Source organism: Dysidea avara, chromosome 12 (assembly GCF_963678975.1).
Source record: "Dysidea avara chromosome 12, odDysAvar1.4, whole genome shotgun sequence".
NCBI lineage: Eukaryota > Metazoa > Porifera > Demospongiae > Dictyoceratida > Dysideidae > Dysidea > Dysidea avara.
In genome coordinates, this window is record NC_089283.1 from 17,201,705 (window position 1) to 17,456,192 (window position 254,488).

A 254,488-nucleotide genomic window follows, 5' to 3' on the forward strand; every position below is an offset into this window, starting at 1 on the left:
TTGAGTTACAAATGTTGGCTCATGTTTACCATTAACCAGGCTATGTAAATCAATCACTCCAGGTTGTTCCACTCCTGTTAAATTACAAGAACATCTGTCAATTTCAGCACATACTGCAAATTCTTTCTCAATTGACTTGGCATCTGAATGTACTGTAATTATCAGTAATATCAGCACACTGACAAATCCCATTCAGACTGTTGATCAAGAGCTATTATATGACATAAACAGACAGCATAAATCACAGAATATATGCATACGTGGTTTAGTACTTCTTTATTATGTACTATTTTTATCACCTTAACCTATGTATTAGTTTATCATCCATGCCTGTTGCTTTTCTTGCTGCATCAATGATATTTTGCATATACCATGAAGTCTAGACCAGGGACGATGGAACTGTAGGCAATTGCCTACCCAACTTTTGGTGGTAACTAATGAGCCATGCATATCACTTCTGGATATTGCACTCAAGATACTCTATTACCAAATAATAGAACAGTCATGCAGCGATACTCTATTAAAGTGTATTTTAAACAGTTTAACTGAAAAATTTGCTGATTGTGCTTGATGCTGGCAAGTATGATCTAGCAGTTGCCTACCCAATTTGTAGATGCTTCCTATGCCCCCTGTATAATCAAGGATTTTTTCTCTATTCCACAACTTTTCAAACATACATCTAGACCAGGTGTCCTACAGACCTTCAACACTCGTGTTGCAAAGCCTTTGGTAAAAATATAGTTAAATGCAGCTGCTAAGCAACCTTTTGAGTTAGTAACTAGCTAGATCAAAATTAATTATGGAAGTTGCATCTGATACACTTTATGCAAAAAGCCACATACATGTCAACAAGAAGCAATGTAACTACTGTAATTGTGTAACAGTGCTATAATACAACTGTTATTGTCAACTATATGAATATAAGAGAATGGCAAAAGCCAGTACCCCAAAGACCTATGGACATAGGCAGATCTAAGGGGGGCTTTCCCTGACTTTTCTTTTTGCCCCCCAGACTTACAGAACTACAATACATTGTTTATAGATGTACAGAAAGCCAGGCCAAGAGGCTGGCAAATAGAAGACAACAGTTACAAATGCACTTTACAGTTATAAACAGTACACTGTGAAGAAAAATAGACAAGTAAGCAAAGAAAGCAGATTATTATTGGAACAATAATCGCACTAGGTAATTTTTGAATAAATCTAAATTTGTGATTTAAAAAAGATTATTACAGAGGATAATTGGGTTCAGTCATACACTGCAAGTTGTGAAATTACTGTTCCAACAAATCCAGCGCCTGGTAGACTTAAAATACTGTAGTATTGAAATTCTCTAATAGAGCAGCCAAATACTCTAAAATAGCAGTCACAGAAGAAATTTCACCAAAGAGAGTTTTTAAGACTGCTGGTATGTTTAAAATCTAATTTTAGTTATATTTATTCAAAATTTTTGGGTTTGGAATTGAAACACTTGACAGTTACATTAGAGCATTTGACTGCTCTATTAGAGAATTTCAATGCTATCGCAGTATTTTAAGTCCGCCAGGCGCTGCATTTGCTGGAACAGTAATTTTATAACTTGCAGTGTATGACTGAACCCAATTATCCTCTTTAATAATCTGTTTTAAGCAAAAAATATCTAGTGCGATTATTGCTCCAGTGATAGTCTGCTTTCTTTGCTCAGTAACTCATAATTAAAAGAATAGGAGAGAGAACCATTATTAGTAATAATGATACATACATTACATGTATTAGTTCTTGGTCTCAGTAAAATTGATCAAAATGAGATCTAGTTTGTGGGCACGGCAAGGAGTGTACATGTAAAAACAAACTAACAAAATAAACAAACAAACAATAACGGACTAACAACAGCAGCAACAATAATTACAGAACAAAACAAAACAAAAAAACTTAAGTTAAGAGCTCGGTTGACCAGTCAGTACAATTCCTGGCCAAGAAAATCTTTTGCGAACATGTCATACATTTACGAGCAGCATTGTCAAGGATCTGTCGGATGGAAGATTTGGTGGTTACAGAAAGTTGTACAAAGTCAATAAAGTTCTTGATGTTTTGAATGGAAGAAGGTAAGTAGTGGCCCAGCACGCTAATTTCAATTGTTTCATAATAGTTTGGAATCTGTAGGCGATCAAATTCTGCAAGCAGTTGATGATATCCGGCCTTTGTTTGCTTTCTAGACCTAACAGAATGAATGTTGTGCTCTGAGTCCAGAGGACAGGTTAGTTTGAGTAAAGCAACAGAGGGTTTGTCCAAGTTATATACAACGATATCTGGCCTGTAAGGTGTAATCAGTAGAGTAGATGGAATAGTGGCTTGAGGTGCATCACTAGCATGTAATCCCTGAAGGTTAGCAAAAACATGAATAGATATCCAGATAGTCACTGAACATTTCCTTGAGTTTAGAGGCCAGAAGGGTAAGTACTTGATCGTGACGGTATGTATACCTCTGTTGTGTAAAGGCAACAGGACAGCCACCTAGAATGTGAGCTGTGGTGGGGCAATTTGAGTCACACAAAGTACACTTAACATCGGACTACACACATAGGTTAACTGCAGTTGGTAAGGTATCTGAAGTAGCCCACAAAAGAAATGACAACTGTCCAGGATGAAAACCAGACATCAGTCGGTTCCATGTCTTGCACGATTCCTCCAACTTAGCAGAATCTCCAAACTTACATTGGACTGAAAGTGTCTGCAGATGGGTATCACATTGGGACTTAATGTTGGTTGATAATAAATGCTTAGCTTTAACATACAAAGATCGGGCAGTTGGAATTGAAGATAGTTGCTCACAAGCGGACAACATCAAAGAGTAGTCATTATCTTGCATTTGTAAAGGGATTCTCCCAAGCTGTAGTTGTAATCCTAGTTCTTTAAGGCGGTGGTCAGAAAAAGCACTGACACAAGCTAGTAGTGTTGTGAACCGGTATGGAAAAACCAGTTATTAACCGGTATGGAAAAACCGGTTAGGAAAAACCGGTTATTAACCGGTATTGAAAAACGGTTATTGAAAAACGGTTATTAACCGGTATTGTCTAGGTCAAGCCAATTATTGACTAAGAAGCCTTTTAACCGGTTTTGCCCACCCACTTGGTAAACCATAAATTACCCCTGCTGACAAGTGTTAACATCACAACATAACCTCAAAGCATGTGTAAATATGTGTTTGTAATAGCTGTTATTGTAAGGCAGGATGTTGATGGTCACTTTGGTACCACCCTAAGCTTCCAAAAGGCATGTTTAGTGCCATAATGTCTGCTAATTTACAATCAGACAATAACTGGTCAATATTCAATTATTCACCTTCCAATAACCAGTTTTAGTAAACTCTGCAGGTTCACAGCACTACAAGCTAGTAAGCTGAGCTTGGCTTCTCGTGAGACATGTGTAATACTAGGACAGCAAACACCAGGATCATACAGTATTACTCTAGTTGCACTTCAACCACTTCTTCAGATGGTGAGTGGCAGTTGATTCCATCTGTGAAATCGTCCCAGTTGACACTGCATAAACACAGAGGTGAAAATGTAGCAACGATATGATGTAGTTTCTAATATCCAAAACTTGTACTCTCCATGAATACAGAGAGAATCAGTTGCAATCAGTAGTGTAGTCAGTCGAGTGATCATTTGTTTACCTGCAGCTCTTTTAGTAGCACTTAAAGATACACTGATCAACTTTCCTAAAAACTTGGTTTCACCTTCTACAATTGATCTAGTGACTCCATTAGATAAAGAGATTCCATGTGGAATAATCCTTGAGCCATTAAACCGATATGAAACACATTTAATTGGCTTAAAAAACAGGTCTAAATCAGCAGCTTTTTCATCAATAGTTTGCAGCACTGATGTGTACGCATCAACATCATTTGAAATTAAAGTAACATCATCAGCATAACCTTTCAATGAATGCTTCATAGAATTTGCAAATTTAGGAGATCGCTTCCAGTTAGACTTGCTTATGGCTGGGTTGTTATGCAGAGATACAAACTTCCTTGCTCTCTTAGAACAAGGCTTCCACTCTACCCTCCTAAGGTCAACAATCTCGTATACTACATGATCATCTTTGTCATCATATATGATCTTACAAGTTCCATCCAAAAAATATTGGTCAATCTGAGCTTTATACCAGCCAGGCAGTTCATCGTCACAATCAGTCCATTTGACATACACAAAAGAGAAATTAAATAAGCCATAGATATTTGGAAAGTAGATGAGTAGCTCTACAATCTGGTTGGAAGCAGGTTTTGTTTGGATGCAATTGTGATCTGCAAACACAGGCTGTCCGTGAATCAATCTTTCTGGATTATACATATTCATCAGACAAATCTTTCGAAGACTGCTGCAAAGAACCTGAAAACTCTTAAACATGGTACACCAGTTTCTGCAACATTGCCCTACATGGAGATGTACAGGTGTCTTGTAGTGTGGGAGAAATTGTGTCCGATTTTAGAGCCCGTCCAATATTAGGTGAATTTAATACTCTAACAATTTTACATCAAGTAAGAAGTAATTAACTAGCAAAAGAGAAATCAAGGCTGAATCTTAAGTATGGTGAGGTAGGGTTGGTCTAGGAACTCCTCCATAGCTTAGCTGTATATTCCCGGGGAAATCCCCCAAGAAATGGAAAGGCGTTTTGAGAGCTTCAAGTTGACGAGTCTGGCCTGAGCGTGAAACTGATCGTGAGAATTGGTAGGCTTACCTGAGTTTAGAGCTACTGCTTGTGAGACCTTGAGCTTGGTAATGAAATCGTAAATCTCACGGTAGCTATAACTCCGTGAGGGTCAGTGCTGCTCGGGTCACTCGGTGGACGGGATTGGCAGTCACTGACTGAGGACCTAGTCTAGTAGTAGTACCTCCGATACTCGCTCCGATATGTATGCACAACCCGATTGTGACTACCATTCACTGACTACATACGTAGATCTATGGTAGATATAAAATGCGACAACAAAACTCACCAATTTGCAAGACGCCTCTCTGCTTCAGCGTACGTATCACATGACAGCATGATGATAACCGCTAAAAACCGTACTGGTTTTCATTCCGTGAACTATAGCTACCACACCCCTCAGGCATCGGGCATTCTCGTCTTCTGATCAGAGCGAGGAGTAGCCAGCGCCCACGCAAAAACTCAACATGGTGTACGAGAGTCCCAATATTTAAGTATTTTAACACGTATTTCTGCATTATTTCAATAAATATTTCATGTATTTATAATTGGATTTCTCAGATAGTGTACGAGAGTCCCAAGACGTTAGCTACCCCTTGGATCAGAGGGAAGCTTTTTAATGCAAGGATTGTCGGTGATGATTAATCAGTGTGAAAACCGTGCCTGTGCCATGCGTAATACCGGTATATACACCTTAAATTGTGTGCAGCTACTGAATGACTTCAAAGGCGGATCCAGGAGCTTGGCGGGGGAGGGGTACAAACAGGCTAAGATTTAGGTGGTTGGGCAGAGCCAGATTCTTTTGTAAGTTAAATAATCACCTCCTAGTAGCTAGTGTCCCATTTGCTATTTTGGCCTTTACAGATGGTTTTGAAGTCTTAAATAACCTCTGAATGTCTTCAAATGCCCTATCCTGGATTCACCATTGCTTTTGCATTTAAGTAACCTCCAGAAATACAGCAGTTACTATTGACTCTATTTATAGTGTGGCCATGGTCACTTTATATTGTGGGCATGATTGTCCAGTAGTTACCAGTTACCACATTGGGCTGCTAACCCACATTACAATCACAAGTTATAAATTGGTTTTTGGCCTTATTCCTGACCCCCATCCCTCCCCCAAGAGAAATTCTAGTGTGATTCCGTTTCCTTGAGAAATTTTCTACTTCCTGTCCACCGTCCAGTGTTAGCATTAAACATTCCACTTTTTCTGTATTCTTCCATTATTTCCTAGGTTTTTAATGTACAACCTCGATTTTGTCAAGTGTCAGCTCATGAGTCGAGTCAACACAAATTGATGTTTTATTATACCTGCTCCTTGAAAATACAAGCTTAAGTGTGCTTTTATGTAGTTTGCTATGGCTGCACTCAGCCAAATAATGGCTTGAGAAGCTGCTAATCTTATGATGGAATAATGGAAATGGACTGCCCACCCGCATGCAAATATGCCTGAGTGGAGGATGAGAAACAGTGAAAGAATTTATTTGGAATGGCCTATTAAATGAACCCACATGGCACCATGCTCCTTGTCAGGGGTTGATTAACTTGATCTGTGTGCACACAGAGATGCACACAATGCAAGATATACTCAGCAAACTCCAGCATGATCTTTACATAGCCACCACTGAGTATATCCGATTGAACAAGTACTGATTAAACGATATATGTACCGTAAATTTTTTGACATACCACAACAGTGACTGGATGTATTGTAGTCTATGGGGAAAAGTGTCAAATCGCTTCATTGCATCCACAGTAGACCAGCTACGGACGATTACTCAATAGCAACAAATTCCTCTAACTCAAAACAAAAGTAATGTGTTGCAATTGAGAAGCCGCACCTGTAGCTCTAAGGGATGCTTTGGTCAATCTCTAACATCACTGCCAACTTATTTATTTATTAATTAGCAATCACCCAGCAGGGTTTTAACGCTAATGTACATGTACACATAAGTGCTAAGTTTAAGTTATAATATAACGATAAGTGCCAAGTTACAATAAGCACTAGGTTACAATGAGTGCTAAGTTACAGTAAGCGTTAAGTTACAAAGTATATAGGAGCTGTTAATTGTTTAAATGTTTCAAGATCAATGCTAGATAGATTATAGGATACATAGACCGTTCCATTGGGGAATAGTTCTGGGTAGGAATGAATAGAGATAAGTGTTTACTGAAGATTGTATATGATTAAATTTCTCAGTGGTCATGATGAGCTCAAGTAGCAGTTTGGTTTAATGATGGCAAACAGTGATTTGGGACAAGTAATAAGTGATTTATTACCTTGTACAATAAAGTGAGACGTGCTTGCTTTCTACAATCTTGAGGAGATGGCCAGTTTACTTCATTTGACCTAATTCAAGCTGAATACTAGACTCGCTTCATTTTTTTTGTAATTTATTTAGCTTTATTTGTTATGTTTTTGTGTATCTTCTCTAAAAAATTAACCCCGCTTACCTGTAGCTCTATTGGAGAGTTATTGTCTGAATCGCATTCTTGGGATTCGTGAGAATTAGTCACCGTTAAGACTCAGCGCTGCGCAAGCCCATTAATTACATTTTTCTTTCCAACAATTTATCAATAGAGCAGTTTCAAAACCATGGTAACCAAAAATTACGCAATGGACCACACCCAAATCGCCATGTTTTTGTACCAGATTGCTTGATGTTGCAAGTTGAATTCCTCGCTAAATCCATGCCAAGATTTATTAATACGTGAGTAAAATAGATGCGAGTGATAGAATAAAATGTGCAGGTGAGTTATTAGGCATTAAAAGATACGTACTGCCTCCCAACAGGGCAGTTTCGAAGGAAAGAGAAATGCGTAAAAATGGATTTGGCCAAATTACGACCTATTCACCGCCCAAAGGTGGTTAAAACTAGGGGAAACTTACAGTATAGGTCTTTACCCAGCACCACAGCAGCGTATAGCCACATCCAGCTATCCCAGGATTAGCCAGAGCTCCTGAAAGGTACAAGACCGGTAAGGTAAGTGCGCCTAACTCCGGACAGTTTTTGCTTCCGGTACTCTATCTCCGCCATGCAAGCGAATTACTTAATTCTTAAACTATGGTGATAAAGCCTATCCTATGGTGCATCAGTCCTGCAAGTTTCATCAAAATATCTCCATCCGTCGAGGAGCTGCGCTCCAAAATTCAACTATGTGTAAATTTCGCGCATGCTCCTAACTCCGGACACTTTTTATCACGCCTGATACAGCACTTCCGATGTTGATTTCGAATTTTAAACACTGCCACGTTAAACTTGCATCTATTACCCACCTCATACTCGATTTTGAGAGTCATAGTACCTTTCGTTGCCGAGTTATGGGTATTTCAAATGTAGGTGTATTTACACAAATATTTATGCAGCTTCAATGAGACTGGCTCTTACAAAATCGTCAATAGCAAGTGTTTGGCTGATTGTTTGAAAACGAAACTTGGTACAGTGGTAAGTCATAGTTGTCCCTCTGCACTGTATTAAAATCAGCCAGATAGCTGTTTGAATTTGGGAATAAGCAGCGACTATCGAAGAATTTTTGATAATTTTGCCACACATGGCAATAAATAATCACCTCGTTTAGAACAATTAGCAGGACTTTTAAGCTGATTTTAGAATCACAGTATCATTGTATATGAAGCAGTACTCACCTAAAGTTTCAAGTAAATGCAGTTGATAGTTTTGGTGATATGACGCAAAACATTGGAAGTGTCCGGAGTTAGGAACTGTCCGGAATTAGGCACACTTACCTTAATGGCGTACTACCAAACTGTGATAAAACGCCAGCAAAAGAAGACTCTTAGTGGTGAATTTTGCTAGAGTTAAGTTTTATTGTCGAAATCAACCATCAGTTAAACTTTAGCGGTCTTATTTTACTGTCTGCTTTTTCACACGAAGTGGGAATCCCAGCACATGAGCGATTCTGGCTAACTCGGGGATAGCTCGATGTGGCTGTACGATGCTGGATAAAGACCTATACTGCAGGTTTCCCCTAGTTTTAACCACCTTTGGGCGGTGAATAGGTCGCAATTTGGCCAAATCCATCTTTACGCATTTCTCCTTCCTACGAAACTGCCCTGTTGGGAGGCAGTACGGATCTTTTAATGCGTAATAACTCACCTACATACTTTATTCTATCACTGGCATCTCTTTTACTTACGTATTAATAAGTCTTGGCATGAATTTAGCGAGGAATTCAACTTGCAACATGAAACAGTCTGGTACAAAAACATGGCGATTTGGGTGTGTCCATTGCGTAATTTTTGGTAACTATGGTTTTGAAACTACTCTATACGAAGTAACAAACATATTCGTTTAATATACAATGCAGATTATTGTTTACCGACGTCCACTTAGATTTCAGTGAATCTATCGTCCAGAACTGTCTCCACCAAACACCCTCCAACGCGCAGGCACCTATCGATTAAATATTACAAGCGCCCTGCGCGTTGGAGGGTCTGGCTACGCGAGACTACAGATAGCGAGTGAAATCTCACCTCACTTAGCGGCCACCTCTTTAATAATTTATAATGGCCACCTTTTGTGTCCCAAATACAGCTTCATGACCTCCTTAAGGCCACTCCAAATAAATTCTCTGTTTCCCGTCCACCGGCGCCCGCATCTGGTTACTATCAGCTCTAAATATTCCATTATTCCGTATTCTTCCATTATTTTCTGGTTATTCTTGCATACTGACAGGTTCACTTGAAACAGTGTCAGCAGTACTATCAAGTCGGCACAAACTGCTATTTTTGCAACTTAAGAAGGAAGGAACAAGCATAAGCATGCTTTTATGCAGCTTTTTTGGTTGTGCCAGGTAAATAATGGCTTCAAAAGCTGCCAATCTTATAATGAAATAATGGAAATGGACCGCCCGCCCGCATGCAAATATGCTTGAGTCCAGGATGAGAAACAGAGAATTTATTTGGAGTGGCCTAATAAGGCCAAAATTTTGCAGGGTAGCTACCAGAGGTGGCCCTAGAGAAGTTTCACCGTATAGTAAAACCACTTTTTAAACCAGGCGCACGCCCACAGCCGGCCGAAGGCCGGCTGTGGGCGTGCGCCTGGTTTACTGTAATTGTTTCCGTAAAAGTGTGTGTGTGTACTTATCTATCTACCTATCTACCTATGTACCTATCTACCTATGTTTGTCCGTACGCACCCACGTGAGCAAAATCGTTTAATAACGGTGAAAGCAGCTTTTACGTAAGAAGTAAAAGTGAAATGAGGTCTGTATTAAACTTCTGCACAGGTGAACTTTGCTCTGAGGTGGTTTCTTTTCGGCGGACTGAAATACGGGTGTGGTGACTTTCCTCAGACTACCTTCCCCTTGAGGTTTTCAGGAATTTAGCAACTGAAAAACAACGGTGCAGGCCTCGTACACTGCCAGGAATAGCCTATCGCTTCGAGTTGAAAGGGGGCGTATCCCTTACGTACGCGAACGAAAATGAAGAGCAGCTTTGAGGCTTTGTCGAGAGAATTTGTGGGAAAAAACACGTTAGTCACACTATAAAACAGTTTAGAAGATAGTTTTGTGCGTAATATGTTGGTAAAAGCGGTTTATTTAACAAACGCTTCCTTAGCAGTGCATAGCAACGTAATTGAATGAATTACGAATATTTCATGAATTACGAGAAATAGCTAATTATATTGACTTTTTTGTACAAAATGTATGTCAGACCTCACTTGGAGTATTGCATCCATGCAGGTCTGGAGCCCTTACTTGGCGAAAGATATTGATCTCCTAGAGAAAGTACAGAGACGTGCCACCAAGTTATTACCTAGTTTATTTGATTTACCATACGAAACTCGTCTAGAGAGACTTGGTTTATATTCACTGTATTGTAGACGTCAAAGGGGAGATCTAATTGAGACGTACAAGATATTGAATGGTTACTATGACATCAACCCTACCTCATTTTTCACTTTGAGTAATACGGATACCACCAGAGGTCACCACCGTAAACTCTTTAAATTTCGATCTCGGCTGCTAGTGAGGCATAATTTTTTCACCAACAGCAGGCACTGATCCAGAAATAAACCAAGGTGGGTGGCTGGCCCAGATTTTAAGATGAGAGTCTTGAATGTCTTGGTAGTTACATCAGGGAAGAAGGGCTGACAATATTATCATCTAGCTTGTAGCACATAGCTAGTAGCATGTTCTTGTGAACATAATAAGGCCGGGAAAACTTGATTAATTGTTTCTCATCCCCTCCCGCATCCCTTTTTACCCCATCACCTCTAATTTCATTATTGCTGTTATCAATCACGTGCACATGTATTTTGATGTTAGGAAAGCTGGTTATCGTTTTACAGCGCAGCAAATGTCACTTGCACCTCAGAGAAGGTGGTAGCTAATGCATAAGTGATAGTTCTTAAAAGGTTTTAGTTAACCTTTATAACAGACAGCTTGATTTGGAGTATTTTCTTTACTAATTAACAATGAAAAATGACCTCCCTCCTGCATGGAAATCTGAATTTTTGTGGATGAGAAACTAGTAATCAAGTTTTCCTGGCCTAATGTATTTTATAATCCCAGTACAGGCTGATCATGAGTTAACACCAGTGGTTAAAACAAACTGTAATACACCTGTAACACCTGTGCACATACTGCACATTCCTCTCTGTCATATGTGATATGTAGGAGATGATAGTTTAGGTTTACTCCATTATATAACTAATTGTGAACTATCATCTCCTACTAATGATGTGCCCCACAGGAAGAAACATCACCTTAAAGGTTATAGCTATAATATTCTCAGTATATGTTTTTCACTACTTAGCCAACTTAAACATTTGAGGCAGTCGCATTATTCTACAGCCTTAGGGTGAATTGCTGCAGACATAAAAGTAAAATTGACTCAATCCTAAAGCAGACCCCATATTTTCCTTCAAGAAGTCCTCTGCCTGGTGATATAGTTAATACTGCCCATGATCATAGATAAATTCATGTATACTGCTACCATCTACTGTAAGGTTATAGCCAGCTAGCATTGGAATCTGATGCAATGCAGGAATTTAGTTCATATCGATATAACGAAAGAGTGTTCATGATCAGTAATCTTCAGCATTATTAAATAATGCATGTCTGAGTGGTTGCAAGGCCATGCATGGTGGGTGGCTAGCCACCTCATTCACCCCCTCTGGATCAGTCCCTGAACAGAGTAGTTAATTTGTGGAATTTTCTTCCAGCAGATGTTATTTCTGCACCAACCGTGGCATTGTTTAAGAAGAATCTTGATGATTTATGGAGAACAACAAGATATGGGCACTCTCAAAGGCCTGCGGCCTAGCTTGACAGTCTTGTACTGCCAAGCAATTTTTGTCCATTAATAATAATAATAATATTATTGCACAACCCAAACTACCATATTGTAAAGTAGTAATACATAGTTGGTTAATTCATAGTAGTATATACTGTCTATAGTTATTTCAGATGAGTTAGGCCACTCCAAGTCATACCTTAGTTTCTGGTCACTCCCTAGCCAACAAAAGGATGCGGGCGGGCGGATGATCAGGACTATCATAGACTCTTACATATACACCAGTAATACTGTAATGTTATTAATTTTGCTCAATTTACCCATTTCATATTGAGTTTACAACCAAGCTTAACCAACATTCTTATAGCATAAGTAGGTAATTATGCTTCTGCAAAGTGCACCAGGAAAATTGTTGATGGCTAGCTACACTGCTGAGCACAACAATGTGTAGCTAACACTAAGGAAAGGTCTGCTCATGTAGCTACTTTTGCTTTACAAATGAAATGTTTCATTAGCTATGTCAGGAAATTAATATTTATTAGCTAGCTAATAATAATCCAAAACTATATTAACACACCAGAAACTCTTTCAAATTTGAAGTCTTAGTCAACTATATATGCATGTGTTTCCAGCCTTCTATACAGTAAACCTTCAGTAAAGTAGCTGTCAAAGTTTTGAGTTGAGTTGTTGAGTGCTCCAGGCTAGTGTTTTTCAGTGATCATGTGGGAAAGCTAAGTTAATGTTTTAACTAAGGGATGCCATGCACTTGTTAATTTAGGACCATACTTGCAATTATTTAATCATGGAAAAGTTGAAGTTTGAGCTCACCAAATGTTACCGGATTTCTAGTCAGTATATCAGTGATCAGTGATAAGGAAGTCCAAGTTTAGATCCACTAGAAGAGTTACTAGATTAATCATTAGAGGACCACATCTGAATTGTTAGGAAAGTTTAAGCTATGGTATATCTGATCATTAGGCTAGTGATCAATGCTACATACATACTGTACTGAAGTTACTTACTGGCAACAGAAGCATTACTAATAGCTATATAGCTAATCAAGGACAAGTCAAAAACGTTATAGTAGTATCTGTCTATTCTAGTATTAAAGTTAAGGGTAGTGTGACTGCTCTATTAGAGTATCTCGATCTTTTGCAGTGTTTAAAAATCACTGTCCTTGGTCACGTACACTTAAGCGCCTGTAATATTAATAATAGTCCTCATAAACTGGGGTTCCAGTTTTCCATGCGGGCGGGTGACCAGAAACTAAGGTTTGACTTGGTGTGGCCTTAGCTAGCTGCATGGCGCCTGGTTTTTAGAAGTAGCACAACATCAACTTGTTACTATACTATCTATACCTATATAACAAACTGGAGGTTAGTGTGACAGTCTTAAAGCCAAATTCAAGCGCCGGAACGAGCATGGTTAGCCAGCAAATTAAAGGAGCCACGCCCTATAAAGGAAGAAGTGCGGTAATAGCCCAAAACGAGAAGTGTTTATAAGAATTGTGTGGGAAGATCGAATGTAACAAAAAGTAAACATAGCCGCGGCGTATTTAAGTTAAAAGTGTATATTTATTTTGGTAAACATTAGAAACACAATTGCATACTGTTTAATATGGACTTTTGCTATGCTCTTCTGTACAGATTCATTCTCCAGAGGGCAGTAAAACCCTACAAGAGGATATTAACATGCACGCTACAGCAATGGGCTGAACATTGCAATTGGATGATGAAATTTAATCCCGTAAAATGTGAACACCTAGCTAAGAGTAACTAGCTAATAATCTTCACCTTTTGCTGCACAATAGTTCATAAGATCCAGCCAAGTAGTTGGGAGTTCATATTGATGAAACAGTTTCTTGGAACTTCCTTTGTATGCAACAAAGCAAATAATGTCTGAGCATTTCTGCAGTATAATTTAAGACAACATCCAACAAGTGTAAGAGAAAGATGCTATCTTTCTTTGGTGTGACCCACATTAGAGTATACTTGTGTAGTTTGGTCACCCTATACTCTGACTAACATTGATAAACTACAAAGGAAAGCAGCAAGATTTGTATGTAATAGTTTTTCAATGTACTCTAGCATCACTAATGTGTTAAACAGGATGCACTGGACAACACTTCAAGTTAGAAGGGAAAACCTGAGACTGATAATGATCTACAAAATTGTTAATAATCTTGTTGAAATTGAAACAGGGAACTTACTCATTAGGAATAATTTACGCATTCAAATAGGTTCAAGCAACCATTTATAAGAGCTAATTTGTTTAAACATTCCTTTTACCCCGATGCAATTAAATTGTGGAATAAATTACCAGTTACTATGATTAATTGTACAACGTTACAAAACTTTAAAGATCTAACAGTTAATAATATTTGCACGCATCACACGTTTTTGTGTATGTTTACACTCACTTGTCAAGTTCTGTACATTACATATGATTAAATTAAATCCTTACTTCATGCAAGCACGCTTAACTAAGGTATACAGATTTCTACAAGGAGGTAACTGTATAACATTTTGTTTGCTCAATGTATGGAAAGGACACCTCAAATCCTGTTGCATTCACAATAATGATGTAAATGCATATACGCTGCAAAAAAAAAAAAAAAAAGAAAGAAAGAAAAAAAAAAAAAAGTACCATATTACTAGCATTTAGAAAAGCAGTGGTTTAGCACAATTGCTATTAAACACATTAAACAGGTCTTACGTCTCGCATAGCTTTCTCCACACAACACTTATTGATTGGAAATTATAAGCACTTGCTCTGAAGCAGGTGCTTATAATGTCCAATCAGTAAGCACCGTGTGGAGACATAGAATCTGGCTATGCAAGACTATAGTTGAGTCTATGCTAATAAACATAGCTAGCTACACATGACCGGATTTGTAAACAAGGGGTCTCCATACTAACATACCAACTTGAAAAGGCTATTAATCGGCTTGAAAAGTGGTCAGAAATAATCAACAACATTGCTTAGAAACTTTGCATGTTTCTTTGATGTAGAGATGTGGTCTTTCAAGGTCATAGAACTGTACATGCATAGGAGAACAATAGCCTTTTCCAATCTTAAGTTATTAATCGTAAAAGTTGGTAAATTGCATGGATGTGTGTGGAAGACTCCTTTTCACAAATCCAGTCACATATGCAAATCTGGTTACATATAACTGTAATTATACATGCAACTTGATGGATTTTATAACAGTTGGATGTTGTGTCACAAGAAGTGACCCTGAGAACCATGAGTAAACTTGCTCTGTAAGTCCTTGGAAGATTTCTTGATCACTTCTTTTTTCTTGCTCTGTGACATGATTTTAGGCAGCTGGAGGTCAGTCTCAGGATTAAACATTTTCTTCTCTTTTGGAGCATCACTGATTTCTTTCTGTGTGTGCATGTATAATGACATTAGAAAATGTGAATATGCATGCTTGTGGCTGACCTGTCTTTTTCGACTGATTTCTGTTAAAGTTTCTGATCGATATTTTTTCTGCAAGTGTAAAGTAACTATTATATTTGTGGTCGTATTTCTTACATTGTATTCTTCTACTTGTCTAGCTAATTCTTTGTCTCTCTCCGAGACTTCTACAGGTTCTTTTCTGACCTTAGCTCTTTTATTGTTCTGAAAAAAGAATAGTTACAATATGAATGCTTCTCGACAAGCTACAGTACTTTTCCAGTCATTCCTGTTGCTGCTGCTGTTGCTGCTGCTGTTGCTGCTTTTCTTTCTTTGTCAGCTGGAGTGTCAGTCCACACTGACCGGTCTCCAAGTTCAGCATACGTAGAACGAAATTTTCTAGGTCCCAAACCTAGTATACACATATATTTGTAGATTCTGTGTTTACGTAAATACCACAGTAAAACCTTTTATTTCAAAAACGATGAATTGTCCACAGAGAAATGTCTTTGTTTCAGGGGTTTAATATGTGGACACTTACAGATGGAAGTTCCCTGACTATCAACATTCCATATTTCAGATTGGTTTTTAAAGGGTACATTGTATTACACATATGACTATAATCACGGTAAGCTACTGATTCTAAGAGGTATCCTTAACATGCAACCAAAAAAACCAGGTTCAAAATGGATCCCATCCAAGCCTAATGTTGCAGGCAGCTGCTGTGAAAGGCATAGGAATATACAACAGTAACTACAATAAAAACCACAACATGCTGCTGAGGAACTTAGATGGCATTAATTAAGTGCTGTTAGTGTTAGTAACACCTACATAATGATATACAGTATGGTGATGCAAATACTGTCATATCACCTAATGTGAACAACTGCCAAATGACAAACCAAAAATAGGTCTATGTACATAGGAGGTATGTATGGTAGTAGAAGACCAAATTGTAAGACACACCTAGATAGATTTTATTATGATTACCAGTATGATATTGTATAGTTATTTTTGTAGTAGTTTGATTGTTTAGATCAGGTTTTTACAGGCTTTGCCTTCTTACCTGTACCCCCAATAATAATAATAATAAAACTGGTAGGTCACAAAAATTATCCACCTTTTGCACACAATGATTCTGACTCCCACCTTAAACCTTCCCACAGGTTCCTAGTTACATATGACAACATAATTTACATGGGCTTGTATATCTTTCACTGTAATAGTATATATATAGTATAGGGATCATCATGAAGGTTTGTACTTTTTCACGAAACTATTGACCAGAAACCAGCCTCACAATACCTTCAGGGTGCCTTGGTAGTATTCGTTAAGTATATTGTCAGTTAGAAGATAATTCCACTAAATAAAGAAATTATATTTTGTAGCATTGTATATTAGAAGTGTCACAAAAGGCACTTTAAGGCAACTGGCTAACAGTCTGATGAAACAGAGTACTTAATTCATCGCCAACAAGCTTAACTCAACAACAGCTAAGGCTATAGGCTTCACTTCAGACTTGACAGGTGTTTTTTGGTATACCACAATGCATGCATCATGGACTTGACTTGTGTCTATCTTTTGTGTCCCATTATTCACCGTATGCAGGGCTAAGGCAAAAAACAGTTGAAAACTAAGTGAATTTGTACATTGCTTATTAGTAATTACAGTGGAGAGTCAATTAGATTATCCAAATGTTGAACACTAAAATAACTGATCAATTAGAGCATTTTGTCAACAGGCGTATGCTGCATTAGAGAAAAGTTGCTTGACTTTTCACACCCCTCCTCCCTTATTAGTTTAGATAATCAACTCTCCACTTTAGTAAAGATACGTATTTTGTCATACAATTACAGTCTCATACAGTATGTCTGATGCCCTTCTTTCGGTGTTATACAAATTCACTTCTGATGAATAATGTTACAATTTAGATACACGGGCATTCTTGCCACTTACCACCAAACAATTTTGACTATAAACATCAGTACATTTGGCATAACCAGACTCATCACAGCACTTATTGATAAGCAATTATAAGCACCTGCTTTTCAACATATAGAAATACAAAGCACTGGCCATGTGAAGGAAATGGACTTCTTTTAAGACTAACAATGTCATGTTATACCAATTTTGATCTCTTTAGATGGCAACTCTGTCATCCAACTCTCTCTCTGAGGTTGTCCATCATCTGGCTGTAAAGAGTACACATAGCTTTACAACATAGCAACTAACAGAGCCCTAATACAAAGTCTTTGAGCAGGCTGTAGGACCAAGTGTCCTATACAGACCTTCAGCACTTGTGCTGTAAAGCAATAATAATAATAATAATAATAATAAAAAAAAAAAAAACATACATTGTATTGGTACACTTCGAAAGATCACATAGTGACAACTTTAAATAAAAGGACAATGTGGCAAGCCATATGAGTGCTAAGTTTACATCCCATAAAATATGTTCATGATGTAATAACTTGTTGCATTTTATTGCATCATGCTACAAACTTGTACTTTTTACACAACATGCACATTGTAATGTTATACTGTTACATTTCGTAAGTATAATACTACACAGTGACAAGTTTAAGGTTTGTTGCTGAATGTTATTGTACAGGTGGTCATTAAATCCAGTACAACAATTAGTGACTACGTAACAGACCCTGGGCCCATGAAAGTCAACAATTAATGTTTGTCAACAACATGGATACACGTATGTATTGAATGAACAATGATTTCTACATGTACTGTAGTAATTGAGCACTAAAATATTATTATTAGTGACTGTTCAATTGTGACCTAAGCTAGTTGGGCTGAGAAATACAAATACCAAGCTGTGAAATAAAGTGTGTGTGTTTGGCCTTCTAGGGCTAAAAGTTGTGAAATTATAGGTGTTAGAGTTCATTAACATTAATACAAATTGTATATAACATCCTGGTCTTTTAAGGCTGCACCCCCTTTTCACAGTTTGATCTGTGTTCTATTTCCACCTGAATAATGTTCACAACTTTAAATAGACTTTGAAAAAACTTGAAAACAGAACTGTTTGAGTTAGAGACAGGGATAAATTATATGCTTAATTTTTCGGTAAAGCAGAAGTGTTTTCATCTCATGGAATACGTCATGGTCTATAGAATCCTCAATAATAAAAAAACCTGTTGCATGTACAAACTATTGTATACAATGCTTGACTGTTCTATTAGAGTATCATATTGCCTCGAATTACGCCCGGTCTCGTATAAACGCCTGGTCCCGTTTAGTTGCCGGGGGGGTATACAGCATCATAACAAAACGCCGGGTCTCGAATAAATGTCTAGTGCGGTCATTATTTCTACCAATTCCGGGCGGTGTTATAAACGATGAAGTAAAGAACGTTTTATAGAGTTCCTTTTAAGCACTTGAATCTGTGAAATATGCTGAGAGAAACATCAAGGAGAGCCCAGGAGAGTACAACACCAAGGTATGAAGTTGACTCACGAATGTTGGTCAGGTATATAAACGCTGGTCTCGTATAGTTGCTGGTCTTGTTTAGTAGCCGGGGTAAAAAGTTGCTTGAAAGAAATAAATTCCCAGGCCATAATTCGAGACAATACGGTAGTTAAATTATTGGTTTAGTAGGGTCCCTGTGTACCATGAGGATGTGTCTGAGTTAGAATGTGCTGTTCTACCAAGGATAAACAATATCTCTAACATTGCTACCTTTGTTAGTTTGTTCTTCATAGCTTGTGCTCTTGCCTCTATTTCTCTCTTCTTTGTAGTCAGTGAGTCACCAGATGTCTATAAGTAATGTTACCAATAGTTAAATTATAACTAACATGGAGTCAAAATTACACTTTCTAATGAGGGGTGCAGTTACTACACTGAAATAGTACACATAAATAGCTTTCTGTGTTTATAATTTCAGAAGCATGGGTGTTTGTTCTATTAGAGTATTTGCCTCACCACAACTGACAAAATTCACTAGAACTAATAGAATATCGCAAAAAAAAAAAAAGAGAAAACAACACTATTTGCTCAATAACAAATCCATAGACTATAAACCTACCTACATGGACAACACCTATACAGTATTTAGCATTACTTGGCATTACACATAAAAAGGAAACAATAGTATAGTGGAACTCTGACACCATGAAATATGACACTTTGATAATCAGGACACTCATCCATAGTATTAGTGTACACACGTTATTGCCGCTAAGATCACCATGATAATCACTTGTCCATGGCCCAATATGTATTAGTGCACACACATTCAGACCCCTGAAATCAGGTCATCTCTATAATAATTAAAGACACCTTGTCAATTCATAGATAGGTAAACGTTTTTATATCTATGGTCAATTCAGGATACTGTCCGTTTGGTACACATATATCCTATAAAATAGCACACCCCTCTATAATGGCCACTTCATCATTGTGTCTGGATTCCACTGTAGCACAAGATACGGGAGGGTTAGCTAATCTGAATATTCTCTGCTACAAAAAACAAAAAAATAATTTTGAGTATTTTTTGGAAAATGTCCCTCTTACACTGTAAATACTAACCACATAAGAAGAAATTGAAGTCAGACCCTTTATCTGTATGAATTAGCCTTTATTTGTATGAATTAGCAAAATCACTTACATCTCCTATAGGCAACTTAGGTCCAATAATGTCATCTTCATCTTCACTTTCATCACTTGGCACACTTTCATCACTGAGCACACTTTCATCATTTGCTACACAATAGTAAACCACACACAATATAATATAAACACACACGCACGCACGTACGCACACACACGTACGCATGCACACATACACACGTACGCATGCACACATATGCACGCACGCCGCACATACACAGCCTACAAAGCAAAGCCTATGGCAGTCGTGCGAAACACAGCTATTGCTACCCAATGAACCAGCACTGGGATGCCTGTACATCACTCAGGCACTTCAGCCTTGTGCAGCCAGTGCAAATCCAGGGCTAGTAACCCTCACGAGGACTGTCCAGGTCTCACAGAGAGAGGTCGCAGAAGCCGAAGTTCCACAACAACCCCACCACAGCTAAATGTAGTCTCATGCCCAGATTGCTTCTTTTTTTTCTTTTTGTGTGGGGGTAGAGAAAAAAAGGGTCTGGTGGATCTCCAATACTTTTTTTTGTGCAGCCAGATCTACAACTTTTGGGGATCATTGATTGATGATGAATAGCAAAGGCCTGTTAATGAAGCAACAATAGGAAATACGGCGTGCGGTTGCTTGGCAAGGCTGCATCCTTGGGCACACGCTGTATTTCCTATTGTCGCTTCGTTAACAGGCCTTTGCTATTCATCACCACTAATCAATGATCCCCAACAGTTGTAGATCCAGCTGCACAAAAAAAAGTATTGGAGATCCACCAGACCCTTTTTTTTCTCCATCCCCACACAAAAAGAAAAAAAGTGGTCTGGGCACAAGACTAAGCTAAATGATACAAGGACAGTTAGGCATTTGCTTCCCCAGTAAACACCAGGTACCATACATAGGTGTGCTGCTTCCCCAGATGACACCAGGCCACCAGGTCCTCGATGTACAGTGGGTAGACTGGAGCAATGGGAGTAAAGTTTCTTGCTCAAGGAAACAACAACAACACCGAATTGGCGTAACTGAGCATCAAACCCAGAACCTTTTGATTAACAGGCTGATGCTCTAGCTACTTGCCTCATAGTAGCTAGAGCATCAGCCACTGTGAGGCAAGACATGGAACAAGGGTAATACATGGAGCAAGTGCCAAAAGTAGTGTAACAATGTCATAACATAATGTACACACTGCTTCTATTCAACTACAACAGGACAACAGAAGTAAAGCCTTACAAACAAGACTAATGGGACGGTATGTTTATGGTCAAGCACAAAAAACATGGAAAACTACAGAACAAAGCAAAGTGCTATGAAGTACAGTGGTCCTTCCATTATCCAGCCATTGTTTAACCGAACATTCTGTTATCCAAACTGTGGAAGTGACTGTTGTATTAGAGTATTTTGGCTAAAGTGTATGCTCTATTAGAGTACTTTAACTGAGCTCTGTATATAGAAGTATGGGCTTCGTTTATCCAAACTTTTCCATTAACCGAACACACCTAGATCCCAGTGAGTTTGGATAATGGAGGGACCATTGTATTGCAATAACTAACTCTTTTGGGCTGTCACTACAGTCTACTATTGTTGATACAAGTAACATTATTCACATTCTAACATCATTGCCTCGTCAAAACTCTGGTTAATTCAAGGTGAACAATAGCTGTCATTGAGTGATTATTTCTTTACGGAGCGCACTCTGGCCAGCCACAGTCCCACAGTTCTCTACATAACTTCATATCTGTGTACCATAGAACTTAATGATTTGGTAGAGGCACCAGGGAGGCATTATTAAAACTATGAAGCTTCTACAAGTCAAAGGTAACACTGGTAAACATGGTTATAAATACATTTTGCATTTTCATAGCTGACAAGCACAAGTAGGCTGGTGTTGATACCTCAAAATATGTTTGAGATTTAGCCTTGTGGCACCACAAATTATCAACAAATAACACTGCCTTTGTAAGGATGCTCTCTGAGTTATTCAGACACAGTATTAATGGCTCCAAAGACCTGTCGCGTATTGGATTACAAAACAAACTTTACCACGTTACGTCACAAATACTCATCGTCTACTTCCGTTGCATAAAAATACAGCTATAAATAAATAAATATACAGAAAGTTCAAACTACAAGATTATGCTCAGGCACTCGGCCATTTCCTTCAACATGGCCTAATTAGCCCATCAAGTATGAATCTTGAAAAATCGATGCAACCAAATCTTGAATGTCTAAGTGCCACTTTAATAGTTTCATAAACTTTTAAAGCCTTTGCAAAAATTTAAAGAAGTTAATGCCATTAGTGTACAATGTTAGACAATCTCTTATATAGTCTCACCAGTGAAAATTGATTGTGGGTTTTAGTTTATTTCACATTTGCCTCCTCAAAATAATCATATGTATCCAACATATGCTAAACTAATTAATTATATAACTAAAATATCACACACACGCATGTATGCACACACTTTACTAATTCTGAGGACAAATATTCATCCCACCAAACAATTGATCTTCAAATTTGCTCCAGCCCCCACCTAGCCAAAGTAACTCCATTCACAAGCCTGTCAGACAAGAGGGTGCCAGACAGGGGCAGCAAATGAACCATCTGGTCACTATCGCACACATTCTGTGACCACTGCCAGAATGCTGACAGAGCCAGTCACACACTCTATGACGAAACAAACACCAATAACAAATTCTTAGTGCGCAATAAACGACTGAATCTAAGAGTTTTTACGAAAGTTTTAAAATGCCATGGGGTTAGGCTTTTTGTTCCCCTAATACAGAGCTCTTAAAAGTGTTGGTAAAGCGGTTTACTACAGATGAGCGAATGGCAGAGTCGATGAATGTTTCAGGTACATCAAGACATTACCAGTACAATCTTCACTTCAGTCTGCTCACAAAGATGACTAACATGATTGCTACATCATCCTTGACATAAAACAATAACGTGATGTAATGTAATTGCATTCCTGGTGTTCACAGAATATGTGTGCAACAGTGACCGGACGATTTGTTTGTTGCCCCCATACAAGCCGTCGACTAACAAGAGGATACCCAGGATGATAGGTACACAACCCTCAGGACAGCACGCATGATGTGTATTATGTGATGTAAGCTGTGTTGTTGGTTTCCAATGCATGGGCACCTTGGTCTCCACCACACAGTAAGATAGAGGAATGCTACCACTGCACTACCCGACAGAGGTGGAACAAAAGCAAAACCATTGGCTGCTAAATAAATAGTAATGATGACTGTGCTCAATTCCAGTGCCTATTGGCTAATCCTCAGGACTACTATCCCTCAGAAGGCTCATGGGAACACCTCACCCATTATGTGAGATGAACATACATATTTGCGTATACAAAAATATCCGGATACACTTACTTTCCTTCTCAGGTATGGGGGGTCCATACATCATTCCAGGAGGTAGGCACGGTCCGTATGAAGCTTTAGAAGGAGGTGTATTAGACTCACGTGTAGGTGGTAGCTGTGGTCCGACAAGCGATTGAGCGACGATGGATTCATCACTTTCTTTTTCGTCCCTCGCTGTGAGATGAGGTGGAAGTGACGGACCAATTACGGGTAGGTCTGACATTATAACACACACTATGCTATATTATTTATGCTACAAGGGCTAGTTCAGTATCATCTTTGCCTGTTCTTAATAGCGCACACTTACTATTCTAATCATAGCGCATGTAAACAAAACATTTAGCAGGCTGATTGTTTTATTAAAGTAGTTTAAAGTTCGCCGTCGTTTTCTCCGTATCACAGTAGCGTAAAATAACTGATGCTTTAACTTGCGAGTTAAGGTGTAGTTAACCATACATAGATTTTTTGGCCATTATAGCTAGCTCAGTACTACCTGTACTAATACTCAACCATAGATAATGGAGTTATTGCTTCCAGACTGCTAGGGGCCCAGCCTCAGATTCTTCATAATGTCAGATCTACTTAGGGTGTGGTTCCTAACCAACTTGAAGCATGGTTCAGGAGTTATTTTTATTTGAAACCCACAGTAAAAACTGGCTATCCATGACTAGCATTTTGGTACACAGTGAATGTCTACTAATGGGGCTACCAACTGGCATTGATAATGGGAATGAAATTATAACGATTTGCTTTTACATCCATGTGATGTAAATACAAAAGGTCTACCTATCTCCATGACTAAAGAGTATGCTGCAACTGTTTGGGCTCCTTGGTAGTCCAGAATCCAACGTCGCTTTGTAGCTAACATCACCGACCCAATAACTAGTGTAACAGATCTCCTCTACCAGCTGGACTGGGATACCTTAGAAAGCAGACACAACAAATGATTGACAATGTTATACAAAATCATACACAAAGAAGTAGAAATCTCTCTAAATTCATTCACGCAATATGCTACATTTTCAAGGACAAGAAATTTTCATAGTCCCTTTACGGTGTAAAAAAAATCCTGATTTAAATGAGTCCAAGGAGGCTGAATCTTTACTTACTGCAGGGAGTTTATTTCAGAGTTGTACTGTAGCAGGGAAAAAGGATTTTCGAAACTTAGTTAATTTATTATACTGTAATGTCTTATTTAATGCTCTGTAATACTTTATTTAATGTGCTGTAATTTTACTTTTGTGATTTATCTGTACGCTACCTTCATTTTGAAGCTGTATAGTAATGGTAAATAATAATAATAAAAATCTGCAGACTAGCAATACTGATAAGCTCACACTCAGAGTCAGTTTTTGTATCTCCATAATTATAACATTGCTATGTCTGGTGTTTCCAATAGAAACGAACAACCCTGAAATTCAACACTCCAAATATCATTTCCAATAACAACAAAATTCCTTCTCTTGTTGATAAATCTGTTAATACAGTACATGGATGTTTGTTTATATGAATGTTCACTCTATCTTATCTTTCAAGAGGGCGAGAGCTCATGTTCCCTCTGTAGATTCTTTCCTAAGAGATAAGTGTACTTTTTTATGGTACTGTAAATTTGTTGTGCTAATTGATGCTGCTACTCACTCAGCCTTGTGCTACCAAACTAATCTTTGCTAGTGGGGGAGTGGCTTGTCTGCTGTGCACAGATGGAGTATGGTGACATAAAATTCTATGCTACTCCATTCAAATATAGCTCACAGAGCAATGTGCATGCATATACTTGTTTACAAGCAACTGTACACACAGCTACATAAAGAAATGTTCTTCTTCAATATTAAGACAAGTAAAACATTTAGCTTAACATAAAAGTAATAGATCATGTAAACATATGGGATACATGTTAACATATAAACATGGCATGATTAATATAGTTTAGTAATATCAGCAGCAGTCATCACATCCAAGCATTCCTCCATAGTTGTGGAGCAACAACTGTTGAATTAAACTTGTTTCTGCATGTGATATACCTTCAGTACTTTCATCATCGGCTCATAAACTTGTTTGTAGTACAGCCCGTATAGTGCACCAAGGCATGTACTTGGTAAAATGTTAAACACTTTGTTCTATGATAGTGTGACCAATAAAGCATGTCACCCTGGAATTTTACAGTGAAGATACCTCAACTAATTCCACATTCTGACATGTTGGTTGCTAAGGAAACTCATTTTAATTAGACAATTTCATTTTCATTTTTTTGACATCTAGTCTTTGGCAGGTAAGTATTTATGGAACCTGCCCAACTCAGACTTTTACCGCTCCACCGGCAGTAATCCACCGGGCCAATTACTACAAAAGAAGTATATTCATTGGCCAATTGTTTGCAGTGTATTAGCTACAAAACTGACTAGAATTAAAACCTGCATTGGTATATCAAAGAATTATTCTCTGCATGCCATTGTGTACATTTAAATTAGCCCTGAAAACCGGAAGGTTGAAGAGACATTTTGTCCTACTTCATTTACAAGCAACTGTTATTACAAACATGCATAAGTCATTCTTCAGAATTCAGATGAACAAAATGTCTAGCGGAAATAGTAAATACATCAAAAGATAAATACTTGAATGATTAAATAATTACACATTTAGTCATTGTCAGTAACAGTCATCACATCCAAGCGGTCCTTCGTGGTTGTGGAGTAACAACTGCTGAATTAAACTTGTTCCTGCATGTTACTCTCTTCAATACCTTCATCATCGGCTCACGAACTTGTTTGTAGTACAGGCCATACACAAAGGGATGAAGGAGGAGCACCAGATAGCCAACATTTGGAGCAACAATATATTTCATCGTGGCTTCATAAAATGCAGGAGTTTCTAGTACCCTTGCTGGAATATACAATATTGGGAAGAGCAGACCAAAAGCTGAGCTGCCAAAAGAAACTACCAGCAATGTTATCATCGGCTTCAGGTGTGCCTTGATGGTAGCTTGCTTCTTCTTAAATTTGTTTACTTCATCGCTGGTTGTTCCCGATAACATGGACTCCCTTCGTATCTGCCTTTGAACCTGAAAAGCTTTGAAGGATAGATAAATGTTGAGAGTTAGTGTGATTAAGGATACAACAAAGATGGGTAATATGAAAGTAAGCAAAAGGAAAATAAAAGCTCTGTCATCATGGCAAATACCGTACTGCGCTGCTTTAGTATAACCAGCTGGATTGAAAAATACATGACAATAAAGCAAAATAGACACAAGCCATCCACCTGCAATTGAACCTGTGACAACTCGAGGCTTCATGGTTTTCCTGTGCTTGAAAGGAAAGGCTATAGCTATTACCTTATCAACTGATATCATCAGGTATGTGCACTGTATCACCAATATTGGAAACAGCAGAAATATGAATACAGTACAGTTGATGAGATCTCCCCATCCAGTAGCATACCCAATCATCATGATGCTGGCCTGAATAGTAGTGAGTACTGCTGATATGATATCGGTGATCATTAAGTTAGCCACAAAGATGTTATGTGGCTTATGTAGCTTTCTTGTAGTTTTGATGGTGAAGACAACCCAACCAGCCATCATCAAGATGATCAGTGTAGCAATCCACTTGAATACCAATGACAGGTAAGGGAAATATCCTGGAAGATGAGGACCTTGTTGATCAGGTGTTGTTGTTCCTGGAGTGATCCCTAACCCAGAACCAGACACATCACTGCTTCCTTCCATTGTAAGAGCTACAACTTTCTCAACGCTAACCCAGAAATGACACTGAAGCCTTAGTATCCTCTTGACACAATCTTGTTGAACAGCCTATAGTGTTTGTTTACTTGTTTACAACACAAAGAGTGTTTGCTACTTGTAGGTATCTTGAACATAATGTAGAAATTGTTGTGTTAGCTATAGCTATAGTCCCTTCACACCCCTTACTTTTTCTGTGTTACTTTAATGGACTACCAAATGAAACTAAGGCCATTTGACTTATATACACAACTTTAAATGAATAATATGCAATGCCAAGATGAAAATCACTACACACATGTACACAAGAGTTGTGCAATGAATTTTGAGAAATCACCCTTATGGGCACATTTGACACATTAAATATTTAGTTCTATTATGATCACATGATTTTGAGCATAATAGGTGCACTGAAACATCAAGCATAATGCTACATAGCATAATAGGTAGAATATATATTGCTTGTGAAGATGCCGGTCATGTAAATAAGTACGTACATAATACTACATATACATACCAAATGTATTATTTTCTATGGTACACAATGTCATTATTATTCTCAACAGTTGACGACAGATAAAATATTTATGCAGAAAAATAGGATTATGGCTATACTGCTAATAAAAGGCATTAATATTGAGCATAATACGTTAAAGTTTTAGCAAAGCATAATAAGTGAAATTAAAAGCATAATAGGCCTTCAAAATGGTTGTATGCAGATGTGATTAATTAAAAATGCTTCCTTTTCCTTTAGCCTTACAGCCTTGCCTTGCAGGAGATTTCTTGTACGTATATTTGAGTGGAAAATAATTTGGAGATACAGGGTTTGATGTTATGTGCAACTCCATTTAGAGACAAGTCACCCACAGCTAAATATACATTGCACAATTAATGGATGTACAACATATATGCTCCTGCAGTTGCTGTAAAACTCATTCATTTACAAACTGCTGTGCTATAATATATACATAAATAATTCTTCAAATTCAGACAGGCAAAGCATTTAGCTTTAATCGTGTACATAAAAGATAAATACATTTAACGTATATAATTATAATGTAGAACGATATTTAGTCACTATCAGTAACTGTCATCACATCCAAGCAGTCCTTCGTGGTTGTGGAGCAACAACTGCAGAGTTCTTGCATACAACTCTCTTCAATACTCTCATCATCGGCTCACGAACTTGCTTGTAGTACAAGCCATACACAAAGGGATGAAGGAGAAGTAACAGGTATGCGACATTTGTAATAACAATGTGCGTGCTTTCAAATAACACTGGAGATTTTAGTATCCTTGCTGGAATATACAGTAGTGGGAAAATGAGACCAAGTGCTGCGCTACCGAGTACAACTACTAGCAATGTTTTCATTGGCTTCAGGTGTGCCTTGATGGTAGCTTGCTTCTCCTTTACTTCATTGCTTGTTGTTCCTGATAGCCTGGACTCCTCTTGTATTTCCCTTTGAACCTGATAAGCTTTGTAGGATAAATAAATGTTGAGAATTATTACAATTAGTGACACAGTGAAGACAGGAAGCACATAACCAAGCAAAGTGAATATGAAGGTGCTGCCTTCTGATATGCAGGTACCATACTGTGCCATTTTGATGTAGCCAGCACTGAAGTAAGCACGAGAAGAAAGCAGAATAGATAAAAGCCATGCAGCTGGAATTGAACCAAAGATGGTACGAGGCTTCATGATTTTTTTATGTTTGTAAGGAAAGGCTATAGCTATTACTTGATTGACCGAAATCATCAGGTATGTACAGTCTATTACAAATATTGGAAACAGCAGAAAAACAAATACCCTACAGTTGATGAAATCTCCCACTCCAGTGACATACCCAACCATCATGATACTGGTCAGAACAGTAGTGAGTACTGCTGATATGATATCGGTGATCATCAAGTTAGCCACAAAGATGTTATGTGGCTTGTGTAGCTTTCTTGTAGTTTTGATGGTGAAGACAACCCAACCAGCCATCATCAAGATTATCAGTGTGGCAATCCATCTGAATACCAATGACAGGTAAGGGAAATATCCTGGAAGATGAGGACCTTGTTGATCAGGTGTTGTTGTTCCTGGAGTGATCCCTAACCCAGAACCAGACACTTCACTGCTTCCTTCCATTGTAAGAGCTACAACCTTCACGACTCTAACCCAAAAGTGCCACTGAAGCCTTAGTATCCTCCTGACACAATCTTTCTTATGATTGATGCTATCTACATGTTTGATGACATGATGTAAAATATAACTATGTAGTCATGATGTGAATGGTTAATGTTGCATATAATTTTCTGAGTAGATGGCAAGCTGCATTGTGCAGCTTCACCATAATACTACAAGTTGTACTGCTGCAGCGATACTAATCTGTTGACTTAGGTCATCAGTGTATGACAGAGAGGCAAGGAGCATTGTTGCACAGAAAAGAAACCTTCAAAGTGGAGACTGTGTGAGGAGGGTATTATAGATGAGCTGTTCAAGTTTGCATGTAGTGTACATGTTCATGACAGCAGCATATTAGGTTGTTGTGGTCAGTGGTGTTTATCAGTTGAAGAGAGTTTGAATATGTTTGCTCTCTGAGTCATTTGTTGTAGGTACCATTAGAATTGAATAAAGCCATACACTTTTCAATACTATACTTCTGGGAAGAACTCAGGTCAGTAAAGACACTCTGTTCCATCTCGGTTTCTCGCTACATAGCTTGGACAAATGACTAGAGCATTTGCTCAAAGGGATATGTACAGGAAGAGATTCTTTAAATGAAAAGTCAACATTGCAAAAATTAAGAGGTCAACTTTTCTTCTACTAGGAGTTTATCAGAGGTATAGGTATGCATAGCTGACTGTAAGGTGCAAAGTGTGGATTAAAATTGAAACAGGACTTTAAGGATTGGGGTAAAACTTGGATAAGCAAGTGAATAGATCATTCACACACTGGTCATCTTCTTTTCATCCACATAATATTAAGCTACATTTTGCATGATTTAAATTGTTATTCTCCTATATAGCTTTGCCAGTGCATTGTAAAAAGCTCTAATGTGGGCTTTTTTTTTTTTTAGAAAGCACTGAAGTAAAGTGCCCTTGCTTCTTGCCTTGCCTAATATCAGATAGAAAGCATCACAGACAATAATGAAGGTAGCCAATCCCACAACCGATTTTACATAATATACTTAATTGGTTCACACATAGATCGTACAATATTATTATCTATGGTTCATTATTATCTAAGTGTAGGAGTTGGCAGTCAGTAAAACCAACATGAAGAAATGCAACTTGATCTGTAGGAAAAGCTATAAGCATTACTGAAAATTGAGCAGCCATCTCCCATACTTATTGCTTTCATGCATGGCTACGTAGGCGCATACTTTACAAGTGCATTTTTAATGGACAGGTACGTACGTGTATGTACAATGCAATAGTAGTCACTGTAATCAAACTTTAATGTGCACTGCAAAAATGAAGTGTGAAAAATGGCATCATGGTGCACACTTTGGGGCTCAAAGTGTGCACCATGACACTGTTTTTTGTGTGCAAAGCACACTCATTATTTTTACAGTGTATATATAACTTAGGAACAGACAAGATAATCTATAGATGTTTGCAATTTTTCATTACAGCAAGACCTATAGCTACAGGCTTCAAATTCTGTTAACAAAGCACCTTTACACAAAATACTGTAAAGATTACCAAACAAAGGTGTGTAGGAAGTAGTTTATGATGTAATCTTTGGTCATGTGTGATTATGAATCTGATCATGGTTTCGTTCATGCCAGCAGTAGGAAAAGTGCCCAAGAAGATCCACAATCCTCATCATTGTGGTGTCATTGTTTATGGCTGAAGACTCCTCATTCCCACAAAACTGCAACCTGAGGTCTTGTCACAACTTCATGAATCCCATCAGTGTTCCGTTACAAAAAAAACATGCCGGTCTCTCAATATACTGGTTACTTACCAGGATTCAGGAATAGATCATGGCATTGACAGCATCATACTTTCCTGCCAGCACTGCCAAGACCACCTTCCCAACCATTTCAGAGAACCACTTGCTCAAAAAAAAAAGCCGAGAGACCATACCACCCATTCCAAGAGATTGCCTTAGACACTTGTTCACATGCTTTACCTAAATCATAATAATAATTTATCATTGATTGCTACACTGATTGACTGACTGTCCTAACACAACCTATACAGTCATCTTAGCTCTCTAGCAGTCTTTCTGCCACACAACCATACCTGATACTGTACAGTCTGATGGTGGACCACAATTCACATCCAAGACATGCATTTGCTGACTATTTTATGTGCTGGGACAAATTTTCCTCACCACTTAAGGCACCCTCAAAGTAATGGTAAACTTAAAATCACTGTAAAGTGAAAGTCAATGAAGAAACTGCTCCAATATTCATATAATGCATGTAATGACAGAGCCCTTACGTGATGAGCAGTTTTGTCAATTGTACATATCACTGTAGATATTTTGTCCAATGTATTGCAATGCAGCAACGATACCAATTGAATACACCCAGCAGAAAGGATGGCTCGTCACCTGCTGAAAACTGTTTGGTCACTCAGTGCAAGATATCCTGCCAACTCACCAATGCTCCTTACTTCTATAGAGGCCAGCTCAGAATCTAGAGGCTACACAACAGGCTCAAGACACCTCCAAATCATCTGCAACTTGCTACAACTTCCATACCCACAACCTTCCAAACATCCATGTTGGGTCACATGTTGCAGTACAAAATCCTCAGTCTCAACATAAATATATTAACTGTGGGCCGGGGATATTTATGAGATAGTCACAGAGATTGGTCTACACTGCAGATATTATGCAATGGCGGATCCGGGATGGGGAATTTGGGGCAAATGCTCACCTGTGGCAGGGGCGTACGCAGGAATTTTGAAAAGGGGTTTCCTATACAGCTAAGTGACTGTTATATTAGAGTAGTTTATATTTCCTGACTGCTTTATTAGAGTATCTTGATCTTTTCACCAAAATCGTAATTCAGAACAATGCTATATATGTGTTGCTGTCATGTGAGAAACTATCGTTTAATATTTAACTAAGATAAAAGTTTAAAATGTGTTCTGTTCCATGATAGATTCCAGATTCTGGAAACCTGAAGTTTCAATTTCTTAGTGTTTCAAGTAGTGTGTAAAATCCAAAGGGGTTTCCTGAAACCCCCGGAAACCCCCCTCGGTACGCCCCTGTGTGGAGGAGCCATGCTTCTGATTAAAATACTAAATTTTATATCAGGCCAAGATCAGCTTATAAAACTCACGAAAATATGCACATTTTACTACAGATTTACCTGAAACCAAAGCGAACCAAAGTCAAAGTAGCTATGAAATTGTCACCCAGCATCTTCGTGCGTACTAAGCGCCTCTAAAAATGAATATCGTGTTGTTGTGTACCGTACGACAGGAAATTTTGACGAAAGGAAACTTTGACGAATTTGACGAATTATTTGTGTCGTCAATATTTAATTCGTCAAACCTCTACTAAATAAGCGCCTCATTTTGTATTAATTTTTGTGCGTATTATAGCAGCAGTTCATCAGAAGCGAAATCAAATGTTTTTACAGGCGCTATAAGCTAGTCCAAACGTTTCGTCAATATTTAATTCGTCAATGCTCGAGAATTGTGGATTTGTCAAATTTTCCTTTCGCCAATATTTCCTGTCGTACGGTAAGACATTCAGAGCCTTTTAAACCGGCAGCTTTTAAGACTTTACAACCATCTGCAAAGGCCAAAATGGTAAAAATCAACAGTGAGATACTACTAAAAGGTGTATTATTTGCTGCTTCAAATATGCAGCAACTAACAAGAGAATCTGGCTCCTCCCAACCACCTACTAGTCCTGTTTGTGCCCCTCCCCTTCCCAGGTCTTGGATCCGCCCCCGTTATGTCAAGACTCAAGATGAGTGCAACTAATGCGAGGGGTCACTAACTCACGAAAAAGGAGTAAGGATTTCAAAATCTTGAACAAATTTCTCAAGATTTCACGGATTTCACAAAATCGAACGAGAACTGCAAAATCTGATTATAAATTACAGGTTGGTGTAGAGTGACAAGTTCTGAAACACCAAAAAATAGTGGAAGAAAGAAATAGAAGTTCATGCAGGAGCAAAGCCTCACAAAATTAAGAAGAATTGCGAAGCCATATAAAATCAGGAGCAAAGCGAAGACATAACTATTAAAAGAAACCATACAAAACCAGGAGCGACTTGCAGTTGAAGCCCCGTAAAACCGGGAAACAAGGCCAATCATTCAGGGGAAATCCCGTGAGAAATCTCTCAAAACCAGGAGCAAACTGTCGAAGCCCTATCTGGTGTGAAACCCCACAAAACCAGGAGCATCTTTATATGCTTAAGTTGCTTTGTAGTTTGTGTGTTGCTATAAGTTTATGAATATGAAGTTTTGCAAAGTTTGTGTTGCTAAGTTTTTTGTAGTTTGCTATAAGTAATTAAAGTAAATCCAAAGCGGAGCGGAACATTGGATTTCATTCTTACTTTTGTGCAGGAGCAGTTTACATGGATTCTCCTGATTTTATGCAGCTTCTCAGTTTCCTACAGCTCCTGATTCTGTGTGGGTTCTTTTCTACAGCTCCTGGTTTTGATTGGTTTCCACAACTCGCTTAATACAAATCCGAAGTGGAGCAGAACATCAAATTTCATTCTTACCTTTGAGCGGTTTGCATGCATCGGTTCTCTCCTGGTTTTGTGCGGCTTCTTTCCTACAGCTCCTGGTTTTGTTTGGCTTCCACAACTCACGAAGCAGAGCGGAACATCGGATTCCATTCTTACTTTTCAGCAGTTTGCATGGATCATCTCCTGTTTTGTATGGCTTCTTTCCCACATCTCCTGGTTTTGTATGGCTTCTTTCCCACAGCTCCTGGTTTTGTGCGGCTTCCACAACTCGCTTAATACAAATCCGAAGTGGAACGGAACACCGGATTCCATCCTTACTTTTCAGCAGTTTGCATGGATTAGCTACCTCCTGGTTTTGTATGGCTTCACCCCATACATCCCCAGGTTTTGTATGGCTCCATTCCCACAGCCCCTGGTTTTGTATGGCTTCCTTACCCACAGCTCCTGGTTTTGTTTGGCTTCCACAACTTGCTTAATACAAATCCGAAGCGGAACGGAACATCGGATTCCATTCTTACTTTTGAGCAGTTCGCATGGATTATCTCCTGGCTTGTATGGCTTCTTTCACACAGCTCGTATGGCTTCTTTCCCACAGCTCCTGGTTTTGTGCGGCTTCCACAACTCGCTTAATACAAATCCGAAGCGGAACGGAACACCGGATTCCATCCTTACTTTTCAGCAGTTTGCATGGATTATCTCCTGGTTTTGTATGGCTTCTTTCCCACAGCTCCTGGTTTGTGCGGCTTCCACAACTCGCTTTATACAAATCCGAAGCGGAGCGGAACATTGGATTTCATTCTTACTTTTGTGCAGGACTGGGGCAGTTGAGTGTAAGCTACGGTACCAGAACGAGTATATAATCAGAATCACGATAAGATTTCATATTTCAGGCTGAATTTCATTGAAGGTGTACGAGATTTTGAATCAGTTGGTGACCCCTCGAACTAATGCTTTAAAATTCTGTGCCATCAATGACCCAGTGACCCTGACTGACAATATAAGACTGATATCATTATTGACTGTAGCATTTATTTTGTAGCTAAAATACCCTTGAAAAGGGAAAGATGTAGGTGAGAGGTTGTTTAGGCGGATATACCGTAATTCGCTTTATTTTCGTGCAAAAAAATTCGTGATAAAAATTTTCGTGTAAAAATATTTTCGTATGATTTACGTGAATGACTGCTCTATTAGAGTAGTTCGATCTTATGTAAAAATTTTAGTGTTTTTAAGAAATTTTCGTACACGAAATTTATTTTACAACGGAAAAAAAAGCAAATTACGGTAATCATTAGTCATGTGTGATTATGGATCTGATTGCAGTTTCCTTATGCTATGATGCACTGGCTATGTGGGAAGTTTTATACTTCTAGTTACTTGCATAACTTTACACACTTATAGGTATTCCGTTATCGTGTGATAAATATATATGCTGTTAAATTTTATGGCTTCAAGGGAGTTACTTTCAGTGTTGATGATTTAGCTAGTCTATATACCTGATCTATGACAGCCGTAGTCCATCAATTACCAGGCCTTTAATGCAGGTCCCTATCTGCATGTGGGATAGTTGGTGAAACATTCTTGACTGCTCCATTAGAGTATACAGGTGACTGCTCTATTAGAGTGTTTAGATTATTTTAACAAAAGGATCCAGTAAAGAAGGAAAATATAACCTACATCCAGCTTGTACATGTATACTGCATGGTGACCTTTATCAAACATTTCCGTGGGTTGTTTTCATTCCCATTTTTGTTCCTGTCCCGTCTTTCTTGAATTCTACTTACCCTGCTATGTTACGTATAAACTAAATAATCTCTACCCTTATATGGTCAACAAATTACAGTGATATTAATACATAATCATTGTTTCAAAACAAAATCTGATTACACACATTTACCTGTGTTCTCATACACATTTTTACACATATAATATATGTACCTGTGCTCTGTATGCTATATACAGATCTGATATACAATAAATTTAGCCCCTTGACTTCCAGTCTATAGGGGGAAAAATACCTAAATATGCTACAATAAATTAATTTTTTATAATTTCCATTTGTTTACTTCTTTGCCTGTGTGAATACAACAATAACAAACTAATGATGGATATAAACAAAAGACGCTTACTTTTTTCTTTTTTCCTCTTGCCTTCTTGCCATAAGTGGTACTCAAGTCTAGTATAGCTGCAAACGTCACTGGGTTCATTCTGTGTGTCACTGTCATCCTTATTGAAGGGTACCCCACTACATGATCATTGACACCAAAACATGCAATTAAAGTTGGTTAAACTTTTACATACAGTACATGTATGAATACAAAACTGTACTATTAAAGATATTTAGTATTTACTACTTGTATACCGGTCCATTTAAGAGTTAAAAATACTTACCACCCTGCATATAACAAAGGTAGATCAAACAGTGTAATTTTTGATGAGTTGACAAATAACATGTGGGAGACATTTTCAGCTGTGAATTCAAGAAACCACCGTATAGGAGTAACTTGGAGCCTACTATACACAGATGTTATGGCTTGAATTATAGTGACTGAACATGGTCTGACATTCATACTGCAAATTAAAACCAGTGCTAATATTGACAGGCAGTACCTTCCTTTCTCTGTTGCATCGCATGCAGTATCTCTCTCCCAGCAGCATCATCGATATGGTTATGTTCAAAGTCAATCTCTTCAAAGTTTGGATTACTAGTAATCAACCTAATGAATGAACAAATGAACAAAAAGGCACACTAAATCTATACAGTTATGTCACACAAGTTGATCATTACATCAATGAATATCAACATACATACAGTACGATAGTATTATACTGCACAGTGGGCTTCACAAAGGGTTTACCAAGAATATCCGCTAAACCATTCTTACTACGTACTAAACATGATGATATGGGAGTATTAGTTTGCTACAATCTAGTCTATGCAAACACTTGAAATAGCCCAAAACAACTTGCAACAGAGTTTTAAAAATATGCTACAAAACTACACATTTTATGCTGACTGACTGACTGACTGTCTGACTGACTGTCTGACTGACTGACTGTTGCATTCAGATAGCATTGCAGTATAAGTGACTGGAGCTATGTGCCCAATTCTTTTACCAAGAATTGTGCTTGCATTTGAGAAGTAATTATTGGCAAGCTGAAGGAGTATTGCATGCAGCTTAGTGGTAGCTACTTTTCTTCAAGCAGTGGTTTTGCCTCACTGACTGAAGATGGAAACCTAAATCAGTGAGGCAAAGTATCCTGGGACAGAGCATCATGGACTTTTTCAGTAGTAAAACATAAAGGTAACTCTAAAGGCTGTACAATGAGGCTAGACTATACATCATTAATAAATTATAGAGGCACCAGCTTGTGCAAAAAGTAGTTATTTTCACCTACAAAATCCTTCCAGCTTTGAATTCATTGGTTATAAAAAGTATACACAAAAGGGATGGAAAAATTCGGAAATTTAAAGCCTTGTAGAGATCATCAGAATTAAGAGTGAGAGCTCACCATGTGAGATGCAATTTTATATTTGCATGTCAGGCAATAATCTCTGATCTCTTGCTCTTTATTGTATTGGTTACAATTCCTATTTCTTGTTATTTACTAGAATGGATTTACTTGCCCCAATAACCAGTTGTCTACTGGTTTCAAACATAAGCTTATAGATTATCACCTTCGAAATGCTCTCATGCAGATGACTGGACCAAATGTGCCTCCTTTTCCTTTAGCATCAATACTATTGTCTTGCAGGAGAATCTTTGCTAGTGGGGGGAGTGGCTCGCCTGCTGTGCATAGATGAAGTAGAGGTGACATCAAATCCTGTGTTCCTTCACAGCCCAACACATTTCCATTCAAAGATAAGTCCCTAAAATACCACGGTAAGCACTAAATACACGCAAAAAATGACAAATGTAATGCTATATCTTCATTTTTAAGTAACTATACAATTATATATTTAGGGTTCCAGCTATAAAACCTAGAGATATCATGAAGAATGATGGCATTACAACATAGCTATGTGGGAAAATCCCTACATTACCATCTGTATAGAGGGTCAGATAATTGAGGGAGCACTATACAACATAGCTATGTGGGAAAAATCCCTCCTTTGGCATTGCACAGATTATGATTATGATTATGATTAAATACGGGTAAAGGCACAGCCTGCATACCCGATCAATGCAGTTGTGCAGTGCCAAAGGAGGGATTTTTCCCACATAGCTATGTTGTAATATCATGATATAGTGCTCCCTCAATTATCTGACTCTCTATATTATATTATCCAAACACTTGGTTATCCAACAGCAGAAAATTACTGCTCTAGCAGAGCATTCTTTTTTTTGTCTTAGATGTATGTTCTACTAGAGTATTTGAACAGGGCTCTGTATACAAATAAATGGGCTTTGATTGTCTGAACATGTCTTGGTCCCAAGGGAGTCAGATAATCGAGGGAGCACTGCATCTCTTTTTGTCACTAGTTTTATCGCTGGAACCCTATTTAAAATTTTGATAATTATTAATTGTACTATTTTTGTTATATAGCATTACTACGATGTACACGTGTGGTGTGACTGCTTTTTGATCTTCCTGCTTATCTTGAATGAGCTGTGCAATAGATTAAGAAACATGGTTTACATGTCTTGTTTTCTACAGCACAATTGAAGCTGGATCACTAAGGAGTGTGGCAACCATGCTTTGATAACTCAAGGGCATGACCATGTTTTCTATTATTCACTTTATAAGTACAGCTACAAGTACGTATCTACTCCCTTGTGTACAGTACAGAACAAGCATTTTAAATATGCTCCTTTAAGGAAGTGTTGATATGGAAAATTAATGGCTTCCTTACATGGAGGAAACGACCATGTAATTGAAAATAAAAGGAAAGGCAAAGAGCGGAAGGAAAACACTAGCTGGAACCAGAAAAGGTACATGCCACCTGTGAGCTTGTTATTGTAGCATGAAATGGTGGCCATGTGCTGCTGCTTCATTTCGCCTCTAGCCTTGTGACTGTGGTCAGGTGCGAAGGCCACAAATTGCTTCTTTTTAAAAATCTATATTTGACTTTTTGTAACAAGAAATGAGTTAATACATAAATACTATGCACTTAACATATATGTACACTACAAACCAGATCTTACAGTATTGCTAAAAGTTATGGATGATAAGTGCATGCAGATTAACACAAAGCTCCAACACAGGGTGCAGCTATACAAGAGAAGAAATGCTAGAGGTTATCAACTGTGTGAGGCTCATAATTATACATGATACATGGCCAATAATAGCGTGAATTTCACTAACCAAGCAAAAAAGTATTCTGCAGTATGGAACTCATGCTAAGATTTGCACAGAAACTGGATTCCAAATATCGATATACATAATATATGACTACTTTATTAGGATAATTGAGCATTCTATTAGAGTGTATCAATCTTACTCCACGGCTTTTAGCCCCATTTCAAGAAGAATAACTTAAGGGGGCCCTCACCTTTCCACCAAATATGTGCAAGTGTGAACAATTGCCTTACTGCACAGACATTTCAATTGTATGCTTAAACCTGCTCATATCCTCTCACTCTACTTGAAGAATGTCATAGGTTACTGATTACAATGCCATAAAATTTCAATGGCACATGTAAATGGTGCCTGGTATAATAATTATTGCAGTATACTACTGAAGTTATGTATGTAAGAAATGAAAGTATTTAACACACATCATAGGACAAACCCTGCACATAAAACAGGTACTAGTGCTACATATTCTGTCGAATGTGTATAATATATTGTTGCTCGTTAGTGAAGTTTGCCCATTGGACCAGGTTTTATTATGATTACCAGTATGATATTGTATAGTTATTTTTGTAGTAGTTTGATTGTTTAGATCAGGTTTTTACAGGCTTTGCCTCCTTACCTGTACCCCCAATAATAATAATAATAAAACTGGTAGGTCACAAAAATTATCCACCTTTTGCACACAATGATTCTGACTCCCACCTTAAACCTTCCCACAGGTTCCTAGTTACATATGACAATATAATTTACATGGGCTTGTATATCTTTCACTGTAACAGTACTATATAATATAGGTATCATGAAGGTTTGTACTTTTTCACGAAACTATTGACCAGAAACCAGCCTCACAATACCTTCAGGATGCCTTGGTAGTATTCGTTAAGTATATTGTCAGTTAGAAGATAATTCCACTAAATAAAGAAATTATATTTTGTAGCATTGTATATTAGAAGTGTCACTAAAGGCACTTTAGGGCAACTGGCTAACAGCCTGATGAAACAGAATACTTAATTCATCACCAACAAGCTTAACTCAACAACAGCTAAGGCTATAGGCTTCACTTTAGACTTGACAGGTGTTTTTTGGTATACCACAATGCATGCATCATGGACTTGACTTGTGTCTATCCTTTGTGTCCCATTATTCACCGTATGCAGGGCTAAGGCAAAAAACAGTTGAAAACTAAGTGAATTTGTACATTGCTTATTAGTAATTACAGTGGAGAGTCAATTAGATTATCCAAATGTTGAACACTACAATAACTGATCAATTAGAGCATTTTGCCAACAGGCGTATGCTGCATTAGAGAAAAGATGCTTGACTTTTCACACCCCTCCTCCTTAGATAATCAACTCTCCACTTTAGTAAAGATATGTATTTTGTCATACAATTACAGTCTCATACAGTATGTCTGATGCCCTTCTTTCGGTGTTATACAAATTCACTTCTGATGAATAATGTTACAATTTAGATACACGGGCATTCTTGCCACTTACAACCAAACAATTTTGACTATAAACATCAGTACATTTGGCATAACCAGACTCATCACAGCACTTATTGATAAGCAATTATAAGCACCTGCTTTTCACCATATACAAATACAAAGCACTGGCCATGTGAAGGAAATGGACTTCTTTTAAGACTAACAATGTCATGTTATACCAATTTTGATCTCTTTAGATGGCAACTCTGTCATCCAACTCTCTCTCTGAGGTTGTCCATCATCTGGCTGTAAAGAGTACACATAGCTTTACAACATAGCAACTAACAGAGCCCTAATACAAAGTCTTTGAGCAGACTGTAGGACCAAGTGTCCTACAGACCTTCAGCACTTGTGCTGTAAAGCAATAATAATAATAAAAAAATAAACAACATACATTGTATTGGTACACTTCGTAAGAATAGCATCACATAGTGACAACTTTAAATAAAAGGACAACGTGCCAAGCCATATGAGTGCTAAGTTTACATCCCATAAAATATGTTCATGATGTAATAACTTGTTGCATTTTATTGCATCATGCTACAAACTTGTACTTTTTACACAACATGCGTACATTGTAATGTTATACTGTTACACTTCGTAAGTATAATACTACACAGTGACAAGTTTAAGGTTTGTTGCTGAATGTTATTGTACAGGTGGTCATTAAATCCAGTACAACAATTAGTGACTACGTAACAGACCCTGGGCCCATGAAAGTCAACAATTAATGTTTGTCAACAACATGGATACACGTATGTATTGAATGAACAGTGATTTCTACATGTACTGTAGTAATTGAGCACTAAAAAATTATTATTAGTGACTGTTCAATTGTGACCTAAGCTAGTTGGGCTGAGAAATACAAATACCAAGCTGTGAAATAAAGTGTGTGTGTTTGGCCTTCTAGGGCTAAAAGTTGTGAGATTATAGGTGATAGAGTTCATTAACATCAATACAAATTGTATATAACATCCTGGTCTTTTAAGGCTGCACCCCCTTTTCACAGTTTGATCTATGTTCTATTTCCACCTGAATAATGTTCACAACTTTAAATAGACTTTGAAAAAACTTGAAAACAGAACTGTTTGAGTTAGAGACAGGGATAAATTATATGCTTAATTTTTCGGTAAAGCAGAAGTGTTTTCATCTCATGGAATACGTCATGGTCTATAGAATCCTCAATAATAAAAAAACCTGTTGCATGTACAAACTATTGTATACAATGCTTGACTGTTCTATTAGAGTATCATATTGCCTCGAATTACGCCTGGTCTCGTATAAACGCCTGGTCCCGTTTAGTTGCCGGGGGGTATACAGCATCATAACAAAATGCCGGGTCTCGAATAAATGTCTAGTGCGGTCATTATTTCTACCAATTCCGGGTGGTGTTATAAACGATGAAGTAAAGAACGTTTTATAGAGTTCCTTTTAAGCACTTGAATCTGTGAAATATGCTGAGGGAAACATCAAGGAGAGCCCAGGAGAGTACAACACCAAGGTATGAAGTTGACTCACGAATGTTGATCAGGTATATAAACGCTGGTCTCGTATAGTTGCTGGTCTTGTTTAGTAGCCGGGGTAAAAAGTTGCTTGAAAGAAATAAATTCCCAGGCCATAATTCGAGACAATACGGTAGATAAATTATTGGTTTAGTAGGGTCCCTGTGTACCATGAGGATGTGTCTGAGTTAGAATGTGCTGTTCTACCAAGGATAAACAATATCTCTAACATTGCTACCTTTGTTAGTTTGTTCTTCATAGCTTGTGCTCTTGCCTCTATTTCTCTCTTCTTTGTAGTCAGTGAGTCACCAGATGTCTATAAGTAATGTTACCAATAGTTAAATTATAACTAGCATGGAGTCAAAATTACACTTTCTAATGAGGGGTGCAGTTACTACACTGAAATAGTACACATAAATAGCTTTCTGTGTTTATAATTTCAGAAACATGGGTGTTTGTTCTATTAGAGTATTTGCCTCACCACAACTGACAAAATTCACTAGAACTAATAGAATATTGCAAAAAAAAAAGAGAAAGCAACACTATTTGCTCAATAACAAATCCATAGACTATAAACCTACCTACATGGACAACACCTATACAGTATTTAGCATTACTTGGCATTACACATAAAAAGGAAACAATAGTACAGTGGAACTCTGACACCATGAAATATGACACTTTGATAAGCAGGACACTCATCCATAGTATTAGTGTACACATGTTATTGCCGCTAAGATCACCTTGATAATCACTTGCCCATGGCCCAATATGTATCACATTCAGACCCCTGAAATCAGGTCATCTCTATAATAATTAAAGACACCTTGTCAATTCATAGATAGGTAAGTGTTTTTATATCTATGGTCAATTCAGGATACTGTCCGTTTGGTACACATATATCCTATAAAATAGCACACCGCTCTATAATAGCCACTTCATCATTGTGTCTGGATTCCACTGTAGCACAAGATATGGGAGGGTTAGCTAATCTGAATATTCTCTGCTACAAAAAACAACAAAATAAAAATTTGAATATTTTTTGGAAAATGTCCCTCTTACACTGTAAATACTAACCACATAAGAAGAAATTGAAGTCAGACCCTTTATCTATATGAATTAGCCTTTATCTGTATGAATTAGCCTTTATTTGTATGAATTAGCCTTTATTTGTATGAATTAGCAAAATCACTTACATCTCCTATAGGCAACTTAGGTCCAATAATGTCATCTTCATCTTTACTTTCATCACTTGGCACACTTTCATCACTGAGCACACTTTCATCATTTGCTACACAATAGTAAACCACACACAATATACACACGCACGTACGCACACACACGTATGCACGCATGCACACACGCATGCACACACACGTACGCACGCACGCACACACGTACGCACGCACACACACCGCACATACACAGCCTACAAAGCAAAGCCTATGGCAGTCATGCGAAACACAGCTATTGCTACCAAATGAACCAGCACTGGGATGCCTGTACATCACTCAGGCACTTCAGTCTTGTGCAACCAGTGCAGATCCAGGGCTAGTAACCCACATGAGGACTGTCCAGGTCTCACAGAGAGAGGTCGCAGAAGCCGAAGTTCCACAACAACCCCACCACAGCTATATGTAGTCTCGTGCCCAGACCTCTTTTTTTTCTTTTTGTGTGGGGGTGGAGAAAAAAAGAGTCTAGTGGGTCTCCAATACTTTTTTGTGTGCAGCCGGATCTACAACTTTTGGAGATCGTTGATTAGTGGTGATGAATAGCAAAGGCCTGTTAACGAAGTAACAATAGGAAATATGGCGCGCATTTACTTGGCAAGGCTGCATCCTTGGGCATGCGCTGTATTTCCTATTGTCAATTCATTAACAGGCCTTTGCTATTCATCACCACTAATCAACGATCCCCAACAGTTGTAGATCTGGCTGCACAAAAAAAGTATTGGAGATCCACCAGACCCTTTATTCCTCCACCCCCACACAAAAAGAAAAAAAGTGGTCTGGGCACAAGACTAAGCTGGACAGTTAGGCATTTGCTTCCCCAGTAAACACCAGGTACCATACATGGGTGTGCTGCTTCCCCAGATGACACCAGGCCACCAGGTCCTCAATGTACAGTGGGTAGACTGGAGCAATGGGAGTAAAGTTTCTTGCTCAGGGAAACAACAACACCGAATTGGCGTAACTGAGCATCAAACCCAGAACCTTTTGATTAATAGGCTGATGCTCTAGCTACTTGCCTCATAGTAGCTAGAGCATCAGCCACTGTGAGGCAAGACATGGAACAAGGGTAATACATGGAGCAAGTGCCAAAAGTAGTGTAACAATGTCATAACATAATGTACACACTGCTTCTATTCAACTACAACAGGACAACGGAAGTAAAGCCTTACAAACAAGACTAATGGGACAGTATGTTTATGGTCAAGCACAAAAAACATGGAAAACTACAGAACAAAGCAAAGTGCTATGAAGTACAGTGGTCCTTCCATTATCCAGCCATTGTTTAACCGAACATTCTGTTATCCAAACTGTGGAAGTGACTGTTGTATTAGAGTATTTTGCCTAAAGTGTATGCTCTATTAGAGTACTTTAACTGAGCTCTGTATATAGAAGTATGGGCTTCGTTTATCCAAACTTTTCCATTAACCGAACACACCTAGATCCCAGTGAGTTTGGATAATGGAGGGACCATTGTATTGCAATAACTAACTCTTTTGGGCTGTCACTACAGTCTACTATTGTTGATACAAGTAACATTATTCACATTCTAACATCATTGCCTCGTCAAAACTCTGGTTAATTCAAGGTGAACAATAGCTGTCATTGAGTGATTATTTCTTTACGGAGCGCACTCTGGCCAGCCACAGTACCACAGTTCTCTACATAACTTCATATCTGTGTACCATAGACCTTAAAGATTTGGTAGAGGCACCAGGGAGACATTATTAAAACTATGAAGCTTCTACAAGTCAAAGGTAACACTGGTAAACATGGTTATAAATACATTTTGCATTTTCATAGCTGACAAGCACAAGTAGGCTGGTGTTGATACCTCAAAATCTGTTTGAGATTTAGCCTTGTGGCACCACAAATTATCAACAAATAACACTGCCTTTGTAAGGATGCTCTCTGAGTTATTCAGACACAGTATGAATGGCTCCAAAGACCTGTCGCGTATTGGATTACACAACAAACTTTACCACGTTACGTCACAAACACTCATCGTCTACTTCCGTTGCATAAAAACACAGCTATAAATAAATTAATATACAGAAAGTTCAAACTACAAGATTATGCTAAGGCACTCGGTAATAACACACACCCATTTCCTCCAACATGGCCTAATTAGCCCATCAAGTATGAATCTTGAAAAATCGATGCAACCAAATCTTGAATGTCTAAGTGCCACTTTAATAGTTTCATAAACTTTTAAAGCCTTTGCAAAAATTTATAGAAGTTAATGCCATTAGTGTACCATGTTAGACAATCTCTCTCTTATATAGCCTCACCAGTGAAAATTGATTGTGGGTTTTAGTTTATTTCACATTTGCCTCCTCAAAATAATCATATGTATCCAACATATACTAAACTTATAACTAAAATATCACACACACGCACGTATGCACACACTTTACTAATTCTGAGGACAAATATTCATCCCAACAAACAATTGATCTTCAAATTTGCCCCAGCCCCCACCTAGCCAAAGTAACTCCATTCACAAGCCTGTCAGACAAGAGGATGGCCTGAAGTGCCAGACAGGGGCAGCAAATGAACCATCTGGTCACTATCGCACACATTCTGTGACCACTGCCAGAATGCTGACAGAGCCAGTCAGATTGCTTCACACACTCTACGACGAAACAAACACCAATAACAAATTCTTAGTGCGCAATAAACGACTGAATCTAAGAGTTTTTACGAAAGTTTTAAAATGCCATGGGGTTAGGCTTTTTGTTTCCCCAGTACAGAGCTCTTAAAAGTGTTGTTTACTACGGATGAGCGAATGGCAGAGTCAATGAATGTTTCAGGTACATCAAGACATTACCAGTACAATCTTCACTTCAGTCTGCTCACAAAGATGACTAACATGATTGCTACATCATCCTTGACATAAAACAATAATGTGATGTAATGTAATTGCATTCCTGGTGTTCACAGAATATGTGTGCAACAGTGACCGGACGATTTGTTTGTTGCCTTCATAGAAGCCGTCGACTAACAAGAGGATACCCAGGATGATAGGTACACAACCCTCAGGACAGCACGCATGATGTGTATTATGTGATGTAAGCTGTGTTGTTGGTTTCCAATGCATGGGCACCTTGGTCTTCACCACACAGTAAGATAGAGGAATGCTACCACTACCCACCAGAGGTGGAACAAAAGCAAAACCATTGGCTGCTAAATAAATAGTAATGATAACTGTGCTCAATTTTAGTGCCTATTGGCTAATCCTCAGGACTACTATCCCTCAGAAAGCTCATGGGAACACCTCACCCATTATGTGAGATATGAACATACATATTTGCGTATACAAAAATTTCCAGATACACTTACTTTCCTTCTCAGGTATGGGGGGGGGGGGGGGGTCCATACATTATTCCAGGAGGCAGGCACGGTCCGTATCAGGGGCGGATCTAGGATTTATAAAAGGGGGGGGCTAACTCAAGGCACTAATCTCTTGGGTAGAGGTGTGTGAAGCACACTTCCCAGCATGCTTTGCATGCTGGAACTAGGGGGGTCTGGGGGCATGCTCCCCCAGGAAAATTTTGAAAAATAGATGCTAAAATACTGCAATTTGGAGACATTTCCACATAAAATTCATACCTGTAGATATTTTATATACTGCCTTTAGATTATATAGGTCTCTCTGAAGCATTTAAAAGTTTGGGTAGGTATAGACAACCAAGTACATGATGCACCCTTCTCACAATTGCACAACACTGAATAGGTGCATGTTATGTTGAAAGTGGAAAATTTTGAAATTTGAACAATACAAGATTGAATCTGAGAGCATTTTCAATGGAAATTGTGTACCTGAATTAAGTATTTCCATACATATTAACTACACAAGCAGAATGAAGCCCTTTAAACAGACCAATGCACTTCATTGTATGTATAGGTGCAGGCAGATTTGGAAAAATTCCATAACAGAACCAACTACATGTTTCTAGTGAATGTTCTATTAGAGTAGTTAGCTGACTGCTCTATTAGAGTATCTCAATCTTGTACACCTCCAATGCTGATCCGGGTCCTTGTTGCATAAACTTTAGCAAAAATCCACTGATAATACCTTGGAAAGATGTTTATAAGGTGGTTTTATGAGTATTTGTATTATTAGTGATCATATAATTATGCTAAGACAAAATTTCATTACATTACTCAGCATATTGATCAAGTAAAGCCTAAATATGAAGGGGGGGGCTTCAGCCCCCAAAGCCCCCCCCCTGGATCCGCCCCTGCCGTATGAAGCTTTAGAAGGAGGTGCAGTAGACTCACGTGTAGGTGGTAGCTGTGGTCCGACAAGCGATTGAGCGACGATGGATTCATCACTTTCTTTTTCGTCCCTCGCTGTGAGATGAGGTGGAAGTGACGGGCCAATTACGGGTAGGTCTGACATTATAACACACACTATGCTATATTATTTATGCTACAAGGGCAATTTCAGTATCATCTTTGCCTGTTCTTAATAGCGCACACTTACTATTCTAATCATAGCGCATGTAAACAAAACATTTAGCAGGCTGATTGTCTTATTAAAGTAATTTAAAGTTCGGCGTTGTTTTCTCCGTATCACAGTAGCGTAAACTAACTGATGCTTTAACTTGCGAGTTAAGGTGTAGTTAACCATACATAGATTTTTTGAGCCATCACAGCTAGCTCAGTACTACCTGTACTAATACTCAACGATAGATAATGGAGTTATTGCTTCCAGACTGCTAGGGACCCAGCCTCAGATTCTTCATAGTGTCAGAACTACTTAGGGTGTGGTTCCTAACCAACTTGAAGCATGGTTCAGGAGTTATTTTTATTTGAAACCCACAGTAAAAACTGGCTATCCATGACTAGCATTTTGGTACACAGTGAATGTCTACTAATGGGGCTACCAACTGGCACTGATAATGGGAATGAAATTATAATGATTCGCTTTTACATCCATGTGATGTAAATACAAAAGGTCTACCTATCTCCATGACTAAAGAGTATGCTGCAACTGTTTGGGCTTCTTGGTAGTCCAGAATCCAACGTCGCTTTGTAGCTAACATCACCGACCCAATAACTAGTGTAACAGATCTCCTCTACCAGCTGGACTGGGATACCTTAGAAAGCAGACACAACAAATGATTGACAATGTTATAAGGGCAAAATCATACACAAAGAAGTAGAAATCTCTCTAAATTCATTCACGCAATATGCTACACGTAGTCCCTTTACGGTATAAAAAATCCTGATTTAAATGAGTCCAAGGAGGCTGAATCTTTACTTACTGCAGGGAGTTTATTCCAGAGTTGTACTGTAGCAGGGAAAAAGGATTTTCGAAACTTAGTTAATTTATTATACTGTAATGTCTTATTTAATACTTTATTTAATGTGCTGTAATTTTACTTTTGTGATTTATCTGTATGCTACCTTCATTTTGAAGCTGTATAGTAATGGTAAATAATAATAATAATAAACTGCAGACTGATAAGCTCACACTCAGAGTCAGTTTTTGTATCTCCAGAATTATAATGTTGCTATGTCTGGTGTTTCCAATAGAAATGAACAACCCTGAAATTCGATACTCTAAATATCATTTCCAACAACAACAAAGTTCCTTCTCATGTTGATAAATCTGATAATACAGTACATGGATATTTGTTTATATGAATGTTCTCTCTATGTTGTCTTTCAAGAGGGCGAGTGCTCATGTTCCCTCTATAGATTCTTTCCTGAGAGATAAGTGTACTTTTTTATGGTACTGTAAATTTATTGTGCTAATTGATGCTGCTACTCACTCAGCCTTGTGCTACCAAACTAAATGGAGTTTTTGGTTACTGGTGTAAACTAAATTTCAATGGGTAATCCCTCTCCCTATGTCCCTAATAGACTATTAAACCTTCAAATTGTGCTCATACAGATGATTGAATCAAAAGTGCCTCATTTCTATTGTCTTGCAGGAGGGTCTTTGCTAGTGGGGGAGTGGCTTGTCTACTGTGCACAGATAGAGTATGGTGACATAAAATTCTATGCTACTCCATTCAAATATAGCTCACAGAGCAATGTGCATGCGTATACTTGTTTATAAGCAACTGTACACACAGCTACATAAAGAAATGTTCTTCTTCTGAGACAAATAAAACATTTAGCTTAACATAAAAGTAATAGATCATGTAAACATATGGGATACATGTTAACATATAAACATGGCATGATTAATATAGTTTAGTAATATCAGCAGCAGTCATCACATCCAAGCATTCCTCCATGGTTGTGGAGCAACAACTGTTGAATTAAACTTGTTTCTGCATGTAATACCTTCAGTACTTTCATCATCGGCTCATAAACTTGTTTGTAGTACAGCCCGTGTAGTGTACCAAGGCTTGTACTTGGTAAAATGTTTTATACTTTGTTCTATGATAGTGTGACCAATAAAGCATGTCACCCTGGAATTTTACAGTGAAGATACCTCAACTAATTCCACATTCTGACATGTTGGTTGCTAAGGAAACTCATTTTAATTAGACAATTTCATTTTCATTTTTTTGACATCTAGTCTTTGGCAGGTAAGTATTTATGGAACCTGCCCAACTCAGACATTTACCGCTCCACCGGCAGTAATCCACCGGGCCAATCACTACAAAAGAAGTATATTCATTGGCCAATTGTTTGCAGTGTATTAGCTACAAAACCGACTAGAATTAAAACCTGCATTGGTATATCAAAGAATCATTCTCTGCATGCCATTGTGTACATTTAAATTAGCCCTGAAAACCGGAAGGTTGAAGAGACATTTTGTCCTACTTCATTTACAAGCAACTGTTATTACAAACATGCATAAGTCATTCTTCAGAATTCAGATGAACAATATGTCTAGCGGAAATAGTAAATACATCAAAAGATAAATACTTGAATGATTAAATAATTACACATTTAGTCACTGTCAGTAACAGTCATCACATCCAAGCGGTCCTTCGTGGTTGTGGAGCAACAACTGCTGAATTAAACTTGTTCCTGCATGTTACTCTCTTCAATACCTTCATCATCGGCTCACGAACTTGTTTGTAGTACAGGCCATACACAAAGGGATGAAGGAGGAGCACCAGATAGCCAACATTTGGAGCAACAATATATTTCATCGTGGCTTCATAAAATGCAGGAGTTTCTAGTACCCTTGCTGGAATATACAATATTGGGAAGAGCAGACCAAAAGCTGAGCTGCCAAAAGAAACTACCAGCAATGTTATCATCGGCTTCAGGTGTGCCTTGATGGTAGCTTGCTTCTTCTTAAATTTGTTTACTTCATTGCTGGTTGTTCCCGATAACATGGACTCCCGTCGTATCTGCCTTTGAACCTGAAAAGCTTTGAAGGATAGATAAATGTTGAGAGTTAGTGTGATTAAGGATACAACAAAGATGGGTAATATGAAGGTAAGCAAAGAGAAAATAAAAGCTCTGTCATCATGGCAAATACCGTACTGCGCTGCTTTAGTATAACTAGCTGGATTGAAAAATACATGACAATAAAGTAAAATAGACACAAGCCATCCACCTGCAATTGAACCTGTGACAACTCGAGGCTTCATGGTTTTCCTGTGCTTGAAAGGAAAGGCTATAGCTATTACCTTATCAACTGATATCATCAGGTATGTGCACTGTATCACCAATATTGGAAACAGCAGAAATATGAATACAGTACAGTTGATGAAATCTCCCCCTCCAGTAGCATACCCAATAATCATGATGCTGGCCTGAATAGTAGTGAGTACTGCTGATATGCTATCGGTGATCATTAAGTTAGCCACAAAGATGTTATGTGGCTTATGTAGCTTTCTTGTAGTTTTGATGGTGAAGACAACCCAACCAGCCATCATCAAGATGATCAGTGTGGCAATCCACTTGAAAACCAATGACAGGTAAGGGAAATATCCTGGAAGATGAGGACCTTGTTGATCAGGTGCTGTTGTTCCTGGAGTGATCCCTAACCCAGAACCAGACACATCACTGCTTCTTTCCATTGTAAGAGCTACAACTTTCTCAACGCTAACCCAGAAATGACACTGAAGCCTTAGTATCCTCTTGACACAATCTTGTTGAACAGCCTATAGTGTTTGTTTACTTGTTTACAACACAAAGAGTGTTTGCTACTTGTAGGTATTTTGAACATAATGTAGAAATTGTTGTGTTAGCTATAGCTATAGTCCCTTCACACCCCTTACTTTTTCTGTGTTACTTTAATGGACTACCAAATGAAACTAAGGCCAATTGACTTATATATACAATTTTAAATGAATAATATGCAATGCTAAGATGAAAATCACTACACACATGTACACAGAGTTGTGCAATGAATTTTGAGAAATCACCCTTATGGGCACATTTGACACATTAAATATTTAGTTCTATTATGATCACATGATTTTGAGCATAATAGGTGCACTGAAACATCAAGCATAATGCTACATAGCATAATAGGTAGAATATATATTGCTTGTGAAGATGCCGGTCATGTAAATAAGTACGTACATGATACTACATATACATACCAAATGTATTATTTTCTATGGTACACAATGTCATTATTATTCTCAACAGTTGACGACAGATAAATATTTATGCAGAAAAATAGGATTATGGCAATACTGCTAATAAAAGGCATTAATATTGAGCGTAATACGTTAAAGTTTTAACAAAGCATAATAAGTGAAATTAAAAGCATAATAGGCCTTCAAAATGGTTGTATGCAGATGTGATTAATTAAAAATGCTTCCTTTTCCTTTAGCATTACAGCCTTGCCTTGCAGGAGATTTCTTGTACGTATATTTGAGTGGAAAATAATTTGGAGATACAGGGTTTTATGTCATGTGCAACTCCATTTAGAGACAAGTCACCCACAGCTAAATATATACATTGCACAATTAATGGAATGTACAACATATATGCTCCTGCAGTTGCTGTAAAACTCATTCATTTACAAACTGCTGTGCTATAATATATACATAAATAATTCTTCAAATTCAGACAGGCAAAGCATTTAGCTTTAATCGTGTACATAAAAAATAAACACATTTAACGTATATAATTATAATGTAGAACAATATTTAGTCACTGTCAGTAACTGTCATCACATCCAAGCAGTCCTTCGTGGTTGTGGAGCAACAACTGCTGAGTTCTTGCATACAACTCTCTTCAATACTCTCATCATCGGCTCACGAACTTGCTTGTAGTACAAGCCATACACAAAGGGATGAAGGAGAAGTAACAGGTATGTGACATTTGTAATAACAATGTGCGTGCTTTCAAATAACACTGGAGATTTTAGTATCCTTGCTGGAATATACAGTAGTGGGAAAATGAGACCAAGTGCTGCGCTACCGAGTACAACTACCAGCAATGTTTTCATTGGCTTCAGGTGTGCCTTGATGGTAGCTTGCTTCTCCTTTACTTCATTGCTTGTTGTTCCTGATAGCCTGGACTCCTCTTGTATTTCCCTTTGAACCTGATAAGCTTTGTAGGATAAATAAATGTTGAGAATTATTACAATTAGTAACACAGTGAAGACAGGAAGCACATAACCAAGCAAAGTGAATATGAAGGTGCTGCCTTCTGATATGCAGGTACCATACTGTGCCATTTTGATGTAGCCAGCACTGAAGTAAGCACGAGAAGAAAGCAGAATAGATAAAAGCCATGCAGCTGTAATTGAACCAAAGATGGTACGAGGCTTCATGATTTTTTTATGTTTGTAAGGAAAGGCTATAGCTATTACTTGATTGACCGAAATCATCAGGTATGTACAGTCTATTACAAATATTGGAAACAGCAGAAAAACAAATACCCTACAGTTGATGAAATCTCCCACTCCAGTAACATACCCAACCATCATGATACTGGTCAGAACAGTAGTGAGTACTGCTGATATGATATCGGTGATCATCAAGTTAGCCACAAAGATGTTATGTGGCTTGTGTAGCTTTCTTGTAGTTTTGATGGTGAAGACAACCCAACCAGCCATCATCAAGATTATCAGTGTGGCAATCCATCTGAAAACCAATGACAGGTAAGGGAAATATCCTGGAAGATGAGGACCTTGTTGATCAGGTGTTGTTGTTCCTGGAGTGATCCCTAGCCCAGAACCAGACACTTCACTGCTTCCTTCCATTGTAAGAGCTGCAACCTTCACGAGTCTAACCCAAAAGTGCCACTGAAGCCTTAGTATCCTCTTGACACAATCTTTCTTATGATTGATGCTATCTACATGTTTGATGACATGATGTAGAATATAACTATGTAGTCATGATGTGAATGGTTAATGTTGCATATAATTTTCTGAGTAGATGGCAAGCTGCATTGTGCAGCTTCACCATAATACTACAAGTTGTACTGCTGCAGCGATACAAATCTGTTGACTTAGGTCATCAGTGTATGACAGAGAGGCAAGGAGCATTGTTGCACAGAAAAGAAACCTTCAAAGTGGAGACTGTGTGAGGAGGGTATTATAGATGAGCTGTTCAAGTTTGCATGTAGTGTACATGTTCATGACAGCAGCATATTAGGTTGTTGTGGTCAGTGGTGTTTATCAGTTGAAGAGAGTTTGAATATGTTTGCTCTCTGAGTCATTTGTTGTATGTACCATTAGAATTGAATAAAGCCATACACTTTTCAATACTATACTTCTGGGAAGAACTCAGGTCAGTAAAGACACTCTGTTCCATCTCGGTTTCTCGCTACATAGCTTGGACAAATGACTAGAGCATTTGATCAAAGGGATATGTACAGGAAGAGATTCTTTAAATGAAAAGTCAACATTGCAAAAATTAAGAGGTCAACTTTTCTTCTACTAGGAGTTTATCAGAGGTATAGGTATGCATAGCTGACTGTAAGGTGCAAAGTGTGGATTAAAATTGAAACAGGACTTTAAGGATTGGGGTAAAACTTGGATAAGCAAGTGAATAGATCATTCACACACTGGTAATCTTCTTTTCATCCACATAATATTAAGCTACATTTTGCATGATTTAAATTGTTATTCTCCTATATAGCTTTGCCAGTGCATTGTAAAAAGCTCTAATGTGGGCTATTTTTTTTTAGAAAGCACTGAAGTAAAGTGCCCTTGCTTCTTGCCTTGCCTAATATCAGATAGAAAGCATCACAGACAATAATGAAGGTAGCCAATCCCACAATCGATTTTACATAATATACTTAATTGGTTTACACATAGATCGTACAATATTATTATCTATGGTTCATTATTATCTAAGTGTAGGAGTTGGCAGTCAGTAAAACCAACATGAAGAAATGCAACTTGATCTGTAGGAAAAGCTGTAAGCATTACTGAAAATTGAGCAGCCATCTCCCATACTTATTGCTTTCATGCATGGCTACGTGGGCGCATACTTTACAAGTGCATTTTTAATGGACAGGTACGTACGTGTATGTACAATGCAATAGTAGTCATTGTAATCAAACTTTAATGTGCACTGCAAAAATGAAGTGTGAAAAATGGCGTCATGGTGCACACTTTGGGGCTCAAAGTGTGCATCGTGACACTGTTTTTTTGCGTGCAAAGCACACTCATTATTTTTACAGTATATATATAATTAGATAATCTATAGATGTTTGCAATTTTTCATTACAGCAAGACCTATACAGGCTTCAAATTCTGTTAACAAAGCACCTTTACACAAAATACTGTAAAGGTTACCAAATTAAAGGTGTGTAGGAAGTAGTTTATGATGTAATCATTGGTCATGTGTGATTATGAATCTGATCATGGTTTCGTTCATGCCAGCAGTAGGAAAAGTGCCCAAGAAGATCCACAATCCTCATCATTGTGGTGTCATTGTTTATGGCTGCAGACTCCTCATTCCCACAAAACTGCAACCTGAGGTCTTGTCACAACTTCATGAATCTCATCAGTGTTCTGTTACAAAAAAAAACATGCCAGTCTCTCAATATACTTGTTACTTACCAGGATTCAGGAATAGATCATGGCATTGACAGCATCTTACTTTCCTGCCAGCACTGCCAAGACCACCTTCCCAACCATTTCAGAGAACCACTTGCTCAAAAAAAAAGCCGAGAGACCATACCACCCATTCCAAGAGATTGCCTTAGACACTTTTTCACATGCTTTACCTAAATCATAATAATAATTTATCTTTGTTTGCTACACTGATTAACTGACTGTCCTAACACAACCTATACAGTCATCTTAGCTCTCTAGCAGTCTTTCTGCCACACAACCATACCTGATACTGTACAGTCTGATGGTGGACCACAATTCACATCCAAGACATGTGCATTTGCTGACTATTTTATGTGCTGGGACAAATTTTCCTCACCACTTAAGGCACCCTCAAAGTAATGGCAAACTTAAAATCACTGTAAAGTGAAAGTCAATGAAGAAACTGCTCCAATATTCATATAATGCATGTAATGACAGAGCCCTTACGTGATGAGCAGTTTTGTCAATTGTACATATCACTGTAGATATTTTGTCAAATGTATTGCAATGCAGCAACGATACCAATTGAATACACCCAGCAGAAAGGATGGCTTGTCACCTGCTGAAAACTGTTTGGTCACTCAGTGCAAGATATCCTGCCAACTCACCAATGCTCCTTACTTCTATAGAGGCCAGCTCAGAATCTAGAGGCTACACAACAGGCTCAAGACACCTCCAAATCATCTGCAACTTGCTACAACTTCCATACCCACAACCTTCCAAACATCCATGTTGGGTCACATGTTGCAGTACAAAATCCTCAGTCTCAACATAAATATATTAACTGTGGGCTGGGGATATTTATGAGATAGTCACAGAGATTGGTCTACACTGCAGATATTATGCAATGGCGGATCCAGGATGGGGCATTTGGGGCAAATGCTCACCTGTGGCAGGGGCGTACGCAGGAATTTTGAAAAGGGGTTTCCTATACAGCTAAGTGACTGTTATATTAGAGTAGTTTATAGTTTATATTGCCTGACTGCTTTATTAGAGTATCTCGATCTTTTCACCAAAATCGTAATTCAGAACAATGCTATGTGTTGCTGTTATGTGAGAAACTATTTAATATTTAACTAAGATAAAAGTTTAAAATGTGCTCTGTTCCATGATAGATTCCAGATTCTGGAAACCTGAAGTTTCAATTTCTTAGTGTTTCAAGTAGTGTGTAAAATCCAAAGGGGTTTAACCCCCGGAAACCCCCCTCGGTACGCCCCTGACTGTGGAGGAGCCATGCATGCTTCTGATTAAAATACTAAATTTTATATCAGGCCATATAAAACTCACGAAAATATGTACATTTTACTACAGATTTAAAGCGAACCAAAGTCAAAGTAGCTATGAAATTGTCACCCAGCATCTTCGTGCGTATTAAGCGCCTCTAAAAATGAATATCGTGTTGTTGTTGTGTAAGACATTCAGAGCCTTTTAAAAAGCTTTTAAGACTTTACAACCATCTGCAAAGGCCAAAATGGTAAAAATCAACAGTGAGATACTACTAAAAGGTGTATTATTTGCTGCTTCAAATATGCAGCAACTAACAAGAGAATCTGGCTCCCCCAACCACCTACAACTTGTCCTGTTTGTGCCCCTCCCCTTCCCAGGTCTTGGATCCGCCCCCGTTATGTCAAGACTCAAGATGAGTGCAACTAATGCTTTCTGTGCCATCAATGACCCAGTGACCCTGACTGACAATATAAGACTGATATCATTATTGACTAGCATTTGTTTTGTAGCTGAAATACCCTTGAAAAGGGAAAGATGTAGGTGAGAGGTTGTTTAGGTAACTATGATGATATACCGTAACTCGCTTTATTTTCGTCCAAAAAAATTCGTGATAAAAATTTTCGTGTAAAAATATTTTCGTATGATTTACGTGAATGACTGCTCTATTAGAATAGTTCGATCTTATGTAAAAATTTTAGTGTAAGAAATTTTCGTGTCGTACACGAAAATTATTTTACAACGAAAAAAAAAGCTAATTACGGTAATCATTAGTCATGTGTGATTATGGATCTGATTGCAGTTTCCTTATGCTATGATGCACTGGCTATGTGGGAAGTTTTATACTTCTAGTTATGTGTATAACTTTGCACACTTATAGGTATTCCGTTATCAGGTGATAAATATATATGCTGTTAAATTTTATGGCTTCAAGGGAGTTACTTTCAGTGTTGATGATTTAGCTAGTCTATATACCTGAGCTATGACAGCCGTAGTCCATCAATTACCAGGCCTTTAATGCAGGTCCCTATCTGCATGTGAGATAGTTGGTGAAACATTCTTGACTGCTCCATTAGAGTATTTTAATACAGGTGACTGCTCTATTAGAGTGTTTAGATTATTTTAACAAAAGGATCCAGTAAAGAAGGAAAATATGACCTACATCCAGCTTGTACATGTATACTGCATGGTGACCTTTATCAAACATTTCCATGGGTCATTCTCATTCCCATTTTTGTTCCTGTCCTGTCTTCCTTGAATTCTACTTACCCTGCTATGACTAAATAATCTCTACCCTTATATGGTCAACAAATTACAGTGATATTAATACATAATCATTGTTTCAAAACAAAATCTGATTACACACATTTACCTGTGTTCTCATACACATTTTTACACATATAATATATGTACCTGTGCTCTGTATGCTATATACAGATCTGATATACAATAAATTTAGCCCCTTGACTTCCAGTCTATAGGGGGAAAAATACCTAAATATGCTACAATAAATTAATTTTTTATAATTTCCATTTGTTTACTTCTTTGCCTGTGTGAATACAACAATAACAAACTAATGTTGGATATAAACGAAAGACACTTACTTTTTTCTTTTTTCCTCTTGCCTTCTTGCCATAAGTGGTACTCAAGTCTAGTATAGCTGCAAACGTGACTGGGTTCATTCTGTGTGTCACTGTCATCCTTATTGAAGGGTACCCCACTACATGATCATTGACACCAAAACATGCAATTAAAGTTGGTTAAACTTTTACATACAGTACATGTATGAATACAAAACTGTACTATTAAAGATATTTAGTATTTACTGCTTGTATACCGGTCCATTTAAGAGTTAAAAATACATACCACCCTGCATATAACAAAGGTGGATCAAACAGTGTAATTTTTGATGAGTTGACAAATAACATGTGGGAGACATTTTCAGCTGTGAATTCAAGAAACCACCGTATAGGAGTAACTTGGAGCCTACTATACACAGATGTTATGGCTTGACTTATAGTGACTGAACATGGTCTGACATTCATACTGCAAATTAAAACCAGTGCTAATATTGACAGGCAGTACCTTCCTTTCTCTGTTGCATCGCATGCAGTATCTCTCTCCCAGCAGCATCACCGATATGATTATGTTCAAAGTCAATCTCTTCAAAGTTTGGATTACTAGTAATCAACCTAATGAATGAACAAATGAACAAAAAGGCACACTAAATCTATACAGTTATGTCACACAAGTTGATCATTACATCAATGAATATCAACATACATACAGTATGATAGTATTATACTGCACAGCAGGCTTCACAAAGGGTTTACCAAGAATATCCGCCAAACCATTCTTACTACGTACTAACCATGATGATATGGGAGTATTAGTCTACAATCTAGTCTATGCAAACACTTGAAATAACCCAAAACGACTTGCAACAGAGTTTTAAAAATATGCTACACATTTTATGCTGACTGACTGACGGACTGGCTGACTGTTGCATTCAGATAGCATTGCAGTATAAGTGACTGGAGCTATGTGCCCAATTCTTTTACCAAGAATTGTTGCTTGCATTTGAGAAGTAATTATTGGCAAGCTGAATGCAGCATAGTGGTAGCTACTTTTCTTCAAGCAGTGGTTTTTCCTCACTGACTGAAGATGAAAACCTAAATCAGTGAGGCAAAGTATCCTGGGACAGAGCATCATGGACTTTTTCAGTAGTAAAACATTAAGGTAACCCTAAAGGCTGAAATCAAGTTGTACGATGAAGCTAGACTACATTATTATAAATTATAGAGGCACCAACTTGTGCAAAAAGTAGTTATTTTCACCTACAAAATAGAGATCCTTCAGCTTTGAATTCATTGGTTATAAAAGTAGACACAAAAGTGGATAGAAAAATTTGGAAGATTAAAGCCTTGTAGAGACAATCAGAATAAAGAGTGCAAGCTCACCAAATGAGATGCAAGTTTACTGTCAGACAATAATCTCTGATCTCTTGCTCTTTATTGTATTGGTTATAAATTCCTATTTCTTGTTATTTACTGGAATGGATTTATTTGCCCCAATAATTATCCAGTTGTCTACTGGTTTCAAACATAAGCTTAGATTATCACCTTCGAAATGCTCTCATGCAGATGACTGGACCAAATGTGCCTCCTTTTCCTTTAGCATCAATACTATTGTCTTGCAGGAGAATTTTTGCTAGTGGGGGGAGTGGCTCGCCTGCTGTGCATAGATGAAGTAGAGGTGACATCAAATCCTGTGTTCCTTCACAGCCCAACACATTTCCATTCAAAGATAAGTCCCTAAAATACCACGGTAAGCACTAAATACATGCAAAAAATGACAAACGTAATGCTATATCTTCATTTATAAGTAACTATACAATTATAAATTTACAAGGAAGTAGGGTTCCAGCAAGCGGCGGAGGAAGTAGTTAATATCAGGGCTCAACCCAGAATATTAACCTAGAGGGGACGAAGTAAGTCGCTTCGGATTCTAGGGGGGTCTGGGGGCATGCTCCCCCAGGAAAATTTTGAAAATTTAGGTGTAGATATACTCAATTTTGGTGAAATTTTACTGTGATGCCATTGAATATTGACCATTGGATTATACAACTTTGGGATCAATTAAACCTTTCCATTTCTCAAGGCTTTAGGTATAAACCTAGGGAGGCAATAGCTAACCCAGAGGGGGCCTGTGCCCCCCCTTCCCCCCCTAGATTAACCCCTGAATATGAGGGGGGACTGGGCTGATCCAGACTTATTTCTATAGTTTGGTAAGGTGAGACCAAAAAAAAAAAAAAGGTCACAACCAACTGACAAGAGCTTTCCACCTCACCAGCTACCATTTCTAGCTGATAAACTACATAAAAATCCTTACATAGCTCGCTACACACTGACTACTTTATTAGAGTGACTGCTCTATTAGAGTATCTCGATCTTTATCACGGTTTTCAGCCCCACTCCAAGAAAGGTAATTTCGGTGTGATATCATTCTGAGGGGGGGCTAAGCCCCCCTTTCCACCGCCTATGGTTCCAGCTATAAAACCTAGAGATATCATGAAGAATGATGGCATTACAACATAGCTATGTGGGAAAATCCCTACATTACCATCTGGGCAATGCCAAAGGAGGGATTTTTCCCACATAGCTATGTTGTAATATCATGATATAGTGCTCCCTCAATTATCTGACCCTCTATATTATATTATCCAAACACTTGGTTATCCAACAGCACTGCTCTAGCAGAGCTCTTTTTTTTTGTCTTAGATGTATGTTCTACTAGAGTATTTGAACAGGGCTCTGTATACAAATAAATGGGCTTTGATTGTCTGAACATGTCTTGGTCCCAAGGGAGTCAGATAATAGAGGGAGTACTGCATCTCTTTTTGTCACTAGTTTTTATCGCTGGAACCCTATTTAAAATTTTGATAATTTTTTATTGTACTATTTTTGTTATATAGCATTACTACGATGTACACGTACGGTGTGACTGCTTTTTGATCTTCCTGCTTATCTTGAATGAGCTGTGCAATAGATTAAGAAACATGGTTTACATGTCTTGTTTTCTACAGCACAATTGAAGCTGGATCACTAAGGAGTGTGGCCACCATGCTTTGATCACTCAAGGGCATGACCATTTTTCTATTATTCAATTTATAAGTACAGCTACAAGTATGTATCTACTCCCTTGTGTACAGTACAGAACAAGCATTTTAAATATGCTCCTTTAAGGAAGTGTTGATATGGAAAATTAATGGTTTCCTTACATGGAGGAAACGACCATGTAATTGAAAATAAAAGGAAAGGAGCGGAAGGAAAACACTAGTTGGAACCAGAAAAGGTACATGCCACCTGTGAGCTTGTTATTGTAGCATGAAATGGTGGCCATGTGCTGCTTCATTTCGCCTCTAGCCTTGTGACTGTGGTCAGGTGCAAAGGCCACAAATTGCTTCTTTAAAAAAATCTATATTTGACTTTTTGTAACAAGAAATGAGTTAATACATAAATACTATGCACTTAACATATATGTACACTACTAACCAGATCTTACAGTATTGCTAAAAGTTATGGATGATAAGTGCATGCAGATTAGCACAAAGCTCCAACACAGGGTGCAGCTATACAAGAGAAGCAATGCTAGAGGTTATCAACTGTGTGAGGCTCATAATTATACATGATACATGGCCAATAATAGCGTGAATTTCACTAACCAAGCAAAAAAGTATTCTGCAGTATGGAACTCATGCTAAGATTTGCACAGACACTGGATTCCAAATATCGATATACATAATATATGACTACTTTATTAGGATAATTGAGCATTCTATTAGATTGTATCAATCTTACTCCACGGTTTTTAGCCCCATTCCAAGAAGAATAACTTAAGGGGGCCCTCACCTTTCCACCAAATATGTGCAAGTGTGAACAATTGCCTTACTGCACAGACATTTCAATTGTATGCTTAAACCTGCTCATATCCTCTCACTCTACTTGAAGAATGTCATAGGTTACTGATTACAATGCCATAAAATTTCAATGGCACATGTAAATGGTGCCTGGTATAGTAACTATTGCAGTATACTACTGAAGTTATGTATGTAAGAAATGAAAGTATTTAACACACATCATAGGACAAACCCTGCACATAAAACAGGTACTAGTGCTACATATTCTGTCGAATGTGTATATATTGTTGCTCGTTAGTGAAGTTTGCACATTGGACCAGAGTTCAGGAAGAATCACTGTCTCAACCTACCATATAGTGGACAACTTTAGTGGAGTAAAACTTTGGCAAATGATCAATGAATTAAGGGTGCTCTGTACAGTTTGTACAAGGCTTCCCAAGACATAGTCTGTTTTGCACTAAAAGAAATATTATGGTCACTTAATTAGTCTGTGACATGTCGACACATTTTAGTACCCATAAATTAGGTATCCCATAGCAACAAACGCATGCATCTTACTATTCTACACCCTCTCACTTAAATTAGAACTACTCCATCATTTTTAATCCAATGGACATGAAATTTTCACACAAGCTACTTTAGTAATTTTGCCAAAGAAGAGCGTTTTCCATTTTTAAATAGCAAGTTCAGATGATGAATAACATGGAAGTAAAGAAAAGGATTTCTGGGAGTGTCAACCCGAAAGATAAATATGTGATGATTGAGAAGCTAAAAGACAAAAATAAAAACACACAATGGTTTGTACTGTTTAGCATAGTGTATCATAAAAGTATCAAGGCTCTTGTGCGTAAATTGTAGGACTAGTTCTAGTATAAAGGGAAAATCTGTAACTCATGTTCTAAAGCAAATTTAGCAGTTGGGTTTGTACTAAACTGTGTACTAGTGTTAGCTTATATCCAGTAAAAAAGTACAGAACATTTGCTAAACCATTTGTAAGTTATAGAACAAATTAAATTTCATGGGAAGCCATATAAGCGGACTGTACAGAGCACCCTTAAATTGGTGAGTAAAACATTGGTGAATTGTACAAGTATGGCATTGGCAAGAGAAAACGTTGGTGGACTCATTTCTATAAATCATCTGCATCAGCATTGCAAGCAGGACAGTAAACCTTCGGAAGTTATTGGTGTACGCTTTAAAGAAAAGATATCATGTTTCATGAGCCACAACATGGCATCTTACATGGTGTACACCTTTCCATTCAGGTAAATGATCTGTGGCTACCATGAGTTTATAGGGAGCACCTGCTACAGAAGTACTTAATGAGTTGGAAATAGCCGTGACTCGTATGCTGTATAGATGTAAAGAAAGTGATCGGCAGAGAAGAAAGGGTTGTTGGACATGTGCTAAGGAGAACATCTGCCATTTGTTCATTGTTTGTTAGAAGAGGAGTACCAATCATTGTATGGTAATGGGAAGTAAAAAGTTTTCTGCCAATTTACCTCAAAGTACAGTACATACCAACAAAATTAATGTTAACTGCAACCAGCAAGGAAGAAGGCTAAAGAAAGTACTTTATGTGACGTGAGATGTGACAGCCTTAAAGAAACATTTAGAGGCAATAAGTGAATACCAAACACATGTTCTACTTCACCTGCAAGCAAGTCTGAGTCAGTAAGTTTAGTTGAAAAAAGCAATAAATTTAGGCTAGTTGTAGAATTACTACCAGTGAAAAAGGTCTACGTTATCGTCCTGGAGGGGATGATTATAGGAGTACAGTTGACTAGATAAATGTTGTACACTCACTGCTAAAACACCAGTTCTCCAAGCTGAATGGTCTTGTTTTCACTTCATACCAGGAGAAGAAGTTAGAGCTTAGTGAAGTTTCGGTGCAGTGCAAATGATACTAATCAAGGTATCACTGGATTGTTGCATCAATGCTAAACTATGCTCTTGGTGAGGTTAAAGTGCATGGCTCCCTGTTTTATTACTGTGATGAACAGACAGCATACATTATTGCTGATCTCTTTCAATATGGATCCAAGAAGATTAGGGTTCTCAAAAGCAGAAAGATAGTAGTGACTGTGGGGTCTGTGCCATCATTGTTGCAAACAGTCATAGCTCATGAAATCAACCTAAACAAACCAAAACTGAAGCAAGGAGATATAAGGGCTCATTTAGTACGTTGTCTTAATGAAGAAAACTTTTTCTCTGTTCCCATCACTATAGCTGCTGGTGGTTCCCTTGTAGTCAATATTTTTGCTCTGCAATTAGGAGTCAGAGTTTCATTTAGAAAGGGTGGGGGGTGCTAGCAGATTAATTCATTTAACTGATAAATCCAGGGGCTGCATGTCATTGGCAAGCAGCAAAACAATATCTAAATTGTGGCTATCAATAGCTTGAAAATGGAATAAGTTGTTTGGACCTTGAAATTGTCGAAAATCAACAAAGTGAGTGGTCACTTGATAACTTCAATTCATTTTGCTATTCATTCACATATGGCAGGCGAGCACAATCTTCTCAAAATATGGCTTCATTGTTAAGCTGTTTGACCAATGATTGTCTGAATGTGTGAGATTCCATGTCAATGGAAAAATGGAAAATCATACTGGTGGTAAGTTTCTCCCTCATAAATCAAGTGAAGTGGCAAAAAATCTCCTGTCCTTGAGCCACAAAACACTGCTGAAATTTGTTTCTTATCGTATTTTTGGCAATTCCATATTGCTGCCCTTTCAAATTCTCTTTCCTCTATGCTCAAGGGCATAAATGGAATTTGTCTGATTAAAGTTTAAGGTAAGATCATCAGGAATCTTATCAATGGTAACAATATTTTTAATCTCCTGTAAAAAAAATTTCTTTCAACTTCTCAAATTGTTGGGGGTCAGCTTTGCTTTACTGCAGGCTTCCGCTTCACATTACCCATTCATTTTAACATGCTCTTTTACCCAATCATCTGTGAATTTAACTTTACCACTATTATCAAACAGCATCATGAGCCATCACTATGCCATTACTAGCAGCAATTAGGACCGAGGTGCCAAATGACTGAACCACATTTACTTGCATACTTGACATATTGCTACACTTGTGCATCTAATTCCTACAGCTGTACCAAATAAACAATAGCCAACCAGTCTTCTTGTACGCCAATGCATGATTGACATCATCTTATTGTCCTTGTCCTCATCACTGTCATCGCTTTTTTTGGTGTTAGATTTCTTCAGTGGTGAAGGTTACAATAAGACCATCTGATAAAGGTTTTCCGCCTCCTTACTTCAAGTTTCAGCAAATCACGATACTCCTTTGAAAAGCATTGTATTGAAGCTGTCACCCATGTTCTGCTGCTTGCTTCCCCATTTCACATCTCAGGGCTCCAGCAAGATACAAATAATCTAGTTGCCATGTGGTTCGTTCTCTGTCAGTTTTGCCATGTTGGCGTTAGCTAGTTCAATTTACTTTTACCTTCAGTGAGCCGTTTGGCTCTTGGCAAACTTGTTGAAGCAGAAATGTCATGTTTGTATTCTAAATACTTTCATGCAATGTGCACTGTTGCCGACATTTAAAAAAATTTGGAAGGTAAAACTTTGGCAAATCACTCACTTCAATCATTAATCTTTCCACTGCCAATGTTCCACTATATGTTAATTGGTTAGCCTTCCATTTAATGCCTAGCACCACAATGAAAATAAAAAATTATGGGCATTACATATACAGGCTGTTCAATAAGATTGTGTCAAGAGGACACTAAGGCTTCAGTGGCACTTCTGGGTTAGTGTTGTGAAGGTTGTAGCTCTTACAATGGAAGGAAGCAGTGATGTGTCTGGTTCTGGGTTAGGGATCACTCCAGGAACAACAACACTTGATCAACAAGGTCCTCATCTTCCAGGATATTTCCCTTACCTGTCATTGGTATTCAAGTGGATTGCCACACTGATCATCTTGATGATGGCTGGTTGGGTTTTCTTCACCATCAAAACTACAAGAAAGCTACACAAGCCACATAACATCTTTGTGGCTAACTTGATGATCATTGATATCATATCAGCAGTACTCAATACTGTTATCACCAGCAGTATGATGATTGGGTATGCCACTGGAGTGGGAGATTTCATCAGTTGCAGGATATATGCATTTTTTGTAGTGGTCACGGTACTTGTGATTTACTGCACAATCCTGATGATATCAGTTGATAAGGTAATAGCTATAGCCTTTCCTTTTAAACACAGGAGGATCATGAAGCCTCGTGTTATTGTCGGTTCAATCACAGCTGCATGGCTTCTAGCTATTCTGCTACAAGTTCACGTATTTTTCAATTCTGGTTACACGAGAATATCACAACATGGTATATGCATTTCGGAAAAAGGAAGCACCGTAATTTTCATGTTTCTTACTACCACGCTACCCATCTTCACCGTATCACTAACTGTCTTAATTCTCAACATTTATTTATCCTTCAAAGCTTATCAAGTTCGAAAGCAGATACAAGAGGCATCTAAATTATCAGGAACAACAAGTAATGAAGTACACAACTTAAAGAAGAAGCAAGCTACCATAAAGGCACACCTGAAGCCGATGATAACATTGCTGGTAGTTGTTCTTGGTAGTTCCGCAGTTGGCCTACTTCTCCCACTACTGCATATTCCAGTAATTGCATTAGATGCTCCTAAATTTTATGAAGACATGGTGAGGTATGTTATTGATCCGAATCTTGGCTATTTGGTACGCCTCCTTCATCCCTTTGTGTATGGCCTGTACTATAAGCAAGTCCGTGAGCTGATGATGAAAGTATTGAAGAGAGTTACATGCAGGAACAAGTTTAATTCAGCAGTTGTTGCTCCACAACCACAAGGGACTGCTTGGATGTGATGACACTTCTTGTGACAGTAACTATATGTATTATAATCATGCTGCAGTAAAAATTGTTATTTTAATGCGACAATATATACTGTAAGTGCATGAATCTGTATGAAGTGTGGTGTTATGCTACTTTTCACTCAAGCACCCCGGCAGTATACTAATGTACCATCCCTAGCTAAACAGACAATTGTTCAACTATGCACAACACATATACAACTAATACAAAACAGCCAAGCTGTGAAAAAAAGTGCATTCAGTGCAGCCATCCCAACATACGTATAGGTCAGCATGGAAAATATGTAATACCAAAGGTGGCTGCCAAATATAGCTTTAGTGATATTCATATCACCTCTATATCCTTTTCACAACTAGACTGCTTTTGATGTCATGCCCTGTTTTGGTACTTGAAGAACACAGTGGAACATGTGCCATTTTTAGTTTATTAGTCAAAAAGAAAGTGTTATGAAAGTAGAATAAACATGCGAAGTTTCAGAGCTCATTTCAGCTGTTACGCAGTGTAACGTAGCCTTATAAAAAGGTTGCATAATTAAAAATCATGTGAGCTGAAAATGGATACCTCGTGTTTAAGTACGCCTGCATGGAGTTGCAAATCTTACCGTGGAAGGAAACATTTAAGGATGGAACAGAATTGTAAAAAGAAGAAAAGGAAGTTAGGAAAAGACAGAGGTGAAGCCAAAGTGCCAAAGAAAGGATTCAGCCCATTGCCTGTACTTGCAATTGTGTATTCAATTGTTGACGGAAAGTAACTGAAATCGACAGGGAAAGAATATTTGAAAGCTATTGCGCTTTGGAAAGCCATCATGAGCAAAACAAGTATCTTTATGGATTGATTGAGAAAAAAGAAATTTGAAAATGTTGAACACAAAAACCTCTCAAGAGGCACAACTTTGCTTATAGTGTTCGCTTGAGCAATGGGAAGTGTGTAGAAGTATCTAAAAGACCTTCTGTAATTTACATGAAGTCGGGAAGTGGTGAGTTGAAATAATAGCAGCAAAAATTCTCAGTAGAGTTATTTTATCTGGTGATGAGCAGGGAAGACATCATAATCGTCCTAAAAAAGACCAGAATAGGCAATAGAAAAGATCAGGGAGCACATGAAATCGCTCCCTCGGAGAAAAAGCCATTATTCCCAAAAAGATATCAGGAAAGGAAGTACTTAAATGAGAATCTCAGTATTTTTAGAATGTATAATTTATTTACAAAAGTATGAGCCACAAGTATATGAAACTGCAGTTAAACCACAGGTTAAGAGTGGCTGTACAGAAAAGTATTTAATGAGGAGTTCAACCTAAGTTTTGGCTATCCACACAGTGATACTGTACTTGTAAAGTGTGATCTATTACATATAGCGCATCAGATGAAGAACTTCAGCTTGCAGAGCATCAAGAGAAAGCAAGTCAAGGCTATAGTTCCCTTAAGAAAGATGCAGATGCTGCAAAGCAAGCAACAAATCATCAGTTAATAACATTCGGCCACATGCAGACCAACCTTGACACATAGTTCCATAGTTTATTCAAGGCAACTGTGGGTGTACAATTTCTCATTCTGCAAACATGTACATATATATTTGGGATGAAACTGTTGCAAGTAGAGGAGCAGATGAAATTGCTCCTATCTTCAAACATACATTGCCAACTAACATACAACAGCTCACTTGTTACTCAGATAGTTGCTTTGGTCAAAAATTTTCAGATTATTTGTTTTTGGAGCCTTCAAGTAGAAAAACATTTCAAACAAATAGACCATAAAAATTTAGTGCGTGGTCATACCTACTTGCCAAACGATTGAGATTTTGCCCATATTGAAAAAAAGAAAAGGTAGTGTTACAGTGTATGCCTTGTTCCTGAAGGCTGGAATAAGAGTCTTGTCCTAAAAAGCCATTCAATGTATTTCTATGGATTTGTCACCTTTTAAAGATTTCACTGGCATAGTAAAGCAACATACACAGAAGAAAAAAGGTACTGACAAACATCAGTGCTCATTAGTCATAGATGAATTTTGGTCAATCCATGGGAAATTCAACACCATCCAAATGAAGTGTGGCTCAGATATTCGTACCCTGCAACCTGAACAATGGAGCAAGCTGCATAAACTCCGTGAAGTATACAGTAAGGAAATAAATACAAAAAGTGAAAAAATGTGCGAACTTTATAAGCCTGTTTTTCTCAAAAGTTTAAAAGTGGAACATGTCCCCTTTTTCCACTGGGCCCTTTAATTTATTTCTGCAATTATTATGCAAACCTTACATTTGTAATAGCCTGAATTTTAATTTGTTGTAATAAACTTGTACCTGTTATTGTAAACCTGTTATTTTCAGCCTGACATTTAACTTTAACTTTTGTGACTGTTAGCATAAATAAGCTGTAATAGTGTGTTGTATTCTCTTCTTCTGATGCTGAGTTACAATAAAAATGATTCTAATAGTAGTTTGTTCCAGAGGAGGAGAACAGTACTCAAGTGGGGGGGCAAGTCATGTGGGGTGGCTCTAAGTTACTAAGTGTTTTAAAATCATTAACTGTAACTGTATTTCGTATGCAAAGCATGCCAATACTAGGGGTCTGGGGGCATGCCCCACAGGAAAATTTTGAGATTTGAAGGCTTTGAGATTGAATTTGAGAGTATTTTCAGTGGTACATGTGTATATACTCAAATAGGATACTCCTATACTATTATAACAATGACTATCATTAAGATACTGTAGATACATCAGTAAATGAAGGTATTTCAGACAGACTCATGCTATTGATTACGTATAGATATAACGTGTTAATGGAGACAGATTGAATTAATTGCATAGTAGAACCGATTCTACTGAATGTTCTATTAGAGTAGTTAGGTGACTGCTCTATTAGAGTATATCGATCTCGTGTACTCCCAGCACTGATTCATGCAGTATTCCATTCTTGCATATCCTTTAGCACGAATCTCCCAGTAAATCAAGGCAAGTAAGCTGGCTAAATGGCTACAACAGTTGCTTCACTTTAGCAACTGGGCATTGGAAAAACTGAGGGGGAACTGCCCCTCCACTTGTAAAAGTACGGGGGCAGTTGCCTCTCTGCCCCCTATTTCTCTGCCCCTGGTTTGTTCAGTGGAGTATTACACATTCAGCCAAAGTTTGGGAATTACATTTTATTTTATTGTTCTTTTTTACTTTTCTACAGGAGAATAACAGAATCAGACAATATCATTAATTTGTTTACTTTTTCAATATTGAAAAAAGTTAGTATTATATTACTGCTATAATGGAGTACTATCATTGGTACCTTCCCTACGTGCACATTGAATCGATAAATATCAGAACATGTGGCTGCTTTATGCCATCCTACAAGTACACTAAAATGATGTATAATAGCATGTAGGTGAGTTACGGAGACATCTGTGTAGTATTGTACAACCCGGCTATATGTTTCCACAGGTGGACGAGGAGTTACAGTAGTAGTACTGGTCATGCAGGCTGTAATACTATTTCAGATTTTACATGACATTTAACTTACTGACAACAAAAATGGAATGTATTTGTACATGTAGCATGTAGCACCAGCATGCCTGCTCTACAGCACAGGACATGCAACTAAGGTTTAAACTTATGATGTCAAAAATAAGTAAAGGTAGCTGGGAATAGTTTCCATATGGCTTCTCCATAAACTTTACATGGCCTGAAACAAGCAAGCTATCACCATAAAGTGCCCGTGTGTACTAACAGAAATCTATGAAAACATTTGTTCTCTACCCTTTACAAATAAACAGGAATTCTCAGGTAGTGTGAGTTTCAAGTTTAGCCCTTCAGAGCATGGGAACTCTTTCTTCACGCTTCACTCAATGGTACTGGATTTCCTAATTGTCTACCATTGTGCAGAGCTACTTTTCTTAGTTCACATGTTCATGTCGCACACCAAAGATTTGAAACGGCTTTTTAAAAACATCCAGGCAGAGGCGAGTATAAAAAATCGACTTCTGAAGACATGCAGCTTATTTACTACTGCTTGTCCATCCAAAATTCGATGACTGTATCTTGAAAAAACCAGTGAGTAGTTCACAATTCTATGGAGGCTTGTAATTATAGCACTGGGCAATCTCGCTAAATGCTCTGATGATCTATGCTTTGATAACACTAACTATCTGCATGATGCCAAAGATACATGTGCTATTGTGCAGATTACACAGTAGCTAGTACCTGCCCTTTTATACAGGTCGGACATCTTCGATTCATAACTGAGATCGAGGTTTGCCTAAAATACATAGATCAAGAAGAATCATGCTCAATCTACATGGCTTTACTTCTATTGAATACCTAGCATAACAATGAAAATTTACTGCAACAAATATCCTATAATCATTTGAATCTAATGTCTAAAATACATACAATTAGCAAACACACTTTGTACTTTAAACAAGTAAACAAACACTATAGGCTGTTCAATAAGATTGTGTCAAGAGGATACTAAGGCTTCAGTGTCACTTCTGGGTTAGAGTCGTGAAGGTTGTAGCTCTTAAAATGGAAGGAAGCAGTGATGTGTCTGGTTCTGGGTTAGGGATCACTCCAGGAACAACAACACCTGATCAACAAGGTCCTCATCTTCCAGGATATTTCCCTTACCTGTCATTGGTATTCAAGTGGATTGCCACACTGATAATCTTGATGATGGCTGGTTGGGTTTTCTTCACCATCAAAACTACAAGAAAGTTACACAAGCCACATAACATCTTTGTGGCTAACTTGATGATCACCGATATCATATCAGCAGTTCTCACCACTATTCAGGCTAGCATCATGATGATTGGGTATGCCACTGGAGTGGGAGATTTTGTCAACTGCAGGCTTTTCATATTCCTAGTGATGCCGGTATTTGTGATATACTGCACATACCTGATGATATCAGTTGATCAGGTAATAGCTATAGCCTTTCCTTTTAAGCACAGGAAGACCATGAAGCCTCGTGTTATTGTCGGTTCAATTACAGCTGCTTGGCTTTTTGCTATTCTGCTTTATTCACAAGCATTCTTCAATGACGGTTACATCAAAATAGCACAGTATGGTACTTGCTCCTCAGAAGGTAATGCACTTCTTTTCACACTGCTTACCTATATGCTGCCCAACTTCACTGTGTCATTGATGACATCAGTTCAAATGCTTACTTATCTTTCAAAGCTTATCAGGTTCAGAGGCAGATACGAGAGGAGTCCAAGTTATCAGGAACAACCAGCGAAGCAGTAAACAACTTAAAGAAGAAGCAAGCTACCATCAAGAAACACCTCAAGCCGATGATAACATTGCTGGTAGTTGTTCTTGGTAGTTCAGCACTTGGCCTGTTCTTCCCATTACTGTACATTCCAGTAATTGTGCTAGATACCTCTGCATTTTATGGAGACTTGGTGAAATATGTAATCACTCCAAATGTTGGCTATCTGGTGTTCCTCCTTCATCCCTTTGTGTATGGCCTGTACTACAAGCAAGTCCGTGAGCCGATGATGAGGGTATTGAAGAGAGTTACATGTAGGGACAAGTTTAATTCAGCAGTTGTTGCTCCACAACCACGAAGGACTGCTTGGATGTGATGACCGTTACTGACAGTGACTAAATAGCTATATATTTCTCATGCTGTAATTATATTTTGCTATATAACTGCAACTATTTTATGCTAGTACACGCTGCAAGCAAATTTTGTTAGCTTATATCCATTGCTCTATTACTATGTAACTGCTGCACAATGGCAATCTGGATATGTTTTCAAATGATGAAGAGCGTTCTCATGTATTTATACAAGTAACATGTCTACATGTACACTGTTAATACCGAAATACTGACAAGTAGAATATTTGTAGGGAATGCAGGTCATTCACAGACAATTCCATGTATGTTACGTACATCATCATGTAGTAGTTCACAACAGACAGCATGTACATATTTGTACATTAAGGGATGTGCCCATTGTAGTCAATATTGACTACCACATAAAATAGCCACCACTCAACGATCACTGCAGACATACACAAGTTAAGGCTTCATACAACATTTCTGGATTCAACCCTGTCTGTCTCCACTGTTCTCATCTCTGGTCAGGGGCGGTTCCAGGGTTTTTTTTTGAGGTTTCTGGAAACCAGTCATTTTTCAGATCGAGATACTCTAATAGAGCAGTCAATCACTCTAATAAAGCAGTCACAGTGTTCTGAGCAGTAGCATAGCAAGCTATGTATGTAGGTTTATGTACTTTATCAGTGATGTTAATATATAGACAGTTATTCTCAGCATGCAGTTACCTTTTGTTGGTCTTCACCTTCTTGATCAGAAATCAGTCACCAAAAATCCTAGAGCCGCCCTTGCTGGTACATCAAGTAACACTCATTCACATGCACAAAGATTGTATTGTTGGGAAAGGGTTGACACTGGTTGGATCATCCAGATGGACCAGGGCACATTTTTTTGGGTGTCATCTGTTTTGTTGAATATCTGACACTGATGGACAATACATCAGAGAGCTTACTGATAAGTACTAGCTCAAACAATAGAAGAAAAAAAACTAGTTGACTTGAAGTACATATTATACTGTAGATCCAGTTGTGCAATCGCTTGAATGGTAATAAATCAATTTGTAGATTTCCATGGAACAATGCCTATTTATCAATGATGTGTACAAGCAAACTCGAATGTTTAATACGAAAAATTGTCCTGTGTTAAGTCAAGTAACTAGTTACCCATTTACTTAAAAATGCAGGGCTACATGGCTGCCAACATTGTGCACAGATGTAGCACTTGACGCATCTCTCTGTTTTAATTTAACAAGTAACATATCTGCATTCCATCTGGATTACTACCAAGATCAGTGTGTCAGTAGTACTGACCTGGTGGTTTCAACCCCGGTCTGAAATCAAGTGGTACTCTTTAGCACAATAACCTGAGCTATAATTCTGAAATTATTGCACAAGGTGCAACCAAGCGTCCATAATAGAGATGGACTCTATTAAGGACTCTTGGTACAACCAAGTTGTTATAAGCATACATATAGTACAACATACTTTACAACTACAGTATTTCCTTATTTCCTCAAGCATTTTTGACCTGGCCTGTAAATGGATAGGGCCTTTATTTGAGACCTGGCATTTATTTTGGATTGATCCAACCGACGTCCAGCGTTTTATCGAATTTGGCTGATGGTAGAATGGAATTACCGATTACTGTAATGGTAAACATAGAAAAACAGTGATACAGCGTGTTGAACATATGAACAAGTATAGACAAGACTTAAATTGATTGGAAAATAGTTACATTGTATATATCTGCATGCATGCTACTCGCCCGGACTATACTCATGTGGTACCTTCATCCCTCAGAAGGCTCTAAAGTTAAACTCAAGTATGAAGAAGCAGCAGCAAGGGGAGCAATTAAAGCCATTAACAGTAGACTCAAGTAATAGCCCAGGCCTCTATTTGAGACCAGGTACTTATTTTCCAAAGGTGCTGAAAACCCCCTGCTTATAATTGAGACAGGCGTTTAATTGAATGTAACCTTTTATGAGGAAATCCGGTACATATTATTCCCAGAAATAAACAAATAATCAGATATAATGTGCTTTGGATGAGTTCTACACTTACCTTATTAGTGTAGTGACAATGGTTGGGCCAAGTATTAGACCAGCTGTCTCAGTCATCATACAATAGTTTAGGCTAAGGCATTGTAGCACACGATTACCAGTTAGTCCATTACACAATGATGACAGTAGTGAATCAGGCATCCAATTGTGATCCAGTACCAACACACACAGTGCACAAACAGGGAGTGCTCTATGGGAAAAACAGAAACACTATACGTATATAGTTGCCATCTATATATAATTATATATGCACAGCATATTAGACATGGGCTGGGACCACATAATATTCAAGAGAGCTTGTACATGTTCATTCTTTATGCTAATCCTTAGGAGAAGTACATAAGTAGTTGCATTATAGTATTGGTACAATCAAGAGTAAATAATAGAGAAGAGAGTATCCAATTGCCATATATCATGTTAAAAATGATCCTGTTAAGTCTTTCTTTCTGCATATTTCAGTAAAATTTAGGGTATCATAAAAGTGTTCATATCTAGTAATCATCACCTTTAACACTTACACACAATACAAAGCCTATGTGCACACCACTTGTTACATGTAATAGACTAATTTAACACCTTCTTTGAAAATATTTTAACAAGCAGAGTGGACTTTACAAGATCATTTTTGATATGGTATATGGCAGTTGGATACTCTCTTCTCTATTATTCACTCTTGGTACAATGCACCTAACCTCAATTATCTGAACTTATCCAAAATGTCAAAACAGTGACTATCCTATTTCATCAATAGTGTGTGTTCTATTGCAGTAAATGTATGTTCTATTAGAGTAATTGAATAGGGTTCTGTCATTAAGTATCATACATCTTAACAAATTATCTGGACCCTTTTGTCTACCACTATGGAACTAAGGTAAACACCATGAAGAATGTTTCATTGCTTCTCTAACATAAATACACATACGTACGATTTAAATTACTGGGACCATAGAGAAGTACAGTGTATATCAAGGTGTCCACGCAATAAGGGTGGTCCTTTCACAGTTATACAGTAACACATTTCCCTACCTTGATATTCTATTCATTGCCCATAGACTGATGTTGTTGTCTTTGAGCTCTAACACTTTAACATTAATTCCCATGTTAGATTCCAAGTATAATGCCTGTAATCAATGTAAATTATAACTACTATTATGCCTGCACAAACTGCGACACAGACAACACACTTGCAAGAGTCTAACATCCCATGCATACATATATCAAAGCTTAAAGGTCCATGAAGTAGTTGAAGGTAGGTGAGAAGAAGTAAATATTTGGGGTATGCCAGTGTTAACAGAGGAATAATCCTCCCAGCTATCAGCCACCACACACACCTGCCCCAGCCTTTCAAATACAATTAAGAGATTCTTATCAGAAACTTGCTGCCTACAGTATATGACCAGCCTTAAAACACCTTTGACATAGGCCACTTTTTGTCTCATGTTGGCTGTCTAGAACCCAAAATTTAAATTGTTCTCTTCTATATTGCATAAATAGACCAATAGTTCTAGAATACACCAAGAAAAGTTGCTGTGCACATGTTAAATGATCAGTTTATACACGATTACGTCACGTAAACATTTCTCACCAAACACGCTGCACTGGAATCTACTTCTTCTCTCATCGGGAAGTGCCACACATGAATCTGAACTAGACCAGGGTATTGAATTTCTTCTAGGGCCTTCAGTACCGGCTTTAGAGAAATACCAGGATTGATGTCATCTGCAGGAGGAACAGAAGCGGGTCTCTCTCTTTCTCCATCTGCACCAAATTTGACAGGTTCTTCTACGATAAACTGTGTAAAGACAACAAAATGCTAACTACACTCTATTAGAACTAAAAGGTCAAAGCTGGGATAGTTCTACTGACAGCATTGTTAACATTCAAACTTCAAAGTGTTCTAGTGAAGTTATACAGTGAGTCTTGGGGATACACCAGAAGCCTCATACACAAACTAACAGCTGTAACTAGAACTATTATGCCACAAAGCACAAAAAACTCAATGTGAAAGCTTTTGATTATGATGGCCAAAATGTGGCAAAATACCTGCAACCACTATTTACCATACATCCTGGTGTTACATGCGTTTTTAAGAATAGCTACAGAGAACATTTAGCTGCTGGAGTAGCTTCAACGTAGTGTTGTAGCTATACTATAGACCACCCTAGTCAGCCTTTTTTTTACTTCACTAGGCTGGTTAAACTATACACGCATCATAAAACATGTTAAATACTTATAAAACAGACCTTATTGATCAATTGGTCTTCCTCTATGCAGCGGCGACATTCTTGTAAAATCGCTGCGCATGATAACACCGACTGGTCATTGCAGTGTTTAATATAAGCCTTTAAGAATCGATTACATGTTGTTTTGTTCTGATCTACAGGCGCATCCCTTTTCTTCTTGGCTGCTTTCCCTTTACCGGTTTTCTTTTTCTTCGGTGGCATGGCAACGTAAACACCCGCGCGTGAAAAATGTGATTGTGGTACTGTATAAGGATTTCTCCGTATATTAACATGGTCAAATGGGTCTTTGTAGAATTTGAACAATTCCAATGTACAAAAGCCGCAGACCGAGTTTTTAGCCACTTGTGGCCGCTAAGGCGGACCCATTTATTCTAGTCTTCTCTAACAAACAGCGTCTTCTGGTTTCCGCTGCCATGAAATGAGCACTATTTTGCAGGTAAATCTTAGTTGCAAGGTGTTGAGTTAGCAATTGCAATGTCCTTTTCGATTTCGTAGCTTGAAGCACGACTGTTGAATCATCTCCAACGCAATGTGGAACCGGATTCGCCTGCCACATGGCAATCAGAGATCGTGCAAGCAGCTGCCGGTGTGCTGGCGTGCACAAAAAAGGCATTTGTCAAGTTGATGACTGTAAAAGAATTGGTGACAAATTTTGATCACGCAATGCAATCATCTCTGAGCGAAGAAAATGGCTCCACTGGCAAAGGTAGTGTTAATCCTAGTGTGCATTTACAGCAGATGTGATGATGGCTTCATTAAATAATTTCAGTAAAACTTGCATGAGTTGCAGAAGCACAGCTACCAGCAGTGATGAGTAGTGTTTTATTTACTTGGTGTAACTCAGTTTGGTGCTCTTGCATACCTACTAAACTTCTGTATAGAATTGATCTGAAATACTCTGTTCAATGTGTGGTTGTTTGTGTGGCTGCTTTAAAGGTGGAGCATACTCCATATTTTTTGTCATGTAACACGACTGCAGTGCTTATAGTTACCTTGGCTAATAGCATTTGTGTACAGTACTTATCTAGGGTGGGTACATACATGTATGTGTGGCTAGTACATGACTGTGTTTGGATTTACTGCTTTACTACAATGCAGAGAAGGCTGATCTGTCATGCTACATAACCTGTCTTCCCAAAATCGGTACCCTGCCCCAACCCAGTTGCAGCAGCCTTGGTTTTTCAACCACTTGCAGTACTGCAACTTGTTCCCACTCCCTTAACCACCCAGTATGTGTGTGTGCGTGCGTGTGTGTGTTACAGTTACGTAGTTCCCTCTGGCTGGAAGTTGCATAAGAGCCCCTCCACTGATTCAGCACAAATCACGTTATATGTATGTATTGTAGTCGAACACAACTATCTCTCCCCAGTCCCTTAGTTTAGGTTGCATGGGCCAACTAATCACCTAGTCACTAAGCCGGACATGCAATTTGATTCGCTATGCACAACTGACACATCCCGGAGCTAGAACAAGGCTATTTGTTCACTTGTGCTGCGTTCTTTATACCTATGTAGCTATTAGTATTGACATGCAGAGTTCATTGTAGTGAAGAAAGCTAGGTTGGTATTAAGAAATTAGTGGCTAACTACCAATTGACAAATCATATCCACCATTTTCTACGTCAGTAAGATGTTGGCAAATAAACTACTTAATAGCTGACAGTCTAATTACTGGACTGGATTACTGGATTGAATTTTATTTTTCTAACACTATTTTTGCTAGTAAACAAGTGTTTTCCAAGCTCCATTTACAATGTTAGGCTGATTCTGCTAGCCTGCTAGAGTTACAAGGCCCTAGACCTTATGTGACTGGATGCACAAAAAACAGGCCATGTGGGCCCAAACTATGTACACTCCTTCACATAACAAGTTATTATGTCTTAACTGTATTAGAATATTTGCACTATGCTATTTTGTATTACAAAGCCATGAGTGTTCAGTAAGGACAGAATATTGCATGGTTATGATATCATAGATGTATTAAAAAATTAGATATTTTAAGTAAGGAAGTGGGAACAGGGATGCTTTTATAAAATACACCATGAAATAAGACTTAAATCAACAAGGATTATGCATAATTATAAGTTATGTACATCCGACACACCTGTAATTCCCTTGACTCGGTGTTAAAGTAAGCAGTCATGTCATTATGGGTTTATTGGAGGTAACCATCTTGTCGATTAATCCAACAATCTGTTCTTATTTCATTTTTTTTTCAGCAATCCCTATTTCTTATTCAATATGTATGTCTCCTTTTTTATAAATCCACTTATGGATTAGCTAACTTGAAAGACACCTTGGTGCAACAGAGTAACAGAATATAACCAGGGTAGATTGCTTTGCTACCTTGTGATTAGCCATGTAAGCCTATAAAGATTAAATGCAAGTGGTATTGCATGATATATGTATGTAAATAATTAGCTACCTTGTGTATTAAAGGAAGTAGTTGTGTTTGTAGTTTTGGGCCAGGGATATAGGCAGAATGTGCAGTGACTGCATATATAGTAAGAGCTACACGTGGAAGACCACGCCTAACCGTTTGTACTTATTTACATCTGACTGGGTCATCTACTATACCTAGTCAGTGTCACCAGTGGAACATGAGCTAGTGGAAGTAATCTTTTTCTTTCACACAAGCACAAGCAAGCAGCACACACACAGTGCCGTATTCACATCCTATATAGCTAGTAGTAGAGTAGCTAATCTTGCTGTACACATCATTCTCAATAACAAAGTCAGACTAAGCATATGGAAGAGGCAGTACATATAAACTATGGTTCGTCAACAAAGGCTGGTCAGCTTGAGGCCATTTCGTTTACACAATATGGTCAGACAATATGGCACCATACAATTTAGTTTTAATTTTAATCCAGTAATAAGCAAACCACTTGCTTTGTGTACAAGGAATTGGTTTATAGAAATGAAATTCACAACAATGAATAATCTGATATCAGTGCAAGCATCATCACTTGCTAGAGTGCATTTGTATGGTCTCTCGTTGATCGCGCAATTATAGGAAGAAGGACTCACCACACAGAGACGCTATATGTGATCTAAGGAGTGCTGTTTCAGCCTCAGAAGAACGAAATCCTGTAATTTTATTGTTATATGGCTTCTTTAGTATACGTAACTGTCAATGGCGAAGAGAACTTAGAAATTTGCTGAGGTGTAGGGTGGTTGGCAATCTGTGAATACAGGTGTATTAATAGGTCACAGACATGCGGAAGGACACATGGTTATGTTGTTTTTAAGCATGAAAAGTGGATAACTTTTGTCACATGTCAAGCTAATTTGCTGCTGACACCTATAGCATGTACAAGTTGAGCTGGATCCTGAAAAACAACTAAAATTATAAGTGGATTTTTTCTCAAGAGAGGTAACATTTCAGCCAACCAGATGATTGGTGGTAACAGCAAAGGTGTTACCAACAGACACGCTCCATAACAAGTTTGGGAGAGAGCTATAATCGATGCGACACTTTTATGGCTTCCTCACAGGAAATGTATGGTGAAAAATTTGATTGAATATCATATTGGACATTTGAACAAAAAGTTTTTGAAATATTTTTAGCGGGTCAAGCAGTACTACAAATGAGCCAAATTTCAAGATCATGGTTAATTGTATCCGTGAGTTATTAAATGTTTTAGAGGATCCAGCTCAACGCATACATACTATAGATATAAAATAGTTCTTACACTGTCATGCAGTTGCAGCCAAGACTATATACTGTAGATAAAGGAGGAAGATTTGGAAGCTGGTAGTGGAAGTTTTATTGGGGAGGACCAGTTATGGCAGGGCACAGCAAAACCAGCCAGACCACTTGACATCTGTGGCATCACAGGCCACGTATTGTCAGATGTTGTTGCATGATTCTAATGCATGAAACTGTGTAATACATCCCATATTCTCTCCCAATATACAATATGAAGGTTTCCTATAGCCATGAAGTAAATAATGTTGCATTCATCATAGCTTGAAATATTTTTAAAACCTTCCAGCTGGCCACATATTGGAAATAATGTAGTGGAGTGATCATGCAGCACCATGTTAAACAGGACACTTGTGCATGGCCAAACTGTCTAAGAACTGATGTATTACTAAGCATACATTTTCAAAAAATGCATTCAGATTTAGTTATCCTGTTTGTTACAGATGCTGGTAGTATTCCAGTGGAGCCAGTGATCCTGTTGGGCAGGCTGGTCACTGATAGTGGATCAGGTGATGGTTACAGTGGAGAGATTTTCTTCTCAGATGGAACTGGTTGCATTGCTTGTGAAGTAAGTGCAACAAATTCTTTAACTGTTTTTACTAAGGGAAGGGAGACCTACATTAGATAGTTAAACTTCATGCACTTAACAACACCCCATTGTGATATGTACATACAAGTTTGAACACTACTCTACTTAGCACTAAGTGGTGCTTGTCAAGCACACCAATTTTATCCAGCTCTTTACCTGGGATGTTTTCTGTAATGTTACGTAATGCAGGTGTACCGTGTTGCATCACTGGTTGATAAACTCAGTGAGGGACTTGAATACCAACGAAAAGAAAACAACTTTCCTTACCATATTTCCTCACCGTACCATCAATAGTAACCACACTTGAGTGGTGCCACAATCAGTTTCAAAAATAATGGCTTGAACGTTGTTTTCAAATATCGGGTGGTGGCTGATTTTAAATAGTCATCGCATCGATTTTTGAAACTAAGGTAATAAACGCTGCAGCATTTAACAAAGGGTATATATGGTGATAATACTTCACGAAAAAGGCACTAACCATGTTGTGTATCGATATTGTTGTAGTGGTGGTATCTTTATGTAATTGGTAGCCACCTGTTGCTGTCCAATTGTTTTACTTATGTAATTACACAATGGGTATTTACCTGGTAAGAGTATTACTTGCCACTTCATAGCATTTTTATGGTTCACTGTGTCTGTGTTATTGTGAGGTTTCTGTGTTGTGTACTGTTTACCAGTAACTCATAAGTTATCACTGTTAGGGTACTAGCTATGTACTGCTTGTAGGCTCCTGTGTTAGGATGATGTATTTGGCATTCATAGCTTATTGCTCTGTTAGGTGACTAGCAGTGTATCTCTGGACTGTATGAATGATGTTATGCTATTAACAAAATGGAACTATATTCTATCAGAACCAGTGCCAATGGATATCATCCCAGGTAAACACACTTATTGGTCTGTTTGTCTCAAGTAAAGACTTTGTGCTCTGCAACAATTCATATAGTAAAGCGTAGACATTGCTAGTGTGTTCCTGTAGCGAAGGTTGTTCCCTGTGATCAAAACTATCAGCCGTACGTCATTTAATGGGGATGTTCTCAAGCATTTTATGTCTTGTACTGTAATCAATCTTTAGCTTTTCTAAGTCAGATATCGTGAAGAACTATTATGTACCATTTCTGTTGTATCTATGCATCAAAATTTTTCTATACTATATGCAACTCTTCTTGTTGCTTTACATTAGCCTACCAGAAGAACATGAGCACAAGACGTAACCAGTTAGTTTACTTGGAGATCAGTGGATACCAGTTGTTAACATCTACAGTGACTCCACCACCTGTTATACCAGCTGATGTCTGTACTGTACAACTGTTAGTACAACAGGTTGAGGGCCACAAGGAACAATCTTCAATTCAGAAAGAGTTCAGTGTGTATGGCCAGTTAGTAGCCAACAGTATGTTATACAGGTATACACATATTTGTATATCTGCCAATTGTGTGTGTGCATGTACGCACGGTATAGTGTTGTGTGTATGACTGTGTGTAAGTGTGTGTCTGTGTGTAGTAGTAAAGAGCATAGATGCAGTATTACAGTATTTTTTAAATGAAATGTATTACAAGAAAAGTTCTATATATATAGATCTCAGTTATTCACAAGTTTTCCAACAGTCTTCATACCAAAATTATCCTGCATGGTACTGTTAACGAAAGTTTAGCAATAGTTTAGCAAGTTTTAAAAATCAGCATGCAAAGCAGATTGGTGGATATAATTATAGAGTAGAATATTAATTCATTAAGCCAGACCTGTTGGACTAACCCCCTTGTAACATAGAGGTTTTCTATTGTGTGCTTAATTTGGAGAGTTTGTTAAGGTAGGTTCCAACTGCATCAAGTGCATATTGACTACTAAATTAGGGCTTGCTTGAAATCCTTTGTGGATTAATAGTGCATGAAGAATTATGTATATTTCAATGTATCCATTTACAAGACAAACACACAGTTAATATCACACCTTGGATTGCTGACCTCCTACATGTTGGACTATGTTATTGATGGTATGTGTAAATAAACATACAACACAATTATGACTATCATAATATTGTGATGGTTTAAGTGATTGTTTATTGTTAAAAGTCGATTCAGCGTAACTAGTGTTTAAGTGTTTGATACTTACCACTAAAATAGCTTTTTTGCTTCCGTTGTATGTATGTATGTATGGCTGAATTTAGTAGTGATGTGTACGTACTTAACTTACCTTTCCATCTCTTATTGAGCTTAGCCTCCAGTACTGAATTCTCTGGTGGAGTTGTATGTATGTGTGCAATGTGTGACACTGACATGTACACATTGTGTGTGTGTGTGCGTGTGTGTTGCGAACCGTAATACTGATCTGTGTTTGTTGCAGGACTACTATTAAAGAGAGAGTGTTTATGGTCCAACTTATTGATCTTCACTACTCTAATTCCTGTCACATTGTAGTACAGGTTAGCACTTGTTTCAACGTTAATGTGTGCACTGATACTGTTATCATTCTGCTATATACATACTATATGATATAAAGTTCCTTTTCAATTAGGCAGCAGTGCTAGACATACGTATTTGGCATTCTAATGTATCTAGTCATTATAGGTTTATACACGATACTGTATTAGGCCCCTAATACCATTCAGTACTCAGCATGTGTTTACTTCATCACTTATAGGATTGAATTTTAGTTTCTCATCTGGTCCTTGAGACATTTTCACTTTTCAGACAAGTTTTGGGAAATGTGTACCAATTTGGTATGCTGTGTTATAGAATGTTTTGGGTAGAGGCTATGAATATAGAGCAAGCTGAGCAAATTATTCTAAAGTGAAATTAGCCACCCGAAATCTTCTATATTTTCAGTAGGGAATTTAAGCTATAAACATTGTGCAAATGCCATCTGTATCTTTATAAGTACAGCGTGCCAATGTTGTATTGTTGGAATTAAACATAATATAACACGTAGTAGGGGCAATGTATCTAACTGGTCACTGAAAATGGTTGTTTTGAGGTGCATTTCAAAAGCAAGCTTTTTGTTTAACCAGCTAGAGATATCGAAGTTCTAAGTTATTGTACAGAAATCTGTTGTAGGCTTTGCATGTCTAATTGTAATGTAATGTGTGCTGTGCAGGTGCGTGACTGACTGTGTTCTGTAGGACAGACATCTGCTACATACAACTAACCTGTTATCAATTGGAACAACATATGTGTTTACTCACCTTCGAGTGAAGATCATGACTTATACTAAGAAGGTGTGTACAATACAGTGGAGAGTTAAATATTAGAAGGGGTTGGGGTGTTCATTATGTAGTGGTTGGCGATTTACCAGTAATACCATACCGATCATCTTGCTTAACCAATTATCGCAATGTATAGAAATACCAGTATAGGAATGGGAATGGAGGCGGGAATGGGAACAATCAACGAAAATGCCGTCATCATATCAATATACAGGTTGTATTTTACAGCACATGCATACTTCTTTGTTGGATCCTTTCACTAAAATGATCGAAACACTCTAATAGAGCAGTCACCCGCATTTATAATACTCTAATAGAGCAGTCGAGAATGTTTTGTTTGCTATCCACCTGGGACCTGTATTAAAAGCCTGTGAATTGATGGACTATAGTTGGCATAGATTAGGTATATAGACTAGCTAGGTCATTAACACTGAAAATTAGTAACTCTGGCTTTGAAATCATAAACATCAGTTTAATAGATAAACTTATAGGTTTTTAAAACTGCACCTGTATGCTGCATCTAGATAAGAAGTCATGATGGGGGTATGCAGCAGCATGCTTGTCAAGCTGAAGCGGCTCCAAGAGGGGTTCCGGAGCCTTGACACATACTGCAGCTGCAAGATACCCCACCATGTTACTTTCATCCTGAGGATGCAAGTGCAACTTCCCACGTCTATATGCAGTTAATTTGGTAAACCTCTTCATGCTCAATGGTTGAATATTTTTATAATGTTTATGGATAGTTAACTTTCAGTGTTGATGACTAACTAGTCCATATATGCCAGCTACGTATATACTGTAGTCCATCAATTCACAGGCGTCCAAAACGTTCTATTAGATTTTTAAATGCAGGTGACTGCTCTATTAGAGTGTTTTGATCAGTTTAGTGGAAGGATCCAACAATGCTGCAAAGAAGTAAAATCCAACCTATATATTGACATGATGACCTTTATCAGACATTTTGCTAGTTGTTCCCATTCTCGCTTTCTGTTCCCACCATTTTCCTAGTGTTCTACTTACCAAGCACCTGCCTATTTGTACTGAATTAAGAATTTTGGATTTTGAGATGCATATTATACCACTCTATATATATATATATATAAAGACCTAAGCAATGATGCAAACTCACAATGACAGCTGCAGCTAATTTCCTGTTACTATTAATATGCATATATTGCCAAGCACTAGTATTTGTAACTGGGAAAAAAAGTAAAAATTAACCAGCTATTCGTTTATAGCTTTTACTCTAATAGAACATACACCTGTTGACAAAATACTGCAATAGAACAGTCATTTTGGTGTTCAGATAATTGACATTTCATTACTTGACATAGTTGACTCTCTGCTTATAGTTTTATCTACTGATGTATGTAGCTATATACTTCATAATGTGCTTTCATATTTTCATGGTCTTAATATTTTTGTGTTGTCTTATATGATGTGGTTAAACGTTTTCCTTGCTCTGAGGTATATGATGCCACTGTCCTAAAAAGAAACTGATGATATGTACAGAAGAGTGTGCAGATAGCACGTGCTATGGTGTCTCTGGTTGGCAAATTCAATGCGTGACTTTAATACCAGCCTAGCCTTATAAATGCTTTTCCTACACCCTGGATATGGAATGACCATGAACCACGTACAAAACTTGCATATGTAGTTAACAACTCACCAACCATGAAGTAAAGCACTATATTGTGTAAAGTACAGTCCTCAATCTTACCATTAAAGAACTTTGGAGTGAAGATCAAAGTGAATAATAGTGCTATATTTGCCATACAGAACAGTTTACGCAACCACAGTGTTATATTTCCAACCGCAGTGCTATATTGGTTAACGCAGTGCTATATCGAGGTAGTTGTAGCACTGTGTGTGGACTTAAGACGGTTAGTTACGCAGCACCTGACCCTAAAATTGGGATGACAAGGACGATTAACAGAGAAGAAAGCATCTTAGAGATGAAGTTAAAAGCACTCCAGAGGGTCTTGAAGGTACATCCATATCCAGAGTGGAGTCAATTGTTTCACCAAAGGCTTGCTTGGTGAGTCTCGAATAGTTTCGCACTCAAGCTCCAGCTCGAAACTTGAAAGTTCTTTAAATCAGTTAAAGCATTGCCTTGCCTGTGCTATACGAAAAATATAACACTCAAAGAGTAGTCTTGAGACAAAATATAGCACTTGACTTCTCCTCGTGCTATATTTGTCTCTCGCCCACTGTATTTTTCGTATAGCACTCGCGGCAATGCTTTAACTAATACATAAAGCAAATCAGGAGCCATGCCATTAGTGACTTTTTGGTATTGTTTTCACAATGTGTAATATCTAAGTCCATAAATTGATACTTGCAACACGAAGAATTATCTGTGTTTTGTGATATAGGATGTTAAGGTACAAAGGAGAGTTTTGACTACCTCAGAGAAGTCTAAAGTATTAGAATACACTGCTAATATGATGGATATACCACCTCCCAGTGATGATTGTGTTACTAGGAAGAGAAGCCTGTCAAGTGGTGATGATGATCAGTCTCAAAAGAAGCATTGTGCTGAGACATATGATAGTGGTATAGTAATGGAGTCTGAGCAACAACAGCAACATTCAGCTAGTGTTAAATCGTTTGGAGCTACTACTACAGCCAGTAGTGTGCAATCCGCTGTGTCTTATACTGTAAGTGTGTGTGTGTGTGTGTGTGTGTGTGTGTGTGTGTGTGTGTGTGTGTGTGTGTGTGTGTGTGTGTGTGTGTGTGTGTGTGTGTGTGTGTGTGTGTGGTGTGTGCGTGCGTGCGTGCATTTGTATTTGTGGTTGTATGTGTGTGCATGCATGTGTATTTGGTACATGAGCATATGATTGTGTGTGTACAGGTGTCTGTACATGGATGCATATGTGCAGTCGTGTGTGTGGCATGAAGTGAGTTGTTTGTGTCCAGAGTGTACACATGTGTATATTCAATACTGTTATCATTTAGGGAACCATTACAAGATGTGTATCACCAGAAGCTGGGATATATGAACTTGACGGTCAAGTGCAATTGTTTCTTGTTCACAAGCCGTGTATGAACCTTTGCCGTGGTCTCCGGGTAGGTACCACCATTTGTCTGGACAATGTCCATCCAGTGAAGATCATTGATAAGGTAACACAATGGTTTCTAACTCACTTACTCTATTGTATTGATGTAGAAAGATGAAAACGTGCTAGCGTTTTGCTGTTGCAGTCGCAGTTGTGTAAAAATTGTAAATTTTTCAACCATCAACACTCCATTTGAGGTTAATATGTATTTATTGCCATCTCAGCAAACACCCACCTAGTTTGCAGAAGCATGTGTTTTAAAATTTTTTTTAAAAATCGTAAAATTACATGTGCTACAAAGAGAATGAATACACAACTTTGAATCGAGCCATTACTAAGAGAAGAATTAAAACTAGACATTATCTTATTTGCCTGAGGCGACAATCTTTGTTTTGTGTCTTTATTCCCAATGGTATGCATGTCACATGTGTTTGTTCATGATGCTGTAGACGTAAACAAGATTGTTGTAATTTCTACAAAAAAAAAAAAAATTTGAATAAATTGCTATCTGTACAAGTCACTCAGGGGCTAAAAGTTGATTTGCCAATCCATGGTGAACATTTTAAGCTGAATCTCAATGCTGTAGATTAATGCAAAAACAGAAGTTATGGCTGCAAATGTAAAGTGCCTGTAGTTTGTTTTCAGTATAGTCACTGTACAAATCGATTTCCTTGCTCTTCCTACTGTCTAGTGATTCCAAAACTATTCACCACAATAAGCTGAAACTTTGGTGATCCATTCCGGGCACTGTAGATAATGCTGAAAAAATTAAAAGAATTTGGAAGCTGTGTGCTAGCTGGGTTATTGCTGAGACAGTAACATATATAACTGTGCCTACCATGTGTACATGTTACTCTTACTGTTTGGCTTTGTTGAATGTTCCACTACAATATTGACTGCTCTATTAGAACATCTCAGTTGCAGGTTGGTTACATTTACAGTTGAGATCTGGTTTGGTATTTAATTCCACTTATAAAGGTTGTACCTGTCAAGATATGAAAGGTTGTTTGTTCAGTAGATATGACAATGAATTTTACTTATGCCTCAGTGCTTTATCTGAAAATCAGTACACAAATTACTATAGTATTTTCTTACAGTGGAACCTCTCTTATTTAGGTAGTCTGGTACATTGTAGTGTCCGTATCTCAGAAATGTCCGTAATTAAGAAATGCATGCTAATATGCTGAAGTAGATGCTATTATTGCTATCAGTTTGTACTATACAGTTTAGTGGGTAGAGAGGGGAAGTCACTACAAAGCATTCATGGTCACTCCCCTAGGCTGTAAAAATGTTTTATCACCTAGCAACCAAGTGGTAAGTTCTATTATTAGTAGAATAAACAAGCCACCTAACAGGTAAAAAGCAACCTTTAGAAAGCAGCATGAATAATTCTCTTTGATGTTGACACAGTTAATGAGGTTATTAATACCACTTAGAGACCTGAGGTGAGGGTTCCAAGTTTCATTTAGAGACCTGTTATCATGTGAGACTGTTATGGTAAATTCAACAACACTTCAAAGAGTTTTCTATGTCACTGATTTAATTAGTAGTTGTATGTTTAGTGAGATTTGGGTTTTTACCTTCATCAGCCATACCAGCACTTGACCAAGCTAGCCATCAAACCGAACAAGCCAGCTGCTCGATGCATATTACAGTTACCCCCAACAATGTTCCACATTCATAGCCATCAGTGAAACTACTGGTGTTGCCGTTTTACAGCAAGCATATCTTCATCTGCTTGTCAGCACTGTCTCCATTAAACCATCAACACACTTCAGCTGTGCTATTGCACCTGTTTGTAACTTTTGTCCCTTCATGGCCAGTTGTAATAAAGCTTGTTGCTTGTGGCCAGTTTTAATAATAACGCTTGTCGCTTCATGGCCAGTTGTAATAGAGCTTGTGCTTTGTGGCCAGTTCTAATAAAGCTTAGTTGTAATAAAGCTTGTCGCTTCATGGCCAGCTTGTATTAGCTAGTAAACAAGCCTTGGAACTAAATAACAGCTGCTAAAACAACACTAACCAGGCCACTAAGCAGGCGGCACACGCAAACACGCTGTAAAGGACCTTACCTAGCGTGACTCTGTGCTTCTTTTGTCAGTGCTGGTAACAAGCTGCTTTCTAAATAGGTTAGATACCCACTGTCATTTTTTAGTAGGTTGAAGCCCTCGTCTTGGTTTGACACCTCGGCGGGCATTAATTAGTGACCTTGGCTGTGCCTAAACCGTGCCCTCGGGTTGTCAACCCTTCTAATAAACCTCCAGTGGGTATGTAACATACACTTAGGCTCCCTCCTTGTGCTTTCATCTAAACCAAACTTCATTGTTGTCAATAGACTACAAGCCCAATGACTAATTTGGGCTGTCCAGACTGGGATAATGGAGGTGCCCAAATATTGGAGGTTCCTGGATAATAGAGGTTGGGATAAGGGAGGTTCCACTGTATTGTAAAATTTGAAGCGGTCACAGATGAGAAGTATGCCTTTTGGAGATCAATTTGGCTCAATCTTGACAGGGGAGGTGTTCTGTGGAATCCTCCACTACTATTAAATAAATGCCTGTTTCCATTTAGGTATGGGGGGTAGTTGGTAAAATGCGGATTTCCGGAATTCCGCGCGGATTTCCGGAATTCCGGAATTATGGGGGAGGCAATTTTATAAAATCCAGATCGAAATACTCTAATAGAACACACACCCATATTCTAATAGAGCACAAGCAATTTATGTGATTGTTGTTCCTGGTGTTGAACTATGCCTTCCCTCAATGGCTGGATACTGTAACAGCCCAGCGCTCACAACACCACTGTAACAAGCCGCCCAGACTCAAGCGGTGCAAGTTAGTGCTTCCTCAGGAAGTTACCATGCTCGACGGCCGTGTACTTAGTTAAATTACTGGCAGCCGAATATAGCTACGCTGAGTTACTCATTGCACACCATGGCTTACCTTTGTTTCTTCGGTACTGGTTCCTCCTCTTCTTCGCTGCTGCAGTCATCTACTTCTAACGTTTCATCCATTTCTAACGACCGAGGATAACGTTTTTTCAACGCTGGTTCCTTCTCTTCTTCCCCACTGCTGCAGTCATCTATTTCAAACTTAGCTTCCATTTCGAACAATTGAGAATAGCGTTTCTTCGACGATGGTTCCTTCTCTTCTTCTTGGCTGCTGCTGCTGTCACCTACTTCTAACGCAGCGTCCATTACATAGTAACGAGCGAGAATATTAAATACCACAAAATGACTTGTTTTGAAATCACGTGATAACATTAATGGACGCGGAATTCCGTAACGGAATTCCGGAAATCCGCTTTTTACCAACTACCGGTATGGGGTATGTTTCTGTTTCTGAGTATGTAATACATACTTGCCTCTCACATGTTTGTATTCACTCCTCTTGGTAGGACAACACATTATCATTTCTTTGTTGTTATTTACTTGTGCTATGTTGGATGTTTGTATGTTTCTTTTCAGCCTCTTGTCATCAGGAAAAGTTTGATAGCTCACTATGGGCACTCACTAAACCTGAGGAAGTTTCATTGGCTGTACAAAATACACTCATTGTTGAAGGATAAACTAGCTTTAGTGGATAGTCGGTAAGTAAGCATAAACACGTTTGTAAGTTGTAATAGATTTTTGCATGAATACTTCACTGATTGTTATATTAGAGTGTTTGATTGCTCCATTAGAGTATGTAGAGACTATGTAGAGTATTAGACTATTCTACACTAATACTTATTAGAATTATATGATGTGATTCGGAGGCTAGAACAGCAGCCATTTTGTTCATCTAAATACTGAGCTAATAATACCACATAGCGGGTTTTTATAGCGAGGAATTAATTTTAACCTTTGGGGTCATTCGCTAAGATTTAATTTGTAAGAATGTTGGCACCATGATAATAACGTTATTGCGTGATTTAGTCTAAGACTGCAGTTTCATCACTAAGCACTCTGGAAAGATACGTTTGCCCAGAAATTAAGCTGTGTACAGTTAATGAGAGTCGAAGCAAGAAGTGCGGATAAGGAAAGGTGTACGTGACCACACACTAATGCATACACGCATGAGCTAAAACAATAATTATACTAAATATACAGTCCCGTTGGAAGGGAGACGCTTAACATAGTGGGGAAGGATTAATACAGGGTGAAGAGAGAAGAATGGGAACTGGTAGGTACTAGTGGATTGAACGAAGAGATGAATGGATGATAATCATTGGAATAGAGTGTTGCATTAAAGTCAGAAGTCAGTTTGTAAACAGAGGGATCTGGATTGGAAAATGCTAAAGGTCTATTACTAACTGTAGGTGGATGATAAATGGGCAATTCTAACGGATAGTGGGCTTGCTAGAGTGCCTCAAATCATGTGGTTGCCCATCACACGGGAGTTGCATGTGACCCAAACTAACTAATGGCTCGAACTAAAAAGGATTGAGATTTAGCTTACAGACCTGCTAGCAAGGGTCCAGTTCTTAATTGAATCTTTTCTCCAGCCCATGCAGAGTATAGTTTAACAATGGATACGGCTGGGGATGCGGAAGACAGCAGACAAAGCGATGCAATGGTTGCATGTATGACTCCATGCACTACAAAGTGCTTTGTTTTCACTCTGCTAGTTGAAACAAAACTGGTTTGCACTTGTTACAAGTATTTCACATTGGATTTTTGCGCGTATCTTAATTAAAAGCGAGATTTAAATTTTAGCGTTGCCATTCAATTGCTAAATTTTCTGCCGCTATTTTTAAAATTTCGGATGCTACAATAACCTGCCATACAGTATCAGTGTATATCATTATAATAATATTGTCAACTATAGTATGGGTCATTCCATACCAAATCAACAAAAAAAAAATCCAGACCCCTTTCGATTTTCATGAAATTTGGCACAAACATGGATCCTATCAAGAAACTTTCTCACACCAAAATTTGGCTCATTTCATTGGTCTCCCTTTAAGTTATGACCACTCAAAGTTTCTGCTGAAATTTTTATTTTGCTTACACGTCTTCAATAAAATGGCCATAACTTTGCTTGTGATTGATGTAGAAATTTCTGGTTTATATATTTGAAATCCTTATTACATTCTCTTTGAGGTGATATATAATGTTTTATAATTGCTCAAAGGAAAAGGTCAAACCACAAAAATGTAGCTTTTTCCTTTGATCTTAATTTTCAAAAATATATTCTTTAATTAAATTTGTTCTTGGTTTATATGTTGCTCTAATAGCAATCATTCATCACTGTGAGTTTAGAGTTGGGACGGATAGTAGATCATGAGTTATAAGTGTTAATGTGTAGCCTTGTAATCACTGCTGTTTGTATAGTATTTTTACAATGTAATTTCCGATACCAATTGCAAGTAATCTTATATTAGTATGTCACAAATCATTTTGTGCATTGAAATAGTTAGGGTTTGTATTGACAAGGGCTCACTACAGTGAAACCATACTAACAGAGCCACTTTTAAAGCTAAGAAAGTTGGAGCAGCCTATTAAAGGAATCACTGAGTATATTTTTGCTGTAAGTTCAGTGTCCTATAAAATAGAGGTGGCCACTATAACAAGGTGATCTTATTATAGAGGTAGCTATATTTATAGGGGATTTACTGTACAACTAATGATATTTCAATCTATTCTTTCAATTTTACTATATAATATTCGGCTACAAATTATGATGATGATTTCCAATCTTAAACGTGTGTACAATGGATGCAAACGACATGTTATTCATACATACACTGTATGTACATGTAAAGTGGAACTGTTGAATTGAAATACCATGTCTTAGTGATATCCAAAGCTTTGTGGTCTTAATACCTAGATAGCTGCTTCATATAGTAGCATTAGTGTACTATTTTAAGTTGGTCCTTATGAAAAGGTGGCCTTTAAGGTAGCTGCTAAGATATGTTACACTCTGTATCACTTTTGAATCATACTTTGAAAGGGAAAGCCTACTATTGACCACCTAAAGGCCACTTTTATATGTTTGTACCTATAAACAATGCCTTTGCTGGAATAATGTACACTTCTAAAACCACTATGCATTGTCTTACTCGTCAAAAATTTGATGGAATAGAGTGGAAAGTGGCCACCTGTATAGAAAGGGCACCACTCCATAAGGGCTAATTTTAAATTGTTGCTATACACTTATGCAAATGTATTAAGCAGAATCTGCACATTATGGCCCAGAAATTTTGGCCCTAAGGTAACTGGCTTAAACTCCATACATCAACTGTATCATTATGAAACTACTTAGATATAGCAATGTAGCTCATTATTTGATTCTATAATTAAGAATCGTAGAATCATAGAGATGTTCCATAGAAATTACACTGTACAAAAGGTTCACTACAGCAATTGTACACTGATACATATCTATAGCTTAAAGTGAATTACATCAATAATCGATTAAAGAAATGGTCAAGGCACTTAACTTCAAAGTTAAATCATGTAATATAGAAGAGTGTTATAGTAAAAGTTGATACTGAAAGTAGTGCATATTGCATGACGGTCTCTACAATCATTCACATGTAACTTTGACATGCAATGAATTCTGATGCATTGATTGATATCAGTACACAATTGAATTTTTGAAGGTATAAAGTATCTGCATCAGTTATTCATTAAAAGGCTCTAGTAGATTACAATATTTGAAACATTCATGCCTGTGTTAACAACAGAGAATGCAGCTACATAACGTTATGTTTTATTTGTAAGTGTTTCAAATTACAGTGGAACTTGTCTTATAGTGGCCACCTGTAATGAAAAGCCACCTTTCTATTAAGGGCTAACTTTAAATTATTCTAATAAGATATTTATACACATCAAACTATATAAATAGCCACCTGCATATCAAGGCCAAAAAAATTGGCCCTGACTGGCTTAGGACAGTTTCCACTATAGCTACATTAATTTTGTATATCAAAATACGTACTTGCATATCAATAATCAGAATTAAATGCTAACAGTAGCAGTAGCAGTTACTGTAGCTAGTGAAAATGTCATCAAGTTCATTATTTCACTACTATATAGCAGACATGGGGCCAAGTACATTTAAAAGTACTTAAGTAAAGTACAAGTACTTTTGAATTTTCCAAGTACAAGTACAAGTACTCCAGCAGCAATCAAGAGAGTACTTAAGTAAAGTACAAGTACATGCTGGAAGTACTTAAGTAAAGTACAAGTACATTTTGCTGTAGTAAAATATACACTGTATTCAGTGTATTGTAGTATGTAAGTATGCCTAGGGGGGTTGATACTTTCAGTTTTTGTCAACCATTTTCTCTGTTAAACTCTTAGAATGTACTGACTTGAACAGCAGCATTGTTTTTGTTTGCCAGAATGCTATGACATCATTAAACATGGTAACATGATACATACTAAGGTTGGGGAAGGCAGTAGAAAAATCGCAAGAAGTTGTAAACTGCACCTTCATACAATTTTGTTATTCTCATTGTACACCCACTGTGTACAAACTATGTACAATGTTTGCAGTACTTACAAGTACTTAAAAGTACTTTAAGTACTCAAGTACATACAAGTACTTGAGTATAAGTACAAGTACATTGGGAAAATTAAGAAAGTATTTAAGTAAAGTACAAGTACTTTCTAATCTGTACTTAAGTGTACTTAAGTATAAGTACTCATGTACTTGGCCCCATGTCTGCTATATAGTAGACTTGGCTCATAATCAGAAACAATATATACAAGCTTGATAAGGGGTAAGTTACTTGAATATATGTATTTAAGTATAAGCTATTACTGGGTTTTCTTACAAACATAAACAAATTAACTTTATTTACAAACCAACAATGTATAAAATGATTGTGACATAGTATTACATAAAGTTACTTGCAATTGGTATTGCATCTTTGCATACTTGAACCATACAAACAACAGTAATTACAAGGCTACACATTAATACCTATAACTCATGATCTACTATTGGTCCCAACTTTAAACTTACAGTGTTGAATGATTGGTATTAGAGCGACATGTATAAACGAAGAATAAATTAAATTAAAGAATATATATATTTTTGAAAATTAAGATCAAAGTAAAAAGATACATTTTTGTGGTTTAACATTTTCCTTTTAGCAATTATTAAATATTATGTATCATCTGAAAGAGAATTTAATACGGATTTCAAAAATATAAACCAGAGATTTCTACGTCAATCACAAGCAAAGGTATGGCCATTTTATTGAAGATATGTAAGCAAATTAAAATTTTCAGCAGAAACTTTGAGTGGTCATAACTTAAAGGGAGACCACTGAAATGAGCCAAATTTTGGTGTGAGAAAGTTTCTTGAAAGGGTCCATATTTGTGCCAAATTTCACGAAAATTGAAAGGGGTCTGGATTTTTTTTGTTGATTTGGTATGGAATGACCCGTATGTAGGATTGTTTCATTAACACATCACTGTTTAACAGTAATACTCTAGTGTACTAATTGTTGCATATTTACAGTGTTAGAAATGGACACATCAGGAAAGTTTTTGCAGCTTTGTATAAGTTTAGTGGATTAGTCAGTGATAAGAGGGACATTTACGAAGAGTTTCTCTCCACCCCTCACTACTGCCCTTCAGCAACTGTTGTTGAACAAACACCATATAGTGGGGCATGGCAACTGCCAAGCATGAAGGAACTGTCTGAAAAGCTACAAGACATATTGGATCAAGGTGTCGCACAGTTTAGAAGTGGAGGTGTTCTACCTTTGTACAGGGAGAAGCTACGCACTACTCAGGACACTCAGACATCGTGGTCTTATGGAGTTGTGAACCCATCACAATTTCATCCACCAATAGTAAGGGAAATCATAACAGTATGCTGGTCCATTTTGTAAACACTGTTTTAGAGTTTTCACTTTTTTGTTGAGGCTATCCATTACTTATATACGTACATTGTACCGGTCAGTTACTCTAATAGAGCATTCATACTGTTTAAGTAAAGTACCCTGTCATTTTAAAGTTTGGTATGGAGCCCTTATGACTTGTATTGTGCATTTGGTTACAGTCAGTGGTTCATGCACTCAAATTAGTAGTTGCACCTGTGGTGTTGTGTATTTCTCTTTACAGATACTAACTGGATTAGTACAAGGATCATCCACTGGTCGGCTAGTACTAAAGGATACTAGTGGAGAAGTACAATTGCTAGTATGTTCATCGTATGATGAACACTGTATCACTGAGCAACAGCCATCAATTCCGAACATTGCCAAGTTGTATGGCCAATCTATTGTGCTTAAAAAGTGGCTCATTGTAGTTGAGAAAACTGCCGGGACTTTACAGTGCTGGGACAGCAGTACAGTATATGTATTGTGTAGTGAAGAAGATGTCTTTGCTACTGACATTTCTCAGAAGCCACTACTTGAAAGCAGTACCCAAAAATCATTTTACATTTCAGACCTGTACAAACAGCCACTGATGCTGAGATGTGAAGAAATGTCTGTCAATCTTAGCTATACCATAGAGTCAGGGAAGGCTTCAATTTTACCAGCAAACAAAAACTATTTTCACCTTTCAAGACGTCATCTGTGTTTTTACCCACTTCTTCATTTTGGATGCACATATCAAGTTGTGGGTACACAAAATGAAGTAGCTAGTAACATAACTAATGTCGTATTTTTAGAAGGGTCTCCTGCTGTGAATGGTGATGTTTTAGAAGTAACTGATATTGTGTCTAATTACAAACTAACTCTTGAGTACGAAAGCATTAATATTAAGGTTGTCAATTTTACAGGGATCTTAATAAAAAGAAAATTTTGTTTTAAACAAGACCTCACTGTTCCAGAACAATATTCAAACCTACCTGAAATAAAAGAAGGTAAACTAGTGTATATAAGAGAGCTAGGATGTGGTCCAGTTACAGCAGATCACTTGAAGTCACTCAACATCAATCCTGCCTATAGCAGAGTGAAGCTAGTCATGGAGGTAGAAGGAAGATGTATTCCAGACACTATGTTAGTGTATTATGATTTGACTCTAACACCAGAGCCAGTTGGGCTGATACCTGGAGCCGTTCTATTGTTTACTCACTTCCAAATGACGTACAACTATGGTAGACTTACTTGTAGCTCTTCTGCCTTATCTAAGGTAGAAGTACTGGCTGTTGATTCCTCTAAAATCCAGTGCATTGTCCCCAAGTTATCTGCTGTTAGTAAAGACTCTTTGTATGTTTCCAGTGACAAAATTCCATTGAAAGTAATGATGATGCCTACCAGTCTACTGGGCATGTTATCTAGTAAACTACTTGATGGAATTCTGACTCATGGTTGTGTTAAGTTGAGGTGTGTCATTGTTACAATACTATGGGTGAGGATACAATACAAATGTGCTACTTGTGACAAGCTGGTTGTCGGTGCAAAATGTGCACCGTTCTGCTCTTTACAGCAGCCAAAGTTTTCTGTTGAGTGCAAGTAAGTTGTTGTAAAAACATACACAAATTTGTAATGATTTTTACAGGCTAATAATCTCCGATGGAAGTGGTGAAGCCCTACTCTATTGTTACGATAGTCTTGTCCCAACTGCATTTGGTTGCAGTGTAACTGAGTGGAAAAGCTTGGAAGAAAAGACACAACAGTTTGGAGAACTAACTTACCAAAAGCTTAAGAAGAGTGCTGGCTTGTTTCCTCAGGTATAGAACTTGCCACATGTGTGTGCACAGTGTGTGTAATGTATTGTTATTTCTTTGTATAGCCTCATCATGGCAGTTTGTCTGATAGTGAAACATCAGCTAATATATTTCTGGCTAAACTAGCTGGTAGGAATTCTGTGTCAAGGAACATCACTGTTTGTGCTACACCATTTTTAACTAATGCTGAAGCATTTACACCAGGTAAGAAAATTCTTAAAGCATCACTGTTAAAACTTTCTTTATGGTAGGGTTTAATGGATAAGCTGCAAAAGTGCCTGCATTGTTCCTTCATAAGGAAACCTTAAAATTTGTACTGTAGGCAATGGCTAAAGCATTTTGTATACTTACAGTGTCTTCACAACATGGTGTTGTGATGGTGGAACATAACTTTTGTTTCTCTACATTGTTACAGTATATCCTCGGATTAATAAAATCAAGATGTTTAAAACATAAACACTATGGGTCCATTAAAATAAATCTTTTTTGCAATCCTAAAATGAAATAGATGGACAAGCAATAGAAGAACTGGGATAACACACTGCCATGTTATACCGTAGAGTCTTGTTGTTTGGCACATACATTCAATAAAGCTTTCCAAATTTTTTTGGCTATTAACATGTTCTGATGTGTTAAGCACATGTGCGTAATAAGCATAACTTCATCATGGATTAGCTCTCTTGGAGCCTCACTTGGATTGATGTGATTTGCAGTCACCTTGTACCAATATTTGGAGCCCTGTTCCTATGCAAACCTATTTTGTGGAGTATGATTTTCATACTGCAAAAGACCATTTCGTTTGGTAAGCATAGTGAAATCCACATTATTATTGGCCATGTACCACATTTTGAGCCTCGCACAGTTGACAAACCTCTAGTATGTCTTCTCTTGTATAGCTGCATCTTGTGTTGGGAGTTTCATGTTTGTCCACACACACTTATCAACGATTAAGTACAAGAAACCAGTATGTGCTTAATAATGAATAATAATTATGTTCATGTGTGCTTAACAACCAGACTCCGTGGTATCTCTGTATTTTTATGCATGGACAATAAAATTGACTAGTCCTTTTAAACTAGCTAGCTCTCCAGTTTAATTGTTGGAATGGTTTAGTACTGTTTTTTATGTGTAAATTTTAGGAACCAAAGTGAGACAGATTTACGTCAACAAGATTTGTTATGACACCTTTGTGCTACCAAGAATTCAGTTAAGAGCCATGGCTATGGGACCTGTTGACTGCTTGATGGAGTGTAACAGGTTATTTCAACAACTGGAACAAGACTCTAATTGATTAACTGTTGATTAGGAGTTTACTATCACCCTTGTAAATTACAGCTTCAGTTGTCGACACTTATTTCATCATTGTAGTTTCACAATATCTCTTAAATTCCTTATATGCATTGACATTCCTTTTCAGTTTTTCACCAAAATAATGATTTAGAAAAATTTTGTACATCTTTTACAGCATTAGTACTGTATTGTATCGTAAATGATTTTGTGTATGTTTGTACAGTATATTATGTGACTGTTACAAAAGGCTAAGAAGTCCAGCTCATACTTTCCATCAAGACTTTCAGATTCGTATAATGATGTGGTAGTTGAAAATGGTGGAAACAGCATTGCCAACACTGCTATACATTTTATGATTGACTTTTCTCTCCCTGTTTGCTTTGCACTAGGAGTGTACTAAGCAGTGCTCCCTGTATGACTGGCAAGTCCAGAATCGCCACTGAGACCATTAATTTTGTAACTAAACATGCTGTGTAAGTTTCATCTTGCATTTATATATATATATATATATATATATGATCACCAATTTCTAAATGTGATATAGTTACTAAATCACACATTTTAAAGTTGGTATTACGAAGTCTACTACATGTGCAAGCATATGACTAGCTAGTCCAGTCTGCAACCTCTGCAGAACTTATGTGTATGTTGCTGTAACCAGGGCTGTGGAATCAATAAAAGGTATTGATTTTACTGATATACCAGTAATAGTAAATTTATAATTATACTACAGGAAATCCTCTCCAACTATTTTCATGATGCAGGTTTTCCACTATCATTATTAACACTTTACAGTGACCAGCACTGAAGGTCTGACAGAAACATGTGCTGCAGCCTTAGGAGTTACCTAACCTAATATTATTGACTATTGCTGGCTTAGAGTAAGATTATACACAGAGAGTAAAAATATTTACATTGGTAAGTGTTATATATGTGAGTATCGCAGTATATAGTAAGATACTAAAAATTTAATCTGGCTCCAACTAGCAGCACAAATTGTTCATATTAATTATGCATGGTTTCCAAAGGTAAGCCTTTTTGCAATTTAGATTCCTGGATTTATAATATTATAGCTAGCACACCAAGTTTAGTAGCAGACTAATAGCGCAGCACAACATAAACCTCAGGGAAAGATGTACAGCTAGAGGCCAGGGGACATAAAAGATTGATATACTCTAATAGAGCAGTCAATTATGAACATTCATACAAATAGCTATTAGACTAAATGGTTTATTGATGTGATAATGAACTTTATTGAATGATGTAGACTGTTGAATTTCAGGGCTTTTATTATTTCTATAGCAGACATTGTAACATTATAAATGTGGACTGGGGGATGCATGCATGCATTGCAAAGTGAGCATTGGCTTCTGCTGCGGTTTTTAGTGCAAGGACATAGCTGATCCCCAATTAGGGTGAGCCAATACCCAATTTTTTTATATCCCATACATATTTATCAATAGTTAACCAATACTGCACAATCTACTCAAAGCAATGCTTGTAAATCTGCTGGCCACTGGCAGGCCATTAGAACCTAATTCCGTTTGTGAATTATCAACCTCTACCAATTACAGATACAATTATTGATACAATTCTAGAATAGATAGACCTCCTGTATCATTTGGATGTATACAAGACACATCCTCAATACGCTCAAATAATGTTCAATTGTTTACAATATTAATAAGTCATTTCATTTTTGTCACTTGATTCACTGTCTGTTCAGCATAATTTTACAGTATCTAGATAATGCCTGAGTAGCGCATGGTGCATGTACATCTATATAATATATATATATATATATATTTGTGGCTTGAAAATTAGTCTTATAGCTTGTCAAATTTTGACAATAATTTCAAAGCTTAAAAATTCAATAACTTTTTCTGTGGACATGATAACCATTTAATATTTCACCACTTCTGTAGAAATGTATGGAGATTTTAATGAAGCTTATGTACAGGTGTATACAGAATTTTTATATAGATTACACAGAATTGGAGAAACAAACACATGTATTTTCCAGCCTTGAGACTGATTTTGTCAGACTCGGTCACATATATTATTATGCACACATGAGTGTTCACATATTATTATCTAATATCATCATCATAGCCCAAACACATTTTACCACAAACAGTTCCATGTAATGTTATAATCACAACTCATAATATTATATGTTTCAAAGTCCACTTAATGGCTTCTAGAATTCTTTTAATATTCTTCAAACTGCTGGACTTTCTCTCATTAAACATACATAAGTCAGTGATGATGTGATGTATGATGATGAAACTAAGGATATACTGTTGCTACAGTAGTAACACTAGCACCAAATGTACTATCTTTTCCATACACTAAAACGGTGTACAGGCATTGTAGGTAAAACATAACTACCAGTTCATTATAATTCACTTTAAAAGGCTGAAGAAATGCCTGAGTCACTGCAGTAATTCTGAGTAGTATAGCACTAGGCTAGTGCTTGCATCAAATATACCAGCATAATAAAAAGCATAATAGGCCGGAATGCTATCACTGCTATGCCAGCATAATGCTAGCATATTAGATGGATATTTCAAACTATATATATGGAGTTTATTTCTATGAAATAGTCCCTAATAGTGGAAACTGCAAACTGCAGTAAAGCACTCAAATGCATTGCACATAGTTCCTTGGATACTCTCTAATAGAACAGTCACTTTGTAGTGAAATACTCTAATAGAGCATTCACTGATTTTAATGTTACTAGATAGTTGTACAAAATATTACTAACATAGGAGCATAATGCAAACATTTGGGAACACTGAAGAGCATAGTAGGTGAACATTTTGGGAAATCCCTGAAAGCATTTTGGGAAAAATTTTGAGCATATTTGACTCAGGCCTAAATAGCACTAATAGTGAGGTCGATATCCCTATCCAGTGATGATATTCCATAGAAAATAACTCTCATCACATGATATTGTATGGTCCTTGACAAGCATCCAGCAGTGGCTTAAACTTTGTGATGAATTGAAACCTTGATAGCGATTTTGTAAGCAGTAATGGATCAGAACTAAAATCAATAAGGGTATGAACATATGTGACCGGGCCTGCAAAAACAGGGCATGTGGGCACACAATCTTTGCTTCTAAGTTTCATTACTCATAACGTTTTGTAGCATTATGCTATGGCACTGAAATTTTCAGCTCTTTATAGGCATTCAATTGGCTTTATGATGCAAGTTACAGGATGCAATTATTCTGTCCTATTACTCAGATATGAACTGTAACATGAAGGGGTGTAGTTTGTGCCCACATGCCCTGTTTTTGCAGGCCCGGTCACATAATATTGATTGCAGCTCCACAGCATAAAAAATACATTTAATCCTACTGTACCATCATGATTAATCACAGTGTCATCATTTCTTCATATATTGTTCCTTACAGGCAAGTACAAAAATATGTACAAACATCAAGCACTTAAGATATATATCTCTCTGAAGATGTACTTACTAGTTTTGTTGGCTGTTCTTGTGCTAAGTGCTTTACTGCTGATATTATTATGTAATGTACAAGACCTCAATAACGAGTATAAAGTACATGCCAGCTAAACTTAAGTAAGATTAAAACTGTTAATATTGTCAGCTTCTACAACATCATCAGGAAGAGAATTACACAATCTAATAGCTCTGGGAAAAAGGAGTTGAAATAGGAATCAATTACTACTACTACTGCTACTGCTACTGCTACTGCTACTACGTGTGGAGTTAGGAGTGATTTGAAGGATGTGATCGTCAGGGATATCTACTTGATAATTTTATAAAACATTACTAGAGTTAATGTCTCTTCTATTTTCCATTGTTTGCCAGTGAAGTATGTGTAGTACGGTTGTAACACTTGAATGTCTCAAATAATCTCCAAAATACAAATCTATCAGCATTCCTGTGTAACATCTCTACTTGCTGTGTGCTGGCTTTTATGTGAGGGGACAAAATTACTGCTACATGCTCAAGAATAGGATGTATATATGTCAGATAGAATTTAGCTTTCACGTCTCGTGTGCACTGTAAAAAGTTTCTGCGAAAGAAACCCAAAGTTGAATTTGCTCGACCAACAGTGCTTAGACCAAGACATGTTATGTGTGATAGTTAAACCAAGGTATTTTGCAATTCTACTTTCTTAATGTTCTGACTGTTAAGTTGTTTTAAGGTGTATAAAAGCTCTTGTTAATGTCCTTGGCTGGTATCTAGTGTACAGGAAGTAAAGCAGATTTTGGAACTGAAAGAAAATCTGAGCAAACTAACCAAAGACTACACTTTACTTATATTTCATGTTTGGATTTTCTAACTAGCTAGCTATGGTTGCCCACAAACTGCATGGTTGGGTGATGAAGTACAGCATGACCTAGAAAATTTAGATACTGTTGTTTACAAGTCTAAATGTAACAAATACGTAATAGTTAGCTACAGGTAGGAGTCAGACGATGCCACCGCTTGTGGTAGTGTAAAAGCGCTACGGTCTTGGTGGGATAGATTGACATCTGTTGGTCCCGGTTATGGCTATTTCCCTAATCCTTCTAAAACTTGCATTATTGTGAAGGAAGGAATGCATGATGCAGCAGCTTCTGCTTTTGAGGGGACTGGCATCTCTATAACATCAGATGGAAAGCGTCATCTCGGTGCTGCTTTAGGCTCTCCTTCCTTTGTCGCCTCCTTTGTAGAGAAACAAGTAACATCTTGGATCAAAGAGTTGCAGCAGCTGTCAGACATCTCTGTTACCCATCCTCAAGCTGCATTTGCTGCATTTACACATGGATTTATAGGCAAATGGAATTTTCTAATGAGATGAACTCCTAATATTCAACCTTTTTAAACTCCCCTAGAAGAAACCATTCGTTGTAGATTTTTGCCCAACTTGACTGGTCAACCATTGTTTAGTGATATTGAACGAAACCTGTTTGCTCTGCCAACCAGACTGGGAGGTCTGGGGGTTGTCGATCCTGTCAATTACTCATTATTTCAGTATGCTGCTTCCGTTAGGGTTACCACTCTTCTAGTTCACCTTATTATACAGCAGTCTCATGCTTACTCAGTTGAGGTGTTGTCTTCACAGATTGAGGCAAGGAGAACAATTTTGGATACGCATCACCAGTCTATCATCAACTCCCGTGATGCTCTGCTACCTGTGCTATCACCATCATTACATAGATCGATCATGTTATCTTCTGAAAAGGGCTCCTCTAGCTGGGTGGCTGCTCTACCTTTATCTGACCATGGTTTTTGTTTACACAAAGGTGCTTTTTGTGACGCCTTGTGTCTTCGATATGGCTGACGACCACCACTGTTGCCTTCCAATTGTGTGTGTAGCAAGCTATTCTCTGTTGAGCATGCCCTTTGTTGTCCCTGTGGTGGTCTCCCTATAGTCCGTCATAACGAGCTTCGAGACATTACTGCTGGATTATTAACTGAGCTGTGTCATAGTGTTGAAGTTGAACCATCCTTACAGCCACTCTCAGGAGAATCTTTTCAGTATAGATCAGCTAATGTTGAGGATGGGGCCCGTCTTGATGTTGTGGCCAATGGTTTTTGGGAACGCGGTCAGAAGGCATACTTTGATGTAAAGGTGTTTAATCCTTTTGCTCCCACACACTGTTCAGTGTCTTTACCCCAGCGTTACAGGCGTGCGGAGCTAGAGAAGAAGAGGAAATATGAAGAAAGGATCTGTGAGGTGGAGCATGGGACATTCTCTCCCTTAGTGTTTTCATGTACTGGAGGCATGGGACCCCTGGCAAGAGAATAGCCACTCTGCTGTCAGAAAAAAATGGACAGTCTTACAGCATGACCCTGCACTGGTTAAGATGTAAACTGAGTTTTTCACTACTTCGTGCAGCCATCACTTGTTTGAGAGGTTCTAGATCTTCCTACCATCGCTTTAGCTTTAAAAAGTCTGCAGCTATTGACCTTGTTTGTGCAGAGGGTAGGATTAGCTCATTTGATTGACTTTATCTTTTGTTAAGTAATAATTATAACTTCTCAATGTGAATTTTATTAAAAATATTGTGGTGCACGCGCATGCAATTAATATCGATAACATGCCACGCCCAGAGCACGGAACCAATTAAGACCTCTACTATTAAGACAAAGGGCAACCAACGAGAACTGGTGAGGGATAACTGGTGAGTGTAACTTGAAGGTTCAACATAAGCAGTACAAATGGAGCACACACACATTTAAACAGAACGCGGCACATTCTAGTTTCTGAAAATCATGATTGCGAGAATTGGTTTAATCATAGATTGTACAATCTATGGTTTAATCTATCCTCTCACGAAGCATTAAGTGCCATAAACGTCGGTACTGTCGACTCGGCCACTAAAGGACTCAGCTCAGGCGATCTGCAGTGGATTGCAAGACGGTTACAGTTGCGTGTCACAATTTTCGTGAACAATACCCCAGGGGCGGATCTAGGATTTATAAAAGGGGGGGGGGGCTAACTCAAGGTACTAATCTCTTGGGTAGAGGTGTGCAAAGCACACTTCCCAGCATGCAAAGCATTCTGGAACTAGGGGGGTCTGGGGGCATGCCCCCCCAGAAAATTTTGAAAAATAGATGCTAAAATACTGCAATTTGGAGACATCCCCACATAAAATTCATAATATTTTCTGCCTGTAGATTATATATACTGCCTTTAGATTATAGGTATGGCTCTCTGAAGCATTTTGCTAATGGAAAGTTTGGGTAGGTACAGACAACCAAGTACATGATGCACCCCTCTCACAATTGCACAGCAGTGAATAGGTGCATGTTAGAATAATAATGTTGAAAGTAGAAAATTTTGAAATTTGAACAATACAAGATTGAATCTGAGAGCATTTTCAATGGAAATTGTGTACCTGAATTAAGTATTGCCATACATATTAACTACACAAGTGGATGAATGAAGCCCTTTAAACAGACCAATGCACTTCATTGTATGTATAGGTGCAGGCAGATTTGGAAAAATTTCATAACAGAACCAACTACATGTTTCCAGTGAATGTTCTATTAGAGTAGTTAGCTGACTGCTCTATTAGAGTATCTCGATCTTGTACACCTCCAATGCTGATCCAGGTCCTTGTTGCATAAACTTTAGCATAAATCCACTGATAATACCTTGGAAAGATGTTTATAAGGTGGTTTTATGAGTATTTGTATTATTAGGGATCATATAATTATGCTAAGACAAAATTTCATTATAATTCTCAGCATACTGATCAAGTAAAGCCTAAATATGAAGGGGGGCTTCAGCCCCCAAAGCCCCCCCCCCCCTGGATCCGTCCCTGTACCCGGTCATCTGTCTTTGATTGGTTGCTTTTAATTGAGACCCATTGGTACAACTAATAATATTATGTGCATCAAGGGTGCCGGGCACTACAATAATGATATCCTCATAGTGTACTCAGTCCAGTTGTCAATCGCAAGTTGGAAATTTGCAGCTGGTCAAAGGACATTGTAAGGTGTATACCATGCATGCATGATCGAATCAGATCGATACATTTAGGATAACAACGTGAACATAATTTCTCAAAGAAAATATCATACAGTACTCAAAGCAAATATCATACAGTACAGTAGTACTGTATAGTAGGGATGGTGCATAACTGGGCTTTTCCAGCCAAAAATATTACCCTAAAACCAGCCTCAATTTCTCTTCATGACAACTTGGCAGTATTGGTTAGGCACAGCCAAGCCCAAAAATGTCTTTAGATCAACCCCAAACCCTTCCAAAAAGTTTCTATGAAATTAAAAAAAAAATTGTAGTTGATAGAATTTTATTCTGACTAGCTGATGCCTTAAGCCAAGCATAACTCGGCAATGGATATAGCCAGCTACAGGCTTGATTTCTTCATGCACTGTTCGACATCACTTTGTCCCGAGGTGTACCTTTTCACCAACTGCAGTATGTACAATACACACATCATGGACTTCCCTTTGTCCTCAGTTCTTTTCACTGACAGCACAAGGTGTTTATGGGTAGCACTAATTTCACAACACTTGAATGCCTTTTGTGACTTTAACTTAAAAATGAAAAAATAAATAAATAAAATGTGAGATTTCTGAGCTCAATCTCAGGACTTTTCGTAATGCATCAGAACCCTAACCACTGTACCATTGCTGCCAGCTGCTGGAACCCTGAATTAAATGCAAGATAAGTAGTGATCTAGCCTATATTAAAGAATATGGCTGAACCCAAATCCTAACCCTAACTGGATTTATAGTAGCTAAAGCCGAACCCTAACCCTAACTTTGGACTACTGATTGTGAGAAATGATTCCTTAGATAGTAGAGGGCGCGTTAGCACCCTCTACTATCTATGAAACGAATTGTGGTATAATATATCAATATATACATGCAGGGGCACCCACAGGCATGAAGTGTTGTGAAATTAGTGTTAACCTTCATTTATTTGCCGCATTAGTGGCTTCCTGCTAATAATTTATTTAGTACGTGTTGCTTGACTCTGTGCTGGCCGGTATGTTTGTTTCTCGTGTGTTTGAGTTCAACTGATTGTTCCAAACGACGGGTGTAGGATAAGAACTCGTTTTTTGCAAAGTAGAACAGGCACGTGCTGATTAGTTCGGGCAGGGTTTAATCGCTGATTTCTTCAACGCACTGCCTGTGTAAGTTGTACTGAAAGGTAGCTATTTCATTCTATGAACACTGTTAATTGTTTGATTTGAGTTCAACTGACTGTTTCAGACGACGGGTGGATAAGAACTTGTTCTTAGCAAAGCAGAACCCCACCCCCCTCCCACACACACACTTTGAAGAGTGGAGGGGCTGTGCCCTCACTTTTCCTAATGCCCAGTTGCTATAATATTGCAGTTATTAGCCAACTTACTTTGTCTTAGTTTACTGGAATTTGTGCTAAAGGTTATTATGCAAGAATAGAATACTGCATAAATCAGTGCTGGGAGTGCACGAGATCGAGATACTCTAATAGAGCAGTCACCTAACTACTCTAATAGAACATTCAACGAAATCATACGTTAGTCCTACTATGCAATTTGTCTCCATTAACATATATATTCAAGAGCATGAGTCTATCTGAAATGCTTTCATTTACTGATGTAGCTATCTAGTTAGTTGTACAGTATATCTTGATAGTCATTGACATAGTATCTTATTCAAGTACACATGTGCCACTGAAAATGCTCTCAGATTGAACCTCAAAGCATTCAAATATCAAATTTTCCTGTGGGCCTGCACCCAGATTCCCTTAGTATTGGCATGCAATGCTAGTGTGCTTTATACACTAAGGCACAGTTAATAATTTTGAAACACTTTGTAACTTATAGCCATCCCACATGACTTCCTCCCCCCTCCACTTTTGAGTACTGTTCTCTGCTCCTGTCTCAACCCATAAGATGTATAAATCAAATGTAGACTATCAATACACCAATCTACGTGCAAAATTACAGTTTATGTTCAACAAAAAAAATTGTGGCGTCTTCTTTGATTGACTTGCCATAGCTACATCAATTCATCTTTATGAAACAAACTAGTTACATAGATTGATCACCAGTTCTATGAAAAGACCAGAAACAAGTATAAGAAAAATTAGGAATTTTAAACTAGAGTAGGGATCAACTAGAATATAGTGCACCAATAAAAAGTGCTGAAACAAGCTTGAGTTAATATGGCAGCAAATTACTGTAACAAAATAGAAGTGAATATCCATACTGTGCTGTAGAGTTATTGGTGCGCTATGATCTTATTCCACCTACTCTATTTTAAAATTCCTAATTTTTCTTACACTTGTATAATAAAATTCAGTCAAGAGTCATGCAAGTGTGTTTTCAGTAAAAGTTAAGGCTTATTTATAGAGTTTGACCTAAGAGTAAGATTAGAGTACAGGAATGTCACTCCCTCTTACATGATTCTGTGGTATTAAAGGAGGTTGGTCATGTTTCATCACATGATTCATATATCAAAGAAATGTGACTGAATGAATCCCATGCACATGTGTGAGCACAGGAAATTGTCTGTAAGTAATTGTACATGTAGTTTGCCATAAAAAGGCTATGACCATCAAATTTTTGCTTTTCAAAATGCACATAGACTTTGTGGATTCTGAACAAAATTGCAACTATTGTCTATATAACTAAGACATACATTGCTAGGATTCTTCAACGGATAAACACCCCTCAGGAATGTTGTCGTAATCACTGCACCTTAGCTACCTCAGTCATTATTACATCATTCTGTTGGGATTGTTTATTAATGTGCTGAAATATCCTAGTGCTGTATGTGGTAATTACCTACGAAACTTCTAATTAAATGGCTATAATTGCAATTATTATTATTATTATTAGCATACCATACAGAAACCATTGTGATTAATGCACAGGTGAAATTGTTAACCATTCCAAATAAATTATTTATTTCCCATCCACCACCTGCATCTGTTTACTGTCAGCACTAAAATGTTCCATTATTCAGTATTCTTTCATTGTTTTCTGGTTTTTCTTGCATACTGAGCAGGTTTAGTAAAAGCAATATTGTACGTATAAGAGTGTCAGCTTGTGAGCTAGTGTGCTATCAAGTCAACAGAAATTCTACTATGTGTTTTACCCAGTCTGTGTACAGGTGCATGTTTTACAATTACCAGAATGAAATCCTTGCATACCTTCCACGTTCTACTATGGTATATATCATTTTATATCTGTAAGTGTTGTAGCAGCATGCAATGCACAACTGTAGTGTTTAGTTTGACATGTTAGGTAACTTTTACTTGTTAAAACATAAAGCAATTTCCCAAATTACTACTAATAATCTTTCCAGCCAATAAATTTTACTTACATGGTGATTTATAGCCAGCGTTTGTACACAAATAGTGTTGCAATATATAAGCATGTGTATCTTTGTGATATAGATTTTATTATTGTTGAAGCTTTGTGAACATTTGGAAATTATAGTTGAATCACTCAAGTGACCACAGCAAATTTAAGATGGAATTCAATATTGTGATGGTATTGATGATGATTGTAACATTCTCCTATGCTAAAGATTGGCCAACTTGTGCCAAACTAGATGACTGTTCTTGTAACTTAACAGGTGTGGAGAATTCTGGAATAATTAATTTACGCAGCTTGGTCAATGGTAAGCATGAGCCAGCATTCACAGTTGAAGGAAAGTCTGATCATACCAACTTATACTATAACTTTTCCTATAATCCATGTTTCAATTTCACTGATTATGACTGCCCAGAAACTGCTGTATGTCAGACAGGGGATGGAGTACAATCTTATGACTTGGGAAATCTTAACGGTGTTGAGTTTCTTTATATGGATGATGTTGCTAAATACATTCGTACGGTTTACCGGTCTAAATACAAGGATAAATATGGCCAAAGCAGAGTATCATCGGTAGACCTGATATGTGATGAATACGAAGAGAAGGGAAGATTTGAATATAGTGGTGAACCTGTTGTTCGATACTACCAGTTCAAGCTGTACACTCAGTGTGCTTGTCCTGGAAGGTGTGCATCATCTGAAACTCTATGTAAAGCTAAGGATTTATGTAGTTGTGAAATGTCAGATGGGACTGGTACAATTAACCTTCACTCCCTTGATAATCCAACTAATCCACTGAGAGATCAAGCAAGCCCAACAAATGCTTTCCTATACAATCCTTGTTCACCCATGACAAATCCTCAATGTTACAACAGCTCACTATGTGAAGAAAAAGGAGATTCACTTGTACCTTTAGGTTTGGCTGGTTCTGCAAAATTTGTGTACAACAACAATCAACTTGGCTTACAATATTTTGGAGTAAACAATACCTTGTCATCTGTGAATTTGGTTTGTGATCACAACCGAAGAGATGAGCCATTCTTTAGAGCAGCAGGTGATGGACTCACGTACAATCTCTACAGCGTGTGTGCCTGTCCTAATGGTTGTGGTGGTACTCCACCATCAAATGGAACATGTGACCAAACTGACTCGTGTAGCTGTAAGAGCCCTAGTGATGGTGCAGTGATCGACCTTCATGATCTAGACAACCCATATGCACCACTGACTGCAGAAGACAATGAAGGCTATACCTACTACTACAATCCATGTAGTGGAATAAAACTACAGAATCCCATTGGAAAATGTGATGGAGTAGCTGCGTGCCAAGAAGACCCATTCCATAATACTTGGTACAATATTGGAAATAATGATCCTGAAATAAACTATAATGCTACATCAAAATCTTTTACATTCTATTACACTGGAGGTGAAGGAGGACGTTCTTTTGATGTAAGGATGGTATGTGATCGTGACTCAAAAGCTCCAGTACTTGCTGCAGATGGTGATATTCCTAAAGGTGCAACCCGCTATCGTCTGAAGCTCATCTCTAAATATGCATGTAATTAAGAATTATGTACTATTAATTCATGTACTTTGTTATTGGCACTAATGCGTACACTCTTCTTTTGCAAGTAGCTAATTGAAATTTGACTGTATAAGCATGCTTTGTGTGTGTGTGTGTGCTTGCGTGCGTGCGTGCGTGCGTGTGTGTGTGCTACTGTTATAAATCATCTGAAAGTTACTGTTGCTTCAAGAATTTATGATATTCACCTCAAAGCAACCAGTGGAGATCACTACTGTAATTGATCCACACAACTCACATTTGCAACAGATTCAAATAGACAACTGGACCTGCCAAGTAGGGTCTTGTAACATATTATACCTTTCTAAAGCTGTAAGATGTTTTCACCTATCTGTATATAATGTGGTCAATTTTCAAGCTGGTATAGTTGCCTTATTTACATGTCAAGTTATGGGTTGCTGGGCACATGCAATTGAAAAAGCTATAAGACCCTTCTCCACACATTTAGACATTGCATACATGAAAAGCCAGTCTATGAAGTTAAGTACTAGTATAGCAATGAATATACTGGAAGCTATCATCTTAGAAAGCAAACAGCTAAAAGGGAGGTCATGGAATGATGTAATTGGTACGTATAATCAATCAGTGGTGGATCTAGAAATTTCTAGAGGGGGTTTCAGATTCCACTCAACTTCAGCCTAGCCACTGTAAGTAGACCACAAAAAAAAAAAAAAGGTTACAACCTACCACATTGGGGCGTGCGCTATTTTCAGAGTGGGCTTCAGCTGAAACCATTGCAACCCCCCTGTATCCGCCACTGTCAATGCAGATTTGAGTTGAGATTCTATATATTCCAATATTGGACCAATAATTATTCTTATCCTTTCTCTGCTACAGCTTTTAAGATTGTATAATGTACAGATAAGACTTAATGTCTGAAATCTTAGAACTTTTAAAGATATTATATGGATATATTGAGAGGAAAGACTGTGGGATGTCACTATTTTCAAAACATTTTAACACTAATGGTGTTAGTATCCTAGTTATACTAACACGTGGAAGTGCCATAAATTTTTCTAAAATGTGGCTATTTCCACCTCATGGATTTTCAACTATTCACAATAATTTCATTATTGTAAATATTTCATTACTGTAATAGTGGGTTTATTTTAGTGTTTTCTTTGAATAAATAAGAACCTCCCACCTGCATGTTATTTTGAAGATCTTGAAATGGAAATCCAGCAATAACCTTTCCTGCAGGGTTTATGGAGCGCCCACACACACTGGTTGTTTTTACAATGAAACTTTTGCTCATGTGTGTGGAAGTGTACAGACAGATAGACGCACACACATAGTTTTAAAAAACAACAAACAAGGCATGGCTGACCTTAGGCCAGTTGCAAGGCATGGCTGGTTAATAATTATAATATTATGCATAAGTGGCATGCTGCAGAGACAGAACTCAATTGCACCGTGAATACATACATGTAAATGATCAATGTCTTAAAAGTTGTTACCACACATGCATATACATCCAAGTACATGTATACACACGTTGTATACAACAACAGTGCTCCATATTCTTGAACAGTAAAAAAGTGTTCTATAGTTAATGCACACACAATTATCTGTACATACTCCACAATGTAAATTTGTCAGTCTAGCCAAGGTGTCCAGACACCACCAAAATTATCAGGATTAGATTTTGGATCATTAGGAGGATCTAATTGCTGAATATGTGTGGAATTGTAGTATTCTATCCTCTCCTTCAATTGTTTAACTATGTCAGGATGTTCATCTGCAATGTTCTTTCTCTCAGTGGGGTCTTCTTTGATGTTGAATAACCATGTAAAGGATGGTGTATATGGAGGTAACTCTATCGTTCCATTCAAATGAATCCAACCATCAACGCATCCATGTCCTATTTTTGGCGGTGCTAAACTACAGTTAGGTAGACCTGTAATAAGCTTCCAATCTCCAACTCGCATAGCTGCTTGACCCATAAAACCTTCGCTTGGAGGATTCAAGTTTATCAGTATTTCTTTACGAGGTGTCTGAGTGTTACTTGTGATAGCTGGCCACATGTTGTATCCATCTAATTTCCACTTGTTGCTGTCAAGCTCTAACTCTGCAATACCTTCTACTATTGTTGGTAGCCAGTCACTTGCATGAATTAGTTGATTATTATCGTAGTTCAGTTTTGGTAATTTGGAACCCCATACAAATCCTGTACCACGAACACCTCCTTCAAATAAAGTGTTTTTGTTACCTCTCAATGGCCAATTAATGCCACCATCTGCTGTCTGTCCTCCATTGTCTGTGGTAAATATAATTATTGTGTCATCTAATAAGTCTCTTTCTTGTAATCGCATAGTAATGTTGGCTATTCCTTCATCAGCTGCTCGTAACATACCGCAGTATATACGTCTATCCTCATAAGGTATGGAACTACACACAGGATCATTGATGTAACTTTGAGGAGCCTCTAATGGAGCATGGACAGATTGATAAGCAGCATAAATGAAGAAAGGTCCCTTGCTGTTATCATGCTTAGCAATAGCTTGTTCAATTGCTTCAGTAAACAGGAAGGTGCTGTAAGTTCCATTTTGATCAGTAACTGGAGTAGTGTTGTTCCGTAAGTCTACGTATCCTCTTACACTGTGGTTGTAATAGTCTTCAGCAGCACCGTAATATCCATAAAATGTATCAAACCCCCTGTATGTTGGAGTGTATTCCCATGTGTGCATACCAAGGTCCCACTTTCCTACACAATGGGTAGCATATCCACCTTTCTTCAACTCGTTTGCAATCGTTGTCTGATTTAATGGCATACCAAGAGGGTGCCCATCCCCTATCACTGTCTTTTCTAATCCCATGTGATAAGGATAACGACCAGACATTATAGCAGATCTCGTTGGAGAGCATACTCGTTGGACGTAGTATTGCTGTAACCGGATTCCTTCGTTGGCAAACCTGTCGATGGTGGGTGTTTTAATGTCGGATCCTCTGTAGCTGGTATCGTTCCATCCCAAATCATCAATGACGTACATCAATATGTTAGGTTTTGCAGCATCACTTTGTTGTATCGAGAAAGTTAAGAGTACAAGAAAAACACGAAGAAACTGAACTGTCCTTTCGAACATCGTGATGTGAACACGTGACGTCCTTGCTGACCACTATTACGTATGAATAGCTACACATACAGCCACGCCTCTTTTTGTTCTGTATGTCACATGATCATGAAAGCTTTAATCACTTTGTATAATTCGCCTAGCCCCACCCCCGTCCTAGTCTGGCGCGGCCGCCCCTTCGCAAACATGAAGGGTCTGGAGACTTTAGCATTGTGCACTTGTGTGAATGGAATATAATTAGTGGGAGAGATGTGGTTTTCTGTAATTAGATTGCATCAATATCGTTAGTCATTACGATATTCATATCCAATGGAACGCTCAAAAAACTCACCGCTTATAGGCCACTCCAAATAAATTCTCTGTTTCCCGTCCTGGACTCAAGCATATTTGCATGCGGGCGGGCGGTCCATTTTCATTATTCATTATAAGATTAGCACCTTTTTAAGCCATTATTTGTCTAGCACAACCATAAAAAGCTGTAAAAAAGCATGCTTAAGCTTGTTCCTTTAGCACAAACGTGAAGTTTGTGCCTACTTGATAGCACTGCTGACACGTGAGCTGACATGGTTTCAAGTGAGCCTGTCAGTATGCAACAATAACCGGAAAATAATGAAAGAATACGGAATAATTAGAGCTGACAGTAACTAGATGCGGGCGGTGGACGGGAAACAGAGATTTTATTTGGAGTGGCCATAACTTACAAGGCTACTTAACGTACTCTTTGTACTTTTTTAATATGCCATCCTTATTCCTTCACGATAAATTGTTCTAGTTGGACAAGACTCGAGGCAAACAAAACAGAAGCCATAGTTAGCCAAAACGGATATACACGTCACTAAATGAGCAGGCAAGCGATTTGATTGGACGCACCAGTTTTCGGTAAGTTCGCACAAGTACACAATGCTACAGTCCCCAGACCCATAACTGTTTATTTGTATGTTCTAATCTTATTTTCTTAAAAAAAAAAAAGACCCTGGCGGCCGTGCCAGACTACCCCCGTCCCAGGGTGATTTTTTTTAACGCACTTGACATGTTTTGTGACCTTACCGTTTTTGTTTGTTTGACGGAAAGCCATAATCAACACACACGGTAGTGTGTCGTGCGGCCCAAGAAGTCGGCGCGCCACACCGTGAGTATATTCACAGGAAGAAAGAAAACGCAATTTTCACACCTATGTAGCTCTGTGATCCCTATTCCGATTGGAACCAAATTTGCTAGAGACGTGCCGCCCAGTTAGGAGAGTCTACATACCAAATTTGAAGAAACTCGCTCCAGCCATTTCCGAGATACGAGCGAACAAAATTTCGTTTTAATTTCTTCGTTTTTTCTTCACTTCGCAAAATTCGCTATAAAACACGACTGCGTGCTCGGACTGGGCTGAAATTTGGCACACTTACAGGGCTCATTAAGGCGGATCTCCGTACCAACGTTGGTAGGAATCCGATGAACATTCCGGAGTTATGACCGATTATTTGCGTAAAATAAGGTTGTAGGTCTGTCACGCCTACAGGGTAAACCCCTTGGAGGAACCAGTTGAAAATTGATATGTAAATGGAGCAACCATCGTAGGAGTGCCTTTGTGTGGTTTGAAAGAAATCGGGATAAAGGCCATGGAGATATGACACAAACCCAACATGTGTCAAAATTACGCGATCTATGAATAAAAAAATTATTAGTTTTCGTGTCTACCAGGCAAACCGCTTAGAGCAACGAGCTGAAAATCAGTATGTAGTTGTAATAATCATCATAGAAAGTTCTTGCAGTAGTACAGAAGAATCGGAGTGCAAATTACTGAGTTATGATCTCGGTTATGATTCGAAAGGCAACTACGTGTAGCAAATGCGAGATCGAGATACTCTAATAGAACAGTCACCCTAATAAAGCATTCAGCTGCGTTTATAATTTACTCTATTATATTACATTGCAAGTTATTCTGTAGGGAATTCAGCTACAAACAAGTCACTCTGTAGTCATATCAGCTAGAAGAAGGTACCTATAGAGAGTTCAGCTACAAACAAACTATCATGTAGAGAGTTCAGCTGCAAACAAATCACCCAGTAGAAAGTTCCACTATGAACAGATCACCCTGTAGAGAGTTCAGTTAGAAACAAGTCATCCTGTAGAGAGATCAGCTAGAAGAAGTCACCTTGTAGAGAGTTCAGCTACAAAGAAACCATGCACCATGTAAGAGAGTTCAGCTGCAAACAAATCACCTGTAGAGAGTTCAGCTAGAAACAAGTCACCCTGTAGAGAGATCAGCTAGAAACAAGTCACCCTGTAGAGAGATCAGCTAGAAACAAGTCACCCTGTAGAGAGTTCAGCTAGAAGAAGTTACATTGTAGAGAGTTCAGCTACAAAGAAACTACCATGTAGAGAGTTCAGCTGCAAACAAATCGCCCTGTAGAGAATTCATCTACAAACAAATCGCCCTGTAGAAAGATCAGCTATAGAAGAAGTTACCTTGTAGAGAGTTCAGCTACAAACAAATCACCCTGTAGAGAGTTCAGCTACAAACAAGTCATCCGGTAGAGAGATCAGCTTGAAGGATCACCTTGTAGACAGTTCAGCTACAAAGAAATCACCCTGCTTCATCTTTTCTTCTTCCTGTGGTAAAGAAAAAAGATAATAGGTTAAAAAGCCTTAAAACTGGCCATAGGCTGGCTTTGGGGTATACCTAAATAGCCAAGCTGTAAAAAAAGAGTGCGGACTTCAGAAAGGCTATGGTAAAAAAAGATGTGAAATTCAAGGTGGCGGCCAAGAAATGGCTGTGACGGTAGGTTAATGGTAAAAATTTTAATAACGACAACTCAGGTGAATTTTGTGCCAAGACCAAGTGGCACCAAATTCACCTGAATTGTTGTTATTAATATTTTTACCATTAACCTACCATCACAGCCATTTCTTGGCCGCCACCTTGGATTTCACATCTTTTTTCACCATAGCCTTTCTGAGGGTCGCACTCTTTTTTTACAACTTGGCTGTTTTGGATTAGATATTGTTTGCGGAGGTCAAGGGGCATATAAAACCATTTTCCTCGTCTTCTCGATGTTGTTGAACAACAGATAAACTATGTGGGTGAACATTTCCTACCTAAGTAAAACATGTCCACTCACAACACTGGCTAGTCTCTTTTTAGGGTCGGGCGCCACGAGACTAAACACCGGCAGGCTCGCATGACTCAGAATGACTGAAGTTCCGTACAGAGTGAAGGCCACCCTCGGTGAAGGCCAGAACATGCGACTCTTGTAGGAACGTTTCACAAATTGTAAAGTATTTATTGTGTGACTGCAATATGAGTATGTTGAGCTGTAATATCATTGTTGGTAGGCTGAAATCATAGCTGAGTACATGATCGAGATACTCTAATAGAGCAGTCACTCTAATAAAGCAGTCGCAGTATTAGAGCAGAGTGTAGAAGGATTTTTATGTAGTTTATCAGCTATAAATGCATAGCTTGGGCAGCTATTGTCAGCTGGTTGTGACCTTTTTATTTGTTTATTTTTTTGATCTCACCTTACCAAACCAGAGACAAGGTAGTACCTCACTTCCATAAGTCTGGGTCAGCCCAGCCCCCCTCATATCAACTACTTCCTCCACCCCTGATACTTTGCTTGCTATCTATTTATTATATACTAATATTATAGTGGTTGACCTAAAAAGCAAAACACTGACACCACAGATTGATACTAAATATTCTTAAGGATATGCATGTATCCATCTTGACAAGCTAGCTCTAATACTTTGCGATAAGCTTGATAACATAATCTTATGTCATAGTACTATGATGCTAGACCAACCTTCTCTGTTCCACTGTGGTTATCCCTCAGTTTGGGGACAGGAATTGTTGACATTAGTACAATAAAGTTTAATTGCAGGAAGCTAAGTAGCTGAGCACTTTAATGTCTTAGGAAATATGTTGTCATGTATCGTTAAATTGAGCTAGTGTATGGCTGCCACTTTGACAGCACTTCATATTTTTTCACATGAAATAATTTGTTTTTTTAATGTAATCATATTTTGGGAAAGAACCTTTTTTAGCTCAGTACTTCCAGATTATGGTTGCAGGATGACATATGTTATGCAATTCTAGTAATAATTGATTGTCAAATGTGTTTTGTCTGTCTGCGTGCAATAATTATCAAAGTGGTTTCAACATTTATATGGTTTCACATAACATTCATCATCACATTGTGTTTCATGTGTATAGCTATAGAGTGTGTGTGCATGTGTGTGTGTGTGTCTATAGTGCAGTGTACTATATATAATATGTACCTTTATGTAGTGGGTGAGTGGTCACACATATGTACATGCATGCAGAAACTTGTATTCTGAAGTGTAGGTGCAAGCATTATTATTTATTTTGTTTCATTACTTTTATGGCAAGACCTTCCTTTTTCCTTTTTATAAAAGCCCATATATATACACAGTGTATTGTCCATCAGCCCACTGGGATGTCATACAAATGTGATAATTGAATGTTTCAATATCTTTATTGATGACTATTTTTCTTCTTGGAAATCTGTCATAATTAGATGAAAGGCTGTTGTTTACTATAACACTAAATGCAATAAAGCAGTGTGTATATTTTGCGGTGAAAGGTTTATGTAACTAAAAGAACTTAGGAATTTCTGTTGTCTGGGGAACTCAGGCATTTGGGGAAGATGCCAGTATGTTTTAAATATTCTTATATTGGTGGTTTGTGTGTATTGGTGTATAGCAATTAGTTGCAATGTCATAATTTTGTAAATCAATTGAACAATACAACAGTATTTGCCATACAAAATGACTTATGTAAAGACTGTTTATCGTATCTCATCCCGGCCTACTAAATTCACTTTGGTAATAGTTGCTTTGTTCTTTTTGCAGTGCTATGCAAACCAAAGAAAATATGAAACTATCTCAACCACCAGAAGGAACTACTTAGTAGTAAATATTATTGCCAATTAATTGTGGAATGATAAATGTTTCTTTGTAACTATGACCAGCTGTATTGACTGAGTGACCTTATTGCTGTCACAAGATCGTTCCTACAGAAGTGACACACCAACAAAGTGTGCGTATGTGTGTGTGTACATGTGTGTGTGTGTGTGTACATGTGTGTGTGTGTGTGTACATGTGTGTGTGTGTGTGTGTGTGTGTGTGTGTGTGTACATGTGTGTGTGTGTGTGTGTGTACATGTGTGTGTGTGTGTACATGTGTGTGTGTGTGTACATGTGTGTGTGTGTGTGTGTGTACGTGTGTGTGTGTGTGTGTGTGTGTGTGTGTGTGTGTGTGTACATGTGTGTGTGTGTGTACATGTGTGTGTGTGTACATGTGTGTGTGTGTGTGTGTGTGTGTGTGTGAGTGTGTGTGTGTGTGTGTGTGTGTGTGTGTGTGTGTGTGTGTGTGTGTGTACATGTGTGTACATGTGTGTATGTGTGTGTGTGTGTGTACATGTGTGTGTGTGTGTGTGTACATGTGTGTGTGTGTGTGTGTGTGTGTACATGTGTCTGTGTGTGTGTGTGTGTGTGTGTGTGTGTGTACATGTGTGTGTGTGTGTGTGTGTGTGTACATGTGTGTGTGTGTGTGTGTGTGTGTGTGTGTGTGTGTGTGTGTGTGTGTGTGTGTGTACATGTGTGTGTGTGTGTACATGTGTGTGTGTGTGTGTGTGTGTGTGTGTGTGTGTGTGTGTGTGTGTGTGTGTGTGTGTGTGTGTACATGTGTGTGTGTGTGTGTGTGTGTGTGTACATGTGTGTGTGTACATGTGTGTGTGTGTGTGTGTACATGTGTGTGTGTGTGTGTGTACGTGTGTGTGTGTGTGTGTGTGTGTGTGTGTGTGTGTGTGTGTGTGTGTGTGTGTGTGTGTACATGTGTGTGTGTGTGTGTACATGTGTGTGTGTGTGTGTGTACATGTGTGTGTGTGTGTGTACATGTGTGTGTGTGTGTGTGTACATGTGTGTGTGTGTGTGTGTGTGTGTGTACGTGTGTGTGTGTGTGTGTGTGTGTGTACATGTGTGTGTACATGTGTGTGTGTGTGTGTACATGTGTGTGTGTGTGTACATGTGTGTGTGTACATGTGTGTGTGTGTGTGTGTGTGTGTGTGTGTGTGTGTGTACGTGTGTGTGTGTGTGTGTGTGTGTGTGTGTGTGTGTGTGTGTGTGTGTGTGTGTGTGTGTGTGTGGGTGTGTGGGTGTGACAGATCATATTGTCAGAATCCACCCAAGTGTAACAGTTACCCAAAAGAAATTATCCCAGCTTTGAAAAATACTTGGCAGTCAAAAAAAGCCAAGTCATGCTACCAAGATTTACTAATTAATTAACACTTCAATAAAACTGCGGCAAGTTGATGACAAATGTATCTTTAATGGTTCAATGTAGTTGCCAAATTAAATGAACCATTAAATGCTCAAGGAAATGCCTATTACTACTATATACGTCTAAGAGGTACTGGTTGGCTTGCATGTATCAAGTAGTTCAGTTCTGAGTTTAAAGACATTCTAAATAGTATACTGTATATGTGACCGGATTTGCGAAAAGGTACCTTTTCCACACATTTTACAGGCAAGTAAACAAAATGATGTAACTTTTGATTCCGTACACTGATCAACTTGCTGTTAGTTACAAAATGTAGCCAGATACTTTAGCTGCACTCATGGACAATTTCAGGCAATTTTATGCAATGATCAAAAAGTTATGAATCATCAAAGATCAGAAAATGGGTCAAATTTTGTGTGTGAAAAAGGTACCTTTTCGCAAATCCGGTCACATATATACAAGATAACGGAGTCAATGAAAGTGATGGTTGCACTGTTTGCTGTGATTACGTTTACACTGTTATGTGCCTTTCCCATGAGCATCATTAAAGACGACTATACATGTTCTGTACGCTTTATGACAGCATCCACTCTGTTCATGAATTATTCCCTTCATTTCAAAGGTGCCCTCACTGGGTACAATTCCAATGTGTAATGACCCTGATGAAGATGAAATGTTTGGAGAAGATCTGACTCCAGTTAGTCCATGAATGTAAAGATGGAACATTTCAAATATTAGTATTTCATTTATCATTATAGTTTGGATTTGATTAAGGTACCAAAGGTAGATTGTTAAATATCAATATCTCTGTCTGTAATTGAATGACTTGTTTAAAACAAAACCTGTCAAGCAATACAAGGCAGTGCATGTTGTGGGTACTCAACAAAGTGGTACATATGGTGGAATCCTAAAGTGCTAATGATATAATAATATAAACATTACATCATTGTGGTCACTTAAATTATGTACACCATCTTGTATTATTTTCTTGTGTCAATCTTGGGTCAATACACAGATAATACGCATGTAAGGTATAGAGAATCTGCCTGCCCACAAGCTGTTTGGTGAGTGCCTAACCAATATTTTAATCCTTGAATAAGACTATGAAATATGCCATTTTGTGTAATGAGCTACCAGGAACTACAGTGTAGTAAACACCGCAGATAAAATATGTGGCCTAAGAATACATGTCCAGATGTATTTTTGCATTGTGCTGGTAACTAGCTGTTCTAGCATGAACTGAAATAATCAATTAGCTAAAGTGTGGAAATAACTTCCCAAAAATAATTATATTATATGCTAAGGTGGGAAAGTATATAAATCAAATTGCAACATAGCAGTGAATAACAATACAAAAATAATACTAGTTTCATTTATATTATTCTAACAATGAAACAAATAGCAATAATTATGATGATGACACCACAAAGAAACAAGATAATTTAAAAGGAAGCAGCAGTGCTCTGTGAGCATAACACGAACAAGTTAAAACTTAAACAAGTTACAAAGAGAAAACAAGATGGTATACAACACTACTGGAATGGTTACAATGATTTTAATGGCAGTGTTGGCGATTGCCAGTGCTGCACCAACAAACACAACTTCTGTTGACCTTTCCTACTGTGATGAAGAAGGCAGTACTAGCACACCACTCATGGGTGACAAAATTATAGATGAACTTTATGCAGACTTGGATAATACCTTGGACATTCTGCGACAGCTGTGTTTGGATCACAGTGAAGTTCTAGTAAGTTTGATGCTAACTCAACCTAGAGTATAATTGTATCTATATTTTATTTTCCACCAATAGAATTGCTCTGTTGAACCATTACCACCGTTCACTCTGTCAAAGGATAGGGAGCTACAAAATGATTTTGTCAATGGCCAACTTGAGGTGTTCAAAGGACGACTGCTGTTGCTTGATGCAGCATGTAAGGTTGAAGAATGCAAGGCAAATAAAGGAATTCCTTCACTCCTTGAAGCTTGTGATGTGTTACAATGCACTTTACAACCACTCAGTTGGAAGATGGTTGAATATGTGAGGAACAACTATGTTTGTGCAAGATATCAGAGCTGCATGCATATATACGTACACATAATATGTATGTACACGCATGTATACAGACATATTATATGCATACACACACATACATATAGTACATTGTGCATATATAGAGGAAAGTCTTTTTTTTTGTTTGTTTTAGTTGGTAAATGAGAAGTGTGGCTGTGGTCCAAACTGCTATTATCAACCTGGAAAATTTGTTACCGATACTACCAATCAAAATGCATCCATAGAACAATTGCCATCAATATTCTTCAACACAGTTAACTTCATCAATGCACTGTTTAGTGAGATTGGAAGAACCCGAGGTGCTGCAATGTAATTACATAACTGATTGCATTTAAATGACTTGAATCAGGCATTATTTATATATTGGTATTTAATATAAAAATTGATTATTATTAACAAACAGTTCACAATTTAATTAACAGTGAAATATATGGTAGATCTTGCACAACTTGCATAAATAAAGTCATTAGAATTTAAAACTGACGGTGTTTATAACCTACATAGTGCAATTCTGTACAACTGACTTGACTCTGACAAGATAAGCTATAGCTCATGCAATTAAATACACAAACACTGAACATGAAGCAAATACAGTATCAAGTGATTCTAAGTATGTGCTTGAGTCTAATTTTAAATCTTCACGGTTTATAGCAGCTGATATTCAATACAAAAAAATGTTAATATCATAATAAGTATATTGATGTACTGCTTAGCTTGTAGTACCTCATGATCAGTTGCAGGCCTGCCAACCTAGGAAACAGAAAATCCTTGAGACTTGGTCTTGACATCCAGAATGTACTACTGTATCTGCACATTATTATAGGCAGACACAGCAAGTTGGAACAGCCCCCATGCATGCCCATCAATGGGCAGATAGGCTACCTTTACCATGCAACACATATACACATGCCCATCTTCATATGGGCATCAATATAGCATTTAAAACATGTTTTGCATCACTAATCTATGCATGGAATATCTAGACCTGCAGTAAATGTGTGCACGAGTCTTATTTCACCAGCTAGCTAAATGTACTTACTCGAAAGTCACTGTGTTGAAAGTGAAACAGTTACTCTTTTATTCAGTGCTGTGAAGTTGTAACACGTGACTGGACTATGGAACATTCTTGATATAAGCCACTAGGTGCTTATAATATCACGTGATGACTTAGCGGAGATGTGTCAATTTCATCCTAGAGGCTGAAAGCAATAAAATACTCCAGCCTGAAAGGGGCCTTGCGGGGCCCCTTTCAGGCTGGGGCAAATTCCCCAGTTGCCTGTACCCCCGTGGGCGGCCCTGCATGCACCCATATTACTAGAGAAAATGTGCTGCATGGTGATGTGCCAACCCTTACAGAGTTAGCTATAATGTTGAGATAGTTAGTATATTATGATGCTTGCACCAATGATAGTTTTTAAACACAATTTAAGTTAGTAAGACTGGACGTGTATAAATACATGACATTATGCGTAGTTCCATCTGATAAGCAAAGCTATAGTATGAAGAAGAAGAACAATGATACACAAAATGATTTCATTGTCCATGCATTGCACAAGCATATGGAGATCGTGTATGCAGTAAAGTCAACTTTTATAAATGAAGCAAAGAAATTCTACAGAGGAGAGGAATCCAGAGGAGACAAATGCAGAATGATGAAATGTAATTCAATGACTACTGAGCAGCAGATGATTTCATATATGTAACTTTAAGATAATTCTGTAATTTTTGTGTAGTATTGATTTTTGTGTTTCTTACATTTAACTCAAGTGTGAGTGTGAGAAAGATGGTAAAGTCAGTTGCCACTAACTATATGCCACCAAAAATGAGACACAAGAATGAACATTATCTAATGCACCAGCCTGAGACCTGGTCAAAGCTTATTTGTTTGCTGTGGGACTTGTACAACTGTCCATATACAGCTAATCAACCAAGATATAATGAACTAAGTCACTTTGGATAATGACAACAGTGAATGATCAAACCATAATAAACACATTAGAATTTAAGCTATGGTATACCCCTCTAGCCACACCATAAAGTTTACAAGTAAAAGCATTTATTTTTGAATTTTTTGTATTTCATGAAATTCAATTAAATAAAATTAATATAGTGTGTGCATATATGTACTATAACAGAGACCTGTAAGAGAGCTATTGTATAGCTGGGAGTCAGAAACTTGGAAATATCCAGTATTATGCACAAGAAAGACTTACATCTTAAAACTATATGCAGGATATATATATATATATATATATATATATATATATATTATGGGTATAGTGGTGACGATTAGCTACTGGTCTACCACTAATATGTAAGCAGAGGCGTAGCAACAGTGTAGGTAGGTGAGGCAGTTGCCTCACCAAATATATTGGTGACTAAACTGAGAACTATATTGGACTTTTAGATGTATTAAAAGCTTGCATTAAGAAAGTTTATATGCTGTTTAGTTTAACTTACTGTATACATTATTATTATTATTATTATTATTGTTATTATTATTGTTTACTGTGCAAAACCTCTTACAAAGAGTATATACAAGCACAGATAATAAATCAGCAAAATTAATTATGTGGTTAATTGATGTTCAGCTAGCCTTGCTTTAAATTGGTCTAAACTTGAACAGGTGATGAGGTCATTGGGTAAGTTATTCCAAATCTTTATACTTGAAGGGAAGAATGAGTTAAGGTATGAGTTTACTCTTGTGTTTGGCTGTAACAGCCTCATTGAATGACCTCGTAGAGAGTAGTTAGATGGAGCTGGTATGAGTATGGTATCAGCCGGTATATCTATTAATTGGTGCATGATCTTAAACATTGTGATCGCTTTCAGCTGGTTTCTGCAGTGAGCCAGAGGTGGCCAATTCAAATTTTGTAACATGTTTGTGACACTTGCATATGAAGAATAATTATTATACACAAACCTCGCACACTGTCTTTGAACTGATTCAATAGCTAAGATATCCTTTTGTGTATAAGGGTCCCAGACCACACAGGCATACTCTAGGATTGGTTTAATAAGTGACTTGTAACAACTCACTTTGACCGAGATTGGGCAGCTATGAAGGTTACGTTGTAAAAATCCTTTGATACTGTTAGCTTTGTTAGTTATCTGTCTAATGTGTTCAGACCAGGATAGCTTTGAGTCAATAGTAAGACCTAGGTACTTGGTGTGCGTCACCTCCTGCACAACAGTGTCATACAAAGTGTAATGGTAAAATATTGGCTTTTTCTTGTACGTTATTCTGATGAATTCACATTTCTTAACATTAAATGCCATCTTCCATTCATTTGCCCATCTTTCCAAAATAGCCAGATCTCTCTGAAGTTGGTAACAGTCTTCTTTTGAGTTAATAGGGGTGTACAGAATGACGTCATCTGTATATAATCTTACTGTCGATAGTATGTTTTTTGGTAAATCATTTATGAAGCATAAGAACAATAATGGAGCAAGAACGGTTCCTTGTGGAACTCCTGATGTCACTTGACTTACGTCACTTTCCTCACCATTAACTAGTACCTGTTGTCGTCTTCCAGTAAGAAAATCTTTCAACCATTCCAAAGTGTTGCCCCGGATACCATAATGATGTAGTTTATGGTAAAGATGTTGGTGTGATACCTTATCGAAGGCCTTAGAGAAATCTAAAAGAATTGCATCAGTTTGTCCATTGTTGTTTAAGGATTCAGCAAAGTCATTGATAGTAAGTATAAGTTGTGTCTCACAAGATCGACCATGGCGAAAGCCATGTTGCTCATCACACAAGATGTTGTGTTGAGAAAGGTGGGAGAAAATGTGTGAATATATTATATGTTCTAAGATCTTGGAGCATATGCATGTTAATGATACGGGTCTATAGTTGCTGCAGAGGGTACGGTCTCTCTTTTTGAATACTGGGACAATATTCGCTTGCTTCCAATCAGGTGGGACTCTGGATTGATGGATGGATGCTTGAAATATAAGTGTCAAAATGGGAGCTATTTCAGTGCTGCACAACTTCAGGAAATGGGCAGGAATTTTGTCAGGTCCAGGTGCTTTAGAGATATCTAACCCATTTAGTAAGTTGAGAACTCCGTTGGCGTCTACAGAAATGGTGGAAATAGCAGGAAAAGGTAAATCAGAGATAGTTGGAGGAGTTTCTGATGAATGCGGTGTAAAAACTGAGGTAAAATAATTGTTCAGTAGTTGTGCTTTAGTATGGTTGTCGTTATATATGTTGTCATTATGTCTTAAGGAGGCAACACCAAAATTGTCCTTCCGTTGTCTTTTAATATAGGACCACAATCGCTTGGTTATTGCACCATTTTTATCAGTGAGGGATGATATATATCTGTGATATGCTCTACGGCTTTCTTGCTGGACTGTCTTTTTGAAATTTCTATATGTTTGCCATTTAATTGGACAGCTGGATGATTTTGCTAGGTTGTATAGGCGTTGCTTTTTACTAGTAAGAGTCCATCCAAGAGACAGCTCCAGGGGGGTTATTGAGGTATACAGAGAAACCAGCTAAGCAAGATAATCGAGATACCCTAATAGAGCAGTCACCTTAATACAATAGTCAAACAAAATTTTAATATAGTAGTTTTGATAGACCACTTAAATTGCTATCACAATCAATCTCAGATAGTCTAACTTTCAAGGGGAACATACCACACACTCCCTGGATTGACATGTTTCACATCCTATATTATGTCATGCTTATACTTCTGAGCCAAGGTCTGAGCTATACATGCATAAAATACATTCTTTGCAATTACGTTACAACTAAAATTACCTCCAGATCTCTTAATTATTAAAAATTTTCTGGGGGACATGCCACCACCCCCCCTAGCTGGAACATGCTACACATGCTACATATGCTGAGTGTAGAGTGCATACACCATTCATAAGCATTGCAAGATCTGCCTCACCTATTTAAAATTTCTAGCTACGCCCCTGGTAAGGTCAGACCTTCAGTGCTGTTCACTGTAAAGTGTTAATAATAATAATAATAATAAAATAATAATAATAATAATAAAGATGACTATGCAGTTTACAAGGGATTATTTTAACTTGATATAGCTGACATTACACATAAATAGTTAAATAGCTTTATAACAGTTTTCTTTTGAAGTTGAAATGGATATTGCATTTGACTCAACATATTCTTTGACAAAAGCAAAGCTTATGATATCACACATATGTAATGTTATATCTGTGATTTGTCCAATGTACATCCAGTAAAGTTGGAGTTAGTTAGTGGCCATAACTAACATGTCAGATGGTAAAAAATTTCAATTGTTTATCCCTCTTACTGCAAAACTATTCTTCAATGGTTTTTGTGTGTCATACACTGTAATCATCTCCATCCTCCATCTTCTGTAATACAATAGAGGGCAAGTTTAAGAACTTTGGTCTCTCAGAATAAGTAAGATTAGGTGCCAATCTAGCTTCTTTCAACAGGTTCAGTACTCTGATATCTTTAAGAAGATAAGGTTACCAAGCAAAATGTGTATAGTCTAAATGTGGTCTTATGAGAGATGTATATTAATAACAAATGTAAAGTGTGTGGAGTGAGAGCATGACATGTACAATAAAGAATTCCAATCATATTTAACACTTTATAATTGCATTATTGATGTGATGGGAAAATTTTAGATTAGTTGTATAAACGTGACACCCAAATTAGATTCTTCAGTACATTGTCTGATTATAAAAACATAGACATCTGTAGGTAATGAGTATTGTCTTTTTGAATAGCCAAGTGTTTACATTTGTCAATGTTCATTGAATACCAACCAGTTCATAAAATTATCCAAATCGGTCTGTAGAAAAGCCAGCTAGTCAGATAGTTTAGTGTCGTCAGCAAATTCCCGAGGTTTGATTTGATAACATATCAGGCTCAAAATACTAACACCACTAACTACTGGGGACCAGGGAGAAGCTGATCCTCTAACACAAACCTTTGTCTACAATTACTTGGAAAAGTTTTAAAAAATGTCCCGAGTTACACCATATGCTTCAAGTTTACAAATCATTCACTTGTGGGGGACTTTATAAAAGGCTTTCTGGAGATCCAGGTACAGAATTACATCAATGTCTTTACCAGCATCAAAAGGCTTTAGGTATAATAGAACATCAATGTCTTTACCAGCATCAACATAGTTGGTCCAATAGTTTACCACTCTCAGTAGTTGCAGTTCACAATATCTTTTCCAGGATGAAGTCTGTACTGTACATCAGATAATATTTCAGAAGGCTCAGTCTCACATATCAATGGTGTTCCTAATTCCAAACATTTATATACAGCTGTACAATGTTATAAAATGCACACCAGAAACAGTTTGCACATGCATAAAACCACCCTATAAGTACCCAACCGCATGGTCACACTTCGTGGCAAGCCCGCCATGGTTTGTTGGTTGTGTTCTACATCATGCTTGATAATTATAGATAGTGAATTTTGCACAGCAGCTAAAGAAGTTGTCAGATGGAATGTCATTGATAGTTGATATGCCAAGATGTTGACACAGCCCTTCTTGAAAATTGGTGTAACATTCATGGATTTGGTAAAGTGGTTTCTTCAAGTGATTTGTTAAATAGTTGTCAAGGGTAGAATTAAGCCATCATAAATACTAAACAAAAATAATTTCATACATTATCATCAAATCTTTTTATTTTACTTAATATTTAGCCTTCAGTCCTTATATCTCGCATCAAAATCCTTGGTCAAGTGTATGGAAAGCACCAAATAGAATAGTATATTGTATTGTAGCTAATTCTTTGCAGAGGTAAAGCATATCAAGTCTGTTCTAACGTTTTACACAATTGCAGTAGAATGGAGTCATCTTCAACAAGACTAACTGCTTAATGAAGATGTATTAAGAGATAGATTTGTTTTTTACTATGGTAACAATAACATAATTCATCATTGTGTTCCTATGAAATTTATTGCATGCCATCATGTTACACATTAGAAGGCACAGAATTCAATTCTGATTTAACCTTTTAGATAAAACAATTAGCTACTGTAATTCACTTTATTTTCATGCAAAAATTTGGTGTGATAAAAATTTTCATGTAAAAATATTTTCTTATGATGTACGTGAATGACTGCTCTATTAGATAGTTCGATCTTGTATTAAAAAAAATTTTGTGCAAGAAATTTTCGTGCAAATGTTTCATATGAAAATTATTTTACAATGAAAAAAAAGCAAAGTACGGTATTAGAAAGTTGTGGATGATAGTCCATATATGGCAGGGTTTTTGACTTGTACTAATTGTACACTGCACTTGCTTTAGTGCAAGCGATCATAACATTTAGAGGGAATCGTATATAATCATAAGCTGATTTTCTTCAATTGTGTTGCTTTTCCATCCATTACAACTATAATGTACTGGATATCATGTTCTAACAGTATACATGAGTGCCGTGCATGTGTGCATAATTATGTTTGACCAACTAGCCATCTGCATTTCTGATTTATATAATCAAACCAGTTTGGGTGATGGAGACTGACAATTCCCTACAAATCAGATAGAGATCTGTGGATCACATACCCCACACACAACTAGCATTTGAGATTTTATAGCAAGCAGCTAAGCATGCAAAAGCAGTAGAAGCACAATATCTGCTGATGACTGTTAATTGTTATCATTATTACTGTTTTACAGTGACTGGCCAGCACTGAAGGTCTGACAGCAGCCTTTGAGTTATCTGAACAGGACTTAACAACTTTGACATGGCTAATAATGTAAAACAGCTGCATGGAAAATTGAAAAGTATTCTCTTCAACCCCAGGATTCGGACTGCAGGTCACCCAATGTTTAGTCAAGTGCCACACTAAGGTCTCCTCCAGGAGGGATAGATTTTCTTCCTTTAATGTTGTGCTAAATTAGGCTAGTTACCAAAGGCGGATCTGAGGGGGGGGGGGGGGCAAGGGGTGCAGTGCCCCCTGGCCTTTCTCTTGCCCCCCTTGGACCTACAGTACTATATTGATACCAGAAACTAGAACAAGAATCACTGTATTCAGAAGTATAGAAAGCCAATGGGCAAATAGAAGACAACAGTTATAAATGTATTTTACAGTTATAGCTAAACTGTACACTGTAAAGAAAGCAAGGCAAATATATTTGAATTTTATGCAAAAGTCGAGGTACTCTAATAGAGCAGTCACTACTCTAATACAGTCGCAATTCTAATGTCATCAATTTACAAATCATAACAATGCTAGCTACTCCTTATTTTGATTTGGTATACACTTTACCATCAAACAGGTTTATTTCAGATAGGCTAACCAATCTTTGTAAGCATTGCAAAGCATACACTTTGTTAGCTACATAAAAATGCTCTAAAATTCAAACCTAGGAGGTATAATTTTAAAATTTTCTCCAGCTACAGTCTTAAAAACTGTATTTCCATCATTCATCCAGCTATATGCTGAATAAAGGTATGCAAATGAATATAACTTTGTACTAGAATTCCATTCTTATCCTCATAGTGGAATAAACACTGTTGTGCACTAAAACTTCTTGCCCCTCTTGGCCCCCCTGACAGTGTCTCTTAGATCCGCCTATGCTAGTTACGGATATGAGCAGGCACCTACTGTTTCATGAGAAGGAAGATTAATGATCATAATAGCACCTATTGCTGTTGTACAACCATACTGTACATATGTACTGAATCACCAACTATTTGAGCTATTTGGGATGAAGACATCTATTCCCCAATGAAAGTCTTCTGAGGGATCTGAAGGCATCATACAATCATGTGTGTGAATAAATGACCACAAAATATGTGACTGTAGCAGCACATATTTTGTGGTCATGTACATATGCATTTAAATGAATGATAAAGCTTTTGTGGTCATGTACTTATGTGTTTAAATTAATAATAAAAATATTTTGTGGTCATGTACTCATCGAGGAGTCCGACACGTATGGAATCTAGCATTGAGCAGGATTCAAATCCTTAAATCTTGGATAAAATCCTTTAAATCTCTAAGGCTGAACGAATCTTTAAATTTCCCAAAAGTCCGTAAATTTTAGAGAGATAACCATCATTAACAATTGTGATGTAAAGATGTACAACAAAACAAATAGGCATGTGAAACCTCGGACAGCATGCGAACACAAAAAGTAGAGGACTACACTGTGGGCATGGCAAGGCAAAAACAACAACAACAAAAAAAAAGACTAATTACTGTAATTACAAAAATAAAACTGTCTAATTTGTGCACCACTCTGTACAGTTTCGTGCTAGAAAAATTCTCTGAGAGGCAGAGATACTGGCAGAGGCAGCAGCATCTAACCATTCCTTAATAATGTGCTTCGAAATCCTTATATCAGCTTGAACAAAGTTTAACAAACTAGATAAATTCTTGATGGAAGACACTTGAAAATGACCAAGTACCGTGATTTCAATGGTGTCATAATAGTTAGCAATATTTAGGCGATCAAATTCAGCCAACAGCTGCAGATACTCAGTTTTGCTCTGCTTCCTATTGCGAGCAGACTGGATGTGATGGATGGAGTCCAGAGGGCATGTTAGTTCCAACAGAGTGATGGAAGAACTCTGGGAATTATATATTACAATGTCTAGACGGTAGGATGTAATAAGGAGACTCATCGGAATTGTAGACTGTGGAGAATTATCAGCATGGAAATTAGGTATATCAGCAAACACTTTAACAAATGGGATGTCAGCAAATGCTTCAGAAAGTTTAGTGGCCAAAACACGAAGAACCTGATCATGACGGTAGGTATACCGCTGTTGATTTAATGCTGCAGGGCAGCTACTTAAAACATGAGCAGTTGTTGGGCGCCGTGAATCGCAAAGCAAACACTTCGCTTCACATAGGATGGACCATCTCTGTAAATTCACAGCAGTGGGTAGAGTGTCAGATGCTGCACGAAGGAGAATGACAATTGACCGGGGTGGAATCCCTTCAGTAGCCTGTTCCAAGTTTTACAGCTCTCTAGTTCAGCGGAACTCTCAAACTTTGACTGAACAGTTAGTGACTGTAAATGATCTTTGCATTGAGCTTTGATGGAATCTGACAACTGGTGCTTAGCCTTAATATATAACAACCGAGCTGATGGGAAAACAGATAATCTATTCCTAAATTCTCCGTTTATTCTTAGTACAAGATCGAGATACTCTAATAGAGCAGTCAACTGCAGCAGTTGAAACTATTCTAATAGAATATTCATAATATTAAACAGATATTGAAGAAGAAAAGCCAAAATATAATTCAGAATTCTTCAAATTTAGTAGATCTTGCACTGCTATTTTGTAATTAAATACTTTGCACAATTCTAGTGGTTTATTTCAATGTATTTCAAACTATTTGAAATACAGTAAATCCTGGTCAAAATCCCAAATCCCTGCTATAATTTTGCAAATATTGAATCTAAGGTCTTCGTGTCAGACCCCTTGGTACTCATGTACTTATATATGCACTTGATGAAAGCTATTCAGTCTACAGGGACTATATACAAAGGACTCTATAGACTGGACAGTAGGTTTTAGTAATGCAGCTGTATATACGCTATGAGCTAACGTCAGCTGACAAAGCCTTACATAATATCTACATAAGGTCTACATGTCTCTTCTTAGAAACTTGTGTTCAGGAAGCCTCCTGTTTATTAAATGCAATCCCACTAGGGACCTGTGAGAAGGCTAAAGCCTGTGAATACAGGGTGTTTGTGAAGTTTAAGTGAATGCTTTTGCTTAATTCAATTCTGTGATCCATGATACACTGTGACATCATGCTAACAGTACTTTAAATAGTAAAATACCCACAAAAAGATGCGATTTGCAATCTGTTTGTGACTGAAGTTCTTGAACTATGAATCCAAACAACTTCAAGAAAATTAAAGTCAGGTTATTATACTTATTAGCTTGGAGCATGAGTCACTAGCTAGCTGGTTAAATGTCCTCAACTTGTATGCGTGATTTAGTTAGCATTAATCAGTCACAAGATGTTGAGTTTTCAGTGTATATAAGATATAATAAGAAACCTTCCATCAGAATGGTACAATAATTATTTATCTTTGGACTTTGTATGCCTGGCCATGGTATATTGTAACTACCATTTCCCAGCTCTCATATAGTATGGGGTAGTACTGTATATTAGGGATCATGGAGATTTGGGCTTTTCTGGCCAAAAAAAATCACCCAAAAACCAGCTTCACAACTCCATCCCGGCACCTTGGTAGTATTGGTTAGGTATAACCAAGCCCAAAAGTGCCTTCAGTATGATCTAAAAGGCTTTCAATAAATTTTTACAAAATTAAAAAAAAATTATCCAATGGAATTTTCTATTGACTAACTGCCTACCTGCCTGCTTGATACCTTCAGGCAAGTGCAACTCAATAACGGCTAAAGCTATGAGGTTGATTTTTTCACTGTTTGACGTTGCTTCGTCCTGAGATGTGCCTTTTGGCATACTGCAGTACGTATAATGCATGTATCATGGACTTACCTTAGTCCTCCTTTGTGTCCCATTTCTTTTTGCTGACAACCTAGAGTGTCGATTCGCGGTAGCGTGATGGCTGCATGGCTTCCCTGTAAATGGGAATTGTCCTTATTTTCCATGGTGACTGGAGAGGCGATTCTAACACTGTTCTTCACTTGTAACACTGTGTATTGGGCTGAACATAGCTGAAAGTGAAGCGTAATGGCCACTGCTCTTTCGAAGCAGTATTTGATAGCTTGAGGCGCACGTTCAGATGAAAACATTAGTTCTGGTGCCATTATCTCTTTTGATGCGGTATGCGTGGGCTCATCTGTCATAATAATGTTACAAAAAGGTAAACAAACAAATTTAAGGAAAAGTTAGGAATTTTAAGTTCGATTAGAGATCATACGAAATAAAGTAGGGAAACAAGTGAGGTTGCCTACCGGCACCTGCAGACATGCTCACTAGTATATCTGCAGGTATAGGCTCAGGTGTAGGCAACCTCCCTTGTTTCCCTACTCTTTTTGTATGATCCCTAATCAAACTTAAAATTCCTTAATGTGGATAAATACGTGGTCCTACTAACTCTACATGTACAGCAATATAGATGGTCATGGGCACTCCTGAACTAGCTATCTTTTTAAACTATACAGCTATAGCTATATATCTTCTAGTGTATATAGGCCGATCAAAGGGTGATGCTAGGCTTAAAAGGCGATGCGTCAATGTTAATGCAAATGTCAGCTGGGAACTAGAAAATTTATGGCATGCATACAGATTGTACACACTTATATCAAATTCATACAAATACTTTTAAACACATAATACATTAAGGATGCATAATTATATGTCTATATCTGCAAAGAATGTCATGAATGACTGGCCTACCTCTTGACTATGCAGTGCAATACTTGCCATCAGGAAGCGTGCACGTGAGCCCAATGGTTTTGTATTAAAAAGCATACTGGACCACATTGGGTGCTGAAATACCTCCCGATTGATGAAATACAACAAGTACAGTGGAATTGGCACGATAAGTCCCGTTAAACCCCACTAAATAGGTCAGTTTTTAAAACTTGGGCTACGTATAAATCACGCGAGATGTCGTGCCAGGCCACGGATGCAGTAGAATGTCTTCGTTGACTAGCTAGAAAGATAAGAGAGAGGAGTCCACTAGAGAAAACAGTATGAATAAATACTGACCCAAGAAGTCATCCTATGCAGCGTACTTCACTAAGACTGTAGTGGCGTGCGCCCTAATCGGGGATCACACGAGACTAGAAAGATGAAGAAAGCTTGAACGACAGCAACAATGGGCCGCCAGTAAGAAGGTTAGAATGAGCCTCACGGTTATCATTCATTGTTGCTACCCTCCTTACAATCTCAAAAATGCAATTAACACGAAAATTGTTTCGTAGCGCTTAGCTATTACGCTTCCAACCTACCGGTACTCTGACTTGGCATGCAGGTTTAAATAAAACTGAGATAAATTAATTGCAGTTATTCGTGGTTATAGTCCCTCAAAATTTATCATTCAAGAAATAATTACATAGTTTAGAATCCATCTAACAACACGAAATGCTTGAAAATTGACCATTAGAGCTAATAGCCTTGTAAGAGTACAATGGGCACATTAGTGTGGGAGTTATGTCTTTCTCACAAAAACTTTGACAATAAGTATACGAGTATCAGACCACCAATTACATTTCTGCAATGAAAAAACAGCACTAGCCATGCATGGATACTATAAATATACAGCCTATAGAGCAGCTACAGTATGTTAGAGATAATTATAGTGCATACGTAAATGCCCCAGCAATGTCATGAATGTAAGTTTGATTAACGAACTTAGATATACGCAGGGCACTGCTGGGTGTACAATGATTTTTTAGGATTAAATTTGCTAGAGCAATTGTTATTAACTACAAAATAAAAGGTAGTGACAAGCTATTTTGCTCTGGTAAGGTCATAATTTTATTACTTTTAGCACAGAGTTCAAGCAATTCCTACCCAAGCAGAACAAAGGGATTGGAGAGAGAAACTTGTAAGGATTGAAGCCATGCAGCTCACAGAACTACAAAGGAGGTGTTAAAAGCTAATAGGAAATCCTGTTAAAACCGCTGAAATTAACATATAGCGAAGTGGACTATACATCAGTAGTAATAAATATTTCAAAAAAGAGCCGACTGCCGTGATAAAAAATTGGACCGTATGACTATTCTCAAAAAAATTATCCGGAGTTAGGTCATTCGCTATATAAACGGTTATTGCTACACGTATCTTGCGAAAGTTAAAATTTTAAACTCGTAACTAACCTGTGTCAATACTGTTTCGCTTGGTGAGTAAAGATAATAGGCCAAGCTATCCATGGGAACACATTGCAGCAGATCTTTTTGAATTAAAAGGCACTAACTATCTGCTAGTTGCAGATTACTTCTCTAGATTTGTTGAAGTACAGAAGCTAGCCATCACCACTTCTTCTAACATTGTAACAAACTTGAAGGCCATGTTTACAAGATTTGGGATTCCTGCTACTCTGGTCACTGATAACAGACCCCACTTTGACTCAGAGGACATGAAGGAATTTGCACAAACCTACGAATTTCATCACATATCATCAAGTCCCTATGACCCCCAGATCATCTTCGATACTATAAGCAAATACTTAAAGAGGGGAGATGTGACATATGGACATTAGCCATGAACATATACTTACATATTATTGTAGCTGTGTATGCGTGTATGTACATAATATGTATGTTGTGCATAAAGTGTGTCTCGTGATCAACCACGCCATATCCTACAATTCTAGAAGTTTCTGAAAGTCATATAGCTGCAGTTGTTTCAATAGCTATCTAGTAGCTAAAAGGATTCCATGTAGTGGATAGCTATATAGCCTATAAAGAGAAACAAATTGTGGTTAATCTATGACATTCCCTCAAAACCATATATACAAGAAGTAATTACATGCTTCAAACTTCATTTATTTAGTACAGCTAAGAATTCATGCATCTACATATAGCCACCAAGCATTAAACAAATGTATGGATTTAGAGAAACCTGTCAAAATTGAAGCCATGCAGCTCACAGAACTACAAACGAGGTGTTAAAAGCTGATAAAGTACTATAGGTATAAGCCTGACATGCAGTGATCCTTTGCCACCAAGCAGAATAAAAGGATTGGACTAAGAGAAACCTGTCAAAATTGAAGCCATGCAGCTCACAGAACTACAAACGAGGTGCTAAAAGCTGATAAAGTACAATAAACTTGACAGTGAATCCTTTGCCACCAAGCAGAACAAAAGGATTGGTCTAATTCTCAAGAGAAACGTGTCATTGAAGCCATGCGGTTCACAGAACTACAAACGAGGTGTTAAAAGCTGATGAGTGTTGTTATTGAAATTGACGTAGCGAAATGGATTGACAGGTAGTAAAACGAGCCGATTTCCGTGATAAAAAGTATAGACTGCACGACTATCCGCAGTTTGTTCTTCGCTATATATTAAGGGTACCTATCTTGCAAAGTTTAGTTTTTGAAATTTTGACTCCTAGCCGCTGAGCTAACCTGTGCCAGTATTCGCTAGGTGAGTAAAGATAATCTGTGTGGATTTAGTTATACTGAGCTATATAGCAACGTATATACTGAGCTAGCTTTGAGTCAGTTGCATTGTACTAATGTTTAAATGTTTTATTTATATTGTTCACAGAGCGATCTGATCCATTTTTCTGCGACTGAAGGAACTAGCTATCTACAATGCCGACGGAGAAAACTGACATCCACATCGTTGTCATTGGACACGTAGACTCTGCCGATAAACCAATATCCACTGGCCCCATGATCAACAAATGTCAAGGTGATGGAATCGAAACCACTATGCCGCCGGGTTTTGGACGAGTTAACAACTGAAAGAGAACTGAAGCTGAATGTTAGCTACCCTGCACAGTAAAAACAAAGTAGTGAACGTCACTACTTTATGTAGTGACGTTCACTACTTTTAGATTCACTACAACGTAGTGAATTATCAAAGTAGTGAAGGTCACTACCAATGTAGTGACGTTCACTACATTTTAATTCACTACGTTGTAGTGAAATCATAATGTAGTGACGTTCACTACAAAAAGTAGTGACGTTCACTACATTTTAATTCACTACATTGTAGTGAAATCATAATGTAGTGACGTTCACTACAAAAAGTAGTGACGTTCACTACATTTTAATTCACTACGTTGTAGTGAAATCATAATGTAGTGACGGTCACTACAAAAAGTAGTGACCTTCACTACATTATAAATTTTTACTATACATCAATATAACAGCATGTCAAGAACACTGTTACTGTCAAGAACACTGTTACGGTCAGTAACATTTAACATTGGTATATAAAGGACAGTTTCTGAGGTATCATAACAGACTATAAACCAAAATTGCAGGTTGATAGACTTCTTTAAATAAAATGTTACCTCTGAAAAATGACAACCTCTTTATAACAGTATGGTCACAAAGTGTCCACTAGAAGTATCATCTGCATATTTCACCACAACTATGTAAACTTGCTGTGTATTCACAGTAGTATAGGCTAAATGTAGCAAAACCAAACAAAATATCCGATTGTACATACGTGGGTGTGTGTGTGTGTGTGTGTGTGTGTGTGTGTGTGTGTGTGTGTGTGTGTGTGTGTGTGTGTGTGTGTGTGTGTGTGTGTGTGTGTGTGTGTGTGTGTGTGTGTGTGTGTGTGTGTGTGTGTGTGTGTGTGTGTGTGTGTGTGTGTGTGTGTGTGTGTGTGTGTGTGTGTGATAACACTGGAAAACAGCAGTCATGTATTGTAGCCTCAGATTTTCTATTGGTAGGGACTATATAGTACATTTGATAAATTTCTGATTTGAAGATTAAGATTCCCACCTGAAGCCATTTATTGATGTGAAAAGGATGCTTATAAGAAGATACTATGAGTTTGCACATGCATGAAAGATCACATGACAACCTTTAGAAATTTGCAGGGGATATGGTATGGGATGCTGCTGTCAATGCTAAGGAGCTAGGATTTACTTCACAAAGGACTTTCATTCATTGATTAGGTTCAATATGTACTTCTGCAGGAACGTAAATGAAGTCTTTGCAGACATTCTACTAGGCTGTAGTAAGCCAAGTAAAAAAATTTTGACTACTTTTCTGGACATGGGGAAACTAGGCAAATTTGATGTCAAACTGTACTCATAAATTTTAGTATGTAAATGCTATAAATACCTGCATTTATGAAACCACTAAACTTTCACATTCATGTAATCAAAATGGTAAATGTAAAATATTATATAACATCAACTATACGTACTGTTAAGTTTAACAATGGAAATATACGTATAATGTACATACGTAACAAAAACACATCTTTGACCAGCTTCTGCATCTTTCATCCAGCAGCGGGCAGAACGAGTCTGTAAATGAAAAACAATATATCATGTACATGTATCTGGAAACATAGACATTTGTGAAATGTGCCTTGTTCTGTATTTATTAGGGATGAAAAAATTACTCGCTAAAGAAATTCACTCAGACAGTCTTTCTAGAATCCACTCAAACTAGCTCATTATGTCACACGACCATACAAATCCCCTTCTAGCCTGAGTATTCCTAGGGTTTGCAGGTCGAGACATGGTCGGGGTTTACATTGTCAGTGCTTACCCGGTAGGTGGGAAACTATAATTTTCAGTGATGCAAATCCCCACCTTGGCCAGGCAATAAGAATGTAAAGCTTCTCTAATTGCAAGTCCTGATTTTGACTTGAAAGGCAAGCCATGCAAATGGTAACCCAGAACCTTTGCATTATGCAATGTTTCAGAGTCTAACTGTTATGCTTTAATTTATAATACAAATACTGTATTGCCTTGAGTTATGCACCTATCCGTGTAATCCCGACTATACCACTGATACGGGATGAGGTGGAGGCAAACAGGCTGTGTGAAATAGTTCACTTGTGAAGGTGGGTTGATATTTCCCTGGTTGAGAATATGTAGCTGACACAGATAGATAGTCTGGGCATGTGAAACTATGTTGGGTGGAGGTGCATGTGTGTAGAGTATTTTCTGTCCAGCTTTAGACTATAGAACAAGTGCCCGCAAACAACATATATATGTGACCAGATTTGCGAAAGGGGGTCTTCCATACATCTAATTTATCAAATTTAATGACTCATAACCAGACCTCTTAACTATCACAATTTGGTCATGAGACGCATGATTTCAGCCTTCATATCACGACCACTTGTTGATCTCACGATTTCCAATAAAATTTTCTAAGGCACGCTAAATCTCCTTGATTTAAGCCCCAAAACATCTTGTAGCAGGTGTCACGTGATCAGTTCATTAGAATAGTGGGGTGCCTCTGTATTTTGAGCTGAAAATTTTGGCAGTTTCCCATACTTTTGAATGTGTCACAATCAAGTCACTTTGCTGCCAAACTCAATGAACTGACCCCTATTTAAAGGTGAAATCCTTTGAGAAAAGACTCAGTACACTGAAGAATTAGGTGAAATCCTACCAGTTGTGTTATTGCAAATGTTTATTGCTTAATTTCGGTTGTTGTGAGATGTACTTGTGAGGAAAATCTGTGCTGAACACTAAATCCACAGCTGGATACTGATTACTCAAGAAATGGGAGGTGATTTCAACAACGAATCACTGGTGAACCAGTACATCAGCTGAGTTGAAAGACTGATATCACGTGATTCAACGATGGAGCAAAATAGTAGGTTCTTGTCATATAGTAGGCTACACTATAGTATAGAGATATTATAAGCTGCAGTAAACAGCAGTACTGCGCTCACATAGCTAGCTAGTTGTGCCTTTTAAAACATTTTTTTGTTAAAACAAATGTAACTATGTGCATGAGCCCCAGCACAAAGATGGTAGGCTTCACAGCTGCATGGGGATGGGTGGCTGGCTTTCTCACAGCCAGATCTGCTTCCAGGTTGAGAGGTCTGTGATATCTTTAGACTGAAAAGGCTATTGATTAAAAAATTGGACAGTAGTGAGCACTAACATAGTTTAGTGGATGGACAAATTTTCAAGTTAATACATTCCTTGAGCAATGAGTTATGGACTTCTGAGTTCATAGAATTGGATGTGTGTGGAAGACCCCTCTTCATAAATCCAGTCACATACCGAGTAACCATTAATTATCTATGAAGGAACACACCTAACACTCACACTTAAGTTTCATGATGATTCTGTATAAGGCCACCCCATGTAGTTTCCCATCATCCGTCCAGCATCATCATAACTTAATATATGCACTCTCATAGCGTATTCATTTACACGTACTTTTGATATGTACTTTCATAGTGTATTCATATTAGTAATAATGTACAGTACTCATGTAAACTTCACACTAACGTATTTTAAGGAATATACAGGATTTTACGCTACATAGTATATACTACGTAAATAAACCACATATAGTCTAAAATTATAGTACCTTGAGTATCTGGTTATGTTTTTAAATACAACGTAGCCACCCTGAAGACACATCCTTTGCCAGCTTCTTTCCAAGTTCCAACTTCTTTTTTATCTTTCATCACGCAGTGGCCATTACAGATCTGCAATAGAAAACAATACTTTAAACTGAAAAGATGTAATGAAATAATTACACATATTTTGTGACTTTGCGTATGTGATTGGCTGAGCAAAGACCGGTTATTTTCGCCCATTCCTTGGATTCTATTTTATTGCTTCTCCGTTATCTATAGTAACAAAAGGAGTGGACAAAGAAGACCATTCCAACAATGAAGTGACCATGGTAAACTTAATTTTTACCGCATCACCCATAACTCACATGGCTTCTGATGTATATACATGAAATAAAGATTGTCTTACTCCCCATGAAAAGGCAAATCTGATGGTTTATATAGGTTTTATTGATTCGTGCTTTGTTTCAGTACATAAAAACTAAAACATGCATAATTTTTTATGTAGCATGCATATTTTTATACTCAATACTTTTTTACTACAAAATAGAACCATACAAAAACAGCTGGTTTTCGCTCACTATTATAACTGTGGATAATCGACTCTGCTATATCTGATTACTAGAGATCCATTAGCTACAGTATTAAGTAACTCTTGATACCTCCAAGTTTACCCTTAAAGCTTCTGAGAAAGCTGGTACGTGTCTCAGTGACACTATCATTTGGCAGTGTTTCATCTAGGGTTGGTGGTGAGAGTATTCATGGCAGCAGGCAATCACATATTATATGCATAATTCAATTATTTGTGAATGGTTATCGCTATCATACAGAAGCGATCATGGAATTGAATTGAATAAAAGCCGATGGCATATAACAGGTTTAGCATCATCCTGTTTCTTGCAGTATTGAAATGTTAAATATTTGCTCAGCACTTGCATTTACTGGAAGTGATACAATACAGACTGGAAATACGGCTGGTCAAGTATAAACACAGGGGCAGATCCAGGGAGTTCAAAGGGTTCCATGGAACCTCATTCTGGAAATTCCCCATGCTAAATCCGCCATTGCTTTGGTTCCATTCCAAGAAGCCAAAATGCTCCAAATGTCTCTCTATAAATTCTCTCTTGAAAAGCACCCTAGTGATATGACTATGGTTGACAGTCTCACAGTAAACAATGAAGGTGCAAGATACTCTAATAGAGCATACCAATACTACAAAAACAATGGCTGGTCTCCGTAGTCAAGCAATGAATAGATGTTTGGTTCCCCTTTTGCATTGGTCCCATCAGCAGCATATGGAGAATATAGTAATTGTTTAACCCTTTGAGGCCGTAGGGGGGTCGATTCGACCCTTGAAAATTTTGAAAACTTCACAGCGCCGTAACTTCTGCGTGCTTTAGGCTATTACAATGGGGTCATGTTTAACAGATTGCTTGATGAATGGGGACTCCAGTGATGTATAGTTTTAAGCCAAAAGTCAATGAGGAAGTCGTAAAGAACATTGTGTATAACAAGACGCCGTTTTATAAACACGCGTAATTTCTTCTTCGAAATAAACACGGCCATAACTTCCGCATACTTCAGTGTACGGATTTGGAATAAACGTCATGGGATTCGCCATGTGATTCTGCATAAAATGGTTCTGAGGATTTGATTGTGGGAGTTACCATCACCGAGATATGGACGCTTGCCGAATCGGTGTCAAAAATCACGATGTAGCGTCTTGAAGAAAGGCTAAGGGTTGTACGGCGTGTTCCACTCCTATGATTCGCCTGATAATCGCTGTAAAGGTGAGCCATTGTATATAGATCGCCTTCATAAAGTTTCCTTGTGTCTAGGAAGAAGAGATTAGACCATACAGCAAATAATCTATTAATACCACAAAACCGCAAATATTTTAAACACACTTTTCAGGTCTCAAAGGGTTAAACAGAACGACTTCAGAATTTACTTCTGGGGGCCGCACAATGTAAGGATTCCACCCATACCCTACTAGAAAGAGTACTACCCTGGCAGCACCCACTCCTTCACAAAAAGAGGAAGGGTCTGGTCACTCTCACTATAGCATTACAGAGTTTCAACTATGGAAGATAATTAAACAATGAGATCACAATGGCAGCAAGAATGGAATGTTTAACAACCATACGAAGTAAGCATAGTTATAGGTTAAACAAACTCAACCAAAAAGCACAACCAAAAAAATAGTTTTTATATTGATTAGGCATCACGAGTACATCAGCTCCAACTACATGGCCCTCTACCTCCATCTTTTGTTCTTTTAAAGAACATCCTATTGTTGACTACAAGCAGCCATTACATCTTCACAAAACATATTACATAATTCCAAGAGCTATTATTAACTCTTGATAATTCTATAGTATCAATGCATGATAACTTAAAAAAAATTGTGAATACCAACAACATAATCTGATTGGCACAGCCTGTTTTCTGTAACATGCTACTGATTTGAATGCTAGAGTAACCGGACCAGGATGGGCATCGGCACATTATACAGTAACTGAATTAAAATAACTTGACCAGAAATGAAAATCTTCCAGCACTTGCAAAGTCGAAGCTTCATATTCTGGGAATGGCATTACAAGACCAGTGAGCTCTTTAGGATGTCTTTGGAGTGAGCTCCATAAAAAAAGTTATCACAAAATGATCTCAGTAGCATTTCTGACCCTTTAAAGAACTCTTAGATAACAAGGGAAGAACAAAAATTTTGGTCTCAACAGTTATGGTTAATACATTTTTTACCTCTGAAAGAGGAAAACCTGCAAAAAATGGATAAAAATTCTGGGTCCCAAAATGTCCAAAATAGCACATGAATAAATAGTACATGAAATCAGTCAATAGTGAGGACAAACCTTGCCATAAATATTAATTGAGGTCTGGCTGACATTGACCACAGTTGCAGGTCGCACAGTGGACTGGCAGCTAGTATCCTAATTAATGCCTGCACATCCACAAACTTTGGCACAGTCGCAATGTGTCATTGGGTTCAGAAAAGAAAAGAATGCCATAAATTCATTTTCCAGGTCAGTAGTCTGGCCATGCAAGTATATATATAATAATAATAGTGAGAGACTATTGACCCCGGGCCATCAATAAATAATGTCAGTAGTATATAGACCCTTTGCAGGTGAGCTGCTGCCATAGCAACATTCACCATTTTGGAGTACAACCTGATTTGCAACCCTGATAGCCAGTGTTGGGCAAGTTACTTTGTAAAAGTAACTAGTTACATATTACATATTACTTGCAACTGAACTATTTAGTTACAGTTACATATTACCCATAAAATAAAGTAACTATAATAATATTACATATTATATTACTTTGTGTCCACAGCCTTAAGCTGTCACGTGTGAAACTACCACTTTATCACGTGACATGATTGCGTTGTTGGAAAATGTGCAAATCTTGGTTTTAAATAAGAAGCTGGCGAATAAGCTTCATTCAGTAGGCTTCGTTACTTTGTTGTGGCTAGGCATTACTCAGAGGACAATGAACGAGATTAGTAACTTCGTTACTTGTAGTAATAATATTACGTAATATTACAGTAACTATATTACATAGGTAACGCGTTACATTTGTAAGCAAAGTAACTTGAGTTATATTACTCGTTTTTATAGCGTATTTCGTTATATTACTTAGTTACCACAAAAGTAATAATATTACGTAACGCGTTACTAATGTAACGTGTTACTCCCAACACTGCTGATAGCATAGGGGAGAGTGTACGTTTAACCTACATGGTCAACCTTTGCTGTGAAATGCAGGAGAAGCAGCCCTAGGTATTGTTTTACTCTTATGAAAAGCAATGCTATCAGGTTTGCAAAACTGGTTGTACTCCAAGATGGCGGATGCTGCTATGGCAGCAGCTCACCTGCGAAGGGTCTATAGCCATACCAGGGATGGCGATGACCAGGGTTAGAGCCCTGGTAATCAGTCAAAGCACCGGTAATTTGTCAGTGTAAAGTGCTATTAGTCCTGGTAATAACATCTTAAAACCTTCGTAATTATGAAAGGCTGGCCATAGACAGTATATTGTACGTAGAATATACTGGCTAACGCCCATTAATTCAAATGTGTGTTTACAGTTACAGCTTGTTTACTTACGATTTTAAACAGACTAATCAGGAACGGTTGATTACAGACGATAAACACTATAGATCTTCAGATACAGAGTGCATAGCACTAAGCAGTAGCACCCGGGTAGCACCAGAGGTAGCACCTCGAGTAGCATCATGTCAAGGAAACTCTAAATAATGCCACATATAATTGATGACGTCATCTACTTGGTAACATCGTTGCTCACTTAGTTACGTGCTGTAGAAGTCATGTAAGTGGAAGACTAATAATTGTTCTTTTACTTCTGTTTTCTATTGACTAGGGACTGTTTCGTAACTGTGACGTGCGGTCAGGTGGCCGCAGAGTGGTCTCTCGAGTCAACTGAGTAGGCTAGGCAGCTTAGCACTGCGTACCTAGTAGCTGTTGCATTTAGCAAGTGGTTAACAATTCAGAAAAGTAAGTCTTAAATTGTAATTATTTGTTTTACACTTTTGCACACGTAGACTACCCCAGCCTGCAAAGTTGGCTGCCCGCCAATTTCCCGGCGCCGGCACTGTAGTACCAGAGCCGAGAGGTGATGAAGTTTGGGGCTTTCATTTTAATATACCATAAGGTATAGCACATAGTAACTGAATTGAGTGATGGAGTAATGACACTTATGGTGTGACTGGCGGTTGCTTACAAACTGGATTGTCCGGGCACAGTGTACACTGACGTATTTTAGCTTTCTGACATACCTGAGCTTCACGGTTTTACCACTACTAGCTAATCACTTTTTTTTGTTTTCTGTATGTATGCATGTTTGTCAGTTTTGTTCTTGTATTTACCTTGCCGTTCCCACGCAGATCTTTTACTACGATCTGATTGTGGTTGCATGAGACCGAGGTCGCACATACTGTAAGCTAACTCTACTTATTGTGTTTTCTCATTTATAATAATGATGGTTCTCTCTCCATGCAGTAGCCGATTGATATTCATTGCAGTGGTGTATACCTGTGGGGTACTGCTGTGTGTCTGCAAGTGTTTAAGGTTTGTAGCTTTAAACAACCATTCTGCAGTTAAAATGTTGTTTGGCAGTTTAGGTAATACTGACTTTCCATTGGTAGCAGTTTTAAACAGGTAAATGCTTTAGCTTATTACATTGGAGATCGTTTACGATCTTTGTTTCTTGATATAGCGAATACTGCAAGACTAGCAAATGAAACAATTTGCTATCACTATACTGTGGTTACTAATAGGAACTGATCTAACATATCAGATGGTTATACCATGCACCCATCCCTTACGCACAGTTGTGCAATAGTTGGTAAGTGCATATATGTTTATCTCATATTACATATCAACAATTATTTTATCACAGCATAAATCATGTACATCTGCTCTATTGTAGCTATGCTGGTAAGATTTATTTAGCTACCATAGTTTGTATTATATTGTTATATCTTGCAGTTCAATGAGATAACTTGCAATATACACTGCACAGTATCTGATGCATCTTTGCTGCTGCAGAATCTTCTGACAAGAAATTTCTGGACTAACATGTATGCACCTATACAAAACAACTGACATTTTGTATACATGTATTTTTACTTGTATGCAGTATTATTTTTAATGGAATTCTATGGTGCATGAATGCATAAACTGGATGCAAATGCAATGTAGTGAAATCACTGCAAATAAGTAGTGACGTTCACTGTAAAACAGTAGTGAAGTTCACTACTAATGGCACTGCAAGTAGTGACGTTCACTACAGTTAGTAGTGACGTTCACTACAATTAGTAGTGACGTTCACTACTTTTTTGTAGTGACGTTCACTACAAAAAAGTAGTGAACGTCACTACACAAAAATAGTGAGTATTGTGGCAGAGGTTTCACTACTAATTAGTAGTGACGTTCACTACTTTGTTTTTACTGTGTGACTTTATTAGCATTTAGTATGTTGTACGTATCTGTGTGTCATATAGTAGTAGTATGTACTGTATAGTTTTCAGAAAATCAGTTTGATTGCAAACAAATTTTCAATCTTCCATCAATTTTAGCGATGCAGCTAGCTAGCTAGTTTGCTAGCATAGCTATAACGATTGCAATTCGATACGAATTTCGATGCGCGCACTAATGCATGGAGCTTGTTGAGTCACCGCGCACTATAGTTGGCTGCTTTATAGGTTTAAAATATTTTGGTGATATAATAGCTATAGCCGCTACGTCACACTTTAGCATAGCTACATATAGACTAAACTATATATTACCGCCGCGGCTATGGCTATATGTGCATGCAGGACATCGTTAGCGTGTTTACAGCAAGGTATATATATACATTTAACAGTGCATGAAGTCAAAGGATTATAATGTCCATAACAATAATTATAGAATATGCAACACCATGCATGCAGAGTGACCGATTTCAGAATTTTCTAGCTAGCTACCTTGATTTTATATAAAAGTTTGTGAAAATAGCCTAGCTGTAGGGGGGTCTGGGGGCATGTTCCCTCTCAGGGAAATTTTTGAAAATAGATGCTCTGAAATGACATCTGGAGTCTATTTTACATATGCAAGGTTTCTTTCTGCTTTTTGTTAACATATGGATATATACAGTATATATTCAATTTCATATCTATAGCTGGTAGCTAGCCAACTTATACTAAAATTAATATTTTCAGTTCTTTGAGATACAGAAACAATTTGATTGTAATAATGCTAATGTATGACATACATGATCAATTAGTCCAATTCGATTTCATGCAGATGACTCACTGGAACTTTTGAAATGTAATTTGAAGACAATTAACAGAGATGTAGGTAATGCAGCCTACAGAACTACAAACAAGGTGTTGAAAGCTGATAGGAATTCCTGTTAAAACTACTGAATTAAAGAGATTGGCGTAGCTACATATATTTATAGTGAAATGGACTTAATTGTTCTATCAGTAGTAATAAAAATTGACTGAACAACTACTAGACCACTCACCAGTTACAGCTGCAGTATCAAAAGAGATAACTGTTAAAGATTGGAACAAACTACCTTCATCATGTTAGCTATGTACCTATCAATGTCGGGCCCCCACCCAGACAGCACATGGGGATTTGTAGGGGATTTGTAGGGGATTCGTCACCTCTGTATAGTAAGAGCATGAGAGACCCCAATACAGTGCCTTGTGGGACTCTAGATATAGCTGGGACAAAGCCAGATTCCATTTCCATTCACCAGATTGTCTTGTTAGCTAGTCAGAAATCTAACAATGTATCTTGTCATCAATCCATAATACTGTAACTTTTAAGTAGGGTACACTGTCAGATACTTTAGCGAAATATGAAAAGAGCACATAGATTTGTTTATGATTGTCTATGCCTTTAGCTAATTCTTCAATGATGGTAAGTTGGGTGGTGCATGAGTGTCATGATCTAAATCCGTATTGGAGTGGATTAAGTATGTTGTTCCTCTCCTCTAGATGGGTCGTAATAGAGTGGTAGATGCATTCCATAACCTTCTAACAATTAGATGTCAGTGAGTTAGGCCTATAATTAGCAGAAATGCATTGATCATAAACTGGTACCATATTGGCTTGGAGCCAGTCACTAGGGAGGGTCCTTTACTGAACAATTGGGTGAATATGGTTTGCAATAATGGGGCAATTTCTGCGATAAGGTTCCAGTTTTGATGCATTATGTGAGCTGATACTCAGTTCTGTTTTTTAAAATTTTGCAGCATTATCGTTATGGCAGATATCCTGTGTCAAGGAAAAATTGAGGCTCAGGTGAACACAAACTGAGAAATAAACATTGCTTGCTGGAAAATGACTTAATGTACCTCCTTATCAGCTGACTGTTCCTATCCTAAACTTTTACACTCCAGCTCACAAATTCAGCATTTACCACAGCCTATGACTACACGTGGATTTCATTGTGACAAATGACTGACAAAGTAAGGATACTCATTCTAAACGTATAATGCTGAAACAGTATCTACTCTATAGATACAGTATAGTCTCATTTGTATTTGTATTTTAAGGATAAAGGCTTATGCTGTACATCCATAAACATTGTGTACTTAGCTATTCTAATTACTATACAAAATCAAATAAATAATTACTGTAGTGTCTGTCCAGCAGTGTTTTAAAATCATTGACAGAGGGAGAATCAACAATAGATTGGGGTAACGAATTCCAGTCATTGATTACTCTGTTACTATAAAAAATAGATCTTGTATATGAATTTAGTGTGATGCTTGAATAATTTCTTTGTGTGACCTCTTGTTGTAGTACGTAGAAGTGGATGACGTAAATAAATGATTATCTATGTCATAATTGTCTTTGAGAATTTGGTACAAGTAGATCAAATTACTCCTCCATCTACGGTACTGTAAAGATGGTAGGTTTAGATGTGTTAATTAATCTGTCATAGAATGATAATTAAATGGCTGATAGATGGAATCATTCTGGTTGCTTTACAGTGTATTCTTTCATGCACGTATTTCCAATTATAACTCACCAACAGTGTTGGGCAAGTTACTTTTAAAAAGTAACTAGTTACATATTACATATTACTTGCAACTGAACAATTTAGTTACAGTTACATATTACCCATAAAATAAAGTAACTATAATAATATTACGTATTACATTATTTTGTGTCCACAGCCTTAAGCTGTCACATGTGAAACTACCACCTTATCACGTGACATGATTGTGTTGTTGGACAATGTGCAAATCTTAGTGAAGCTGGTGAATAAGCTTCGTTCAGTAGGCTTCATTACTTTGTTGTGGCTAGGCATTACTCAGTGGATTACTAACGAGATTAGTAACTTCGTTACTTGTAGTAATAATATTACGTAATATTAGATTAGCTACAGTAAATATATTACTTAGGTAATGCGTTACACTTGTAAGTTAAATAACTTGAGTTATATTACCTGTTTTTATAGCGTATTTCGTTATATTACTTAGTTACCACAAAAGTAATAATAATTTATTATGTAACGCATTACATAAGTAACGAGTTACTCCAAACACTGCTCACCAAAATATTCCATTTTCATACAAAGCATTGTAAGTTGATTTCAAAGTATTTATACTGCATGTGAAAATAAAATGGCACATCTGGCCTGCATTCAGAAAAGAATGTTGCAGAAATAAGGTTCAGAATCAGAGAGAAAAACGTTACATGAAAAGTTTATATAGGAAAAAAAAAACACTAAAAAGGTTGCTGAATGCAAAAAAATTTAGAAAAAAAAGAACTCAGACCTTGCTTTTACAAGGTGTGTGCCTTGACCACTTAGCTAAGCCTCTAGCACTAACAGGAAAGCATTAAAAACTGTCTTATAAAGGTATGCATACGTTGACTGGTATAGGTGTTGACTGCATGGTAGAGGTGTTTACTTGCGGTTTGCATGTCCATGCTGTAATGCAATCAAATTAAATTATAAAGCCCTTCAGGAGTGCCAATGCAACCATAATGTCTTCTGTGATAATAACAGCTATCTCACTACAGACGAGCTAGTAGGCTTGAGTCTATTATGCTCCAAAATTTACCTATTATGCTTTTTGGCTTTCCCCAAATTTCTGCCTATTATGCTTGTTTTTATGTTTTTAAGGAATGCATCATGCTTTTATTTTGTGTTTTTCTTTGCACAGAGAAATTCTTCATAGGATAAAATGTGAATGGAGTAGTGTAACTTTAACTGCAACATACAAATAACTTGAAAAGGGGATGCATGTGCTCAAAATTTAGCAGGAATATTAGAGCAGGTCTGTTGGAATATCTATAGGCCCTCAGAAGCTATAGGTAGTATATCATAGTAGTTTTGTATGCAACTACTTATGCGGTATAAAATATCCTGTGCCAAAAACAGCCCAGCTGTAAAAAAAAGGCGAGGCCAAGAATGCACAACTACATGTTCATGCAGTAACCAAAAGACGTGATATCAAAATCTGGCCAAGAAAGCATTTACAGTATAGGCACTTTTGTGCATTCATTTTCTATATGCTTCACATTATCACATCCAGCTAGCTGTACATGTGTGCTTGCAATATAAACAATACTACTGAGATGATAAAAGATATTACACTGCATTGTTACCAAAATTAATTTAACTAAAAATTTACAATTGGTTTCTACTTCGCCATCTTTTTGCACTGTATATTAAAATAAAAAGATGGCCAAATAGAAACCAATTGTAAATTTTTAGTTAAATTAATTTTGGTAACAATGCAGTGTAATATCTTTTATCATCTCAGTAGTATTGTTTATATTGCAAGCACACATGTACAGCTAGCTGGATGTGATAATGTGAAGCATATAGAAAATGAATGCACAAAAGTGCCTATACTGTAAATGCTTTCTTGGCCAGATTTTGATATCACGTCTTTTGGTTACTGCATGAACATGTAGTTGTGAATTCTTGGCCTCGCCTTTTTTTACAGCTGGGCTGTTTTTGGCACAGGATATCACTACTTTTTGTTGACTAGAGAACATACAGCTAGGTATTATATTACATACACTGTAAATCCAGAATTGAAGGTCACACTGTTGGTATGACTCCTGCGGTTGCTTAGTGCTATAGGAGACACTGCATGCATGCATGTATAATAACAGCTTCAGCAACATATTAGCTAGCTAAATTAGTAGCAAAAGCTTCCAAGTTCAGTGTTTAGAAACACTACTAAAAGTGACTTGCTCAGAGAAAATTCATTCAAACTGAAAATAATGTTCAAATTCCCACAATGACTCACGTGATATCTCGTGTGATGTTTCACATAAGATAAGAACCGGCAAAGTCGAGGCTACAGTCTTAACTATTCTTGCTGAAGCAGTGGGTTGGTGATATAACTAGTGTAGTCGAAATCTGTGCGTGGCAAGTGGAGCCAAATCAGCTGCGAGTTGTTGCTGAATGCATGCCTCGGAATGGACATGAAACCTGACGGCACTGAATGCATCACACTATTCTCCCAGCAAATTTCCCAGGTAAGTTCGTGTATAGTTAAGTCATTGTAAACAGCTATATAACTACTGTCGTATTTTTAGACAGGAATCTCCCATGCCATAGTAGCTTCCTGGGATTATATACTATGCTTGTGCATGTAGGCCAGAGCAAGGGGGTGTCACTCAGGCTCTTGCTGTAGGTCAATCTGCAACCGTGGTCAAACTCTAAGTCAACGGTCAAGGCCACAAAATAGTTCTTACAGTGGGTCAAGGGTCAAGACGATATGGAAGATTTGAAACCCACAATTGAAAACTATACGTAGCTACTATCAAGTTTACAGAATTATACGTAACTCACAAGAAGTAAGGATCTCCAAGAAGATGTTTTATTGGTCCAACAGGCATTTTGCCGTAATTATAATGATTTTTCTCTCCCAGCTGCTGGTAGCACACACTAAGAAAGTATCATACTAGGTTACAAGTGCAGGTGCGTATAGGAAAATAGAGAAATAAGTGGAGGTCAAAAGTTCAACAAGAAACGCTCAAGTCACGATGATAAATGCTGCAAGTCAAAGGTCAAGTTGAAAATTGGTCAAAACTTTGACCGCGGTCGCAGATCTACCTACAGTGTGAGCTGACGTGACACCCCCTTGCCAGAGCCTCGTAGCTGGCTTGTTCTAGCTGCGTGGGTCAGACCGCGAACAAGTTGGGCTGAACCCTGAGAAAACAGCTAAAAATGAAAGAGGATATTTTCTCAACATTTCAACCAACCAAGATGGTTGGTGATGACAACAAAGATGTCAAGAGCAAACAAGTGCTTCCACCAACAGTTCAGGAAAGGTTAATAGGCTATATCCTATAATGTATGGTGAAAACTTTGGCTATGAATAATGTGTCAGGCATTTGAATGATTAGCGGGTAAGTCAATGCTACAAATGAGTTAATATTTTTGAGGACTCAGCTCAATGCGTACATACCAGTAGGCCGTAATTACTATGCATCAATTGATTGATGTGATAATAATATAAGCAGATCTGAGACAACCATGGACCCTACTATATAGTAACTGGGCAGATATATAGAGTTATGTATTATGTATACTCTGATATAATTGTTGAGCATTGTAGTTTGCCAATAGTCAAAGCTAAATTAACCATTTTAGACAGCTTTTTGTGATGTTGATGTCGATCCCTGGGGTTGGAGGGATTTTTTTCCTTACTTTGGCCTCTTTTCTGTTACACCTTTTCAGCTATAAGTCACTAAGTGTAAGTCCTTGAAATTAGGTTAGGTAATCCTAAGGCTGCAGCACATGTTGCTGCAGACCTTCAGTGCTGGTCACTGTAAAGCATTAATACAATACAATACAATAATACAATACATATCACTACAGCGGGTATGAAACAGCTGGCTATAGCTATGTACGGCCCTGCATGGGCCGGAGTCACGCTATAACGAGTCAGTGGAGGCATCATGTACCGTGGTGAATTTAAAACAAATCAGTGACTGGACTCACAATTAAACCAAGAGTTGACAGCACAATGAAATCAGCCAGCTCGCTATGGCTAACCAATTCCACACTGTTTGGGTTTGGGAATTGAGGTGGGCGCCTCACATCTCGACGTCATGGCGGCAAGTTTGAATCTTCAAAGAGTACAAAGGCGATCTCATAAACCAACGAACAACTCTTAGCGAAATTAAATGTACAGATACATTGTGTAAAAAGTCCCTGATAGCCGTAGCCTTTTTACAATAAGACTTCATGGTTGAAAGAAAATCGCTCCAATGGGATGCGATGACGAAGAAAATGAAAAAAAGAACGATGCACATTTGAATAAATAATTTCATTAATGCATTGTAAATGGGTGGGCGATGGAACAAACTACTCCAACAATTCGCCTGAATTTTCGTGTAGTAGTTACTCATTATACAAAGGTTACATGCCCTTGGTTTCAAGGCGGAATCTTTTAGTAAGGCTGAGATTTCGCCATGCGGATTTTAAAAGATTGCGTAATCAATCCCTCGTGTAAATGACTCTCACTCACAGTAGTGGTCGCGTGTTTATTGTTTTGTGGGCGCGCGCTTTGTGCTTCTTGGCCTACGCATGGCTGGTTTCTGAATAATTCTGATCAATCTTCTGAGTTGTAGATTGGTAAGCAACTACTCAATATAACATGTAACTTGCATTTGCAGCACCATGCCAAAAAAACATATTAGCCTCCTGAGAATAAACACTTGATGGTTCTCATTCTCTCTTTCACATGCGATGACTGTTCTATTAGTAGTGGCACTCTGGCGTGAATTCGCTGCACACTGTCATTTTCATTGCTTCGTTCTGCTACAATGTGCATCCGGGGAACACGATCCAACCTTTAAAAAAAAAATTTTTTTTTAAATTTTTTATATTTTATCTTTTTTTCCCTGGAGTGCCTGCACCCCTTGCCACCACCCCCAGCACCAGATCCTTCATCGTTCCAACAATGCTTCCCCGGAAATGGGCCATATTATTGGCCCTAGGGACTTTTAGTTGTCCCCCTTTCAGTTGTCCAGCACACTTGCTCCTTGGTGCTGGGGGTGGTAGGCAAGGGCAGTACATCCAACCCGGGAGAAAAAAAATCTATTAGAGTGTTTGACTGTCTATTAGTGAATCTCGATCTTTTTGAAGTATTTTCCTGGTTTGAGTCTCAATGCAGAACTGCAGAAACTTAGCTAACTATTTTCAGTGTCCAGACATTCACTAGCTACCTGACTCAACACTTTGTTTACCATTCATCGTAGCTATCGTCTTCCACTGTAATGCACTTGTCAATTTCATGCCAATACAGGGGATTTGACAAATCGTGGTGTCAAATTCCCCACTACTGGGGCAAAATCGGCTGTCAGACACTGTGAAATAAGAGGGATATAAGATGGTATTTCCAGTGGCTTATTGAATACAAAAAAGCTTGATATAACCTGTATTATACTAACAATCTCATGCGAGGGGTCACCAACTGGTTCGAAATCTCGTACACCTTCAGTGAAATCCTGCCTGAAATACGAAATCTTATGTTGTTATCGTGATTCTGATTCTATACTCGTTCTGGTACCATAGCTTACACTCAACTGCTCCTTCACCTCGTCCTGCACAGTAAGAATGAAATCCGATGTTCCGCTCCGCATTTGTATTAATCAAGTAGTGGAAGCCGCACAAAACCAGGAGTTGTGGGAAAGAAGCCATACAAAACCAGGAGATCTATAGAATCCATGCAAACTGTTCAAAAGTAAGAATGAAATCCGATGTTCCGCTCCGTCTCGGATTTGTATTAAGCGAGTTGTGGAAACCAAACAAAACCAGGAGTTGTGGGAAGAAGCCACACAAAAACCAGGAGAGAATCCATGCTAACTGTTCAAAAGTAAGAATAAAATCCGATGTTCCGCTCCGTCTCGGATTTGTATTAAGCGAGTTGTGGAAGCCAAACAAAACTAGGAGTTGTGTGAAGAAGCCACACAAAACCAGGAGAGAATACATGCTAACTGTTCAAAAGTGAGAATGAAATCCGATGTTCCGTTCCGCTTTGGATCTGTATTAAGTGAGTTGTGGAAGCCAAACAAAACCAGGAGCTGTAGGAAAGAAGCCGCACAAAACCATGCAGGATAGAATCCATGCAAACTGCTCAAAAGTAAGAATTAAATCTACTGTTCCGCTTCGCTTCGGATTTGTATTAAGCGAGTTGTGGAAGCCAAATAAAACCAGGAGCTGTGTGAAAGAAGCCATGCAAACTGCTCCTGCACAAAAGTAAGAATGAAATCCGATGATCCACTCCGCTTCGAATTTACTTAGTAAACTACAAACTTACTTAGCAACACAAACTTCATAAACTTAGCAACACACCAACTACAAAAGCAACTTAAGCATACAGATGCTCCTAGTTTTGTGGGGTTTCACACCAGATAGAACTTTGACAGTTGCTCCTGGTTTTGAGGGGTTTTGCACGGGATTTACCCTGAATGATTGGCCTTGTTTCCTGGTTTATAGGGCTTCAGCTGCAAGTTGCTCCTGGTTTTGTAGGGTTTCATTTAATAGTTATGCTTTGGCTTTACTCCTGGTTTTATATGGCTTTGCAATTCCTCTCAATTTTGTGAGGCTTTGCTCCTGCATGCCTGCTGAACTTGTTTCTTTCTCCCACTATTTTTTGGTGATTTCAGAACTTATCACTCTACACCAACCTGTAATTTGAAATGAAATTTTGCAGCTCTCGTTCGATTTTGTGAAATCTTTTGAAATTTGTGAAATCTTGAGAAATTTGTTCAAGATTTTGAAATCCGTACCCCTTTTTCGTGAGTTAGTGACCCCTCGATCTCATGTAAGGTTTTAGTTAATGTGTTAAACATACTGAAACCATATATGTGATGGTATAGTGTGGACATTGTAGTAGATATAAGCTATTTGAGGTAATGTGGTAAATAAACTGAAACCATATATGTAATAGTATAGTATGCATTATACTAAAGTATAACATGAGCATAATACAGGGTTTATATTAAGGCTTATTTGTATTCAATAAGCCACTGGAAATACCATCATATATCCCACCTTTTTCACAGTGAAATCCCCACTATATCCCCACCCCCATAGTAGGGGATTTGACAACACTTCAAGGATGACTAAGCGCATATTTCATGCATGCGACTAGTAATAAACCTTCCTTGTAGCTAGTAAAATTATAGTAGCAAGTGCGATTTTATTGTTTAGAAATGCAACTACCGAAAATCGGTCAATGAATTGTATAACTGTCAATTGCCCCAGGGGTGGGGATAAGAAACAATGTCAAATCCCCACCTGGGGTGTGGGGACGCCCGGGGGTGGGGGGGTGGGGCATGAAATTGACAAGTGCATAATCAATAACAATAATCATCATATCACATGTTATTCAAAATCAGATGGTGTGACACATTAGATAATACCAAATTCAATGACTGAAGCTCAACTAAACTACCTTGCCATGTCTTGTTATTACTTAACTCAAACCCACAATGAAAAGCATTTGTTATGTCGAGTGTAACTGGTAGCAAAGCTCTATAGTGCACTGTTTCTACTTGGAATCATTTTCACCTTTCAAAACAGGTTAACCCTTGACTATTTGTGACTGTTATAGCGGTGGTTATTATACCTATTGTGGTGGAAATTTACCCCATTATGGGAGGTGGGGGTAAAACTGGGACAAGGATGGGGACGGAAAAACCGGGACGGGCCAATTTTTTTTTGGGCCCACTTCTGACTTAGAAAATTTTTCTCATTTGGTAAACTTACCGTTTTTGTTTGTTTTACGTAAAGTCACATTACTCAGGGGGTTGGTGAATCTCGGGGACAAAACCCTTGAATCAACCCAGCTGGCATGGGTTCCTGGGGGTTCTTCTTCTCAAGTGATGTAGCGAAGTCAAGGAGCGAATTGTACAGGCAGCTAGTTTTACTAGGTGAAGATTTCCTTTGCCATCTCACAACACACGAGATGACTGAAACAGATTCGCCATGGGCTGAACTTGCTGGGAGTGGAGGAAATGAAGGCTATAAGAACATGAAATAGTGAACACCGAATATATCCGGCTATATGGTATGGTAGTGTAAACTGCAATTGTTGGTTAGTTGGATTTCCTGAGACTACACGAGTAGCTATCTTCATTTGATATGCCAGTATGTCAGTCAGGGCCGCCCACAGGGGGGGGGCAACTGGGGCATTTTGCCCCGGGCCCCAGCCTGAAAGGGGCCCCAGGAGGCCCCATGAAGGGTCCCCTGAATACCTGTTTAAAAGATCGATATACTCTAATAGAGCAGTCAGATCTAAATACTCTAATAGAGCAGTCACAGTATTCTTCAGAGGAGCAGTGTAGCAAGCTTATAGATAAGGAGATATGGTTGGTGATGGGTAGTTATTGTCATTGCCAGGTTGTGACCTTTTTTTTTTTTTTTTTTTTTTTTTGGTCTTCACCTTACAACTTGGGTCAAGGGCCCCACTTTAACTCTTTGCCCTGGGCCCCTTAATTTCTCTGGGCGGCCCTGATGTCAGTCATTCAGTTCAGTCGAGGGTTCAGCTTGGTGACCCCACAAAAAGCACAGCTAAGTTTGCATCATTTACTCAGGTGAACTGGCAGGGAAGCACTCATTTTTGTGGGCCCACTTCTGAGTTAGAAAATTTTTACGTTTTGTGAATTTACTGTTAAATTTTGTTTGTTTTATGGAAGTCACATTGTTCAGGCATAGATTATATATTCTCCACCTAGGGAATATATAATCTATGGCTTGCCATTTTCTAATCCTTTTAGTGTGCACATGCAGTACTAGTTTCAGTAGTAGGTGTTCTAGAAGCAGTTCCGTTGGGAGCTATAACATAATTATACCATTATTCTATTGTAATCCAATACTATAGTGCTGCTGTGGTGAAGCTTTATGTTTACTAAAGGAGATTGGTCATGCATCATAGCCCTGGGCATGTCTATGCTTGTATTACTGTATGTTAGAGTGGTGCTGCTAATCATGTATTTGAATAATTGTTATGTGGTTGGCATATTTGATGACACAATGTGTGTTAATATTGCTCATTGTTTCAAATGATGCACTGATATAGAGCAGATTACTCAGGAGACACTGGAACTGAAGGCAAAGACCTGCTTCAAGGTAGGCATCCTGATGACACAGCTGAAAGAGGAGCTAAGGAACGAGACAGGTATCACCAAATAACCGAGCTTAACCTTGCAGTGTAAGGGGGTGGGGCTAGACTGATGATAGTCATGTGAGACAGAGATAGTATTTAGTGGTTTTCTACAATTTTGCAAAACAACTTGCTAATCTTAAAAACATTGTTGCTCCCAGAGCATCCTGCTACCGATAACCCTAATGTGTAAATAGTCATTAGGGGGAGAGTATAGTAGTAAAGCTGTTACTAGTTGGTGGAACATTTCTTGAGACTTGTAGTGGTGTGAAGTTGTTTTTGTTGTTGTCGTTGTACAGGGGAATGTGTCACTGAAGGAACAAGAAGAAGTAGCAAGTTAGTAAGTGAAGAAGCCAGTGAGTATAATCTGTTATTGTGACTTAACTTGGCTGGTCTCACTACAGTGTAGTGTATGGCAAACAGACATTGATTTTGGGTCAAAATTTGTGGACTTTTTAAGTGGGTGGTTACGTTATGCAAGTCACACTTTGTTTACCACAAGGCTACACTGTATGTGAGGAGGGAGAGGTGCACAAACAACAGACAGCAGTGAAAGTGGTCATCACACAAGGGGACACAGATAAGAAGGTGTGTACTCTGTTGTCATGTGACATCACATGAGCTTATATGACATCATCACAGGAGCTAGAAGACAAGATCAATCTGCTACAATAACTGGAAAGAAAATGGTAATTAGCATTGACGTCTTTAAACTTCGAGCTATTCTGATTGGTTGTTAGGAAGTGAGAGCTAGTCAGGTACAACAGATGATGACTTGAATTAGACTGCAAAAAGAGGTGCGTGATCTTATCATTTCTGTGTGATACAGTGGAACTTCTCTTCCTTTGTGCTGGTGTAAACTATAAAGTATAATTAGTCTCACGCATATCTTGTATAGAGGGGTTCTGCTGTAGTGTTTTGGGTGTTGTGTGGCTGTAATATAATAAGTGAACCCACTATGACAATTACGGTCATGTCACTAGGCCAAGAGTTGTAAGACCACTTCGATATATATAGTGACCTTGTCAAGTATATAGGTCCCAAACACAACTGAGATGTACTTCATGACCTCATTTATAACACCACCTCAACATACAGTCCGTGTCAAGTAATAGGTCCCAATTGGTGTCTAACTTGATCCGTTGTTGGGACATGAAAACTCATGTACTGTATTAATGACCACTCCTATGATATGTTTATTGTGGCAGCAGTTGGTTTGTTAGTAGTGCTATTTGGGAAGGCTATGATAAAAAGAATTTTTTTGTGGGTGTTTTTAACTATGCTATAAGCTAACAAAGCCATTGTCTAGCAAATCATTTTGTGCAGCATATCAATACTGTTGCCACTGCTGTGACAAATCGCATGGTACAAAATAAAGGTGATATGTGGGAACCGTTACTTGTGTATTATCTTGTGAGGTCATGTGATCTTGTCACAGGTGTTGACTGTGGTATTTCATAATGAGATGAATTGTATGGCACTATCACCATGATGACAACTTCAGAGATGCTGGTATGATAAGTTGTGTGATTTTTTCACACAATCATTTGTGCCACTCCGTTGTTAGGCAAGGCTAACATTACTGTGGACACCTCAACTAGTCCAACACGAAATGTAGCTACCCTGATTTATGTGACGTGTTGCCATAGTGATAGCTGTTACAACACAAGGTTTGCATGACAACAGCATACTACTGTATCACATTTCCGCCATCGTAACAGGCCTACCAAATTATCATAATTGAAGCCTTACTACAGAGCCCAGTGGGAGTGGTAGCACGGACCATAAAGGTGGGTGTGGTGATGTGTTGTTACCATCTTGGTGTGTGTTGTGAGGGCCATGTACTTCTCCAGCCTCAGAATGGCTGTGTTGTCAAGGGGATAAGTGAAGCGTTTATTGACTATAACAAAGTGTCCACCCACATAGCTGCTGCAGAACAGGTAAGCACCAACCACATTCACACAACTATTATTGTTGCCATGGTTACACAAAGGAGCATCATCACAAACTACAATTGTGATGTTACCGTCTTAAAGAGTTCTACTTCATCGGTGAAGAAAACTAATGACACCATGGCAACCAGTGGCATGTACAAGTGAGCACATGCTACAGTATGTAACCAGTCATGTCCATTTAACTGTCTGTCATCACAGGACTAATCTACTGACATTCAAGAAACACACTTCACAAGTCTTAGTTATATACATATACTATCTATGAGAACACTCACCAGATAAGATCCTCAAGTGGATAGTAAGAGTATTTGTAATAATACATCATCATCAATACCTGTATAGGCATCATCAGAAAGTACTGGTTCCAGTACAAAAAGATTTGCTGTTGTGTATTTTTGCTTATTTGCAAAATGTAAATCGTCTGACTGTGGGGTATGTTCTTGTAATGCAACTGTGTGGCGGTCATTTGACAATGTTCATTAAGTGTGATAACATACAACATGTATGTGGCTTTTACATATACATATCTAGTATGACATAGCTGTACCTGTTCTCATGACACCTAGTTGTCACTGCTAATGTGTGCATGCCATTGCTATAGAGCAGGGTTTTACAGGGGGTGGGGGTTCACAAAATTTAATTTCACAGATTGGCAGTTATCCGTGCAAATTTCCCCATTCAACATTTGCAGTTTACTCACAGTGGCATTCCTGTTTATGTGATGTCAACAATTGATTGAACTATCACACTGTCACTTTATAATGAATCCGAAGAACAAATTGTTAGAGGAAGGGCCTATATATATATTATACTACCATATCAGATTGGTTTGATAATAAATTAATGGTGCACCCTCCTTGCTATCTAAGCCAAAATTTTCTATTTACTATCACTTGTTTCCAACAGAGAATTGAAGTTCCCAGCTATGAAATTCTGTTACAGACTGGTGGATTAATGAACTTAAGGTGACTGATATGTTTATAAGGATGATGATGGACGGATAGTGAACCTTTATGTATCTTGTACAGGACGGATTATTTAATTCAATGATGACATGCACAAGTAAACCATGTGTTTGTGTTGCATGTTTTGTTATACTTACAAGGATGACATTTATAATATAATATTATGTATTGTACACTGACTCAAATTTAATAATGTGTTAAATAATGATCTGAGGTGTTTCTTGAATGCCAGTAGACTCAGTATAGGTTTGTCCTGTGATGGACGGAAAGACAGACAGATAAATGGACATGACTGGTTACATACTGTAGCACATGCTCACTTGTACATGCCACTGGTTGCCATGGTGTCATTAGTTTTCTTCACCGATGAAGTAGAACTCTTTAAGATGGTAACATCACAATTGTAGTTTGTGATGATGCTCCTTTGTGTAACCATGGCAACAATAATAGTTGTGTGAATGTGGTTGGTGCTCACCTGTCCTGCAGCAGCTTTGACCATGTGGGTGGACACTTTGTTATAGTCAATAACGCTTCACTTATCCCCTTGACAACACAGCCATTCTGAGGCTGGAGAAGTACATGGCCCTCACAACACACACCAAGATGGTAACAACACATCACCACACCCACCTTTATGGTCCGTGCTACCACTCCCACTGGGCTCTGTAGTAAGGCTTCAATTATGATAATTTGGTAGGCCTGTTACGATGGCGGAAATGTGATACAGTAGTATGCTGTTGTCATGCAAACCTTGTGTTGTAACAGCTATCACTATGGCAACACGTCACATAAATCAGGGTAGCTACATTTCGTGTTGGACTAGTTGAGGTGTCCACAGTAATGTTAGCCTTTCCTAACAACGGAGTGGCACAAATGATTGTGTGAAAAAATCACACAACTTATCATACCAACATCTCTGAAGTTGTCATCATGGTGATAGTGCCATACAATTCATCTCATTATGAAATACCACAGTCAACACCTGTGACAAGATCACATGACCTCACAAGATAATACACAAGTAACGGTTCCCACATATCACCTTTATTTTGTACCATGCGATTTGTCACAGCAGTTGCAACAGTATTGATATGCTGCACAAAATGATTTGCTAGACAATGGCTTTGTTAGCTTATAGCATAGTTAAAAACACCCACAAAAAAATTCTTTTTATCATAGCCTTCCCAAATAGCACTACTAACAAACCAACTGCTGCCACAATAAACATATCATAGGAGTGGTCATTAATACAGTACATGAGTTTTCATGTCCCAACAACGGACCAAGTTAGACACCAATTGGGACCTATTACTTGACACGGACTGTATGTTGATGTGGTGTTATAAATGAGGTCATGAAGTACATCTCAGTTGTGTTTGGGACCTATATACTTGACAAGGTCACTATATATATCGAAGTGGTCTTACAACTCTTGGCCTAGTGACATGACCGTAATTGTCATAGTGGGTTCACTCATTATATTACAGCCACACAACACCCAAAACACTACAGCAGAACCCCTCTATACAAGATATGCGTGAGACTAATTATACTTTATAGTTTACACCAGCACAAAGGAAGAGAAGTTCCACTGTATCACACAGAAATGATAAGATCACGCACCTCTTTTTGCTGTCTAATTCAAGTCATCATCTGTTGTACCTGACTAGCTCTCACTTCCTAACAACCAATCAGAATAGCTCGAAGTTTAAAGACGTCAATGCTAATTACCATTTTCTTTTGAGCTTCTTCCAGTTATTGTAGCAGATTGATCTTGTCTTCTAGCTCCTGTGATGATGTCATATAAGCTCATGTGATGTCACATGACAACAGAGTACACACCTTCTTATCTGTGTCTCCTTGTGTGATGACCACTTTCACTGCTGTCTGTTGTTTGTGCACCTCTCCCTCCTCACATACAGTGTAGCCTTGTGGTAAACAAAGTGTGACTTGCATAACGTAACCACCCACTTAAAAAGTCCACAAATTTTGACCCAAAATCAATGTCCGTTTGCCATACACTACACTGTAGTGAGACCAGCCAAGTTAAGTCACAATAACAGATTATACTCACTGGCTTCTTCACTTACTAACTTGCTACTTCTTCTTGTTCCTTCAGTGACATATTCCCCTGTACAACGACAACAACAAAAACAACTTCACACCACTACAAGTCTCAAGAAATGTTCCACCAACTAGTAACAGCTTTACTACTATACTCTCCCCCTAATGACTATTTACACATTAGGGTTATCGGTAGCAGGATGCTCTGGGAACAACAATGTTTTTAAGATTAGCAAGTTGTTTTGCAAAATTGTAAAAAACCACTAAATACTATCTCTGTCTCACATGACTATCATCAGTCTAGCCCCACCCCTTACACTGCAAGGTTAAGCTCGGTTATTTGATGATACCTGTCTCGTTCCTTAGCTCCTCTTTCAGCTGTGTCATCAGGATGCCTACCTTGAAGCAGGTCTTTGCCTTCAGTTCCAGTGTCTCCTGAGTAATCTGCTCTATATCAGTGCATCATTTGAAACAATGAGCAATATTAACACACATTGTGTCATCAAATATGCCAACCACATAACAATTATTCAAATACGTGATTAGCAGCACCACTCTAACATACAGTAATACAAGCATAGACATGCCCAGGGCTATGATGCATGACCAATCTCCTTTAGTAAACATAAAGCTTCACCACAGCAGCACTATAGTATTGGATTACAATAGAATAATGGTATAATTATGTTATAGCTCCCAACGGAACTGCTTCTAGAACACCTACTACTGAAACTAGTACTGCATGTGCACACTAAAAGGATTAGAAAATGGCAAGCCATAGATTATATATTCCCTAGGTGGAGAATATATAATCTATGCCTGAACAATGTGACTTCCATAAAACAAACAAAATTTAACAGTAAATTCACAAAACGTAAAAATTTTCTAACTCAGAAGTGGGCCCACAAAAATGAGTGCTTCCCTGCCAGTTCACCTGAGTAAATGATGCAAACTTAGCTGTGCTTTTTGTGGGGTCACCAAGCTGAACCCTCGACTGAACTGAATGACTGACATACTGGCATATCAAATGAAGATAGCTACTCGTGTAGTCTCAGGAAATCCAACTAACCAACAATTGCAGTTTACACTATCATACCATATAGCCGGATATATTCGGTGTTCACTATTTCATGTTCTTATAGCCTTCATTTCCTCCACTCCCAGCAAGTTCAGCCCATGGCAAATCTGTTTCAGTCATCTCGTGTGTTGTGAGATGGCAAAGGAAATCTTCACCTAGTAAAACTAGCTGCCTGTACAATTCGCTCCTTGACTTCGCTACATCACTTGAGAAGAAGAACCCCCAGGACCTTGCCCCAGGAGCCCATGCCAACTGGGTTGATTCAAGGGTTTTGTCCCCGAGATTTACCAACCCCCTGAGTAATGTGACTTTACGTAAAACAAACAAAAACGGTAAGTTCACCAAATGAGAAAAATTTTCTAAGTCAAAAGTGGGCCCAAAAAAAAAATTGGCCCGGGACGGGGACACAAGGGGTAACCCTATATGGCCGAACTGCGGGATAGGGACCAGTCTATTTTCTTTTTCTGAGCTTAATTTCTTCGTGGATAGATCAATACTCTCTAATGCACTTGTCAATTTCATGCCCCACCCCCCTCCTCCCGGGAGGGGTGGGGGAATACAGGGGATTTGACAAATCTTGGTGTCAAATTCCCCACCCCTGGGGCAAAATCGGCTGTCAAATCCCCACTATATCCCCACCCCCTTAGTAAGGGATTTGACAACACCTTGGATTTTGGTTAAGTAACCTGGTTTGCACCTGCAGCTAGCAAAATTATAGCGAGTATGATTTTATTGTTTAGAAATACAACTACTACGAAAATCGGTCAGTGAAGTGGACGACTGTCAATTTCCCCAGGGGTGGGGACAAGAAGCAATGTCAAATCCCCACCTGGGGTGTGGGGACGCCCGGGGATGGGGGGGGATGAAATTGACAAGTGCATAATGGACCCCCGGGGGTGGGGCATGAAATTGACTAGTGCATAATGCACTTGTCAATTTCATGCCCCCCCATCCCCGGACGTCCCCACACCCCAGGTGGGGATTTGACATTGCTTCTTGTCCCCACCCCTGGGGGCAATTGACAGTTGTCCAATTCACTGACCAATTTTCGGTAGTTGCATTTCTAAACAATAAAATTTCACTTGTTATAATTTTACCATAGATAATATATACCTTACCCGGGATTGGAAACGGAGGCAATCAACACCTATCAACAAGTTCACTCAGCGTTGTAGTATCGCGAGTTTAGTGTAACGTAATTCCGTAATTCAGTCCGTGTTTTATAAAATGGCGAATGCTGGAACTCGTAAAAGAACTCGTGCTAGAAAGAAGAGCTCGAAGCGGAAGAGCGGAGAATCCGATGGAAATGACGATGCTGGTTCGTTGTCATTATAGCTAACAATAAACAACCAGCGCTGGTAGCAAAATTTGGGCATTTTTACAGCTTAAACATTCAATCACTGATGTGCCTAGCCTGGCCTTGTTTGTGTGCAAGTTATGTTGATGTAGCCATTCATTAGCTATACCCATAGATAATATATACCTTACTATGCTATACCATACCTGTCTTTTTCTTTCAATGCAGGTCCCAAAGCAAAAGATGCTTTTGTGGAAGCACTCAGAAGCGTATTGAATGATGATTCATTTAAAATAATGTCCTCAGAAGCAATTGAAGCAAGAAAAGCGGCACAGATTCTGTTGGACTGGTGTCTTGATGCTGCCAACAATAACTGTTTTACAACATTTGTTTTGAAATTGTCAAGACCTGAAACAGGCAATGAGCTCTTGTAAAAAGAAATCATGCAATCGTGAGAAACTTTGGAGAAACTTTTTTCTGTTTCGCTCTTCAGAGAAATTTCGAGAGGACTGGGTAAATTTTTTGGACTCCGCTAATGTGGCTGCTACACCTATCCTGTATCAGCATTTAACTGATATTTTGTTCAGGGGATACATTGGTGATCATGTGACAGGGTGTACAGCTGAAACCAAGGTTGATCCAGCACCAGCTGTAACAAAACGCGAAGGCAATGCTCTTCGTTATGCTGCCGGCTATGTTTGTAGACATTTACGTAAGAAAATCGAACGCAGTAAACATGAGCTTAAGGAAGAGATGGTATTGTGCCTGATGACTTTAACAAAGGACACACCCGAAGAACATAGTGAATGTGGCAGTTCTGAAGAATGGACATTAGCACTAGATAGAGGTGGGCTATGGTATGTTAAAGAAACAACATTTATATTGTTTATTGCAATAGAAGAAGTGAGAGAATGCCTAAAAATGTTACTTGGTAGCAACCCAGCAGCTGGAAAAAAAGAGGAGATTGTTGAAAAAGTTATCTCCAGTGATGATGTTGAATTTTATTGGTTGATTTCCACTGCAGATTTCGAGATTGGTGAGAAGGAGGTACATAGTGCACTTCTTAAGGAAATAGTGCAGCTTTATGTGACTATCCGTGGATTTTCATATGCGAGCTTTTGGATGGAGAAATTTAAGCAGTCAGCAAAAAAGAGTACACAGCGGTCAAAAAGCTTACGTAGAGACTTGTATGATAGCAGCTTATAGTATATTATATTATTAACATTTGCAATGCTATGCATAACACAACTTTATTTTGTGATTACCCAAAATAACCCAGTTGGAATATTCTCAATTCTGCATTTTGGATTGTATCAATCCACCCTGTAAAAGGAATGATTTAGCTAAGCATCTGCACACACTGTGTCACTATACCTGAAGGAATGCCATTACACTGTTTCAGTCTACTGTGCAAAATATCCAAAGACCTGACTGGTGCATCAACAAAGGCAGAGACACTTGAAATGACAGTGGCAGAGACACCTTCAGCACTGACACATCTCTCAAAGGAATTGAAACCGGTAGCCTCTTAGGTTTAGGCTGCCAGTGTTTGTTACTATGAAGTCTAAGCTTTCTGTGACCTCTCCTATCATTCATCTGCAAAAAAATCCAGTGCAAACTATAGCTATATGCATAATAATAAAGCAACAGTTCTGAAAAGGAAATACTTGCATTCACTTGAAGATTCAAGGATTTCGCCTACATCAGTACAAGTCAGCAGCCTTGAAACTATCCTATTTTGTTTGTATACATATGAATTACAGGAAATACTTAAGAAAGAAAGTTAGTAGCCTTTAGAAAATGACCTGTAGGCCTCAAAACTTAATACCTCAAAATCACTTGTTTCGCAGTTGCGCTGCAATTTGATGGCATAAACGGTAAAACTAAGGGTTTTAAGTTGCATGATTTTGTCCGCTAATGTCTCAGCTTTCAAACAGTGTAGTTTACATCGAAAAATGTCGCTCCCACACTGCTCTACGAACCCCAAAAGTCGAGGGTACGACTAAAAAGCCATTTTTTTGCGTAAACCGCGTCAAACACTATTTGTTCAAAATTTTGACGATTGTATGCAAGTAATACAACAGTATTGTTCTTACCACCACGGTAAATCCTCTTCATGTTCACAACTAGTAGCTTATCTACCCGTTCTTTTCCTTTCTTCCATCGGCGAGGTGAAACCTTACATATCAAAGCGAAAGTGTTAATTATTACAATGCTGACGGCTCGCGATTTTTGTATTGAAGTGTGTCCGGTTTCCAATCCCGGGTAAGGTATATATTATCTATGATTTTACTAAGACATTCCAGTATCCGAGATTTTTTAATAAAAAAATTCTCCGTATATTCCCCAATAGAACCCTGGCACAAAATGACAATTCGTGTTTAACTTGGGATTGCTCCGTCGTCCGAGCTCCAATGAAGATGAAAATCGCTGTGGGATTTGTCTACACGCTGATCATCATGAAAATCTTAGTTTTATCGTGCGCGTTACGTATAAGTAAGTTTTGTGTTGTTTTGTAATCTTTTCAAGCCTTGTAATGTATGTAGAATACTTTAAAACTTTAAAAAACGTACTGTTGGGTGGAAGGTAGTCACTGGTGCTTACTTTAAAGTGCGTAGTTACTTCACTTGGGTTAGCGATTTTCAGCTCCAGAGCAATTTTCTGATGGCTGTGTCATCAGCTCAAAAGTATAAACCACTTCAAAGTTGGCATAACAATGCCATAATTGAAACCACAACTCCACCTTAGGTATTGTTGCATCATTGTGGCACCTCCACTTCAGTTGTTTACCTTTATAAGTTGTTAACGTGATGTTTTTACTTACTTGAGATAGCCACTTGCCTATGGGTATACACCATTGTATTGAGAAGTGTGCAGTAGGTGAAACATATTTGCCCACCACAAAGCATACAAAGATCGCTGAGATCCAAGAAGACCTGAAGTTACTCTCATTACATGTACAAACTTGCAGCTAGAAGCAACTGCAGTTTCAAGATAGTCCAGATTGCTAGATGGCTTCCTGATTCAATTGTGCCATTTTTCCCTGTAAAATGTTTGGGGAGCCCTGGAGAAAAAATGTACCCTTTTTTCAGTTTTTAAGCACTGTGCATGCCAAAGTAGCTAATTCCAACCCAACAAACTATATATTTCTGAGATTGGCAACCAATACTCTATCTATTGAGCGTATAAAAAGCCCGTTTTTCCAAAATTTAAAAATCGGTCTGGAATGCCTAATTTTACTAGAAAACAGCTAACAGCTACAGGGCAGGTTTATTACTAGTCGCATGCATGAAATATGCGCTTAGTCATCCTTGAGGTGTTGTCAAATCCCCTACTATGGGGGTGGGGACATAGTGGGGATTTGACAGCCGATTTTGCCCCACTAGTGGGGAATTTGACACCATGATTTGTCAAATCCCCTATATTTCCCCACCCCCCAGGTGGGGGGGCATGAAATTGACAAGTGCATTATTATATTGCTTGTTTCCCATCACCCAATAGAGCAAAAGGCAATGTGGGCGGGAGGTGATTATTGATTATTAATTAATTATACACTTGACTCTTGTTATTTCACTCTCTGACTGCTCTATTAAAGTATCTCGATCTGAAGGCTGCCAAGACTGTACACCCATGCACCTTTTTGAACAAGAGTGGAGGGACTTGCAAACCTTCTGCTATGTTTATATGCACAGTTAATGCATTTACCTCAAAACTTGGTCACTGTATACCTCCTATCATGAAATAGTGCATTCACGTGATCTATAATCAAATAAAATTTGGTGCGGCTACCTAAAAATTGATGCTGGCGGTGACGGGAAATGAGGAATATAATAATGATGGCCTAATGCATGGAGAGCAGTCTGTGGATAATGTAAACTGCAATAGAGTACTCAAATGCATGGAGCAGTTTAAAAACCATGATAATGGAACAGTCGCTATGTTTTTGTACCTGGCTGGTAATGGCCCAAGTTGAATTCTTTGTTAAAATCATGCCAAGACTTATCAAATATGAAAGTAGTAGATAACAGTGACAGAATATGATATGTAAAAGAGACATCAGGCATTATGAAAAGATCCGTGCTGCATCCCAACAGAATAGTTTCATAGGAAGGAGAAATGCGTATAGATCCATTAGGCCAAGGTACAGGCTATTCACCGCTTACTTGCTAAAGCAAGGAGAAAAAATCGCTCATGTGCTGGGATCGCCACTTCGTGTGAAAAAGCAGCCAACAAAACAAGACGGCTAAACTTTAACTGATGGTTGGTTTTGACAATAAAACTTAACTCTAGTAAAATTCACCACTAAGAGTCTTCTTTTGCTGGCATTTTATCACAGTTTGGTAGTACGCCATCACCGGTTTGATAGCTGGATGTGGCTGTACGCTGCCGTGGTGCTGGATAAAGACTTCAAGTTTCCCTTAGTTTTAACCACCTTTGCGAAGTGAATATAGGTCATAATTTGGCCTAATCTATCTTTACGCATTTCTCTTTCCTATGAAACTGCCCTGTTGGGAGGCAGTACGGATCTTTTAATGTCTAACAAGTATGCTGAAAAATTTGGAATTTTCAACTAAAGTAGGGACCATAGCACATTGATAAAAAGTACTGAAACAAGCTAGAGTAGTGTACAATATTAAATCACAGTAAAACAATAAAGTGCTATATCCCTACTGTGCATTTCCATTATGGTATCTTGAGCACAGTAGGGATATAACACTTCTTATTGTTGTACTGCGATTTAATATTGTGCACTACTCCAGCTTGCTTCAGTACTCTTTATCGATGTGCTATGGTCCCTACTCTAGTTGAAAATTCCAAATTTTTCTGTGTACTTGTTTGTTAACTTTTTTTGTAAATAATTATTATGACTGGTGAGCCCATGCAAACTGCATCTGAATTGGCACCACGTGCCTCAATTATCGTCTGAAAAGTGAAGTATCCATTACGCTTTGTTGTCATCTATGTTCAACGCATTACGCAGCATTTTGAATCAAGAACTGTTTGAAAAGCACCTCTGCAATCCACGCATACCGAAAGAAATTGTGCCATGCACCCCAGTTATATCAATTATTGTTTGAAAAGTGAAGTATCCATTACACTTCTTTGTCGGCTATGTTCAACCTGTTACACAGCAGTATGAATCAAGAACTGTTTGAAATGCACCTCTGCTATTAAAAATAGCCACTATGAAAAATACGGACAATTTCCATTACGAAGGGAAGTCATCATGTGCTACATGCCAAATCGACACTTTTTGATGTCAGCAAAGATGAATGGATCTATCTATAAGATCTATCTGTTTAAAAGATCTATCTGTTTACGAACTGACTCCTGACTTTAATGCTACACACTATTCCAATGATTACCATCCATTCATCTCTTTATTTAATCCACTAGTACCTACCAGTTCCCACTTTTCCCCCTTTACCCTGTATTCATCCTTCCCCACTATGTCCAGCATCTCCCTTCTAGCTTGACTGTATAATTATTGTTTTAGCTCACATGTGTATGTTGTAATTTTCAATTAAAAAAATTTCTCAATCTAAAAAAAAAAAAAAGATAAAAGGAACACAAAGGAGGACACTGGTAAGTCCATGAAGAATGCACTGTACGTACTGCAGTATGCCAAAAGGCATCAGTCGGGCTGAAGCGATGTCGAACAGTGAAAAAATCAAGCCCAAAGCCTTAGCCGTTATCGAGTTACACTTGTCTGAAGGCATCAGTCAGTCCATAGATAGCATATTCTACATACCCGGGATTGGCGTCCAAGCCTATCAACACCGATCAATACCTGCACTCCATGTTGTAAAGTAATAATCGGAATTTAGTTATATTTCTGTATTTGTATTAGAAATGGTAATGATGACTCCAGTTAGTGCTGGATCTATGCTTCAACGCTCTTGATGACACTCACAAGCAGGCAGTTAGCTACGTTGTTCCCACAAGTGGTTATAGCTACACCACTTCAGTGCAAGCTTCTTTAGACACAACAGAACTGATATAGCTGCTTTAGCCATAGATAATATATACCTTACCTTATATATTATCTATGCTTTAGCTCTATGATGATAGTCTTATGTCCTCGTTTCTCTCAGCCGGGCTGCAGCCATATGTATTCTTCGCACTGTCAGTACATGAGCTGGCTTGCAGGCGAGCTTGCAGGACAGTTTTTAGCCGCTCGTATCACCCCTATTGGCTGGCATGAGGTGGATTGTTAACTTTTCATGCTACACTATGTGTATTTACCATTTCATGAATTAACTTTGTTTAGGAGCCATCTCAGTGTTGGTTAGCTAAGAGTTTGCAAATGGTCTGCAAGATGACTCCTGAGCTGTAAGGTGAACTCACCCACATGATTATTCACAAAAGGAAGTCAACAGAAAAGTTTTTGACATGGCGTGGAAAAATGTAAAAGTTGTGTGCAGTTTAGCTAAGAAGTTGAAAGATATGTTCTATAACAAGTGATTGTCTGGAGTCTCTAAGTTAAAATAATTAGTGAGATCTCTATACGTATTTGGAAGGAAGATGTGTAGCTAATCATAGATAGTATATTATGAGCTAATTTTGTTGACCAATTGTATCTGCCAACTTTGAATAGCCTCATGAATTAACAAAGATTGTGAATGGATTCTTAACTCCGAGGGCCAGGTTTCATAAAAGCATGGGACATGATGGAGAAATTCAATTTTCCGCACTCCATATCAAGGCTTACTTCCATGACTAATACATACAACAATGTAACTATCAGTGATGTACATGTATATTGTAGTCCACAAATACAATAAAAAACATAGTTGCTGTTGTACAGTAATTCTGTATTGTCTTGGACAAAGGCAATGACGGAAAGAAAGTAGGCTGAGGTAATAAGAAACATCATTTTTAGGATCTCGGGGAAATGACACAATTAAGAAGCTTCTTTAGATATTTCTTCTTTCTTAGTTCTTGGAATTGCATAAGCAATTAAAGTTTTCTGTGCCCTCTTCTTTCTTTCATTACTGGTTACCTGAAAAGGTCAGCATAATGAACAAGTAATTACAACTATGGAAGAATTTCATTCAAGGATTTCACACTGTTTTCAGCCTTGAACTGCCTGCCAATATTGAGTCATGAGTGGTATCATGGACTCAATTACACCAAAACACATAGAAATGAATGGATATAAGTACAAGAGCTCACTTATCTTCCCACAACTAAGCCAATAGCACAAATGCAACTTCTACATTCATTCCATAGATATCTCAGAGATATGGTATTGCTTAGGCCTCCCAAATAGCCTCATGGATGTAAAATTCTATGGAGATCGTCGTGACTACCTCTTCGTGAATAAATTCTTATCCTAGGTTATTTTAAGTTCCCACACCTGTCACCATAGGGCAAAACAAAGTAATGACGATTTAAACCAAGCACAGCACGCTAGCCTCTAATCATGGACTATGAAGACTATAAACAGCATACCTAGCAGTGAACAATGGAAATGTGAAGATTCGTAGCTTTCTTCCCTTCCTTTCAAATCATCAGAGCAGTAGCAATCGCCATTGCGGCATCTTGACACTTCAAAGAATGAGGTGTTAACAAGGAAAAGCGGACAGCACAACAAACATCAAAGGTGCTAAAGTTGGACGCCAATCCTGGGTACGTAGAATATACTATCTATGGTCAGTAAGTAGAAAATTCCATTAAATTAATTATTTTTAAAATTCCGTAGCAACTTGTTGAAAGCGTTTCGGGTCAATCTGAAAACTTGTTTGGGCTTAGTTTTACCTAACCAATACTGCCTCATCATCATCAGGAAAATTGAGGCTGATTTTTGGGTGATGTTATCCTGTGGGCCACGCCTACTCCTTTGTGGTCTCTACTATACAGTACTATTGTACTGTATGATAACTCACCTACATATTTTATTCTCACTGGAATCTATTTTACTTACGTATTAATATGTCTTGGTATGAATTTAGCGAGGAATTCAACTTTCAACATCAAACAGTCTGGTACAAAAACATGGTGATTTGGGTGTGGTCCATTACATAATCTTTGGTTATCATAGTTTGAAACTGCTCTATTGTACATAGCTCCTCAGATCGATACTCTCTAATAGAACAGTCACTTTGTAGTTAAATACTTCTATAGTATGTTCACGTTGAGCTGAATCCTGAAAAACAGCTAAAAATTAAAAGTGGATTTTTTTCTCAATAGAGTGAACATTTCAGCCAACCAGATGATTATTGGTAACAGCAAAGAAGTCAACAACAGACATGTACGGTTTGGCTCCATTACAAGTTTGGGAAAGGGCCATAATGGACGCTGTACTTATATGGCTTCCCCATAGGAAATGTATTGTGAAAATTTTGATTGGCCGTAAATATTATGTCAAACATTTGAACAAAATAATTTTGAAATATTTTTAGCGGATCAAGCAGTACTACAAATGAGCCAAATTTCAAGATCATGTGTAATTGCATCCGTGAGTTATTAAATGTTTTTGAGGATTCAGCTCAACGTGAACATACTATAATAGAGAATTCAATGATCAAAAATTTCTAAGAATATTGTTAAGAACTATTAACTTAAGAACATAATGCAAGCACAATCAGAAATACTGCAGAGCACAATATATAGGTGACAATTTTGGAAAATTCCTGAAAGTATTCTGGGAAAAGCTTTGAGCATATTTGACTTGCATATATTATTTCCAAAAATTTCTGTGCAACCTACTCGTTTGTGAGAGTGAACAGTTTCAAACTTTCCTTTTACCTTTCAGTGATCAAACTATGGAACAAGATACCTCAGAATATAGCTAGCTAATGCTCCCATGTAGCTACACTGAGTTTTGTAATGATTTAGACACGTTTTATGACCACATCTGTTAATTGTAATCACTCATGATTTATGCACAGCACCCATAATAATGACAGAATACCGTGACATACTAGCTATAAGTGTTCAATATACAATAATAGCAACATAATATTAATATAACAATACACAATGAAGATGATTACTAGTTATGTATTAGCATTTAGCTATGCTACGATAAATGAGGAAAAAGTAATATGCATAGGCAGTTTATCATACTTTTTGGCATCTCAGGATTGTACTCAATGAACCTTTGCTGCTTAGTTGATCTAATTCCATCATAGAAGTATGGCTTCCATGCCAGAGTACAATAGTCACACTAGTGTTTATGGTGCAGCCACCCAGTTGGTAATGCCTCATGCCAGGGCCGTATTTAGGGGAGTTTCTGAAAACTTTTGAAATTTGAACCTGTGGGCTTGCAGCAACAACACCAAAGTGAAACCATCATGGTTTGAATATACAGAAAGATGGGAATAGAGCAGAGCTAGCTACAGTTCATGTAATAGGAAGGTTGTTAAAAAGTTTTAGGAAGAACGAATTTAACTATTCAAGGAAACTTAAAATGGTAATAAAGATCAAGATACTCTAATAGAGCAGTCAGATGTGTTCTAATAGAGCAGTCAAATGTACTCTAATGATAAGAATAATGTAAATGCAGTATTGTAGTGCCAGATCCAAATTATATCCAAAATTCTCTAGTTAAAGAATCTAACTGTAATGTTTCATAATTATTAAAGCCATAACTGATAGAACCTAAAGGGAACTAAGTAACCAAGCACATATTTATTTATTTTTTTACTTTATAGCATACAGAATTACAATGATACGTGGTTACAACAGATCGGTAGCTACAGGTATGCTGAAGGTCCACTGGCAACCTGTTCCAGTGGTCTAAAATAATTACAATTGATTAGTTAAAGCAAGAGAGTATCCTCTTGGTTATAGTTAGTTGGAGAAGATGGCATATAGTTTGTATTATCCATAGAGCATGAACTAGTAAATTGTGAAGCATTTAATGTTTAAACTCTGTTAGTGGCTGGGGGCTGTGCCCCAGACCTCTGCATCAAGTTCACTACAGCTGTATGCATGTATGCATGTATGAACTTACAATTCAAGGTACTGACCTAAAGCTTCAATTGTCTCTTGCTAGACTTTAATAGTCTCACTTTAGTCATATAATGATAATCCTTACTGATATTCTTTATCGATACCCGTACATTCAATGAAAAACGGAAGACTGACCAGTATGACACAACTTTTGTCAGCAGTGCAGTGACATGAATACGTCAAATATAAACAGTTGCTTTTACAGCCACATTGTTTCAGTATCCTGAACTACTCTTTAGTACTGTTACCAGTGTTGGGCAAGTTACTTTTTACAAGTAACTAGTTACATATTACTTATAACTGAACTATTTAGTTACAGTTACATATTACCCATAAAATAAAGTAACTATAATAATATTACATATTATATTACTTTGTGTCCACAGCCTTAAGCTGTCACGTGTGAAACTATCACCTTATCACGTGATGTGACTGAGTTGTTGGACAATGTGCAAATCTTGGTTATAAGTAAGAAGCTGGTGAATAAGCTTCATTCAGTAGGCTTTGTTACTTCGTTGTGGCTAGGCGTTACTCAGTGGATTACTAACGAGATTAGTAACTTCATTACTTGTAGTAATAATATTATGTAATATTAGATTTGTTACAGTAACTATATTATTTAGGTAATGCGTTACATTTGTAAGTAAAGTAACTTGAACTTGTTTTTATAGTGTATTTCGTTATATTACTTAGCTCCCACAAAAGTAATAATATTGCATAATGCGTTACATAAGTAACGCGTTACTCCCAACACTGACTGTTACTTTATATACAAATTAAAAATACTGGCTCACCATAATTCAAACATTTGAAATTGTGGAAAAGGCAGCAAAAAATATGCAATACATGAAAAAATTAGCCAAAAGATATGCTGGCTATATTACATTTTCACAGATAAAGCTTACTACGTACATGCATACTTAGAGATAAGCTTGAGAGGGAATAAAGTAGCACTTTCAGGTACATCACCAGGCAACATTGAGATAACATAATATCCTGACATCAAAAGAACATCCACTTTTACCTCCAGTGTAATGAAATTTAAATGATTTTGAGGTAATGTTGTAGCCTAGTTTGGGGCCATTATTGCCTATGTTGTAGTATACATGTAATAGTTGTAATACGGGCATGAGGGCTTTGCCTAATATGTATGCCCTCTGCCCTCTGGCAGAGGGCATACATATCAGGCAAAGCCTGAATGCCCCGTGTTACAGCTAATATGTAACATTTTGTATGGGTAGATCAAAGAAATAATACCTTTGATCTGAGCAGACCAAAGGAACAATTCCTTTGATCTGCCTATTTGTGTTGTCAAGTGTTTCTTTCTTTTAGAAACTACTAAAATGCATATAAAACTTATTAGGCAAGATGCACTTTACATTGTGGGTTTCATGTGGCTTACAATTGAGTCTACTGTGGTTCTCAATTGAGACAAACTGAATCCCACAATAAAAAACTATCTCTTGGTGACATAGGTTTCTTAAACATTATGAAAACCTTACATAGTAAGTACTAGTGCTATAGTTGAACTTTTTTGAAACTACACCAAACCACATCAAAAGCACTTTCTAGTACATCAAAAGTACTCTCAAATACATGAAGTAACTTCAAAGGCTTTAAACTGATTGATTTAAGGCTTTGAATACAACTTCAAAGTATTGCATAATAGTTGTAATTACCACATTCACCCCTGATCTTCCTTATATGTCAAAATAGTCTAGCTGTCAAAACAGCCTACATTTTGTATGCCGACTAGCTGGGCTACATACAAAATGTAGCCTAGGCAGTTCCTTTGATCTGAGGTGTGAAAGTGTTACATCATGGAATGGATCATACTGGCATGCAGCTACTCCATTACATTTTCTTGAAGAGTTTTCCAGTTTTATTTCACTACTAGGATTGTAGTAGTAGAAGTAGCTGTCATCATCTTCTGCAGTTAGTGGTGTGTGTGTATTGTCTAGATAATGAAGGTTGATCACTGCACCATCACTAGTGTTCTTACAAGTAAGTATATGAGTCAGTTTGGTCACAAGTTCCATTTGATGGTGGACCACCACCGCAACTATTAGGACAGGCACACACACTGTAGAGATCATATGCATTTCCTTCACCAACTGCTCTAAAGAATGGCTTACTTTTTTGGTTCTCATCACAAAACAAGTTCACAGTTGCAGTATTATTATTTGGTCCAGTATATTGTAAACTAAGTTGACTACTGTTATTCTGCACAAATTTTGCAGAATTTGCCATACCTAAACCCACAAGAGAATCTCCTTGTTATTCACACAATGAGTTACCCTTACAGTCAGGTTTTGTGATGGGTGTCCGTGAACAAGGATTGTACAGAAACGTTTGTTGGACTTCCTTCATCTCTGAGTGGATTTGTTGTGTTATCACGGGAATGAAGGTTGATTGTACCAGTTCCATCTGACATTTCACAACTACACAAATCCTTAGCTTTACATTCAGTTTGTGAGGATGTACATTTTCCAGGACAAGCACATCGAGTGTGAAGCTTGAACTCATAAAATTCCTTATGATCAGGCTCTCCATAAAACTCAAATCTTCCCTTCACTTCAGATTTCATCACATACCAACTCTATTGCAGATGTTCTGTGTTCACCATTTTTAGACTGGTAAAGTGCTACCATAGAATTATATTGATAAAAAAAGTTATATACAGCAGTCAACATTTCCCAGATCATATAGTTCAGTTTTGTTTGTCAAAAGACTGTTGACATATACTAGTATTCGGACACTGGTAGTTAGAAAAATTCATACATGGATTGTAGTAGAAATAAGCCCCTCCTCGTGCTACGGATGCTGGTTCATGTTTACCACTAACCAGACTGTGTAAATCAATCACTCCAGGTTGTTCCACTCCTGTTAAGGTGCACGAGCACCCATTGAGTTTGATACAATATGGTGAATCCTCAATGTCTGACAATGCAGCAGAATAAGTTGAGATCAACAGCAATATAAATAAAGCAGCAATTTCTGAAATGTACTGTGTATCAGAGCACTGCTGTATAATAATAATTACAATTAGGATCATACAGTAGTAATAGTTTGATATTGAAGTATATACAGATATAAGGAAATTCTACATTTAAAATAAGGGTCATGGAAGAATAATAAATACACCTGCAGTTATACTAGTACACATTTAATCCTACTTCAGTGAAATACAGTATGTCATTAGTGCATCCATGACTAAAGCAGAGATTAAAAATTAATATCCTTTACAATGGCGGATCCAGGATGGGGCATTTGGGGCAAATCCCCCCCCCCCCCCCCCCCCTGCTTCAAGAAATTGCATACAAGATCGAGATACTCTAATAGACTGAGCAGTCAATTACTCTAATAAAGCAGTCACAATGTTCATGAGGCAGTGCAGCTTATTTATGAAGCTATAAATAGGATTTTATATTACATAACATACGTGATATAATATATTTGGTAAATAACTAGCTATTATTGTTGACCTTTTTTTTTTTTTGCTCTTCAACTTTTTTCAGCAAGGTGCCCCGCCCCCCCTCTTTCCAAACTCTGGATCCGCCCCTGCTTTAGTCTAATAATTGTATTTTAAGGTAGCTTTTATAGCTCAAATGCAAAGTCCTACCTTGTAATATTATATACTTGTTTGTTTAGTTTATCACCATTGGATGACTAATACCAGTCGTGTAGGATGATTAGTTTTTTAGAAATTTATATAGCTCACTTGGTGAAACTTATAATCCACATCGAAGAATCTCTGTTATGCATTTGCATATATGCTAGCTCCATAGGTCAGGTGTAACAATTGTTTGTGCATTGGGATACCATGTGCAGTGTTTAGGAAACTTAAGGCCATTATCAAGAGAGTTAAAGTGTCCATTATCAAGAGAGTTGAAAGTGTCCAGAGACGAGCTACTAGAATTGTTCCATCACTAGCTGCATGCTGTACTCAAAGAGGTTGAAATCCTTAAACTTACCATCCTTGGAATACAGATGTAAGAGCGGTGACATGATTTTTACCTACCAACTTTTACACAATCAGTTTGACATGGACACATTCACTCTTCTCCATCCGGCGACATATAACAGCACAAGGGGCCACAACTTTAAATTATGCAAACCGTTTTCAAGTATACTCAGCCGAAGAAATTGTTTTTCAGTGAGAGTGATCTTCAATAATTGGAACAATTTACCCTGTCAAGTAGTAAATTCTGAATCACCACATACCTTTAAGAACATAATTACTGGCATGATAATATATCTGATTGTTTGTAAATTCACAAAATGCACACACTCATGCAGGATACACAGGCATTGCCTTTACGATAATAAGGCATGCATGCAGTTATGGCAATACAGGACAGAATGACCATATCATGTATACATCAAGATATACCAAATTTGCGACTTGAGGTCTTCCACACACATCCCATTCTATGAACTTGGATGACCATAACTTACAGGTTTCAAATAACTAACATACACAGCCAAAAAAATTCTATCTACTAAACAACACTACTGACCAAATTTCAAGTCAATACCTTTTATCAATCTGAAATTACTGTATGATTTGTCAAAGCTTGTAAATTGGATGTGTGTGGAAGACCCTTTTGCAAATCCAGTCACATATTATGGAGCTGTTGTAACTGAATATATATTATACTGGAGATTGTATATAGCAGGGGCGGTGGAGCAGGCCAAAGAGTGAGGGGGTCAGGCCAGCTGTAAGTGAAGACCAAAAAAAAAAAGAAAGTAATTACCTGCTGACAATAGCTGCTCTCCAACAACTATATCTCCTTATTTATAACTACACATATGTAGCTATGTAGCTTGCTACACTGCTTCTCTGAATACTGTGGCTGCTCTATTAGAGTATCTAGATTCTGACTGTTCTATTAGAGTATCTCAAACTTTTCTTGCAAATAATGTCTCCACCACCTATGGTATATAGGATAACATATGGCCATATGCCTGATGTCAATTTTAAATTTTTTTGAAAATACAACATGTTAGCTATGTATTTGTGCAACACTATTTTTTTAATTGTGTAGCTATATGATAGCAGTTGTACATAGCTACTAGCTTATCTGTTAATCTCATTTCCATCAAGATTGGTTGTTTAGGCCTCTCAGTGTTGGGGGTAATGCGTATAAGCAATGCGTTACATAGTAATTATTACTTTTGTGGTAACGAAGTAACTATTGAATATACCCTGTCTCAAATTCATCGCAGTCATCTCAGCTGCACGTGATCATGGACTCACTCTTGTTTAGATGTTGGTTTTTTGAAAGCCAGTCGCTTACGATCTTGAAGTGAATCCACCTACAAATTAAGAACACCACACTCAATACACATGTGATCACAGATCATCACACAAAGTGATGACCACACCATTACATACATATAGTAACAATAAAGTAATGCCTGTAATGCAATAAACATAAAATCAGCTGCCATCTCCGTATGGCTGAGTGGCAAATGCTGAGAAATGTTACTTCCTATTGCGACAGTGCTATATGACTGAAATAGATATCAGTCTGTAAGAACTTGAAGTTAATTTTTACGACAATAACACAATTCATTCCATCATATTTCTTTCTGACAAGTAACAAGACAACACGCAATCGAAAGCACAGCCGCATGCTTGTTCAGTATGGCATAGTCACTACACCATAACTCCTGTAGAACCATCCGCAACCAGTATTAAAATTTAATCAAGTGATCAGGAGGTTAGCTTGTACTGAATTAAGCAATCAAGAAGTCCTCAAAAGAGCACAAAACAATATGCTTTATACTAGCAAGTCAAGTGATCAAGGTCCCATAAATATTCGGATGAGATCAAACATCTTGATCCTGGTCACAGAAGGTTTTACAGGACCATATTATAATATATTCCTTGTTCAGTTATCTAGATCGAATTCATGATCCCTGTTGACTGTGATGGCTCAGCTGAGAGAACCATCACTATTTAAATTCAATAAGACAGACAGTAGATTAATCCTCAGTCCATTTATTTAGCAAACACAAGCTGCTTCATACTCACATGCCAATCAGTTTCACCAATAGCTGTGAATCAGATACTGCCGGGTAGCTTTTTGCTGCGAGGTATTCAATGCGAGACGCCATTGACAATCAGTTGGGGCAGCCTGTGAAAAACCACCTTTCCTTCTAAAGTCATTTTGCTCTTCTTTTCTACTGTCAACCTGGCGGAGACCACGACATTGAAGGACATTGAGGCCCTGCAAAAAAAAAAAAGAAAAAAAAGTCTCTTGAGTCTTGACGAAGTTAGTATCCGGTGTTACATGCACAACATTATCCGGAAAAAATAATGCGTGAAATTTTCTAAGTTGAAAATCTGCCCAAAAAAAACATTCGCACGTACCGGTACGTGTATAGAACAAGATTCAAGGGAAGAGGGGGATAAATATAAAGGCAAAATCGGTGAGTGTATGTATAGCTACGTACGTAGCCATACTGTCGTGTGGAAATTTGACACACACCGGGCGGTGCCAGGTCACGCCCTCAGCTTTTTATTACTATTGGGATGCCTAGGCAATGAATATTTCCGGCTAGCGCAGGCCTTTGTTAGTGCCCATATAACAAATCGCTCTATGAATGTTGCTACTGTGGGTGTAATGCCTCTCCGGTCCACGTGTAACTATTCGTTTTTTTTTGTTGTTTTTTAAAATTTTTTTTATTCCGGCCTAATGACACTCCCATCCTCCCCGATCTCTAGCTAGAAGTTAAACCTAATTAAAAAGCAAAAAGCAGAAAAAAAACCAGCTAAACCTACAGAGCCTACACAGCGGACCTACAAAAACACTGCATGGACCGCCAGGATACACACAGAGAGCAAAACCCCCGGATAGGGGCCTTAAAAAGAAAGCCCTGCAGACTACTGACCAAACTGCAGGGAGTGGGAGCATGAAACAGAGTTCAACTCCCACAAAGGACTGCCAGGCAACAGGCTAAATAGATGTAAAAATGTCTGGGCATTGTGGCACCACAGACAAACAGAAAGTTGCTCTAGCAGATGGCGGTACGCTAGGCCACGAGAAATGCCACTCTGGTGGTTGTCCTCAAAGCAATATCCTGCAAGACAGGACGACTAGCAGCAGACCACAAACCCAAGGACTCAACCACCAGGGGGACAAAGACACCTCCAGCAGCCTGCACAAGCTCATCATGGTGAGCATCCTTGTCTTCTTCTCCCTTAGCAGCAGCCACACCTGCTGAAACTGCAGACCGACCCAACAAAGATTCCTGTAATGGACAACACACAGTAACATCGAAGTACGCAGGCTTCCCATGCACAAAGTCAGGGTGAAAAACATCATCCGGGCGATCCAACTGGGAGCCAGCACACCGTTGCTCTTTACGGCAACCAGTGTTGTCCTGAAGTAAAGCATGATATATCACATCACATAAAGCATCGTGCCATTGCTCTTTACGGCAACCAGTATTGTCCTGAAGTAAAGCATGATTAGTCTGGTTCCTTATGGATTTAATCGTAACACGGCGAATTAAAGCACCAAATTTGGTACAGTGATTCCTTAGGATGTATAAAATGATTTCAGAAGGGGTGCCACCATGAACTCACCCTGCACCCCTTTGTACAGACAGCTAATTTTGACAGTCCGCGAAAATAAAACTCACCACATTTACTGTTTTGAACAATTTGTTTTCCTAACCACATTCCCACAGGTTAATAGTTCCTGTTTGTGAATGAGTAGTCCATGACATCCCATAACTAGTTTTATTAAAATATAATGTCTTTGTGTAAAAGATACATGACCTAAACAAAACTATTGGTTTAGCAAAAATTAAAATCGCTAATATTTAAACATGGCTATTCATGAAGGTATTTCACAATAATAGCTAGTTACTTTTTTCTGTCAAAAGCAACATCTATGTTTCCACTACACTGGCTGAGTACTGCACACAGAACACCAGTTTCCTGGATACTTGACCTCCTGAGGTTGTAAACAGGTTCAACCTTTTACGCACATACTACAGCCAGAATTTGCTATAGCTTGCTATATATTTGCACAGTTCCATTTGCTAATGAAATTTGTATACACTGCTGTTTATGTTATTGAAATTCATTACAAAATCAGTTAGACTATCTGATTTTATCATCTCTAAAGAATTTCAATAACAGAACAGCAATGTATGTGCATTTCATTAGCAAATAGAACTGTGCGAATGTATAGCTAGCTATAGCAAATTCTGGCTATAGTTATGCGCTTAAAAGGTTGAACCTGTTTACAACCTCAGGGGGTCAAGTATCCAGGAAACTGGTGTTCTGTGTACAGTACTCAGCTGGTGTGGTGGAAACAAAGATGTTTCTTTTGACAGAAAATAAGTAACTAGCTATTATTGTGAAAAATAGCCATGTTTAAATTTTAGCAATTTTAAATTTTGCTAAACCAATAGTTTTGTTTAGGCCATGTATCTTTCACACAAAGCCATTATATTTTAATAAAACTATTTATGGGATGTCATGGACTACTCATTCACAAACAGGAACTATTAGCCTGTGGGAATGTGGTTAGGAAAACAAATTATTCAAAACAATAAATGTAATGAGTTTTAATTTCGTGGACTGTCAAAATTAGCTGTCCGTACAAAGGGGTGCAGGGTGAGTTCATGGTGGCACCCCTTCTGAAATCATTTTATACATCCTAAGGAATCACCGTACCAAATTTGGTGCTTTAATCTGTCATGTCCTAATTTTGGCAAAATTTTATCATAACAGACCCTACTAACAAGGTGCAGAGGGCCTACACTCATTGGAACCCCAAAAGGCACATCCCACTGGTGAGTTTGTTATTGTGGCATAAAGTGGTGGCCGTTCGCTGCTTCGCTTGGCCTCTAGTCTTGCGACTGGTTAGTGAGGCAGTGAGGCAGTCAATGAGACTAAAATTCAAATTTTGGTGATTTTTTAAAATTCTATATCCGGCCACCTGTAAGTGTTTTGTTATATCTAATGCTGTAGTATGTATTATGTGGACTAGTACTACTCCGTATAGGTGATTTTTGTTGCATAAAATGTCTCTAGGGTGATTTTTGAAGGCAGAATTTTGGGCGGCATGCAAAAGTTTTACCGCAATCCCTACTTAAACAGTGCGACTGTACCATTTGATCAAGACACGCGGTAGTGTGTCGTGCGGCCCAAGAAGCCGGCGCGCAACCCCGTGAGTATATTGACAGGAAGAAAGAAAACGCAATTTTCGCACCTCCGTAGCTCTGTGCTGCCTTGATGAAACAAGACAAATTTTGCTGTGTACATTCCCTCCAACTTCAGTACTCCACATTCCAAATTTGAGCGAAATCGCTTCAGGCATTCCTGAGATATGCGACTTCAAAAATTGGCTTAGTTTCTTCGTTTTTTTTTTCTTCTTATTTTTCCTCCTCTTTTCGCACACTTACAAAAACTGCTATAAAACGCGAACGCGTTATCCGATTGCCTTGAAATTTGGCACACAGAAGGGGGGTATAAAGGCGCATCTCTGTACCAACTTTGGCTGGAATACCATAAACAGGCAAAGAGTTATGAGCGATTATGCACGAAAAATAACACCAATATGTTGTCACGCCTACAGGGTAAACCGCGTATGGGAAGAAGCTGAAAATCGGTGGGTGAATAGGTTAACTATTGAACCTCAAACCTTTTTTGTGGTTTGAAAGAAATCGAGCTAAAAACCAGGAAGATACAGCGAAAAAATCAACAGTGTGTAGCAATTACGCAATCGAGATTAGCTAATTTATTATTATTATTATTATTATTATTATGCTTGCCACGCCTACCAGATAAACCACTTGGGGTAATGCTTTGAAAATCGCTGTACAGATGGAGTTATCATCTTAGAAAGGCTCTTCAATGGTGTAGAAAAATCAGACTTAAAGCCACGGAGTTATAACACGAAATCCAACTTGGTGTAGCAAGTGCGAGATCGAGATACTCTAATAGAGCAGTCATACTAATAGAGCAGTCACCCTGAACAGAATTCAAGACATCAGTTAGAAATAAGTAACCTGTATAGAGATCAGCTACAAACAAATCACCCTGTAGAGAGTTCAGCTACAAACAATTCACCCTGTTCAGACATCAGTTAGAAGAAGTTTTCTTGTAGAGAGTTCAGTTACAAACAAATCACCCTGTTGAAAGATCAGCTAGAAGATGTCACCTTATAGATAGTTCAGTTACAAAGAAACCACCATGTAGAGAATTCAGCTACAAACTAGTGACCCTGTAGATACATCAGCTAGAAGAAGTTACCTTGTAGAGAGTTCAGCTACAAAGAAACCATTCTGTAAAGAGCTCAGCTGCAAACAAATCACCTATACAGAATTCAGCTACAAACAAATCACCCTGTAGAGAGATCAGCTAGAAGAAGTTACCTTGTAGATAGTTCAGCTACAAACAAATCATCCTGTAGAGAGATCAGCTAGAAGAAGTTACCTTGTAGATAGTTCAGCTACAAACAATTCACCCTGTACAGAGCTCAGTTAAAAGAGGTTTCCTTGTAGAGAGTTCAGCTACAGACAAATCACCCTGTAGAGAGATCAGTTAGAAGAAGTTACCTTGTAGATCGTTCAGCTACAAACAATTCACCCTGTAAAGAGATCAGCTAGAAGAAGTTACCTTGTAGAGAGTTTAGCTACAAAGAAACCATCATGTAGAGAATTCAGCCGCAAACAAATCATGTATAGAGAGTTCAGCTACAAACAAATCTCCCTGTAGAGAGATCAGCTAGAAGAAGTTTCCTTGTAGAGAGTTCTGCTACAAACAAATCACCCTGTAGAAAGATCAGCTAGAAGAAATCACCTTGTAGAGAGTTCAGCTTCAAAGAAGCAATCATGTGAGAGTTCAGGTACAAACAAATCTCCCTGTAGAGAGATCAGCTAGAAGAAGTTACCTTGTAGAGAGTTCAGCTACAAAGAAACCATCATGTAGATAGTTCAGGTACAAACAAATCACCCTGTAGAAAGATCAGCTATAGAAGAAATCACCTTGTAGAGAGTTCAGCTACAAAGAAACTATCATGTAGAGAGTTCAACTACAAACAAATCACCCTGTAGAAAGATCAGCTATAGAAGAAATCACCTTGTAGAGAGTTCAGCTACAAAGAAACCATCATGTAGAGAGTTCAGCTACAAATAAATCGGCCTGTAGAGAGATCATCTAGAAGAAATTACCTTGTAGAGAGTTCAGCTACAAAGGAACCATCATGTAGAGAGTTCAGCTGCAAACAAATCACCTGTAGAGAGTTAAGCTACAAACAAATCTCCCTGTAGAGAGATCAGCTAGAAGAAGTCACCTTGCAGGGAGTTCAGTTACAAAGAAATAAACCTTGTAGAGAGTTCAGCTACAAAGAAACCATCATGTAGGGAGTTCAGCTACAAAGAAACCACCATGTAGAGAGTTTAGTTGCAAACAAATCACCCCGTAGAGAGATCAGCTGGACAAAGTCACCTTGTAGAGAGTTCAGCTACAAAGAAACCATCATGTAGAGAGTTCAGCTGCAAACAAATCACCTGTAGAGAGTTAAGCTACAAACAAATCTCCCTGTAGAGAGATCAGCTAGAAGAAGTCACCTTGCAGGGAGTTCAGTTACAAAGAAATAAACCATGTAGAGAGTTCAGCTGCAAACAAATCACCTGTTGAGAGTTCAGCTAGAAACAAGTCACCCTGTAGAGAGATCAGCTAGAAACAAGTCACCTTGTAGAGAGTTCAGCTAGAAGAAGTCACATTGTAGAGCTACAAAGAAACTACCATGTAGAGTTCAGCTGCAAACAAATAACCCTGTAGAGAACTCAGCTACAAACAAATCGCCCTGTAGAAAGATTAGCTAGAAGAAGTTACCTTATAGGGAGTTCAGCTATGAACAGATCACCCTGTAGAGAGTTCAGCTACAAACAAATCACCCTGTAGAGAGTTCAGCTACAAACAAATCACCCTGTAGAGAGTTCAGTTACAAAGAAACCACCATGTAGAGAGTTCAGCTGCAAAAATAATCGATCACTCTGTTGAGAGTTCAGCTAGAAGAAGTCACCTTGTAGAGAGTTAAGCTGCAAATAATTCACCCTGTAGAGAATTCAGCTACAAATTAAACAAATCACTCTGTAGAAAGATCAGCTAGAAGAAGTTACCTTGTAGAGAGTTCAGCTACAAAGAAACCACCATGTAGAGAGTTCAGCTGCAAACAAATCACCTGTAGAGAGTTCAGCTAGAAACAAGTCACCCTGTAGAGAGATCAGCTAAAAACAAGTCACCCTGTAGAGAGTTCAGCTAGAAGAAGTCACATTGTAGAGAGTTCAGCTACAAAGAAACTACCACGTAGAGAGTTCAGCTGCAAACAAATCATCCTGCAGAGAGTTCAGCTAGAAGAAGTCACCTTTTAGAGAGTTCAGCTACAAAGCAACCACCATGTAAAGAGTTCAGCTGCAAAAAACTCAATCACCTTGTAGAAAGATCGGCTAGAAGAAGTTACCTTGTAGAGAGTTCAGCTACAAAGAAACCACCATGTAGAGGGTTCAGCTGCAAACAAATCACCTATAGAGAGTTCAGCTAGAAACAAGTCACCCTGTAGAGAGTTCAGCTAGAAGAAGTCACATTGTAGAGAGTTCAGCTACAATGAAACTCCCATGTAGAGAGTTCAGCTGCAAACAAATCACCCTGTAGAGAACTCAGCTACAAACAAATATGCAGTGTAAAAAGATCAGCTAGAAGAAGTTACCTTGTAGAGAGTTCAGCTACAACGAAACCACCATGTAGAGAGTTCAGCTACAAACAAATCACCTGTAGAGAGTTCAGCTAGAAACAAGTCACCCTGTAGAGAGATCAGCTAGAAACAAGTCACCTTGTAGAGAGTTCAGCTAGAAGAATTCACGTTGTAGAGAGTTCAGCTACAAAGAAACCACCATTTAGAGAGTTCAGCTGCAAACAAATCACCCAGTAGAAAGTTCAGCTATGAACAGATCACCCTGTTGAGAGTTCAGTTAGAAACAAGGAATCCTGTAGAGAGATCACCTAGAAGTATCGCCTTGTAGAGAGTTCAGCTACAAACAAATCACCTGTAGAGAGTTCAGCTACAAACAAATCACCCTGTAGAGAGATCAGCTAGAAGAAGTCACCTTGTAGAGAGTTCAGCTATAAAGAAACCACCATGTAGAGAATTCAGCTGCAAACAAACACCCTGTAGAGAACTCAGCTACAAACAAATCGCCCTGTAGAAAGATCAGCTAGAAGAAGTTACCTTGTAGGGATTTCAGCTACAAACAAATCACCCTGTAGAGAGTTCAGCTACAAAGAAACCATTCTGTAAAGAGCTCAGCTGCAAACAAATCACTTGTACAGAATTCAGCTACAAACAAATCACCCTGTAGAGAGATCAGCTAGAAGAAATTACCTTGTAGATAGTTCAGCTACAAACAAATCACCCTGTAGAAAGATCAGTTAGAAGAAGTTACCTTGGAGAAAGTTCAGCTACAAAGAAACCATTTTGTAAAGAGCTCAGCTGCAAACAAATCACCTGTACAGAATTCAACTACGAACAAATCTCCCTGTAGAGAGATCAGCTATAAGAAGTTACCTTGTAGATAGTTCAGCTACAAACAAATCTCCCTGTAGAGAGATCAGCTAGAAGAAATTACCTTGTAGAGAGTTCAGCTACAAAGAAACTACCATGTAGAGAGTTCAGCTGCAAAGAAATCACCCTGTAGAAAATTCTGCCAGAAACAAATTGCCCTGTAGAAAGATCAGTTAGAAGAAGTTACCTTTTAGAGAGTTCAGCTACAAAGAAACCATTCTGTAAAGAGCTCAGCTGCAAACAAATCACCTATACAGAATTCAGCTACAAACACATCACCCTGTAGAGAGATCAGCTAGAAGTTACCTTGTAGATCGTTCAGCTACAAACAATTCACCCTGTAGAGAGAGCAATTAGAAGAAGTCACCTTGTAGAGTGTTCAGTTACAAAGAAACCACCATGGAGATTTCTGTAATCAATATAATATTATGTGACCGGATTTGCGAAAAGGGGTCTTCCACACACATCCAATTCCGTAACCATTGGAGACCATTACTCAGTGTTCAAGTAACATATTAACCTGAAAATTTCACCACGTATTCAGCTATAGTGGTGCTCACCACTGTCCAAAATTCAAGGCAATAGCTTTTTCCAATCTGAAGTTATCAATTGTCAAAGTTGGCAAATTGGATGTGTGTGGAAGACCCCTTTTCGCAAATCCGGTCACATATGTATTATACAGTACATATAATTTGTACATTTACTGATAAAATATTTAAAGTACATCTACTTCATCTTTTCTTCCTCCTGTAGTAAAGAAAAAAACATAGGTTAAAAAAGTCCCAAAGCTGGCCATAGGCCGGCTTTGGGGTATACAAATACAAAAAGAAATGAAATCTAATCCAAAACAGCCAAGCTGTAAAAAAAGTGTGCGGCCTTCAGAAAGGCTATGGTGAAAAAAGATGTGAAATCCAAGGTGGCGGCCAAGAAATGGCTGTGATGGTAGGTTAATGGTAAAAAATTTAATAATGACAATTTAGGTAAATTTTGTGAAGCGGCACAAAAATTCACCTGAATTGTCGTTATTAAAATTTTTACCATTAACCTACCATCACAGCCATTTCTTGGCCGCCACCTTGGATTTCACATCTTTTTTCACCATAACCTTTCTGAGGGCCGCACACTTTTTTTACAGCTTGGCTGTTTTGGATTAGATAAACATATCAACAGAATTAATCTTAAAGTATCTTCTAATAAGGCTGGGAACCTGACTGCAGCTTTTGACAATGTAAAGATGGTTTCAAGTCACTTGTACACCACACACCAAGGTCCTTCTCTTCATTCACTCTTTCCAAGTCAGTAGATACATTCAAAGTGCAATCTCTCATAGTGTACGAGGGAGTGTGTTACCAACAGTGTTGGGCAAGTTACTTTGTAAAAGTAACTAGTTACATATTACATATTACTTGCAACAGAACTATTTAGTTACAGTTACATATTACCAATAAAATAAAGTAACTATAATAATATTACATATTATATTACTTTGTGTCCACAGCCTTAAGCTGTCACGTGTGAAATCACCACCTTATCACGTGACATGTTTGCGTTGTTGGACAATGTGCAAATCTTGGTTATAAGTAAGAAGCTGGTGAATAAGCCTCATTCAGTAGGCTTCGTTACTTCGTTGTGGCTAGGCGTTACTCAGTGGATTACTAACGAGATTAGTAACTTCGTTACTTGTAGTAATAATATTATATAATATTAGATTCGTTACAGTAACTATATTACTTAGGTAACGCGTTACATTTGTAAGTAAAATAACTTAAGTTATATTACCTGTTTTTATAGCGTAGTTCGTTATATTACTTTGTCACCACAAAAGTAATAATATTAGTAATAAGATGTTTGCCATCGTCCGCAAACATCTTAGCATTACTCTCAATAAGGTTGTGGAATATTTCTTGCATACAATATAAGTAACAATGGTCCTAGGACTGAACGTTGAGGTACTCCACTCTGGGCACTAACCCAATCAGACAGCCATCCATTATCCACCACTCTTGTAGATGGTCAGGAAGAAAATTAAAAATAAATTATCTTGAATACCATATGCCTCGAGCTTAGAAATCAATCTAAGATGTGGGACAGAGTCAAATGCCCTAAATATACCACGTCACAATAGCATATCCCTGGTATACTGCACTAGTCCATCCTCGAAGGTTTCCGACAAGTTAGTTAAACAGGACTTGTTAAACCTTGGTTAAGGATGTCATTTTCGTTAAAAAAAAGTTAAGCAGCTTTGTATGAATGATAGATTCCAAAATTTTAACCTCTATAGAAGCTAGTTATACGTTAATTGGCCTGTAGTTATTTGCTTTGAACCTAGAACCTTTCATAAAAGCTAGAATTACATGAGCTTTTTTTCCAATCACTTGGGAGAACCCCACTAGTCAAGGACTGTTGGAATAGCATTGTTAAAGGAGTACAGAGTGTGTGAGCACAAGCCTTAAGGATGTAAGAATGAATACTATCTGGGCCAGGAGCTTTGTTATATCCTTCAATGCACACAATTTCTGTAGCACAATTGATTCAGATACATTAACGTCACAGATAGATCCCTCGCATCTAAAAGGAGGAACTGGTATAGATAAGAAATATCGCGATTTAGATTCTATTTTGATAATCAATTAGAATAATTGTGTGGAAGAATTAATTGCTTGGGCAGTCGATATTAATGTTTATAAATATGCTTTAAATACAACAGACTAGATTCACTAAAACCATTACATAGCACTACTAACAAGCCCAGGAAACAAGCTTTTAACACGGCTAAATTGCACAGAAGTGACATTCATTTTCTAGTGTGATGGCACAATCACAGACCAAACTGAATGTTGTAACTTAAAAAAAATCTCGATACATTTATAATTATTGAATAATCGATGAATATCGAAGTCAGCATCTGCAATATTAAAATTCAATACAATAGCATTATCGCGATATCAACAATTATTTGATATATTGCACACTACTACCTTCCAGTACCTAACTAGTAAAGTTGATAACAAATTTAAATAGAAGGTGCTCTTTTCAGTATTATGTTCTGCATGCTGCTTAATTCTACTCTTCCCACAGAAGGTAATTTAAATATTGGCACAATCATGCAATTTGGAGTGAGGCTAGTCTCACGTGGCCAGACCCTTTCAATTCCTTGCAGCTGCTTATCGATTGGAAATTATAACCGCCTTGTAGTGCAGCGCTTATAATTTCCAATCAATTTAGCGGCTGCACAGAAAGGGTGTGGCCATGCAAGACTAGAATGAGAATATGCCCCGACAGCCTATCATTGATCTTGGCTGGCTGGCACACAAGGGCCACTTCACATATCACCACAACACTTAATACGTTGTTAGACTATATACTGAACATTACAAATGTTTGCTGAACTAGACATGATCTCAGCTTATGCTGACTTATGTAGGTAAATTAATGTATGAAAGTGACTCTCCACATGCAACAATTTCTCCTTCTCTTCTTATTACCCTATTGTAAGTATGCTGCTGACACAGAGTATTTTAACTATACCACCCAGTCACCCACCATTCAAGTCAAAGGATTTCTGTTAGGGACAACAATGGAAGCTTTTGATTTTAAACACCAGTCATAACAGCATATGGGAAAGTCATACAGCATTTACAGCGGTATGTTACATACCTCCTTCAAGAAGTCACAAACAAAATACTTCATAAGATTAAAGCTTACAGAAGGTGACAAATTAAATCCATGAAGTGCATTGTAAGAAAACAATTCATATTAAGTGTATATGCACATATCATGTGAGTCCAGTCTCCTAACCTCCCATATTGCCATACGTACTCAATACCTCTATTAGATATTACAAATCATAAGAGTATTTTGAAAAAAACTTGCCAGTCACACTGTGGTACCCTCGCACAGCTGCCTTGCAACCACACTTTTTGTTTAATATGGTGTATATGTACCAAAATTGTATAAATCATGTGTACCTATAGCTGGATGCTGGAAGATGATTCATCAACAGTATCAAGTTTTTAACTTGGAATTTTAGCCCCCATGTGTGTGCATGTTGACAGACATGTAGCTCTTTCAAGCCAATTTTAGGATGTCTGGATCTGGCATGGTTTGCCAGAATCATGAATTACTATAGAAAACAAAGTGCTTGTCCAGTGTAGGTTATATTCTGTCTCACTATAATTATAATAACAATCTATCTATACAGTGGCTAGAAATTTTCAGAGGGGGTTTCAGGTTCAGGAAGTTTTCAATAACTATGACCCCAGACTGAGAAGTGTATATAGTCCAACTGGGGCTGTTAACTTTACCCTGATAGCTTACTAAGCTCAGTGGCTTACTAAGCTATACTACATACATGTATATAGATCTATAGTTTAAACTATAGCTAGCAAGGAATCAGTAAAAATCACTCCACAACATTGTTTCACAGTTGAATCTTACCATTCCAAGCCTTTGCAAAAGGTTTTGAAGCAAAACAGCATTTGTACTCATTACAACAATAATTATATTAGAGGCGCTTAACATGCTTAAACGCTGTAATGACATTTTCAGTAATTTCAAAGGCAAATATATGAAGTATTTTGGCCAGTAGAAAGTCCCAATATAATACACTAAGTAGAACTCTAGGTGATATTATCACCCACCCAAATTGTGAATAACTTTGGGGCATGCGCACTATTTTTAGAGAGGGGTTTCAGCTGAAACTGTTACATCCCCCCTGTATCCGCCACTGCAATGTCCAGGTCTATTAATTTTATGATGGCAAATCTAAGCCAAAGATGTCATTAATTTGACTTCACTATTGCTATTGCTTTTCAATTTCTTGGTCACCACATTTAATATCAAGAAAAACCTGCATGCATACACAGATTTGTTCAAGATATGCAAAGCTCTCATATTTCTAGGCAGGATGTTTGCTTACAGTTTTTGTACAGGTGCTTTTGAGTTACATAATTTAAAGCCTAGCCTTCCAACCACGTCTTTTATCTGTACTTAGTAGTTAAAAATGAAGAGTAACAACCACTCTAAAGGGTTCCCAGTGTAGGGAGGATTTAACACCCCTGGAGAGTATCCAACACTCTGAAGAGAATAACCATTACTCTGAAGAGTAAGTGACACTACCTTCAGAGCACGTGTGACTCCTTTAGAATAGTGGTTACTCTCCAGGAGTGTTAAATCCTCCCTATTATGGGAACTCTCTAAGAGTTGTGGTTATGCTTCATTTTAACAGTGCAGTAGCTGGAAATTTATTATTGTTGATGTGTGTAATTTATTAGAATGTTATGAGAAAAGTTTCATATACGTAGCTACATGCATGTGTATATTATTGTATGCTAGATTCTTTATTACACACCAAGTATAGTCTGATTATTAAACAATGGGAATTGCTACTTTGCTCATATTGCTGGTGACTATGTCCTGTTCTGGTGTTGTGCTACACATTAAGGATGAGCCAACATGTGTCAAAATTGATGAGTGTTCATGTCGATTAACAGGAGTGGAACAACCTGGAGACATTGATTTACATAGCCTGGTTAGTGGTAACCATGAGCCTGCTTTTGTAGCACAAGGAGAATATTATCATTACTATTACAATCCATGTATGAATTTTTCTGACTATGGGTGTCCAGAAACTGGTATATGCCAAGTCACAAATGATGGGAGTACACTGTTTGACTTGGGGAATCTTGACTCTGTTAAATTCCAGTATCAAAATAATTCTGTTTTTGCAGTTTATCAGTCTGAAAATAGTGACATCACAAGAACATCTACAGTAGAGCTGGTATGTGACGAATCTGAAATGAAGGGAAGATTTGTATTTATTGGAGAGTTAGTTGTACTAGAGTATCACTTTAAGCTCTACACTCGATGTGCTTGTCCTGGAAAATGTACATCTTCAGGAACTGTCTGCAAAGCTAAGGATTTGTGTAGCTGTGAAATGTCAGATGGAACTGGTACAATTAACCTTCATTCCATTGATAATCCAACAAATCCACTTAGAGATGAAGCAAGTCCAACAAACACATTTCTATACAATCCTTGTTCACCCATCATGAAACCAGACTGTAAGGGTAACTCATTGTGTGAAGAACAAGGAGATTCTCCTGTGCCTTTAGGCTTGGCAGATTCTGCCAGCTTTGTGTACAATCACAATCAACTTGGTATACAATATGTTGGCATAAATGACACTGTGTCAACTGTCAATTTGCTGTGTAATGAGAACCAAACAGATAAACCATTCTTTAGAGCAGTTAATGATGCAAACGTATTCAATCTCTACAGTGTGTGTGCCTGTCCAAATGGTTGCAGTACTCAACCATCAAATGGAACATGTGACCAAACTGACTCATGTACCTGTAAGAGTACTAGTGATGGTGCAGTGATCAACCTTCATGATCTAGACAACCCATATGCACCACTGACTGCTAAAGACAATGAAGGCTATACCTACTACTACAATCCTTGCAGTGGAATAGAACTACAGAATCTCATTGGAAAATATAGTGGAGTAGCTGCATGCCAGTATAATCCACTTAATGATAAGTACTTCAGTATTGGAAAGAATGGTCCCAAAATTGACTACAATGCTACCTCAAAATCGTTCACATTTTGTTACACTGGAGGAGATGGCAGTCGTTCCTTTCATGTAAGAATGGAGTGTGATCATGATGCTAAAGTGCCAGTACTTGCTGCAGATGGCGATATACCCTTTGATGTAACTGACTATCCTTTTAAGCTTATTTCTAAGTATGCATGTAGTGAACTTTTGGAGTGATTTTTAAACAAGTATATTGTAGTAGCTGCTTTGCATACAATCTTTGGATTTCCTGCAGCTATTGTCATTTTATTTTTGTAATTTCAGATAATTATTATGCTCAACTCTTGCATTTAAATTGTCTCTATTTGTTTGTTACTTATAGAGCACTGAAACTGTATAACATTAATTTTATGATGGTGAAATAAATATGAGTTCTACAATGATGTAATAAACCTTATTATCCCAGGGAGTATATAATTGCTTGAAATTGGACAATGAGATCTAGAACTATTTAGCTATACATGTTCCCTCAAGAAACTAGCCTAGAAGCTTATCACCTGTTATCACCTGAAGTCCCACCTAGATCTTCACCCACTATGCAAGACATGGACATTGGGCAGTTCACACGCACACACAATTTGTGACACAAACCACTACCAGTACATGTTTACATTAATTGTTTATGCAAATAAAAGCGTTGTTTATGCAGGCCACTGTCACATGACCTTAATCAAGAGTACATACTGATATATATATTTATGTACTCTTGCCTTAATGTGCCCAAGAATGTGCCACAACAATTCCGTGCAGCATACTTTTGTGGTAATATCATTTCACCCAGTGTGCTGTGTGAGATCTTCTGGCAACGGACTGGAGGAGGAGGAGATATTCAATCTAATGACAAAATAGCTACAAACTAGTTATACTGGCAGCCATATGGTGAGTGGCTAGTGTGTGTGCGCGTGTAACTTAGCTACCTTAATTACATGCAGGTGTAGTGTGCAGGTGGTGCAGGCTCACTGAGGCTTCGTGCCAAGTTTGAGTGAGAATGTGTTTTAATCGTCGAGCAACAAGTTTTAATTTTAATAGCGGCGTGTGCTTCGTAATTTTATTAACAAGTGTTTAATAGCGTGCGCTTCGCTCTCGCTACTGCTTCCTCTACTGCACTTGTTCTTGTTTGTTTGCTTGCTGCTAATGGTTGCTCGTTTGCTGCAGGTTGCTTGTTGCTATTGCTTGTTTGCTGCTACTGCTGCTACTTTCTTTAACTGCAGCAGCTGGTTGCTTTCTACCGCTACTTACTTCTGCTGTTGTCAACTTGCTGCTACTTTGGTTGACTACAGATTGACTTACTTTTCACCTACTTGAGAAGAAAGCTGTTTTTACTTAGGAGAAACAAGCAATAAAGTGCAATGACAACCATAATATACATAGCAACATTCAAACAAAATGATATAGCAAATTCAAGCAAATAATTGTGCCAATTTGCAATTGCTTAAATACTGCATGCCACTTAGCTACTACTGCTTTTTTTGGATCTGACATTGTTATCAGTGATAACAATGTCAGATCCAAAATGGAGAATTTGGTGTAACTGCCTTCCCCAACCTCTTTTCACTTTCCATGTTAGAGCTAATAAGTGCTTCTGTGTGTGTACAATACAAAGCACAGAAAAGCTAGCTGTATTTATGCTAGCTACAGTACATGCAGGAGTATCCTCCCTATAGACCTTTTGGCTAAGCTAGGTAGCTGTGAAAGGGAATCTACAAACATTAATGTGATTGTGAACCATGCTCTAATGAATTGTTAGAGAGAGAAAAAGGCTATGAAATCAGTGTACCTTCACTATTAATTTAGTAAAAACTGACAACATATAGTTTGCATAGTATCATACACTACGATAGTAGTGTATAGTAGGGATCACAAAGGAGTGGGCGTGGCCCACGAAATAACATCACCCAAAAAAAAAACAGCCTCAATTTCCCCTAACGACGATCAGGCAGTATTGGTTAGGTGAAACTAAGCCTAAACAAGCTTTCAGATCGACCCGAAACGCTTTCAACAAGTTGCTACAGAATTTTAAAAATAAATAATTTAATGGAATTTTCTACTAACTGAGTAAGTAAGTAACTGACTACCTTCAGACAAGCGTAACCCGATAATGGCTAAGGCTACGGGCTTGACTTTTTCACTGTTCGACATTGCTTCGTCCCGAGAGGTGCCTTTTGGCATACTGCAGTACATACAATGCATTCTTCATGGACTTACCAGTGTCCTCCTTTGTGTCCCATTCGTCTTTGCTGACAGCGAAAAGTGTCGATTTGGCGATAGCACGTGATGGCTTCCCTTCGTAATGGAAATTGTTGGTATTTATCATAGTGACTATTTTGATTGCAGACATACTTTTCAAGCAGTTCTTGATTCATACTGCTGTGTAACGGGTTGAACATAGCCAAAAATGAAGCATAATGTATACTCCACTTTTCAGACGATAATTGATATAACTGGGATGCGGCACCATTTCTTTCGGTATGCACGGGTTGCAGAGGTGCTTTTTTGAACAGTTCTTGATTCATAATGCTGTGTAACGGTTGAACATAGCTGACAATGAAGCATAATAGATACTTCACTTTTCAGATGATAATTGGGGCGTGCGGCACCATTTCAGATGTGGTATGCATGGGTTCACCATAATTATTATTATTTAGAAAAAAAGTAAACAAACAAGTACACAGAAAAATTTGGAATTTTCAACTAGAGTAGGGACCATAATACATCGATAAAAAGTACTGAAACAAGCTGGAGTAGTGCACGACATTAATTCACAGTAAAACTATAAGAAGTGTTATATCCCTACTGTGCATTTCCATTAAGGTATCTTGAGCACAGTAGGGATATAACACTTCTTATAGTTTTACTGTGAATTCTGTATTAAAGGCTAAGGATATACATGAAGTGCTTGCTTGCTTGCTTGCACGCACACACGCACACACATTCATACATGTACACAATACACAGTTGCAGTTAGGTATATGTATCACAAAATCTGAAACTTTTATTGCTGTTCAAAAAGATCATTCACTTTAAGCTTTTGTATACCAATTAAAAATTTTTTTCAAATTGATGGGTTGTATACATTTGGAGTGCTAGATATAGATTTTTTTGTCTCTGGAAAGGTTGAACTACAAAGTATGTTGTAGTTTAAAAGGCTTCAAAAGAAGCATAGGCCTTCCCTAGTGTTTTCTTGTTCCATCTGCATGCAGGTGATGTCACTATTGCTTGCATAAATTATTTATTAGATTATAGTTGCTAATATGTAAGAGATTACATATCATTAATAAATGATTTTTTTGTCACACAGTAAATGGGAAATATTGCTTTGCTCATATTGCTGGTGATTGTGACCTATTCTGGTCTAGCATCAAGCGTTAATGATAAACCTAGATGTGTCAAGATTGATGTGTGTTCATGTAACTTAACAGGAGTGGAACAACCTGGAGTGATTGATTTACACAACCTGGTTAGTGGAAAGCATGAGCCAGCTTTTTTAATATCAGCAGATGGTTACGACTATTACTACAATCCGTGTATGAACTTTTCTAACTACGGATGTCCAGATACTGGTATATGTCAGGTAACAGCTGATAGAAGTACATTGTTTGACTTGGGAAATCTTCACACTGTTGATTTCGAGTATCAGAATAATGTGTTTGCGATTTATCAGTCTGAGCATGGTGACCAAAGAACATCTACAGTAGAGCTAATATGTGATGAATCTGAACTGAAGGGAAGATTTGAGTTTGTTGGTGAACTTGTTACACGAGGGTACAGGTTCAAGCTCCACACTCGATGTGCTTGTCCTGGAAATTGTACACGTTCACAACCTGAATGTAAAGCTAAGGATTTGTGTAGTTGTGAAATGTCAGATGGAACTGGTACAATTAACCTTCACTCCCTTGGTAATACAACAAATCCACTAAGAGATGAAGCAAGTCCAACAAATACCTTTCTATACAATCCTTGTTCACCTATCACAAAACCTGACTGTAAGGGTAGCTCACTGTGTGAAGAACAAGGAGATTCACTTGTGAGTTTAGGCATGGCAAATTCTGCAAAATTTGTACAGAACAACAATCAGCTTAGCATACAATATACTGGACCAAATAACATGACCACATCAACTGTGAATTTGATTTGTGATGAGAACCAAAGAAATAAGCCATTCTTTAGAGCAGTTGGTGAAGGAAACACATACAATCTCTACAGTGTATGTGCTTGTCCTAATGGTTGTGGTGCTCCACCATCAAATGGAACATGTGACCAAACTGACTCATGTACCTGTAAGAGCACTAGTGATGGTGCAGTGATCAACCTTCATGATCTAGACAACCCATATGTACCACTGACTGCAGAAGACAATGAAGGTTACTTTTACTACTACAATCCTTGTAGTGGAATAAAACTACAGAACACTTCAGGAAAATGTAATGGAGTAGCTGCCTGTCAATATGATCCCTACCATGGTGTGTACTATGACATCGGAAATATTGGCCCAGAAATACATTACAATGCTACCTCAAAGTCTTTTACATTTCATTATACTGGAGGTCAAGGAAATCGTTCTTTGGATGTAAGGATGATATGTGACCCTGATGTTGCTAGTACAATACTTTTGCCAGATGATGATATACCTAAAGGTGTTACTATGTATCCCTTTAAGCTAATTTCCAAGTATGCATGTGCACACGTACTGTAAACAAACTTTTTAATATGGTAAAGCATGTTGAGTGTCCACTGATATGCTTCAAACCATATAAATTTACACTATTGTAAAGCTATGGTTATGCAGGTGTTGTACTAAGTAAAACTATTTGCTTGGTTAATGCTATAAATGCTATATGTATTTCACTTTAAATATAAGTAACAATTGCAAATATTTTTTCACTAGCTTGCATGGCAATAAAAGTTTTGTATAGCTACTTATTTATTTTGCAAACCACCCTTAACACAACACCCATTAATTTTGTTGACTAAAGCATGTCATGATCATAAGTCATCATGAAATTTGTATAGTGAAGTAGTAGTACTTATAACACATCCATTGCCAGGTGGGCTGCATAAGATAAGGTAGAGCTAGTAAGTAATCGAAGTAAGAGATAAAACCGGACGAATGAGATGGCACAGATATGTAGCTCTGCTGCTGTGTGACGTGTTTCTGTCTTTACTACACATACAGGGGACTTGAGTCTTCCTTGAAAGAGCTACCTCAAAACATCCACAACTTAAATAACCCTATATGAGATTAAACAATCTTGAAATTCAGCTAAGCCAATAAATGTAATTTAAGCAAATAATGACCATAGTTTAATGCAACATTAAAATATCCAATGATCGCCCATACATGCATGTCCACAAATAGTTATCAAACTATATGGGCCAGCTGATTGATGAGGTTTATTATATGTACATGACCAGACAACTTAAATGCTTCTGGGTTGTCAATTATGTACAAAAATAAGTATCTTAGCCTTTTTTGCTTTCTAAGGTTGCAGAATACCTTTACGTGAATAAAATTTATGCAGCCTAATCTCTGTTTTGCTGTGCAAAGATATACAGAATTTGTTTGAATTTCCTCATCTTCTTATGAATATTGTATATATGTATAATTGACTTTTTTGTTTTGTGTGCCACTTGTCAATTTAAGGAGTATTAGTATACATATTGCCAAAATGCATGTTGTACGTGTTAAGAATTTTATAAGAGTCAGCAATTATTCTATTTGAGTACCTTATTGTATCTGTACATTCTCATACTACGTATGTCACTGACATACTACATGCTATACATATATAGATTACAATGCTCCATGGAGAATTTCATGACATAATTTGATGAACACCGTGTGCATATACTTATGTTTATTTTTTAGTAATGGACATCATATTATTATTAGTGCAGCAGTAGTATACAGAGGTCAGGACCCATTACAGTGAAGTCTTTCTATTATGGATACTTGGGATTCAGCTTGTTTTGTTGTGAAGAAAAGGTTTTCTTTTAAAACTAAAACGTATATATGCCTATATATATGGAGCCAGATTTGTTGGAACCAAAATATTTGTCCTTCTTATGGTGGTTCTTGTATTGCGAAGAGTATTCAAGAGAGATTCCAAAGTCATTTTGGTGCCTTAATTACTGTGTGTAAATGATTGGTATACTCTGGACTTCATTATTATTTAATGTCTGACTGTGGGTGTACTCTGGACACTCAATCACTGGTGTCTGAATAGTAGGTTGAGAGGACAGTGGACACCATTATATTATTTGGTGTCCAAAAGAGGTGTATCCTGGACACTATCAGTAACTGGTGTCAAAAAGGTCAGTATACAGTGGACACTGTCTAAAAGTATTAGTGTACTATGGGCACTAAGGATGTCCTACGTATTCAGATGTTCCACAGACACTAAAAATTTGAGCATTTAGCACACTGCGGACAGTTCAATTTTTACAGCACTGGTGTAGTCAGTGAGTCATCGATATGGTATATAGACTACAGGGAGAGCCTGCATGGTTTATTAAGAAACCACTCCTAAGTTTGTTGGCAAATTCTAATGTTAAAAGCTCTTTTAAAAAAGTTTGCTTCAGCAGCAGTACTTGAATTAGTACTTCTTGCAAGGAAGAAGGGAGCAAAATCCATAAACATTAGATGTCACATGACTTTCTTAATTGGCCACAGAATGTAATTTTACAGTACATAATATTATTGTGGAATAATATGCACTACCACAAGTGTGAGTGGACTGGACCCTCACAGAAACATGTGAAGGTCATACAGAGAAACCTCACCTAGCGACCACCTCTTTAATAAGACCACCTCACTATTGTAGCCACCTCTAGTAGGTCCCAAACATAGCTAAGCAGTACTTAATGACCTCATTAATAAGGCCAAAATTTTTGGTCCCAGAGCTGGCCCTATTAATGAGGTTTCATTGTACTTATGGTAAGAGTTCATAATATATGAACTCTTGCTTACGGTCAATTATTAGTTTATTTACTTCTGTAAATGTGCAGATTCAGATATAAGTATTGTCGCACATTACATTGTGTATATATACAGATGTAAAATACTAAGTAAGTATAATTAATGTAGTTTCTCTCTGAAGGTTGGTAAGTCTGGTGAATCTATCAGGTATTGGGGTAAATCATTTCAGAACTTGATCACTTGTGGAGAAGCTCCTCATCCTCCAATACTCAAAATAACTGTGTAAGAGGGCAAATTTTTATTAACTAGATTGAAAGCTAAAATGATAGTTTATTTAAGAATGTTCTATATAGCTATAGTTATCAACTTTGAAAGGTGCTGAATGGCTGCATTCAGCCACCAGTGGTACAAAAATCCTTGATGCAGTAAGAAAAATGGCAATGCGGGCAGTGATGAGAAGCTAATAGTTAAGTTAATGTGGCCTAACCCAAGGGTCCCAAACTCTGTAGTCTTCAAGAATGCACAATCTGGAAGACTTAACAAAGATCGTAAGAATGTAAATGTATTATTAAATATTAGGATATTTAATTATGATTCACTGAATTACTCAAAATTAATTCCAGAGGGTGTATACCTGATAACATCATTGTATACTATCATAAAGACAGACAGCACATGCCTACATGCATTATACCAATTTTCGTATATATGCAAAGCTTGTACGAAAATTTCTTACACAAAATTTTTTACACAAGATTGAACTACTTTAATAGAGCAGTCATTCACGTAAACCATCCAAAAATATTTTTACATGAAAATTTTTATCACAATTTTTTTTTGCATAAAAATAAAGTAAATTACGGTAGTACATGTGGCTTTGCATCTCATTTTGCATGTATTTACAATGAAGACTGGTAACAGGCGTACCCTCCCCTCTGGAAGGGAGGCAGCATGATTTAGTGGATGAAAATTATGGATAGCACGCATTTGGTAATTTACAACTAGAAAACACTTCAAGATTTTAAATATGAATGAGGTTGTAAAGTAGGCTGTATAAGATTGTGGCAGTTTCAGACCCTTGACTTACCAAATGACATGTGACACCCTCGGTCACATGTCATCTCAGGTCTCATCTTCTGACTGCTTGACATGGTAAACTGTAACAGACACTTCATCTTGATCTCCGAAGAGAATATGTCCCCAGAAGGATACTGAAGCTTAGCCGACCATTAGCCAATGGTTCACACAGGTAGCTGTGGGTCTTGAATTGATAGAACTGTTAGATTCCTTTTTAGTATTATTGGCCCCAAGTAATGCATACAGCATCACTATATTAGATCCTGGCCTATCTGCTGAGTGCAGTCACTACCCAGGATTCTATTGAGTCTCTTGTGAATCCAGTGTCTGACTATTTGAGTGTACAGATTGCTTTCCATATACACTCTAAGTGAAAGACAGTTGTGCAGTTGCTTCCAGCTGTATACCTGATTATACTCTTACACAGTTACTGCATGGAGATCCTCATTAGGGGGAAGCATAATTGATTGTACAGCTTTTTACACATAAAGCAAGTGAAGTACCTGGCATCTTCAGTTGGTGTCCAGTTGTAGTTGATGAAGGAAATGCGTATGATCTCTACAGTGTTTGTGTGCTTGTCCTAATAGTTGTGGTGTTCCACCATCAAATAGAACATATGACCAAACTGACCATGTACTTGTAAGAGCACTAGTAATGGTCAATCTTCATGATCTAGGCAATGCACACACACCACTAACTGGAGAAGACAATGATGGCTACTTCTACTACTGCAACCCTTGTATTGAAATAAAACTGGAAAACTTATCAGGAAATGTGATTGCATACTAGCTACAACATAGGCAATAATAGTCCAATTAAGACGTATTTACTTATGGTCCAAAGCTGATTTCAATCATATTAGACAATCCATTCAGTCACTTTACGAAGATTTTGTCATCACTTACCCACCCACTACTCCAATTAACATCATATGGAATAAGTTCTCTGATATCTGTACACAATGTTTAAATCTGATACCAACTAAGTGGAGCACAACCAAACAAAAGCAACCTTGGATAACCAGACAAATCAAACAACTAACTCGCAAGAAGCAACGAGCATACAAACGTGCTCGTTTAACCAACAATCCAAGTGACTGGGCTACTTATCAAGACCTCAAAAGACTTTCTCAATGGGAATGTCGTTCAGCATTTAACAATTATGTATCAAGTTTTATTGATGAAAATAATAATGTTACAAAGAAACTTTGGTCTTTTATTAAAAATAGAAAACAAGATTGCACTGGTATTAGAACACTCAAACACCAAGGAACAACTTACACCGACTCTTTGTCTAAAGCAAATGTTCTAGCTGAATATTTCTCATCGGTTTTTACACAAGAAGACACTACTAATGTACCAGTATTAGAAGGTAACCCTCTCCCTGAAATTCCACCGATTCACATACACTCTGATGGGGTATCTCAATTGCTTCACAACTTAAAGCCCCACAAAGCTGCAGGCCCAGACAATCTTCCATCTTACTTTCTCAAAGAGGTAGCAAATGAAATTTCCCCTGCCCTTTCTATAATTTTTCAAGCGTCACTGAACCGCCATACCTGACATATGGAAATCTGCTCTGATAGTTCCAGTATATAAGAAAGGCAGTAAGAAGGACCCTGCCAACTACCGTCCTGTATCACTAACATGTATATGTTCAAAAATCATGGAACACGTTATCTACTCTAGCATGTTTGAAAACTTGAATCATCATCAAGTTTTAAGAGATGAACAACATGGCTTCCAGCAGCATAGGAGTTGTGAGACGCAACTAATTACAACAGTACATGGTTTTGCACAATGCTTAAACCAACGAGGGCAATGTGATGTGTTGCTGCTTGACTTCTGTAAATCCTTTGACAAGGTCCCCCACTCCCATCTCTTCCACAAGTTACAATTTTATGGTATTAATGGACCTCTTTTATCTTGGATTAAGAATTTCCTTTCTGATAGATCACAACAAGTAATGTTAGATAATAAACAAAGTAACTCATGTAACGTGCTATCTGGTGTACCACAAGGAACTGTTCTGGCTCCATTATTATTTTTGATTTACATCAATGATCTTCTTTTACATGTCTCAAGTAAAGTTCGACTTTATGCTGATGATGTTATACTTTACTCAAATATCTACTCCATGGAGGACTGCCATCAATTACAATGTGATCTTGACTCCTTAACACAGTGGGCACGCAAGTGGCTTATGACCTTTAATCCAATTAAATGTGAATTCCTACGAATAACAAACAAGATAAACATCATACCATTTACTTACCACATTGACAACTCTACAATCCGAGAAGTCACTCATGCTAAATATCTAGGTGTAGTTATTGATCAACACCTTAACTGGAACGAACACACGAAACAAGTTGCTAGTAAAGCCACCAGAATTAATGCATTCTTACATCGTAATCTTTATCAATGCCCTCCCACAGTTAAATGTAATATTTATAAAGCAATGGTTCGCCCTATTATGGAGTATGCTTCCTCAGTCTGGGACCCACACACGTGTTAACATTAATCAATTAGAAGCTGCACAGAGATCTGCCACAAGAATGCGCTATAAAGACTTTTCTAGATTCTCCAGTGTTTCCACAATGTTAACTGATCTCGATCTACCCACCCTGCAGAGCAGAAGGAAAAAATTAAAATTACAAATGCTGTATAAAATCATTCATTGTTTAGCTGATATTCCAGATGATTGTTTAACTCCCATTCCCTCCTTTTTACGTAGTGGCTATTTTAATCAACTAAATGCTAGATTGGACAGTTTTAAATTTTTCTTCTTCCCTTCACTGATTAAACTATGGAATAATCTACCCCAGAACATTGCTAATGCTCCCACATATACTGAGTTTTGTAAAGATTTGGACACTTTTATAATTACACCTGTGCATTATAATCATACATGATTCCTGCACAGTGCACAATACAATAATAGATTTCAACACTACCTCAAAATCATTTGCGTTTCATTACACTGGTGATGAAGGTGGACGTTCTTTTGATGTCAGGATGATATGTGATCACTGTGCTGCTACTACAATACTTGCAGTAGATGGTGATAGCTATGCATAAAGATGTTACTTTATTCCCTCTCAAACATATCTCTAAGTATGCACGTAGTAAGCAAGTTTATTTGTGAAAATTTAGTGCGGCCAGTATCTTCTAACTAATTTCTGGCTATTATGCATTGCATACATGTATTTTTGTTGCCTTTTCCACAAATGCAAATGTTTGAAATATGGCTATGCTGTAGCTATTAATTTGATAAGTGAATCATTATATACGCTGTTCGGTTGATATATATACTTGTGTCACTGCACTGCTGACAAAAACTGGTCAGTCTTCCATTTTACATTGGATTCTGCTAATTAATTATGCAATTACATGTATACAAGTATCGATAAAGAATATGGGTAAGGAATATCGTTGTACTACTGAACTGAGACTATATTACCTGGCAAGTAAAGTTAATAGGTCAGTACCGTGAATTATAAGTTGATATATGTGTACAGCCATAGAAAATTCTAAAATTATAGTCGTTGGAAACCCTATCACCATCAGAGGCATTTTGAGGGGCGTATAAACCAATTCAAAGTGAGTTTTGCAATCAATCGCATAGTATAATACAGTAGCTATATGTATAGTTTTCATGTTGTATGATTCTGCATAACTGTCAGTGGCGTAGCTACCATTGAGGCAGCTACCTCAGTAAAAAAAAAATGCTCAACTCCAGTGCATGCAGTGAACAGGCTGAGCGGGCCTGAGTTTTGGCATCCCATATCTAAGCTGCAAACCTTGTACCATGGTTTTGTATTATCGCTATTCAAATACATAGAACGGTACCTGAAGAGGTGAGCCAACTTCGTGTTTGTTTCCGCTGTTTCTCTTCTACTTACAGGCATTAATTAGAACTCAGGATGACGAAGTATCGTAATGGAAAGAAGAAACGATCCGGGCCATACGATGCCACGAAAAAAGTTATTATTATTATATTTGTTACTGTGCAGAAATCAAAAAAATTGTTGTGCTCAGGTGTGATCATAATGAATGTTCAGTACAAAACTCATCTAAGGTAAGGGAGTGAATTACAAAGGGGGGGTGTGTTCCAGAGTCTGATTGTAGAAGGGAAAAAGGAAAATTTATAAGAATCAATCAGTGTCAAGCTGGCCTTGATGGACGATGATTAGGTATAAAATCATTTGTGGGTATACTTAGATTGCCATTAATTATCTTATACATGTTATCTTAGACGTGTTTCTTCTTTCTTCGAGGGTAGGTAAATTTAATGATGACATCATTCTTGTTACACTACTAAATCCACAAAAATCATTGTAGCAAAATCTAGCTGCTCTCCTTTGGATGGACTCAAGTTGGTTTATGTTGGTATGGGTGTGGGGGGCCCAGACAGAGGATGCATATTCAACAATGGGGCGGACCATCATCTTATAACAATTGCTCAAAGTTACAAAAGATGATGACGGCACTCCTGAAGAGATTGCTGATCAGGCCTCCGAAAACGAATGTCGAAACTGTAAGGCAGATTCTGACAGGTACAGTGTGAGAAATGTAAGTTGTGGTTATGTTGTGATTGTCAGTCGATATCTCCAAACATGTTAAAAGCCATAAAACAATTTAAGTCATTACATTGGTTTTGCAAGACCTGTGAGGCAAATATACAAGATTTCACAGTCAGAATCAATGCATCCCAAAGATAATGTAGAGTGTAGGCTTCAGACCATGGAAAACCAACTTGCAAAATTAACAAGCAACATCAGCGATTTAACTTCCAACTGGGAGGGAAGAAAAGTGCCATCAAATTGTAATACTCTGGAAACTCGATCTGAATCTCTGGGACAAATGGCCTTAAGACTAGTAGATGAATACAATCATGAGCGCCGGAAGATGAACCTAATCTTTCACAAAATCCCTGTACCAGAAGATACTGACCCCACTGCAAAGCACGAGCAAGACAAAATGTTTATTCTCTCCGTAGCAGAGGAACTTAGTGTTGAGGGCCTTGAAGTTACAAGCACTGTTCGTATAGGTCATGCAAATGAATCGGGTGAGCATCTTTTGAAAGTTGAAGTTAAAAATCTAAATACCAAGAAGCAAATCCTATCCAGGGCAAAACTCCTTCATAAAGCTAAAAATGAAAAGTTTCACAAAGTCTATATTACACCAGACCTCTCTTACCAGGAAAGGCTTCACCAAAAGTCACTCAGATCAGAATTGCACAGATGCAGAAATGCTGGTGAGACAAACCTGATCATTTGTAAGGGTCAGATTATCACTGTACAACCCAATAACTGCACTACAAACATGGAGACAAGCCACCCCTCTTCTACAGATGCCTCCAATAATAATAGGTAGCCCATATAAAGGCCCTGTGTTTGTAAATGGCTTGTCTGTAATACAAAAAGATAACTCTGCAATTATTAACAAGAGTACAGATTGTTCATCCCAAATTTTATACTCAAACGTTACTAGACAGCATTACTGTACCGCACACAATAGTATCTATTGCTGTAGTGTTAAGCAGGACCAGAACCCATGGTGACACAGTCTGGCGTTCACTTTTCAGCTACTTAAATTTGTAAAAAGATCAAGATAGTCTAATAGAGCAGTCATTGTAATATACTCTAATAGAACATTCAGTATGCAGATTATAGCCACTGTTCTCATTACACTACTTGGTCTAAATCATTTACATTTATGTTAATCAATTGATCATGCATATCATGCATTAGCAGTTACAATAAAAAAATAGCCTCTGCATGCCATTTCAGAGCACATATTTTCAAAATTTTGGAGAGCATCCCTAGCTTGACATGATAGCACATGCAGCTGAGCATCACATCAAAGAGATAATCTCTGACTTAAACATCACATCAGATCAATACTGAAAAAAGTAGTGTGCATGACTATGACTTGCAGTCCATGAGACTTGTAGTCCATGATGGTCTGATCACTCAAAATATCTCTGGAGTAATTCAGTTTTTGTGATGAGTGCAATTAAACTAGTCTAATAATTGAAGCATGGTTCTTCAATGTTTTAGTTACGTGTTTATAACTCCCTGTATTCACAGTCTTCTCACAGGTCCCTAGTGGGTTAGCATTCACAGATGGTATACTGTAAGCTGGAGCATTACTTATGACATGTAGAAAATGCTCAGAAAAAAATAAATGAATAAAAACAAAACAAACAAAAAAATTAAAAAATTATTTCAATGTATAAACTTTGCCTCAGTAAAATTTTTTTCCTGGCTACGCCACTGACTAGCTATGTTGAAATATCCAGATTTACTATTACTAATTAGCCTTGTCGTGCCTCAGCGCCAGTTAGTCACATGATGCAAAGTTGTGCAATATTGTGGTTGAAAGTACTGAGACCACTTGTTGATTAAACACTTTCAGAATTCAGATATTAATTTTGTAAAAATGTGGCCTGTAATTGTATTGAGAGATAATTCAACGTTGCAAAAAGCTATATGCAATGAGAGTACATAGCATCAGATAAGCATGAATACACTGTCAGTCTGACTGTCGATCAATTGTGTTTAATTAGCCATGTTTTATAGGTGTAGTTGACAGCCATAAAATTAATGGATACTACTTAAGTACTGAGAAGATGATTGTTTCAACCAAGAGTTCATAATATTTGTGACTGGATTTGCGAAAAAGTACCTCTTTCACACACAAATTTTGACCCATTTTTTTGAATTTTGAATCTTCATAACTTTTTGATCGTGAAATATAATTGACTGAAATTTTTCATGAGTAATAGCTACAATATCTGGCTACAATTTAAGACCAAGAGCAACTTGATCTGTATACGTAGTCAAGTGTTACTTCATTTTGTTTGCTGGTATGTAAAATGTGTGGAAAAGGTACCTTTTGCAAATCTAGTCACATTTGTATGGTGAAGAGTGTCTAACTTGAATGCATTCACCAAACACCCTGTGTAAAGTAACAGCTCAGCCTTATTTCAGAACAAAGGCTTTGCCTTAATCAACACCAATCAACAGTTTTCTGTCCCCAGTGAAGGTGTTGATTTGATGAAAGCTGAACTTTGGTGAACTTTACACTTTACACAGGGTGTTTGTACAAGTTAGACACCCCCCATACAAATATTATAAACTCTTGTTCAACTTAGGCCACTCCTTGTTTCCCATTTCATTGACCTCAAAAATGCATGCGGGCAGGCGGTTCATTATTCATTATAGATATTTATTTATTATTTGTACATACAACAAGATACGTACAGTATAGACATTTCCCGGCACTAAATATATAGCTAAATGAGCTTTCGAATGCTAAACTAGTTACTGCTGTATGCAATCACAGGATAAATAATGAACATAATGTTCAGTTGACAGTATTAATGAATGACCATGCGGGAAGAGAATCTGCATGCAGGTAGGAAATGGGAAACAATGAATTTTCTTGGAATGGCCTTATATGCTGACCTAAGGCTTGTTATTTGGTTGATCATCATCCTCACTTAAAGCATGCTTAGTGAAATTTGTTCAGGTATGTTAAATGGATGGCTATATCACTACCAAAGAAGTATGCCATGAAATGCCTATGACTTTGCCATACAAAGGTAAATTCCCCCAATGAAATTTACCATGAAAGCCATTTCGTGGTAAATTTACCATGGATTGTTTCATAGACCATGAAGTGCTTATGTATAATAACATGGTATTACATGAGCGTATACAGGAATTTTGAAAAGGGGTTTCCACTATACAGCTAAGTAACTGTTATATTAGAGTAGTTTGTATTGTCTGACTGTTTTATTAGAGCATCTCAATCTTTTCACCAACTTATAATTCAGAACAGTGCTATAAGTGTTGCTACCATGTGCGAAACTATTATTTAACTTAAAAGTTTAAAATGTGTCCTGTTCCACGATAGATTCCAGATTCTGGAAACCTGAAGTTTCAATTTCTTAATGTTTCAAAAATCCAAAGGGGTTTCCTGAAAAACCTGGAAACCCTCCTCAGTACTCCCCTGTGTTATCATAGTAATGTAGAGCCTGATTTCATGTGTGCAGTGCTCAGAAAAGTTAAAATTCATGGGTAAAACCATCATAAGCATTTCATGGTAACAAATATTCATGGCTATATGTGTATATAAACAGATGACTGGGGACCGTGAGATAAATAGATGACCGGTGACCATGAGGACACAATGTTTCTTGAAATTCATACACTTTGCAATGTTTATAGCGATACGTCACATTCATTACACTACTGTAGGTACCTCTGCAAGTCAGTCTTGCATGACCACACCATCCATGTTTATCATTATGCCTCACATAATCCCTACACTGATTGTGATCATGGCTGAAAAAAGGTCTGGACTTGCCACAGCTGATCCAGCATGCACACTGCATGATGAGCATATTTTTGAGCACACTAGTGTGTTATGTATGTAGCCTGAGCTGGCCACTGAGTTCTGAAGCTGTGCAATTCTGGGAAGCTAGTAGCTAGCTTCGAATTCAGTAAAGCAACCATGCAGGTGAGCAGGTTACACAAGTGACTCAACATGAGGACTATATGTGCTTCAAATCTGGTGGTACATGAGGCAATGAAGACCCCACATGGCTGGTGGTGTGAAGAATGTGTGGCCTAGGTAGTTTATACTAAGCAATTCAAGCTGTTTTTCAGAGTAGGGCCTGTGTCAAATATGCCAGCATAATAAAAAGCGTAATAGGTTGGAATACTATGCCAGCATAATGCTAGCATATTAGGTGGATATTTCAAACTATGGAGCTTAATTCCATGAAAATAGATTGATACTCCCTGATAGAGCAATCAGTGGAAACTGCAAACTGCAATAGAGCATCATACGTAGTTACTTAGATTGATACTCTCTAATAGAACAGTCACTTTATAGTCTAATAGAGAATTCACTGATTAAAATGTTCCAAGATAATTGTAACAAACATTGCTAACTTAGGATCATAATGCAAGCATAATAGGAACACTGAAAGAGCATAATGGGTGAAAATTTTGGGAAATTCCTGAAAGCATTTTGGGCAAAATTTTGAGCATATTTGACTCAGACCTAGTAGGCACTTATAATTTCTAGTTGATACACAAATCACATATGGCACCATGCAAAGACAGGTGGTTTACTGAAATTGTTTTGTGTAAATAATTATGTTAAAAATGCATAAAAATTATGGAGTATTATATAATTACAAGAAAAGTAGGGTCTTTAGTCCCCAGGTCCACTGTTTATACCAGCCTTTTTATAGATGGCATATACTTGTAGATTGATTATTAGTATGCATCGCATTGCACAATAAAATATCATACAGGTGTTCAGTTTTATAAAGCTTTCCAATATAGATTTGCACTGTGTCTACTTTGGCAGTTAAGAATATTTGTGACCGAATTTTGGAAAATCCCCCATATGAGCGTGCATGAAATAATTAGAATTTTCATGTTTAGTGGGTTACTATTATGAGCAGAGCAGAGTTATAAAAATATTTCTAGAATTTTCTAGTAATTCAAGGTATTGAGAATGGCTTACAATCATTAACAAGTAGGTTTGCACTATAAAGCTTGTTATTTGGTCACTATAAAGCTTGTTATTTGGTCATTAAAAACCGTAAAGGTCAAATGCGCCCATATGGGAGATTTTCCAAAAGCGGTCACATTTACAGATGGTGCAACTCATAATCTACTATACATGTATCATTTAGTAAAAGGTACTCATATTGGATGTTAACTTGCAGGTTTTTTTTTATCATACAGCAGTGCTCTGATAGAAATAAAAATGGGAATAACTGCTTGGCTCATATTGCTGATGGTCACAGCCTATTCTGATGCACAAACATGTGTCAAAATTGATGAGTGTTCATGTCACCTAACAGGAGTGGAACAAACTGGAGTGATTGATTTACATAGCCTGGTTAGTGGTGAACACGAGCCAACTTTTACCATTCGAGCAAAATCTGAACAAACTAACATGACATATGTGACTGTCTCTGGGAAAACCGGTCTTATCGCCCATTTAAAAGTATCGAGAAACGTCGGTTTTAAATATTCTGTGTGTTGTAGCTGGCCAATGGTGGTAGCTACGCATACCAAATTTTCACACGTTTCACAACAATTTCTTACCTTCCTGATCATCCACTGAAGAAGTAGTCAACAGCTAAGTTTCCCGCCATTTTAGATAGTTTTTAAACCGAGGTTGTCTGTATCAGGCGAGCTCCAGAAGGGTGGGAGGCGAGGGCCTGGAAGGCGGGCAAGATGGTGTTCAAAAATTGAAAAGAGACGTGCTCAAAATTTTAAAAGAGACGTGCTGGGATGAATTAGGCCAAGTTATAGGCCATTCAGGGCTCAGAACTGGCTAAAATGAAAGGAAATTTACAGCACAGGTCATTGTCCAACACCACAGAGCTGTACAGCCACACACAGCCACCTACTGGTTGGCCAGGGCTCCATCAAGACCCCAGACCACTCGTACGGCTCGCCACTGTGCTCTAGAAAAGCAGCCAGCAAAAGCAGACCACTTTACTCTGGTCGACTGTGGCAGTGAAACTTGATGGTGCATTCATTAAGCTTTGTGTTTGTGTGAAAAAATGAAACTTCCTGTCTTGGGCGATAAGAACGGTTTTCGTAGATCCAGTCACATATAACTACTCTTACAATCCATGCATGATTTTCTCCACTAATAGTTGTCCAAATACTAGTTTATGTCAAACCGGTGATGGAGAAGGACCATATGACTTAGGAAATCTTTTCACCGTTAAGTTTGTGTATCGAAATTCTTCTGTCTTTGCTGTTTACAATTCAGCACATGATGACATATATGGCTACAACAGAACATCAGAAGTGGAGTTGATTTGTGATGAAAATGAAGTGAAAGGAAGTTTTGAATATGATCATGAACTTACTGAACGTCATTACATGTTTAAGCTCTACACTCGATGTGCTTGTCCTGGAAAATGTACATCTTCACCAACTGAATGTAAAATTAAGGATTTGTGTAGTTGCAAAATGTCAGATAGAACTGGTGCAATTAACCTACATTCCCTTGATAATGGAACAAATCCGTTTAGAGATGAGGCAAGTCCAACAAACACCTTTCTATACAATCCTGTTCACCCATCACAAAACCTGACTGTAAGGGTAACTCATTGTGTGAAGAACAAGGAGATTCTCTTGTAGGTTTAGGTATGGCAAACTCTACAAAATTTGTAACAGAATAACAATCAGCTTAGTATACAATACGTAACAGGTAATGTTACATCAGTTGTCAATCTCATGTGTGATCATAACCAGAGAAATAAGCCATTCTTTAGAGCAGTTGGTGATGAAAACATATTCAATCTTTACAGTGTGTGTGCCTGTCCTAATGGTTGCAAAGCTCCAAGACCAAAAATGTGTATCCAAACTGACTCATGTACCTGTAAAAGTACTGTAGACATTTGGAGAATCAACCTTCATGAATTAGACAACCCATCTAAACCACTCACTGCCCAAGACAATGAAGGCTATACCTATCTCTACAATCCTTGTAGTGGCTTAAAACTACAGAATACCTCAGGAAAATGTGATGGAGTAGCTGCTTGCCAGTATGATCCATTTGCCGATACTTACTATAACATTGGCAATACTGGTCCAGAAATAGTTTATAATTCCACTTCACAACAATTTACATTTTATTACACTGGAGGTGAAGGAGGCCGTTCTTTTGATGTAAGAATGGTCTGTGATTATCATGCTGCTACTTCAGTGCTTGTAGCAGATGGTGATACACCTCATGGTACTACTGTGTATCATCTGAAGCTTATTTCTAAGGTTATATGTATATAACACTAAATGTTAAATTGTTTTATCGTTATAGCTAGGTGCTGCACAAATAATGCTTCTTGAACTTTGCCTGTATGTATTTTCTTCACTATACATAAATGTATTATAATTACGTATCATACACCATGCATGCATGGAGAATGTACAGTACATATAAACAGCACAGTATATAGGACCTACATATTACAAAGAGTAACTACTAAATATGATCCTTATCGGCTCTAACACTTTTTATGCTTTAGATCAACAAACTACCCTGTGACTAATGTGGGTAGGTGGCTAATTATTAATTATTCATTGAAAAATAGTAATTTTTGTATAGAATTGTAATATAGTTTTGAAATAATTTTATTGATGAAAATAGACAATGAAGCAAGCAATGTAGGAGAGAGGTCTGAACATAACATTTACATAAGTGACCTTATGCACCATTTGACAGGAATCTTATTTACTATTTGCCACTATTTAGAGTTTATTATTCATGCCTACATGAAGCAATTCCTTGAAAAGCATTCAATGCACAATATGTATGTAGATGTGATTTTCATATACCAAATATTCACCCCATAGCTAGCTGAAATCTGGCTGTGTACATGTCTGCATATATATATATATATATATAGTGTTTAAAGAAGTTGTACTACTTCAGGTTCCCAGTAAATACCCCTTGCTAAGCATAGGGAATCAATCAACCATGTATAAAATTTCAGTTACATAAATGATACATGCTATAATATCTATTTAAAAGTTAGATTTGAGTAGGGACCATAGAAATAAAAAGCAGTAAATAAGGGAGGTTGCCTACACCTGTAACTATACTTGTGCAAAATTTAATCTCTACTTCAGTCTTGACATAAAGACTGAAGTCTAGGGATTACGTTTCAATCTCTTAGCAACTACTACCACTAGAAACTGATTCAAGACAAGGGTGTCAGAGTAGGTGGCCAGAGTTCACCACTTTTTGACTGAAATAAAAAAATGGTAAAGCCAAAACGAAAACATGGAGTTCTTAGAATTTGTTTTATAGCAACAATTGATAAAAAAAACCACTGGTCTTACCTGTTTTTTCACTCAAAACAGCTTCACATCAACTGAGATCAACTCTGTCTGTATTAGGCACCTCAAAAACAATTTTTGTTCTATAATATAGGCAGCTTGGCTTGGTGTCTCTTTGTAGCTATGTTGTAAACATTCATTAATAAACTCAATGGTAAGGTTTAATTTGAACAGTATATACAGAGGTGATTTTTGGTGTCTACTCATGTTTTATCTCTATAATATATTGCAGATAGATCTTGATATGAGCTAGATATGAACTACTGTATTAAAGTCCAAAGTTGCCTCCAGATAGCATCTCAAAATTTTCCTGGGGGTATTCCCCAGACTTCCCCAGAGTAGCTGCACATGCTGTTGGCAGCAATCAGTGTGTTTCACCTACTGAGGTGACTGAGCCTTACCACTTTCTCTTTTACTCCGATGCCCCTGCAAGATCCCAAGCTACTGTGATGGATAAAATGGAGGCTATAATAATAATATCATGCCTTTTACCCAAATATGTTACATAATACAATAACTCTTGACTAGTTGTGATCAGTTTAACAGTGCTTGGGATCTAGAGTCAGCTTGTATAGTAGTTGCTAAGGGAACTTAATAGGCACTTTTGTGAATGAAAATTTTAAAATTATGCACAAAGGCTATAGGTTTCCTAACAATTCTATGTAATATTAGAAGATAGTCATTCACCAATAACTATAACCATTTTAGAGCCATTAAGGATTATTTAGTAGCTATATGTAGGTATTGTGTTGTTTATAATGTACTGTACATTCTCCATGCATGCATGGTGTATGATATGAGGGAGATGACATAGTTTAATTGGGTCCATACTGTGGACTACTACATCCTATGTACTTATCACTTGTTTTGCAATAACAGATACATAACAGGAAAAGGCATTAAACAAAACTTATGAGACATGTTTGGCTTGATTATATGACATCACCAAGGAGTACTCTGTTAATTGCAACTTTGGATGTCACACAATGTGTTTGGCTTTCTGAACATAATTCTTTAAGCATGCAGTGGGACACACTTTATTCCCAATATTGTCTTCATTTGCCTGTTTGCTTTCAGTATGCATCACGGATGACTACATTTTTCTTAGTATCACACCAATGTCACACAATTCCAAATCCATGTAGTGATTGCTTAACATCAGGGCTGCCCAGAGAAATTAGGGGACCCAGGGCAAAGAGTTAAAGAGGGGCCTCAGGGGCAAGGAGGGTTCCACTCTGAATTACAACTTCAGCCTAACTGTAAGTCGAAGACCAAAAAAAAGAAAGAAAGGTCATTACGTGCTGACAATGACAATAGCTGCCCCTAACCAACCATATCTCCTTATTTATAACTACATGCATAGCTAGATACACTGCTCTCTAAAGAATACTGTGACTGCTCTATTAGAGTATCTAGATCCTGACTGCTCTATTACCGTATATCAATCTTTTAAACAGGTATTCAAGAGGCCCTTGGTGGGCCCCCTGGGGCTCCATTCAGGATAGGGGTCGGGGAAAAATGACCCAGTTTCCCCCCCATGGGCGCCATTGGGCGGCCCTATTTAACATGGTTTCATCATTACACTTAATTAGGCATTGAACACTAAAATGGAGTTGTTAACAATGCAAAGGAGCAATTACATTACACATATGCAGCAATGAGTATTTCAGTATTTTGCATCTCATAAGTGTAAACAAACAAGAGCATGGCATAATATTGAGAATGATAATTGTCAAATGCTCTTAATACAAACACTAGAGAGAGTATCGATGTACAGTAGCTTGTAAAAAAAGTTCAGTCAAGCTCACCTAGCCTTATATTCTGTGAACACGCAGACTAAAGGTGCATACTTAGCATTTCCTGGCTGTATTCCAATTCAATACTCTGTTGAAATCATGTACTCCTGTATTCTTGTATATTACTGCAGTTATTGGATAAATGTCAGAATACAGCTGTATTGAATATGTATTAACTTACAATGCTACAAGAATACTGAACTACTTCTACCAAATTCCTACAAATGATATGAAAAATTTAAACATCATTAAAACTACATAATATGTACTATACACCAGCGGCGGAGGAAGTAGTTGATATGAGGGGGGGCTGGGCTGACCCAGACTTATTTCTATAGTTTGGTAAGGTGAGACCAAAAAAAAAAAAAAAAAAAAGGTCGTAACCAACTGACAAGAGCTTTCCACCTCACCAGCTACCATTTCTAGCTGATAAACTACATAAAAATCCTTTCATAGCTCGCTACACACTGACTACTTTATTAGAGTGACTGCTCTATTAGAGTATCTCGATCTTTATCACGGTTTTCAGCCCCACTCCAAGAAAGATAATTTCGGTGTGATATCATTCTGAGGGGGGGCTAAGCCCCCCCTCAGCAGACCAAGGAGGGGCTTTAGCCCCCTAGCCCCCCCCTTTCCGCCGCCTATGCTATACACCATGCACTCATTTAAAGGCTACAACCATTAATGTAGTTTAAAGGCTATACAGTAGTTTTATGCTTCCTACAATCCTATACTTTGTCAATTCTGCCCCTCTTCTCTTAGTGTGCCAACTATATAGCCTAGATAATGCAACCTAAATTTTTGCTTCCTCTAACCATGGCCTCAGGGATATATGGATACATTAGAAATACATAAAAATGTAGTGTGTCCTGCACACCAAAATGTCACAATATACACACCAAACACTACTGGAGAATTTGTCCATAAAAATCTAATGGATAAAAATGTTCAACCTGTGAAAAGTAAAATTTTCATTGGGTGACCCCAATGAAATATTATATATTCATGGCACTTTCATAGGACAATTCAATGAAAACCCAATGAAAAATAACCACTGAAAACTCTGTGAAACTGCTTTTCGTGGACTTTTCTATCGTAACTTTCATTAAGTTGCCCAATTAAAATGCATGCTATGAAAATAAAATTTAATTGGGCCACCCAATGAAAACTCACAGGTTGAGCATGTATTTTCATTGGATTGGATTTTCATGAACAAAATGTCCAGTAGTGAAATTGGCATATGCATATTGGCGTGTATATTCTGACATTTTGGTGTGCAGGACAACACTACATTTTTTACAGTATACACAGAATTCGTACAACATTTAAATATGTGCTACAGAATTTTCTGCTTATGCACCATTATTTTGACAGAAGCCTTATTTACTACCTATGCCATAAAGCCAAATAAATAAACAAATACATTAAAATATTGCCACTATTTGACAGGAGTCTTATTAACTATTTGACAGGAGTCGTACTTACTATTTGCCACCATTTACATATGTGACCAGATTTTACAAAACCGATCCAAATCGCACATCAGGCAAAATCAAACTAACACCACCAGTGGATAGCTACACTATCGTACTAGTATAGTTTTGACCCTTAGTGCTACTCAAACTACTCGAGGCTGGTTTTAACAGACGTCTTTTCTGGGTGGTATGGAGTGCTCAAATGGCGGTTTCAGGCCTTGTGAAGGACCTGGCTTGGCAAGAATCAGTGGTTTACTGGTGGACAGCCTTATAATGTTGGCCAGACGTTTTCTCTGTTGATTTTGCTACATATCAACCACTAAGGAGCCAGCACAGCCCTGTAATCTCGTGTCTGGACTCCAATCGTGGTCTGCCTCCATTTTGAGGTTCATTGGTAACTTTCATTAAGTTGCCCAATTAAAATGCATGCTATGAAACATTGGGCCACCCAATGAAAACTCACAGGTTGAGCATGTTTTTTCATTGGATTGGATTTTCATGGACGAAATGTCCAGTAGTGAAATTGGCATATGCATCAGGGGCGGATCTAGGATTTATAAAAGGGGGGGGCTAACTCAAGGTACTAATCTCTTAGGTAGAGGTGTGCAAAGCACACTTCCCAGCATGCAAAGCATGCTGGAACTAGGGGGGTCTGGGAGCATGCCCCCCAGGAAAATTTTGAAAAATAGATGCTAAAATACTGCAATTTGGAGACATTTCCACATAAAATTCATACCTGTAGATATTTTATATACTGCCTTTAGATTATAGGTATGGCTCTCTGAAGCATTTTGCTAATGGAAAAGTTTGGGTAGGTACAGACAACCAAGTACATGCTGCACCCCTTTCACAATAGCAAAACACTGAATAGGTTCATGTTAGAATAAGAATGTTGAAAGTGGAAAATTTTGAAATTTGAACAATACAAGATTGAATCTGAGAGCATTTTCAATGAAAATTGTGTACCTGAATTAAGTATTGCCATACATATTAACTACACAAGTAGATGCATGAATGAAGCCCTTTAAACAGACCAATGCACTTCATTGTATGTATAAGTGCAGGCAGATTTGGAAAAATTCCATAACAGAACCAACTACATGTTTCCAGTGAATGTTCTATTAGAGTAGTTAGCTGACTGCTCTATTAGAGTATCTCGATCTTGTACACCTCCAATGTTGATCCGGGTCCTTGATGCATAAACTTTAGCATAAATCTACTGATGATACCTTGAAAAGATGTTTATAAGGTGGTTTTATGAGTATTTGTATTATTAGTGATCATATAATTATGCTAAAACAAAATTTCATTATAATACTCAGCATATTGATCACGTAAAGCCTAAATATGAAGGGGGGGGCTTCAGCCCCCAAAGCCCCCCCCCCCCCCCCCCCCCTGGATCCGCCCCTGTGCATATTGGCGTGTATATTGTGACATTTCGGTGTGCAGGACAACACTACATTTTTTTACAGTATACACAGAATTCGTACAGCATTTAAATATGTGATATCCATATGGTTTCTGAATTTGAGAATTATAAATTTGACAGAATTTTCTGCTTATGCACCATTTGACAGAAGCCTTATTTACTACCTATGCCATAAAGCCAAATAAATAAACAAATACATTAAAATATTTGACAGGAGTCTTATTTACTATTTGACAGGAGTACTTACTATCAGGGCCGCCCAGAGAAATTAAGGGGCCCAGGGCAAAGAGTTAAAGTGGGGCCCTTGACCCAAGTTGTAAGGCGAAGACCAAAAAAAAAAAAAAAAAAAAAGGTCACAACCTGCTGGCAATGACAATAACTACCCATCACCAACCATATCTCCTTGTCTACTACACTGCTCCTCTGAAGAATACTGTGACTGCTCTATTAGAGTATTTAGATCTGACTGCTCTATTAGAGTATATCGATCTTTTAAACAGGTATTCAGGGGGCCCTTCGTGGGGCCTCCTGGGGCGCCTTTCAGGCTGGGGCCCGGGGAAAAATGCCCCAGTTGCCCCCCCCCCCCCCCCCTGTGGGCGGCCCTGCTTACTATTTGCCACCATTCACATATGTGACCAGATTTTACAAAACTGATCCAAATCGCACATCAGGCAAAATCAAACTAACACCACCAGTGGATAGCTACACTATCGTACTAGTAGTTTTGACCCTCAGTGCTACTCAAACTACTCGAGGCTGGTTTTAACAGACGTCTTTTCTGGGTGGTGTGCAGGGGCGGATCCAGGGGGGCGGGGGGCGCTTTGGGGCTGAAGCCCCCCCTTCATATTTAGGCTTTACTTGATCAATATGCTGAGTATTATAATGAAATTTTGTCTTAGCATAATTATATGATCACTAATAATACAAATACTCATAAAACCACCTTATAAACATCTTTCCAAGGTATTATCAGTGGATTTACGCTAAAGTTTATGCAACAAGGACCCGGATCAGCATTGGAGGTGTACAAGATCGAGATATTCTAATAGAGCAGTCAGCTAACTACTCTAATAGAACATTCACTGGAAACATGTAGTTGGTTCTGTTATGGAATTTTTCCAAATCTGCCTGCACCTATACATACAATGAAGTGCATTGGTCTGTTTAAAGGGCTTCATTCATCTACTTGTGTAGTTAATATATGTATGGCAATACTTAATTCAGGTACACAATTACCATTGAAAATGCTCTCAAATTCAATCTTAAATTGTTCAAATTTCAAAATTTTCCACTTTCAACATTATTATTTTAACATACACCTATTCTTGGTTGTCTGTACCTACCCAAACTTTTCCATTAGCAAAATGCTTCAGAGAGCCATACCTATAATCTAAAGGCAGTATATAAAATATCTAAAGGCAGAAAATATTAGGGATTTTATGTGGAAATGGCTCCAAATTGCTGTATTTTAGCATCAATTTTTCAAAATTTTCCTTGGGAGGCATGCCCCCAGACCCCCCTAGTTAGTGTGCTTTGCACACCTCTACCCAAGAGATTAGTACCTTGACTTAGCCCCCCCCCCCCTTTTATAAATCCTAGATCCGCCCCTGGTGTGGAGTGCTCAAATGGCGGTTTCAGGCCTTGTGAAGGACCTGGCTTGGCAAGAATCAGTGGTTTACTGGTGGACAGCCTTATAATGTTGGCCAGACGTTTTCTCTGTTGATTTTGCTACATATCAACCACTAAGGAGCCAGCACAGCCCTGTAATCTCGTGTCTGGACTCCAATCGTGGTCTGCCTCCATTTTGAGGTTCATTGGTAACTTTCATTAAGTTGCCCAATTAAAATGCATGCTATGAAAATAAAATTTCATTGGGCCACCCAATGAAAACTCACAGGTTGAGCATGTTTTTTCATTGGATTGGATTTTCATGGACAAAATATCCAGTAGTGAAATTGGCATATGCATATTGGCGTGTATATTGTGACATTCTGGTGTGCAGGACAACACTACATTTTTTACAGTATACACAGAATTCGTACAACATTTAAATATGTGATATCCATATGGTTTCTGAATTTGAGAATTATAAATTTGACAGAATTTTCTGGTTATGCACCATTTGACAGAAGCCTTATTTACTACCTATGCCGTAAAGCCAAAAAAAAATAAACAAATACATTATAATATTTGCCACTATTTGACAGGAGTCTTATTTATTATTTGACAGGAGTCATATTTACTATTTGCCACCATTTACATATTATTTGACTTTAACTGATGCTTACATGAAACAATTCCTTGAAAAGCATTTCACCGGAATGCACAATGTGATTTTTATACCAAGCACACACCCATAGCTGACCAAAGGCAGGCTGTTTACATGTACCTGGTTTCTGAATTGTTTTACACAAATACGTGTGTGTGTGTGTGTGTGTGTGTGTGTGTGTGTGTGTGTGTGTGTGTGTGTGTGTGTGTGTGTGTGTGTGTGTGTGTGTGTGTGTGTGTGTGTGTGTGTGTGTGTGTGTGTGTGTGTGTGTGTGTGTGTGTGTGTGTGTGTGTGGAGGACAAGAGTTCAACACTCCATTCTATTTTCGTCATGTTGTTCACATGTGATGTATTGTTTCATTAGGCCATGGTATGTGTTGTATTGTGTGGGAATTCCAGGGGTTGGTCACTCAGAAAATCCTTGAAATTTGGCTATCAAAATTGTAGCAAGTTTCAATGGTGATATTTCAGAAAATAAATCTCCTTTTATACCTGGGGCTAATTGTTTGTAGGAAACCATACCAAGGGGCCATATTTACTCCAGAAACCATGGTAGATCTTGCAATGGCTGTTGTTTTAGGTATGTGGAAAGTATTCGAAAAAATTAATTGACAAATTTCTGAACTTTGATCAATATTTCACTGAGTGAGAGACCTCTCGACCAACATCCCTAAATTGTGTAATGTTTTAGGGATTTCAAGTATTTGATTAGAATTTCAATAATATAAATCTTTATCTAGGTGTTTACTAGGATCATTTCACTGCTACTATTGCACGAAATGAGTAACTGACAGGACCTCAATGGAGATGCAGGTGTGCTTTGCACAAATCAATTAATGGAGCATCCATCAGTCAATTATCTAGCTAACTCTAAGCCATCCTGGAAACCTCAAAGGATGTGTCTGTCACATATGGTTCTTATAATCAAGACAGAAGCAAAAATAACTGATTTTATATAGTTCAGAATTTTAAGATTTTCTTTCTGAGATTGTGTGTGAGAGTCCTATGTCATTTGTGACTCCTAGGGTTGTGATTTTTATCTGATCTGAATATTTGAATTCATTGAATGCTTTATTAGAGTAGCGAGTGTTCTATTAGAGAAGTTAAATAATTTTTTTTCATGTTTTACAAATGTGTTTAAGAGATTTTGTACAAAACTTCATTTATCAGGTATCTGAACTGCAGGTGGTCCCTAGGAGTTCAGATGTGTTTCCATTGTTTATATCAATTATTATAATATAGTAGAGTCTAGCTAGACGTTAGTCCACAACATCAGTTTCCAGCACTGACGAACACAAGGATGTCACTTGATATCCACTGGATGGTATTTGCTGTGAGCTGCTACATTTCCAAAAACGTTCATTATTCCCTGTCTAAGCTTGAAGTCATGGTACAATATTTTACCACCAACAGCTCCTTCATGTTGATAATATGCTCTGTTCCACTACACCTTTTATATCCCATTTTCATATACTTTGATGGTTAATGCCACATCTGAATTTGAGCTCGTACATATTTGCGTTCCACCACCATAACATTGAGCTCTCTTTTGCTGAATAGTAACTTGATGTTTCTCCACATAGTACCACGATAAAACTCCAAAACCCAGCACAACGAAACAGCTTCAAACCATAGTTTGGTAAGTGGTACGCCTACACAAAACAAAGCATTCCACTCTATTAACGGTTACAATTAATTCTTTATACATTGTTCGGAAAAAAGCACTTTAGTTTCCTTGTTAAAACTCCAAAACTGAGAAAAGCCATGAAGCAGTGGGCCTTATCTTGCGTTGGGTTAAAAATGACAGTGTGTTTCACTATTTTATTACATCAGATACTCACCTTAGTAGTTGTACGTTCATTTGAACTAAGCTTTACGTATTTACTGAGTAGTACTTTGCTACGGCACAAGGAACGAAGCGGCCTAGTGCGTTTATAGTAACGGGTGAGAGGGCGCGTTAACTGGATGACGTACCGTAACGAGGATTGTACGTGACGTCACTACAGGTTTAATAGGCGCGTTGCCAATCCTTTATTACGTGTATTATCTATGGTTTAACCTGGTCTAATTTGATGACTGCTTAAACATCTTTGCGTCTGTTTCCTGACCATATATCTAACTTCGTCGTAAGCCGAGGGATAGTGCGATATATAATGTAGCGTGTCGTACAGTATCTCCGAGTGTCAGATGTCCTCAAGTTGGATGTCCTGTATGCTTTACTTATCAGCGTAGCAACCACTTGGAAGTCGCTTGCACAGAGCTTATATACAGAGCAGAGACTACTACTAGGAATGATAAATGCATCACAAAGAAGTTTACTACAGGTATAGCTATACAGTATTCATAGAGTATTAATTTTTAAGAATTTTCATCCTGATCATTGTGGCTACCTCAATGCAGATAAAAGTTTGCCATCAGGACTGCCCAGAAGCAATACGGGCCCAACAGTACACACCTCAAACAAGCTGAGACCTGCCCCAGTTGCCCCCCTCCCTGGGTGACTCAGTTTATCATGAAATACATCACCAAGCTCAACAGTGGTTGTCCTAAACCATAATGTCTGAACAAGAGAATTAGCTATCTAATATTTTGCTTAGTTTTTGCATGTCAGATGAGAGTGCCATGCATAATACTTCTGTGAACACCTGGAATGAATGGTCTGCAACTTCTTTGAAATTTCACACAGCTTTGAAATGTTGAAATTCCGATCTGTGAATCTTGTATATTTCTTGTATACATACTTCCATATATGCAGCATCGTGTGTGTCCTTGTGACTCTTGTACAGTTTATAGAGATTTGAGGCGTGAAATTTTACCTTCTGAAGAATTTCCAAATACTGAACGTCTTGTGGTCCAACTTTTCTGAATATTTTGCTTTTGATATCATTGCCATGTTTGGTATCTTGCTAGATATAACGTTTGATATCTTGTATAGGATTTTTTTCTAGTTGCAGATCCTTTGACTTGGAATATTATATTACCGTATTGTTGTGTGCTAAAAAATAATGTACTAATCTTGTCAGCCATCTTTTGTGATCAGCTTGGTAATGTATTAGTCATTGTTGATAGTACAGCTATTTAACAAACCATAAACACCTTCCTTTGCCAGCACTTTTGAGAGCTCTGTGTAGGGAAATCAAGTATTCCCATAGCATTTTCAAACTTCGTACAAACAGACTGTTAACTATATAGTTTGTTGCATTTAGAATGTGAAGAATATTTGTCATCATATAGTGCACAGTGGGTCTGCCAACATTTGCATGGGCAGTGGTCACAGAATGTACAACAATGACCAGATGGTTTATTACCACACAAACTGTATGGGATGTAAGACTACATTTGGCTATAGGTCAACATTACCTTGTTTCTGTCACTGTGCAATGAAACCATTGGACAGTATACATCAAAAATTGTTCTCAACGTGTTTTAGTCAACTAACGTAATCCCATGTTACTAATAAGTGCATACAAATATCCTGTAGTGATTCACATAGAATGAAATGACCAACATTAATTATTCTTGGTCCAGGAATATAGCTATAGTACACTAACACAACAGAATTACTCTCCTTGCACTTGCTTGTGCATATCCAGCAATGAATATATACTACTCTGGTGACTGATCAGCTTATTATCGAACATGGGAGGAATTATGTATAGTGCAGATTTTATTTGTGTTTCGTCTTCCAGTTGTATTGGTAGGAAATAACATGCACGTTAGAGGTTTTGCAGGGAATGTTCACATAATATGTGCGCAGACATTGTGGGTGAATGTACATACCAAAACCCACAATGCATTACAAAATTCATAGCTACATGTCAACTCTCAATATTATACATATTTGCTAGATATAGCCACTTGTTACAATGGCTTTTTAGCATATCCCAGTAAAACTTCTCGCTTTGTGCTTTTAAAAATCAATGTAGAATCATCAATCCACTAGTCAGTGCATACATGGCTAAGGAATGTGTACTGCAAAACCTTAGGGTTTGCAGTACACATTCCGCCCCAATAGTGGAACACAGACTGCTGTTGCACCTTACATACATACTGTACCTATATACAAGGATATTAACAGCAAGCAACTTAATATGGAAGGGCACTGTGCACATCGTGGTTTAGTGTACCAGACTAACTGACTAACTGACTGATATCTTTCTACCAAACACTACAGGATTGCAATTGATTCCTTTATTTTTTAATTTTGCTGAGGTCCAAACATCAATGGCTTCTTGTGCTGCATGGCTTGTTTTATGTTCTATTTCAATCACACAAACTGTATGCATGTCAAGATTTAACAAAATGATTTCCCTCTTTCCTTTGCACGCTGTTTCATAACTAGCAACCTCTGCAGAACTTATAATGGGATAAAGTATCCATAATTTTGTATCGCACCATTTATATTTGAGATATCGCACTTATAATGGACGTATTGCAGCTCTTACATATATTTGAGAGTAAGTGGATTGATTGTAGTGGCACTTTTCAGCTGTACTTCATTTTTAAAGAGTAGAACATACAGCTGAAAACAGAATAAAATTTTGACACAGTAATTGATAGTTATAGTGGATGTACAAATACACAATTAGTACTACTGCCACAGGTATTTTTACTTTGACATGAGATGCCAGAATGCTATAATATATCATATAAATACATAGTTATCATGAACCACGATAGTGGGTTCATAATAGGGATCACAGTGGAATTTTTGAAAATCCTAATAGAGCAGTCACCTAAAACCAGCCTTAGAAAGCAGACTCGAGCACAAAACAACACTCAGATGGCTTATTATCAAACACTGAACTCAGACAAATGGTGATATAGCAGTAAAAATGGTCTAGACGAAATTTAGAAACATTCAAAAATTGCAAATTATACGCGAATTGTTCATATTATTATTCATAATATTATTATTATTATGTTTCACTCATGTACAACCCAAAGCTTCCATTTTTTCGTGATAGCTAAAAACTACACAGCCTTACTCACTGGGTCCTTTCGCGTTTCCATGACCCATTAATTAATTAACCCGTACTCCACAGATCGCTAACCGGCCTCCACCTAGATAAATTTCTAAGTTCTTCTTCGCCATTGCCTGCTGTTCCATATACGGAAGAAGCCGTAGAAGAACAAAATTACGGAATCTTGTGTGCTCAGGGATGCGTATTGTTCGACTATAGTCTTTATAACGTTAATAGATGGCAGATTGAAGTTTTGCAGCACTCTTTTACCTTACAAGATCGCCATAATAGGGTCTCTAGTGAGCTGCCCGTCTTCGCTACGAGAAGCCGTTTAAGTGCACATCCAGTTTATTCTTCTTTCTAGCCATCACAGTGAGTCACAGTGCTTTGTTTGTCCATTATAAGTGGAAGATAAATGGTAGCGTTGATATCATGGCTGCTTTTCACACGCAAAAAAAGGTTGGGTGGGGTGTTTATTACAACCCTACCATTTAAAAATATTTTGTGGTCTAACCACATATCATCAACAACCGTCCCATATGGTATCCATGTCATAAACAACTTACAGAGTGTGAAGCCTGACAGTCTTATATGGGAGGATTGTGTGCTACTGTGCTTATGTCAGTGTAACTAGCTACTGTGTAATTGTAATTTCTAATTTGCTTTAAATTTCTCAAGCACAGCTGTCTTATGTTACTCCTTGCTTTTGTCTACACCTATTGCTGCAAAACACTATTCCAGCAAAATCGATGCATCCCTACTTTGCATCTGTAAGTGTCCCAAGGTATTGAGACGCACACTTATATACACATGTACATCATAATAGGGATTGTTTCTGACTCTGTACTGTACAGGCTTTCAGCCTTTAGCAATACATTACTCCCTTGGGAACAAGACATGTTCAGATAATCTAAGAGTCCTGATAATCAAAGCCCATTCTTTATATATGTGACTGTCCAGATTTATGACTTTAAAGGACAATGCAGAAGTATACTAGCAGTTTCAAATTTGGACCTGTTATTGTATAATGCAATGAAAGCATTGTGTGAAAATTGTAGGTCAATAGCATACTGAGTTGTCAAGTTACAAGTGATTAAAGTCAAAGAACTGGACGTGTGTGGAAGCCTGGTTTTGTCAAACCCAGTCACATATACAGAGCCCTGTTCAAATACTCTCTAATCAAGACACACGGTAGTGTGTCGTGCGGCCCAAGAAGCCGGCGCGCCACACCGTGAGTATATTGACAGGAAGAACGAAAACGTCATTTTCACACCTTTGTATCTCGGTGATCACTTATCTGATTGGAACCAAATTTGCTACACAGTTGCCCGCCAGCCAAGGGAGTCTTCATTCCAAATTTGAAGGAAATCGCTCCAGCCATTTCCGAGATACGAGCTGCCAAAGTTTCGTTTTTTGTTTCTTCGTTTTTTTTCTTCTTCTTCGTCTTTTCGCACAATTGCAAAAATTGCTATAACACGCAAACGCGTACTCCGATCGCCTTGAAATTTGGCACACAGAAAGGGAGTCCAAAGGCGAATCCTAGCATCAAATTTGGTACAAATCCGATGAATGGTTCAGGAGTTATGACCGATTATTCGTGTAAAACAAGATCGATTTGTTGTCACGCCTACAGGGTAAACCGCTTCATGGAATGAGTTGAAAATTGCTATGTAGATGGAGTAACCATCGTAGGAGTGCCTTTTGGTGGTTCAGCTACAAACAAATTACCCTGTAGAGAGATCGGCTACAAACAAATCAACCAGTAGAAAGATCAGCTACACACAAATCAACTTGTAGAGAGATCAGCTACAAACAAATCACCCTGTAGAGAGATCAGCTAGAAACTAGTCACAATGTAAGGAGTTCAGCTACAAGTAAATCACCCTGTAGAGAGTTCAGCTAAAACAAATCAACCTGCAGAGAGTTCAGCTACAAAAAAATCACCCTGTAGAGAGTTCAGCTAGACGAAGTCACCTTATAGAGAGTTCAGCTACAAAGAAACCATCATGTAGAGAGTTCGGCTATAAAGACACCACCATGTAGAGAGTTTAGCTGCAAACAAATCACCTGTAGAGAGTTCAGCTACAAAGAAACCATCCTGTATATAGTTCAGCTACATTTCAAGTCACCCAGTAGAGAGATCAGCTGCAAAAAAAATCCTGTAGGGAATAATGAGTATTTAATAAATATATGTATATAATTTGTATAATTACTAATAAAATCAAAAATAATTGAAGTACTAAAATTCTTCTTTAAGTTCTTTTCTTCTTCCTGTGGTAAAGAAAAAAACACATGGGTTAAAAAAGCCCCAAAGCCAGCCATAGGCCGGCTTTGCAGTATACAAATACAAAAAGAAGTGATATCTAATCAAAAACAGCCAAGCTGTAAAAAAAGGTGCGGCCCACATAAAGGCCATGGTGAAAAAAGATGTGAAATCCAAGGTGGTGGCCAAGAAATGGCTGTGATGGTAGGTTAATGGTTACATTTTAATAACGGCAATTCAGGTGAATTTTGTGCCGCTTGGTCTTGGCACCAAATTCACCTGAATTGTTGTTATTAAAATGTAACCATTAACCTACCATCACAGCCATTTCTTGGCCGCCACCTTGGATTTCACATCTTTTTTCACCATGGCCTTTATGGGGGCAGCACCTTTTTTTACAGCTTGGCTGTTTTTGATTAGATAGAATATACATCTAACCAAAACACTCTAATAGAGCAATCAATTCTACTGTTTGGATAATCAATTAAGGTTTGGATAATCAAGGGAACACTGTACCTACAGTCAGTTTATGTTCCTTGTTTCTTTATTAATACTTTTTGTCAGCTGCTTTAAATGTGTGAAACCCTTTAAATACCAGTACTGCATAAAAAACCACTATGATAAGAGTACGTTATTAGGCTTAAAAAACAACCTATTCATAATATTATAGTATGGGCAGTCCAGGCACACAAACGTGCTTGCAAACTGTTCGATACCATTGTGAGTGAACATATGTTCACATCTATGACATTACGGTTGTTGGCAGGGGCTCAGGTGAATGTGAACCCACCAGTATTATTAATAGTTGGAAAGGGTTTAATGATTGAGTTTGTATCATTTATTGTGGTGCTCATAATCATTAGGCTATACCTTCTAGTAATATAATATAAACTGTTGTTTCCTGTATTATAAAAGTACTTTACTATTCTTCTATATGAAAACAGGATGTGTGAGCACAAACTATACCCTTTCTCATAACAGATCATAATGCAGTATTAGAATAGAATATCTGCATTCTGTAACTTTTATTATAAAGCCAATTAAATGATTAGCAAGTGCTGGAAGTTGTGTGGCCATAGCATAATGGCATAAATAGTTGTGTGTCTGAAAATTTTGAAAAAGTAGGCAAATTTCTATTATCGAAGGCTCAGTCACATGTATGTTTTCATGATATCCCATGTTATTACAACACAGTTATTTGCATTGTTATATATAATACCTTCTGTATCTAGTAGAAAAGCCATTTTACTTGTAGCAACAGTAATGTCAGATCCATTTGGTAATGTGAAAACTGCTCTACACCGATATCTGTTAGGGAACAAATCAAATGATGAACCATTTGCATCTCTAACAAAGATGCTGTATCCTGGTAATGGACTAAAACTGAACTGACTATCTTGTAATTGAAACTCTTCTGAATCTTTCATGGCACCATCCCACTCAATTCTCATCAGACTCAAATGATCATAAATTTCAGCAAACATGTTAATATGACATTTAAATGCGTATCTTTCTGTATTCTCATATACTGTCAAATTGCCTGGATGCACTGTAAAGTCTTTATTAAAACCTACATTACAACAGAAATAGTAGCTGTAATACGTACTCTTACACGTTTTGAAGTAATGGATTATCAAAAGCATTATGCCAGATTAATAGGCAAAAAAATATTTTATTTAAAATGCATGATGCATATTATACTAATGATGAATAAATTACATATTATTACATAAAGGTTATGTTTCCTGTTTTGTGGCAGCTAATTATTTACAGCTAATAGAAGTTACACTGAGATGCTGTAATATAGCAATTACGTACTGGAATATATACGCATAAGAGTCAAGTAATACTGATATACTCCAATAAAACAGTCAGCTCTCCAGTAAAATTTCAAGCATAATTTTGAGCACAGTAATTTAAACAAAGCTCAAAAGCATACACCATAAAGAGTCTAATTGTCAGAATGCCTTGTGGATCAATTGAATGGCTTTAAAGTCATTTGTACATACTGTATTGTACAAAATTATACTGTGAGTAGCTAAAAATTTAAAACAATAGTTATGGCAAATTTTGCCTGTTTGACAGTCGTGTGTGTACATAAGCATCAGTGGAAAATAGATGAAAAAGAAATAGAGTCAGAAACTGTTATTAACCCCTTTATGCCTGCACAAAAAGATGGCCACCCCTATGATAGGGCCATGCACTCATTGGACATAGATGGATTTACTAATGAAGTGTCACAAACACCCTTTTAGCTAAATATGGACTGAAATGAAATATCCATGCATTGTGACACATATAACAGGCTTGAAAAGCTCTCATAAGTCTAAAATTTATAGTTATTATTAATTTTGTTCTTTCTCATACAGAATATTACTTCCACAAAGCCAGCCCTTTTAATCTGCATTCACATGCAAAGTAGTAGAGATATCTAATAGGCAGACACCACACATCACTTGCATTGTAGAATGCTGTGTATACCAGTTATCCAGTAACTTTACTCTGTATTGAATGTACAGCAGGCATGTACACAAGAGCCAGGTGTCCAAAATTTATGTAGGGTATCCAACATCAGTTGTAGCTATATAGAAATTCCCTATTTATTAAATGTCATCTATATACATTCTAACACACATTTCTATGGCAAAATGTCAGCACTTCTACTACAACAATCTTCTTCATTACAGGAAAGGAAGTATGATAAATGCATACTCTGTTTTATATTGCTCTTCATTGGTGGAATATCATTGCCTGCTTCATTGTAGCTATTGCTACTCTCACAAGTTTCAATCAAAAAGTATAGCTATAATCTTTGCACTAACACACTTACCTATTTTATACACTGTAAAACTATTACTCCTGTAAACACCTCTTTTTTCATTTACTTCACAATAATATATTCCAGGAGTGATAACATCAAAGTTGTTACCAGTGAACACATTAACTGTACTTGTCTCATCAGTGTACATGAACCAGTTAACACTATTAACTGTTGTTGATACTGGACACTTAACAGTGACTGGTGATCCACTTTGTGGTAGGACAATGTTGTTGATTGCTCCAATGTAAACTCCACCTATATATTGAATTTCATTTACCAAATATATGAAAAAAAGCTTTGAGCATTGATTAATATTACCATATGCATCTATCCTTACTAATTACTGCCCGCAATATTCAGTGATTGAATGATGAAAAGTTACAACATTTTAGAGTATCTCCAATGACAGTTATGTATTAATGTTAAGATTAACAGAGATATAAATATAATTTTATTTCTGTAAATCTCACCTTTTACTTTGCCAACCACTCCAAGCCAATAACATTGTCTGAAGCCAATCCAGTATTTTTCTGAGGGCTTTGAATGCCTACCAAAGCCTGTTTACAGAACTGGCAAGATTAAGATGTAGCATAGCTGTCTCATGTTGGTGTTATTTTAAATCTTGTTTATGTGCCCAAAAAGAAAGATTTTCCAAAATCAGGTCACATTTGTCATTTTAAATGACTATCGATATTTAATACGTATGAAACTTTCAAGCAAAGCAAATAAAATGTGACCGGATTTGCGAAAAGGTACCTTTTTCACACATAAAATTTGACCCATTGTTTCAACTTTCAAACTTTGTAACTTTTGTATCATTGCAAGCACGCGTATTCTAGCACACTCTCCGATCAGCTAGTGACATTGACAGTTGCAAACATTTAGCCATGACCACATGCATGCTAACCAGACTTTGCTGACTATACCTATGGTGTTCCACTTTGTGACACACTGTTGCTAGCAGGCTACACCTAGGCTTTCCAGGGCTAGAGCCCAGTCTAAGTCCTGGCAATTGGAACTCAATATGCTAGTTTAAAGTACTCCTGCATGTATGGGTAATGACTGCCAAATCCCTGGTAATCATGTAAGACTGGCTATGCCACTGGCCACTGGTAGTGACATTGTGATTTGTACATGCAGACACCGGCATAGGAAGACTTTTCGGCCAAGCCTAGCCATCTCCTATTTAGCTTGATTAATACCAACTCACAATGTTGCTGCTGTATTCAGCCCTGTTCATACGTGCATTTATACAAAGGTGTTGTAAAGCGTCATCGCTACAATAATAGCACTACAGCTTCAATGTATAGTTATCTCTTCACTACCTATTCTGCTAGACAACTCTACACCTATAATGTACGTGCTTAATGTATGCATCGTTATATCACGTGAAAATTTATGAAAAAAAATTGGACTCTACAGGAATTATAACACTAACAGTTACCATTCTTATAACTTGTATCATAGAGTTTCATTCTTGTCCTTCTGTTAGAATAAACACCTAAGACATCTTGTTCTTCTTCAAGTCTTCTGTTCCGTCATCAACACTGTCTCCTGTATGATAGGTGCACAATCAGTAATTCTTCTGACAGGTAGCTAGCTCATATAGCAGTGTGTTTTCAGCAATGGTACCAAGTGTGATGATGATGACTCAAACACTGAGTATAGACTAGGAATTAATGTATCCTGCCTTATATTTTGTGTGTGTACAAATGAATCAGGATGAAAATACAGTCTTTATCATAGATTACAAAATTAATATTGCATTAACATATCTAATGAGTTAGCCTTTTAAACCAAGGAATCTTTGTTAGCTTACTACACTAATGTGCCAATTAACTTATAATCCATATATGGATTTGGAAAAAAGTACACAAACTAGACATATTAAAAATTTAAAATAAGAAATAGGGATTGCTGAAAAAAGCCACGAAACAAGAAGGGATCGCTGGGGTGGTAATGTAAACCACAAATCCCTATTTTGACTCTCTATAAATGCTCCATTTGAGTATAAAAAGTCAAAATAGGAATTTGTGGTTTACATTACCTCCCCAGCGATCCCTTCTTGTTTCGTGGCTTTTTCCAGCGATCCCTATATTTCTTATTTTAAATTTTTAATTCTAGTACGTATTCAAATTGTGACAGAATTTTATGGCAAGTGTATATACATATGAAAACCATGGAGTGTTAGTGCCTGACTTGATCTTACCATATAATTCTCACTTTAAAGCTTCTTCTTTTCATCATGTCAATGATATATTGTTAAGTTACATTGTGTGTGATAAACAACAAGTGATGTCACCTTATCAGTTACATCAGTCATTACAAATATGAAGCCATCATGAGAATCCATAGTCCTTTTATAATCATCAGTGATATTACAATAATAATGTATGTACAATGAGTCATTAAATTGGTATAAATAATAATATAGTTTCTTTTGTTCAAATGACAAAATGTGAATGGGTATATGATCAATGGCTTTTGTGTTTCTATCAAGAACAAAAGGTTTATTCATCTCTAGATCTGTAATTAGTCACCATGCTTGCTATGCATATATGTGACCGGATTTCATATAACAAGGCTTCCACACACACAAAATCAAACTTACGATTTTACCAGAAATGGATTGCTGGTCTAATACACTATCATATTTCACACTGTACTTCCTTCAGCACTGGCAAGTCTGGTTTCTGTAGCAGCTTTCTTCCGACCCTGTCAAAGCCACGAGTGTGAGATTGGCACCATTAAATGGCCATGGCTTTGTGATAATGGTGTGTAGTGAGCTGGGACTTCACAGAGAGCTCGCCAATAGTGTTCTCAGTCAATTTGGCGTAATTTGAGGGCCATGGAGGGCCATGGAGAGCCCAAACTTGGCCTCTGGACTCCAATCGTCTTCTTACTCCATTTTATACCCGTATATTAAGATCACCGTCCACCCCCACCCTCCCACCCTCCCACCCTTAGTACTACCATCTGTGATATTATTACCCGCTCGAAAAAAGCTGCTCAAAACAGGGCAAATTTTGGGCATCAGAAATGTATACACCCACTCAGTGATAGCTAGTGAACAGATGAACAATTGGTGCAAATTTTGTTTGCACAGCTGTAGGCACTGGGAAGTTATTACACAATGATTCCTTAAAATCGCCATATCTCCTAACAAAGCTTTGTGCGTCGAAGCCTTGTTTTGTCAAATCCAGTCACATATGGTTAAAGTGATTGGAGTAAAGATAGACATCCTTGGTGTACTCATCCCTGTATGCATGTCTGTGTTACAGTCAGAATAATACCTTCTAAGAGTGAGTAATATTTTCTTTGCTTTGTATTTTATCGACTATTTTGAAGCCATGCATTTTGAGTAATGTGTCATTCTGGGGTGATTATTCTTTCTTTAGATGCAATGCCTATGTAAAAGATTGGTCATGCATTGGTCTACATAGGGCGGAGGGTGGGCTTAATATAGGGGTACAAAATGAAGCAAGAAGACGATTGGAATGCAGAGGCCAAGTTTGGGCTCTCCATGGCCCTCCATGGCCCTCAAATCACTCCAAATTGACTGAGAACACTATTGGCGAGCTCTCTGTGAAGTCCCAGCTCACTACACATCATTATCACAAAGCCATGGCCATTCAATGGCACCAATCTCCCACTCGTGGCTTTGACAGGGTCGGAAGAAAGCTGCCACAGAAACCAGACTTGCCAGTCCTGAAGGAAGTACAGTGTGGAATATGATAGTGTATTAGGCCAGCAATCCATTTCTGGTAAAAACGTAAGTTTGATTTTGTGTGTGTGGAAGCCTTGTTATGTGAAATCCGGTCACAAATTAACAACTAATAAAGCAAGGGCGGATCCAGGGGGGTTCAAAGGGTTCCATGGAACCCCCCTTTAGAAAGAGCCTCTCTTATTCGAGATACTCTAATAGAGCAGTCACAGTAGTCTTTTTGAGGGGCAGTGTAGCAAGTTATGTATCTAGATATAAATAAGGAAATATAGTTGGTGAGGGCATTTATGGTGAGGGGCAGCTATTGCCAGCAGGTGATAACCTTTTTTTTTTTTTGTGTTCAACTTACATTAGGCTGAAGTTGCAATTCCAAAGTGGAATCCCCCCCCCCCCCTTTTAAAAGTCTGGATCCTCCACCCCTGTAAAGGTAAACAACTAAAGTTGAGGTGCCACAATGATGCAACAATACCTAAGGTGGAGTTGTGGTTTCAATTATGGCATTATCATGCCGACTTTGAAGTGGTTTAAACTTTTGAGCTGATGACACAACCATCAGAAAATTGGTGGGGACTATTCTACGGAACGGAACGGAACGGAACGGAATGATGGACTAAACCACGGAACGGAACGCTTTCTCAAATTGAAGCTTGCAACTTACCATTGCTGAAACTTCCCTTATAAGTTAGCAGTGGCATCTCCAGTGGGTGATTAAACATAAGATAAAAAGAATTAACGGATCGATTGTGGGTTTTTGTTGGTTGTCATTAGTAACGAAGTATTATTGTGGGATGAGCTGTATCAGTGATGTTCATCCATACGGAAGGGAACTTTATGTGAGCTGTTTTTCTTATTTAGACTTTAGAAAACAGTCTGGGCCGGGCGAATTTTTTTTTTGGACGCACTTCTGACTTAGAAAATTTTTCATGTTTTGTGAACTTACCGTTTTTCTTTGTTTTACGGAAAGCAACATTGTTTGCAGAGAAGGAAAAGACATAATATAGATTCTTCCCCCTCTATAATCTATGGAAAAGGTCACACTGAAACTATTAGCCCCTGTGTATTAAGTGTGTTAGTCGTCTTCAAAGACGTTGGGAACAATGTACGAGACTTACCTGAATGGACGTTTCTTCCCTGCCGTCCGCCTGTCATCTCACAACACTGGCGTGACTCGATGGCTGAAAACTTCCGAGTGAAGGCCAAGGTGAAGGCATGAAAGGATAGAAGGACACTTGTAAGAAGGTGTCACAAGTAATAAAGACAGTTGGGAACTGAATGTGTAGTACGTGACTATAATATCCATGTTTGTTGTATACACTGTGACTACCTATAGCTATCTTGTACTTGTCATTATGTATGTATGCATCCAGGTGGTGACCACAGCAGGCCTGCCAACTCTCACGGGTTTACCGTGAGTCTCACGGTTTCACTACCCTGCTCAAGGGCAGCAGATCGAATCTCACGGTTTTTGAGAAAAGTCGAGACCTTTTTTTTTTTTTTTTTTGGTCTCAGCATAGCATCTACCAGTTTTTTTTTACTACACACTGCAATACTACAATAAAGGTACAGAAATCTCAAGATTTTTTTACTTTCCAGGTTGGCAGGCCTGCCACAGTAGTTTGTTGTGTGTAAAGTTAACATCATTATTTTTCATTATGCTATGTACCGTAGTATTGTGTGATTGAATAAAGTTTGCAACTGCCGGGGTATGAAAAGGCTAGCACTCACTTTAAAACACTCCAAATAAATTCTGTTTCACATCCACCACCTGCATCTCTTTATTCCCAGCTCTAAGATGTTCAATTATTCCATATTCTTCCATTATTTTCTGCATGTTGTACAGGCTTAATAAAATTGATTTTGTAAGGTTTACCAGCTCACATGTCAGAATGTTATCACTGTTCATGTTTGTGTTATTCTTACAATGTAAATGATGAAGGTACAAGCTGAAAATGTTATGTTGTTTGCTATGGCTGTACTTAGGCAAATAATAACTTGAAAAGCTGCCAATTTTATAATAGAAATACATGGACCGCCTGCCCGCATGCTAAGAGAAGCAGAGAATTTATTTGGAGTGGCCTTACTAGCTTCATTCAAAGTATGCAAAATACAAATGGGATCCACACTGTAAGAGTTTTAAATATTGTGTTGTACCACATCTTTGGCTCTCAGAAGAATTTTGTTTTTGTTCTACAATTGCACTGCACCCTTGAATACTGCTTTGTGAATTCATGTTACTGATGCTGTCATTCTTACCAACGTTGTAAGTGCCTTCATCATTTGGGTTACATTTTGTCCAGGTTTAGCGGGTCTCATTCACTTTTGAATAATTATTGGAATGACCACAAATTAGCTAGTAATTATAGGGATGGCCAGGAATAAATCCCAGGCCAGGTAGTGACTTGATCCACAGACTTAATACAGTATCCATGACCAAATTAACATATGTTAATACTAACCTGTGACCAAACATCATGCTAATAGCTATATCCAGTCTGCAGTTATGAATTATCAAATTTGGAAGAGACCTATTTCACAATGTGGTCACATAATGGGCATTTAAAGGTAGCATATTGCTAATTTGCTTAGGCTGACCGTGGTCATGAAATTATAACTGTTGGCTTTCTACCCAAAACAAGTCAGCCATTGATAGAACAAGATTGTTATTTACGTTGAAGTAAAGTTGCAGGGTAGTGCTAAAAGCCGGAACGGAACGGAACCAATTAGGGCGCGCGCCAAGTAGAAAAATCGTTTGAGGCGGATTTTGCATCGTTTCCAACTGCCACACAGTGACTAGAATTGTGCTAGAGTTCATTTCCTTCTACTTATATGCAAGCTAGAAATCGCGCTCTCGAAGTTTCTATTTAATACCCGCCACGTGGCATGTTGTACTTTTACCAATCCATCAAATTCTGGTTAATCCTGATGTAGAATTGCTTCTTTATCATTGTAAAAGGTAAACTACTGTAGTATTTTCATGTTGTAGTCGTGTCCAAGTCTTTAGTGGCAGCGAGGATGGTTTTCTGAAGTCTGCCAGCATGGGCAATAATTTACGAGAGTTAACCACAGTGTATGTTGAATCATATGCTTATAGTGCTTACAAAATAATAGTTTAGCAGGTTAAATGATAGTTTTTCAGCGTAGGTAATTGTAAAACGCTTTCGTGCAGTGGGCATTAAATAGAAACTTCGAGCGAGCGATTTCTAGCATGCCTACAAGCAGAAGAAAACTAACTTTAGCACAATTCTAGTCACTACGTAATGGTAAGAAACGGTGTACAATCTGCAAAAACGATTCATTAACTTGGCGCGCGCCCCGTTCCGTTCCATTCCGTTCCGGCTTTTAGCACTACCCAGTAAAGTAACACTTAATCCTAACTACTTAACTTTACGACTCAAAATTTAGATTTAAATCACAGTTATACTTTAGACCACATGTAATTATTTTTGAAGGCCTTGGTTTGATAATTTATAAGGACTATCAATATAATTGGCAAGAATCAGTCAAATCATTGTACTGGCTATTTCACCAACAAAGGAAGAAATACCACGTCCACCCAATAATCAAACATGTAAGGGTAACGATGAGACCAAAAAATGAAATCAATTGTCAATTAGCCAGTCATTGGAGACGTGTGCATACACATTGAGTTCAGCTACACATTTCGAGATAAGATGAACATCATTGTAACGACCATTAATGATTGGCTGGATATTGAGGTTGTGCTGCACATCTACTGATACTACTGGCCCACACTACTTTTATAGATTTAAAAAAAAATTCTTGCCCATAATATTATATTGATTTGCAATATCTGATTGAATCTACCAAATCTGACTAGTTAGCACAACCTGCAATTCTGGTATACTACCCTGCAACTTGATTGCTACATCCATACATAATTTCCCTTGCTCCACTTTAGCAATACATTCAGCTGCCTTTGTACAAGGCTGTCAAACGAAAGATGTCTTCAAGCAACCTGGTTGATTTTAAGGTATAGATGGACATAGCTTTATCATTATTGAACACTTTAATTTGATACCTGAGAATTTCACAAGCATGTACATATGTACGGGAGCTAACAAATCTAGTCACATATATTAATTACTACATTGACGTTAAGAATATTCTATGAGTCAGTGATTATTATGTACAACATTATATAGTTATGTAGTAAACTCTTTAGCAGTTTTTTAAAACAATGTGATAGCATTTACTTTTCCTAGCACACTATTTTACAGACCTCATACACACACTCCAAGTTTGTCTCATGTATGCATATACAGTAATGCGTAAGTATTGTACTGGCTTCTTGTGTATATGCAACTGGCCCTTCATGGATTTCCAGCTCACTAAACATCATTTCCAATAAAGCCATGGTGCCAAAGCTGCAGAAACCAGACTCTCCAGTTCCATAAAACAAAGAGCAGAATGTGGTGGTCTATTTAGCCAGCAATTCAAAGGATGAGTTTGATTTTGTGTTTGTGGAAGCCAAATCAGCACGTGAACACGACAGGTACATACATACATAGTGATACCTTATAATGCATAGTTTTGAGTAACAAAACATAGTTAAGGTGTACTTGACAACCTCATTGAGACCACCTCATTATAGTGAGGATGTCAAGTAAGTCCCAAACGTAGCTAATTAATAAGACCACCTCATTATAGCGTCAAGTACATCCCAAACATGATCTTAGGTGTACTGCATGACCTCATTAATAAGACCACCTCATTACAATGAACATGACAAGTACATCCCAGACATAATCTAAAGTATACTACATGACCTCATTAATAAGACCACCTCATTACAATGAACATGACAAGTACATCCCAGACATAATCTAAAGTATGCTACATGACCTCATTAATAAGACCACCTCATTACAATGACCATGACAAGTACATCCCAGACTTGATCTAAAGTGTACTACATGACCTCATTAATAAGACCACCTCATTACAGTTACCATGTTGAGTAGTTAGGTCTCAAACATAGCTCAGGTATACTCGACACAAGATCAGTAATAAGACTATCTCATTTAAAGTGACCAACTCAAGTAGGTCCCACACATAGTTCATGTGTATTTTAAGACCTTGTTGAAAGATCACCTCATGATAAAATGTCCATGTTAATTAGGTCATAAGCCTTAATTAGCTAAAGTATAATTATATACTTCTTGCATAATACAAGTACCATTTTTATGTAACTAAACACCACCACACCTTTAACTGAGGCCGGATTTGAGCAGTGTCATAATAAAAAAAAACATTGTTTTATACTGAGTAGTGGTCAAGTTTGAATAGTTGTTGCATCAATTTTGTAATAAATGCTAACATAAGTACAGTGAAACCTCTATAACCTGATGCTCAAAAGATTATATATTTTATTAAGGCTAAATCTGAACTAAAATTATAATCAAGGTTGCTTGACTATCAAGGTATAGTGTTAAATGATTCGGGGATGTGCCCACGGTGGCCGGAACCAGCTGCCACTGAATTACCACAATATTGCCACCACTACTCACCATAATAACTTTTTTATACCAACTGCTACATATTCACCACTAACTTATGCAAGTATATAGCTAAGGCCACTTCAAATAAATTCTCTATTTCCTGTCCGCATAATTACACGCAGGTGATTGGCAGCTTTTCAAGCCACTATTTGCCTAGCACAACCATAAAAGCATGTTTAAGCTTGTTCCTTCCTTTTTAAGTTGCAAAAATAGCACAAACGTGAAGTTGTGCCAACTTGATAGCGCTGTTGTCACTGTTTCAAAACAGCTTTTACTGAGTCTGTCAGTATGCAAGAATAACTGGAAAATAATGGAAGAATACGGAATAATGGAATAGTTAGAGCTGACAGTAACTAGATGCGGGCAGTGGATGGGAAACAGAAAATTTATTTGGAGTGGCTGCAGTGGAGCTCCACAAATGTTATAGCAAAAAAACACTACAGTTCCTTTAGTACACAGTAGCAATATTTTCAAATCCACTGAGTAGTTACATATTGTAAAATTAGTGACATGCATGCAGACCTTCAGTTCTGGTCGCTGTAAAGATAACACTATAAACATCTAGATACCCAGAGTCTACCATTACAGCTCTCAATAGTCACATACTACACATTCAGTTCCCAATTGTCTTTATTACTTGTGACACCTTCTTACAAGTGTCCTTCAATCCTTTCATGTCTTCACTCGGAAGTTTTCAGCCATCGAGTCACGCCAGTGTTGTGAGATGACAGGCGAACGGCAGTGAAGAAATGTCTATCCAGGTAGGTCTCGTCCTTTGTTCACAACGTCTTTGAAGACGACCAACACACTTAATACACAGGGGTTAATAGTTTCAGTATGACCTCTTCCTTATCCGCAAACATCAATGTTGCTTTCCGTAAAACAAAGAAAAACGGTAAGTTCACAGAACATGAAAAATTTTGTAAGTCAGAAGTGCGTCCAAAAAAAAAATTCGCCTGGGCCGGTCTTTCAAGTCATAAGTCAGTGTATAAATAAAGCAAGCAGAAAGATACTGGTAACAGGAAAGAGCCAGCTGAATTAAAACTTGAAGAATTTTGTGCAGTGTGTGAGGAGTGAATATTTTGGCAGACCGCAAGGAGGGTATATTCTGCAAACATCACTGAAGTGTATGCATGGAGTTATTTATATATTAACAGCTGGTGCAGTGGACTAATGCCGTATTCAATAGTGAGCTGATTTTATCTGTTGCACAATTCAAGGATGTGTCTGACTGCTAGTCTTGAATCAGGCTAAATGCCAAAACTCCAAGATCAGCCAAATCTCTATTATAAGCCGCATGTGAAACCATGCCCGTAGCCACCAGGCAAACATGATTTGGACCAGGATGTGTGTGTAATTTCAATGTATCTAGTCAGACCTGAAATGGAACACACATTAATTACATACCACCTAAGAATCCTAGGATTACTTAAGTGTAACATTTCACATGCTTCACTTCAAACAAAACAGGTTAAATTTGTTCGTCTATTTTCAAGTGATTCCCAGTCCAGCTGGTCCATGAAATTACAATGGGATCACATGTATTTGTTACAGTGCGGGCTGTCCTGTGTTGGATCTACTCTAGAGTTGAAATTTCAAGGTAGACTCACTGCCAATGTACTGACACTAGTACTGTTGTAGCATGTTTAAGTGGAGGACAAATGAAATAGTAATGCTATGTATACAAATTTTTCATAATGAAATTGATATCCCATTTTGATTTGTACTTCCACTTTGCAACATATTCAAGAACAAGAAGCTACCACACTTAATCTCCAACCACTGTCATTAATTAACCAAGATCTCACTAGTCTGTAATTCACCTTACTGTAGTGATTTTATTGATTCATCTGTATGTTTTCTTCATTTTCCTTTGAAGTTGTACCAAGAGTTCATAATAAGGTGGAGAGTGTCTAACTTGAATGCATTCACCAAACACCTTGCTTAAACTAACACCTCGGCCTTATTTCAGAACAAAGGCTTTACCTTCTTCAGCAACACTAATCAACAGTTTTCTATCCCCCAGTAAGGTGTTGATTTGATGAAAGGTGAACTTTACGCAGGGTGTTTGTACAGGCCATACTGAGTTAGACACTCTCCCCCATACAAATCAGTATTACGAACTCTTGGTTGTACAGTATAGGTAAACAAAGATAAGTTTCTCTCCCATCTTATTCTAGGATTTCTATTGACAAGGAAAATTCAATTATTTGTATACAGGCTCAAAATTGAGAAAATATAAAGAAAGTGAATTAATATTATACAGTCAGTTTGCTTTTGGATATTTAATGTCTCTAACCACAACAAAAATTCGATGAATCCATGCATCTCATCACTGGTCGTCTGAACATTCTGAAAGTGATACCTCACTCAATCAACCATATATTCTGTTTATTAGACTGAATAAAGTCATGATTACCTAAACAATCACCTAATTAATGTTTTATAATTATCCTATTCCATTTTCCTGGAGGTTCCACTGATAAAATGCAATTTCAGCAATGATTGCAGCAAGCCAAGCTGCAAGTTGATTCAGAAAGCATTCCATTCTGTAAAATAGACCCCATCCAGAATTCAACTCAGTACTCAGGCTGAGATATCTGACAATAGTCGTCCACTACTCTGTTAATGAATCATTGATGTTCACACAATATAGCCTCCTTGAGGTATCTGAATGTTTGCTCCTCACACACTGCACAAAATTCCTTTAGATTCTGCTTAGACTGAGTTGATTCAGCTTGTCACCATACTTGTTTCCTTTGTAGTGTAGCTATACACATACTGATTTATGCCGATTAGAAAGGCTGGGCCTCAGACTGTACATTCTAAAGTCAAGTAAGTAAAAATAACTCACATACTAGTAAAAACAAGTCATGCATTAAGTTCCCTACTTGATATATCCGAAGATGAACACACTGAGTCAGCTATTCCCACAATTAGTACTTCGTTACTAATCACAACCAACAAGAACCCACAATCGATCCTTAAATTCGTTTTACCTTTCTTGGGGTACGTTTGATTACCTGCTGGAAGTGCCACTGATAACTTGTACAGCAATGGTAAGCTGCAAGCTTCAATCTGAGAAAGCATTCCGTTCCGCAGTTTAGTCCATCATTCCGTTCCGTTCCGTTCCGTTCCGTTCCGTAGAATAGACCCCACCCAGAAAATTGCTCTGGAGCTGAAAATCGCTAACTCGAGCGAAGTGACTACACACTTTAAAGTAAGCACCAGTGACTGCCTTCCACCCCAACAGTACGTTTCTTTAAGTTCTAAAGTATTCTACATAGTCTATATTGCCAGTTGCAAGGCTTGAAAAGATTACCGTCAAAACTGGCAACACAAAACTTACTAATATGTAACGCGCACGATAGCTAAAACTAAGATTTCATGATGACCAGCGTGTGGACAAACCCCACAGCGATTTTCATCCTCATTGCATGGAGCTCGGACGACGGAGCAATCCCAAGTTAAACAGGTTCTATAGACGATATGCACACTCTATTACTCGAACGAAAAATGATCAATTAAGCGTAGACGGCGCAAAACTCGACGGTACCTTAAAAGCGGAAGTCCCATACAAAAGTATGGGAAGCAAATGCGGCTCGAGCAATAATTCACCACTCGAGCTAAGGACAGGCCATCTCGCTTGCCATACACTTCTTTTGCACGGAAAGAAGTGTATGGCAAGCGAGATGGCCTGTCCTTAGCTCGAGTGGTGAGTTATTGCTCGAGCCGCATTTGCTTCCCATACTTTTTTATGGGACTTCCGCTTTTAAGGTACCGTCGAGTTTCGCGCCGTCTACGCTTAATTGATCATTTTTCGTTCGAGTAATAGAGTGTGCATATCGTCTATTGGGGAATATACGGATAATTTTTTAATTTAAAAATCTCGGATACTGGAATGCCTATTACTTTACTTACAAATGTAATGCGTTACCTAAGTAATATGGTTACTGTAACGAACCTAATACGTAATATTATTACTACAAGTAACGAAGTTACCAATCCCGTTAGTGATCCACTCGAGTAACGTCTAGCCACAACGAAGTAATGAAGCCTAGCTACTGAATGAAGCTTATTCACCAGCTTCTTACTTATAACCAAGATTTGCACATTGCCCAACAACTCAATCATGTCACGTGATAAGGTGGTAGTTCCACACGTGACAGCTTAAGGCTGTGGACACAAAGTAATATAATATGCAATATTGTTATTTATTTTATACGTATGTAACTGTAACTAAATAGTTCTGAATCAGTTGCAAGTAATATGTAACTAGTTACTAACTGTCCCAACACTGAATATGCAGTATGTACTTGCTGAATTGTGTTGTGGTTTTGAATCACAAATCCAATCATAAAGTTATTACAACAATATAAAGTTGAGTATCTTCAGTTGCTGGCTGAATTTGACTGCTGTAACATCTCTACTTACTATGAAACAATTGAGTTATCAGTACTGGGCCACTTACTACCAGCTCAAGATTCTGCTTAATTTATTAAATTTTGTTCACCCTGAAGTGAGTACATCAAAGTCTACCATCAAGAAATGTCTAGATGATGCTGCTTCTGCCAGTATAATGGCATCTAGAAGAATTTTTCTAGCAAGGGAATGTAAAGAGTGGCACACTAGTTAGGTTAAGCACTTACATATGTATACATTGTAGCTTATAGTTTATTTTTGTATTTTGTTCTTTGTCAAGCCCACATTGGTTCCATTCATGTTCCTGATTGTGGTTGCATGTTGCCCAAGGTTGCATGCTCACACTTTTGTTAGTTGTACATATTTTCATCAATTGTGATGGTTTCTTTGGAGTGGGAAAATTTGATAATAATAGTGAAACAGATGATATACAAAGATACAAAAAATATCAGCTACTACTGACTACATGTGCACACAAATATACTAAATACTACAGAAGATACAAATGTACAAAGAAGTATATTAACTATTGCTGACTATGTGTGCACAAATGTTTGCTATACGTGCAGCTTCTACACAATGTTTTGGTGACTAACAAGTAATTACTGTCAAAGCTCTGTTCATCCAAATACCATAACCATACACTTGTGGCCAGTCAAGGTTTGATGGGACATAATTAGTCGTTTTAGTTGGTGTACGATAATCTAAGGTAATTTTATGAGTTCCACTGTTGAGTTGTCCTTGCCACAGTCCAAAGTTACCAGTATAAACAGTATTACCAGTCAGAGATACAGTGTGTTTCTGTGGGACGGAGTCAATACTGAGGCGCATGACAACATAAGTGTTACCATCGAACCCGGCATACTGATAAAAGATGATAACAAAACTTTGCTTGGTTAGTTTAAAGGAACTGGTGACATCAGTTGGAGCCCATTTGTTGGAGTTGCTGAGGGTAATAGTTGATTCAGGACTAACAGTAACAGCACTACAAGATGAAGGCAGCATCATGGCATATAAGTTCTTATTGTTTTCAAAGTTTTGCTTGCAATCCGCAAAGGACAGACTAGTTGGAGTACGGTATTGAATATTGAAATAATGAACACCACGACGAGCATTTCCAGCCCAGGCACCATGTAAATCAAGAAATTGAGTGTTGCCTTTTATAAAGGATGCTGTATGTTGATGAAATCCATCCACATCTAAAGCAGTGACCACATGACTAGAAGATGACATTTCTGTAGAAAAGTCATAAGCAGAAAGTATAGCTCTGTTACTTGGTAGATATAGGACTGCTTCAACATCTTTAATAGGACCCCATATATTGTAGGTATTGGTAGTAGTTGCAGCAGATGGAAAACATTTGATGCTATCAGATGCAACTTGAGCGTCTTGAGCCCAAACTATTTGTAGTATTGCAGTCTGCCAGTCATAATTAGCTGGCACGTTTATGGCTACTGGTGACTTGTACTGCACCATAAAAGTATAAGCTCCAGGGTTGAGGTTGTCCATATAAAATCCTGTAGCAGTTTTGAAGATTTGCTTACCACTGTGTACCAGTGATCCAGCATTAGCATAGTTGATCAATAGCTTGCTTTGGAAGTCAGTTAGGTTAGTCCACATTGTAATCTGATAATGGACAAACACCGCAGAAGCTTTAGAAATATGGATTGTAGTCATCAAGTTATGAATAGGTATAAAGGTACTGGTGGCTGGTAAGCTTAATCCATCACATTCTGCCTTAATGCTGAATATTCCTGGAGCTACCTCCAAGGCCTCTTCAGTACTGCCAAAGCAGAATTCATTTATGCTTAACAGGAGGAGGACAACTGAAAGGCTTGTAACCCTCATCATCGCTTCCAAATTCTGTGACAAGTTTAACAGTGAAGCAAATTTATAGTCTCTAGCATCTGTTACATAAATTCTTTAGTTAATTGACTGATCACAAAGCCACATCAAGACACACGGTAGTGTACGTCGTGCGGCCCAAGAAGCCGGCGCGCAACACCCGTGGGTATATTGACAGGAAGAAAGCAATTTTCGCACCTCTGTAACTCTGTGCTGCCTTAATGAAACAAGACGATTTTTGCTGTGGACATGCCCGCAAACGTAAGTACTCCACATACCAAATTTAAGCGACATCGCTTCAAGCGTTCCCGAGATATTCGACTTCAAAAAGTGGCTTGGTTTCGATTTTTTTTCTTATTTTTCTTCCTCTTTTCGCACACTTACAAAAACTGCTATAAAATGCGAACGCCGTATCCGATTGCCTTGAAATTTGGCACAGAGAAGGGAGGTATAAAGGCGCATCTCGGTATCAACTTTGGCTGGAATACAATAAAAAGGCGAAGAGTTATGAGCAATTATTCACGAAAAATAACACCAATATGTTGTCACGCCTACAGGGTAAACCACGTATGGGAAGAAGCTGAAAGTCGGTGGGTGGATAGGCTAACTATTGAACCTCAGACCTTCTGTGGTTTGAAAGAAATCGAGCTAAAAACCAGGAAGATACAACGAAAAAACCAACAGTGTAACAATTACACAATCGAGATTAGCTAACATAAAAACGATTACTTGCCACGCCTACCAGATAAACCGTTTGGGGTAATGCTTTGAAAATCGCTGTACAGATGGAGTAATCATCTTAGAAAGGCTCTTCAATGGTGTAGAAGAATCAGACTTAAAGCCACGGATTTAAACACGAAATCCAACTTGGTGTAGCAAGTGCGAGATCGAGATACTCTAATAGAGCAGTCATCCTAATAGAACAGTCACACTAAAGAGATCTAGAATTCAAGTCACATACACGCTTGCCTATGGGTATACACCATTGTATTAGAAGTGTGCAGTAGGTGAAACATGTTTGCTCACCACAAAGCATGCAAAGATCGCTGAGATCCGATAAGACCTGAATTTACTCTCATGTACAAACGTGCAGTTAGAAGCAACTGCAGTTTCAAGATAGTTCAGATTGCTGGGTGGCTTCCTGATTCAATTGTACCATTTTCCCTTTAAAATGTATCGGAAAATATACCTTTTTCAGTTTTTAAGTGTTATGCATGCTAAAGTAGCTAATTCCAACCCAACAAACTATATATTTCTGAGATCGGCAATCAATACTCCATCTATTGAGCATATAAAAAGCCCATTTTTCCAAAATTTAAAAATCAGGCTGGAGTTCCTAAAAGTAACTTGAGTTATGTTATACCTGTTTTTATAACTTATTTCGTTATATTACTTTTTAGTTACCACCACAAAAGTAATAATTATGTAACGCGTTACTTATGTCATAGATATTACTGATGGTACGTAGAATATACTATCTGGCTATGCTTATGTGACGTGTTACTCCCAACACTGTCAGCATCATTAATTGCACATCAAGAAGTTTGCAGAGATTTGCACAAGGTACACTGATTTTTTCACTATAAAATTGAATAGTTTCTATTCTACTGACACTTTAATCTTTTCATGGATTATGGATCACAAGTACCTTGAGAAAGAGCAGCTCTTCGCAAACAGGATGATACCAAATGAAGTGTATGTACATTGTATGCTAGAACTCCACTTGTCATTTCCACCCCAATCATTCGTAATACATTTCCAGTGTTGGAAGTAACGCGTTGCTTATGTAACGCGTTATGTAATATTATTACTTTTGTGGTAATAAAGTAATAATAACGAAATACGCTATAAAAACAGGTAATATAACGCAAGCTACTTTACTTACAAATGTAACGCGTTACCTAAGTAATATAGTTACTGTAACGAGTCTAATATTACGTAATATTATCACTACAAGTAACGAAGTTACTAATCTCGTTAGTTATCCTCTGAGTAACGCCTAGCCACAACAAAGTAACGAGGCCTACTGAATGATCTTATTCACCAGCTTCTTACTTATAACCAAAATTTGCATATTGTCCAACAACGCAATCATGTCTCGTGATAAGGTGATAGTTTCACACGTGACAGCTTAAGGCTGTGGACACAAAGTAATATAATATGTAATATTATTACAGTTACTTTATTTTATGGGTAATATGTAACTGTAACTAAATAGTTCAGTTGTAAGTAATATGTAATATGTAACTAGTTACTTTTACAAAGTAACTTGCCCAACACTGTACATTTCCTATGAAGCATTGGAGCATTCTCATACAGTGTACAGGTATATGTGTTCATTCATATCTTGTGCATCATGACTCAGTGTTAGGATTATCCCGCTAGATTGTTATAGCCTATTCTTAAGCGATTCTAACAAGCCAAAGTGAGCATTGATAGCATAAACTATATCAAAATGATACCAGTCAGTTGTTAAACATGCAAGTGATTCTGAGCGAAATTAGCTAATGCTGTGTTTTGGTATGGATCTGTCTAGTTTCACATGAGTCATGCACAGCAATGCTTTAACTGTAAATAATCCCCAGGATTAATCTAAAGCTTTATCAAAGATTGTATTAAAGAAATTCTGTATGCATTAAAAAAATTCAATGCTCCAGTACAACTGTCATGAATTATTACTACATGGCATAGACAGTCTGTAGATGATTTGTGTTATCAGAAATGTCACAAAACCTACAAAAGCGAAAAATCAACAACAGTTAAGCCTTTATCAATGAAATATTGCAAGTTAAAATATTTGCAGCTGCATGCTTAATTGCTTTGATCTTAATTGGGCTAATTACCTAATTTGTCCCCAAATTGCATGCCATTTTTGAGCCAAACTTCTTGATATGTGAGTTAACTACATGCATAAGGATCATTCTGTATCAAATTAACAGTTCACCTCTCAGATTTTGATGAAAATTGCTGGGATTATATGTAATTAGGCATTCCAATATCTGAGATATTTTATTTGAAAAATTCTCCATATATTCCCCCATAGAACTCTGGCACAAAACAACAACGTCTGTTTAACTGGGGATCACTCCGTGATGTGAGCTCCAATGGGGATGAAAATCACTGTGGGGTTTGTCCATACATCATGGAAACTTAGTTTTATTGCATGCATTATTACATCTAACTAAGTTTTGTGTTGTTTTGTAATCTTTTAAAGCCTTGTAATGTATACAGAGTACTTTGAACTTTTAAAACATACACTGTACTGTTGGATGGACAGTATTCACTGGTGCTTACTTTGAAGTGCATAGTTACTTTGCTCAGGTTAGCAAATTTCGGCTAAACAACAACTTTCTGATGGTTGTGTCATCAACTCAAAAGTATCAACCACTTCAAAGTCAGCATAACAATGCCATAATCATAATTGAAACCACAACTCCACCTTAGGTATTGTTGCATCATTGTGATACCTTCACTTTAGCTGTTTACCTTTATTAGTTATTAACTTAATCTTTTTACTCACTTAAGTCTTGAGATAGCCACTTTGCCTATGGGTATACACCATAGTATTGACAAGTGTGCAGTAGGTGAAACGTATTTGCTCACCACAAAGTATACAAAGATCACTGAGATCCAATAAACCCTGAAGCTACTCTTATTACATGTATAAACTTGTAGCTAGAAGTAACTGCAGTTTCAGGACAGTCCAGGTTGCTAGATAGCTTCCTACTTCAATCGTACCATTTTTTCTTTTAAAATGTATGGTATTCTATAAATCAAATTCCAAAACAGCTGGGTCACATGTTTTCTTGTAGGCCCATCTGGTGAATATATTTATCCTCTTGATATGCAGCCAGCCAATACCAATAGCTGTGTATCAAACAGTATAGTACTGGATCGCCCTGAAAGTGAAGGGCACCCACCAAAAGCCATGGCCTCTAAAAACCATTATAGAAATTATGTTATGTGACAAAAATTACCTTAACAAGGTATACTAATTTACAAACATTGTTATCAAGGTATACTTTGTATACCCCCGTATACCCTCAATTCGAGCACTGCATGTGGTTGCTTAGTGTGCAATACATACAAGTGTGTTGCAATGGAATTGATAAACAGCACATCACAGCAGACATAAAAA

The 254,488-nt window shown here is 37.8% G+C and overlaps 14 protein-coding genes and 5 long non-coding RNA genes across 46 annotated transcripts in view; 5 read left to right on the forward strand and 14 right to left on the reverse strand.

The window, feature by feature from the left end:
- LOC136241746 (uncharacterized) overlaps positions 1-9,202 on the reverse strand; it is a 10,504-nt gene extending 1,302 nt beyond the window's left edge. The window contains exons 1-2 of one of the 3 annotated variants that reach the window (XM_066033044.1): positions 9,182-9,202; positions 1-211 (exon numbers count right to left, since the gene is read on the reverse strand). The exon at positions 1-211 is cut by the window's left edge and continues 1,302 nt beyond it. In XM_066033044.1, the coding sequence (XP_065889116.1) occupies positions 1-192 (192 nt within the window). In that variant the 5' untranslated portion in view covers positions 193-211; positions 9,182-9,202. Of the gene's footprint in view, positions 212-9,027; positions 9,146-9,181 lie in introns of those variants that run through there. The other 2 variants (XM_066033042.1, XM_066033043.1) reach the window with 2 other exon arrangements.
- A 5,918-nt stretch (positions 9,203-15,120) lies between these two features.
- Positions 15,121-23,643, reverse strand: LOC136240963 (GPALPP motifs-containing protein 1-like). Of its 2 annotated transcripts, XM_066032056.1 has the most exons (8): positions 23,334-23,643; positions 19,968-20,062; positions 19,040-19,117; positions 17,472-17,538; positions 15,622-15,758; positions 15,485-15,571; positions 15,392-15,439; positions 15,121-15,334 (listed from the first exon to the last, which is right to left on the reverse strand). In XM_066032056.1, the coding sequence occupies exons 1-8, from the start codon at positions 23,542-23,544 to the stop codon at positions 15,170-15,172; spliced, it is 888 nt and encodes a 295-aa protein (XP_065888128.1). In that variant the 5' UTR covers positions 23,545-23,643; the 3' UTR covers positions 15,121-15,169. The 2 variants fall into 2 exon arrangements, with proteins under 2 accessions (XP_065888128.1, XP_065888126.1); XM_066032054.1 differs by having other exon boundaries at positions 15,121-15,439.
- Positions 23,644-25,980: 2,337 nt separating this feature from the next.
- LOC136239889 (olfactory receptor 6F1-like) lies at positions 25,981-27,042 on the reverse strand. Its single transcript, XM_066030635.1, has one exon. The coding sequence runs from the start codon at positions 27,040-27,042 to the stop codon at positions 25,981-25,983; it is 1,062 nt and encodes a 353-aa protein (XP_065886707.1).
- A 1,105-nt stretch (positions 27,043-28,147) lies between these two features.
- Positions 28,148-29,185, reverse strand: LOC136239890 (rhodopsin, GQ-coupled-like). The gene has a single exon (XM_066030636.1). It carries the CDS (start codon positions 29,183-29,185, stop codon positions 28,148-28,150), a length of 1,038 nt encoding a protein of 345 aa, XP_065886708.1.
- Positions 29,186-35,540: 6,355 nt separating this feature from the next.
- LOC136241546 (GPALPP motifs-containing protein 1-like) lies at positions 35,541-47,742 on the reverse strand. 3 transcript variants are annotated; one of them, XM_066032771.1, is made up of 8 exons: positions 47,504-47,742; positions 43,187-43,281; positions 42,229-42,306; positions 40,668-40,734; positions 37,384-37,595; positions 36,315-36,421; positions 35,834-35,949; positions 35,541-35,778 (listed from the first exon to the last, which is right to left on the reverse strand). In XM_066032771.1, the coding sequence occupies exons 1-5, from the start codon at positions 47,622-47,624 to the stop codon at positions 37,576-37,578; spliced, it is 381 nt and encodes a 126-aa protein (XP_065888843.1). In that variant the 5' UTR covers positions 47,625-47,742; the 3' UTR covers positions 35,541-35,778; positions 35,834-35,949; positions 36,315-36,421; positions 37,384-37,575. The 3 variants fall into 3 exon arrangements, with proteins under 3 accessions (XP_065888843.1, XP_065888844.1, XP_065888845.1); XM_066032772.1 differs by having other exon boundaries at positions 37,384-37,575; positions 47,504-47,741; XM_066032773.1 differs by lacking the exon at positions 47,504-47,742 and adding an exon at positions 46,562-46,627 and having other exon boundaries at positions 37,384-37,575.
- A 2,418-nt stretch (positions 47,743-50,160) lies between these two features.
- LOC136239891 (olfactory receptor 6F1-like) lies at positions 50,161-51,222 on the reverse strand. Its single transcript, XM_066030637.1, has one exon. The coding sequence runs from the start codon at positions 51,220-51,222 to the stop codon at positions 50,161-50,163; it is 1,062 nt and encodes a 353-aa protein (XP_065886709.1).
- Positions 51,223-52,328: 1,106 nt separating this feature from the next.
- On the reverse strand, positions 52,329-53,366 carry LOC136239892 (rhodopsin, GQ-coupled-like). Its single transcript, XM_066030638.1, has one exon. It carries the CDS (start codon positions 53,364-53,366, stop codon positions 52,329-52,331), a length of 1,038 nt encoding a protein of 345 aa, XP_065886710.1.
- Positions 53,367-57,756: 4,390 nt separating this feature from the next.
- Positions 57,757-76,808, reverse strand: LOC136240571 (uncharacterized). The gene is made up of 8 exons (XM_066031569.1): positions 76,565-76,808; positions 75,907-76,113; positions 75,348-75,442; positions 74,323-74,511; positions 59,558-59,749; positions 58,521-58,627; positions 58,040-58,155; positions 57,757-57,984 (listed from the first exon to the last, which is right to left on the reverse strand). Exons 1-8 carry the CDS (start codon positions 76,763-76,765, stop codon positions 57,973-57,975), a joined length of 1,119 nt encoding a protein of 372 aa, XP_065887641.1. The 5' UTR covers positions 76,766-76,808; the 3' UTR covers positions 57,757-57,972.
- Positions 76,809-76,854: 46 nt separating this feature from the next.
- LOC136240570 (CST complex subunit CTC1-like) lies at positions 76,855-99,130 on the forward strand. The gene is made up of 16 exons (XM_066031568.1): positions 76,855-77,000; positions 77,060-77,270; positions 80,716-80,840; positions 81,640-81,739; positions 82,042-82,264; positions 83,203-83,281; positions 83,978-84,073; positions 86,437-86,721; positions 87,020-87,184; positions 87,231-87,317; positions 90,584-90,705; positions 95,574-95,910; positions 96,182-97,521; positions 97,568-97,739; positions 97,802-97,940; positions 98,876-99,130. The coding sequence occupies exons 1-16, from the start codon at positions 76,983-76,985 to the stop codon at positions 99,025-99,027; spliced, it is 3,651 nt and encodes a 1,216-aa protein (XP_065887640.1). The 5' UTR covers positions 76,855-76,982; the 3' UTR covers positions 99,028-99,130.
- Positions 99,131-105,090: 5,960 nt separating this feature from the next.
- On the forward strand, positions 105,091-111,611 carry LOC136240575 (uncharacterized). 3 transcript variants are annotated; one of them, XM_066031577.1, is made up of 2 exons: positions 105,091-105,175; positions 109,915-111,611. In XM_066031577.1, the coding sequence occupies exon 2, from the start codon at positions 109,991-109,993 to the stop codon at positions 111,398-111,400; it is 1,410 nt and encodes a 469-aa protein (XP_065887649.1). In that variant the 5' UTR covers positions 105,091-105,175; positions 109,915-109,990; the 3' UTR covers positions 111,401-111,611. The 3 variants fall into 3 exon arrangements, with proteins under 3 accessions (XP_065887649.1, XP_065887651.1, XP_065887652.1); XM_066031579.1 differs by having other exon boundaries at positions 105,094-105,175; positions 109,933-111,611; XM_066031580.1 differs by having other exon boundaries at positions 105,094-105,175; positions 109,958-111,611.
- Positions 111,612-112,864: 1,253 nt separating this feature from the next.
- LOC136241562 (arylsulfatase B-like) lies at positions 112,865-119,139 on the reverse strand. The gene is made up of 2 exons (XM_066032796.1): positions 119,132-119,139; positions 112,865-114,431 (listed from the first exon to the last, which is right to left on the reverse strand). The coding sequence occupies exons 1-2, from the start codon at positions 119,137-119,139 to the stop codon at positions 113,012-113,014; spliced, it is 1,428 nt and encodes a 475-aa protein (XP_065888868.1). The 3' UTR covers positions 112,865-113,011.
- A 20,414-nt stretch (positions 119,140-139,553) lies between these two features.
- On the reverse strand, positions 139,554-146,054 carry LOC136241373 (uncharacterized). Its single transcript, XR_010694265.1, has 3 exons — positions 145,876-146,054; positions 141,762-141,882; positions 139,554-139,723 (listed from the first exon to the last, which is right to left on the reverse strand). It is a non-coding gene; the product is annotated as an uncharacterized lncRNA (long non-coding RNA).
- LOC136241374 (uncharacterized) lies at positions 145,599-147,465 on the forward strand. Of its 2 annotated transcripts, none has more exons than XR_010694267.1 (9): positions 145,599-146,098; positions 146,150-146,283; positions 146,331-146,440; positions 146,673-146,724; positions 146,788-146,856; positions 146,910-146,946; positions 147,005-147,133; positions 147,188-147,225; positions 147,277-147,465. It is a non-coding gene; the product is annotated as an uncharacterized lncRNA (long non-coding RNA). The 2 variants fall into 2 exon arrangements; XR_010694266.1 differs by having other exon boundaries at positions 145,600-146,098; positions 146,905-146,946.
- A 5,102-nt stretch (positions 147,466-152,567) lies between these two features.
- On the forward strand, positions 152,568-162,576 carry LOC136240536 (uncharacterized). Of its 10 annotated transcripts, XM_066031529.1 has the most exons (15): positions 152,568-152,786; positions 159,347-159,445; positions 159,730-159,786; positions 159,933-160,018; positions 160,073-160,119; positions 160,171-160,227; positions 160,869-160,942; positions 160,998-161,100; positions 161,152-161,220; positions 161,284-161,370; positions 161,424-161,525; positions 161,584-161,683; positions 161,728-161,817; positions 162,292-162,350; positions 162,414-162,576. In XM_066031529.1, exons 1-5 carry the CDS (start codon positions 152,753-152,755, stop codon positions 160,103-160,105), a joined length of 309 nt encoding a protein of 102 aa, XP_065887601.1. In that variant the 5' UTR covers positions 152,568-152,752; the 3' UTR covers positions 160,106-160,119; positions 160,171-160,227; positions 160,869-160,942; positions 160,998-161,100; positions 161,152-161,220; positions 161,284-161,370; positions 161,424-161,525; positions 161,584-161,683; positions 161,728-161,817; positions 162,292-162,350; positions 162,414-162,576. The 10 variants fall into 10 exon arrangements, 4 of the variants coding, with proteins under 4 accessions (XP_065887601.1, XP_065887600.1, XP_065887603.1 ...); XM_066031528.1 differs by having other exon boundaries at positions 162,292-162,576; XM_066031531.1 differs by lacking the exon at positions 161,728-161,817.
- On the reverse strand, positions 162,460-165,817 carry LOC136240538 (uncharacterized). Of its 5 annotated transcripts, none has more exons than XR_010693875.1 (11): positions 165,484-165,817; positions 164,765-165,429; positions 164,193-164,481; positions 164,082-164,138; positions 163,974-164,030; positions 163,259-163,332; positions 163,101-163,203; positions 162,981-163,049; positions 162,826-162,917; positions 162,671-162,772; positions 162,460-162,603 (listed from the first exon to the last, which is right to left on the reverse strand). It is a non-coding gene; the product is annotated as an uncharacterized lncRNA (long non-coding RNA). The 5 variants fall into 5 exon arrangements; XR_010693877.1 differs by having other exon boundaries at positions 164,193-164,376; positions 164,425-164,481; positions 164,765-165,807; XR_010693876.1 differs by having other exon boundaries at positions 164,765-164,863; positions 165,511-165,805.
- Positions 165,818-167,258: 1,441 nt separating this feature from the next.
- LOC136240539 (uncharacterized) lies at positions 167,259-169,069 on the reverse strand. The gene is made up of 3 exons (XR_010693878.1): positions 168,886-169,069; positions 168,164-168,385; positions 167,259-168,112 (listed from the first exon to the last, which is right to left on the reverse strand). It is a non-coding gene; the product is annotated as an uncharacterized lncRNA (long non-coding RNA).
- Positions 169,070-183,064: 13,995 nt separating this feature from the next.
- LOC136240715 (cation-independent mannose-6-phosphate receptor-like) lies at positions 183,065-201,788 on the forward strand. 6 transcript variants are annotated; one of them, XM_066031752.1, is made up of 2 exons: positions 183,065-183,187; positions 200,356-201,788. In XM_066031752.1, exon 2 carries the CDS (start codon positions 200,463-200,465, stop codon positions 201,627-201,629), a length of 1,167 nt encoding a protein of 388 aa, XP_065887824.1. In that variant the 5' UTR covers positions 183,065-183,187; positions 200,356-200,462; the 3' UTR covers positions 201,630-201,788. The 6 variants fall into 6 exon arrangements, with proteins under 6 accessions (XP_065887824.1, XP_065887819.1, XP_065887823.1 ...); XM_066031747.1 differs by lacking the exon at positions 200,356-201,788 and adding an exon at positions 195,676-197,297 and having other exon boundaries at positions 183,067-183,187; XM_066031751.1 differs by having other exon boundaries at positions 183,074-183,187; positions 200,235-201,788.
- A 17,644-nt stretch (positions 201,789-219,432) lies between these two features.
- On the reverse strand, positions 219,433-236,763 carry LOC136241466 (uncharacterized). Of its 2 annotated transcripts, XM_066032680.1 has the most exons (5): positions 236,285-236,763; positions 234,850-235,095; positions 233,239-233,589; positions 219,802-219,838; positions 219,433-219,745 (listed from the first exon to the last, which is right to left on the reverse strand). In XM_066032680.1, exons 1-4 carry the CDS (start codon positions 236,313-236,315, stop codon positions 219,828-219,830), a joined length of 639 nt encoding a protein of 212 aa, XP_065888752.1. In that variant the 5' UTR covers positions 236,316-236,763; the 3' UTR covers positions 219,433-219,745; positions 219,802-219,827. The 2 variants fall into 2 exon arrangements, with proteins under 2 accessions (XP_065888752.1, XP_065888751.1); XM_066032679.1 differs by having other exon boundaries at positions 219,433-219,838.
- LOC136241314 (uncharacterized) lies at positions 224,968-227,523 on the reverse strand. The gene is made up of 2 exons (XR_010694248.1): positions 226,634-227,523; positions 224,968-226,444 (listed from the first exon to the last, which is right to left on the reverse strand). It is a non-coding gene; the product is annotated as an uncharacterized lncRNA (long non-coding RNA).
- Positions 236,764-254,488: the final 17,725 nt, after the last annotated feature.

Coding starts and splice junctions, on each gene's coding strand:
- LOC136241546 (XM_066032771.1), bottom strand. CDS start 47,624: ATGTCAGACCTACCCGTAATTGGCCCGTCACTTCCACCTCATCTCACA. Junction 42,307..43,186: donor CTAAGTTGCCTATAGGAGAT/GTAAGTGATTTT, acceptor CATTACTTATAG/ACATCTGGTGACTCACTGAC. Junction 40,735..42,228: donor TGAAGAACAAACTAACAAAG/GTAGCAATGTTA, acceptor TACTCTTTACAG/CCAGATGATGGACAACCTCA.
- LOC136239892 (XM_066030638.1), bottom strand. CDS start 53,366: ATGGAAGGAAGCAGTGAAGTGTCTGGTTCTGGGCTAGGGATCACTCCA.
- LOC136240715 (XM_066031747.1), top strand. CDS start 195,716: ATGGGAATTGCTACTTTGCTCATATTGCTGGTGACTATGTCCTGTTCT.
- LOC136240575 (XM_066031577.1), top strand. CDS start 109,991: ATGGAATTCAATATTGTGATGGTATTGATGATGATTGTAACATTCTCC.
- LOC136241466 (XM_066032680.1), bottom strand. CDS start 236,315: ATGAAACTCTATGATACAAGTTATAAGAATG. Junction 235,096..236,284: donor TGATACAAGTTATAAGAATG/GTAACTGTTAGT, acceptor TTCAATATATAG/GTGGAGTTTACATTGGAGCA. Junction 233,590..234,849: donor TTTTACAGTGTATAAAATAG/GTAAGTGTGTTA, acceptor GTTGTAATGTAG/GTTTTAATAAAGACTTTACA.
- LOC136239891 (XM_066030637.1), bottom strand. CDS start 51,222: ATGGAAAGAAGCAGTGATGTGTCTGGTTCTGGGTTAGGGATCACTCCA.
- LOC136240570 (XM_066031568.1), top strand. Junction 84,074..86,436: donor TCATGACTTATACTAAGAAG/GTGTGTACAATA, acceptor TTTGTGATATAG/GATGTTAAGGTACAAAGGAG. Junction 87,185..87,230: donor CAGTGAAGATCATTGATAAG/GTAACACAATGG, acceptor GTATTGATGTAG/AAAGATGAAAACGTGCTAGC.
- LOC136239889 (XM_066030635.1), bottom strand. CDS start 27,042: ATGGAAGGAAGCAGTGATGTGTCTGGTTCTGGGTTAGGGATCACTCCA.
- LOC136240963 (XM_066032054.1), bottom strand. CDS start 23,544: ATGTCAGACCTACCCGTAATTGGTCCGTCACTTCCACCTCATCTCACA. Junction 20,063..23,333: donor CCCCATACCTGAGAAGGAAA/GTAAGTGTATCC, acceptor ACTATTGTGTAG/CAAATGATGAAAGTGTGCTC. Junction 17,539..19,039: donor TGAAGAACAAACTAACAAAG/GTAGCAATGTTA, acceptor TACTCTTTACAG/CCAGATGATGGACAACCTCA.
- LOC136240571 (XM_066031569.1), bottom strand. CDS start 76,765: ATGCCACCGAAGAAAAAGAAAACCGGTAAAGGGAAAGCAGCCAAGAAG. Junction 75,443..75,906: donor ATTCCAGTGCAGCGTGTTTG/GTGAGAAATGTT, acceptor CATTGATTACAG/GCATTATACTTGGAATCTAA. Junction 74,512..75,347: donor GCAATGAATAGAATATCAAG/GTAGGGAAATGT, acceptor TTTTTCCCATAG/AGCACTCCCTGTTTGTGCAC.
- LOC136239890 (XM_066030636.1), bottom strand. CDS start 29,185: ATGGAAGGAAGCAGTGAAGTGTCTGGTTCTGGGTTAGGGATCACTCCA.
- LOC136240536 (XM_066031528.1), top strand. CDS start 152,753: ATGCATCACACTATTCTCCCAGCAAATTTCCCAG. Junction 159,787..159,932: donor GTTAGTAAGTGAAGAAGCCA/GTGAGTATAATC, acceptor GTTTACCACAAG/GCTACACTGTATGTGAGGAG. Junction 160,019..160,072: donor AAGGGGACACAGATAAGAAG/GTGTGTACTCTG, acceptor ACATCATCACAG/GAGCTAGAAGACAAGATCAA.